General features: G+C 54.6%; 16 protein-coding genes across 33 annotated transcripts in view; 8 read left to right on the forward strand and 8 right to left on the reverse strand.

Annotated features, from left to right (window-relative positions):
- Window positions 1-3,098: 3,098 nt before the first annotated feature.
- IER2 (immediate early response 2) lies at window positions 3,099-5,433 on the reverse strand. Its single transcript, XM_055342657.1, has one exon. The coding sequence runs from the start codon at window positions 4,765-4,767 to the stop codon at window positions 4,096-4,098; it is 672 nt and encodes a 223-aa protein (XP_055198632.1). The 5' UTR covers window positions 4,768-5,433; the 3' UTR covers window positions 3,099-4,095.
- A 1,794-nt stretch (window positions 5,434-7,227) lies between these two features.
- Window positions 7,228-10,535, forward strand: STX10 (syntaxin 10). 2 transcript variants are annotated; one of them, XM_055343726.1, is made up of 8 exons: window positions 7,228-7,817; window positions 8,071-8,240; window positions 8,383-8,477; window positions 8,553-8,615; window positions 9,551-9,658; window positions 9,761-9,863; window positions 9,962-10,056; window positions 10,152-10,535. In XM_055343726.1, the coding sequence occupies exons 1-7, from the start codon at window positions 7,783-7,785 to the stop codon at window positions 10,048-10,050; spliced, it is 663 nt and encodes a 220-aa protein (XP_055199701.1). In that variant the 5' UTR covers window positions 7,228-7,782; the 3' UTR covers window positions 10,051-10,056; window positions 10,152-10,535. The 2 variants fall into 2 exon arrangements, with proteins under 2 accessions (XP_055199701.1, XP_055199700.1); XM_055343725.1 differs by having other exon boundaries at window positions 7,230-7,817; window positions 9,761-9,867.
- Window positions 10,536-12,341: 1,806 nt separating this feature from the next.
- Window positions 12,342-32,325, reverse strand: NACC1 (nucleus accumbens associated 1). Of its 4 annotated transcripts, XM_055344671.1 has the most exons (8): window positions 32,240-32,325; window positions 31,377-31,469; window positions 17,075-18,043; window positions 16,781-16,954; window positions 16,082-16,187; window positions 15,885-15,982; window positions 14,997-15,252; window positions 12,342-12,532 (listed from the first exon to the last, which is right to left on the reverse strand). In XM_055344671.1, exons 3-8 carry the CDS (start codon window positions 18,033-18,035, stop codon window positions 12,436-12,438), a joined length of 1,692 nt encoding a protein of 563 aa, XP_055200646.1. In that variant the 5' UTR covers window positions 18,036-18,043; window positions 31,377-31,469; window positions 32,240-32,325; the 3' UTR covers window positions 12,342-12,435. The 4 variants fall into 4 exon arrangements, with proteins under 4 accessions (XP_055200646.1, XP_055200645.1, XP_055200647.1 ...); XM_055344670.1 differs by lacking the exons at window positions 31,377-31,469; window positions 32,240-32,325 and adding an exon at window positions 31,016-31,212; XM_055344672.1 differs by lacking the exons at window positions 31,377-31,469; window positions 32,240-32,325 and adding an exon at window positions 24,617-24,680.
- Window positions 32,326-32,417: 92 nt separating this feature from the next.
- Window positions 32,418-39,803, forward strand: TRMT1 (tRNA methyltransferase 1). 2 transcript variants are annotated; one of them, XM_055344888.1, is made up of 17 exons: window positions 32,418-32,491; window positions 32,799-33,002; window positions 33,095-33,150; window positions 33,399-33,541; window positions 33,713-33,900; window positions 35,438-35,553; window positions 35,647-35,759; window positions 36,561-36,709; window positions 36,896-36,982; window positions 37,066-37,135; window positions 37,237-37,371; window positions 37,470-37,555; window positions 37,858-37,966; window positions 38,052-38,128; window positions 39,074-39,193; window positions 39,285-39,414; window positions 39,607-39,803. In XM_055344888.1, the coding sequence occupies exons 2-17, from the start codon at window positions 32,818-32,820 to the stop codon at window positions 39,754-39,756; spliced, it is 1,914 nt and encodes a 637-aa protein (XP_055200863.1). In that variant the 5' UTR covers window positions 32,418-32,491; window positions 32,799-32,817; the 3' UTR covers window positions 39,757-39,803. The 2 variants fall into 2 exon arrangements, with proteins under 2 accessions (XP_055200863.1, XP_055200862.1); XM_055344887.1 differs by lacking the exon at window positions 32,418-32,491 and having other exon boundaries at window positions 32,513-33,002.
- Window positions 39,804-41,251: 1,448 nt separating this feature from the next.
- Window positions 41,252-44,962, forward strand: LYL1 (LYL1 basic helix-loop-helix family member). Of its 2 annotated transcripts, XM_055342581.1 has the most exons (5): window positions 41,252-41,460; window positions 41,715-41,923; window positions 42,849-43,201; window positions 43,285-43,376; window positions 44,242-44,962. In XM_055342581.1, exons 3-5 carry the CDS (start codon window positions 42,870-42,872, stop codon window positions 44,667-44,669), a joined length of 852 nt encoding a protein of 283 aa, XP_055198556.1. In that variant the 5' UTR covers window positions 41,252-41,460; window positions 41,715-41,923; window positions 42,849-42,869; the 3' UTR covers window positions 44,670-44,962. The 2 variants fall into 2 exon arrangements, with proteins under 2 accessions (XP_055198556.1, XP_055198555.1); XM_055342580.1 differs by having other exon boundaries at window positions 41,252-41,923.
- Window positions 44,963-47,456: 2,494 nt separating this feature from the next.
- On the reverse strand, window positions 47,457-145,571 carry NFIX (nuclear factor I X). 6 transcript variants are annotated; one of them, XM_055343099.1, is made up of 11 exons: window positions 145,418-145,569; window positions 116,928-117,459; window positions 70,372-70,434; window positions 69,936-70,010; window positions 69,455-69,575; window positions 68,124-68,260; window positions 65,102-65,224; window positions 61,858-62,033; window positions 55,935-56,082; window positions 53,700-53,791; window positions 47,457-49,462 (listed from the first exon to the last, which is right to left on the reverse strand). In XM_055343099.1, exons 1-11 carry the CDS (start codon window positions 145,442-145,444, stop codon window positions 49,448-49,450), a joined length of 1,509 nt encoding a protein of 502 aa, XP_055199074.1. In that variant the 5' UTR covers window positions 145,445-145,569; the 3' UTR covers window positions 47,457-49,447. The 6 variants fall into 6 exon arrangements, with proteins under 6 accessions (XP_055199074.1, XP_055199075.1, XP_055199080.1 ...); XM_055343100.1 differs by lacking the exon at window positions 145,418-145,569 and adding an exon at window positions 118,443-118,539; XM_055343105.1 differs by lacking the exon at window positions 145,418-145,569 and adding an exon at window positions 117,771-117,845.
- A 12,016-nt stretch (window positions 145,572-157,587) lies between these two features.
- On the reverse strand, window positions 157,588-160,549 carry DAND5 (DAN domain BMP antagonist family member 5). The gene is made up of 2 exons (XM_055344337.1): window positions 160,223-160,549; window positions 157,588-157,833 (listed from the first exon to the last, which is right to left on the reverse strand). The coding sequence occupies exons 1-2, from the start codon at window positions 160,547-160,549 to the stop codon at window positions 157,588-157,590; spliced, it is 573 nt and encodes a 190-aa protein (XP_055200312.1).
- Window positions 160,550-173,409: 12,860 nt separating this feature from the next.
- Window positions 173,410-175,373, forward strand: GADD45GIP1 (GADD45G interacting protein 1). Its single transcript, XM_055343942.1, has 2 exons — window positions 173,410-173,876; window positions 175,021-175,373. Exons 1-2 carry the CDS (start codon window positions 173,527-173,529, stop codon window positions 175,328-175,330), a joined length of 660 nt encoding a protein of 219 aa, XP_055199917.1. The 5' UTR covers window positions 173,410-173,526; the 3' UTR covers window positions 175,331-175,373.
- Window positions 175,374-175,877: 504 nt separating this feature from the next.
- RAD23A (RAD23 homolog A, nucleotide excision repair protein) lies at window positions 175,878-181,659 on the reverse strand. 2 transcript variants are annotated; one of them, XM_055344219.1, is made up of 9 exons: window positions 181,480-181,659; window positions 180,000-180,161; window positions 179,651-179,832; window positions 179,460-179,515; window positions 179,200-179,327; window positions 178,847-178,925; window positions 178,561-178,694; window positions 176,711-176,875; window positions 175,878-176,630 (listed from the first exon to the last, which is right to left on the reverse strand). In XM_055344219.1, the coding sequence occupies exons 1-9, from the start codon at window positions 181,549-181,551 to the stop codon at window positions 176,517-176,519; spliced, it is 1,092 nt and encodes a 363-aa protein (XP_055200194.1). In that variant the 5' UTR covers window positions 181,552-181,659; the 3' UTR covers window positions 175,878-176,516. The 2 variants fall into 2 exon arrangements, with proteins under 2 accessions (XP_055200194.1, XP_055200195.1); XM_055344220.1 differs by having other exon boundaries at window positions 178,561-178,691; window positions 181,480-181,658.
- A 1,537-nt stretch (window positions 181,660-183,196) lies between these two features.
- On the reverse strand, window positions 183,197-187,115 carry CALR (calreticulin). Its single transcript, XM_055344218.1, has 9 exons — window positions 186,954-187,115; window positions 186,487-186,588; window positions 186,096-186,299; window positions 185,568-185,662; window positions 185,268-185,477; window positions 185,072-185,185; window positions 184,839-184,982; window positions 184,070-184,162; window positions 183,197-183,983 (listed from the first exon to the last, which is right to left on the reverse strand). The coding sequence occupies exons 1-9, from the start codon at window positions 187,042-187,044 to the stop codon at window positions 183,783-183,785; spliced, it is 1,254 nt and encodes a 417-aa protein (XP_055200193.1). The 5' UTR covers window positions 187,045-187,115; the 3' UTR covers window positions 183,197-183,782.
- A 3,323-nt stretch (window positions 187,116-190,438) lies between these two features.
- FARSA (phenylalanyl-tRNA synthetase subunit alpha) lies at window positions 190,439-198,724 on the forward strand. The gene is made up of 13 exons (XM_055344825.1): window positions 190,439-190,620; window positions 192,481-192,618; window positions 192,701-192,799; window positions 192,880-192,998; window positions 194,386-194,478; window positions 194,563-194,691; window positions 194,769-194,884; window positions 196,676-196,760; window positions 196,855-196,954; window positions 197,043-197,211; window positions 197,319-197,396; window positions 197,549-197,663; window positions 198,339-198,724. The coding sequence occupies exons 1-13, from the start codon at window positions 190,474-190,476 to the stop codon at window positions 198,475-198,477; spliced, it is 1,527 nt and encodes a 508-aa protein (XP_055200800.1). The 5' UTR covers window positions 190,439-190,473; the 3' UTR covers window positions 198,478-198,724.
- Window positions 198,725-201,703: 2,979 nt separating this feature from the next.
- On the forward strand, window positions 201,704-217,441 carry SYCE2 (synaptonemal complex central element protein 2). Of its 4 annotated transcripts, none has more exons than XM_055344495.1 (5): window positions 201,704-201,728; window positions 202,334-202,449; window positions 214,040-214,250; window positions 215,309-215,497; window positions 216,608-217,441. In XM_055344495.1, the coding sequence occupies exons 1-5, from the start codon at window positions 201,714-201,716 to the stop codon at window positions 216,650-216,652; spliced, it is 576 nt and encodes a 191-aa protein (XP_055200470.1). In that variant the 5' UTR covers window positions 201,704-201,713; the 3' UTR covers window positions 216,653-217,441. The 4 variants fall into 4 exon arrangements, with proteins under 4 accessions (XP_055200470.1, XP_055200472.1, XP_055200468.1 ...); XM_055344497.1 differs by having other exon boundaries at window positions 214,076-214,250; XM_055344493.1 differs by lacking the exon at window positions 201,704-201,728 and adding an exon at window positions 201,735-202,250.
- Window positions 215,970-222,038, reverse strand: GCDH (glutaryl-CoA dehydrogenase). 2 transcript variants are annotated; one of them, XM_055344492.1, is made up of 12 exons: window positions 221,934-222,038; window positions 221,734-221,863; window positions 221,609-221,644; window positions 221,196-221,339; window positions 220,991-221,053; window positions 220,536-220,706; window positions 219,704-219,833; window positions 219,407-219,623; window positions 218,808-218,911; window positions 218,396-218,521; window positions 217,932-218,092; window positions 215,970-216,518 (listed from the first exon to the last, which is right to left on the reverse strand). In XM_055344492.1, the coding sequence occupies exons 2-12, from the start codon at window positions 221,822-221,824 to the stop codon at window positions 216,445-216,447; spliced, it is 1,317 nt and encodes a 438-aa protein (XP_055200467.1). In that variant the 5' UTR covers window positions 221,825-221,863; window positions 221,934-222,038; the 3' UTR covers window positions 215,970-216,444. The 2 variants fall into 2 exon arrangements, with proteins under 2 accessions (XP_055200467.1, XP_055200466.1); XM_055344491.1 differs by lacking the exon at window positions 221,934-222,038 and having other exon boundaries at window positions 221,734-221,927.
- Window positions 222,039-222,384: 346 nt separating this feature from the next.
- Window positions 222,385-230,226, forward strand: KLF1 (KLF transcription factor 1). Its single transcript, XM_055344146.1, has 4 exons — window positions 222,385-222,456; window positions 226,470-226,676; window positions 227,426-228,272; window positions 229,449-230,226. Exons 2-4 carry the CDS (start codon window positions 226,590-226,592, stop codon window positions 229,622-229,624), a joined length of 1,110 nt encoding a protein of 369 aa, XP_055200121.1. The 5' UTR covers window positions 222,385-222,456; window positions 226,470-226,589; the 3' UTR covers window positions 229,625-230,226.
- Window positions 230,227-230,718: 492 nt separating this feature from the next.
- DNASE2 (deoxyribonuclease 2, lysosomal) lies at window positions 230,719-233,293 on the forward strand. Its single transcript, XM_055343890.1, is given in 7 exon segments — window positions 230,719-231,087; window positions 231,192-231,369; window positions 231,467-231,548; window positions 231,890-232,054; window positions 232,145-232,342; window positions 232,753-233,090; window positions 233,092-233,293. Coding segments are annotated over 7 exon segments (1,101 nt in total). The 5' UTR covers window positions 230,719-230,992; the 3' UTR covers window positions 233,137-233,293.
- A 173-nt stretch (window positions 233,294-233,466) lies between these two features.
- MAST1 (microtubule associated serine/threonine kinase 1) overlaps window positions 233,467-235,382 on the reverse strand; it is a 29,916-nt gene continuing 28,000 nt past the window's right edge. For both annotated transcript variants that reach the window (XM_055343887.1, XM_055343886.1), the window contains exons 26-27: window positions 235,002-235,189; window positions 233,467-234,898 (exon numbers count right to left, since the gene is read on the reverse strand). In XM_055343887.1, coding sequence (XP_055199862.1) covers window positions 233,640-234,898; window positions 235,002-235,189 — 1,447 coding nt within the window. In that variant the 3' untranslated portion in view covers window positions 233,467-233,639. The remainder of the gene's footprint in view (window positions 234,899-235,001; window positions 235,190-235,382) is intronic.

A 235,382-nucleotide genomic window follows, 5' to 3' on the forward strand; every position in this document is an offset into this window, starting at 1 on the left:
CATCCTTGGCCTGTTCTCCAAGTGGGAAGGAGGCCACTGTGGATGAAGCAGAGGGGGGGCTGGAGAGTGAAATTATCCAATCTGCATTTTACAAAATCTGTGGAGCTGCCGTGTAGATTAGATAGTGGCAGGAGCAAGGGCTGGGAGGAAGCCTCGGCCTTGATCCGGGTGAGGAGTGATGGCAGCTCACACTAAAGATGGGAGTCTTGATGGTGGGGAGAGTGGAGTGGAATGAGAGGTCAAGTTGATGGCACCCGTGACTGCATGCTGTGCGAGGGAAGGAGAAAAAAAGGATTCAAGGAAGATTCCTCAGTTGAGAAGCTGACAGAGAACAGCAAGAACTCTCTGCGGGTCCTGTTCTGTTTGGAATATCTTAGTGCCCCACAAGTTGACATAGGGAGGGGGCTCAGACAGTCTGGGGGTGAGGGGGGGTCAGGATGGAGAACAAAATATGGGAGTCAGTACAGACTGGCATTTAGAGCCCTAAGAGTGAATGAGACTACCTACAAAGGGGTGAGTGTAGACAGAGGCTGGGAGGAAACCGGAAGTGTGGGGGCCTAGAGGAGGGAAGAGTCAACCCTGTCAAATCACTAGGATGAGGCCAAACTCGACCTGAGAGAGGAGCTGGTCCCCCTTCACACCCAGCTACTGGAGGAACTTTTTCCCAGCTCTCTGGGATAAGCACGGCATCTGTATACATGTTACATACATGCTTGTCTCGCTGTATGTGCTGTGGTTTTTTTTTTTAGATTTTTTTTTTAAAGATTTATTTATTTATTCAGAGAGAGCGAAAGAGAGGCAGAGACACAGGCAGAGAGAGAAGCAGTCTCCATGCAGGGAGCCCGACTCGATCCCGAGTCTCCAGGATCACACCCCGGGCTGCAGGCGGCGCCTAAACCGCTGCGCCACCAGGGCTGCCTAGATTTTATTTTTTCATGAGAGACACAGAGACATAGGCAGAGGGAGAAGCAGCCTCCCTGTGGGGAGCCTGATGCAGGGATTCGATCCCAGGACCCTGGAATCAGGCCCTGAGCCGAAGGCAGACGCTCAACCGCTGAGCCACCCAGGTGTCCTGCTCTATGTGCTTCTAAATGGCCGGTGCTGTTATCATCAAGGGTTCTAACAGTAAGAAAATAACACTTCCGGTGTGCCCAGGAGTTCCACTAAGCACTTTATACCTATCGGCTCACTTCCTCTTCACAATGAACCTGAGAGGTAGGGACTGTTACTGTCCACAATGTACAGCCAGGGAAACAGGCCCAGAGAGGTGAAGTAACTTGCTCAAAGCTGCACACCTGGCAAGTAGAGCTGGTAGTCTGGCTCCGGAATCTGTTCTGACCCAACTTCCGCATCTGGCCTTTGTCACTGGGCATCATGGTTCTGAGGTTGCCAGGGTATGTAGACCTGTCCCACTCGGGCCATTTATTCTCTGGGGAGGCATGGGTAGTCCACATTCCACCAGACCAGTCAGGTTGGATGGGCATGTAGGTCATTTCCAAATTGTGCCAGTTTGTGCAGCGCTGTAGCAAACATCCTGGTGCAGGCCTGAGACTCCCGGGAGAATCCACTGGTCAAGGGACATGTGACATTTTTAGTTTTCACAGCTCCTGGCCCACCCATCACTCCCCAGAGGGCCTGTCCCAATACTCCAATGCCATGTAAAGGTGTGAAAACTCCAAACCTCATCAGACTTTGGTTATTGTGACAAATTTTCAATGTTGCCTACTGTGAAGGGTGAAATGGGGGGGGGGGGAAGGGGTGTATCTTAAAGGGGTGCGTGTGTGTGGGGGTGCTTCTCCGGTCTCCCACCACATCACCGCCAGCCCCCAGCCCGGAAACCCCCGGGGAGGCAGGGGCGGGGCTGGCCAGGCCTTTTCCCCCGGAGGAAGGAAGGGCCAGGAGGTTCCTGCGACAGGATGCGCAGTGAGGCCCCCTCCCCAGCCGCCAGGGACTTCCCGGGGCGGGCTCTGTTCTCGGGGGAGTAGCTCCCACGCGAACGCACTGAACTGCTGCTGGGGTGTGGGGCTCTCCCCCGCCCACGTCCCACTGGGGAGTATGGGTCAGGACCCCGGGTGGGTGGCGCTAAAGTCTCCTGTTTCCCAGGAAAGAATCAGGTGGCCGAGGAGGCGAGCGAGGCTAGATTTCCCCGGGGGAACCCTGAGGGAGGCGGGGAGGCGGGGGTGGGGGTGGGTGGATGCAGCCGGAGGAGAGCCGGAGGCGGGCGTTCTGGGCGGGTCCGCCCGCCACCGCACCCTCCTCCTCCTTCCACCCTGGGGCCTCGGGGTCAGGTCCCCCCGGGTCGCGGGAGGCCCGAGCGCCGGAGCCAGACGTCTGGAGGCGGGGCGGCGGCTTTCCCGGGGCCTCCCGCCGCCCTGGCGGCCCGCACCTGCGGCTCCTTTGTCCTTCCCACGGCCACCCCGCCACCCGCCCAGGGGCAACGCCTTGCGGCCCCTCTCCTCCATCAGCGGCGGGTAAATGATGAGCGTTTCTCCTCTGGGGTGACTAACATGGAGCTGGAATGGAGCCAAATCCATTAACGAGGGCTCTCACGGGCATTTCCAAATCTCCAGTCGCCCCGCGGTAAAGCTGTTTAGAGGCCCACTTCACAGATGAGGAAACTGAGGCTGGGAACTCACTTCCCGGCCTGAGTCACACAACTATACCGCTAGAGATGAGAGCAGGGGTGTAAAGGACCCTCCAAAGCTCACCTCAGTTCCCCCGCAAGCCGTGGGGCCCCAGCCAAAGCGGATGCAGTTGGTCAAGTGGGGTGGGGGGGAGATCTGCTATCTTTCCCAAGTCCCCACCCAATTTCCCCCAGACATCTCAACCCACCTCAAGCCCACCTCTCCCCACCCCCGGAGTTTTCGAATTTCTAAGAAACTCCCAAATGGGGGAGCTTAAGGAGTCAGAACACCAGGGCACCCAGCTCTGGCAATGCTCTGGCAAAGAAAAGGGGGCCCAGCCCCATCCCGTCCACTCTGCCCACGTGATAGCCGGTCAGACCGGTTTCTGGGGCCCCAGCAAGCCGCCGCCCGCTCCTGACCCCTTAACCCTGCCCATCCCCCCATCAGGGAAGAAAACCAGACGGGCCGCAAAGACTTTATTCAAATGCTCTTTATTTTCCTATCTGGCGTTTCCAGCAAAAGGCCAGATAGATGAAATTAAACAGAATCCACCACAGTAAAGGTAAACAGACCTCAGAACGCCCTGGCAAGAATCTTCCCCTCCCCGGGCTGGCCCAGTCTCACCAGCAACTGGTCCCAGCTCAGCCTTACACCGCTCCAAACACCCCCACCCAATTTTTGTGATTCAGACCAGGATCGTCTGGGTTATGTCTGTGTGTCTGAGGGATGGTCACGCTTGAGACCGTGAACATATTCCCACCTCTAACGCACCAGATGAGAAAAATTTTAACCTGAAATTAGATCAGCGCCCCCCCCCTCGCTATGCACCCGAAGGCGCAGGGGCGCGGGGCACAAACCCGCAGCAAGCGGTGCGAGGTGACTCAGGACGCCCTCCTCCCATTCCCCAGGGCGGTCCACACCCCGGACCCTCCTCCCAGGCCCCACACCCACGCAAGGCAACAGGAAGCTCCCACGTCTGCCCCATGACGCAACGATGACCGCTTGCACAAGTATGTCACTGGTGGGGGAAGGGGAGCGCCTGCCTGGAATTCTCTGAGGTTGGAAATGCAAACACCAACTATTGAAAAACCTTGAAAGGGCAGCACAGCTCCCAGTAAAAACTAAAGTCCGACCCTGAGGAGTTGAAAGAACCAAGCCTCCCTGCTCCCAGTCCCAGAAGGAGAGGGAAAGGTCCACGTCCCAGTCCGTTAAGACAGCACCTGTGGGCGCAGCAGGTCTCGGCGGAAGGCGCTCGCGCTCCCGGCTCAGGCTCCTCGGCGCTGCCGCTGCGCACAGACGGCGACGGCTCCCCGGGGGCAGAGTCCCTCTTTAGGCCTCAGCAGCCCGGGCGGCAGCTCCTCTCCACGGTTTCGGCGGGCGCTCCCCCGGGGGCGGGCCTCGCCTCGGGTCTGCGCACTCCGGCCGACGCTTCGGCCCGCGCTTGGGCTCCGGTGGCGCCGCTCGGGGACCCTCAGAAAGCCACCACGGCCCGCACGAGCACGTTCAGCATGCTGTCCGCGGGGCGGCAGGCAGGCTTCGCCTCGCACGCCGGCGGCGCCGTCGGGGGGGCGGCGGGGCTGCAGTTCAGGAGGCCAGAGAAGCGCCTCTGTAGGACGCGCGCCAGGTTGGGGAAGGCGCCCTCCGCTTGCGCGGGAGGTGGCTGCAGGCGATCAGGGACCTCCGAGGAGGCTCCTTCCTCCTCCTCCTCCTCCTCCAGACGGGCTTTCTTGCTTGGGACCAGTCCGACGTCCCCGCCGTCACTCAGGCTGCTGTTGCGCCGCTTTCGGCTGACTTTTGTGGGGCGCGGGGCACAGCGGGCTGGGGTCTCCTCTGCTCGCGGCGCCTCCCGCGTGTCCATGGGCTCCGGGGAGGTCGGCTCACCGTCGGGGGGCGCTGCCTCGGCTCCAGCTTCCGCTTCCCGCGACTGGTGCAGGCGAGGATCGGGGGAGCGGACGGGCGGCAAGGGCACCTCGGGCTCGTGGGCTTCCACCTTGGCCGAGAGGTAGAGCTCCCGGGCGCTGCGCATGACCAGCGACAACTGCAGACTCCGGTGCAGCCGCAGGCCACCGCGCTGCATGCGCGAATGGTACATCTTCCACACCGACAGAGTCATGATGCGTTGTGCCTCCTTCTGCACTTCCATGGCGGCTCGACGGCAGGGGCGAGGGCGGCGGGGACTCCCTGGCTGGGCAGGACAGGTAGCAGGTGCACTCCGGGCAAAGCGCTCGCTCACGCTTCTCCACTCACGCCAGCCCACGCCGTGACACTGCTGGGACGCTCTGCCCCGGCGCCCGCCACCCGGGCCCTTTTGTACCGAGAGTGAAGTCACCGAGACGCCCCGCCCAATCAGAGAGCCGCATCCGGGCTTCCCAACGCACGGCTGTGAGACACTCCTTAAAGCGACAGGGTGGAATTTACCGAGTGGGGGAGAAGGGACGGGAGTCGGAGTGAGGGGGAGAGTTCCCGAGTCCACGCGGAGCGCGCGGGGTGGTCTCCTTTCTCGGGGCCCTCCGTGCGCCGGTGCGCAGGCTCAGAACAGGGGAGCCGCGGGTGCGGGTCCGAATCCACCCACGTGCTTGCGTCTGAAACCCCAGCTGATTGTAGGCGGCAAGTTTCCCTTTGCGCGAGGGAAGACCGGGGTTCGAACCGGCACATCCTCCGTGGCCACAGTTCCTAGCATCTACCAGGTGTCTAATTAATGGTTTTTGAATCAGAACCTATTAATGTTTTTTTAGTTGGATAACCGTGCTAACGCTTACTAAGCACTACCCGCCAGGCGCTGTTAAGGGCTTTCCTTCACTAAATACCTCATTGATGCCTCATTTCCACTCCGCGGAGGGTACTGTTACACCTGATTTCTGCAGGTGGGGAAATCGAGACAGAGTGACGCTGTTCGATATTTGCTAAACGAATAAATGGGCCACTGGGGCCTCCAGCTCTTGCGTCTCTAGCGTAAGCCAGCCCTCCTCAGTCCACTTGTCTGGAGGCGGTGAGGCGGCGGGCAGCGCGGCTGGCTCCAGGGCCGTAGCTGCCCGTTCCACGGGGAGTGGATGTGTGCAGACACGAGCGCAGCCCGGGCTGTCATTCGTGCGCTCCACACCGAACACCACCTTCACCCCCAGTTTCCCTCTACACGAGCTCCACGAGTGGGCTGGAGACTCGCAAAACAGAGGACTCGGGAACACGACAGTCCCCGTGAACACGTGGCAGCGCCCCCTAAGACTACATGGCCCTGCTCCGCCTCTGCGCCCGGGGCAGCGAGGCTGGGATAAAAGCTGTAAACTGAGCAACGCAGAGATAGAGCAGATAGAAAACGTCGGCCCCACCCTCCGCTACGCCACATCGCTCCAAGAAAACCTATTTCCAGTTCCTCCAAAACAAGATGCAAAATTATTCCTAAGCTCCATTCATTCGTGGCAAGGGCCCTTTAAGGGAAGGCTCCTCTCTGCCCCTCCGTCCCCTCCCCCAGCCGCCGACAAGAGGGCAGAGTCTTCCGGCCACTGGAAGCGCCAGACTTCCACGACTAAATTTGGGTATGATGACGTAGGGCAGGCGCGCGAGGCGCTTCCGGCTGCCCATATAAGGACAGGGGCTGGAATCTCCGCTCCGAGCCGCGGCAGCCCCCTTCCGGGAGGGCGGGGGCGGCGCCTTGGCCTCGGAACACGCCCCCTCCCTAACCGCGTCCCTCTCCCGGCAGCTGCGACTGGCTGTAGGCCCCAGCTTCCGGACCGGAGTCTAACCCAGTTGGGCTCCGGAGGCCAAAAAGGCGTGACGCCTCCGGGAAAACCCCCGCTGGCAAAAAGGGGCGATCTCAGGACTTTCACTGACGCCAACTCCCCGAGACCCTACACAAAGACCTTGCCAACATGTGGGGCGGTTCGCTGATGACCCCTTCATCCTTGTTCCCCCATAGAGACCCCACAATTGTTTCTCCCTACAAGGTTCTCCCCCAGGTATTCTTGCTTCTCCCCTCCCCCCAAATGATGCAGCCTTGGAGAATCCTCACGCCCCGTCCTCATTTATGGGGGGAGGGGGAACTCGACTCAACAATTATTTGCTCTTCTTAAAACTGTCCCTATTCAGCGACCCTACACACGCTCCGGCGACCTGCTGAGGTCCCCATTTCCCCCTGCACCACCGCGGCGAATCCACAATGACGTCCCCAGCCCAGGCGCGCTCTCTCTCAGACTCTACGCAGCGACCCCGAAGCACAGGGGCGCACAGACTCTCCAAGAACTTCAGACTTCCCGCCCAGATCTCTCCTGAAACAAACCAGGACCCCTATCAGGTGATGGCTCCCCTCCGAAAAAAAAAAAAAAGTGCATTTCCGGAGACCGCACACACAGCATTTCTGTCACACAGGAGTCATCTCTGTGAGCCTCTCTCCAGACCTTCCTGCCATCGCCGCCCCCCCCGACACACAGAGGACTACCTTGTGTATACACCATCCTCAGAGCCACCACCACACCCTCCCCCGCTACTGCCAGCCTCCACACCCCAGAAGCATCTCTGGGGCCCCCCCACCCACGGCCACCCCGCCCCAGGGCCACCGCCTCCGTAGGAAAAAAGGAGGAGAGAGGCCAACAGAAGAGCCCAACAAGACTCCGCACCTCACTCCACCCCCGCGGGAGAATGGGGAGGATCTCTCCTTCCCCCACTTCTTCCCAACCCTGGGCTGGGACGATCGCCCATGATAGGATCAAGGTGCAGGCTCAGGAAGTCTTAAGAGGATCTATGAATCGAATGATCCCCTTTCCCGGCCATAATCTCCTCTGATTTGAAGGAGGTTATTATTATTCACATCGCTCCAAAGGAAAACAGGTTGCGCAGCAACCATCCGAGGGGCTGGGTCTCGAACCGAGAGATTAAGAGCTCGACCCGCAACTCAGCCAGACATCACTGCGACGCTGCTGGAGGCGACGGGCTACGCGGCCGCGAAGCCATCTCTGCCCACAATAAAGATGGCCGTGAGACGGGCGGAAGTTTCTGCGCTTCGGGCCTCCGAGGCCTCTCTTTCTGCCCTGGCGTCCCGGCTCTCGATGGTGGCACGGGTCACGTGACGGGGGCGGGGGTGGCGGCGCGTTCCCCTCTACTGGGAGGAACCCGCTACCGAAGCCGAGAGGGGAGGGGGCTCGGCCTAGGGCGGGGGGGGGGTGACATGTCTCTCGAAGACCCATTTTTTGTTGTCCGAGGGTGAGTGACAGCAATGGGGGAGGGAGGAGGGTGCTCGGTTCCCCTGCCAGCTAGTGCCCGCGTGCCCGCCAGAGCGTGCCAGGCGGTCTGGGCACGGCCTCCGGGTGCTCGGGTCAGGGTAGACCCGTGGCCGAATGGGAGGGGTGCGCAGGGGGCACCGGGGTATCCTGAGGCCCCCACTCGTTTGGGGGCGCAGTGGCGGGCGGGAGGAACGCCGAGTCCAGGCGTGACCGCTCTGTGCCCCTGCCCGCAGCGAGGTGCAGAAGGCGGTGAACACGGCCCGCGGGCTGTACCAGCGCTGGTGCGAGCTCCTGCAGGAGGACGCGGCGGTCGGACGCGAAGAGCTGGACTGGACGACCAATGAGCTGCGGAATGGCCTTCGCAGCATCGAGTGGGACCTCGAGGACCTGGAGGAGACCATCGATATCCTGGGGGGTTGCAAGGCGTCCTGGGAGAGCCCACTGCTGTGGCAGGGAGCGGCTGCACACCTGGGGGGAGTTGAGGGCTTGAGGCAGAGGAGGGGGTTGTGTCTGGCTTTGGCCTTGACAATCGACTCGGGGCTCACGCATAGTGGAAGCCAACCCCGGAAAGTTCAAGCTCCCAGCCGGAGACCTGCAGGAGAGAAAGGTGTTCGTGGAGCGGATGCGGGAGGCAGTCCAGGTGAGGAGTTTTCTGGTGGCGTGAGTGTGGGAAGGTTGGGGTGTTTTTTTTGTCTCATGGTGTCCTTGCCCCCAGGATATGAAGGACCACATGGTCAGCCCAGCAGCCATGGCCTTCATGGAGAGGAATAATAGAGAGGTAAGGCATCGGGACCCAAAATCCTCACCTGAGCCTCCCAGAGAGACCCTCCCCTTTGAGTTCAGTCCTGACCTGGGTGTGTTCACCTGTCTCCCTTGCACAGATGTCTGTCTGCCTCTTCTGAGTCAGTGTCCATCTTCTCTGTGTGCAGTTGTCCCCTGGCCTGCTCTTTCTGGGTGTGTACACCTGAGCCCTCTCTATATGTATAGAGTCCTTTTTTTGCCTCCTGGTGTGGGTCTACATGCCTATTTCTTTTTTTTTTTTTTTTTTTTTTCTGCTTGGTGTGTTACTGTTTCCAGGATGTATGCCTGCTTTATTTCCCGTGTATGTACCTGGGCATCTGAGCGCGTGAACTTGGCCTCTGAGTGGATCCCCATCTGGAGTCGGCTTGCATACCATTTCTCTCCATGGGTGTGCCCACTCGTGGCTTTTGTGTGCACTCTCCCAGCTGCCTTTTGTTGGTACAATTTTCCTTCTGCGTCGTGTATCCATTCTTTGCATGTTGTGAAACCAGCCTGTCTCCATCCTGTCATGGGATCCCCACATGGGACCTAGGGGGTGGGGAGCTGAGGCCTGCACGAGTTTGGAGTCCTGCGTCAATGCCTACAGGCTTCCCAGGTGTGCTGCCTTGAGGATTACAGTCCAAATTCTTAAATACATCTATTTATATGATGTGTTCTCCGTGAATTAATTTGGCAAATCCTCATTCTAGCCCTAGGAATTTCCCCCATTTACAGAGGAAACTGAGGCACAGGGAGGTCAAGTGATAGGGCCTTGGGGTCACCTTGCTACTAAGTGGTGGGTCTGGGAAACCCAAGCTATCCCATTCCCAAGACTACTTCCTGACTAATAGCTACCTAAATTTGCCACAAACCTGTGTCTGGCTCTGCTCTGAGTGGCCGTCTCTCCCTGAACCTGTGGTCTGTGCCCCATAGATGCTCACAGGCAAGCCAGCTCCCCAGAAGTCATCCAGCGACCTGCTGGATGTCAGCATGGCCTCAGCCACCTCTCGTTACATCGAGGAGCAGCAGGCCACACAACAGGTTTGTGTGGGTGGTTGGAGATCCTGGACTGGAGGAGCCTGGAGGTGGTGGGGGGACAGCTCAGGGCCACTTGACGACAGCTGTTCCCACTCCACTCTGCAGCTGATCATGGAGCAACAGGATCAACAGCTGGAAATGGTGTCTGGGAGCATCCGGGTTCTGAAACACATGTCCGGCCGTGTTGGGGAGGAGCTGGATGAGCAGGGCATGTGAGGCCAGGATCCTAGGGGTGGGCTGGGAGCCCTTCACTGGCCGCGCTTGACACACAGCTTTTGGGGGCTGACACCATGTTGGTATCGACAGCATGCTGGATGCCTTCATTCACGAGATGGACCACACCCAGTCCCGGATGGATGGGGTCCTCAGGAAGATGGCCAAAGTATCCCACATGACGAGTGGTAAGTCCTCTTGGGAAGGCAGCTGGGGTGGTTGGGGGAGTGGATGGCAAGGGTGGTGCCCCGTGCCCCTGTAACCTCTGACCTTCTTGCCCCAGACCGCCGACAGTGGTGTGCCATCGTGGTGCTGCTGGGGGTGCTTCTTCTGGTTCTCATCCTGCTCTTCTCTCTCTGACCGTGGGCCCCACCCCCACCCCACCCAGGATGCTGGTCCCTGTAGCCGGGAGAGCTGGCAAGGCCCTGCCCCCCTGGTAGGAGTTCCTTCCTGGGGAACTGCCCCAAGGTTCTTAGCCAGAGCCAGTGGGACCCGCAGGGCCCTGGGCCAGAGCCCGCACCACTGGGCCTGTTTCAAGTGCGCTTAGGAGGTGGTAGAGGTAGGGGAGCCTCACACTCCTCCCTGTTTCTACTCTGGTGCCCCAAAGTCGTTTGCTTCTGTGCCTTCTACAAGTGCCAACTTGGAAATAAAATCCCAGTCTTTTTTATATGCATTTGTATCCTACTGTGTTAACTTGTGCCTGCCCCACTTGCACACACTGGGGCCTAGGTGGGTACATAAGTGTGCACGTGCATGCTTGCACAGGTGCCCACTAGGGATTTCAGTGGTCAGGATTTGGTTTGGGGAAGACTATTCCAGTTTATTTCTGGGTTTCACTACTGATGTTACAATTCCAACCCCGATTAGTCTTCCTTGAGCTTTTGAAGTTTAGCCTCAACATCTGCCGGCTCTGGGCCAACCCCTTAGCCGGGGAGCCGAGCGGAGCGATCACATCTGAGTAGCCAGAGTCCCGCGGGTCTCATGGCACCCCTGGTCACTAGGGTTTGTCGATGTCAGGGCTTTGCCAGAGCTTGCCCGAGTACACAAGAATTCCCGCGAGCCAGGAAAGCTTGCAAGGGCCATGAACCTTGGACCACCATCTCCGGTGTTTGCAGGATCTCAGATGTCTGCATCCTGTGCCTTACTCAGCCAGGCATCAGAACCATGTGTCTCACTCAGTTGCCTGTTTATACACATTGCAAAGTGCTACCTGTTACAAGGATGTCCTTACATTAGGCTGATTTGTCAGAACTTAGAAACAACCAGAGATGTAGAGATTTCCTTTTTTATGCAAACTCCCTAATGCTATAGTTTGGGTTCCCCTGATCTTTCTATACTTAGTTCCAAGTCTTCCTGGAGTTAAAAGACCTACTTCTGGAGTCAGGTGGTGTTTGCACCTACCTGGGGTTGCCTCCCTGTGAAGACAGATTTCCTGTTACCTGAGGTGACTGGATCAGTCACCTCTGTTTTTTTGTTGTTGATGCTGCTGGCTGTCAAAACCCTACTTCTCTGGTAGTGGAGAAGGCTGGGGCTGCTTTTCCTGAAGTATACCCAATCCTCCCTGGGAACTGAAATCCCACGTAATCATATCTCTCCCGGTGCTGTCTGGACACTCCCGCTAATCACCATAGAGCGGACAGGCTTTGCCTGGGCAGGGGATAAAGCCTCCTTTCCCACCTCAAGGCGAGTATCTTCCGACTTGATAGGGATCCCTAACATCAATGAATAACCTTCCCACACTGCCAGAAATGTTTCTGAATAAGGACACTGAGGCACATTTCTTTTCCATCTGACTCCAGCAAACATTCCGTCCTTCCCTCTATCCTGAGGGCCTACAGTTCTTCTAGGTACTTTAAAGGACACCCACTGGATTGGACTTGCCATCTCAATTTCTGTGTCCCTCCTCCTGATGCAGGAGTGTGTGGGTGCATTGGCTCAGGCACGGCAAAGGATGTGGGTGTGTTCAGGATGTGTATCTGGGGCTGGGGGTGTTTCAAACAGCCACAGGAGGGGAGCGAGCCAGTGGGTGTCATGCAGCCAATTCAGTGGAGGCCCTTCCGAGACGTGATTCTGTGGGACCCTGACGCAGGACCTAGGGCCCATGCTTACATGGAACGGCCCTGGGGCGACATGCCTCTACATACTTGGGTAGCCAGGAGGGTGTTGTGAGTGGAAGCCACTTATTTAAAGTAGGCTCCACACTCAACATGGGGTTCAAACTCATGACCCTGAGATGAAGAGTCCTGTGCTCTACTGACTGAGCCGGCAAGGTACCATTCCAAGTGGAAGCTACCCCAGCTTGGATTTGAGCCTCAGTTCCCCCATCTGAAAGGGGCATGCTGCCCCTCCCCCCTCACACCGAGGTTCTGAGATGGGATGTCCAGAACAGCTGTTCCCCAAGCCCATGGAGCCCTAGTGCTCAGTGGCTGTCCCTTCCTGGGCCCCGCGCACCCACAGAGCAGCAGGCGGCAGGGCTGTTACAAAGGCGATTCGTTTATTCTCCTCATCAGTGTCACTGATATTCTCATGGTTCACATTTCCCAGTGCGGCTCCTCTCCTTACAGTAGTTAATGTGCAATCTCACTTACGGGCCCGGGGAGTGGGGGGTCGGCCCAGGGCGGGGAGGGCGTTGGCACTTCACACGGACAGGGCGGGCGGTCTGTCCTGCGTGAAAGAGGCGGGTGAGTGGGCGGCCGGGGGAGGTGAAGGGGGGGCCCCACAGTCTTTCTTTTTTTTTTGCATTGGTCGGTGATTCTCCATTCGTGCTCCTCCCTGGGCTGCCCGGGGTGGGGGGACCATGCAGCTCAGAGCAGGGCAGGGCAGGGCAGGGCAGGGCAGGGCGAAAAGGAAAAGCAGCAGGCCGCCCAGGAGGTGGGGAGGTGGGGAGGGCAGGGCGGAAGGGAGGGGCGCAGGGGTGGCTCCTGGGGTAAGGCACAACCCTGTCTTTGGCTCTCCTGGTGAGGAGTTTCCTCCCCTGTGCCCCTGCCCGGCCCCTCCCCCCAACACACAGTCCCGGGAGCCAGGGGCACCTCCTGGGGTCCCTGAAATGAGGGGGCTCTGCCACCCAACCCAGTGCTGCAGGGGCTTGGAGGAGGGGCAGGGGCAAGCCCCACCCAAGGACAAGGCAGGGAGGGGCTGGGCAGGGGCCTCCAGGACAAAGGTGCGGGGAGGGAGAAGACCCCAGTCCCAGAGAGCTGGCCCCTGCTAAGGCCTGAAGGAGGGGAGCGCCTAGCGACTCCTTCCTTGTAGGGTCTGGCTGGAGCCCCAGCCGGCCCCTCGGCCTCGGCCGGCCCGGCAGCTTGCCAAGTGACCAGGATATTGTGCTTTGGGATCGATGCTGGGGTAGGATGTCAAGGCCAGGACGAGGGCGTGGGGGAGGTGCGACTAAGGTGCTTGTGCTTTCGCTGGGGTGTCGACTCCCCCCCAGACACTGGGCTGGCTGAGGACTAAGGTGCAGGGGCCGGGCCATGCCAGCCGAGAGCCAGGACCCCAGCCAGACCAGGCACCCCCACCCCCACAAGATGTCAGACCAGTGGGGGCTGCTGGGTGGTGGGGGAGGCCTCCAAATCAGATTCCAAGGGTCCCGTCAGGGCTGGCCACCCCCACCCCCACCTCCCGCCATCCCCCTGCCTCTGGAGAGGCTGCTGGGAGCAATGGGAGCAATGGGCCAGTCAGATCGGGGAGGAGATGAGAGGCAGTGGGACCAGGGCTGGAGGGAAAAAAGGTAAAATTGTAAAGAAACGACACCCAGTGTGGGGGGACAGGGAATAAAAAAGAGAACCCTCCAGAGTTCACATGTAAAATTCAAAAAAAAAACAAAAAAACAAAACCCCTCGCGCTGGGCCAGGACAGAAAGAGGAATGGTTAGAGAAAATTCTGCAAACTGCTAACAATGGAAGCGGGCCCTGCCTTGTCCCCAAGAAGCTGGGCTCAGCCAATGGGCCAAGGCCAGGGCCACCCTTCAAATGGAGCCCTGCTGGGAAGCAATGGAGCAAGAGGGGACCTAGTCAGACCCACGGGAGCCCCAGCAGAGGCCTGGCCGAGTTCTCGCCTCAGAAATGCGCACCCACACTACACACGCACACACACACTCAGCCTGCCCCCAGCCCCCACCCCGTCCTGGCTGCCTCGTCCCCGGGGACCGAAGGGGACATCCGACACAGTCCCGTTGGTTTGAAAAATAAAAGGAATCTTATACTTCAATATTTCATTAGCTAAAAAAATGCTTTAAAAAGTATGTACAGGGGGTGGGGACGGGGGGGGTGGGGGAGGGGGGAAGGGCAGCAGCCCCCCAGCCTGCTCCCCTGGCTTCCAGCCCTGGCCCTACTGCCTCTCATATCTTCATTTGTTTAAAAGCAAAACTTTTACACACGCGTGCGCGCGCACACACACACACACACACATGCACGCATACACACACGCACACACTTCTGTGAGCCCAGGAAACCTCTCGTTCTATTCGCAGAGACCTTCAGCAGGCCCCCCAAGAGCCCTCCACTCAGGACCTGCCCCTCTCAGGCCCCAGGGGACAGGTGGGGGCAACAGAGGTGGGCGAAGGGTCAGGGAGAGAGAAGGGCACTGGGCCCGCCACCGCCCACCACCTTAGGTCAGTCATGGAGTTGCTCTGAGCCTCGGGTCCCTTGGCTGTGAAATGGGCGGTCCCCTCGGCCTCGCCTACCCCAGCCCCCAGGTGCAGGGACAGACGAGGGAGACAGGAAGGCGCTTTTGGAAACATGGAAGCACTGGGAGGTGGTGGCAGGAGGGGTCCTGAGAACCCTGGGGAGGGGGCCTTCCTGAGCCCCCCAGGCCGGCCCCTCCCCACCTGGCCTGGTGAGTGGGGAGACCACTGCTGGGGGTTAGGAGAGGAGGAGCAGAAGCTCCCCAACTGCACCCGAGTGCGCTAGAGACGGCAGCGCAGAGCTCGCACCAGCTGCTGCCCTCTCCCGGCCCGCTCGGATGGGGGGCGGAAGGTGGGATGGAGGGAAGGCAGAGGGGCTGGGAGCATGCAGCGCCCCCCGCGGGTCCAGGGAAGGGACAGACAGTAGCTCGTGACCAAGATGGTGGGTGGGTGTGACCGGGGAGGGAGGGGAGTGTGACGGCCCCGCGGGGAGGGTCCGGTGGTAGTTACTGGAGGGCCTCCGCGGAAGGGCCGGCCTCGCCGTCGTGGCTGGCCGTCTCGAAGCTGTGCTCCACGCCCATCATGTCCGGCTCGATCTTGCCTGTGTCGCTGATGAAGGTGGTGTAGGCATCGCCCTCGGCCATGAGCACCTTGAGTTTGGGGATCCAGCTCTTCCGGACGACACGGCGGGCATTGGTGCACATGTCAGCTGCAATGGCGTTCATCTCGCTCTCCTTGAAGTTGGGAGCAAAGTTCTGGCAGTAGTCTGTGAGGACAGAGTGGGTGCCTCAGGCAGAGCTCGGCCCTGGCCTCTCACCTCAACCAGCCACATGGCTCCTTAATCCCCAAACGTGTGCAGACACGCATGCCACCCCAAACTCCCCTCAGAAGTGACAGAAAGGAGGACTCGCAAGCCAGGATGCTAAACCACATCAGCTGGCCCCGTGCCTGACTGAGGTCAGCCATGTGTGAAGTTTGAGGATGACCCCTTGAAAAACCTGGGTCATTTGCCAGAATCTAGGAATGGGGAGATTCCATGTGAAAACCTAGACTTCCCTCCTGACAAATGGCTGGGGCATTCCTGCTTTAACACCCCGGTGACTACTGCAGGACCTTTCCCCCACGCCCATCCCCACGTCTAACATAGGCTTATCTTAAGTGTCACCCCCTCCAACCCACCACTATGAAGAAATCTTTTTTTTTTTTTAAATGAAGAAATCTTATACCAAATGAAGAAACATCTAACCAATCACAGGCCTCTTCTCAACAAGCCCAGACTGAGCTTCAGAATCCTCCTTAACACCACCCCCCACCCACCTATCAGGGCCAACACCAGAAAGGACCATCTGCCTGCCTCAGACCCCACCCCAGCCTGACTCCAGAAGGCCAGACACTCACATTTGACAGCGTGAAGGACGCGACTGTCCAGCGGTTTGCGGCTGGGGTTGTTGGAGGAAGAGCGGATGCCGGTGCCACAGCTGTTAGCCAGTGTATTCCTGAGGTGGGGGGCACGAGGGAGGGGAGTCAGGCCCCCCTGTGGTGGAAGAGGATGGGGCAGCCCCCTCCCCTCCATCCGGGGTCTGTGAGGGCCTCACCGGTCAAAGAAGGAGGCCAGGAGGCGCCGCAGCAGGACCTTGTGCCGCGTGCCCGCGCTGACATGGCAGTTCATGAGCTGCGCCCTCGTGATGTACACATTGGTGCCTGGAGTGGGGAGCAGGAGGGTGGCCGGGGGCCCCAAACTGCCACGTTCCCCACTTGGCCGGGCCCTGACCTGGGCCCCGCCAAGACGCTCCCTGACAACTCGCCCCAGCATGGTCTCGTCAGCGATCAGGAAAGGACAGATGGTGGTGCCACTGTCCACGAGCACCTACAACAGGCCGGGCCTGGCTTGCACATGTGTGGCTTTTGCCCACACAACCACCTGGGCATCAAAAAGAACAGGCAGTGGAAGCTCACACTGAGGCACCCTGCCACCAAGAGCCAAGATTCTTAACCACTGTGTTAGTTACCCCTCCAACCACCCCATGAAGCTGCTAAGGTATGCAGGTGGCCAACAATGCCAGCCAACACTCATACCAGCCTCTGGGCTGGAAACCTGGAGGCCAGTCTCTGGCACGTAGCAATGCCAAGGGCTGTCAGCTGCCTTAGTACATAGCCAGTGGGTGGCAGCGGGGCTGGGGCTGGCCCCTGTGTTTGGCTCCTAACCACTATCCCCAAAGCCACTGGCTCAGAGGGCACAGGGGCCCACAGTGGGAGGAGGCAGGGAATCTGGGGAGGAAGTGATGCTGGCCCACCTGTCACCAGCTCCAGCTTCTCAGAGGGGTCACCCTCATCGTAGAGCTTGGGGTGGCAGCGGTTGCCAATCTGGTTGATGAGCTCAGCCGGGAGAGATGCCAGGTCTTGCCGCACCCGGATGCGATTCCGGGACTCAGGGGCCACCTGCTCGGGGAGGGCCTCCACCTTCTCGGCTTCGGGGGCAGAAAGCAGCATGTGTTGGGGCCAGGAACTGCAGAGCAGCCGGGGGGGGGGGGGGGGCAGGGACCGGGCTGGGGGGTGTGGGGGGGAGCAGGGCAGGGCAGGCACCTCACCTGTCTGGCCAACATTCATCATGCTGTACATGGTGTACATGTTGCAGATCTGCCGGTACTGCTCATCCGTGCCCTCCTCGCCTGCGTCCTCCTCTTCATCCTCCTCATTGTGGTAGGAGCCAGGGCTGTCGCTGGTATAGGCACTCGAGGTGCCCGGGCTGGTCCGCTCTGACGTGCTGGGCCCACTCACCACACCCCCTGCTGCCGCCACCGCTGCTGCCGCTGCCGCCCCCCCAGCAGGCTGCCCAGCGCCAGCCCCTGCAGCCGCTGCCACAGCCACGCCGGCAGGCTGTGCTGCCGCCACCACTGGGGCCTGTTGGGGCGGCCGGTTGGCAGCCAGGTCCGGTGTGGAGAACTTGGCCATCTTGCGGCTGCCATTGCCACCGCCACTGCTGCTGCTGTCCCACAGCCTTTTGGCCACAGGTGTGCACTGCACGGAGTCCGACTCCTGCTGCTCCGTCTTGACACGGGACACCAGGGGCAGCGGGGTGCCACAGGCTGGCCAGCTTGACGTCTGAGCCACGGGGCTCTGGGGCTCGGACGATGGGGCCTCCTCAGCGTGCAGGCCCTGTGAGTCGCAGCTGGGGGAGCTCACCTTGAGGAAGAACTCGGTGCCCTTCTCCATGATCTCCTGAATCTGCAGGAAGCCGGCCGTGTACATGAGCAAGAACTGGTCACCCACGTTCATGCTCAGCCGGCCCGTGTAGCAGAAGCTGAGGATCCGCTGGAAGGACTGGGGCTGCACAGCGGCCGGCAGCTCCACCACTGCACTCCGGCTGCTGTTGAACAGGTCCCGGAAGTAGGAGCTGCTGGCAGCAAGCACAGCCCGGTGGGCTTTAAAGGCATGGCCCTTGACGACCACAGACACATCACAGTACAGGCCTTGCAGCCGCTGCTCATTCAGACACTCCAGGATGCTGTTGCCAAAGTTCGGGATCTCCATTTGCAGGGTCTGGGCCATGGCGACAGCTGCGCGGGGGACAGGGGAAGACGGACAGGGGGACGGTGTCAGGCAGCAGCCTCATTCCCCATCGCCCCCCACCTCTCACAAGCCTCATCTGCCGTAGGGAGACACATGGGAGCAGACATCCACATGGTGGAATTTGCCGTGGTTGTGAGAATTGCCCGGAGCCACCCACGCCCTCAGTTCCAGCCTCTACGACAGACTGTCAAATCAGTTAAGGCAGCTACAGAACTGGGTGGCCGCGGCTGTCCCCTGCAGACAGGGGGGCAAAAGCACGCACACACGTGTGTGCTTCAAGAATAAATGAGTGAGTTAACATGGTGAGCATCCCGTGAACATTAACCATCACCAGCACTACACACGAAGGGTAACTGCAGGACACCGGCCTCAAAACACCAAGGAGGTCAGGGGCATCTGATTTTTCACACCGCGTCCAAGTGGTGACCAGGTGACCCCCCAACCACCATTGGCCGAATGACTGAATGACCACTCAAGAAACTCTTTGAAGCAGCACGAGAATATCACTGGTCATCAGGGAAATGCAAATCTGAAGCACAATGAAACACCATTTCATACCAGCGAGGCTGGATAGAATAAAAAAGACAGACAACAAGTGTTGGCAAGGAGGAGATCGGAATCCTCCTACACTGCTGGTGGGAATGTAAAATGGTGCAGTTGCTATGGAAAACAGTCTGGCAGTTCCTCAAATGATTAAACATGAAATTACCATATGACCCAGCAATTCCTTTCCTTAGATTTATTATACCCAGGAGAAATGAACACCTATATCCACAGAAAAACCTGTACGTGAATGTTGATGGCACCATTCACAATTGCCAAAAAGACAGATGCAACCCCAAGGTCCATCGACTGGTGAAAAGCTAAATAAAATATGGTCCTGTCATACAATGGAATATTATTCAGCCATATAAAGGATGATACATGCTACTATGGGTGAACCTTGAAAACAATATGCTAAATATAAGGCAGACAAAAGGACTGTGTGTTACGTGATCCTGCTTATATAAGATGTCCCAAACAGGCAAATCTGGAGCCAAAAAAAAGTGGACTAGTGGTTGCTAAGGGCTAGGTGGGGTGTGGGGTGGTGAGCAGAAGGATGCGGGGGTTTCTTCTTGCCTTAATAAAAAATGGTCTAAAATTGTGGTCACGTGCACACAATCTGAAGAGTTGATTTTTGAACAACACGGCTTTGAACTGTGTAGGCCCACTTATACACAGAAATTTTTTCAATAGTTCAGTACTGTAAATGTATTTTCTCTTCCTTATGATTTTCTTCCTTTTGTTTCTTAAATAATGTCTATACCCAAGGTGTGGGGTTTGGATTCACAACCCCAAGATCAAGAGTTGCATCTTTTTTTAAGATTTAATTTATTTATTCATGAGAGACACAGAGGGGCAGAGACATAGGCAGAGAGAGAAGCAGGCTCCATGCAGGAAGCCCCATGCCGGACTCAATCCCGGGGCTGCGGGATCACGCCCTGAGCCAAAGCCAGACACTCAGCCACTGAGCCACCCAGGTGTCCCAAGAATTGCATGTTCTACCAACTGAGCCAGCCAGCAAATCTTCCTTATGATTTTCTTAGTAACATTTTTTTCCTTTAGTTTACTTTACTGTATGTAACACATAACATACAAAATACGCGTTAATTGACTATGTTATCAGTAAGGCTTACAGTCAACAATGAGCTGTTAAGTTTTTGGGGAGTCAGAAGTTATATACATGGACTTTTAACTTCACTTGCACATTGGTGGGGGGGTGTTGTTAGCACCCTAACCCACTTGTCGTTCAAGGGTCAACTGTACTAAGGGTCTATACTGTACTAACTGTTCAAGGGTCAATTGTACATTCAATTATACACCTTAAATGGACTCTATGGTACATGTAGCTCAATTAGGCTGAGGAAGGAAGAACCCATACTTGCCATGAACATTCTGGATGTTTTGAATTTTGAAGTTGGTGATCATGCTTATTTACAAAAATAGGTTAATATTTTAAAATAAAGATGTGTAAAATCACACCATACACATCCAATTTATGCAGATTAACCCCCAAGTTTTGGAGGGAGGTTATAAATGAAAATTTAAGGAACAGTCTGTGTGGAGCGCCTGGGTGGTGCAGTCAGTTGAGCACCTTTCTCTTGGTTTTGGCTTGGGTCATGTTCTCCAGGTCCAGGGTCAGGCCCTGCGTGGGGTTCCATCCTTAGCACAAAGTCTGCCTGGGATTGTCTCTCCCTTTCCCTCTGTGCCTCCTCCACTCTCTCTCTAAAATAAGTGAGAAATCTTACCCCCCCAAAAAAGGAACTGTCTGTGACCCTGCTCAGGCACTCCTCAAATGTGAACTTCTGCATCACAGCCAATTCCATCAGTGCACATTCCGATCCAAAACTGGGCATGTCCAATACTTTGAGGGCACTCATAAAAGGGCTTTGAAGGACAGTGTGGCTTTATAATTGCACCCATAGTAAAAGTGAGTTCCCTGCAATTCTATAAAATATACAAGGCAGTGGTCCAGAATGGGCAGGGTGGGTTATGAGAAGAGTCAGGCTGATGAGAAAGGAGGAAAGCAGGTGTGCAAAGGCCCTGGGGCAAGTACCAACTAGAGCCCCCGGCTGTTTCCCATTCCCAGATTAGCTTTCATGCATCTTTCACATTTTTCATTCACTGGTGAGTCTATTCTGAGCTGCTTCCACAGGCTGAGCACTGGGACACAATGGAAGCTGGCATCCTATGTGGTTCAAAGAAGGCTACACAAATAAAAGCAGCCATGCACTCATGAACCAACTCACTCCTGAGAGCAAGAACTCCAAATCTCTACTTCTCCGTTTGGAAACAAATATTGATAAGGCCAACCAGATCCATGCAATTTCAGTCTGTCCTCAGGAAGTTGCTACCTGAGGGAGACACGAGCAGGCCCTGCCCCTCCTGGTCCCCATGCTACCAAAGAGCTGACTGCAGACCTGCAGGAAGCAGTTCTCTGAACCCTTTTAGCAGATAGAGGGGGCCGATTTCATACTCTCAATTCTCAGATGGGAAAACTGAGGCCATGGGGAAGTTAAGAACTGTTCTGAGGTCATTAGTCAGTATATAGTAGGGACAAGATTCAAACCAGGGTCTGTGTGGGCACTGAAACTTGTGACTTCCCTTGGCTATGCCAGCCTCCACATCCTTGTCATCGTCAAAACCACGGTCACCTCCAGGAAAAAAAAAAAAAATAGGGCCATATGTGGGGTGGAGACAGATAGGAGAAACTGAAGCAGAGTGCGGGAGTGGGAGTGGGAGGACAGAGCCCAGAGAGTCCACTCCACAGGCCTGAAAGCCCAACCTGACTCCTAAGCTGCTAAAATGAAGGTACTCCAGGTACTGGGGTCCAAGTGACCAGAGTCAAGGGGGTCAAAGGAGAGGCTAGATTTCAGTCCCAAAGGAGAGCTCTAGACCCTAGCTTGGAATTGGAAGGCTCATACTATAAGGGGGGAGGCAGGACCAAGGCAGGAAAGGCCTGCAGTAGAGTCAGAGCACCCCCTCAACCCCAGACCTGGTTTCAGATGCCAGCCCCTCACCTCTTTGCCTTGGTTTGTTCATCTGTAAACGGGGACTCATTCATCCAACCCACCTCAGTAAACTGCAAGGCACAAGGTATATAGCTCTAAAGACTGGCTGCTTCCGCATGCAGTTGGCTGGTGGAAAGACAGGGAGTGATACAACCGGGGTGAGGGTGTCACTGAGGGGCGGACTCTGGGAGTGAGACAAAGATAGGGGGACAAAGGGCAACCAAAAGTCTGGAGCAGGAAGGAGTGAAGTGCAGTCTGGGGACACCCCCCCCACCCCCCGCCCCCCAGGAGACCAGCGATGGGAAGACCAGCGATGGGAAGACCAGCTGCTGGGAAGGGTGTGGGAGTGTGTGCCTGGCCTGGTGAGAACCAATGTTCCTGACGGAGCAGTGGGAAGCTTGGGGCAAGGGAGATGCAGGCCCAGACCAGCCTGGGGAGAACTCTGAACAGCAGGATGGAGAAGGAAAACAGGTGAGACACAGGGCTGGGCCAGTGGCAGGGACAGAGAGAGGAAGTCAGACCCAGGGATGAGCAGCTGTGAAGAGGTGGCACCAAGGCAAGAATAAGCGACTCCAGTTTGGGAAGCAGCAGCTGCACCCAGGAGTTGCAGAGGGCATTCTGAGGGGTGCTCCCAGCTGTGTGTAGTGTGTGCCAGGTGCTGCGGCAGGCGCTCTCCTCAGGGTCCCCTCCATGGTGGGCGCTAGGACTGCCCCACTTTATAGGTGAACTATACTTCAGGACTGAAGTGCAGCCCTGCTCCTTCCCGGAAAGCTGGACCTCAGGGCCTGACCACTCACTGGGAGTCAGCAGAGGATGGCTGCTCAGGGGAAGCTCAGCAACAGCAGCGCTGAGGTCCCTGGGGTAAGAAGGAGGAACACACACTGGAGAGGGCCTCCGAAGGTGAGAGCCACCCAACAGTCGGGCTGGGGTCCCCCAAGCCTTGTGAACCCCAGCCTCAGAGCCCAGCACCCAGGGCTTTGAAGCCCTTGATTAACCATTTGGGAGGGTGAGGGAGACAGTGTAAATGGCCCAACCAATCAGTGCAGAGGAGGCCCCCTCTGCAGTGCAGGGGAGTGGGGTAGCAGGTCTCGACCCTTTGTGGTCTTGTTGCCCTTGCAAGGATGGGGAAGGCGTGGCCATGGCTGGTTTTAGAAACCTGGCGACAGACCACCCCCAGGCTCCCCTCCCTCCTTTTGTTCCTGGGCAGCTGGTCCCCTGGACCTCAGAAGGGAAGAGCTGCCCTGGGCGAAGCCTCTAGCCCACACCTGCACTGTGAGGGAGGGACCACGGAACCACAATGCACACCCAGAAAAACCAGGTCTGAAGTATCTGGTACCTGGCTTAGGTCACCCGCTACCTTAGGAAGAGATGTGATGGAGCCAGAGTTAGGTGGTCTCTAAATCGGCCAACATTTCTGTCCCCACCAAGCACACTGCACAGCTCTCTTACCTCAGCCAGGTCTTTCCCCAAACTGCATACCCTGCCCCAAGGACCCCTTTCCTCCCACCACCCACATCTTCCTCTTCCACCCTGTCACCCCCTGGCTCTGAGAATTCTCCAGACTAGAGAAGATACCCCTCTTCTGCACACTCTCCCCACCACCCATCTAGTGCCCTTATGCTTACCTCTGAGAACACTAAATCCCACTTGACTAGAGACGCCCTTAGGGCAGAAAACCTCTGGAATCTTCTCTCCTCACAACTTGGCATATTAGCCTGCTCATCTTCTGGGGGTCCTCAGAACCCCCCAAGGGAAGGGGCAGCCCCCAACCCTACACAGGGCCAAGGGGACCCTCCTAGCATCGCTAGTGCCCTGGCCCCAAACGTGAGCAGGTCTCCTAGCAAGATGCAAGGGCCCAGCACACAGTTTCCATGACCTCCCAAGTCACTCAACAAATATTTGCTAAGCGTCTGCCTGAGGCATGAAGTGCTGGGGAGCCCGGGGCAGGCCAGCACTGAGACAAGGCCTGCCTCCAAGGGCTCATGGTCTGATGGGGAATGTGGCCATATATCCAGAGTCACACAGACCAATGTGCTGCATACCTGGGCTTCTGATTTTTTTTTTAAGATTTTAATTATTTATTCATGAGACACAGAGGCAGAGGCACAGTCAGAGAGAGAAGCAGGCTCCATGCAGGGAGTCCGATGTGGGACTTGATCCTGGGTCTCCAGAATCACGCCGGGGGCTGAAGGTGGCCCTAAACCGCTGGGCCACCAGGGCTGCCCCAGGGCTTCTGATCTTGCCCAGAAGAGGTGGCATTATAGCTGATATCTGGTGGGGGACGACAGATCTAATGAGGTACTGGTGGAATGGGAGCCTAGCCATCAATGTACAGGGAAGTCATGCAGAATCCCAAGGGTGAAGCAGGCATAGTCCTTCCAGAAAGTGAAGGTAAATAAAGCTGATTCAAGGCTTAATCCTTGGTCAACTCTCTCTTCCCAGAGATTCAGGGATCTGCTCTGGATCTAACTATGCCCCTTGCCCCAATGCATGTGTTGAAATCCTAACCCCCAACATGTCTATATTTGGAAAGAGTCTTTAGGAGGTAATTAAGATTAAACTAGAACGTAAGAGTGGGGCCCTAATGTGCTAGGACTGGTGTCCTTAGAGAGATCTCTCTCTCTAAGCAGAGTTACTTCATCTCGGACTTCCAGCCTCCAGAACTGTGAGCAACGTCTGTTGCTTAAACCACCCCATCCTTGGCATTTTGTTATGGCAGGCTGACTCAAAGTCAGGCTTGAAGTAACATCCACTCATCTACAACACCCCCATGGAACACCTGGTCTCAATTTCCTGTGGGTCCTGGACCTGCATATATCCCACCTGAGTTGGTGTCACCAACCCCAGTCCACTGGCTGTAGCTCTTACCAGCTCTAGCCCTCTTTGCTTGAGTCAAGACCCTCGGATTCGATTCCAAACACTTTTAAAACCAGTTCTCAGCCCCGGCTCTCAGACTTCCTAGAATGCTGTCCCTGAGATGGCAACAGGGCTTGAAATCCTCCCACTCACCTAGCTCGAACTTCCAAAGACAGAATCTCTCCCAACCCCAATTCCTGTGCTTCTCTGGCTTGATTTTTCCTCCTTGGTGCTTCCTACGGTCTAATTAGATGTGTCTCTGGCTTGTGTCAGCTCTCTCAGGGCAGAATGGCCGTCTGTCTGGTTCATACTGCAGTGTCCGCTGCCCTTAGGACCAGATCAGCACACAACAGGGACTCAGTAGTTGTTTGTGGAATGAAGAATTACTTCCATTACTTCCAACCTAACTCCCTGTTCTGTTGCACATTAGCATGACTAAAACAGTGGTGCTCAGCAGAGGCAGAGGTCTCTGAGCTGGGCAGGAGTGCCACCCACACCACAGGGAGTCACTGGGGTCAGTGTGGAGGGTGCTGTGCAGATGGGTACCCTCCCCTGAGAGCCACACCAGGTGCGTGGCCTGCAGTCAGGGTCCCGCTCTGGGCTCAGTGTCACTGAATTATGGATTCCCACCAACTGCTCATAAACCACCGGACCATGCTGGAGTGCAGGAGGCTTGAACTGGAAGTGCTTGGCAGAGCGATTCCTGGAAGTGGGAGTGGAAACTGCCAGTGGTTCGGAAAGGGTTCCAAATTCTCCAGGCAGCAGGAGCTAGGGGTACAGATGTGCACCACCACCAGGGACTGTCTTTCCAGCTGACTTTCCAGGGAAGTGGTAAGCTGCTCAATGACGTGTCAGCCAATTAAGGGAAACCACCAATCCCAAGGACCAAAGGCCCTTGGGAGAGTCCTACAATCCTTCATGCAGCTCAACATGAGGTCAGAGTAAAGGTGGGGGGAGGGGCAACACACCCCAAGGCTGCTCCAGGAGCCTTGTTAGCCCATAGCCATTCGGACCCTCTGCAGGAGCTGAACTGGAAGGCAGCTTAGGCAAACATTTGTTAGCAAAGAACAAAGTGTTATCTGACTGTACAGATCCCTACTGTTGGCGTTTTTTTTAAACTTTTAATTTTTATTTTTTTAAAGTAATCTCTACAACCAACATGGCGCTTGAACTCACAACCCCAAGGTTAAGAGTCCCCAAGATTAAGAGTAGCATGCTCCTTCAACTGAGCCAGCCAGGCGTCCCCCTACTGTTGGCACTTTTTAAAGCAGGTGCTCATTTGATTCATTTTCTTTTTCCCCAAAATGCTGCCATTAAATCCTCGGTGGGTAACAGGATTGTGACAGGGTGATAGCTGGCAATTAGCATTTACATTGCCCCTACTGTGCACTGGCACCTGGCCCAAGGGCTCATTTATACTTCTTGCTAGTTTCTGAGGCAGAAATGACTCTTCCCGCCATTTTCTGGGTGAGGAGAGCAAGGCCTAGGACTGCACCCAGGCCATCTGGCTCCTGTCCCAGAATCGGGAGGTAACAGCAGCTGAGGCTTCCTGACCACGGCTGGCCCCTGCCAAGCTCGTGCTCTGCATGGTCTCATCACTCCCCAAGGAAGGTAGCCACCATGCTTAGACCCATTTTGTGGATGAGAAAACTGGGGCTCAAAGACGCCAGAGCCCAAGAAAGGCCAAGAGCAGAGCTAGGGCTCTTTATCCTCACAGGATGTGTCCTCTCCAGAAATGGGGTCTTGGGTGCCCTCTGAGGGCCAGAGTGGGTGCTGCTCCTTTGGCTCTCCTGGGGGAAAGCCTTCTCCTTTGCCCAGCCTCCCCCAGGCTGTCCACCCTTCCTCCCCTCCCTGCCACCTCCAGGAATGAGCAGTCTAGCCCAATGCTTCTCCCTCTCTCCTCCCACTTCTCACAGCCCTCAGGAATCTGGCCTCTGCCTGCAGCAGCTCTGCCGAGAAGGAGATGGGCAGCAGCCCTCCCCCTCCCCGCTGGCCCACCTTTATGCCCCTGCCTTCAATCTCAAAGGACCTGGTGGCAGCAGCCACGCCAAGGGTGGGGAAGAGCGCCTCAAGCGCCAAGGCCCTGAAGGACACACGCACCCAAGGAAGGAGGCTGGTAGGGCTGCAGTGCAGGTGGCACCTGGGATGGGGCTTATGGACATGCTTGGAGGCCATGTGGGCCCTTGGCAGGGCTTGAGAATCCGAATCTTATTATTTTATGTGAAGCTCAAAGCTTTCTGCTTAGAACCGTGCTTCCCTTCCTCTATACCACCAGAAAATACTGACCTAGAGCAGTACTCACCCCCTGACATCAGGCTTCCCAACTATAACATGGGCTGAGTAAGCAGCAGCCACCTCACAAGGCTGTTTCAAGATCACACCACCAAGCAACATGGGTACATGGGTGCTTACCCTGTGACTGGCAGTAACACCAACTGTTATTATTAGTTATTTCCCTTCTGTCTGTCCCCCTAAGCCCTTTGCATGGCTGTGAACTCGCTGACAGTAGTGGAGACATCTTCCACTACTCACCAGCTCCTAGAACCTCTTGCCATTTTATGATAAATCGGGCAAGACTTCCTGAGGGCTCCCCACCCAGTGCCTTCCTAGCATCATCAAACACCCCATACGCCAACCTCTGTGTTCCTCATAGTAACAACACAAGGATCCCCTGACCTTGACCCTGCATCCACTGGGGCCAGATCATCCTCTAGGGTGGGGAACTGCCCTATACATTTTTTTTTTATGATATTGAGCAGCATCCCTGGCCTCTACACCCACCAGAGGCCAGTACCAGCCTCAGCTGTGACAGCTAAAAACGTCTCCAGACATTCCCCAAGTATCCCTTAAGAGGGGGCAGAGTCATTCCTGATTTGAGAACCATTGCTACACAGGTATGCCTACCTGTCCTCACTTATCAGAAAAGGAAACAGGAGATGCCAAGGTTACGACCTTTGCCCGGGGTCTCATGGTTGAGCAGCGTGGCGCTAATGGTGGAATCAACCTCTCTACTATAACAAGTTTGCTTGCCTTTACCCAATCCCTGCTTAATTTGGAAAACAAAGTCACTGTCCTCACTGAAGTTTCTTGGGTCTCTAAGGATGCTGAGACATTTACCAAAGGAGGCAGCGCAGGAGAGCTGGGATGGTGACCACAACCACACACTGGGCACAGCCTGCAAGAGCCACCAGACCAATCCCACTCCATAGCCTCTGCAGCTCAAAGGGCCCTCCAGGGGGGAGCCGGAGGGATGACATTCTCAGCCAAAGGGGGCCAGGAGCAGAGGCAAGGAGATGAGCCTGCACGCTCCTGCAGTGTGGACAATGGGCACCCAGGGTGTGGAGGAGGAGGAAAGAGATGGGGGTGATGAGGAGCACAAAGGATCCCAGAGAGGGAGCACAGGCCATCCCAGTACCACCAACTTGTCTTCCAAGACCGGGAGGCTCCTCACCACCTCAAACACAGGCTCCCTTCTCCATCACTTGTGCTGGCGCTGGCACTGACCCTGATGAGCTCTGAGTCAGACTTGGCTGGACCAACCCCCAACCCTCTTCAAACCAGTGTCTCCAGGTTCACCCCCACAATAAATCCTTCAAGACCGATTGAGACTCAGCCGTCCTTGCAGCCTAGCCTGGCTCACTGGGGCTCCTGACTGCCTGGCCAGGGCCCCGGACTTTACAAGGCCTGGATGCAGGCCAAGGGGTCTGCACTTAACTGGGGGGCAGTGGGGAGATCCAGGAGACCCCGAGACCGGGCGCTTTTCTGTAAATGGCACTAAGGGTCTTTACCTTCACACCACTCAGGGCCACCACTCAGTCCTTCCCTCATGAGGACAAGATATTTAGAGTACTTGGCAGGAGGCTGGCACATGCTCAATAAAGGCTTTCAATGTGCTGTCCCCTCTGCCCAGAACATTTGCTCCTCCCTGCCCCAGCTTCCCCTACCAGGCTGATTTCTTCTTATTCAGGGCTCAGCTCTCCCACAAGCCTTCTCCGACCACTCAATTTGAAATTCTCCATCCCCCCTACCCCCCACCCCAGATCTGTAATTCAGGGCTGCTCCCCTGGCCCCTAGCAGACAGTCGACACCCTAGTGAAATAAAACTGTCCCATGAGTCCCTTTACTTGTTGTCCTTGCTATTTTAGCCTTCTCTGGCACCCCGGGTCTGTGTGCCCCTTAGTCTGCACAGAAAAGCAGCTTTTGAGTACCTTCTCTAGCTCCAGGCACAACTCAGAGCCACTACCCTCCTCTGCTATCCACACACCAGGGCCAGTCTCCACCAGCATCTGGCCCTGTTCCAGCCACGTGACCAGAGGTAGCCACCCCCATCCCACCCCCCACCCCCACCCGTCCTCAGTACCCAGCCCTGAGCCCCAGCCTGTGCCACAGAAGCCAGCCTCAGCCCGACCAGGCAAGGAAAAAGTATCTTTAAGTGGGGCTGTGGCCCAGCTCCCCTCACTCCCAGAACCAGGAGGCAAGCCAGAGAGAGGAAGGGGAACAGGGCCCAGGTAGGATCAGTGCTAGGAACTACAGGGACAGTGGGGGAAGGCAGGGAACGAGGGTGACAACCCATCATTAAACCCAGGCCTGGGTGATACCACTCAACCCAGCAGTTTGTGGCTCTTGCTTCAGGTGCTGAAGATCCCAAGGACACAATGGTAACAATTAGCCCTGAGAGAAGGAAGGAAAGTGTGGAGGTCTGACCGGGGACCAAAAAGGGAAAGGAAAAAGACCAAACCAGACAAGCAAAGCAAGATGCAGCTCAGCAGCCAGGCCCCATCCTCAGACTGCCTCCCCTTGCCAGCCTACAGTTCCATGACCCCTGACCTCTTGGCTTCCGGAAGGGATGGGGGGGGGGCGGATAAGGTGTGACCTGGCCTCTGAGAAAGAAGCTTACACTATTCGAGCCCCCCACCCCCACCCCAAACACACCAAGAAAACTCTGTCCACAAAGGTACTGACCTATCCCTTTGGGATGGGCAAGAGAAAAGGCCTGGGCACAGAATTCCCACCAGGGAATCCAGAACAGTGGGAGCTCCTCCAGTCATGCCCCTTCAAAAGCCGGCCCGGGAGACTGTGGGTTTGAGCTGAGGGCCAGTCAATCCCAGTCTGCCACTGACTAGTAGTGTGGCCTGAGACAAGCCACTCAGAGCCTCAGGTTCCTCTTACCATGGAGAAGGCCTAAGCCGACCCAGTGGTGGTGAGCAATCAATTCCCAGCAATCAGGCCTGAGCCAAGAAGAGCACCCCAAAGGCAGAGCCCTGAGGCCAGTACCCCCAAAGGCCTGGGCCAGGATGTAGGTGGTACCAGAATTGATATCCTCAGTGGCCCGCCTTCGCCCCATCAGAAGCCTCCCAGATACAATGAGCTTTACAGGCTCACCTCCAGTTATTCAACTCCGGGGAGCTGGTGCCTGGGAGGTATAAGATGGTGGCTGTGAGGTCCCATCCCTTAGGCTGAAGCCCCAAGGCTCTACTCTCAAAGAGTGGGGAAAGAATCTAGCAACCCAGATACTCAGGTAAGAGCAGTTGGGCTGCCTCCCTGCAGATATATATGCCCGAGCTACATTTTCTCGACTTTCCCAAGTTGCCCACACAAACACCCACTGGGTGGACCAGCACCCTGGAAAAGCCAGCGGGGTCTTGCCCCAAGGGTAGGTCGGGGACCCAGAGCCTAACTGGGATGAGGAAAAGAGGAAAGACCCCAGGTCGGGCCCAGAGCTAACACCTGGTGGGGAAAGAAATGGCAAGTGCCTTTAGAGCGCACTAGTTTCTCGGGACGCCCCGTATCGCTGCCACTAGCCCAGACCAAAGGCGCTGCTTTCCCCCTCTCCCAAAGCTCCCACAGAAGTTCCTCAGCCTACCTGATGGCCTCCGTGACTGGCTGTCCCCCTCACCATCTCTCCAAGCCCTAACCTCATATGACCCCTGCAAACACCTCTGGGATCGCCTATCCGCCCCCACCCGAACTAACTCCGCCCACACCCACCCTGCCCCACTTCCTGGGCTTCTCCTCAGCCGCCCCCAGGCCTGTAACCTGACCCACCCACCTCCTCCGGCGCCCGGACACTACCTGCAAGCCGGCCCCTCCCCGCCCCCCTCCGGGCCGTTTCCCTCCGGCCGCGCCGCTCTCCCCTCCTCCCCCACACGGCCGACCCAAAGCCTGACTCCTCCTCCCCCTCCCCCCCAGCCTCCCCGGGCGCCTCCTCACTTTCCCTCCTCTGGCCCTCCAACTTCCCGGGCCTCCGGCACCTGCCCTGGCCCAGCCTGGCGCCCCCCTGCCGCCGAGCGAGTGGGGGGAGGTCTGAGCCCAATCCCGCCACCCTCAAGCCCCACGGCCCGGCCCGGGACCGGACGCTCAAGGCCGCCAGTGAGGGCCGGGCCTCTCCACACTCGCCGGTCCGAGCATAGTGCAGGCGGAAGACCCGGCTGCTTTTCTGTCCGAGGAGGCCCCCGCGGGCCCTCCCCGCTCAGCTCTCTACCGGCCCTCGGATGCCCTCGGGCCGCCCCGGCGAGAGGAGGCCGGAACCGGGCCTGGGGCTGGCCGCCTCACCTGCGCCGTGGCCGCGCTCCGGGGGCTCCCGGCGGGCTCCGCAGCGGCGGCTGGGGCCGGGCCTGGGCCCGGGGCGCGCCCCCCTGCGCCGGGGCCTCGGCCTCCGCCTCCGCGGCCTCCGCGGCCTCCGCCTCAGCAGCAGCGGCAGCCGCGGCGGCCATTCATTGTGGGCCAGGCCGCCCCAGCCGAGCGCCGAGCGAGCGCAAGCCGCGCCGCCGCCGCAACCCGGCCGGGGAGGAGCGGCCGCGGCCCCGCCCCCGCCCCAGGCCCCGCCCCCGAGGCCAGGCCAGCTGAGCGCCGAGCGCGCCCCTTCCTCCCATCTCCGTCCTCTCCGTTCGCCCCTCTGGGTCCCCGCCAGTACCTGGGCTCTGCTGGAGAGTTCGACTGCCGACCCTGCCACCTTCTAGTCCCGCGACCTTGGACACGTGCCTCTGCCTTTCGGAACATTCGTTTCCTGTAAAATGGAAACAACGAGTTCTATTTATTGTGCCAGGCACTGTGCTGGGCTCTTTATGGGAATTATCTCGCTTAAACGTCACAGTAACATTACACACTTAGACACGCTTTATAGAGAGGGAGGCACACAGAGCTGAGAAAAACTGCGCAAGATGACCAGCAAATACGTGGTGGCGGGTGGCAGGAATCAAACCCAGACACAAGAATCGACAATGAAAGTTAACGCTTTTGTTTATGCCATGCCAGATTCCGTTGTAGGCATTTAACCTGCACTAACTCGCTTAGAACTCCCCACAATCCAATAACGAACGTTAAAAAGTTCTGTCCATTTTGCAAATGGGCAAACTTAAAACCATAGAGAGGGATAAAAACGAGTGACGAGGCGAGCTGGGATTGGAACCCAAGCAGGGCAGACCACTACGCTCTCCCCAAGTCCTACACCAAGTCCTAAAGGTAAACCTACTGAGACCTTACTACGTGAGAGGGACTGTTTTGCACAATTTCCAGGCATTCTGTAGTTTAACCTTTGCTCTATATTTGGAAGCTAGCATTCTTATTTAACAGGTAAGGAAAGTGAGGCCCAGAGAGTTTAAGCAACTTGCCAAGACCATGTGGCAGGGCTGAGATTCAATCTCAGTAAATCTGATTTCAGAGCCTTGATTATTCCCGCAGAGTTCCTCGAAATAATATGCTTGCAGCACTCAATTCACAGAAACCGATCAGTAGGTGTTGAATTTCTCCGCTTCCCGCCCCCTTTCTGCGCCTCACCTTCCTCATCCGTGAAATGGGGCGAGTGACGAGTCCCCTCCCGGGGGAGCCGAAGTGATTAAGGCTAGCCACACTACTTTCCGAGCTTTCCGCCGTGCATTTTGATCCCGGCCACCCACTGTAGGTAGCATCACTGATTGGCTAAAATCTATCATGTGACCTGCCTCCCACTGTGCCAACATGGCGACGCCCAGGTCCTAATCTGGGAAACGTGCACCCAGAATATCTGGGTCCTCGACGCCTCGGGCGAGGGTGAGAAAGGCTTCGCGTCGCGGGGATGGATCCAGGCCAGGGTCGGGCCCTCTCGAGGGCTTCTGGCTTCTCAGGGGCCGGTCCTCCGAAGATGGGGTGTGGTGTCACCCTACCGAGGCCGCCGGTTCTTCTTAATCTTTATTAAGGTGTAGGACACCTGGCTCGGGGACACATCTCTCTGATGCGCTTCCTATGCCCTCCCCTGCCCGCCCCCCCCCGCAACCAGGCTTGGCGGGTAGAGGCCCCCGCGGATGTCCCGTGCGAGAATCCTTCCGTGGCTAAACCTGACTCTCCGCTCCGCCTGCAGTCTCTGTAGAGCCGGGTTTATGGAGGGGCAGCCGCAAGGGCTACCGAATCCGGCCGAAATGGAGAACGGCACTGAGCCCTGCGGAGAAGAGCGCCCCTCTGAGATTCAGGAGACAACTGTCACGGAGGGGGCCGCCAAAATAGCCTTCCCCAGCGCCAACGAAGTCTTCTACAACCCAGTGCAGGAGTTCAACCGGGACCTGACGTGAGCAGGGGTCTGGGGCCAGCGTGGCAGAGGGCAGTGGAACTGCAAGGATGGGGGTGTGGGGGGGTGAGCTAACCCTCCGTCTCCCGCAGATGTGCCGTGATCACCGAGTTTGCTCGCATTCAGCTCGCGGCCAAAGGAATCCAGAGTGAGTCGAGGTCCCCACTCCTGGTGGGCGGAGGTCACACAGAGCTCTCTCCCTGCCCCGCCTCCCTTTCCCTTAAAGTCCTGAAAGGCTCCGGCCACACACACAGCGGGCCTCGGGCTCATTTCCCTTAGGCTTTCCCCAGGGGCTTTGAGGAAGATCTTCCATGAATCTTCCGTTTACTGAGAAATAGGGGGAGGTGTCTCAGGAAGCTTTAATATCCCCTGACTTGTGCTTCTGGGTGGCTGCAGTCAAGGTACCAGGTGAGAAGGACGTGCAAAAGGTGGTCGTGGACTTGTCAGAGCAAGAGGAGGAAAAGGCTGAGATGAAGGAGGGTGCAAACCTGGCCCCAGGAGACCAACCTCGAACAGCTGCTGTGGGGGAGATCTGCGAGGTGGGGCCTGAACATAGCAGGTGGCAGCCCTGGAGTCCTCCAGTCATGGAGGAAGGAAGACTCCTGAGGCGGCAGAGCTATAGGAAGTGGGGAGGGGGGGGGGCGCTCCTTGGTGCCCAGCAGAGGACAGAGGTATCCATGTAAGTGGGGCTCCCTGATTACACCCAACAGGAAGGCCTTCGAGTACTGGAGGGTCTGGCAGCCTCCGGCCTACGTTCCATTCGCTTTGCGCGAGAGGTGCCCGGGCTCCAGTCTGTGGTTGCCAATGATGCCTCTGCCCGAGCCGTGGATCTCATTTGCCGTAACGTGCAGCTCAACGGTGTGGCCCACCTGGTACATCCCAGGCAGGCAGATGCCCGGTAGGTTTGGGGCCGCAGAGCCTGATGGCTGAGAGGTGCATGCTAGAACAAGGCTGCCTGGGCTTAAATCCTAGGCCTGTCATAGTCTTCCTCTGTGACTTTGGGAGAGTGCCTCAGTTTCTCTGAGCCCCAGTTTCCTTGTCTATAACACGAGGATGTGAGTATTACAGGAGTTGTAATACTAATGCTGTGTTGATTAAATGAGAGATGGTGTTTGGCCAGAAGCATGTACCATTGTGGTTTCCCTTTTAGACTTCTCCACCTCTGGTACTTTTATTCATTCTATGAACCACCGTATGTATATCTAGTCTGGTCGTTATTCATTCTATGAACCACCGTACGTATATCTAGTCTGGTCGTTTGCTCTGTGCCAGGCATCTGTAAACAAGACCGACAAAATCCCTGACCTTGTGGCATTCACATTCTAATGCAGGGGCCTTGCAAACAACCCCCCGGTGAGGCCAGGTGCCTGGTTTTTTAGAGGCCACCAGCTAAGAATGCTTTTTGCATTTTTAAAGAGTTAAAAAGGGTACCATTTGTGGCCCACAAAGCCTAAAATACTTACTCTCTGAGCCTTTACAGAAAACTAATAAAAAGTATTTGCTTAAAAAGTACACGGTTTCCTGACTATTAAAAACCTGATAGGAGGGGCACCTGGCTGGCCCTTTTGGGCTAAGCATCTTCCCCTGGGGTATTGGGATTGAGCCCTGAGTCAGGCTCCCTGCTCAGCGGGAGTCTGCTTCTCCTCCCTCTGCCCTGCTCATTCTCTCGCTCACCCTCTCTCTCAAATAAATAAATGAATAAAATATTTTTTAAAAAAGACGACCTCATAGGAAACAAAAACCATAACAAATAACAAGACAAATGAGTAAACTATAATAAGCTAGAGGTGAAAAGTGCTGGGGTGGGGGGTGGTTGAGGGGGAAGTAGGTGATGGAGGAAGGTGGTGGGTGGGTTACAATTTTAAATAACACAGGGTCAGGGCAGGCTACACTGAGAAGGTAGCATTTGCATTTCCTCACCTACAAAGGGAGCAATAATCATTTCAAATCCATTGATTTATCTGGAAGATTATTTGAATCAATGAGTTAAGAGATCTATAGGGGCACCTGGGCCGCTCAGTCGATTAGTGTCTGCCTTGGGCTCAAGTTATGATTTCTGGGATTCGGGATCCCTCTGCTCAGCAAGGAGTCTGCTTCTCCCTCTCCCTCTGTCCTCCCCCCTACTCCTGATCTCTCTCTCTCAAATAAATAAATAAAATCTTAAAAAAAAAGATTTATAAAATGCTTGAAACAGTTGTTAGGTACATACATGTTACATCTCCACTGGCTCTTACTCTTGCCATTGTTAGACATGAGTATGCTGAGGCCCAAGGAGGAAGAGTCACTCAGCAAGTGGCCTTTCCAAGACATGAACCTAGGCAGCTGGCCCCCAAATCCAGCCCAACATGGTCACACTGAATGAGTGAACATGAGTAGGGGACAGAGCAGGACCCTCCCTGTGCAGGGGACTGAGGACCTGGCCTTCTTGCTCCCAGGATGCTGATGTACCAGCACCAGAAGGTATCCGAGCGGTTTGATGTCATCGACCTGGATCCCTATGGCAGCCCTGCTCCCTTCTTGGATGCAGCTGTGCAGGCTGTGAGTGAAGGAGGTGAGGCCATGCTAACTCGAGGGTGAAGAGTGGCTGACACAGGGGTGTAGAGAGGGGACTCTCGGATCCTGACTGCCCAAGCCCTCCTTGCAGGGCTGCTGTGCGTGACCTGCACGGACATGGCAGTGCTGGCGGGGAACAGTGGAGAGACGTGCTACAGCAAGTATGGGGCCATGGCCCTCAAGAGTCGTGCCTGCCACGAGATGGTGAGGGGGGGCCCCAGCCCTTTCCACCCTGCAGACCTGCTGAGCTGCCTCCAGGCAGCCAGGGCCAGATCCATCCCGAGAGTTCCGGACAAGCATGTCTATAACCAACATAGTCCCGAGAGCCTGGCCTGCCAATTCTGGTCATTTGGGGGGCAATGGTTCTGCCCAGGGTAGGAGCCCGTGGTTAGTTACGTCATTTTTCCTAATATATCATCTCTTTTAACAGTTTTTCAAAATTGCTTTTTAAGACCGTTTTTGGGTCTGGGTTTGGGTTCACATCCTAGGTTTGCCAGTGTCATTGGACAATTGATTTCATCTTCTGGGGCCTTGGTTTTTGCATCTGTGAAATGAGCATGATGAGCATGGGTTGCCATGGGGATTCAAGGAGGCAGGGGGTGGCTGCATCCATGGGCCCAAATGGACGATGTCCCATCTTTTTTCCTTAGGGGCCCTGTCGTCAGGTCAGCCTGGGAAACCAGAACGCAGGTCCTTGGAGCCCATCGCACGGGGCACGCTGACATCACTAATTGGAATACATTCAGTTTAGCGCCCCGTGCGTTCCTTAATGGTGTAGTGCCCCCCTGCAGGGCCATAAAGAGACACCAACTTCTGTGATTTTGTAGACAGAGGTAGCTGAGGCATTCAGTTTGCAAGGGTCACGCAGCCAGGATGCTTGAGGCTGGGCCTGGAACCCAGGGAGCTGGCCCTGATCTGTGTTGTGAATGCCTTGTGTGCCACCAGGGTGGCGGGGAGGTGGCAGTGGAGGCATGAGGATGGCTGATGGCCATTTCCCACCCCCAGGCCCTGAGGATCGTCCTGCACAGCCTGGACCTCCGAGCCAACTGCTACCAGCGCTTCGTGGTGCCACTGCTCAGCATCAGCGCTGACTTCTATGTGCGTGTTTTCGTTCGTGTCTTCACCGGCCAGGCCAAGGTCAAAGCCTCAGCCAGGTTAGTCTGGGGCAAGGAAGAGTGATGAATGGAAGGAAGCAATGGGGCCTTTTGGGGCATTGGGAGGGCGGGACATGATGCTACCCCAGGGAAATGGGGGTCCAGATGGGGATGAAGTCAGCCCGAGGGAGGAGTTGGGGTGTAGTAATCACGCTGGGAACATGGGGCCACCCTGTTCCCCCACAGCAAGCAGGCACTGGTATTCCAGTGTGTGGGCTGCGGGACCTTCCACCTTCAGCGTCTTGGCAAAGCGTCGGGAGCCGCTGGTGGCCGGTGAGCAAGGGTGAGCCGGGAAGGAAGGTGTAGGGGGAGTCCCAGGGTCACTGTCCCCTCCCACCACCCTTGTCTATCTGCAGGGTCAAGTTTTCTGCAGCCTGTGGTCCCCCGGTCGCTCCGGAATGTGAGCACTGTGGGCAGCGACACCAGGTGAGGCAAGGGAGAGGAAATGGGGGGAGGGGGGCGGCACCACTAGGATCGTGGTGGTCTTGACCCCTGGCCATCTGGCTGCCATGCGTGTGTGTCTGTAGCTTGGCGGTCCCCTGTGGGCAGAGCCCATCCATGACCTGGACTTCGTGGGTCGTGTCCTAGAGGCTGTGAGCACCAATCCTGGCCGCTTCCACACTTCGGAGCGCATCCGAGGGGTCTTGAGTGTCATCACTGAGGTGGGGGCTGGGCCACGACGGGGAGGGGGTGGGGGGCTCCACCTGTGCCCCAACATCCCTCCTCCATCTGCCCACACCCATCGTGTCCCCCCTCGCAGGAGCTCCCGGACGTGCCTCTCTACTACACGCTGGACCAGCTAAGCAGCACCATCCACTGCAGCACGCCCAGCCTCCTACAGCTGCGGTGAGGGTCTCCCGGGTGCCCTCGGGCAAGTCCAGAGCCTCTCAGGCCAGGGTCTCCCCATAAAACAGAGATCCAGCGTGCCTCTGCACGGGAGCTGGGAACACAGCTCGGAGGCTATGAGCCTTGGCGAGGGGGGACAGCCTTATTCTTACGATCACTGGCATTATGCAGGCCACGCAGCCCCCGTGAGACGTCCAGCTGTACCGGTCCAGTCGAGTGGCTCCCACCCACACAGGTTAGCACTGGCTTTGGGGTCCGGCCCCCCACCCACTGTGCTGACCGCGGCCCCTCCTGCTCCCCAGGTCGGCCCTCCTCCACGCTGGCTTCCAGGTCTCACTGTCCCACGCCTGCAAGAATGCAGTGAAGACAGATGCCCCCTCTTCGGCCCTCTGGGACATCATGCGCTGCTGGGTGAGGGCTGGTCTGACCGGAGGGTCATGGGCAGGCAGGACACGGTCAGGCCTGCATCCCCTGACCTTCGAGCTTTGCCTCCCAGGAAAAGGAGTGTCCAGTGAAACGGGAGCGCCTGTCAGAGACCAGCCCAGCGTTCCGCATTCTCAGCGTGGAGCCCAGGTACGGGCACCACCAGGGCCGCCCCAGGCAGGGGAAGCCCCGTGCGTGCAGACGACACAGATACTTCCCCACACAGACACCTGCCACCTGCTCGTTCGAGTGAGACCTAGAATCTTCCTCCTTGCCCTCCCCTTCTGCCCCCACCCTGGTCTGGGCGCACCACTGCCCACCTGCACCCCCGGCCCCCACCCTCTCCCCACCCAGTCTGTTCTCCCCACAGCAGCGAAGGTACAACCAGTGAGCACCTGAGTCAGATCACGTCTGCCCTGCGCTCAGAACCCTGTGCTTCCCACCTCACTCACTAGAGACCAGAGTTCTACCTGCAGGCTCTGCAGCATCTGCCTGACATCTCCTGTCCTCTGTCCGGCTCTCCCTGCCTCACTCACTCCGTCCTGGGCCAAACTCCCCAGGCGCAACCCCACCCAGCCACCTTTATCAGGGCTTTTCTTCCCTTTATCCTGCTCCATTTTCTTTCAAAACCCTTACTCGTGCCCTAACACCATATCATTTGCATATTTCTGATCCATCCCACTGTCTCATGTGCTAGAACATGGGCTTTACCACTGGCAGCAGATTTGAGGCACCACAGAATAGACACTTGCTAAATGTTTATTTAAATGGATGAGGGTCAGGACGCCTGGGTGGCTCAGCGGTTGAGCACCTTCGGCCCAGGGCATGACCCTGGGGTCCTAGGATCGAGTCCCGCATCAGGCTTCCCTCATGGAGCCTGCTTCTCTCTCTACCTGTGTCTCTGCCTCTCTCTCCATGTCTCTCATGAATAAATAAAATCTTTTTTAAAAAATAAAAAAATAAATGGATGAGGGTCCTGACAGGCAGACGCAGTCTTCTCGAAGCTCATGGAGCTGCACTGCGATTGGCAGGTAGTCTGTGCACACCCGCAGGCTTCTGCCCCTCAGCCCCGACTCCCGCTTCCCACTTCCCCAGGCTGCAGGCCAACTTCACTATCCGGGATGATGCCAACCCCAGCTCCCGCCAGCGAGGACTCAAGCGCTTCCAGGCTAATCCCGAGGCCAACTGGGGCCCCCGGCCCCGTGCCCGGCCAGGGTGAGTGAGAATACGGTGGCGGTGGGGCTTGGCCAGGGCAAGGGGACACAAAGGCCAGACGGGGTCCCAGCTACTCCCTCTCCCTGCACAGGGGCAAGGCTGCAGGTGAAGCTATGGAGGAGAGACGCAGGCTGCACCAGAATAAGAGAAAGGAGCCCGCGGAAGACCCAGTCCAGCGGGCTGCCCGGCTCAAGACGTTTCCCTGTAAAAGATTCAAGGAGGTAAGGCACCCTCAGCTGGCCCTGCAGCACCCGGGGATCCCCCTCCCAGCAACAGGATACGGCCAAGGGCCAATCAGGGCCGGGACACCTGGGGCAGGCAAGGGGTAGGAGTGAGCTCCCCATCCAGGAAAAGGACCCAGCAGAGGCTGCTGAGCTCTGGGCCAGGGTTCACACCCCCCATCCTCCCACCAGGGCACCTGTCAGCGCGGGGACGAGTGCTGCTACTCCCACAGCTCCCCAACACCCGAGGACGCTGCTGAAGCCACCCCCAGTGACGGTCCCAAGACCCCTTACCAGAACCCACCAGGGCCAGGCGTCGCCACTGGTCCCGGAGTAGACTGAGCCAATAAAGAGATGTCATCTCTTCGACAGTCTTGTCTGAATGAGAATGCTGCCTGTCGTCTGTCTGTCCATCTGCCTTAAGGGCTCTGTCTGCCTCTCCAGCGGCCTGTCTGCAGTCTCTTCCTCCCTGGGGGAGCTCTGTGGTTCTGGAAGCCTGTCTGTCCCTTGCTGACTGAAGTGTGGTCAGTGTTTCTGCCTGGTATGTTCTGTCGCCGGGTGGGGGTGGAAGCTGACCCTCTCTGGCTGCGCGGTGGTCTGTCCCCTTGCAGCTCGGGGCGCTGCCCCCCCGCCCCCCCGCTGCGGGTGCCTGCAGTTCCCGGCGCGACCACGGGGCGGCGGCCGTGTGCTCGTGCCCGCGGGGCCTTAACCCCTTCCCCCGCCCCAAAGCGCACACCCACACCCCCTGTCAGCGTGCGCGCCGTCGCAGACGGGCTCCCCAGTCACCCAACCCCTACCCGGCCTCGCGTCGCCGCCTGGGTTCCCTGGCCGAGCTCCCTGCGGGGCCTCGGTGGCGGAAGCCGGGCCGGAACCAGGCGCCTGGTGCATCCGCTCCAGACCAGGTGCTTCCTGCTCCGCGGCCCCTCCGGCGAGCGCACTGAGGCGCTGGCGGGCCTGCGCTTCCCCTCCCCCCCAGGACGGAGGCTGAGCGACGTTAACGGAGAGGGCTAGCGTCCCCACCCCCACCCCCCAACACCTTTCTCCGCTGCATCCCCACCTGTGAAATGAACCTAATCCGAGAACCTAGCTTGTAGGGAACATCAGGTAACTGATGTGCTGCGAGCCAAACCCCTGCTTCCCTGGGGCAGTGGGACGGCTGGTGGTCGGCTGCTCCTGGGCTGTCCTGGGCTTCACCGGAGTCCTGGGAGGCGGTGGCTCCTGCTGTCCCCAGATAGATACACCCGAGGCAAAGCGCGACTGACCCAGGTGGGAGGGCACTAGAGAAAGGTAGAGTCTGGTCCCTGCTACCAAGCTCTTCCTGCGGCCCCTCTCTTGTGAGGCTCTGGCTTGGGGCTGAGCGCCACCAGCACCCCAGACACTTGCCCAACACCTCTTTATCACCATGGTCCCCTCCACCCCCAAAGTGGCCTGTGATGTGGGATGAGGGCCAGAGACCACCAAGTTGGGGCTGTGTGGTCCTGTGGCCTAGAGGATCCACATCCTGGGGACAGGAGGGGAGCACCTATTGTAAGGTGCTGCTAGCCCTGGCACCCTGGGAGCCCCTCCCAGTTGTGGCACTAGCTCTCATCCTCCATCCTGGGCCTGAAAAGGTGGTAGGGACAGCAGGCCCAGGGGGGCCCAGGACGCTGGCCCAGGCTGGACACCTAAGGGCTGCCTGTAAGAATGGCCTTCCCTCCAGGGCCTCAGCCTGGGGTGGGGGTGGTGCAGAGCCCCAGAGGGAGGGGTGGTGTAAAAAGAGGAACCAAACTGGGTGAAGAGAGGAGGAGCAGGAGGGGGCCCCGGGTCACGAGGCCCCAGCACTGCGAGGCCCCAGCACTGCCGGAAAGGACTCTCCACCCCCATCAGCGCCGACACTTGGGAAGGGGGGTGTTCAAAGCCAGAGGTGAAACCCAAGCGATGCGGGAAGCTGCTGCTTCCCTGCCTCAGTTTCCCCTCTGCGTGCATCCGGGTCCGTCACTCCCAGCCGTGCATTGGTCGGGGGTTCTCCGAGGCCCGGGGCCACTCCAGCGCCTGGGGAGACCGAAGGTGAGGCCCTGAGGGGTGAAGGCTCGGTCCGTCGCCGGCCGGGGGCGGGGCCGCGGGGCCCGCGCTCACAGATCCCCGCCCGCCGGTTTCCTCCGGGGTCAGCCCGGCTCCTTATCAGGCGCGGCCAGTCGGCCAGGCCCTTATCTGTGCCGGTCCAGCATCCTCCGGCGCGGCCGGGGGTGAGAGGGAGGAAACTGGGCCGCCGGGGGCGGGGAGAGGGCGGGCCGGCCAGGAGCAGCTCACTTTCCCTCGAGGGATCCACGCCGCCGTCGCCGCGGCCTTTGGGAGCCCGGGAAGAGGCGCGGCCCCGACGCTGCTGCCGGGAGGGGGCGGCAAGCTCCCGGCGGCCCCGACCGCCGCCGAGGCCGCATCCGATTGGGGCCACGGAACCCGGCCTGGAGCCCTGAAGGACAGAGCCAGGGCACTCACCGGACAGCGGACAGACAGCAGGACCAGCGCCGGGGTAAGAGGGGAGTTGCCTGAAGGTGGGGGATCCTGGGAAGACCTACATTCATTCATTTGTTCATTCATTCATTCATTCATCAGGGGGTACCCACTAAGGGAGAGTCCAGGCCAGCTTCTCCAGGGCCTAAGTAGGGATGACAGGGCAGAGAGGCTTGCTGGGACACTGCAAGCCATGGAGCCAAACCGTCTAAGTAGAGATGCAAAGGAGTGGATGTGATGCGGGTAGGAAATGGGGTGTGGGGGACACCAGGGAGGGCCAGAGAAGAATTGGGACATGACTATGTACTGATCAGTGGGGTCAGGGTTTGGGGATCCTGGATTGGCATTTTTTATCATGGTGTCGGCAGTGGGGTTACAGGGTTCATAAGGGGGTGGGAGTCAATGGAGCGATAATGGAGGACTTTCAGGGTGTGACATGGGCAATGAGAAGAGAGCCCCAGGGTCATAGCTGAGGGCCCACATGGTCAGCTGGGGGAGGAATCAGTGAAGGGTCAGAGTCAATTGTAGTCAATTGTAGAGGAACTCTAAGGTCACATGGTATCAATAAGGGGGTGTCTCAGGATCAGATCTGAGAATTACAGGGTCATCCTGGGGGCAATGGGATCCTTCATGGGTTCCTTCCTTCCCCCTCTCTCCAGGCTCCAGGTGAGAAGGGATTCTGTAATAAAGGAAATTTTCTCAGAAGCTGGGCAACTGAGGCCCCTCGTGAATCACAAACAGCTCAGTGCTGCCAAGACTCACTGGGTACCTCCTGCCCTTGTGCAGATTCCCCTCGCGTGTCCTGGTGGTTTCTGAGTCCACCTGCCTTTGCCCACCACCCCACCATCTCCCCACCCTTTCCATCATCTGAGGGTGGTGTTGGGCTAAGGGATGTGCATGGCATCTGATTTCTCCCTCCCCACTGGCTTCCTTCCCTCCCACAGGTGAGCACCCCCTTGGGGTCCATGTGCCCGCCCCAGGCCCAGGCAGAGGTGGGCCCCACCATGACTGAGAAGGCTGAAATGGTGTGTGCCCCCAGCCCAGTGCCTGCTCTGCCCCCCAAGCCCGCCTCGCCTGGGCCCCCGAAAGTGAAGGAGGTTGGCCACCAAAGCTCCTCACCCCCCAGGCTGCCTCCTGGCGTGCCAGTGATCAGCCTGGGCCACACCAGGCCCCCAGGGGCAGCCGTGGCCACCACGGAGCTGAGTGCCCTGCGGCCCCCGCTGCTGCAGCTCTCTACCCTGGGAACCGCCCCACCACCCCTGGCCCTGCATTATCACCCTCACCCTTTCCTCAACAGGTCAGTGGGGAGCTGGGGCCTGGGGGGAATCCAGGGCCGGGGTCCTTGCCCACAAGGCGTTAGTGACCCACGACCCCTTACAGCCTCTACATTGGGCCAGCAGGACCTTTTGGCATCTTCCCTAGCAGCCGGCTGAAGCGGAGACCGAGCCACTGTGAGCTGGAGCTGGCCGAGGGTGAGTATGGGTTGGTGTGTGCATAGCCATCTCTGCTGGGACTCACGTCTGCACAGGAAAAGGTGCTACAGGTGCACACAGACATATACAGGACAGCCCCCACAGGGACTCAGTACTCAGGTTATACCCCTGTGCAAAACCACAGACCCCTGGCCAGGCCCACATGACCACAGCCACCCAACAAGCCACAAAGAGTTCACGGCAAATGTACCATGGCGTGGGGGCCACAAAATGACAGCTCCAATAGAATGCACAGACGTGCAGGAAACAGGACAACAACCACACAAGAGACAGCCACACAACCACAGCTACTTAGGACCACGGCCACACAAGAGTCAGCCACAGAACCACAGCCACACAACCACAACCACCTGGCAACGATTGTACACAACCACAGCCATTTAACTATGCCAGAGTTCACCCAAGACACAGACGGGGGACCGCGGTTGCACCTACGGAACCTCTCAGACCCACGTGCATCTCCAGGCACATTCAGGGGCACACTCAGAATGAGGACCATGGGACAGCTCCCCAGACTGACGGCCACGGGAAACATTTCCCTAGGCATCTCAGCCACTGACAGAAAGGTGTGGGCAGAGATACAGAAGATCCCGGTTGTCTGCAGCCTTGGCCTGTGATGGTCCTTGTCGAAGGGGGAGGGAGCGGGGAAGCCGGTTGCTAACAAGCAGCGAGGGACCTACACATGGATCCTACTTGTGGATCGCTGGGGTGTGGGGGGAGAAAGCCCCAGCCCACCGCCTGTGTGGAAGCGCCCACCAGGGTCCCGGGTGCCCGAAGCAGGGCAGGAGGGGGCGCCCCCTGGGCCCCGGCGCCAACCCGACCCCTCCTGTTCTCCTGTTCGCAGGGCACCAGCCCCAGAAGGTGGCCCGGCGTGTATTCACCAACAGCCGGGAGCGCTGGCGGCAGCAGAACGTGAATGGTGCCTTCGCAGAGCTCAGGAAGCTGCTGCCAACGCACCCGCCCGACCGGAAGCTGAGCAAGAACGAGGTGCTCCGCTTGGCCATGAAATACATTGGCTTCCTGGTGCGGCTGCTGCGCGACCAGGCGGCAGCTCTGGCCGCAGGCCCCGCCCCGCCCGGGCCCCGCAAACGGCCGGCGCACCGGCCGGCGCACCGAGCCGCACACGACGGCGCCCGCCGCGGGCCTTGTCGCAGGGCCGAGGCCGCGGTGCGCTCGCAGCCCGCGCCCCCGGCCGGCCCCGACGGCAGCCCCGACGGGGCGGCCCGGCCCATCAAGACGGAACGAGCGGCCGTGAGCCCTGAGGTGCGGTGACCTCCGCGGCGTTGCCTCTGAGCCGAGGGACACCGGGAACTCCGCCCAGGGCGGTCGGGGAAAGGGCAGCCGATGCCCTGCGCCTGCTCTGGAGCGAACTGCCCCGAAGAGGGACCAGTGAGGACGTCCCCAACGGGGAGAAAGGCCCCGGGGTCCGGAAGGGCGGCTGTCGCCCCCAGGGGTCTTGCAGACCTTTATATCTATATCACCCGGCACCCCCTGGAAATGGCCTTTCCCGCATCTCCCTCCCGGGGCCGGGGGCCGGGGACCAACATGGCAGCCTGGTCATCGGACTAACGTGGTGCCTCTTTTTTGCGGGCTGGGGCCAGCGGGAGACGTGGGGAGGGAGCGGGGAGTCTTGGCCCTTCTCAGCGGCGCCCCCTCCTGGAGACCCAGGGATAGACGCTCCTGGACCGCGTCCGCGGCGCGCCAGGGGCGTCGGGAGAGGCGCGGGGTCCCCGCCGCCACTCACCCCACTGATCTCGAACCGGTCCCGCACGACGGCGTTAGCGAAGGCTCGGGCGCTCTTACTTTTGTTTTTCTTTATTTCTTTATTTCACATACACATTAGCCATTCAATGGAGAAGCCGGAGAGAGTCAGGCAAAGATGGTATAACAGAAGCGCAGTGACGGGGGCGGGGCGGGGCGGGGCGGGGCGGAGAGGGAACATACGGGCTGGCTGCCTACTTGCATTCCGCTAGGACACTGAAAACCCAGAAAACAAAACAGACAGTAAACTACCCTTGTTTCTTATGTATCTCAGTGCAGAGACGGGGGTGGAGGGCAGAGAGAGGGGGAGACCAGGCTGAAGGAGGAGGAGCGGAGGGACAGGGGACGCTAAGGGGGAAGCACACCAAATCCATTAGTACTATATATAGAGATACTCGTATATACTGCGTTTCTTAGCCTAAGAAGAAACTTGTTTGACGGGACGGGCGGCCTTTGCGGTCCGCGATGCTGGTGCTGGTCGGGCGCACGGATCTCCCGGGAGGGGCCGAAGCGGGGCTGGCCCAGGCTGGCTTGGGGGGAGGGGGGCGCCCCGAGGGTGGGTGGGTGGGGGGAGCAGAGGCGGGGCTGGGGTGCCCCTCGGGCTCTCGATTGGGGGACGAAATTTCTCGTGACTTTATTGCTCCTTTATTTTCTCTCGTGTGGGGGGTCCGTTCAGCACGGTCGGGGGGAGGAAATGGTGGGTCGTCTGAGCCACCCGGCCCCTCTGGGACCCAGAGCGCGGCGTCCGCTCCGCCAGCACGGGGGTGAGAACAAGGCACTAGGTCGGCCGGCCAGCGCGGGGGCGGGTGTGTAAGGCAGTCGACGGGGCTGGTTGCGGGGGAGGGGGGGGCTGTGTGCGGGGCCGTGTGCGTGCGTGCGTGCGGGCGCGGGCCTGGGCGAATCGACCTGTCAGCTTGGCTGGTCCTGTCCTGGAGCTTCGAGCCTTCCTCGTGCTCCCCGGTGGGTGACGGGGGTAGGGGTAGGGGTGGGAGGAGTGATGTTGAGTCGGGGGCGCTGGGGAAAAGAGGGGGGGTAACTACCAACTTGCTGAGCGCGCTCCTGATAATGCTGGTGAGGGTCAAGTTGGCGTCTGGCTCAAAGAAGGGCGCTCGGGGCGGAGAGGGAGGGAGGGAGGGGACGTTTGTTCGTTGGCATTGACCTCTGCGGGGGAGGGGCTGGGGACCCCCCGCCGCGCCCCCGTGCCCGGACGGGGATGGGGCGAGGAGGGGGCGCTGGGCCCTGGGGAGGGGGCGCCCGGGGAGACCCGCGGCCAGAGCAGCCCAGCCGCCGGGCGTATGCCGCTGTCCCGTTCCGTTAAACTCAACAAAGAAGGGATATGCGTGTTCCTAACAAGTGCAGGATATTTAATTGATTCATAAACTTATGTATAATAGTTTGTGGGTTTTTTTTTAAAACGTACTTTATAATGTAAGAAGCACCAGGGTTTTTATGTTGAATTATCTTAAAAATAATTTTCTCTCGTCCTTTTCCTTTTTGATCTTGTGTTTTTTTTTTTTAATGTCGAGGTGTTTTTTTTTTTTAACTCTAAAATGTGAACGTTTCCTTCAGCCCTCCCACCGAAACCGAGAACGAACGACGAAACAAATAAAAACCCCAGATCATCCTCGTCAACGCAGGAAAACGACTTAAAAAAAAAAAAAAAACTGAAAACGAACAAAAAAAAAAAAAAAAAGGAAAAAACACTCAGCTTTCGTTATCCCCGCGCAGGGCGGGGCAGGCCCAGTTCTTTTAGCGTCCCCAGAGCCGCGAGGACATTACAACAAAAATAGAATTTTTCTTAACAATCTCTTAACATACAAAGATAGGAAAACTCTCTGATGCATTGCACTTGGTTCAATGAAAAAAAAAAAAGTTCATTTCCCCCATATATATTTTTTGTGGGTTTTTTTTCTCTTCTAACACGTCCCCACATCTCCTGTCGCCCTCGTCGCCCCTCGCCTGCCCCTCACAACGACACTTAGGAAAGGAGCGGCCCCCACCCCCCTGCCCGCCCGGGCAGCCCCGCCGGGCGTGCTCCCGCCCCGGCCCAGCTGGCCTGCAGCTTCCGACCTCGCCCGGGCGGGCGCCCCGCAGACCCCGGCTCCCGCGGGCCCACCGCGCCCGCGGCCCCGATTGTCTTCGAGGGAAGGGGCGCGTGCGGCCGGGCAGGGGGTCCCTTCCGCTCCCCTCTCAGCTCTGACCCTGTTTAGCCAACCAAACTGAAAAATCATTGCACTTTGACCGCGCGTCACGCCCGGCCCACCCGGCCCCCCACCCCCCCGCCCTACTCCCCACGCCCCCCCCCAGGCTCCCGCGGGATCCCCTGTCCCCTGCTTCTCAGTCCCGGTCTTCCCCGAGGGCTGCACGCGGTTGGGGGAGGGCCTTCGCTCAACTTCCAACAAAAGCCACTCCTGGGGCCAGCCACCTAGTGGCTTCCAGTTGAGGAGGAGGCACCGATCGCTGGCCCCTTTGGCCCCAGGTAAGGGCCCTCCTCGCCTCCCCAGCCAGCTCCCTCCCCTCCGTCCCTCCCTCCCTGCTGGGGCCACAGCCTCACAAACTAGATTCACAATAAATAAAGCCCACAACCCACCCCTACGGTGCAATGTTGGGTTGACTGACTTTCAGAGGATCCTGACCTGTGCTTTGTGTTTTCATACAGTTAAGAAAGAGAGAGAGAGAGGCACAAGGACTCGAGAAGGGGGCCTAGGAAGGGAGATGCAGGGAGCAGGGAGTAAGGCACAGAAAGACAAGCCAGAGGGGCCAAGTCACACCCCGGAGGGGGGCTGGGCATGCTCTTGCTTCCCTCCCTCCCAGGGGGCTTCGGAAAACCCTCTGGACAGGCCCCCAACCATCCCTTGGGGGGAGGAAGGGGCTGCAGGGGGAGGGAGGAGAGCTACTTCCTGTGGTGTGTTACCAAATTGTTCCCAAGTTGCTCAAATGGAGGAGGAGTTCCCAATTGCAACGGCAAAAGACCCAAACAATGAATGCCCCACCCCTAAATAAAGAGTAAAGACATTACAGCTGAAATCCAGAGAGAAGTGGCCAGGAGGCCCATGTGGTGGAGAAAGTGGGGTTGGGGGGGGGACAGAGAAAGGTCCAAAACACTTTTGAAAAAGGACAACACCCAACACCCTCCAAAGGAACTGAAAGTCGGCGAGCAGGACGCCTACCTAGCGCAGGTGGCAGCTTAGCCAGTGGCAGCGGCGGCTGCCTCGTCCTCCTCGCTCGGCTCCGGGGTCCCCTTTCTGCTCCACTCTCCGGCCCGGCCACAGCAGGGCTGTCTGTGTGAGGGGCAGGGGCAGGGACCGGTGGGGCGGAGCGAGGGCACCTGCATGCGGGGGCTGGGGTGTGGGGGCGACCTGGGGCCCACCTCCCCTCACTTGTGGCTTGGCGAGAGAGTGATTTTCCCAGCCTGCAGAGAAAGGGAAGAGGGGGCCTGTCCCAGGCTGGGACGGGCTGTCGTAGCATTCCGACTTTTTCCTATGGACTGTACAGAGGGGTCTGAGGCCCTGAAACTACCCCAGAAACTCAGGGTGGGGTGACAACACCCTCCATTCCAGGAGCAAGAAACTAGCTCCAGGGGATGCTCCCTGACCCCCAGGGTGGAGGGGGGGCTTCTAGCCCGAAGGTAGGGCAGGGAGATCTGGAAGCCACGGGCCTCACCTAGTCCAGAGCAGCTGGGGGGAAGAAGCCAGAGGCCAAGGCAGTGGGGACTGGGGGGCAGGGGAGGGGAGGAGGGGGAGACAGGCAGGGAGGGGGCGGAGTCTGGAGGGAGAACCCTCTGGATCTGCACCCCATCATTTGTACAAGCTTGTCCTCCGAGCTCCCTAGTGAAGCTTCGGCCCGAGTCGAGGGTGGGGTTCCCCTAGGAAGGGTGAGGGTGTAGGACAGGCCCCTTTAGAACTGTGCTGGTTGCTTTGTCGGGTTGATTTTGTTCCTTCCCCGGAAGGTCGGGGCGGGGTAGGGAGGGGAGAAAGGCAGTTCTGCTGCATCCTTTCTTTCTTTCTGTCCTCTACTTAACAGAGTCCGTTTTGCATGTTTCTTTCTGCTTGGCTGCTGGTGCACAGCTCCACCGAGACCTCTTCTGAGGGCTCTCCGAGAACTGGGCTGCTTCTGGGGGCCTGCAGGGCTCCCCGGGCTGGAGGAGAGAAGGGCTGAGTGGCTGACGACGTTTAATTTTTGCTTTTCGGTGGGGCTGGGCTGGGGGATTTTTCCACGTCTCAAAATTTCTTCTCCCCCCGTTTGAGGAACCTCTTCTTTACATTTTGTCATTTCTTTTGTCGATCTTATCAGAGGAACCAGGACTGAAATGGGACAAAAAGAGGTGGTATTGAGAACAACAGGGGCAAGTCTCTTCTCCATCCCACCTGGCCTGCTGACTGCAGGCCAGTGGCCAAGGCCCCTGGAGGGCCCACCTCCAGCACAGCCAAGGACACCAACACCCCACCAAGAGGTACATCCCCATTCTGTCTGTACCTCTTATGGGAATCTTGCCGCCCCCAAGAGACCCTGCCCCCCAGTGCTAGAGTCCAGCTGGCCTTCCCGTGGGCACTGTGCCCAGCGGGTGGGACCCCCATGGCTGGAGCTGGCACAGGCACAGACCTGGGATCTGGCCATGTTTCCAATTGTTTAGGTTTTTGTATGGGTCCTGGAGGGTGGGGAGGATGCCAGGCTGGAGCTTTTGTCCCCAGAGGGGTTTTGGGAGTGGGGTGGGGGTGGCCCAGCTTCTTGCTGAGTTTTCTTTCTGTCTCTTTGGATTAAAAGCAGAAATTCCCGTCTGTATTCCCCAGCCAAGGTCCCACAGGCTGAAAAGCTGGGGAGGTGGGGGGGGGAGACACACCACATGGCTTCAGTCCCTAGCAGTATGTGGCCTGGGGGAGGGGCCCATAGCCCACATTGCCTGATCCTCTACCCTCAGGGCACCTGGCGTGGGGGCTCCCGGGGGCAGGAGTCACTTCCCTCAGGGTGCCAGCAGGGGGAGCCACGTTCCCACAAACAAGTCTTGGTGGCTGCTCATCACAAAATACAAATACACCTGACCCAGAGGCTGGGCTGCCTGCAAAGCCCTCCATCAGACTCTTGCCCCACCTTGCGGTCAAAGGGCAGCGGGGGAAGGGAGGGAAGGTTGGGAAGGAAGTGTTCTCTATGGTCTACAGTACCTGAGTAGTAGGCCTGGTAGTGCCCTCTGGGGCAAAAAAGGGGTCTGAAAATGTATTTCAGGGTCTCTCCCAGGCTTTGGGTCACAGAGGCCGATCTGCAGAAGCCACGCAGAGCTAACTACAGAGCATGCACTTAGTAGTCTCCCATTCTACCCTTGTTCCAGCCCCAGAGAGAAGCCAAGTGAAGAGAGGGTGGCTGGCCTGCCTGAGGCCACACAGTCTGACGGCATGGCCCAGCCAGGACTCAAACCCAGGGGACAGTTCAGAGTCTGTTCTCTGAACTGCTACATGTGGCCTCTCACTCCGCATTGGAGTGAGGGCCTGGGGCAGCTGGGGCAGCCAGCTTTTCAAAAGGCGCCAAAAGTCCAGACAGAATGGTATGTGAAAGTTGTCAGTGTTTAAAACCACTTGTTTCAGGAACACAGACTATGCCTGTAGGCCGGACCCGTCCCTCTGGCTCTGGTCTGGGACCACAGGCTGTCATCTATTGGGAGATGAAGACATTGAGTTTTAGTGTCACAAAGGACCTGGAAGATCACCTATAACCTTCAACAACGGAAACATTCTCTGCTCTATCCAATGTGGTAGCCACCAGCTGCACGTGGCTTCTAAGCAATTGAAATGTAGCTAGTGTGACTGAGGGACTCAGGTTTTCTCCAGTTATTTAATTTAAACTTCAACAGCTGCATGTAGCCAGCGCCTGCCCCATTGGATGGTGCAGATGGAGGGCATTTAGAACAATGGGGGTTTGGAGTTGCCACCATGGCTGGGGAGCTGCTGGCGTTTATTGGGTGGGTAGAGACACTAAACCTCCTGGACAACATGCAGAGGAGAGCTGCCCTCCTGTGGCGGGGCTCCTGGAGGAACTGCCCAAAGTCCAACCCCATCAACTGACTAAAGGGCAAAGGGAGGCTCATGGGATACTTGGCACCACATGGGGGGGGACCCAGGCCCAAGGCACCCCCTGAGTGGGGCGAAGGCTGAGTCAGCAGCCAGCCCCTGGGCTTCCAGTCCTAGCCTGAGGAGGAGAAAGCTGCCTGGGTGAGCTGAGCCCCTATTACTGCAGTCTCAGGCCTTGGTGTTCTCTGGAACCCCTTTTCCCAAGGGGAGTCTACACAGGAACCCTTCTACCACGGCCATGTGAGCCCTCACCCTCCCTGTGAGGGAAAGGAGGCAGGGAACAACCAGGACCTGGAGGCCTGCTTGGCCCCCTCTGTCTTTGTCAGACTGAGCCAATGCACCAGGCTGGTCCCCTTGGTGTCCCCCAGAGTGGCATGGCAGGGGAACAACCACCAGTCCTCCCCAGGGGAGGAAGACTCAGTTCAAGGCCTGGAGTTAGGGACAAAGGTGGTTCCAGGATAGCTCCCCAGTGTCTCCCCCACAGGTCCCAGGAAAGGGAGGGGCATCTGCTGCCCAACACAAAGTGGCTTTTTCTGCTCACCCTTTCTGCTTCCTGAGCCAGGTCCAAAATTGATTAAAACTAAGTAAAAAGCGCTGCCCAGGGAATGACAAAATTGCTAAAATTCTCTTTTCTTCCCTCATTCTATTGTTCTCTCTCCATCTGGTGCTCCAGAGATCAGCTAAAGTCACTGGTTACTGTGGAAACCGCCCCCCACTGTACCCCCTGCGCCCGCTGCAGCCGCCTGCCTGCCCCCAGGCCCAAGGGCTCTCGGCTGCACTGGGCTTGTCCGGCTACAGTCTCCCTCACCATCACCCCCAGACACACCTGCCTGCTGGGGCTCGGGGCTCAGGCCCCTTGCAAAAACAAGGGGGAGAAAAACCGTTTCCTGAACTTGCCTCCAACTCTGCCTTGGCCCCAAAGTTTAAGCAAAGTGAGCAGAGAAAGTGGAGAAGGGAAAGCACATGGAGGCGAGGCGGAAACAGGGTGAGCGGGGGGAGGACTCATGGCAGTGGTCCCCAAGAGTGAGCAAGCAAGGCAGAGCTATAGGCGGCTGGGGCGGAGGGAGGGAGGGAGGGCGAGAGCCATGGTGCCAGCCCAGAGCCAGAAGGGGAGGCCGCCTGCTGTCCCTTCCTCTGGCACCCCCTCCCGCCCTCTGCCAGCAGGACTCTCTCGGCCTCCCTGGCACAGAGCAGCGGAGGGGGCTGGCTCCAGCCCCTGCTCGGAGCCATTGTTTTTCTTCTCAACACCCCCAAGTTCAAGTTCATCTGGGTGTTACATCATGTCTGGTTGCTCCTGGAAACCAGACGGGTCAGACGTGACTCTGGGGAAAGGGGGTGGGAAGCTGGAGGGGTTGAAGTTCCCCTCCCCTCCCCTCCTTGCCACTAGGGAGCTCTGAAGTTTGAAGTTTGACAAAGTTTTTTGGCTTTTTTTTTTTTTTTTTTTTTTTCTGAGGGAGGGAAAGGAAAAGGGAAAAAAAACAAAACCTCAAACCACACACACAAAACTTCCATCCACCAACTTTCTCTGGACTCGGGCCTCAGAGCAGTAAAGGAGCCTGAGCTGAAAGAGGTGGCCCTGGGGCTCTGGGCTGAGGTGGATTTCCTGGGGCTTCTAGAGCCTCCAGGCCTTGGGCTGAAGGGGTGGTGTTTTTGTAAAATGTGCAAAAGAGAAAGATATTTGCATGTTCTTTTCCGAGAAGCCTGGAGCTATAAAAGTTGCCTCTGCTCTGCTCCTGAGGTGGGTCCTCTCTGCACCCCACAGCCCGGGGCTCTGTGGGCTACTGCCAGCCTCTGGGGGACAGGCACAGGGAGGAGGGGGCCCCCATGCGTGTGTGTGCACAGATGCCTGTACAAAGCCGGATCCAGGGGATTCCAGCAGGAGGGCTGGAGTTTCCCTTGTGCAAACTAGGGACAGGCGAGAGCTGGACTGGAGGTTCCGGCAGCCCAGCCTCCCCTCTAACAGGATTCATGGGGACTTGAGGGAGGGGCCTCCAGGGTGGCAACAGGCCCTGCCCTACCCTGGGTGCCAGAGTCTCTGGGCACACAGCCCACCAGGACGGCCCTGTCCCTCCACCCCTTGCCCAGCCCACCCAAAGCCAAGGAAGAAGGGAGGGCTGGGGGCCAGGGCTTCCAGCTGGAGCGGGAGGAGAGCAACAGGCAGACGCTGTCCTCTTCCTGATGGGGCCTCGGGCTACCACCAGGCCTGGCCCAGAGCGCCTCTAGCCTCAGGTCTTTGGCCGCCTTCCCCAGGGCCGGGGCTGTCAGAGCTAATTATCCAATTAGCTGATTAGCCAGGGGACCTGGGGGCTGCCTGGGGAGGCAGGCTCAGCTGGGCTTGCAAAAGCCTGGCCTCTCCAGCCCTGCCCTAGCCCCTTCTCCCGGATTGGCCCCAAGGAACCAGCCTCTTCCCTAATGCTCACCATGCCCCCGCCCCTGCCTGTCCCCCCATGCCCACATCCTCATCGTGGGTGGGGCCTCCTACCTGAGACTGCTGTGGGATGTTCAGAAAGTTGCCGTCCCGGGGTCCGATGCTGACAAACCGGTTGGCAGAGGAGGCGCCTGTCGTTGCGAATGCTGTGGGGAGCAGGGAAGAGAGGGAGAGACCCCGTGAGGCCTTGGGGCCTGCCCAGACACTGCCCTTCGGGGCTGCTGAGAGAGGGAGAGACTGGATTAGACCATGCTGCCAGGGCTTAGACCATGCTGGCAGTGGGAAGGACAGGCCAGAGGGGTCCCATCATCCTCTCACTGACCGGGAGCACACACTGTCCCCCACCCCTAGCATTCCACCTCAGCCAGGTGTCCTCTTTCCTGGTCCGGGGTGAGGGAGGGGCCCTGGAGGCTTTAGCGGAGGTCCCACAGACCTTGTCATGTCTCCAAGCCAGGCACTGAGCAGGACTGAGGTTAGCTCTCACTGAAGCAAGGCACCCTTGCTTTCCCCCGGACTCTCTTGGGTCTGGAAAGAGGGAGCCTGGGAGGGTGGCAGGGTGGGAGGGTGGGAGCTCTGACGACTGGCCCCACCCTGCTCTGGGAAGGCCAACTGAGCCAGGCCACCTCTCCAACCAGGGCAGCTAGTTGGGTGCTGCATCATTTAAGCACACCAGGCAGTCCCAAGAATGGGGCTAATGGCACAGGGAACCTGAAGGGGCTCAACAGAGGGCGGAGTCGGGTGGGACAGGGCCAGAGAGAGGAGTTGGCTGCCAGCTCTGGCCCCACGGTGGCAAGGCTCAGGCCCAGCAGGCCTTCTCCTCCTCTGATAGATGAGCCAGATCCTGTGGTCCTGCGGTTCCCAGGGCCTGAAATGGGCCAAAGCACAAGAGGAGGAGGAGGAGGCTGGAGGGCCTGGCAGAGTCCTAAGGCTTGGGTGCAGTTGGGAGCAGTTGTTCTAGAGCCTGAGGGGGCAAACAGGCAGCCAAACACCCCTGAGCTCTTCTCAGGTTTTCTGGCTGGAGCCCAATGCGGGGGGAAGGGGTCCTGCACCCCCAACAGGGAGGATGTCCCCAGAAGGGACAAGAGTGTCACAGGCTGCCGGGAATCCCCACACACACACCCACTACCAGACAAACCCCAGGGACTGCGTGCTTGCCAGATTCTGTCCAGGGTGCCCCACAGCCCCCTGCAGCCTGGCACCTCCTCCCCCACCCTGCCCACCTCCAATGACCATGACCATGACTTCGTGTCTTATGGCGGATGCAGATGGGAAGATGGCATGAAGAGGATGGAGGGGAAAAGAACTCAAACTATGAGAAAGAAGGCAACAGAGAGCGCGAGACGGAGAAAAGTGAGATGGGCCGCCCCTCCCACTGCTGGCCAGGAAGTCCTGGCCTGTAGCCTGCCAGCCCCCAGAGCGCCCAAAGCGCTGCCCACCCCCCTGCCCGCAGACGGCACGCCGCCCACCCTCCACCTCTCCTGTCCTTCACACGTCGGGTCTACCTTGGGCCTCTCAACTCAGATTTTTCTTTTCCCTTTGACAAAATTTGTCATTGGTTAAAAGAGAGAGAGAGAGAGACAGAGAGACAGAGAGAAAGAGATGAAGTAAGCCGAGGCCCAGAGCCCTCCCTTGTCCTTGGAACATTCAACCTGGGGAAGGGAGAGGGATGGGAGGAGGAAGGAGAAAAAAAAAAAAAAAGAGGAACAACGAGAAACCAAATGTGATATTGAAGAAGAGGAGGTCAGGGGCCGGCCTTCTGTACAGTTAGAGGCCCAAGGGCCCCGGAATGGAGGTGAGGGGGCAAGGCCAAAAGGGGATGGTGGTGGCGTCGCCTTGTGGTCACATTTAATTTTTTTGGTGTAGCAGGGCACAACGAAACAACAAAAATCAAAAAACAAAAAAACGAAAAATGAAAAAAACAGCAATCAGGCATGAAGATGGCATGGCTGCGCCTCCCCACCCCCCTCCCACCCTGGCCAGCACCCCTGGCCTGCGTGCCCCACTGTGCTCCCCCTCCCGCCCTCGGGAGGGGCCTGGGCCAGGGGCCCCCCGGCTGGGAGCAGCGGGTGGGCAGGGGGCCTCGTGGGGTGCTGGCTGGTGCAATTGAGGCCCAGGAGGCCTCAATTAGGGGGCTCAGCTCTGCTCTTGTCCGGGTGGGAGGCTCCATGGCGCTCTGGGTTGGGGGGCTTTGGCGGTGGGCGGGGCAAGGGTTTTTCTTTTTGCTGTGGAGACTGTTTGGATGGGCCAGGGATGCTGGGCGTTGTGGTTTCGGTTTCATCGTCCACTTACAAGGTGATGGAGGAGTCAAGGCGGCGCCGTCTGGGGCAGTGCTGGTGGATTTGGAATCAGGCATAGGAAGGGGCACAGGTCTGGCCACTGGAGGCGGCGGCGGTAGCAAAAATGACCCCGGGACTTTGCCCTGGCCGCTACCGTTGGGCTGCGAACAACATAAATAGAGTGACGCATGAAGGCACATCACACACAGACACACGCTCCCCTGCGCGGCCACGCCAGCTCGCTCCTGAGAGCGGGCGCTCCCGGTAGAAGATGCAGGATGGGGTCCTCTCCTCCGGGACACAGGGTGGGTGAGGGTGTGAGGCTTCTATTTGGTCTCTCAGGTGTTTCTCTTTTTTTTTTTTTTTTTTTTGGTGGTCCTCTTTTGAAGTTGTGGGAGGGACGAAAGGGGGTGTCCGACGAGTGGTTTGTTATTTCTTAGGTAACATGTTTTAGGTACCAAAACATGCCACCTAGCCATATAAGCAGCTGCACCTAGAGCTCTCATGCTCTTGAAGACCTTCTCCCTCAGCAGGTAAGATGCACCAGCTCACCCCCTACTGTCCCTGGAAAACACACGCATGCCTCCCTCTGTGGGCCCCTGGGGTAGGGCCAGCTGACCCAACCAAGGGCAACAGACCCTTCAGCGTCTATCCCACATCATGGCCTGGGGAGACACCAGGTGCCGGGGGTCTCGCCCTTGGCTCCGGCAGCCTGAGGATCGTAGGGTGCTGGCCAATTCTCTACAGAACAGCCCAAGAGGAAAATCCATCGCTGCTAGTTCCCACGAGGCTCTTCGAGAGGACTTCCCTGTACAGTGCCCTTGGAAGTCTTGGAAGCCTGGGATCAGCTGCCAGATCCATTCCTCGGCTTTATTCCCTCTTATGCCTCAAACTCAAGTTTCCTCCCCAAGCCCCATGCGTGCCTTGTGTGCATCAGCCTTTGGGATTCAGGGAATGTAGGCACCACAGGGAGGGGCAGAGGTCCCTGGCCTCTGGCAGCCATGGCTCTGCTAGAGAGGCCTCCCTGGGGCTCTGAGCACATATCTCCCACTGCTGTGGGCAGTGCCCTCGATGACCACCTACAGCCTGGGCTCAGGGTGAATGGGCCAGAGCTTAGTCCTAAACGGTCCTGTCTCCCGAGGGGCAGAGCTCTGCCACCCAGCCACTCAGGTGCAAGGCTTTGGGAGGCTCCTGTGCTGCTGCTGCTTCTGTTGGTAGGCAAACTCTGCAGAGTCCACCCCCTGATGTCTTCAGTCAGCCCAACTTCTATCCTCACTGGTTCCACCTGGGCTAGGACAATGAGACTCCCAAGGGGTCTCCCCTGTGCTACAGCACATTCCTTAGCTCAGTGTACCAGGTACTTGACTCACGTTGTGTCCAATCCTCCGACTCTATAAAGCAGCAGTTTTCGCTGGTGGTGGGGCTGGTGGGGTGGATTCTGCTCGGGGGCATTAGCAATGTCTGGAGCCATTTTGGGTAGCACCACTTCAGGCGCTGCTGCTGGCATTTGAGGGGTGGAGGCTGGGATGCTGCTACATACCCTGCAACGCATGAGATGGCCCCCAGGAGGAAGGCTCAACAATCCAAAGTTTAATAGCACCGCTGGGAAACCCTGATACAAGGGAAACTCTATTCTCCCCCTTTCACAGCTGGGGAAACTGAGACTCTGTGCAGCTAAGTGATTTATCCAAACTCTCCCAGCTGTAACTGGTGAGGCCTGAAATTCATAACCATGTCTGTCTCACTCTGGGAATCCTGTGGATTTTTTCCAGCAGGCTCAGCCCAACCCTCTTCTCCAAATTCGAAGGTGCTCAGGCTTCTCCCCTCCCCTTCCACAGCTCTGACTGCATGTAACATAAAATACAAGCTTCCCAGTTGGGCTTTCAAGACTCCTCTGGTGGAGCCCAGATGGGGTCTTCCACCACTCATGCCCCTACATTCACCTCCTCCCAAGTACTTCCCACTGCAAACCAACCAGGGTTTCTAGAACACAGCCTAAGCAGTTGGGGCTGCACATGTGCTCACTGCAGAACCCTCTGTCTACAACACCCTTTCCCACACCCTTTAAGTCCTGCTCAGAAAACACCATCCCCAATGTGGAACCAGCCAGATACCCTAAATCACCATCCATCTCTCTCTGCCTTTTTTTTTTTTTCTAGGATGCTCCTAGACTGCCACTGTAGCCTTTGAAACAGGCTGCCTCCGAGGCTCCCCAACAAGCCCAGGGACTGCCACCTTGCTATGGCCAGGCGTGCAGTATTCAAGTCCCACTGACCGAGCTGAACTGACTAGTCCATCCCGCTGTACTTTAAAACCATTGAGCCCTGGGATGTCTGGGTGGCTCAGTGTTTGAGTGTCTGCCTTCAGCTCGGGGTGTGATCCTGGAGTCCCAGGATCAAGTCTCATATCAGGCTCCCTGCATGGAGCCTGCTTTTCTCTCTGCCTATGTCTCTGCCTCTCTCTGTGTCTCTCATGAATTAATAAATAAAATCTTTAAAAAATAAATAAATAAATAAAAATAAAACCATTGAGCCCCATGCCTGACCAGTGCAGGCCACACCCTTCCAAACTCTGGCTGGTCCACCAGAAGGGCCACCACCCTTTACCTCTAAAGACCAGTAGCACCTAGGTGTGACACTGTCCTTCCAAATGGTTCCCTTGACTTGCTCTTTCCTGCCCACTTAGTGGTCCCCTGACAAAAGCAAGCAAGGCCTGCTTATCCCTGTTTGTGTCCTGGGATGGATACCCTTTGTGCCAGGTGTCCCTTTAGAAACAGTCAAAAAACGTTGGCCAGAGGAAAGAGGATTCCAGCTCTGCTGGGGGTGGGGAGGAGAATGCTCTAATGCAAGTGGCAGCTGCCTGCCCCCATGTCTACAGCCTATCTGGTACCTATCTGCCTATCTTGTTCTTCCATCAGGGCAGGAAACAGGACAGTCTCAATCGATCACAGCCTCATTCCTTTACTCCAGGCGATCCTGAGGTTGGGCCTCCCCCAAGGGGCTGAGACACGTGGCCTTCCAGGTAGCCCTTGCTCCCACACAGTGCCCTGTGCCTCCTTCTAGTCCTCAGATCCCGTTTCCCCTCAGGAGGACCTAAATCATTAATCACACTCGATAAAGCCAATCCCAGCCGGACATGGCCAGAGATTGAAAACCACTGGTTTACAACATTTAGTTTCTGGAAGCTACTTCCAACCAGGCTAGGATATCTCAGCTCTGGTTGGGATACAAGTTGAGGTTTTAAAAATCTCAAAGTCTTGTGATTTTGTGGTGCCTTAAAACCTCATTAGTTAAAAGCTAGAAGGAACCTGGAGACTGGGATAGCTCTTCACTTTCATCTGTTAGATGAAGACGCAGGCCTGGCCGCTCCAGCGTTGGTTCTTGAGGCTGAGCTACAACCAGTCTTCCTGCCTCCCGGAGTCATGCTATCCCATCAGGCCCTGTGACTTCTCCTTCATGTTCACTTGGCGGTCTCTTCTCTCTGCCAGAAATACTGCTAACCAGGCATCCTCCTTCTGCCCTTTGCATCTCCTCTGAATGGTGTGTCCATTTGGCCTTAGCCTTTTACTCATTTGGTTCTTCTCAGTTAGGGCCTCATGCTGTGGTCCGAGGATGAGCATAGGAGTGGTGCCTGGGAACCCTTTTGCAAATTGTAAAACTTTTGTATGCATATTTTTTTCTGCAAAGATGATCTGTAACTTCACATTCTCAAAGAGGTTAGGAATTTACTCCTTTAGGCTTTAGATCAATGGTTCTCAAAGTGGGTCACCTGACCAGCATCACCTGGGAATTTAGGGAGAAATGCAGATTCTCGGCCCCACCCCAGGCCTGCTGAATCAGAATCAGGTGAGGCCCAGGCACCTGTGTGTTAGCGAGCCTTTCAGGTGGCTCATGCATGCTAAGACTGAGAACTATTCCTCTGGAGGTAGCCACGGAACCAGAGCAGGTACTGCCACTCCCTGTCACCAGGTCAGCTGCAGGGCCTGGGGCCTCTGGCCTCCCTCCTCCAGAGCCTGCTGCCGAGGCCTAGGGAGCAGGCTCCCTGAAGACATTCCTCCCTCTCTGGGCAACAGGTCACAAGAGGAAACCCAGAGAGACTGCTCCCCAGCCAGCCTAGGCTCTGTTTAATCAGAGTGATTGTTTGCCCTCCTGTCTGCAGTATTTTATCCATGGTCTACTCGGAGCAAGCATCTGCCTTCTGGACCAGTTGAGCCCTTAATCTTGGATGGTCAAGTCAAGGAAAAGGCTCAGGACCCAGCCATCATCAGGATGCTTAAGGATAGACTGACACGTACTCTTGAGGGGTCTTTGGGCTAAACTGGTCCCTCAGGCCAATCGCATTTTGGTTCCACACCCCAGCTGCCTCTGTGGGTAAGAAGGCAGGCAAGGTGGAGTTCCTGGACTCTCTGATCCATATTCCAGGACCCCATGACCCTTGGCACTGAGACACAGGCTGGCAGCTCTTGTAGACTCTGCTGGTATCTCTGAAGGAGGCGTAGTAGCTGTAGGGGTCATGGCCACTTCTCCTTCCATGCCCCTAAAAGTGGACAGAGCTTGCCCAGAGAGGTGGGCAAGGCTCTGAGTGTGCTAAGGAGCTACAGAGCCAGCAAGAGAAAATTTCACAGGGAGAACGGGAAAAGGAAATGAGGAAAGCAGAAAGAGGGAGAACAGGAGAGAGGGAAGAGGACTGGTTTCCGGTCTGGACAGCAAGATCAAGGAGGCTGAGCCGTAGCCCTGCCCCAAATCAATACACCAGCACTTAGCAAATGCCCACTCTGCACAGGCCGCCCTGAGGCAGCACTGGACTGAGTGGTCGAGGGCCACCACGGCTCTCCTTGGGCTGCCTCTGTCATGGGCTTCCGAACGCCTTTCCCCACCACGACCTTTTGAGCATCCTCCCCATCTAACCTCTCACAACAAGTTTCCAGGCTGGACCAGCTGCAGGGAGAGGGGCTGGGCCTGCTCAAAGCATACTGTGCTGCTGGGACTCTAGAACCTTCCCAGAGGTCTAGAGACCACTATGTCCCAATCCGGAGTGGTCTCCCAGGGACTAAGAGAGGACCACTGTCCCACTGAAGGGTCACCTCTGGCCCACCATTATCTGGGATAAGCCCTTTGCTGAGTGGCCTGTGTTTCTGCTCATCAGTGACTGGGCCCTAGGGCTTGCTGACGGAGCAGGGTCATGGGGTGGCAGAGCTCCATGGGCAACCAGTGTCTCTCTTAGGCTAAGGAGCAGAAGGGCTTTGCTCCAGAATAATAACTGACCTGGGAACCTCTTGCTAAGGGTTCTGCCAACAGGAGACTCCATGATAGCTCCTGTGAAAGGAGGGCCTTCCTCTACCCACAGCTTCTCACCAGGAAATGATGGTGCCCGCAGAGCACATTAAAATCTGGAAACATTCTGGATCATTAGGACTGGGAGGGGGTGATGCAGCTGACATTGAGTGGGTTGGGGCCACGGATGCTGCTCCGTACCCCACAGCGCACAGGTTGGCCCCATAGAACAGAGAATGAACAGCCCAAATGTCAATAGTGCCTAGGTTGGGAAACCTTGGTCTAGAACCTACCAAATCCTTGTAGCCCTGAGGTTTTAAGAGGGGTGTTAAGAGGTAAGGAGCCTGGGCTGGGTTGGATAGATCACAAATACACTCTTACTGGGGTAAGAGAGACCGGGGGGAGGAGGGCAAGGAGCCCTCAGAACAAGGTGGGCCCAGACACTGCCTCCCCCAATTCTGGATGGTGAGAGACAGGCCCTGGCATTACACACGGACCCCTACCCCCAGATCCAGAAGATCGAGGTATTTGGCACTACTAGCTCTCTGCTTTTCCAGCCCTAGGAGGGCTCCTGGCTTTTGGACCCTCTCCCTGTGAGCCCCGAGACAGACGGACAGATGCAGAGATGAGCTGTGGTAGGGCTCCTGGGGCCTCTGGACTCACCTGTCCGGTGGCCTGGCCCGAGCCGTCCGAGCACACGAACTGCACAAACTCCTTCAGCGAGTCCTGCCCGTGGTGGTGGTGGTAGCGGATGGTCGGGTGCGTGAAGTACGGGCTCGACTGCTGGATGATGGATGTGGAGGGAAAGTGCAGCGCTGATGCTGTGGCCCGAGGGCTTCCTGCATGCACGCCGGCAGGAAGAAAAGGGCATCAGGGCTTAGGAGATGGCAGGGGTGCGACAGAAGATGGGGTAGCGGGGGTGGGGTGGGGACGGATTGCTGGTCAGACAAAGCACTGAGGAACTAGAGGAAAAGGGAGAACCTGGTAGGAGCAGGGCCAGGACCAGGGTAAGGAGAGTGAGGTACTGGCCTTTGGTGAGAAAGTTAAGGCAGTGCCAGGTAATTCAGCAATTGAAGTAAATAACATCTTAATGCAATATTTTTAAAACGTCAAACTGGCGGGGTGCCTGGGTGGCTCAGTCGGTTAAGCATCTGATTCTTGATTTCGGCTCAGGTCCTGATTTCAGGATCATGATCTCAGGGTGGTGACATGGAGCCCTGTGCCAGGCTCTGCACTCAGTGGGGAGTCTGCTGGAGATTCTCTCTCCCTCTCCCTCTGCCCCTCCCCGACTATAAAATAAATAAATAAATACTGTTTGTTTTTTTTTTTTTAAATCTTTTTTTAAGATTTATTTATTTATTTTTATTTATGACAGACAGAGAGAGAGAGAGAAAGAGGCAGAGACACAGGAGGAGGGAGAAGCAGGCTCCATGCCGGGAGCCCGACGTGGGATTCGATCCCGGGACTCCAGGATCGCGCCCTGGGCCAAAGGCAGGCGCCAAACCGCTGCGCCACCCAGGGATCCCTGTTTTTTTTTTTTTTTTTTAAACAAAAAGTCAAATTGGCAAACTAGGGCTTGTCAGCCAGCTGCTTGTCTTTGTAATGAAGTCTGATTAGAGGGCAGCCCAGGTGGCTCAGCAGTTTAGCACCGCCTTCACCCCAGGGCCTGGTCCTAGAGACCCAGGATCGAGTCCCACATCAAGCTCCCTGCATGGAGCCTGCTTCTCCCTCTGCCTGCGTCTCTGCCTCTCTCTCTCTCTCTCTCTCTCTCTACTCTCACATAAATAAATAAATAAATAAATAAATAAATGAATAAATAAATAAATAAATAAAATCTTAAAAAAAAAAGTCCAACTAGAACCAGGGCTAGAGCTAGGGTGACAAGAACAGGTCAAGGGTGCCTGGTTGTGCAAATGCAAGGCCAGTCCCATCTTCGTTTAAAATGTTGGTATCGGGACACAGGGGTGGGTCAGCAGTTAAGTGCCTGCCTTTGACTCAAGTCATGATCCCGGGGTCCTAGGATGGAGTCCTAGGGCTCCCTGCATGGAGCCTGCTTCTCCCTTCACCTCTGTCTCTGCCTCTCTCTCTGTGTGTGTGTCTCTCATGAATAAATAAAAATCTTTTAAAAATATAAATAAATAGGGTAGCCCTGGTGGCACAGCGGTTTAGTGCCGCCTGCAGCCCGGGGTGTCATCCTGGAGACCCGGGATCCAGTCCCACATCAGGCTTCCTGCATGGAGCCTGCTTCTCCCTCTGCCTGTGTCTCTGCCTCTCTCTCGCTCTCTCTGAATGAATAAATAAATAAATAAATCTTAAAAAAAAAAATTTAAAAAAATATAAATAAATAAACAAATAAATCGGTATCTGTTCATCGCTGTTTTTTGGAATCGTTTTAATTGTTTAAAAATATTACTTTAAATATTATTTATCTTGATGACTAAAGTTTTGGTGACTCCTGACACTGCATTGTGGCAAGTGCCTCACTGGCTTTGCCCTGGTCTAGGGCCTAGGGGGAGTCTAGGGGAGGGACAGAGGAGGCCAACAACTCCTAGGCTCTGGTTAAGGACAGGGCCCCTTGCCCATGCAGGCCCAGCCCTCAAAATGCATACACCCAACTCCTGTGTGCACATGACTGTGCCTCTGGCTGCTGCTGCCCAGGCCACATCCCTGCGTGCTTGGCCCCACAGTCCTTGCACACGCATCCTCCCCACATACAGCTCCCACCCCAGCACAGGCCCCAGCTCTTCTCTGGGCTGAGTCCTCCCCCTCCGGTCTGTTTCCAATCAGCTCGCTCTTGCTCTCAGTTTCATTAAGGGGCTGAGGAAACTTGGCTTCTCTCTGGAGTTCATAAAAGCTGAGCCGAGCTGGGCCTGCCGCCCTCCCGCTGCCTACACAGAGGGCCTCGGGTCCCCGCCCCCACCTTGTGGCCACCACACCCTGCCCCAGCACAGGCTGCCTCTGGGCTCTCAGCCAGGAGGCCCCGAGGAGGAAGCCGGGAGGGTAAACCTCACTCTTCTCCGTGTCCTACAGAAGGGCCCACAAGACGGCAGGCAGGCAGACACAGGGCAGTGTCCAGAAAAAAGCCCAGGCCCCTTTCTGCCAGAAGGGTACCAACAGAGGGAAAAAGCAAACAAGGGAGCGGGGAGGCTAAGGACTCAGCTCCCACAATTTCCTGCCTGATTCCATCCCTTCAAGAATGCTGAGATGTTCCGACACCGCCCCCACACCACCCCCGCCCCCACCAAGCACCCATCAAGCAAGAGAGCCTCCCAAGGCAAAGGGCTTGCTCCTTTCCCTGGAGAACAACCCAGGAGCTACCAGCCACTGGGCCTACCCCTTCACTTTCGGAAAAGGGCAGGGAAGGCCTGAGAAGGGAGCCTGGGCTCCCCTGAGTCCTCTTGTGGATCTGTGCCCCACACCAACCTGAGTTGGTGCTGGGAAACAAGACCCTGGGCTCAGCCAGGAGCTAGAAGAGAAGAGGTGAAAGGAGGACAGAATAAGCTGTGCTTTCCCGCCCACAACTGGCAGGAGGAAAGCAGAGCGGGTAGGAATGGGTCTGAGGCCTCTGCAGCTAAAGGCAGGTTGGAGAGGGCCTCAGGACAGGCCTGTGCTGCACAGCACACACACGTGCACACACATGCACACACACATGTACAAATGCACACACGTGCACATGGGGAGTGAGGAGCAAGTGGGAGGTTGCTTGGGAACAAGGTGAGGAGGTGCTGCCCTGGAGGGAGAGCCCAGTCCTGTGCCCGCCCTCCACCAGACCAGACTAGACCGGGGACTTTTCAGAGAGCTTGGGGCTGTGACTCAGGGGCTGTGGCCCTAGCTCCTGCACCTGGCCAGCTGCCCCTATGTGCTCCACCGCCCACCCCACTGCCCCCCCAGGCTCCCCATTTCTCACCTGGTCTGACTCCAGCAAGCACAGGCAGCGGGTGGTGAGTGAAAGCCATGCGCGGGGAGCTGCCCTGAGAGGAGAGGGCACTGCAGAAGTCCAGCTTTCCTGACTTCTTTAGAGAAGCCGGGCCTGGGGGGAGGAACCAGCAACACAGGGCAGGTTTAGCTGGGCTGGGGCAAGAGCAAGGGAAGGTGGGAAGCCAGCAGCTAGCTCCTTCTCTCCTCGGCCCCCTCACGGCTACCCCTGCCCCCACACACACCCCTTTCCTGTTTCCTTTGCCCCATTCCGACTCTGTTTCTCCAGCCTGGTATGCTGACTGGCCAGCTACGGGTGCTCTGATCAGAGAGGAACATGAAACCCTTGGGTGTGCTGGGTAGGAGATGAGCAAGGAAGGGGGCCCATCTTGCTCCCTGATGAGCAGATTAGGAGCTCATAGGAGCTCACATGGCACAGGATGAAACGGTGGGATGCAGGGGCAGGAGGGTGGGGAAGGTGTGCAGGAGGAGAACTGGGGAGCCAGCTTCAGAATGAGGGAGGACCCGGAAGAGGGATGGGCTGGGGTCTGCTCTGTGGGGCCCTGGACTAGGGGAAGCTCTGGTAGAGAGAATCCACTGGTCCTCGGGAGGGACTGAAGGGGTAATCCAACACCAGACAAGAGAGTAGAGAAGGGGCTGGAGGACCTGGGTGGGTACTCGGGACAGAGTTGGACAGGAAAGGACTCCCCTGTCAGGGGATCCAGAGGCTGGGCAGCTGTAGGATGGGTCATTTGGGAGCTTTGCCCTGCTCCTGGTGCCAGAAATGGGGTGGCATTCAGTGGGAGACAGGATGCACAGAGAACACCCCACTGGAGCTCTGCCAACTAAGGCCATCTTTGTGCCCCATGGGCATGATATCTAAATGATGCTATGACACAGCAAGAACCTTGGGCGAGGTCCTCCAGGGGCTTGTCTCCTGTCCTGCGGTGAGCCTGGAGGCTGTGCCCAGGCTGGGAGGGGTAAGATGGAGTGGAGCAGATCAGCAGAGCTGCCATCTTTGAGGCACAGAATCCGTTTGACTGGGGGGTAGGGGGGCTGCAGTCTTAACCGCAGAGGGAAGAGGTGGGGGAAGGGCGAACTCTCAGCTGCCAGCAGAGGTGTTATCTGGCAGCAGCTGTGTGCCACCTGATAGCTGGCACGGTGAGGGGGTGGGGAGCACCCCCACCAGCTGTGCACAGCTGTCCCCATGGCCGCACAGCGCCTCCCCAGCTGTTCCCTGTCCTGCAGCTGGGCTGCTTAATTGGCGATTTGTCGCAGCACAGGGAAACAACGCCGTGGGGGGGGGATACAGAGGAAAAGAGGGAAAAGCAAGGGAGCTAGGGGTGCTGCAGGAGGGTACTGGGGGCCGTGCATGGCAGGACAGCTGGAAGTAGCAGAAATGGCAGGCACCAAAGCAGACAGTAGAGAAAAAAGAGTGGGAGCCAAGGAAGGGACAGTTCCTTGGGCACCAGGTCTGGGCAGAGGGACTTGGGGGCTGAGCAGCAGGAGACAGCTAGGGATGTGGCTCTCAAGGCACTTGAGTCCTTCAGGGGCAGTCACTTGACTGAGGCCCTGGTTGGGGAGGCTTCAGGACCTTTTCAACCTCTTCTCTCTCTCCCAGGGAAGAATCTGGGCTGTGTTGACCCCAGGTCCCTGCTTGCCACAAGGAAACACTGGGAAAGGCACCCAAAGACTTTCAGGATAGCTGTCCCACAGACGTGAGCTTCACTCCTGGTCTGGAACCCACTCCCTCAGCCCCAGGTCTGGAGGAGAGCCCTCCTCCTCTCTACCTCCTCTCCTCCCAGGGAGCTGAGAGAGGGGAGCCTGTGCAGCCTATGTCTGGGCAGCAGGAAAGCAGGAGTACTTCCCCACCCTTCTGCCTTGCTTTTCCCCCAGCCCCTGTCTGGGACCATCCACCTGGCCCATCTCTGTAGAAGTGCATCTGGAAAACACCAGGGAAAGCAACATTGGGTCAGGCCTTCCTCTTCTTGCTTCAGGGGCAAAGCCCCTGTCCCCAGGCCTGACCAGAGCAGACATGCCCCGCGTACAACCCCCCCCACACACACAGGTCTGTATCCTGGGTCCAAGAAACTCACACCTCAAGAATACACACAGATTGTACCACCAGTATGTCAGGCAGAAGTATTCTGCAGCCAGCCTCCTCGTACAGGTATATGTGCATGTGCACACACACACACACACACACACACACATGAGTACACACACACACACGTACTCTCCCTCCTTTCCATCTGTGTTCTCTGGGTCTGCTCATGTCTCCAGCCAAGACTGGAAATGAAGGAGGGCGGGTTCACCAAGAAAGGGGTGGTTGGAGAGTATTGAGAGGACTGAGCAGGCTTCCCTTAGACCCTCACCCTTCCTTAGCTTTCCTGCTTGATTTGAAAATGATTCTGGTCATTCTTTACTAGGCTCTGCTCCTCTCTGTGATCCTGGGCCCTTCAGATCAGTGGTTTCTAACTCAGGACAATTCTGTTCTCCTCTTCCCTATGCCAGGGGATATTCAGCAATGTCCAGAGATGTTTGGGTCATTATACTCTGGAGAGGAGAGGGGGCTTGCTACTAGTTGGTGGGTGGAGGCCACGGCTGCTGCTCAATGCCCTACAGTGCATAGGATGACCCCACCACAGAGAATGATATGGCCCCAATGTCCATGGTGCCCAGGATTGAGGAACTGCTTTAAACCATGAGGACCACATTGCTGGGGCAACGTCTCCAGAGAAACAGCAAGAGAAGGAGACCATGCAAGCTTGGTGCCCAGGGCCTCTGCTTTCCTTCCACCACACCCATGGGCTCTGCTGCCCACATAGGGACAGCCCAGCTCCTTGTCTCTGCTCTCTCCTTCAGCCTGGTCTGCCCTCCTCTGGAAGATCAGGAGGCAAGAAGACAGGTAGTCCACCCACAGCAGGGGAACCAGAAGAAGCTTGTTAGGTAAGCTGAGGGGGATGAAGAGGCTCTGGATGCCCTGCTTTGGGTTGGTTCTACAGCACCCATACCTGCATCCACATCGTTGGGCCACCCACTGGACTGGCTGCTGCCAGCTGCTGGGGAGCGGCCTGTACCAGGATAGAAGACATCATCGACAGGGCTCTCCATCTCGCTGTCATCGATGGACTTGGGGCGCTTGGTGGTGCTGGGGAAGAGGAGAGGGATCAGGTAGGCCAAGGGCAGACTGAGGTATAGGTACTCGAACTGAGGGAGCCTACACTGATGACCCATCATGTGGGGAGCAGGGTCCTGATGACAGCAGCACTTCCAGGCACTCACTACATGCCTACCCCTGAGACTAGACTGGTCCCGGGGTCCCTCGGGGCCCAGCCCTTCTGCTCCTACTTCTTGAGCCCCTTCTCAGTCTGTGATACCCTCATCGACTGCCCATGTCAAAGAGGAGGAAAAGCCTCTTTAACTGCTTCCCTGGCCCCACCTTCTATTTCCCATCAGGCTCTAGGGCCAGGGCAAGTCGAAAGGCATTTGCCTGGGACAAAAATCCCAAGGGAGCTACAAAACTCAGACATCAAGGTACTATGTTATTTTATATTAAAATAGTATTGATGTGAAGCTATTAGAGTATTAGAGTGCAATATTTTAACAAATCAAGATGAATGCCAAAAACCTCAAAATGAACCAAATATTCAAGTTCCTTTAAAAAAAAAAAAAAAAAAGCACAGGATTCCTTCCTGCCCTGAACAAATGGCTCTGACAAGGCCTGAATGTGTCCACCTCCCAAACACCTCTCAACTCTATCCCTCCCTCTCAGGCTGCTGCTCCACCCAGCTGAGGTCCTCCTCTACTCTAGCCTGCTAGGAGGGCCTCTACCTGGCTGTCAGTCCTGCCCACACATGCTGCTGCCAGGGGCACTTTCTGGAACACATATCCCTAGCATCTCCTACTTAAAACCCTTCCATGGGTTTTAATTCTAAACATCTTCCGCTGGCCTCCAAAGCCCTCTTTGGGGGTCCCACCAGGATGTCTTTCCTCGGCTGGGATGGAGGCTTCTGTACTTGGAGCATCCACCCCATGCCTGTACCAGCAGCCCCTTCCATCCCACCTTACACCTGGGCTCAAATGTCTCTTCCCCAAGAGAAAGGCCTTCTCAGATCTCCACTGGGAGTGCTTTCCAGGCAGAGCTGTGCCTTGTTCAGGTTTACGTCCCCAGTACCAAAAGCTCAGCGATGTCTGGTAGCATGGTGGGCCCTGGCTGCTCTGGAGCCAACACCTTCAACAAGCGGTGACCTTTGAAGGCACCCAGGCCTTGGAGGTATAGCTGTCTACAGCACTTGAGATGGCCTGGGTGGGGAGAGGGGGGCGGGCGGACTGCTGGGCTCACCTGGTGGAAGGAGGGGAGGTGATGGACCGCCGCCCCAGGGTCACCTGGTTTATGTTGTAGTAGCTGGGACTCTCCAGGTCTGCCAGTGAGAAGTTGGGCCCTGATGCTGTCGCAACAGGAGCTGGGAAAAGGGAGAAGGTGATAAGGTTTGAGGTGTGGAAGGCCCAGTGGAGCCTGTTTTGTTGTCATGAACAGCTTAACCCCAGAAGCCTCCTCCTAGCTGGGGGGAGGGGGCGAGTCTTTGGAAAACAGCCCTTGGTTGTGATTTTTTTTCCTCCAAAGCAGTAGAGATTAGAGATTGGGCTCTCTGGGCACCTCTGCTCCACTAAGCCCAGTACCAATGGACAGAGTGTCCCAGGAAACCCTGCCTGCCCCTTTGCCAAGACCCCACCAGCAGGGGGCCACATGGGGTCTGAGTCCCACCTCCTTATACCCCCAATCTGCTGAGCTCAACCCGGGCTAGAAGAAAGAACTCACTTACTCTGTGATACTCTCACCAGCTCCGTCACGTTCCAGACCCCGGAAGTCACAAAACAGTCCTGGAAACTTAAGTGCCCTGAGGAGTGGAAAGGACAAGTGAGTGAGTCAGGCAAGGTTAGGAGGGGCTGCCTGCCTGTTTCCCCAAAGCTCTCCCCACTCCTGCTTTGACTCACCCCCTCCCAAACCTCTCGTTCCAGACACAGGCTGGCCCTCAGGGGCCCTCATGTCTATACAAAAGAGTGAGTATGCTTCAGGTAAGCCCCCACTCCTTGGGACATCAGCTTAAGTTCAGTTGAGGAATGGCTGAGCAAAGGGGAAGAAACAGAGGGAGAGGGTAGGCCAGGCTGGCCAGGGAGTAGGAGGGTAGAGGAGAGCGATGGGGAGCAGGGCAGGCCATAAGGCAAGGCAGGGGCCAGTGGGAGTTGAGGGGCACTGACCGTTGGGCAGTGGTTTGATGTCCGCATCTCCTTGCTGGTTTGAACTATCTGATTGTCCGGATTCTGCAGGAGACACAAAGGGGAGAATGGGTCAAGATCAAAGTGTTCCCCACCCACACCAGCCAAGCAGTTGCCCCTCAAGCCCTGTTAACACCTTTACAGCATCCTCTCCTCTGAGGGGAGCAGCCTAGGAGGACCCAAAGAGAGAAAGGAAGTACTATGGACACTGAAGCTAGATCATTCTCCGTGGTGGGATATCCTAGGCCCTGCCGGGTGTTTGGTGGCAGCCCTTGTCTCCACATGCTAGATTCCAGTAGCACCCCAGTGTGACAACCAACACTGTCTCCAGACACTGCCCAGTGTGGCCCAGGAGCAAAGTCACCCTGGGGTGAGCAGCAGTGGTTGAGAATCAGGGCAAGGAGGATGCACAGGAGAGAAGCCAGTGACCACCTCTTTGCACAGCTGGGATGAACCCAAGGGTCCCCCATCCTCCACTCTGCTCAAGCTACCAGAGGAGCAGCCCTTTCCTTCTCTCACTTCATTAATTACAGCCATTCCTGTCAGCCCGAACCACCCCCACCTCACCTTTATGCTTATAGGCAGTGCCTGGCAACACAGAGGGGGGAGGTTTGCCCTAACGCTGTCGCCCGCTCTGTGCCAGCCTGTCTGGGCTGTCTCATGCCCCAGTGCCACAGCTGCTCAGAGGGAGCCCCGAGACAAGGGCCCATTGTGCAGTGGGAGCTCACAGAGGGCCGGGGCAGGGTGGAGTGTGTGTGTGAATATTTTGCTGAGCTTGGGAAAGCCCCCCCCACCCCCGCCCCCCAGGTCCTCAAAGCTTTGTGTGCCAGGGGCACAATGGGGACCTCCAGAATGCCTGCCCAGGCACGACAGCTGGCGAGAGGGTGGCAGAGGGGGGCCAGCGCAGGTTGTGGGGCAGGGGGAAGGCTAGGCATTTGATAAAGAATCAGCTGCTCACAAGGGGACAACATGGGGGGTGGCATCAGAAAACCAGGCCCTGGTATTGGCCAAGGCTTTGCCCAACTCTTTGACCCTGCCTCCTGCGTCTCACCCACCATCCCAAGGTCAAGCCTATTGGCTGGAGAGTCCACCCCTCACTGGCTTCACAGCCAAGTTGTTCACACTGAGGAGTGACCAGCAAGGAAGTTCCTAAAGAAGATAGGGCCCATGAGATGTGGGCCCAAGGGATTGCAGCAAGGTGCCCTGTGGCCACTTGAGCCCCTCAGGAGTGATGGAAGGGTAATGCACAAGGGAGGCCGGTAAGAACAGCATCCCTGGGAGCAAAGGCCCAGGCTTGGCTCAGGCCAAGTTCTTGGGCACCTGCCTCAATGTGACCAGCGGGAAAGGACAAGCTGCCTACAGGACAGTTTCAGTCCCCACTTCCCTCATTCTTTACCTTGCCCCAAAAATAATAAATCTTGTCACAAATCAAGAAAACAGAGGTTTACAAGGCAAGTGCTAATGACAGCCCCTCACTCCCGAAGTATGAGGTGCAGCCTGCCACACCTCCCTTTCTGCTCACCCCTGTGGTGTGTTTAGGGATACTGAATCCTACCCCAGGCCACCCCTTCACTGGTGGCACTCTCTGCTCTGGAGAGACCTATAGGACCTCCTCCCATGCTCCCAGGAGGGCAACCTCTGTGCCGGTGTCTTGTGGATAGGAACTTTGTATCCTCTCGCCCTGGCCTATTCCTGGCTATCTGGGTCTGATTCAACCCCAGGCAGCCGGTGGAGGGGCAGAGGTGATGGGTGGCCTCCTCTAGGACCTCTGCAGAACGCAGGTGCGCTGAGCCTGCTTCCTCTCTGCCGGCTGCCCTCTCCTCCATTCAAAATGTAGAAAGGGCAGAGCCGCAGGCCCAGCATGTGGAGCCCAGTGAGGGTGGCACATGCTCCAGGCTCTGCTGCCCCGGGGCTCCTGCAACTGACCCCACCCATCCTGGGACCAACGCAGTCCCCACCAGGCCTGCAGGTCTGGGTCAGTGCAGCTGGGGGAGCCACAAGAGTCCACCCAGGGGTGTGGTCCCAGGGCCCCCTGGAAACAGCCAGGTGGAGACAGAAAGCTGCGCGCATGCGCATATCCAGCCCAAGGACAGAAAGGCTCAAGAGAACCCGACAAAGAGATGGAGGTGGGCCAGCGACTACGGCAGAGACAAATGGGGCTCCAGGAGAGCGCGATAGACAGGAAATCCTTCTAAACCAGGACACTGTCCCGAAACGTTATTGCTGTTATTACTATTAGCTTGATGTAAAGGAGCAAGCGGGAGCGGGGATCCAGCGCGGGCGAGGCCCGCTGCCACGCGCCTCCAGGCGCTGCTGGCAGCCATCTTAGCCCTTGGCAGCCATCTTAGGCTGGCGGCCCAGCCAGCGTCCCCACAATGCCGCCCCCGCCGGCCCCGGCAGGCTCAGCCCAGCTCAGGACAAAAGGCAGAAACGCTGGAAATCTGGACCCAGGCTCGGAGGCTCAGGAGCCAGCCGGGCAGCAGGGCAGCTTCAGCCAGGGCCCACCGTCCTGCCCTAGCGGCACCCCCTTGCCCCTCGCGGCCAACACCCAGCAGAAGGGTAAGGGAGGGCTAAGGCGGGGGGGGGGGGGGGGGGCTGGGGACACCGTGGTCTGCGCACGGGCAGCTGAAGCCCCCACAGGCCAGACCCAGGCCCAAGCGCTCAACTCGGATCCCTGCTGGAAGGGACAGTAAGGGCCATGATGGGGGCAGGCCCTTGTCCACCCAGTGGGCTTACTGGTGCGCCTTGGACAGACAGGGGACAGGGGCTGGCAGGAACCCATAGAGCAGCTGCTGGGCGATCAGGCCCCTGGGCCCTGGTGGACAGGCTTCTAGGGACAGTGAGGGGACCACGCCTCCCTGCTCACCCTCACCTCCAGAGGTGGGGGCCAGCCTGCCAGCTTTCTTGGGCACTTCGGGGAGCCATGCCCTGAGGTCAGGGCCTACTCTATAGACAGCCCTCTGGGATCAGAAGCTGCACCACAGACTGGCACAACAGGGAGCATAACACCCCAGCATCTTGACTCCTTTCCCTGCTGGGCTCCCTGGGGGAGGGGATAACCCCAGGCCTCAGGACAGACAGGGGGAAGGTCCCTTTATGACACCCCTCCCCATGCCCCGCCTCATGGCTGCTCAGCTTTTATCTGGCAGAATGGGGCTTATCAGAGCCACCAGCTGAACAAACATACAAATCCACGGTTAGTGAGAAAAAACCCTCTGCCTGAACTCTTTATCTCCTGTTCACAGGCCCCACGTACTGCCCCCTGCCAACAGCACAGGAGGAGACCTGACTGCTGCACAGCGGGGGCTCCTCTCTCCACTGCCCCCCTTTCTCCCCTCGCCTCCGACCCAGAACAGGGTGGCTCTCCCCTGGCAGTCCCTGCCGGGCGGGTTTGCATGAGTGAGCTGCTGCCACATGGGAGCCCCCCTCCAGTGTCTGCTTTCTCGCCAGGGATAATGGGCCAGCTGGTGGCCTATGGGCCAGTGGAGAGGCAGGGACAGTGTTGGCGAGCACAAGGCAGACAGGTGCCCAACTCCATCTTTTATCCTCCCCCCTCCACACCTCCCCCCCCCCCTCCCGGCCCCATGCCCCCGAGGCTGTCACTCTGATTCCCCAGCCTGCCAGGGCCACATCCCCTAGAAGCCTCCCCAGCCTCAGCTCTCTTCAGTCTGGTTGCCAGAGTGGTGGGGATCCTAAGTGCACACCCTCAGTTCAGGGCTACCCTAAGGTCAGCAAAGCAACCCTAACACCCCTGCCTGTATCTCTAGCAACTACTGCTGCCTCCACACCCTAGAGACTGGGATGAGACAGAGCAGCAGCAGGCACCACTACCTCCCTTTGCTCTGACATAATTCAACCTTTCTCTCTATCCTGGCCCTGAGGACCAGAGAGCATCTCCCCTGGTTTTAGGGTTCTTTGCAGGAAGCCCATCAAATGTAGCCTCCTAAAAATAGCCCAGCCACTGTGTCTGATGACTGGGATTGATGCCCTGAGCAGACAGGCTTCAGGGTCCCTGAGCCTGGGCCAGGTTTGGGGATGCAGAGAATCTCAGAGCCCATAGTTCATTCTCCGTGCTGCCAGGAGTTAGGCGGGCTCCGGTCACCCCCAGGAGCATGCTTTGCCGACTGCCCTCTGTGTGGGACCTGGGCTACTCATGTGATCCACATCTCCAAGGCAGAGGCCACTTGACAGTAAGGCCCTGACCACTATCGAGGCTTCCAGAAGGGAGTACTACAGAGGGGCAGGTGATGGATCTGGACCCTGTCTCAGCACGGCTTCTGGGTCTAGGGCTACTCCCCATTCATCTGCACACACGTGTCGTCAGTCTCCCCCCTGCATCAATGGTTTGTGGCCTTCTGCAGTACCCAGACCTGGGCCAAGCTCAGCCAACAGTTGGCAGTGTGGGCCCTTCTTCCTTAGGTCCCTCCAGATCCCCTGGAACAGTCACAAAGCCCTCCACCCCCGACTGCCGTTCTCAACCCTGCACAGCTTCTACTTTGTCAGCCCTTGAAGCCCCCCCTACTTGCTTTATTGAGCCCTTCACCTTCCCCTTTGGAATCCTGTTTCTGGTCTCATTTTTCTCTCCTGGCTCCACACTCCTCTCTCTGTCCTTCCTTCTTCACTTTCCCTTTCTCTTGCTCTCTTTCCTCTCCCGACCTTGCCTGTTTCTGTGTGTATGTGTGTCCATCCAGAAAAGCTCTGTCTCTTCATTGGAGCTCTGGAGGGGAAGCTCCAGCTGCCAGGAAGAGCCCAGTGTTGCACACAAACCCCAATTGACAGCATGTTATGTATATGTATATACATTTCCAGTCACAGCCGGGCAGATATTTATGGCTCCCGCTAGGTGAAGGAGGAATTCCTCCTTGCTGCAGGGAACGCGCTGCCTCGGCTCCCACCCGAAACAAACTCTCTCTGTGAAGGGGGCCGCATGTAACTTGCTGGCCAGCTGCCTCCACGTACATCGCTGACAGAGTGAGTTCTTAGGTGGCCAAGAGGGGCGGAAAGACCCAGCTCAGCCACACCCACACATGCATACACACGGCCAAGCACAAACACGCACACACGTGGACATACCACCAGCAATTTCCTGCCATCCCATAGGGGTAGAAGGAGATGATGCATTCACAGCTGCAGTCCCACTATATACAGCATGTTCAGCAGTAAGCGCTGGGCCAGAGAGGAACCCACCTCTAGGTTTGCAAGGACCACTGACTTCTGGGGACTGGAAGAGGACAGCCCCCAGGGTTCACAGTTTGCTTGCCCCTCCCCAGGCTCTCTCCAGGTCTGAGGTTTGAGAAGCAGGTGGGGGCATGCTCTGTTCTGGGGGTGCTGTCTTCTGAAAGGCTGATGCAGTTCAGGAGCTTATCCTGGCCCTCCCCAGTGTGGCACTTCCCTCCCCCACCTGTCTCCCCCTTCTTCTGTGATTCTGGAGCATCCAGGGCACTGGAAACCCAATCTCAAGGGGAGCCAGAGGCCTGGCCTGTGGCAATCAGAGCTGGAGAATGTAACTATTGTACCTCTTGAAACCTAAGTCTGAGAATCTGAGACACCCTGAGGAGGGGAGCGGTGGACAGATGGGGGGCTAGGGAGACGGGTCACAGAGGGGTTCTCCTCATCTCTGCAAACAGGAGATTCGGGGACTGAGGAAATCCTTGAGAGTACAGGGCAGCCAGAGGGCAAAGAGGGGAGGGGCTAGGACTTGGCCAAGCCCACAGGGCTTCTAGGATCTTTCCTTTCCTCTTTCTTTTTTTTTTTTTTAAGATTTTATTTATTTATTCATAGAGATGCAGAGAGAGAGAGAGAGAGAGAGAGAGAGAGAGAGAGAGAGAGGCAGAGACACAGGGAGAAGCAGGCTCCATGCAGAGAGCCGGACGTGGGACTCGATCCAGGGTCTCCAGATCACGCCCTGGGCTGCAGGCGGCGCTAAACCGCTGCGCCACCGGGGCTGCCCTCCTTCCCTCTTTCCACTCTGCAGTCCACCCTCACAAGCCAGCCAGCTTGTGTGGTGTATGTGCATACAGGCCCTGGAGCCATCCTGAAGTTTATCCCTCTTCTGTCCTCCCTAGAACCCCACATAGTGGGAGGCAGGAGCATGACCAGGAAGCACAGCCCTGAAGATTTGGGCAGGGGTATGGCCAGGTGCACGATGGGCACACATGTCCCCCCCACTTCATCTCTTCTTTCCTCATTTCCCCTCTACTCATGGATCTGAAAGGGCCTGAGTTGTTGACTTGAGTCACCTGTGCAGGGGAGGAAGGCTGCGTGCCAGGGAAAAGGAAGAGGCCCAGTCACACCTGCATAGCCTAGATCTCCTCTGGCTGTCCCTGAAGCCTGAGCTTAAAAAGGACATGAAGGGAGGGTGAGGCAGGGACAACAGCTCAGGCCACAGGGAACATCTGGATGGGACATTCCACTCAGTCTTTGGCCCCCACAGCACTACCTTTTCCACCTCAACCCCTGCTGTCTCCCATCCTCCAGAAGCGAGGGCCAGATATGGCTGCCGCAGAGCTCACTACCCAGCAGCAAAAATGCAGGAAGGGAGAAGGAAAGAAAGTGGGCTCATCTGGTGCCCAGGAGACCAGCAGAATGGGCTCCAAAGGTCGGACTCGGGCAAACAGCCCTGGTGCCTCTAGGGTGCTCTCCTGGTGTGAGCTGCTCAGCATTCTCCACCCTGCACCTGATGGGAGAGCCTGCCTTAGCACTGCCCCTAGCCCAGGAAGAACTAGAGATGGGGACTGATCACTGAAGCCCAGAGGAACTGGGTGCCAAGTTGGTCATCCCCATGAGATGACAGACAGTGGCCAAAGAAAAAGGAGAGAGAAGGAGGGATGCATCCTGGTGCAGAGCATGGCACCCAGCAGATGGATGGAAAAGCCCAGTCAGCCTGTTAGGGGCCCCTCCAAGCCCAGCCTAGCAGTTAAACAGTTAACTCCCAGCAGTTAAGCCCAGCAGCACTGGTGAGATGTGAGAGAAGTGAGATGCTATGAGATTCAAGAGAGATGCAATAGACATGCAGGCTCCTCCAGGGTCTGCCCTTTGGGTGGGGGGGAGGGGGAATGATCTAGCACCCACCCCCAGCATCTCAGACATCAGTGATCCATGGCTGTCTGTGAACAAGCAGACCTGGGGCCTTGAAGTAACACCATCTGGAATGTTCCAGAGGTGCTCAGCGGGTAGGAAGTCCCATCAGAGCAGAATTCCCATCAGACAGGGACTAGAGGTGAAGCGGCCACTACTGAAGGAGGCAAGGGAGGGACCTCTGGGGGATGGAGGAAGGCAGGAGCTCCCCACCTCAGGTCCTGGCCCACCTCTGCCTGGAGCCTGCCCTTGAGTCTAGCCAGGGAGATGTCCTTCGTCTGGATCCCATGTCCACTCTAAGGGGGATCTCAGCCAGGCACAGAGAGGGTGAAGGGGGCACACCAAGGGCAGTAGGGGATGGAGGTGGACAGCCAGCAAAGGACAGTGGAAAGGGGCTCCCCCTGAGTTTGCATCCGTGCTTCAGAACCTACCAGTCCAGTGACCTTGGTCAAGTTCTGAGCTGTTTCCTCCGCTGTAAAATGCAGATGCTACCTGCCACCTAGGGCTCTTGGTCAAGGAGTGAATGAAAAAACAGGTATAAGGTGCTTAGCTTAGCCCAGGGCCCAACTCAAACATCAGCTGTTCTTCCACTAGGACCACCACTTCCCCTCACTTCTGTTAGCTGAAACTCCACTCCTTCTCCCACTGGGCTCAAAGGCTGCCTCAGTGAGGGAAGTTGGGGTAACCCTCAGCTCCCATCCCACAGGACCGTACATTCATAATGACACATTAAGTATGCCCAAATTATTATTTCTTGGTGTCTAGCCCCTGAGAACACAGCCAGGAAGTCAAGGGGGGCTCTCCTCAGGGCCTGAACCATTACCATCTGCAAAGAGGGGTAGAGGTTTCTCTGGAAATAAAAGAGCAGTATGCCTTCTACAGTGTGTCCCTCTCCAAAGTCAGTGGCCACAGTAAATGGCCTCAGGATGGCCACCACACTGGAAATGGTGGGGGAGAGGCAATGAAAGGGAAGCCCAGAGGATGGGTAAGGCCAATAGGGAAGGGGGGAGAAAATGCTTTTGCCCCAGGATTCTGAGGGCACTGGGCCTTAGGCCCTGCCTGTCCTAGCCCAGCCCTAAAGATATAGAGAGCTGAGGACACCAGAAGCATAGGTGCTCCCCCATGGGTGGCCAGCTGCCTCTCTTGGGAGTGCCAGCTGGTGCCACAACTCAGCCAGCAGCTGGAGCCAACATTTCCAAGGGGGCCTGGGGCCAGGAGTCATGTAATAGTTGGGTCCATAAAAATGGCCCCCAGCCCCTAAAGCTTCTGTCCCCTCCTGAACCTGATAGAAACTGACAGTGGAGAATGCCCTCCATACCCAGTACACCAAGAAAATATGGGCCCTGCGGAGGGGGTGCCCCCATCCAGGCTAGGGGCATGCAGAGCCTCTCCCAACCCCTTCCTGCTTTCTGTTTCTGGCACTGCCCTTTCTGACCCTTTGAGCTGCCCAGGCCAGGCCTGGCCAGACAACTGCCCTCACCTCCAGCTGCTCTCAGGACTATTAATAGTGTCCCCACCTCCCAGGGTCAGGCATCAAGCTCCCCCATCCCCCAAGTGCACTTGCCCTTGGTCTACTTATTTGTAAAGGTACAGAGTCCTCCAGGCACTAATGCCAACCAGGGATTCAGAAGTTCAGAAGTTCTAGAGACCACTTAAGGGGCATGCCTGGCGTACGTGGGAGTTTGGGAAAAGGAGGAAAGAAATCAGTGAACCCCAGAGCAAGAAAAATGACAAAAACACAAAACTAAAACTAAGAGAGGAAGGGGCCAAGATAGAAAATCAGAACCAAAGCAAAGTGGTTCTAAGCAAGAGGACTGCAATAGAAAGAATCAGAGAAGTAGAAGGTTCCAAGAGGGAGGAAAAAGGGAAGAAAGCGAGAGAGAAAGAGAAAGCAAAGGAAAAAGAGACTGCTTAAAAAAAAAACACAACATTGGGCAGCCCAGGTGGCTCTGGTTTAGCGCCGCCTCAGCCCAGGGCATGATCCTGGAGACCCCATCGAGTCCCATGTCGGGCTCCCTGCATGGAGCCTGCTTCTCCCTCTGCCTGTGTCTCTGCCTCTCGCTCTCTCTGAGTCTCTCATGAATAAATAAATAAAATTAAAAAAAAAAACAACAACCAGAAGGAAAGAAAACTTTCCTAAAAATACTCAGGAGTGGCTTCATAAGCACAGCTGGGCTGCATCCAGCTGTTGGCACCTGATGGGGGACACTCATACACCCATACACCTTTGCAATGTTCTGGGGAAGGGATGAGAAGAGAAAGCAGAAAAGGAACAACGGACCAGGAAAAGAAGGTGGGAGGAGTGAGTCCACACAGAGGGCAAAGTCACTCTCAGCCCTGGGCAGGGGAAGCTCCCACAGCTGGAGCCTCCTTACTTTTAGGAAGAGGGTCAGGCTGGCGAGAAGATGGTGGGGATGGGGGAATATTGAGGGGGATGGGGAATATTGGGGCTTCCTGGCCTCCTTACATTCCAGGTTACCTCTCTCTTTCTGGCCATGAGCAGAATCCTACCCCTGCCCTGCCTCCTGCTGACTCCTTTCCTTATGAGAATCCAAAGGGCCTGGGGTAGGAGAGCCCATCTAAGCAAGAGCAGGCCGAGGCCCCCTGCCTCCCATCCTCAGGTGCTCTAACTCCCTTAGCCCCCTAAGAGGTAGCACCTGACACCCAGGCTGGTGACTCTAAAGGAGCCTCCTCTACAGGGGAGGCCTTCTGGGGGAAGACATACGTGGGTTCCTGGAAGAGCGACAAACACAAACGCATGCCACAATCAAATGTCTAAGCGCAGAACTTCCGCCTGGAGGCTGGAAGCCAAGTAATCCTACCTTCAAATTCCATCCACACTGGGAGCCTCTGGCTGGGCCAGGGCTGGGAGACAGGAAGACTGGCTCTAGAGTGTTCAAGAGCCCCAAGGACTTGGTCACCAGGCCTTCCAGACCAGGGGTTTCCAGCTGGGTGCACCCCACCAGACCATCAGCCTCCTGGAGTCAAGGCCTATCTGTTTTGTTCATTAGTGTATCCCTTACACTTGGAAATGCAGCTGGAAAGGATAATGAGACTCTACATAGATCCTTCTAGATCCTTCCTCCTACTGTGGCTACACTGACCACCAGGGGACAGAAGCACCAGGTGGCTAGAACCTTCCCCTTCTCAAGAAGAGAACATTTTTCCTGCGGGTCCATCCTCACTACTCAATTCCAAGGAATTGATGTGGAAATTCCAGTACCAGTAATTCTCCTGGAAAGCCCAACAGGGCCTGGAGTGCAGCATTGGCCATCTGGACCCCCATTCCTGAGGGCTGGACCCATCAGAGGAAGGATGCAGTCTCCCTGTGGAAGGCAGGGCAGGGGAGCAGTCTTACAAGCTTGCTCTGCTCCCATTCCCCACACCCCCAAAGACCTTAAGGCAGCCACTGTCCAGAGCTACCCAGACAATACATGAAGAATTTGAGCCTTTGACTCCAAATCGCCAGCAGTGAAAGCCCAGGCTGGGTTGAATAAATGGGTAGGCAGGTGGCCTTCTGGGGGATGAGATGGCTCTAGGTGTCAGAAGGAGCTGTGATCCTGGGATCCAAATCCTAGACCTGCAGTTATTGGGCACCTAGTGTGTCTCCCAGGCCTCCTCTCCCTCCCTGTGCAACACATGCCAAGCTTGCCTCAGCACAGTGAGCTGTGAGCAGGAATTTTTACATAGAGGATAGGATGATTTTATACACAATAAAGTGCCAAGCACACATAAGGAAGGCATAGATGGGGCAGGGAAGTCAGTTTCCAGGACCCTATGTTTCAGTTTTACTGTGATCCTAAACAGCAGCCGAGGGGCAACTTCCAGAAGCTTGGACGTGCACACAGTACTGAGGAAGGCCACCTGGGTAGGAGGCAGCTACCCAGACTTAAGCTGGGGCAGTCTAAGCTGCTGAAGAGACCAAATGATATCGACCCTCCAGGTCGGCAGGTGCCAGATCCCCCATGGATAATGCCCTGAAGGACCAAAGCAGGTACTCCAGAGCAGCGGGGCAGCGGGGCTCAGCGGCCGCACCCCGATGAACCGGCGCGCTGCATTCCTAGATGCCGTAGCTAGGTGGCGCAGCGAGTTAACACTAGGGGCCCTCGGCCGGCAGCCTCGGGGACCCGGGCCGGGGCGGCGAACCTGCGCGCTGCCCGCCGGGGCTGCAGGGGCCGGGGTTCCCTCTGCACCCCCTAGAGGCTCAAGCAGGAAGGAGGAGGCCGGGCCAGAGCCAGACCACTCGAACCCCAGGCCGTGCTGCCCGAGACGGCGATTCCCGTTGCTGCCGTTGCCGCTGCCAAGCACATCCCGTGATGTGATGTGAGGGCCGAGCTTCCCGTCCTCATTGATTAGGAACAGCTTGCGGTGCGGGGGCCGGATGGAAGGGGGCCGCGGAATGGGCGAGCGAGGAGGAAGGGGGGAGCTGCCAGGTGCATGGCTGTGGGGGTAAACCCGTGAGCCCGGGCCCACCCTGCGCGGCGCCACCGCGGCTCTGGGTCCCTGCCTTCCTCCCCCAGAACGGGGCTGCTCTGGGTATGCGCGAGTCTGCGGCCGCGTGACCCCAGGGCTGTTCCCAACATTCCCACGACGCCCCCACCTTTTGGCATTACAGACATGCCCCTGCACTTGATAATCGCTTGAAGAGGAAGATTTCCTCCCCTCCCCCGCCCCCGCCGCCCCTCTCAAAGTTAAAAATGGATACTAAAAGTCAGGGATCAGGAACCAAGGAGAGGGAGAGAAATGGAGAAAAGTGGAGAAGAAGAAGAAAACAACAGCGCTCTCTGCAGTGGCGGCAGCCGTCGGGCAGGCACACCCTCCCAGGCGGGTGTGGAGAAAGGCCCCTTTGTTCGTCAGGGAGGTTAGCCGAGGTGAGGCCCGCTCCCCCCACCCCCCCTGACCCTGGGCAGTGCAGATCGCTTCTCAGGGCTCCGGACTGGGTCTGGCCTCTTCCCTGGCCCCCCAATCCTTCTCTCACTCCTCCTGCCAGCCAGTGAAACAGCCCAGCAGCAGGGGTGGGGGGGGAAGCACTGCCCCCTACCCCCTGCCTTGTCCAAGCTCCAAGGGTCACACATGTGGGGCGGGGCTGGGTCCTCCAATGGGCCTTCTGGATGGTGGCACTACCAGCCATTAGCTGGTATGCCCAGACTGCTCTTAAGCTGTGGGGCTGGGGGGCCAGATTCTGCACTCAGCCCCCCATAAAGGCAGGGCTGAGAGGGTGGCACAAGCTAGGAGATGGCACCCAGGAGGCACAGGCTTGCTGACCACGCCCCTCCTGCCCACAGTGAGGCCCAGGGCATCTCCTGTACCCATTCTAGAGGAAGGACCTTTCCCATTAGCCTCGGGCTCTGGGCTAGAGGTGGCTCCGGCAGAAATTCCTCAAAGTGAGAGCTGGGCTCTGGTGCTGGGGTCATCCTCAGATGAGAGGCAGCTTCACTCCTGTTCCCGGAGGGGCTAGAATGGGGTTATAAGGGGGGGGACTGAGAACAAGTCCACCTCCAGAGCCTGACAAAAGCAGAGGCTTCAGTGGGACCCTGCAGTAGTGGGAGGGAAGAGACACAGAAAACAGGCATCCCTTTGCCCTGCAGCACACCCCATCCCCTGTCCCACCCTATGGGCTCAGGTTGGGAAAAGGATCTGAGGGATGGCAGTCCCCCAAATAGTTTGTGACCTCTGCTGACATCCCAGCTCTGTCCATTAATATAGGGATGCAGGCTATAGGGAGGATGCTCCCTATAGATAGGGAGCCCTCAGGCCTCTAGGCAGAGCTGGATGGCTTCACACTCAGCCAAGAAGTGTATCCCATTCCCAACCAGCGGTACCCTCTACCTTGCAACCCATGCATGGACAGCAGAAAACCTGGAATGAGGGACTGGCCTGGACCGGTCTGCTCCAGACAGTCCCCTGGCCTCATGCATGGGGGATACCGGTTTTTCTGGAGGCCCCAGCCTCCTACAAGCAGTACCACAAAGCAAAGCAGTGAGAGAAGGGAGGAGCAGAAGCCTGTTGCGCTGACCGCTGACCAGGGGCCCTTCCCAGGTCTCTGGCTTGGAAAGTGGGGAAAAGAGAGAGGAAAGAGGAGCAGCAGCTGGAATCGCAGGAAGCCTGAACCGTCCTGTCCAGGACTGAAACGGCTGCAAGAAGCTGCAGCTCAGATACACAATGTCCTGCCAAACCCCAGTCCTTTAATTCAATTAAGCGCAGGACAGACTTCCCAGATTTTTGTGTGTGTGTGAGTGCATGTGAAAACCCTGATGTGTGTGAATCCCGGGAGCTGTGAGCATGTGTGCACGCATGTGGATGTGTGAATCCTGATGGGGGAAGAGGAAGATGAAAGGATGCAAATGTTGGGGGAGGAGTGAGGTGGGGTAGGATGGCTCACAGAGAGAGTGAATATGTGTCTAAATCTTCCTGAAGGGCCAAACTCCAGACAAGGGTTCTCAACCCCTACTCTCTGGATCATTCTCTGTGGTGGGGCTGTCCTGTGCACTGCAGGATTTGAGCATCTCTGGCCTCCACCCACTAGATGCCAGTAGCATCACGCCCCCTCAGTTGTGAGAACTAAAAATGTCTCTGCCATTGCCAACTGTCCCCTGGGGGAAGAATCAGCCTGGTGGGACCCAGCACTCTGGGACATATGATGCACACTGGGACTCGTGTATTGACTGCCCACTGCCCATGCCTTGCCTCACCTCTCCCCCTTTGGGCTTAAATCCCAGTTGCTTGGCTTCCCAAGTGTCTCAGGTTTGGCTTTTTTTTCCCTGAGATATTCTCCCCACCTTAGCATCTGGCCACAGGAGCCTGAGAGCACTCTAGCTCAGCAGTGGTTCTATAAGCAGCACAGTGCTGAGAAGTGACTTAGCCCCCACCTCTACAGGGGAAGGGAAAGCTGTCACCATTAAAGTCATGAGCCAAAGTCATATATCCTGGGCCAGCCCTTCAGCCTGAGCTGTATCTCACTGGGGGTGGAGCCCATGGGAGAGGTGGGGACTTGCCTGGGGACACACACCCATCCCCCCCCCAAGGCACCCTGGAAGCCCCTGGAAGCCAACAGAAATCAATGCACAACCCTCTCACCATGCTACCCTAGTAGCGCCCTAGGGCAGCCCTAACCTGTCCAACTCCCCTTCCCGGATCCTGGGGACACCTGTGGCTGTCTTGACAAGGGTGGGGGATACTCAGTTCCCGCAGCCCTTCTCCCCACAGGCCCATGCCCCAAGGGCCCCAAGCGCTTGCATCTCTCCCTCAGCCCTCCTGGAGACTTGAACAGCCCCCTTCTGGGAGCAGAGCCAAAAAGATGGGAGAAGGATGTTTATAAGCTGCTAAAAGGGAAAAGGAAAAAAGGGGGGTGGGGCAGAGAGGCCCAGGCCTCCAGGTAGTAGAGACTGGACACTCAGGTGGGGATGGGGGAGGGGGACCACCTCCCCCAATGAGCCAGACATCTGGCTAACCTGACAAGATGGTGCCCTCTGCACTGCTCCACTGGACCTCAACCAGGCATAACAGTATACACTTTCAGGGGTCTCTCACCCCACAGTGACCTGCCAAATGACAGTTCCTTGACACTCTTATCCCAACCTGGAGGATGCTGAGACACTATGGGGTTTAACTTGTTTCCTCTGCTCAGCCTGAGAAGGGCAGAACCAGGGAAGGGTGCAGGGCCCTGGGGGAGCCCAGGCTGGGGGTGTGGTGAAAGGAGCCAGGCTTGGCGGGAGCGAAAGCCGAGTCCCCAGCTCGTAGGGCTCCGCACACAGCTAATGGGAGGCTGGCAGCGGCAAATTGTTGTTTACTTTTAATTAAGTAAACAATGTCGGCTTTCCGCCTCCTCCCCTGCCATCCCAGCCAGTAATTTGGGGGATGACAATGGGGTTGTTTCCTTCCTCCTGCCTTCTTCCCTCCCTCCGAGCACTCCTGCTCACTCCCTGCTCTGCACAGTCTTTACAACTTGCCAGTGCCAGAGGGAGGCCCCACCCAGGAGGTTGGGCGGGGGGGCAGGAAGGTCCAGGGTGACCAGCTGCCTCTCTGGGGAACAATCCCATGGCCAGGTTCACCGCAGGTGGCAAGGGCAGCTAAGTACTTAGATGTGGCCCCATTCTCTCTCTGTGCCCTCCCCCAACCCTCCTCCCTAACCACCATCTCAGAAATCTAGGAAACAGGTGATCCAGAGTCTATAAGCAAAGCAGCAGCAGAGATCAGAGCCCCAGGTGAGGAAAGTATTTTCCCAGGATTGGGATAGGTCTTCCCCATAGGTAACCAGAAGGTGGACCTTCTGGTTCACTGGGGCATGGCAAGGGCACGCCTGAGGCTGGTTAATCCGTGGGGCTGGAGCTCACGGAGCCAATTGGCAGCTGAATGGTAGGTACCAGCCTTCCTCCGAAGCAGGACTGACTTCGTGGCCTTGATTTCTGCTGTTCCTGTAGGTGGTTCTACTGAAAGCCCAGAATGAGTAACAGAAGAAAGCAAGCTTCGCTGACCTTTCACCGACTGGGTCCCTAGCCTGGGGTGCAGGCACTGGGCTCCCCTGAGTGGAGGGGTAGGCAAGAGGGGCCGGACCCTAAGTTTTTAGGAGAGGCTGAATTTCAAGTTACTCCAGGTGGACAAACTTGCCCAAAGGACCTCTGTGGAAACAAAGCGTTCCTCACACCCTTCCTCGGTAAGCCTGTTAATGGGTTCACCTCTCTGAGAACCTCTGCAGGCAGTGGGGGGCTCTACAAGCTTGATGGAACTGAGCAGAAGAGAGAGGAGAATCTCTCCATTTCCCTCTCCAGCCTCTGCCTCCCAAGGATCCAGCAGTAGGGTCTCGAGCCAAGCTGGGCCCTGGAGCTCACTTGAGTCCCCTCCCCAAGAGGCAGAAGACTCTAAGGTGTTGGGGAGGGGGAGTGTTGGTTGAGTAGTGTGCAAGCCCCGCTCCTCCCCCTGCCCAAGGCAGCTCCCCCACCTCCTTCCGAAGGGCGGGACCGCGGCAGCAGAATTGGCTCGGGCTGGATGCAATTTCAGCCGCAGAGCAGGGCTCCCTGGCTGGAAGCAATTTTCTCATTAGGACCCCAGGCCTGCCTGCCCGTTGGTTCTCAGCCCTCACTCCCCTTCTGCGAAACCGCACCCCACAGGCCTCCCCACAGACCACTCACACGCACAGGGAGCCACACGTGTACAAGTCAGAGGGGCGATCATGGGGTCACCACAATGGGGCCGGGTGCAGGGGAGAGGTGCTGGCACAAAGCCATGACTGGGAGGCCCTCAAGAGGAGGTCAGAGCTCCTCACCCGCCTCCTAGCCGCCCACCTCAGGCTCCCAAACCCAGACAGCTCGCCCCTCCTTGCTGCCACAGGAAGAGAGGATACCAGACCCCAGAACCCGGAAGGGAGACTGGGGGACCCTGAGCCCAGAGGAGCCTCAGGGCTGGCCTCCTCGCATACACTCCCGAGAGAGACCCCAGCACTCAGCCGTCTCAGCGGCCCTTCTTGCTCAGCTGGGCCGGCAGCTAGCAGATGGGCTCTCGGGAGGCAGACCCCCTCCCCCAGCCCCGAGGCTGCTCCGAGTGGAGGGTGGTCTCCGGCAAGGGAGGGGAGCCGAGGCCCTGCGAGGGGCGGCTCCTTGCTCCGCAGACACATGTGGTTGGACTTAAAAAGCTATTAGGGAGCGAGGCGCTGGCGGGAGTGCGGCCGGCCCTCGCACCAGAGAGGGGGAGGGCAGATGCCGAGGCGGTGAGCTCAGCACCTCTCGCCTCCTCCCCGGAGGGGCCCCAGGACTGCAGGAGGACTCGGGGGACCCTCACTCAGCAGGAGAGTGGGGCTAGCCCTGGGGGAGGGCAGGCAGGGCTGGGGTCCTGGGGTGGATGCTGGGAAGAGCTGCTATCTGAGGACTCCGCGGTCCCTCGTCGGACACCTCTGGGGGCAGGGGAGGTGGTGCGGGGCCTTGGCTGGGGCCCAGGAGGGCACGGACGGGTCCTCAGCCTCCCTTCAGCTTTCTTGGGGTGACAGCTGGCTGTAGGTCGCCTAAAGTGTGTGTGTGTTTGGTGGGGCTAGGGAAGGGGGATTATTAGGAGAGCACGAGAGGGGAAGGGAAAAGTGGGCCCCACCCATCACGAGGCCAGAAAGAACCCGACGGAAAGTTCCCTAGAGCCGCCAGCTTGTAAAAAGCTTCTTTTCTTTCCAAATTATGAACATTTTTTTAACAAGGGGGGGGGACCCCAGAGCAGCAATCTAGGACTTCATTAGGACCGTGTGTGACCGTGAGTAACTGGTGACTGGAGGTGACAGGGGATGTATCTGCTGACTTTCCAAAGCGTTCCACTCCTAAAAGCCCAGGCATCCCTCTTCGGGGCTCCCTGCCTCACCCACCCCAGATCCCCTTACTCAGATCTAGCCCCTCCCCTTCCCCATGTCTAACCCAAACAGGGGCCCCCAGTGCTGTTACAGATTGAGGTGGGAGCCAGGAGGGGCACAGGGAGCAGCACTGTGCTTGGGATTGGTGGGTCACTTGCTAAGGACCTAGCTCTATCCCACAGGAGGGGAAGGGCTCCTCCAGGAGTAGACCTTAGGTTTTGGGTCTCCCATAGGACAGAAGGAAATGTCCCACTCTAGAGACCCTCTGAGCTCTTGAGCCACCCACCAAAGTCACAACAAGCTCCCCAACTCCCCAGGGTGCTGTGCCGAGGTGGGGAGCTCTAGTTACTTGGTGCAGCCACTGTGTGGCAGGCAGGAGCTGGGTGTTTGGGAGACATTTAATCTGCCTGATAGTCCCATGGGGTATTTTCCCCATTTTCACAGATGAGAACAACAAGGCTCAGGCTCAGTGGAACTGACTGGGATCCCTCAGAGCCAGGATGGATAGAATTTCTACTTGCTTCTGATAGCGCCACAGGCCCAGAGGCCAAACTCCTTGGGCTCTCCCTTCTCAGCCCTGATCCGTTGACAGGAGGGATGGGAGCTGTGGGAGGACCCTGGGCAGGGCAGCGGAGAGGGGACTGCTCTGAGCCGGGAGGAGTTGGGCCAATGGGGGAGGAGCTGACCACTGAGCTGGGATCCGTGCTCAGGAAACACGCAAAGAATGTGGCTGGCAGCGGGCCAGTAGGCCAGGACCACAAAGAGGCCTTTGTTTTAGGAGGTGTCCAGGGAGTAGATGGACAGAACAGCAGAGTTGGGGGCAGCATCCCTTATGGGTGCGATCTGGGGAGGACAGTGGTGTCTGCATGGTCCCCACACACCACTCCCTCCTGTTTGTCCCCCCCCACCCCACCCCTGGCTCCAGCAGTGGTGGCTTCTCAAGTCAGGCCCCAGACTACAGGGGAGGGAGCCCTTGAGGCCAGGTTATCTCCCTTCTCAGCTCCTGACCTCACTAACTGGAGGGGGGATACTCTGTCCCAAATTCAATCCTTCTGAACCCCAGAAGTCACTGCCTTTGCAATGTGATGCTCTGCACTTCCTAGCAGTCCTGAGGATGTTATCCTCTGCTTTTGCCTCCCCACACTGGTTGGAGGTTGAAGTGAGGATGGGGGGCTTTTGGGGATGGCAAAGCGGCCCTCTGACTTTCAGGTGTGCTGTCTGAGGTACCAAAGTCACTCTGCTCCTCTAGTTCCCCTCCTTTCCATCGAGAGGGACTGGGGATAGGCTTTGGAACACCCACCCTGCAGTTGCAGGGTTTCTCTGGCCTCTTCTTGGCATCTGGAAAAGTTTGGGAAACTTAAAAAAAAATTTTTTTTTTTAAGAGTTTGTCTATTTCTCCCCAGCCTCGTCAGGGAGCCATAGCCAAGAGGAAGAAGGGAAGGAGGGGTCTGGGAGAGTGAGGACAGAGTAGAAAGTCACAAGAGAATAAGAGCACCCAGGGGTGCCCCACTAGCCAGCATGACCCCCCAGGGGTGGGTTTCCTAGGGCTAATAGCATCCCAGGCAGCAAAAAAGACCTTGGAAAGTATTGTCAAGCCCACCCAAGCACACGAAGCCTTCGGTGGCCTCTCCCTGCTAGAGTCCCACCAGCACCCTGCTCAGTGTCCTTGGACCATCCCTGTCAGACATGTGTGCACCCAGTGGGAGGGGCAGCCTGTGGCTGTGGCCCCACAGAACAAGAGGTCATGTTAAGATGGGCGGCCAGAGGCAGTAACAGCAGCTCAAAACAGGGACAAAGAAGAAAGCAGGAGGACTCCAGGCTTGTGGGTTTCTTCTTTCTGGGTTTCCATCTTGTTGTGAGCAGCGTGAGGGCTACATGGGAATACAGACTCCCAGGTGCCAGGGCCATACTGGACAATAACAGAGGTCAACGTCCCTAAGCCTAGCACTCTCCCTCCTCTGGTGTGTGTGTGTGTGTGTGAGTGAGTGTGAGGGGGGGGCGACGGGGTACCCTCTGCAGCACAGAGCAGAGGAGGCTGGGCTGAGATGGCCTCTGGTTCCATCAAGCTGTAGGGTTTAGCACGTTATAACTCTAGGCTCATTCCAAGAAAGGAGACACATGTGACACACAACTGTTTCTCTGAGAAGACCCAAACTGTCTTGTCAAAGTCAGGAGAGTGGCCCTTCACTCTGACAGGGCCCCCAGCAGAGTCCGGACCAGAGGATGCTCCTTTGCATGACTCACAAGAATACAGGGTGGGTCCCCCATGGCAGCCTCTGCAGTATCCTTTTTTTTTTTTTTTTAAGTAGTTACATCCAATATGGGTCTCAAATTCATGACCCCAAGATCAAGAGTCGAATGGTCTACTGACTGAGCCAGCCTGGCACCCCAGCTCCTGCATTCTCACCAGGCCACCCTCAGGTAACCCACCCTTGTGCTCTGGGAACACAGCAATTGTTCAACGGGAGTTTGTGCCCCACCCAGGTGGCTACCAGTTTGCCTTCTCAGTCTTCCAAGGATGGCTGCATCCCTGGGGAAAAAGGTGCAGACAGGGTTGGGGGGAGTGGGCTGCCTGCTGAGTCTGGGGGCGGGGTAGCCTGGAGGACCAGCAGAGTGAGGGAACTAGTTGGAAATGCAGATGCCCTCAGGGCAGGGCTCTAGGACCTGTGTCGCAACAAGCCCTTCAGGGGATTCTGATGATGGCTTTAATGTGAGAACCACAGGTTAAAGGGAGGATCCTGACCCGGATGGAAAATGGTAGGCTCAGCGGTTGGGCGCATCTGCTTTCGGCTCAGGGCAGGTCGAGTCCACATCAGGCTCCCTGCATGGAGCCTGCTTCTCCCTCTGCCTATGTCTTTTCCCCTCTCTTTCTGTGTATATAATGAATAAATAAAATCTTTAAAAAGAAAAAAATGGTAGGGGGGTAAGTGCAGTGGGGGCGGGGGGTGGTACAAGGGCAGCACCATTTGGACACGGGGGGGGGGGGGGCATTTTGTCCCAAATCCTACAAGGCAGAGTGGAGAGCAAAGGAAAGACAGAAGGGAACTAGAGAGGAGGGGAGATTGGGCTGGAGGGGGTCCGCTGAGGAAGAAGAGAATCCCAGAGAGCAGGAAAGGGGGAGCTGGAGGGCGGAGTGAACTGGGGAGGGGGCGGTGCTGTGGAAGCTCCTTTCCGCCAGGCGCACTCCCAGGAGCCACCCTGCCCCCTCCAGGCACCTGCTAAGGAGGCAGCTCGGCGGTTGTGTTTCTTTAACCCCTGGGGCCTGTTGACACAGATTAGTATCGCTGGTCAGGGGTCAATAGGGAAGGCTCTTGAGGTCAAGACCTGAACAACTGGAGTTGTAATGAGCCACGTGGGGAAGAGGCCCAGGGAGAGGAGAGGGCTGAGGAGGGAGGCGGAGGAGGAGGGGAGGGCCAGGCTGCGCCTAGGAAGACAGTGAGTTGCCAGGAGTCCAGCTTGCCTGGGGAACCTGCCTGTGTGTGGCTAGCTGACTAGAGCTAGACCCCCCCCCCCTAGCCTGGAAAGGACTGGGTAGGATCCAGTCGGGGGGTGGGGGAAGACAAGATGTGAAACGTGGCCTTACTTGACTGCTGTTGGATACAGACCCCCTCAGGTGCAGACAGCATCCCCCCTTCTCTTTCTATGCCCCCTACCCTGAGTGAGTATACCCCTGCTCCTCCCTGGGCCTGCAGTGGGGTGGCTGGGGTGGTGCTATGCCCTCTTGAGCCACCTACCCACCTGGGCCACCTGGCAGGGCCTGAGTGGGGCTGGTACAGGGGCCTGGCAGTGTCCTTTACACCTTGTGGGGCTACCTCAGTCCCACCTTCTGTGACAGGATCTGGGATTCAAGGCACAGCATCCACCTAAGCCTGGGGCAGCTGGCTCCTCTGCTCAACCCCTGCCCTTGCCTGGGGAAAGTTGGGGCAGGGGCTGGCCCTCAAGGCTAGCCTGTGCTTATAGCCTACAACAGGGTGGCTACTCTGGGACCACCTCCAGATGGGCTGGTTTGGATGAGAGGAGAGAACAACCCCTCTGTGCTTAGAGGAGGAGCGAGGAACAGTAAAAAACTAGGTCACACATGACTTGCTGTTCACCTGTTTGGGCTAAAGGAGACTGAGTTCCCTCAGAATCACCTGTGGAGCTCCTGGACTCCTGTCCTCTATACTTCCTTTAATTGCTCCCGGGAGGCCATGGAGAAGCAGACATGAGGACACTGACACCCTGGGGCCCAGAAGGCGATGGGAGGCACACTGCAGGAGTATATTCGTTTGTGCATCAGCAGGGGCACCCAGGTGGCTCACCCACAGATCTGGACAGGCAGGAAAAGTGCATACACTGCCTTAATGTTCATCTAATCTGTGTGTTATCTGTTTGTTAAGCACCTATTACCTGCCAAACGCCCATGAATATAGAACCAGAGAAGCTGCCCTGGGCAATTTCCCTGCAGCTGGAAACTGGGTGCATAATGGATACAATGCAGGGCTTCCCAAAGAAGGAGGGCTCAGCTCTGGGCGTGAGAAGTGGTAGAAGGCTGCATGTGAGGGGAGTGTGAAAGATAAAGGTGTTTGGACAAAGGGGGAAAGACAACAGTAGATGGAGAGAAACAGGAGCAGAAGCCCAGACGCAGAGAACCCCAGGCACAGCACACTGAAGGCCTGCAGAGAGCTCCGTCTTCTGGAACACAGAGCCAGGGGGTGTGAGGGGAGATGATTAGCAGAATGGAATGGAATGATTAGCAGAGGCTAGACTGCTAATCTAAGAAGGAGGCATCTCTGGCAGACAGCATGACCAGCTGCCCATTGGAAGGTGGTCACAAAACTACAGGAAAGAGTGATTCCCCTCCTCAGTATACATTAAAGGGAATCAAAAACATATGTCCACGTAAACTACTTGTATACACATGTTCACAGCAGCACTGTTCACAATCTCCCCAAAGTGGAAACAACCCAAATGTCCATCAACAGAAGAATGGATTAAAAAGATGTGGTACATCCACGGTGGAATATTATTTCGCCAGAAAAAGGAATGGAGTCCTGATCCAAGCTGCAACATGGATGAGCTGCAACGACAGGACGTTAGTGAAAGCCAGGCACAAAAGGCCACACAATGTATGATCCCCGTGATAGGAAATGTCCAGAACAGGTAAATCCATAGAGACAGCAAGCAGACAGTGGTTGCCAGGGGCTGAGAGGAAGGAGGAGTTGGGACAAATTGCTAATGGGTATGAGGTTTTGGCAGGTGTGATAGAATTGTTACAGAACCAGACAGAAGTGATGGCTGCACAGCACTGTGAAGGCAGTAAATGCCACTGAATCGTACACTTTATTTTTAAGTAACCTCTGCATCCAACATAAGGCTTGAACTCACAACCCCTAAGATCAAGACTGACTGGGACATCAGGTGCCCCTGAATCATATACTTTAAATTAGTTACTTTTATTATGTGAATTATATCCCAATAAAAAACAAATCTGGAAGAGAATGAGAAGAAGCTGCATTTGGAAAGTAACAATGGTGGTTAAAATGCAGAGATGCTTCAGAGCCACCATAGAGCCACATTAATTCGGTTGCACAGACTCACAAGCTCGGGTAGCTGGTGACAACCTGAAGGGAGACAGGCATGGAATGGATAGAAAAAAGAGGAACAGGGAGTGTCGTGAGGTCACTATGGATACTGTATCAACTGGCTGTTGGCCCAGGAGCTGGAAAGAAGAGTTTGGAGAAATCAATCCTGACATGAGCCAGGGGGATCAGCGTGGGGGGCAGATGTGTGTGGAGGGGGCAGGCCCTGGGTTGCCGCTCCCTACTGCATGGCCTCCAGCAGGGTTCTTCTGTCCATGGGGCTTCTGGGCATAACTGGAGGATTACAACAGTGCCTAGTTCATGGGACTGTCCGTGGGCTTCAGTGAGATGGGGCTCAGTGACACTGACAGCATCACCAATTATAGGAAGAAAAGAGGAGAGTGGGCATGCCCTGGGGAAACTAACCCTTACAAGGCAGATGGAGCCAGAGAACCTGGGCAAGGTACCTGAAAAGAAAGGAGCCTGCATGCCGCAGGGCAGAGAGGAGGCTAGTCTACCATGGGTCCAGAGACGGACCAGACCACAGGCAATTGTAGGTGGAAAGCCAGGCCTGGAAGAACAGGCCAAGTGGCAAGTTCTTAGGTCCTTGACCAAGGCACGTAGGATGTGTGGGAAGCAAGGCTCTCATCCCCAGAGCCTCCTGATCCCAGGCTTCCACCCTCCTTGCCTGGAGCAACAGCCCTGCCCATGGTGCTGGGCCCTGGAGCTCAACACATGGCACCACTCAATGGTTTCTGGCACTGAAGAGGAATTTATTTCCTGGACGAAGCAGCCAAAATCGTTCTGCACCTTTGTTGGCGAGCATGGTGCAGTCGGAGCCGACATTTTCTAACGGGGCCAGGGAAGAGCAATTCAAAATGGATTCAGGGAGGGTGTCAGCTGAGGAGCAGCTGAAAGAGAGAAAGTATTCCCTGGTCTGGAAGGCTGGTGGCGGGAAAACGGATGTGGCTGAGTTTGTAAAGTCAAGTCACCAGGGTTTCTAGTGAGTTTGCTGTTCGTCAAGCCACCTGAAGCTTAAAAGGGGCCAATCTAAGACAACAAGAAGTCTTACTTTAAAAAAAAATAACAGACAAGGGGGACTGCTGCCTCAGTCCATAGAGCATGTGACTATCCGTCTCAGGACTATGAGTTTGAGCCTCATGCTAGGGCTGAAGGTTACTTTTCAAAAAAATCAATTGATTAATTTAAAAAACAAACAAATAAAACATAGTGGCTTTGCAGACCTAACACACAGCTTCATGTCCAGAGAAATACGGGCTTCCACTTATGGGTGGAAGACTAACACTGTTCCCAACAATTTAAGGTGACCAACTGATGCTAAGCAGGAGGAATAGTTCCCTCCATGACACATCTCAGAGTCCCAGATCCTTGGATTTACAGGCCCACTGTCCCATCCCAAGCCTCTGAACACCCAGCCCACAACCAGGGCGGCACACAGCAGCTTCTCTCCTGATATTCTCCTTGGCCCTTAAACACTTTGGGTTTGGGACCTCTCCTAATCAGGGCTTGTGATTTAGGCCAAGACAATGTCCCAGAAGGAAGAGAACCAGGACCCCCAGAAGCCATCCCTCTCCTCTCTCATCCTCCTTTCCTTCCCTTTCTCTCTGCTCCTGACATTCACACGCACAGAGACATGCACAGACACAAAAAGACGCTCTAGTGCACAGGGATCCATGTAGAATTAATGCCTCACAGCCTATTTACAGACATTTTACCAAACAAAACATCAACTCCCAATGTTTGACAGGAAGCCCCTCCCCTCTTGTCAGGAGTGATCCTTCCTAAAGGGGGTTCCCAGAGATGAGCAGCAAAAACCCCAGGAAGGGGAGAGGGAAGAAAAGGAGCGATTACAAGACGGGAGAAGGTAAAATTATAAGGTTGGAGCTGTCAAGGCAAAAAAACGGGGGGGGGGGGAGGCAAAGTGACTCCACTATTAGGGACTCCGTGTGAAACAGAATTCACAACAGCTGAAAATCTCAGTGCTTTGTCTGCGGAATAACAGAGACTTGGTGGCCTGAGGGCCAAGAGGGCATCAGAAGCCACTCTGCACACAGCTTGGCCCTGCTCACAAGCAGTGCACATACCCTAAGACAGAGGACTGAGTAGTGCCCACACCTGCCTCGCCTAGTCCGCGCAGGCCACTTCCTACTGCATCTCCTATTCGACCATCTGATCCCCTCTCCCAAGGAGCACCTTGGAGGGGACCAGAGTTGGAAGAGAAAAGTGGAAACAAAAGTGGAACGGGGACAGCAGTGCCCAGGAGTGAATAGTGGAAGAAAGCTCCCTGTGCCCATCCAGAAAGGAGCAAACTTGGCTTTACTGGTAAGGCCTCTGCCCTGCTCTGCTCTGTGCCTCAGAGCAGCACCCCCCGGGCCAGATGTGCATTCTGGAGAAGCCGGGGTGTGGCTGGTGTCCCTGCAAGATGGGAGCAGGAGGGTGCAAGCCCTCCCCGTGCCTGCACACCCTCTTCCCAACCTTTCCCACGCAGAGAGGCCTGTGAGGCTCCAACTGAGGGAGAAGATCTGAGCCCCTCATTCCCAAGTGCTTTCGTGGGCAATGAGGACACAGGGGGACAGTGAGAAAGGGCAAATGCCCCAATCCAGGTCCAGCTCTTTTTGCCAGAAAAGAGAGGGGAATGGACAGGAATATTCACAGCCTGTGGTCCCCCAACTTCTCCCAGGGGTCAACAACACTGCAATTGTTGGCCTGGGATGCTGGCTCTCTCCCACCCCCACCCAGGGACAGACTTGCTGAGGTCTCCAATTGTAGCACCAGGGAGTCCTGTCTGACTTCTTCCGGTCTGACTTGCCCATTGCCATCCCTTTCCTCTGCTATGTTCAGGGTTTCCCACCCTGACACTTCTGACATTGGGGCAGGATCATTTTCTGTTGTAGGAGGCTGTACCGTTCATTGTAGGACAGCTAGCAGCATCCCTGGCCTCAGCCCACTAGATGCCAGTAGTGACACTCCCCCTAGTAGTGACGACCAAAAATGTCTCCAGACATTGCCAGAAGTCCCCTGGGGATAAACACACACACACACACACACACACACACACACACACACACACACACACCCTACTGAGAACCTCTGTGCTATATAATCACCTGTATCCTCTTCTAGGAGCATGTTATACATAGCTCTGGGCTAGCACAGACCAGGTGCTTCTGTGTGTCCATACTAATCAGTGGGGGGCTGGTGGCTGTGGAGCCCCTTCAGAAGAAGAACCACTGCCCCATCCTGACAAGTGCCACCATGTCTCCTCCATTCTATGCCTACAAAAGCCTGTGCCTTCTGCATGGGGCCCCTGAGGTCAGGGTTCCTGGGGGCCCTTCCCAGTCCTCGCCATCCTCAGCCCTGCTGACCTCCTGTGTCATGCCAGAACCTGCAGTGGGAACCTAGCCTGCCTGCGCCCCCGCCCAGCCTGCTCAGCCCCCGGGAAGGGCTGTTGTCCCTGTGCCATATCAAAACATGGGGCTTTTAATAGCAGCTTCCTGTGGGGCTGGACTCCCCCCACCCCTTGCCTCTCACTCAGCCCTGCTCCTGACGGTGGAGCCATAGCGCCCTGTAATTACAGCAATTGTAATCTCTTTTACTAACAGGTAGATTAATAGCGAGGCAGGTTCACAAAGAGCCCTAGAAAGGAGCTGCTCAGTTGCTGAGCAGGCAAGGAAGGGTCTGACACAATGTGGCAAATGCACACACCGCCTATGCAGACACTTGTTCAGGGGTCTAAGGGGCTCGGGGCCTGGAGTTTGCTGGTGGTGCCCCTGGGTGACCTGGGTACTCACTGGGTGATGGTGGGGGGCAGGTAACTGCACTCTCCTTGGGCTTCTGTATCCTCATGGGAGCAACAACAGTTCAAACCTCATGACCCTCAAAGTTTCCCCTTATGTCCCCAGGGTGTGATTTGCACTGACATTTACACACACACTCCAACCCACGCTCATACACAGACACCCACCTCCTGACACTCAGACACACATGCACAGACACTCACAGGGTAACACATGCTGAACACTTGCAGAGGAAGAGAACGGACTAAGTTTCATAAACACACATCCCACCCACGATGGCACGGCCATGGGCCCTGGAGGCATGGGATGCCTGGCACTACCACACCACAGCTGCTGCTGCAAGAAGAAGAGGGAAGAAAGACTTCTGTGGACAGCCTCTACTTGTCCACAACTCTCTCCACTGCTGCACCTCACAGGCCCCTGCTGGGTGTCTCCTACCACAATGGCAGAGGACAGTCAGGTTCTGGGCAAGATGGACCACTGTGGGGGATGAGAGTTGCCAGAGGTCTGAGATACTGTAGCCTCAATGAGTCAAAGAGATGTAGGAAGTGGCACAAGGCCTAGGTTCAAGGTGAATGAACATACGTGTGTGCACATGCAGATGCAGGGGCACGTGGCAGGAATCAGTGGGGACAGAGCCTGAGGAGAGCACGCTCACACATGCATGCCTCTAGAGACTTGTGGGAGGAGACAGTCCCAGCTCTGGGGCATGGCACAAGGGGCTATGTGTCCCAGCCTGTGTGGCCCTGGGGGATGCCATCTGTGGGGCACAGGATGGTGTATGTGTGCAAGTGAAGATAGTCCACAGCCCAGAGTGAGGGACCCACCCTCTCTTAGCCTCCCCTCCAGTCACAGGAGGAATGGATCTCCCCAGGCAGGCCCAGGGTCCTGGCAGCAGACAGCGGGCCTGACCTCAGCAGTGAGCAGGAGCTGCTTCCTCAGGAGCTCTCAAGGCACTTGCTGGTGGCCGCCATGGCTTGCACCTCAGCAGTGGTGCTGGGGGGCTGCTGCCATTCAGATGCTATGTCCAGCACCTGCTCACTGCCAAGCAGCCCTGGCGCTCCCTTGCCAGTTCCTGGCCCAAGGGAATTGACACTGCCATGCCAAGGCCCTGCGGGGACCCCCCCACACACACACCTGCCTGCCAGCAGTGCTAACACAGAGATGTCCAAGATTAGCTCTTACAGAGGATGATAGCATGTGTCCTTTTGGGACAAGTGAGCTGATGCAACAGACATACATCTATGACAAGGATGGAAGGGTGGACTCATTAAAAGCGCGTCCTGAGAGTACCATGCTGGCCCAGTTGGTAGGGCATGCGACTTTTGATCTTGGGGTTGTGAGTTCCAGCCCCGTGCTGCAGGACAGACTGTACTTAAAATTTTTTTTAAAGGGCATCCTGATGTAATGTAATATGTACATGATGTGTGCGTGATGTATAAATGATCGTAGTGTCTGTCTGGGGCTCTGGGTAGCATGAAAGGGGTATAGCTGAGGATGTGGACAAAGAAACCCTAATGCATTATCTGCAGGAGCCAGATTTCCAGATAGTAATTAATTTAACAATCCATATGAAGCATCTTTAGAAGAGTCTGTACCCTTTGCCTGGTGATTCAACTGCTACGAAGTCTTGTCTGAAGTCCATACACATAGCTACAGAGCTGGGTGCATTAGGATGTCTCTCCCAGTAGAGTGCACGATGTAAAGGCTTCTTCACAGATGAGGGATTACATCAACTCTGGCATGCTGACTGAAGTCTCACGCAGCCATTTAAAAGGCATGTTTGTATTTTTTTTAAGTTTTATTTATTTAAGTAATCTCTACATCCCATGTGGGGCTTGAGCTCATGCCCCCGGGATCAAGAGTCTCACGCTCTTCCGACTGGGCCTGCCAGCCACCCCTGTATTTTTTTTTTTAAATAAGCACCTATTACATTGATAATAGAAGGCAATTTTATTCGCCTGTTTATTTATTTAGAGAGCAAGGGCAGAGGGAGAGAGAGGCCCAACACCCAGCCGGGGGGCCTTGAGTCTTGACCTTGAGATCATGACTGAGCCCAAATCAGGAGTCATTTACCTGACAGGGCCACTCAGGAGCCCCACAAAAGGTAATTTCTCATTTCCAAAATGAAAAAGAGATAGCAATCATTAGAAATGTTGACAATTAGGGGAAATGCAGCTAAGAAAAGATGCTAAATCACCAAAAATTTGTTTTTGAAAAATTGTGACTTGGTAGAATATACGGTGCTGTTAAAATTTTAAAAGTGTTTGCATCATAAACCAATTTTCAAAAATTGAATGTGTACATGAATAGGTACAAGAATGCAACAAGGGATCCCTGGGTGGCGCAGCGGTTTGGCGCCTGCCTTTGACCCAGGGCGCGATCCTGGAGACCCGGGATCGAATCCCACGTCGGGCTCCCAGTGCATGGAGCCTGCTTCTCCCTCTGCCTGTGTCTCTGCCTCTCTCTCTCTCTCTCTGTGTGACTATCATAAATAAATAAAAATTAAAAAAAAAAAAAAAAGAATGCAACAAAAGGTGGTTTTTAAGTCACAGAACGGTGATGATTTTTATTGACTGCCCCCTGCCCCCCAGGCTTTGTGCTTATTTGGTGTTTTGTTTTGTTTTTTATTTGTTTTTTGTGTTTTTTGTTTGTTTTTTGGTTTTTTTTGTTTGTTTGTTTTTATTTAGTGTTTTTATGATGAATGTGCACTAGTCTTATCAGAAAAATACCTTTTTTAAAACAGTGGACAGATGGGCGTCCATACCCGTCACCCCACATTGTAGGAGAACATTATGAGGCAATGGGAAACCACAGCCCTGGGGTCTGTCAGTGTTTACATGGAACTTTCACACTCAAGTAGACTCTAGGCCAAACGACACAGGGCAAGAAGGAGGGTGATGCCCCCAAACCCCTGTCACGCTGCAGCACGCCACCCTCCCACATACCACACTTCTGAGACTGGTCACTGGGGTCACTCTTTTACGGACACGGGGTGACTTCGGAAAGGAAAGTGGTCTCCAAGAAATTAACAGGCAGGCACGTGGGGCTGGAAGAAAGAGGTTCAGGGCCAGGGAGGAAGTGGCTGGCTGGAGGACCTTGAGGTGAAGAGGGGAGAGGTGGGAATCGCCTCCAAAAGAAATGGGACCAACTGTAAGGTTTGAGGTAAGCAGAGGGGAGGCAGCGGGCAGAACAGACTTTGGGATCAGCTCAGCAAAGGGACCGTGTGTGTGCCAGTGTGTGAGAAACACACTGTTCACATTCCTTTTTTTTTTTTTAAGATTTATTTATTTATTCATTCAGAGAGAGCGAAGAGAGAGGCAGAGACACAGGCAGAGGGAGAAGCAGGCTCCATGCAGGAAGCCCGACGTGGGACTCGATCCCGGGTCTCCAGGATCACGCCCCGGGCTGCAGGCGGTGCTAAACCGCTGCGCCACCGGGGCTGCCCTACTTTAATAATTTATTGTTAAGAACCAAATCTAGCCTCCAGAGCTGGGTGCAAATGTACCAGCTGGGGGACGGCGGCCATCTTAGACCAGGGAGACCAGGGCCAGAGGGGTCTCTAGGAAAGGGAGGGCTGGACGAGCCAGCCATGAGTCAGCATCCACACAAGGGGCCTGGAGGCCAGGGCTTCTGAGGAAAGAAGAGGAGGGCAATGGAGAGCCTCTGAGGCAAAGGCAAGCAATCCTGATGCCCAGTGCTCCATGCACAATGCTTGATGCTCAGGGCTCTGGGTAGCATGAACGGGGTACAGCTGAGGATGTGGACAGAGAAACCCTAACATCCTCCCAGCCCATGCTGCTGGGCATCTTCTAGGTTAGCAGGGTGGAGAGGATCAGACACAGGAAGAGATCCTGTCACGGGTGAGCTCAGCAGCCCCACAGGCTGCCTCTGTAGAGGACATGGGCTCCGGGGACCATGTGCTTGCTGTAAGGCCAGAAGGGGGGCACCCCTTCCATCTTGCAGGGCTAGCCGAGACAAGAGGGAAGGCCTGAGAGTGGGGACACAAAGGGCCAAGGGAGGGAGGGGGCCAGAAAGAGGGCTGCTCTTTCCCTATCTTCCTGACACCTCAACTGCCAGAAAGCAGAAAAAAAAATATTATGAGTAACCAATTCCCTTTCCACATATTAACCCCCAGATTCTCACTTGCCTGCCACATTCTTTCCAGCCCTCCGGAAGCTTCTACTATTCTTCATCTGTCAGAATTCTCCCCTCATGATGTCTCAGCACACCAGCCACTCTCTCCTGCCTTCACTCCCTTCCTTCATCACCCCCTTTTCTGATTTTTTTATGCCATTCCGTGCCTTTGTATCATCTTAAGGATGGACCACAGGCCACTTCCATCTGAAGATAATTCAATACTCAAAATGGGTTTGGGGGTTGTACAAAGCTATACACTGGGCAAGAGACATATGTAAAGGCAGATAAAACACAGTCCTAGGTCCACAATTCCAGAAGCAGAAAAACCTACAAAATTAAGTGCAAAGTGTCACAGGGAAACAAAATTACCTAGCCACCAGCCAAGCGTGGGTCGAACTTGCATTCAAGTGGGGCCTCGCCCCGCTGACTGTTCACTTCTGCCGCAGACTCTCCAGAGGTGCCTGTCTCCTAATGAGACACATAAAGGCAGGACTTGCCACCGTGGGATCATCTAGCCTCTCCCAGAGAGGGTGTGCCAAAGAGGCCAACACATGCCTCTGCCCACAGTCCACAAACCAGCAAGTGGGGCTCTGGCACACCAGGGGCATCCCTGCAGCCAGAGCGCTTTGTTGGAGAGGAACACAATTCAAGAGACCTTGCCAAGCCAGGCTGGCATCTGAGTAATTATATTAATGAATCTCTGAGTTACAAAATCTAATATTAAATGGTGGTTCAGGACCATCATCCTCAGTTACTGACCCACGTGGCCAAACCCTCCTGGGCAGCAGCATGGCTTAAACAGACCGTGTGTGTGTGCGCGTGTGCATGGTGTTTAATTTAAAAGAAATGCTTGTATTTGAAACTGTGCCCAGAGATCTGTGTGCTGGGCCCACTTTATAAACCACAATACCATAAATAAGTGAGAGAAATCTGGCCCATCCTCGGGGCAGGGGCCTCTCGTTTGGCCATATTCTCGGGCTGGCAATACCCTGAGGATTACTACTCTATGGAGCAGTGGCCTTTGTGTCTGAAGCCAGCACTGCTCCCCACAGAGTTCCCCTTGGCGCAGCAGGCAGGGCCTTGCTTGCAGACTTGTGGGCCCAGCCTCCCCAGTCCGTGCTCATTAGCTATCTCTATCCCAAGTCCAAACTCAAAAGTTGAGCTCAACACACAGAAGGGGCAGCCTGCAGCCCAGCTGATCCTCCTATTCTGGCCAACTACCCAGTGCAGACCAGGCCAACGAACCACCATATTGGCCATCGTCTGTGGGCCCCCTCCAGGAAGAAACAATGACCCAATTGGCCACACTACGCATGTGGTCAGGGCCAGAGGGCACCAAGTAAACTATAGGCAGGTAGTAAACTAAACAGGCACTAAACACAGGTGAGAAAGAAAGTGCTAGACTCTCATGATTACATTTCATGTACACATGCAAAATGTAATCTGCTACAAATGACATCAGGTAAACCAGATTTTTGTGAACTCCACATGCCAGAATAAGATGGAGCTCCTTCATCTGTTCCATTTGTAAAGTCTCTTTGAGTAGCAGAGTCCTGCCCTAGTTGCTGGGTCTGGGAGTGGGCTTTTGGGGAAACAAGTTCTCGCCCTGGAAATGGTACACCCGAGGGACCCCCTTGGGCCAGCAGCTAGTGGCAGCTCAGGTCTACCTGGGAAGTGTTTGCCTGAAAGGTGAGGGAAGCAGGCAGGTTTTGCTTCTTGGAAACTCTTTGGTAGGCAATAAGGGATTGCTGTTTAATGATTTCTCCATTATTATTATTATTATCTAATAACAGGCAAAAGAGGGGCAGCCTAAGTGGCTCAGCAGTTTAGTGCCACCTTCAGCCCAGGGCCTGATCCTGGAGACCCGGGATCGAGTCTGTCGGGCTCCCTGCATGAAACCTGCTTCTCCCTCTGCCTGTGCCTCTTCCTCTCTCTCTCTCTCTCTCTCTCTCTCTGTCTCTCATGAATAAATAAATAAAATCTTAAAAAAAAAAAATAACAGGGATCCCTGGGTGGCGCAGCGGTTTGGCGCCTGCCTTTGGCCCAGGGCGCTATCCTGGAGACCCGGGATCGAATCCCACGTCAGGCTCCCGGTGCATGGAGCCTGCTTCTCCCTCTGCCTATGTCTCTGCCTCTCTCTCTCTCTCTCTCTCTCTCTCTCTGTGACTATCATAAAAAATAATAAATAAATAAATAAATAAATAAATAAATAAATAAATAAATAAATAAATAAATAACAGGCAAAAGATTCACACCAGCACCATGCTTCCTAGCAGGGGTTACACTCAGCACTGTCTTAGCTGCAAAAGCCTCTGAGCTTTGATGGGGAGGTGGCCTCTGAGAAGCCCCATGATTCCCTAGAAAAGGTCTCCCAGCCCCAGAATCCTACACATTACCAAGAAAAGCACAGGAAATAGAGCTGCAAGAAATGCAGAAAGGGATTGGGGGGTGGGCAGACGGTGGTGGCCTCTTTGCTAGCAGAAGCAAGGGCCATCTTGAGGAGAGACACAGAAGCTCTGATTACCCCTGCCCCCTGGCAGAGCCTCTCAGCCTCACCACCTAGTGATGTTTGGAGCCAGATGATTCCTTGTTGAGGGACTATCCTGTGCACTGGCCTTGACTCACTAGAGGCCAACAGCATCTTCCCTTGGTTGTGACAACCGAAAGTGTCTATGGACATTGCCAAGTGTTCCCTGGAGGGCAAAGTCCCCCCTCGTGGAAAACCACTGTTCTAGGGTGACCAACCATCCTGATGTTTGAGGGACAGAGGGATTTCCTAGGACAAAGGACTTCCAGTGCTGAAACCAGAAAACTACTGGTCATATTGTGACAAGTTGGTCACCCACCCTTCCTTCTTCCCAACTAACCTCAATTCCACCTCCTGCCAACAACCCGATTTCTTCCTCTACCCTCAGAAAAGCGAAGAGTAGCTCTTCACCATCCAATATAAAACTATGTCTCATACACTGAAATGGATGACATCCCACCCCATAGCTTCTTCTGGGGCCAAAATATTATCCTGTCTCCTGTGTCTTCCCAGGCGCCATCTCCCAGTGCCATGACTTCCACAAGGCTTTCTGAGACAAGCTCCAAATTGCTCACATATTTCTTATATTACTAAGGCCAAATTGGCCTAAAACCTCTGGTAGGGGAAACAGTCCCGCCCTGGGGAGGACATGACTGGGGTGCAGAGTTCTGGTTTGCCCATGTTCAGCTCCCCTTCAAGTGGCACCAGAGCTATGAGGAGGGTCCACCTGGGGGAGGGAAAAATGGAGAGGCCGTGTGGCTCCCTCATTCTCCCTAATGGGCAGCTGAGTCTCGTACAACCTGCTACACACAAGGAGGGGCTCTGAGACGCTCTAAAGAAGAGATGAAAGAAAATGGAGCTTCCTGCCTTGCCACTGGTTGAACACCTAAGGGTAAAGGGCCTGTCTCACCCCTGCAGCCCTCTGCCCAGGGGACCCCACCCTGCTCAGCCCCAGGCACAGTACCCCCGCCCAGCTTTCTATCCATTTGCCTCCTCCCTTTAAAGGCCTCTCTTTGCTTGGTCCCCCAGGGAGCATTCTTATTACTATGGAAACAATGATGTCATGTGGCCGGGTGGGGCTGCAGGTCCCTCCCACCACCTCCTAACTAGGTACCATGTCTGCCTACGTCACCACTCAGAAATTTATAGCCCAGTGCTGGGTATTTATAAGGTGGCTCTGGTGTGACCACAGATTCAGTGCAGGGCTGGCAGCTATTTATAGCCAGAGAATATACACTTATTACACACACACACACACATACACACATCCCGTATTCTGGGCCACGTGTTATATAACTGCCATTATGCAATAACACCCATTATATAATAATTATGCGCTAATGGGGATATAATCTGCAGGCATAATAAGGACACAGTCCTTAAAGGCTACACTCAGTCAGCCTCCTGCAGGCCGCCTCCAGGGATCTCCTGATCTCTCTGCACACTCCGCCCAGTCCAGAAGAGTCACCAGGTGTCACCCTACTCCCGGTTGTCATCTGCAGCTTCCCCTTCACCAGCTGACCCAACCGCAAAGCTCTCTCTAGATTCCTTCTCCCAGTCTTGTCCCTGCCCCTGGCCTAGAGAGAACACTCTTCTCTCTGCCATATCTTTAAGTCTGACACAAAGAATTATGAGGGAATAAATCCCAGAAGGCTGAGGGACACCTCACCCCCCATTTTTTAAAAAATATTTTATTTATATATTTGAGAGAGAGTGAGAGACCACGTGCAGGGGTGGGGGGAGCAGAGGGAGAGAGAAAGAAGCAGACTCCCCACTGAGCAGAGCAGAGAGCCCTATAGTAGGGGGCTGGATCCCCGGACTCCTGGATCATGACCTGAGAGGAAGGCAGCTGCTTAACCTACTGAACCACCCAGGCACCCCCACCCCCCATTTTAAGAAAGGGAAAAAAGCAGCAGCAGCCGTGGACCCTAGAAGGAGCCTGTAAGGTCTAGAAAAGGCTCTAAGCTAGTTGATGAAGAGTCTACCCCACGCAGAGGATCACTCTGGCCCTCCAGGAAAGAGCTGTGAAGCTGGCTCCAGAAAGGAGAGGCTAGGCCAAGCAGGGCACAGCCAAGCAGGCCACTTCTCAGCGGCCCCTCCTTCCCTCAGGGCCCCTGTCACACCTCCGATGCCATGGTGGCTGAGCCTTTGGTAGGAAGGGGCAATGTCTCAGCATGGGCTGGGGCTTGGGTCCTGACTTCCACCATCCAGGTGACATGGCCAATAGAAATGCCCCTCAGCAGGATGCTGGCTGCTCAGACACTAATGCACATTCTGCTGGTCACCCTGCTCCAGGAAATAGGGTGGGGGGGAGAGGACAGAGACATCAGCTCTACATGTGGGGTGATAGGGACACGGGTGAAATGGGAAAAGTCAAGACCACAGTGGCACTCCCTGGACCTGATTCAATTAGCCCAAGCACACCATCTGCTCTTAAAATAGATATCTCCATATTTAAAAGTTATTTGATCTAAGAATTGAAAAAAATTAGAAGAACCTACACAGATCAGGGAAGTGAGTTTCTGTCTGATGCACGAGGGTTGTTTGGGAAGCTTATCTGTCTCTTCCAATTCTCTATTGTTTGAGTTTTTTAGAAATTGTGTTTTATATTGTGTTTAAATAGTGTGTTTCACTACTGTAATAAAAAAAATCAAATACAGTATTTAAAAAGAGTAGTGCTGAGGCTCAGGTGACACTTCTGGTCTCTGCATCCCATGCTGCAGAAACAAATGCCTGCTGCTCTTCAGGGTCTGGGATGGGCCTGATAGACTCACTAGCTTGCCACACAGGCCTGGGTCAGCTGAATAGCAGATCCCCTATTCTAGTCCCCAGATCAGCAGCCCCAGCACATAGAGACCATGATGCAAGATATCAGGAGGGACATTCAGTAGAAGACTCTTAGATGGGCTTATGATTCCCGTGAAGCAAAGGACACCCCAGATGGCTTCAGCCCAGGGTCCTGCTGCCCAGAGAGGAAAAATGGCATAAGACATGCAGGGGAGCAGCCAGGGCTCAGAGGTTCTGTGGCCATGTGACTGAGAGGAGAGGCAAGAGGGAAATGTGGGCAATGTTCTGTCGGAATCCCCCTATTTCTTTCAGGTCAGAGACTCTCAGCTGGGGCAATTCTCTCCCCCATGGAAATGTCTGGAGGTATTTTGGCTGTCACACCTGGTGTGCAGTGTTGCAACTGACATCTAGCAGGTTGAGGCCAGAGATGTTAACCACCCCACAATGCATAGGACAGTCTCCACAAAACAGAATCGTCTGGCCTGAAAGCCAACAGTGCCGTGGTAGGAAAGTTCTGCTCTACAGGAGTTGTTATCAGTGGTTAAGAGGTTATGTCCCTATCTTACTAGTCTAGTCACAGAAACAGGAAAATCTCCAGCATGGGCTAGCCTATCCCTACAACTCCACCCATCCACATATTGGGAGAGTTTTTAATGTACACAGACCCAAAGTTTTCAAATTTTAAGAAAGAGGTAAGGGTGAGAGTTTATGTGAAGGAGCATAAAAGATAATGTAGATAAGATTGTTGCAAAACTTCCAGTAATCATCTGGTTAATTAGGATAATTACATTCATTTTTATTTCAAACATCCATTCCAAGCAGACTCCCAGGAAAAGGGCGTGACAGAGCAAGGATCAGGGATCCCAAGATCCAGCGGAGCTGCCTGGCCCCAGGCCTGGACTTCCTGCCCACTCTACCTGCCCTTCCCCACACTACAGGGAGGGGTGCCAAGAAGCCAAGCTGGCCACCACAGGGTGGAGACATCCAGCAGACCCAACCCGTATCACGCTGCCTCTCAGGTCAGAGGCAGGGGGCCAGCTGGTAGGGAGGCCCGTGTCAAGGACAGGCCAGGTGCCGGATCACTGTCTCCACCCCACGTGCTCAGCAGCTGGGGGAGCCCTTGAGCTGAGCCACAGGCTAGGCTCCAGACCCATGTCTTAGCTCCTAGAGAGCAACGGAGACCATGGGGACCCACACAGCTTTCTCCTCTGAGACTCTGCCAAGGCCAGCAATCCCCACGAAGTTCAAGGAGCAGCAAGGCCCACAGGTGGAAGCATTCAGTGACCAGGATCCTGGGGTCCTTCTGCCGGAAACTCATCGCGTTGACCTGAGTGCCTTGACATCTCTGTACTCGGGTTCCCGTCTCTGTACGGCCCAGGGATAATAATACCTGCCCTGCCTATATCATTCAACCATTGTGAGGAGGGAATCGGTTTCTGGCAGCTGAAAAGGCTCAGCCAGCTGACAAAAACGAGCTAATTCCTCACTGTCTTTCAAGATGTGGTTCAAACAGGTCATCTTCCAGGAAGACTCCCAGGCCCCCAGGTCTGATTCACTGACCCCCCTACTGCGCACGGAGTCTGCTGTGTGTCACCTGAGCACAAACACATTCAGCCAGGAGCACAGATTTAAAACTAGGATCAGTGTAAGAATTTTGATGGTTAACACACCGACAGGACTCGGCATGGTGCCTTAGCCACAACTGGGCCTTTGACGGAAAAAAATGGAATTAAAGCAGGGGGTGGAGAGCAGAGGTGTGCTGCTTCCTCCATCAGACAGGGAACAAGAAGTTGTTGGGAGCCGGAACAAATGGGTGCCCCTTAAGTTACTGGGTGTCCCCCCCCAAATAACAGCAAACAGTGGCCCTGACCTGGGGCAGTAGCATGCCAGGTCATCATTAAGACGTCAAAAGTGAGGACAAGAGCCTCACTTGCCTCAAGAGCCCCTTCATACACACACCAATAGACAAGCCATGGTGGCTGGTGGGGGGGACAAGTCACTTGGGAGATAAGCCCACAAAGAGCAACCCCAAAATATTTTTTAATCCCCAGAGGGCCAGAGAATCAGCAAATATCCATCCATACGGAAAAAGTAAAAAACACAGGCACCCAGGCGGTGAGGCCCAGTCCAGCCAAACCTCCCTGCCGCAGCCCCTCCGCCTGCTGGGACCCTCTTCTGATGCCAGCAACCCCTCGGCTCAAACATGCTTAAAATGGCGACGGCGGCCTGTGGGGCCGGCGTTTGTCGTGCTGTTTTCCACGGTGCCCTTGGTGCCAAGAAAAACCTATCATCAGAAATGCCATCAGCTATATTTATCTATCTCTCAGCCCCCCAGCCTCCTCCTCCCGTCTGCCAGCCAGGCCCTGCGGAGCCCCCTCACCCAGTGGGCACACTTCCCCGTTGCTGACGCCTGTGACCACCTGCCCAAGCCCCGCTCTCCTGCGTTCCTTTCCTGAGCAGTGGCAGTCAGGCCTCCACACAGGCACAACAACCGATGGGCTGTGCCCCTTCTTACTGTATGCTTGGACGCACCTACATGTGCTTAATGTATGCCCCCCGACCGGCATCAGTCTGGATATCTCCAGTCCCAAACCGCTGGCAAAGGCAGCCCTCTATCTCCTTTCAGCCTCAGCTCCCTGTCCTCAAAGTCCTCCAGGAGCTATGGGCCGTGTCCTCTGGGATGCCTCTGGGAGGGGCACCCCCGCTGTAGTGTCTCACAAACCAGCCATCATGGAGAGACAAGTGGTATGGGGTGGGGTGAGAGAGCAGGCCTGGGAGGACAGGGGCTTGTCCCAGGCCTGGAGGCAACAGGACACCAGGCTACCGCTCTACCTCATCCTCTGACGGAGAGTGGGGTGTCTCAGCCTGTATTTGAAGACACTTAGAATTTCTGAGGAATGTGCACACTAGAAGGATCCCCACTCCCTTCTCATCCAACGAAGAGGGAACATTGGCAGAACCTGGGGCACTGAAGGGAAATGGGCGAAGTCAAGGTTCAGGACTGCTCATATCCTACAGCTGTGCCGACGTCTCTACTAGGGACATACAGGACCAACAGGGCTAACACGGGAATGTCCTTTGGTGCCAGGCATATCGGACCTTTTCCTACCCAAGCAGCGGGCTCTAACCTGACCCTTCCCACCCTGGGGCCTAGCACCGAATGTCTAAAGGTGAACCGATGACCATATCCCAAATCCTCACACTTCCCCCTTTTGCTTGGTGGGGCCGCCCCCACTTCCCGCATCAGTGCTCTCCCCAGAAGACCGCCCATCACCTTCAAACCCCCAACTTAGGAAAGAGTTCCAGGGAACCGACCCGTCTGAGAATGAAGCAACCCAAATAAAAATTTTAAAACCCAGAAGCTCTTTCTCTCCAGCCCCCTCCCCCTCCACTGGCAAATGAAAACAAACAAGAAATCAAAGAGGCCTTTTGTGCGAGCACCGCGCTGACACGGCTGGGGCCTTTGAAAGGACTTCTGAATCGGACACTGAAGGATAAAATAACTGAAGCGTGGCAGCTCCTGAGACAGGGTTTGGGGGGTGGGACCGATGGGGCAAAGAGAGAAAGGGGTGGGAAGGGAGACACCCTCTTCCTTGGGCAGAAAAGGGGATGCTCAGCTGTGCCCTCTCTGCACAGCTGCTGCAGGACACCAGAGCAGAGGGGGACCATGGCACAGCCCTCCACCCCTCTGGCCCACCCCTCCCCAGTGCCCCAGGTCTCTGCAACACTAGGAAGTGGTAGAGAAGGGCCCTGCCTCCCTCTTCATAGCCCCTGGTGAAGCCCTAGCGGGTCTTCCCTCCCCTCCAGCATGGATCACTGCACATTCATGCCTATGGGACAGTGCCTTCTAGAAGTCATCATGAGGCCCTCGACCAAACCCTGCCAGCTGCATGAAGGAGTCTCTCATTCTTAGAAGAGCCTCACTCACAGTAGGTTCATCAAGTGCGTATTTCATGAATAAAGGAAATTCGACCATCCTGTGGCAGTGCCAAAAAGTAAACTGAATCCTCAGGAAGTCCTTCTGCATGTCTGAAGCCCAGACCTCATGCTGCAGGGTGGCCCCCTTTCCTGTGGGTGGGTGGTGGAGCACAGCTGATCACCATGCTCAGGCATCCAGGTCCCCTCCAGCTTATTCACAGCCCTCACTCTACTGGTTCAAGCTTAGATAAGGGTGATTCTTTTTTCCCTTGAGCTACAGCTTCCAGTTCAGAGTGAGTACTCCACCAAGACCCCCTCTGCATCACAGCCAGTGCAGACCACTGACCGGTTGAGCAGACAGGCTATGGACAAAGGGGACAGCAGCAGATGGCCAAGGGAGTCCTAAAATGAGACAAGTCAAAGGACTGGTCTGGACACTTCTGATGTCTTTGGGGTCACATCCCCTCTTGAGGCTAGCCTGAGCTCCCATCACACTTCCATTCCACCAAACAAGGCATCCCATGTCACATTAACAGAGCACAGGTGGCTTGGGTCAGCTTTTCAGGTGTACAACCTGGACAGTCATACACGACCCACGCTTGATTTTAATGCTCTCACTGTTGTCACATGGCAGTCCCTAATCATTCTGAACTAGGAGCCCATGCTTTAATTTTGCATGGGGCCCCGCAAATTACGTAGGTGGAAGGCCCTGCAAATCCCGTAGCTACCATGGGATCTGATCGCGCCTGGAGTTTCTGTGTTCCATACCAAATGCTCCAGTTTAAGAGGGCCTCCAGGGAGTGGTGACCAAAATGGCAAGGGCTCGAGGAGCTGCATCCAGTGCGGGAGGCGGGAGGGACTGGCAACGTTTGGCCTGGAGAAAGGACAGCTTCCTGGGGAGAAGGGTGGAAAGGAACCATGAGAGTAGGCTTCAGCATCTAAGAGGCTGCCATGTTACAGAAAACTTAGCTCTCACCTGCACAATCCCTTACCAGAAATAAAACTGGCAGGTGAAGGTGATAGGGAGGCAGCCTTGGGCTCATGAAGGCCTAACAGCAGTGAGTGCGGCAGCTGTGAGCCACCGCTTGCCCGCTCTGTGCCCATATCTGTACATGTTAGCTGCTTTCATCCCTTTAACCGTTCTCTGGGTTGGACGAACAGAAGAATTGTACGACCGAAGTTGACCTTTGCACAACACCAACGTTTCCTCCAGGATGTTCTAAAGGGGACCTTACATTGGGTAAAAGATGATCCGTAGATACTTGCTAATCTTATGAATCTGGTTCCTGGGCCCTGCAGTCTCCGCCAGCCCTGGAACCAGATGGTGCTGCCTCAAAGACGCAGACCAGTGGCATTTCTGAGCCTTGAAAAAAAAGGCTAGGGATGAGGTGGCCCAGGGGCCACACTGGGGGTTACTTCCCCAAGAGCACAGCTGGTGTTCCTACAGCCCCTCCCATGTACTGGCACCAGAGCCACCAGACAGGCTGAGTGTCCAGCGAAGGCTTAGGGGTATTGCTGGCATTGGCTGCATCTTGGCAGGGCTAATGATGCCCTCTACCACCAGGGAAGGACCCAGATGAGGAATCCTCCCTCAGACCTGAAAACCAGTGCTCACGGCAAAGCCCTGAGCTCTGAAGCACAGAGCATAAACCAGGGGACTCTTATACCTGAGACGGGTGACTGTGGACTTGAAAAACTTCACTTAGACAAATCCTTAGGTGCTAATCCATTTCTGTGACAGGTAAGGTCCAGTTGTCCCAGGACTTGGGAGGTGAGGAAGGAGGCAGAGTCTCCTTTCAGGGCACTGCACTGAACAATGCAGGGGAGCACAGCCTGCAGAGTCCAGACGGAGAAACCCTACAGGACAAATGACCCAGGTCTTTCAATAGCAACAACCCATAAACTGCCAGAAAAGAAACCAAGATGGAGGAGGAGAACCACCTAGAGATTATGAGTCTTGAAAGCCGTAGTGACCCATTGCAATGCATGCGCCTGATTTTTTTTTTTTAAAGCTCTATGCCAAACACGGAACTTGGACTCACGACCCCGAGATCAAGAGTTGCATGCTCTACCGACTGAGCCAGTAAGACGTCCCTGTATGCACCCACTTCTGATTCTGATGACCCAAACAAACAAAATTAGAAGATGATTAGGGAAATGTGAACACTGACTGACTGGACTATACTAAAGAAACTGTGGATTATTTTTAGGTGTGACAGTGATACCACGGTTACGTTCTTCACAACTTTTTTTTTTAAGATTTTATTTATTTATTCATGAGAGACACAGAGAGAGAGAGGCAGAGATGCAGGCAGAGGGAGAAGCAGGCTCCATGCAGGGAGCCCGTTGCAGGACTTGATCCTAGGACTCCGGGATCAAGCCCTGAGCCGAAGGGAGACGCTCAACCGCTGAGCCACCCAGGTGTCCCTCAACTCCTTATCTTTAGAGATGTGCAGAGATAGATCTACAGATGAAAAGCCTGGATTTTCTTCTAAACAACAGTGTGGGTGGGCAGTGGGGGGTATGGATGAGTCAAGACTGGCCACAAGTTGGCAACTATTGGCACTGGTAATGGGGGCTGTTCCTTCTACGCATGAATTTCTCCACAATGCAAAAGTGAAGATAGAGGAAAGAACCACCATCCACATATCTGGACTTCATGCGCCTCCACTACGGGCCTGTCAGACGAAGCTGACAGGGAGAAGCTGCCATTTCCATTCAGTAAAGCATTTTATTACTCAGATTTTTTTTTAAAGTAATCTCTCCACCCAGTGTGAGGCTCGAACTCACAACCGGAGATCAAGAGTCACATGCTCCACCAACAGAGCCAGCCAGGTGCCCAAGATTTTTCTATTTCCAGGGGTTGAAGCCTAGGTTAGGGCAGATTTGAAGATACCAGTTCACCTTCAGGGCCCCATGGAAGCTTTGGAAATAGTCTAGCAGCACTTCCAGACCAGCTCAGCCATCCTTCCCCACACAAACAGAGGCCTCCTGGACCCAAACTCCCGTCTGTCTCCGACCACTCAACTCTGGGCAACCTTTTTGGATGAAAGGACACCACCCAGATGCACCTCTCCTCCCCATGGCAGTGCTCTCTGACCCTGCCCTGCCTCAACCTCCCCTCCTAAATGGGACAGACACATGATAAGAGTCCTTTCCCAGCAGGAAGGTTAACCCTCATGGGGGCCATAACATACTTTGGGCGGTCTTTTGTACCCCACACACTGGGAGTGGAGCTCCCGACATCACACACATATCCTTTATTCTCTCTCCAACCATGACTCCTCCTGAAGCTTCATGCAGGGCAAAACAAGAGCACACAAGGGCCCCAGGTGCTTTGGAGGTAAAGTAGTGCCCTCATGCTTACCAACACGTTAAATTCACTTGTCATCGAACCTAGCACTACCGCTCAGCCCAGACTGGGTCCTCTGGCGCAGTTTTAAGGGAAGAAAAGTACTTCTTTTGGAATCCACAGCAACTCTTGTCTGAGCCCTTGCCACCCTAGCCCCCACTCCCAGGTTACAGTAGGAAGGAGGAGGAAGTGGCACCCTGCTGGGGATGTCCGAGGGCAGGTACTGTCAGATCCATGCTGTTTGGGGAATTAGCCAGGAAAAGACATTTTCTAGCAAACTGGGGTGGCTTGGGGAGAAAGCTGTGCCTGCCTCTCAAATTCTTGAGACCACCTATCCCAGGCCCACTGGTAGCCCATGCTGCATCAACTCACCCCCACTCCTGCAGTAAGGCAGGTTTGAGTTAGAGCAATTCCAGCAAGAAATCCTACCTTTGTTGAAACTATCTGGAGTCCAGGGAGCCAGAGTATAGATGAATTATTTTAAAATGTCCTCAGTTCTCCACTCAGCTTTTGTCAAGGAACTGGACCTCAGCCGGGACAGAAATGTCTGCGGCCACATTCAATGGGCCATGAATTTGCTCATATTCCTGGGCAAATGATCTCATTATAGCTGGGGGGCGGGCAGGGATGCCTCCCTTCTCCAGACACCTGCCTGGTTAGTCCAGGAGCCAGGAGGTTGGCCAGAAACGGTCTCCTTCATCACACACACTTCATCCTACCTCAGCCCCATGCTGGCACCAGTCAAGAATTTGGCCCAAAATAAAAGAGGCCCGGAAAACAGCCTGGCTATAGGAATCTAGCTAGAGAACAGGGTAGGAGGAAGCCAGAGAAAGGTGAGTATCGATTTCCATCTTAGAAGCCCTAGTTCTGAAATGAGAAGGTATAGAATCCTTGCAGAAGATCTATCTGACAGACACAAACTCAAGCCTCCAAGCTACCCCCAAGCTACCTCCAGCACCACCAGGCACACACCCTCCCCAGTCTGACTTGCTGTGTAGACAGGGAATGATAGAATAACTCTTAAATTTTTTCTTTAGTCTCATTTCCAGAAAGAAAAAGGATGAACAGAGGAAGAAGACTGGTAGCTGATCATTCTTCATGAGGGGTCATGATAGTCACACAGAGCCAGGTACAGCCCTAGAAAGATCCCTGGAAGGAGCAGTGGCTGTAGGGGTGGGGATGGGGGGTTGTCTGCTGCCTCCATTCGACCACCAAAGCCACCTCTCAGAATAAGAGAGAATGTAAGTAAGGAGAAAGTCCTCAAACACCACCTTTTTCTCCCTAGAGTTGTCCAACATCTAAACCCTCAGCTATTGGGATCCCTGGGTGGCGCAGCGGTTTGGCGCCTGCCTTTGGCCCAGGGCGCGATCCTGGAGACCCAGGATCGAATCCCACGTCAGGCTCCCGGTGCATGGAGCCTGCTTCTCCCTCTGCCTATGTCTCTGCCTCTCTCTCTCTCTCTGTGTGTGTAACTATCATGAATAAATAAATAAAATCTTAAAAAAAAAAAAAAAAAAAAAAAAAAAAAATAAACCCTCAGCTAACCTGAGTTGAGGTTACCTTCCTGACGCAGTGCTAAAAGCACCCCAAAATTTCATCTCTGGGTTAAGTCATACTGTTCCTCCCAACTTCCCAAACAGGCAAGCGAGTGACCACAGCAGAAAAGTGAGTTGCTTTTCTTTTTTATGAATGAACAGGAAGGAAGACACACACACACACTTGTGGGAAAGAACATTCACTAGAGTTGAAGTTAAGCCACATTGTTACATTTGCATAAAGAGGGAAAGAAGGGAAACAAGGGGGGAAAAAATACCGGAATACACACACACACACACACACACACACACACACACACACACACACACAGAAAAAGGTTTGGTAGCCCTCTCATTACAAGTTGGTTGGGCATAATGTAAACACACTTCTGCCTTGCTTAATCACAGAGTGCCGCCCGTTTAGGTTTCAAAGGCGGCAGTAAATTGGGCGTAGCTGAGTGGAGGCTAAAAATTAACCAGCCATCTCTGTTTCAATTTGTAAGAAAACAAAAGCGGAAAGAAATTATAAAAAGGGAAAGGGGGAGTCGGTGAAAGGAACAGAGGAAGAGAACTGCACCACTCCGACCCAAAATGCTGGGTGAAACTGGAAAAGCAAAGAGAAGTGGAACTACTTTGGAACACAAAAGGAAAAGGGAAATTTGCAGAGTTTTTGGATTGTTTGCTTCTTTCAGACCACTGCCGCAACAACGCCCCTCCCTGCCTTGCCTGTGCTGGGGAGAGCATCTCTGCTGCCCAGCAGAGGGGTGGGAGCTGCGGGCAGCCACCCCGGGATCTCCCCACTTGAGCCGCACACTGTGGATGGGAGAGCGCAAGGAATCTCCTGCTCCTTTTCACTCTCTGTGAAGTCAAATGACTTTTCTCCTCTCCCAACAGCCAAATCCCAGCCAAAACAGCTCCCGCCTGGGCATCTGGGCCCCAGAATCTGCCCGCCTCTGCCTTCTTTCCTCTTTTTTATTCATCCTGGCTCCTAACCGGGGGTTTTGCACGCCCCTCTCTCCGCCGAACTGCTGCCCACCCCGCTTGTGCCAAATCCCGCTTTTCCCCGGGACTTGTGGGGGAAGCCGCAGGAAAGCCAGCACCCGGCTTCCAATACTTCTGACTCATTTTAAATCTGAGCTACGAGTGATTTTTGTACATGTGTGGTGGTGTTCATCACCAATTCTCACCACGGTGGATAATTCTGGGGCAGCCTGGTCCTAGTCCTAAGCCCTGCAGCGTCTTTGGGGTAAGATGAGTCCTCCAAAGATGGAGATGCGTGACAATCCAGTAGGTACCGTGGCAAGAGAGCAAAGGAGGAAGAATGGACAGGATGGAAGGAAACGGAAGAAGGGAAAGGGGAACATCACACATGCTGCAGCCCTGGGCAGAACTCGAGCACGAGTTAGGCCCATTGCGTGTATCCTTTGGAAAGAAGAGGAACAATAAAACAAATGCCAGCAAGTAAAATAAAATGGGGAGGGGGGTTGAGAGTGACCTACCTGGAGTGTGGACAAAGTAAGCCAGATAAAGATCCAGTTCTTTGATTGTGACTCCAATGTGATGTGGCTGGACGCAGAGGCCGGGGTTCGAGCACTGGGGCGACTTGTAGAGCCGCTCCCCATCAGTACTTTCCAGGGGGATCCCCTTAAACAAAATCACCATGACCAGGTCCAGCCGCCACACCTTGTCGGCCTGGCGCAGGCAGTCAATCCGCCGGATCTTGCCCTTCTGGTCGGGGTTGGAGAGCACGCAGCAGGGGGGCTTCTTGCCCGTGATGGTCAGCACAAAGTCCTCTCGGAACTCAGGCCGGATGTCTTTGCGCAGCTTGGCCAGCAGCCGGGATGCCCACTTCTGCTTGATCTCGGGCTTCTCGCCCAGCAGCTCGTCCTTCACCGCCCGCTCCTCGTCCTTTGACATCCGCTTCTCGTGCTTCTTGAAGTACTTGCGCTTCCGCGCCTGCAGGTTGAACCAGGTGTAGGAGAAGGCGCGGACGTGAGGCAGCAGCGCCTCGATGAACGGGTGGAACTCATCCTGCAGGCGGCAAGCCGGGAGCATGCGGGGCGAGGGAGGACGGGAGGAGGGGAAGACGGGGTGAGGGGGAAAGAGAAAAGGAGAAAAGAAGCGTTAGAAGGGGGGCACAAGAAAAATCGCCTCCTCCTCCTCCTCTTCCCCCCTCCCACAACAATTTTCTCTTGTGATTGTTCTACAAAAGTGTGGTCTGGAGCCACCACCAGCCTAGCCAGCCGCTTGCTCCCATCTCAGCCTCAGCAGCCAGACAGAGGCACCCAGAGCCTGAGCACACACCTATTCTCTCTCTCTCTCTCTCCCTCACTCACTCACACACACGCGCGCACAGACAACGTTGCCGTCCACACACACACGCTGCTGGTATCCCCGCCAGGCTCTGTCGCGCCCATGACATCTCCATGTTCTATCGCTGCCGCAAACTCCTGTCAGCTCGCCCCGCTGCAGTGTCCGGTCTGCACCGATTCTCGAGGACGCACAGGCGAGGCGTGCGGGGGCCGCCTCGTGTCCCGACACCGGTCGGGTTTTGGCCACCCCCAAAAAGAGCGAACATGACATCCAGGAGCCAGCGAGGAACCGGATTTGGCTTTCCCCTCCCCAAGCTGTTTTCATTCTCTTTTCTCCTGCTCCAATTGGAACATCCACCCCAGCATTTTTTTTAATCAGATCTAAATCCTAAATATGTGATTTCAGCTTTGTTACCGACACCGATACTAATGTTAATCACAGTAATAAGGAACAAAACACTTCTTGTTAGCACAAATAAGGTGGTTGCCTCGGCCACATTAGGGTTAAAAGCTACGTGGGGCGTCCTGCAGCCCCTTCCCCACTGACCCCTTCACCCTCTTTCCCACTCAGTCAGGTGACAGAGGGCTGGGCTCTCGCTTTTTGTTTTTTGTTTTTTTTTTTTGCTTGTTTGCTTGTTTGAAGTTTAAATAATAATTGATTTCTGTTTACAAAAATAAAACTGGAAAAAATTAAATAATTACCATTGATCTGAAGCACCCGGCAAAGCCCAACGCCCGATTCTGAGCTTCTGGACTCAACAGAGTTGTGAGTTGGGGGCGGGTGGGGGGAGGGGGGAGGGGGAGGAGCAGGGGAGGAAGGTAAATGTTTTAAAGGGGGTTATTATTGGTGTGCTGGGGAATAGGGGCCGGGCTTGGGTGGATTCTCAAACCCTTCCCCCTCCTCCCCCCTCCACGCTCCATTGCACAGAAGGGGGAAATTAATATTTTTTTTGAAAAGGAGCAAAAAGAAAGAAAGGTCAGGGATAGCAAGCAGAGAGAGGGAGCGAGCCGGTTGCCACACACGCCAGGTAAACAAAAGCCAACAAAAAATTTTTCAATTTCGCCTCCTGTGCATCCTCTTTCAGTTTTAAGAGAGAGAGAGAGAGAGAGAGAGAGAGAGAGAAGGAAAATATGCAAAATTTAAAAATCAAAACCTACCTCCCAGTCATCACCCCCAACATACAGTACACCCTACCCCACCCCCCACCCCACCCCACCCCACCCCCGTACAAAACAAAACAAAAACAAAAACCAGGAGGGGGAAAGCAGCAGCTGAAGAAAAAGGCTTTCGGCTTTGGCAGCGGCACAGGGGTGTAAACTTCGCGCTGCCTCCCTCCGCCTCTGAGCCTGATCGCAGGCAAAGGGGGAGCTCGCAGATTCCCGGGGAAAAGGACGAGTTCGGACCGGCTGCAGACCGTCGCTGGCAGACGCGTGCAAGAGAGAGAGAGGGAGTAAGGGAGGGAGGGAGGAAAGAAGAGAGCGAGGGAGAGAGCGAGGGAGGACGTGGATGGGATGGTGCTGTGTGTGTGTGTGTGTGTGTGTGTGTGAGAGAGAGAGAGAGAGAGAGAGAGAGAGAGAGAGAGAGAGAGAGAGAGCTGGTTGGGTTTTGGATTTTTTAAATTTATTTATTTATTTATTTATTTATTTATTTATTTTTTTTGCTTTTCTCTCTCAAACTCCCTCTCTCTCCCCTTTCATGCTCAATCCCCATCCATTTGCCTGTGCCAAAGCCAGTAAAAAGGGGGGGAAGGAAGAGAGAGAGAGAGAGAGAAGGATCCACCTATTTGGCAATGAGACATCCTCGAGCAGCCAATGGCTGTGTCCAAGGGGAGGAGGGAACCAGGCGAGCCGGGAGGGTGGGGAGAGCCCCCGGCAGTTGGAGACCAAAAACAATTTGCCCAATCGACAAGTTCACGTCTAATGAACAAGCAAAGTCCAGCAGTTATGAATTTTTCATTCCAGGCTCCCACTCGGGTCCATTTGGCAGCAGCCAGCCAGCAAATTTGGAAGGGGGGTAGAGCTTGGGGGGGGGGGGCCTAGGATTGAGGAAGACACGGATTTTTTTTCTCTTTTTTTTTAAGCCAGAAAAAGAAATAAATAAAGGCCTGGCTCGGGCGGGCGCCCCAGAAGGCCTTGGGGAGAGCAGCTGCGCCTTCTCTGTGTTTTGGTTTCAGTCTCTTTCTCTCAGGCCCTCACACTCTCTTTCTGGTTCTATTTCTTTTTTTATTTATGGAGCGCACAGGGGCGAGTGGAAGTTTTCCTCCCTGGCCATACACGCGAGCCTGCGGTGCTATGAATAGAAAGAGAAGAAAGAGAGCTCGGAAAGTGTCGATGCCAGCAGCACTTCCAGGGCAGGGACCTGGCGCCCAGGGTGCGGCCACCCCTTCCTCCCCGGGCCTGGCTGCCGCTGGCAGGAACACTCCCAGACGAGGTGTACCCCCACCCCCAGGCCCCCAGCGAGCTCGACTGCCTCCCTCAGCCTACACCCAGCCACGCACGCTCCATTAGCGGTGACGAGGGATGCCAACGCAATGCAGCTCGGCTAGAGAAACTGCAACAGTTTATTAAAATAGCCTCCTGTCACAGCACTCCGCTGACAAGCACTACATGCAGCCACAAACACAACAGCCAATCCCAGGGAGAAGTGACAAAGGCAGGAAGATGGACACTACTTCTGAACAGTCACTGAGTCTTGCGATGCCTCCCCCCAGTCCCTAGACACTTCATTCTTTGCTTTCTCCAGCTTCGCTTTCTCTACTTGATCCATGTTTAGTGTTTCTAGGTTCTAGGTTGGAGGAGGGGCAACACTCACCTATCCCCCAATTCAATTCAGACTAAAGGGCCCAAACCCATAGAACCCCTACGGAGCAAGGTGCAAGAGCATACAAAAAGAAACCAGCATGAAAGGAGAAAGCTAAGCCAGGAAATGACAAACAAGAAAAGAAAGGGCTCTAGCAGGAAAAGCGGGACAACTTTGGGGAAACCGAGTCTTGGGGAAGCAGCCTTCCTCCCAGCCAAGTGAGAGGATGATTGCAGGAGAGGGAGCCCTGGGGTGAGTGCCACCTCCACAGGGTTCTCTCTGCTAGGGGCTACTGGGCAGCCTGCCTTAGGCCTTGGAAAAGCTGTAAGGAGGAGACAGTTATTAAAAGAAGAGCACAGAACACGAACAGACAGGGAGAGACTGATCCCGCTCAGAACTGTCCCTACTGCTGCCCTCTCCCCAGGCGAGGCTCAGCCCTCAGCTGGCATCGAGAAAAAGGTCACTGCTCACTCGTGCCCCTTTCTTTCCCCATCTGAAACCCTGTGCTCGGTGGCCTTTATGCTGGCAGAAAGGTTCCCGGAAGAGCGCCTGGGGTGTGCCAAAACAAAACATGCAGCCCTGGGCTGGCGCTGAACCTTGACAATGGGAAAGGTGCGGGCCAGCACCTGGGACCCTGGTCCAGGTCCTGAATTGTCTGAAGAGAGCTCACAGCTGACCTCAAGAGAAACAGAGGTGAGCAAGCAGGAGGCAGGTGTCATTGCGGACAGGCCTCAGAGTAGCATTCAATAATTAACATCATGTTAATAACCAGCTTCAGTCCAATTAGCCAAAGATGTTAACTGAGTGACATAAGATACCAAACCCTGCCTCTCCACCTTGAGAGAAGCAATCTTACTTTCTAGAGTCAAGATGAGATGGTAAAAACCAGAAGTGAGTTTATATTTGGCACACGGGTGTTTTTCTGGCATTTTGATTTATACTAAATATTAGACACCAAACAGAAAATGGCCAACATGGGCCTCCTGGAGAATTCTGGCATATTTTGTCTCACAGACCACAGTGCCAGGTAGAAAAGATGCACAAAACATGGGTTGATTCAGAAACCAGTGGTACAACTGGGTGGGTGGTGGGGAGATGGAAAGATCCACATGGAAGTTAAGGAAACAGGACAAGATGCACGATTCATTCTGGAGGGAGGGGTCAAAGGTCGAGGGAATGGCAGAGAGATTGGACGTAGAAGTGGCCCAGGAGGGCCAGCGGAGTTTCTCAATAGAGCCTCAGGGATCCATACAGAGCCCACTGCACCCCCTCAATGCTCTCTTAACAGGAGGAGCAACAGGCCCTTCCCAGGGGAGTAACACGGAAGGAGAACAATCGGCAATTGTCCTTCTCCTGCCAGTTGTTGTAACCTTGAAGGTGGGCAGAGTGGATTCCCAGGGAGCACTCTCCCCTAACCCTGTTCCCACAGGGGCCACTGTCTGGGGTGTGCAGGAGAGTTTTTTTTGGAAGAGAGACCAGAGGCCAGGGTATTCCTAACGGTTGGAGGGAGGGGAGAAGCTCTCTCTTCCATGGGCACACACGGAGAGGAATCAATCGGGTTCCATCAGAAACCCTGGGTATGCCCCCACCGCAGCAACCTCCTCCTCCTCTATGCCCCAGTGGTGGCTCTAGGCCCTAGACACGCCTCTCAGGAGCCCCAGACAAAAGGGGACTGTCCCCCTTTTGTTAAGAGAGTGGAGGCTCTGTTGGAAGATTACCTGTCCCAGACCCAGCCTCCTTCACTTCTCCCCTCCCGCCTGGGCTGCGGGCTCAGAGGCTCTGCACCCTGCACACGGACAAGAGCCAAGACAAAAAACCCTCAGACAATTCAAGGCTTCTCCAAGGGCTGAGTCACCCACAAGTGCAAGGGTTCAGGGTATGGAGGGAGCAAGGGGACGGGCAGGCCTCTGAGAGAGGGGAGGGGGGAGAGAGGATGAGAGAAAAATAACAGGGAGGGGGGAGAGGAAGCCAGTGATGCTGGTGAGAGCAGGGAGCAAAAAACAAAACTAAAGACAAGGGAGAAAATAAAGGAAAAACAGGCAATTTGGGGGGAAAGGTGTTTTCTTCACTTAAAAGAAAAACTGAGAAGCCAGAGATAAGACTTTAAAAATTAACATGGGCTTTTGGTTTGTGGAAAGGGATTTTTCTGCCTTTGTGAGAGAAGGACCTCTCTTATTGTCAAGCATATAGAATTTGATTTTTTTAAAGCAACAGTTTTCACTGAAACATTTCTGAAATACCCAAGCCAGTTTCAGCCATCACTAGGAATAATGTGCCTGCAAGAGACTGATCAGACCACAGTAAAAGAGGATAAGAGAGAGAAAGAGAGAAGAAAGCCAAACCTGGAGCGAGAAAGCCAAGCTGGCCCCAAAACTGCAAAGAGAGAAAGACAAAGATGGAGGGAGAGAAGACATGGGTGAAAAGAGAAAAAGAAAAAAGAAAAAAAAAACACAAGCAGGGACAAAAAACAAGGGCTCTGGGTCAGGGGTAAAAAAGAAAAACTAGCTGAGGAAAATGCCTGCTTCTATCGCAAGAAAGTGAAGAAAGTAAAATGCGTGGTTTTCCAAAACTCCACAAAACAAATGAAGCCTTGTGGATTACTTAAGGGAAAATAGGAAAATTCATACAGAACCTCACTCAGTATTCAAAAGTCTTCAAGGAAACAAAATAGTCTTCCCAGCTTGAGACAGTTTTCAAAAGTGACCCATACCTGCCAATAGTGAAACATCTAGAAGCACAAGAAGTTGTATCTTTAAAACAGGGCTGCTGCTTGAACGTTTATCTTTACAAAATTCCTATTTGTCCACATCCTACTTGCTTTAAGACCCAAATTTATTCTCTCAGACCCTGAACACATGCTGATTTTATATATATATATATATTTCCATGCTAATTTGGAAAACTATACACAGTGAGTGCAAATAACTAACAAAACCTACATAGGACTAACCAGATATTTCAGTATCCATTTTACTACTGCCTATCTGCAGCCTGGGTGAAAAAGGAAGCAGGAAAATTTGAAAAGCCACAAATAGAGCCCTGATTAGTCTGCCCAGTTCCTGGGATTTTTATAATTCATCATTGGCCTGAACGGAAGGAGGTCAACTTTGTATCCCCAATATCTCCCATCTTGTCCCACAGAAGGAGGGACACAAGAAGGCACAGAAGAAGGCAGTGTCCGGACCCTGGGGCAAATATGGAAAAAGAACTGTAGTGCAGGCAAAAGGAAGGGGCCAGGCCAGCTTATCCTAGAGGTAGGTGGGGCCTCCCCTCTCCAGGGGGTGGGGGAAGGCGGGAAGGGGTTCTGTAGCCAGAGTAAAATCATCCAAGAATCTGGAAATGCCAGGCATGGAAACCAGAAAATGCACATTGCGAGGAGGCTCAGAGAATTTGGACAAAGCGGGTTTTTGGCTGACTTGGGCCTGTTTTCCTCTGCTCAGGAAAGGCAGCCCCACACGATTTTTCTAGCGTCCTCGCGATCACTGAATGGAATTGCCCTACACCCCCATGCTGGGTCTAGGATACGGCCTGCATCAGAACCAGGCCGCACATTCCTCTCCTATAAAACCACCTCCCTTTCTCTTCTTTTTCTCCTCCTGTCTACATACAAACTGGGAGCGGTGGCCTGGGATCGGGCCAACAGGCAGCCTCGTTCTGGCTCCAAACACTACCCTGCTCCAGGCGCATCTCCCCTCACCCTCCTGGCACCAAATAAAATAGGGTAGGAACAGAGGTATTGGGAAGACCGTCTATTCTCTCTAGTGCATCTGGAAATTTACTTTCATCCTCTACAGAGACTAGAAAACAAAAACCCTAGTCTTTAATTCACTATTTAGCTTGAGACTTCCTTATGCCACCAAATAGAAATAAAAGCCAGGAAGGCCAGAGCCCTGTCCTCCAGCTGGAGGGCTACGTGGGATCCTCCGCTGGGCGCACAAGGCAGAGGATAGCCATGGACTTGGACTTGAAGGCGCAAGAACAGTGCAGAGCCTGAGTCTCACCCACCTGGTGCCACTAGAAAGTGCCACTCAGCCATGGCCTCGGCCCGGAAGAAGGAAGAACCCCACAAGCCAGCTTCACAACTTTCTCTGAGAACTGAAAAACTGACAAAAGGCACGGGAAGGAGAAACCAGCACGTGAAGTTGAGGTCTCTGCGGCCACGTAAAAATGCCCAGAGAGCAGGAGAGAAGGCCAGAGCAAATGGCAAAAAGTTGAAAATTTGCCTGAGGCCAGCTGTAACTCCCGACCCCATAAATGGCTTAGGGATCCTCTAGGGGAGATGTTCCTCTCCCTCCCCACGCCACTGATCCTGCACCTCTGAGACTCCTCTAGTGGCCCTCCCAGGTCTTCAAGAGTTCCATCAGGTTCCACTGTGACACGGCCTTGCTTTACCTGGTCTATTCCCACCACCACCTACCCTGTGCCACAGGACAGAAGGACCAGGGCAACAGGAGAGTTTCTCTGAACACCCCCACCCCTGCCCTCTGCCGGTCTGCACTCCTCGCACCCTTGGCCCACAGAGAGCCTATTTCTTGCAGTTGCCGCGGCAACAGGCAGTGCCCAGAGCCAGGGGCAGAGAGCAGGGTGGCCAGGATAGGAACAGCCTGGGATTTTCACTGCTTGAGGGCTCAGGGGAGCTGGGCCGGCCCTGCCTAGGCAAGCAGCTTCCCCAAAATGTACAATTTTAGGAGTTGGAAGGAAGACATTTTTCAATCCTTCAAAATGTATTGCTCTCCCCAACTATTTTATTAGCAGGATTGTGGCCAAGAAAACCTGAGAATCCTCATTCCCCTGATGTCTAACCCCTGCGGAAGCTGGCACCAGGGTGCCAAAAGCTCAGGACCTGACCACCCCCTCGGCCACAAATCCATCCCTCTCCGGCTCTCTTTCTTTCTCACCCTCTCTCCCCCTCTGTGTCCTCCAGCTCCAACACAAACTGTTTGCACGGGAAGTCTCCCTCTATGACCCGATTCAGCACACACAAGAGAAAACTGTGGGCGACAGACCCAACGTCCTAACGAACTTGAGTTAATTAATGCTAAGGAAGAAAAGAGGCGCCCTCGCTCTGTTGAATCACGGTTCACTAGCCCTTTCAGTTTGCTGTGGGTGGAGGAAAAAAAAAAGAAGCTTTTTGGTTCAAATATTTTTGGGGGGCGAAGGGAAAACAAAAACACCGCAGAAGGGCCGTGGAGGGTGAAGCTGTAGTACCTGCCCTGAGAAGCAGAGGCTAGGGTGGCCGAGAGCGTCCTCCCTGAAAGCTTCTGGCCTAAACAGTCCTGAGAAGGCCGAGAAGGGGAAAGAAAAGGGAAAAAGGAAGGGATTATCACTCGATTGCCAGCCTGTTCAAGTAAATTGCTCAAAAAATTACACCCTCAGACTATAAAATATATATATGTGTGTGTGTGTGTGTGTGTGTGTGTGTGTGTGTGTATATATATATCCCAAACCCAACAACTCGATTTGAACAGAGCCGTGAAGATGTTTTAACAGAGCAGAAAACCGAAATATGGATGGCACGCATACAAAATTTTAAGTGTGCAGAAAAAAAAAGAAGAGGTGGTAATCGGGGGGCAGAGAGAACAGCTGCAATTTTGCTTTCCAGATGTTGACAGCAAAATGTAATTGGCAAGTAACTTCTTCCTTACCACTTTTCATCCTTTGGTCCTGAGATGTTAAAAATCCCACAACTAGACCTGAGTCTGCAGGCAGTTTCCTGGCACTCCGAACACACGTGGATGGGTCTGGAAGCCTCATGGGCCACACGCCTGTGAGTTTTTTTATCAGCCCACTAATTTTTACAAGCCCTGCCACCATTCTTTAGCGGGAGACCTAAGCAAAGCAGGCTGGAGGACATTCTTATTTAAATCATCATTTATTATCATCATTATTATTATTTTGTAAGGGAAGGCCTTTTCTTTTGAGGCTGGGTCTTCCTTTTTTAAAATAAAAAAACTTTTTAACTGAAATGTGTAAAAAGAAGAGCAGAAGATAGCACACTTCTAAGTCTGGCGCTCGATACATTTTCACAAAGTGAACATACCTGTGTAACCCCACCCAGATCAAGAAATATAACATTTTCAGCACTGCTGAACAGGCCTTTAGTTTTTAAGCTATAGAGTTCTCATAGTTTATATGCCTTAGAAACAGCTCCTGCCTCCACCAGTAACGTCAAATGCAAGTACCTATGTATACACATGTGTTAACAGAGCAGCATGCACTACTCATGTGATCACAAAAAAATGTGTGGTGAAAAGAAGCCCCTTGAAACCTCATTGCTGCAAAGGGGTTTCTCGCCTCTCTGTCTCTCTGTCTCTCTTTCTCTGTGCCTGCCCAGCTCTGATCCCATCAACAGGGCAACCAACTGTGCAGCAGGGTTAGCAGACCAGCAGGGTATGTGTGTGTGTGTGTGTGTGCGTGTGTGTGTGTGTGTGTGTGTGTGTATGTTGGACAAACAGGGCCCACCAAGCTGAAAGCCAAATAGCCGTAGTGACCAACGGGAGTAAGAGACTCTCTGTTCACCCTGCCGGCTGGCAGAGACTGGGGGGCCCCAGGGATGTGGGGGGTAATGGGGAAGAAGTGGCTCTGCAGAGCCAGGGATTCCTGAAGGGTAAGTGAGCACCCATCCAGGCAGGCTGCCCTCATTCCAGTCCCCAAAAGTCTATCAGGGAGAGGAGTGAGAGGGTCCTGGGGCAGAGCTGCCACAGGAAGGGAGGCCCAATCCTGCTGCATCTGCCTCCCCCTTCCCTGGCTCCAGCCCCAGCTGGCTCCCCCCTCACTTTCACTCGCACTAAATTTACTTTATAATTTTAAAATTAAATTTTAAAAAAAGCAGGAAAGAGAAAGCACTGAAGGCAAAGAACCTCCCACAATATCTCTCCAAGGGGGGGGGGGATTCTGCTTATGTAAAAAGACAAAATGCAAGGGATCACGAAAAAGTCTAAGCACCAAATAACAAGGAAAATAAAAGAGAAACACATTTAATTAAAAACACCTGAAGCAAATAAATAACTAACTCCTTTGCAACTTGAAGCAGTGCCTGTGGGCACAAGTCTCTACCTCCATTTTTTGCCCACTTTTCCCTTTTCTTTCTCACAGGGAGCTGACTTCCCAAGCACTACAGAAACTCCTTTTCCTTTTGAGCCCATCCACCCCACAACTGGGGGAAGGGTGGGGCACCACTTAACATCCCACTAGCCTGAAGCAAACCTCTACAGCCCTGATGAAGCACCCTTTCCTCGATTCCCACATCTCCCCAGGCCATGCCCACCACTGGCTCTGTACTCCGTTCTCCTGCCTCAAATCTGGTCCCTGTGGGTGGTGGTAGTACTGTCCTGGGGCTGGACGCCAGACCCAGCCCAAGTGGGCAGTTCTCTCCCCTACCACGGGTACTGGGCTGCCAAGTCAGGCTCAAGGACCGAATTTTCACTTCCTATTGCATATGGGGCTGAGAAGAAAGAACTGTTCAGCTTAATTTAAAATATGACAAGGGATCTGAGCCCTCTAATCCTGCGATCTTTAGAAATACTTGCTTCTTTTTGGAGGGGGGGGAGTGCAGGGTAGGCATCAAAACTCTGCCTCTGAGACCCCACCCCCACCCCCCCCACCCAGTTTGACTTTCCCACCAGCCCGCCGCCTGGGAAACGCGCCCTCGGCTGGCACAGGGGTACCAGAGCCCGGCTCCTTTCTTCCTTTCTTTCTTTTTTAAATCGCTCTAGCGCAAACCAGGCAGTGGGTCAGGGCCCAGAGGCGGGGGAGGGAAGAGGAGAGGGTTGTCTCTGAAAGAGGGGAAAAAAGGAAAGCGAGGCTCCAACTCCGAGAGAGGAACGGCTGCCGCAAGTTTCCCGGCTTGTGCCAGTTTGGGGATTTGCGAATCAGACCGGAGCGGAGGGAAAGGCGGGCGAGAAAAAAAAGCCCGCATTAAAACTAACCAGCTCTGCCTAAAAGCACGCTTTTCACCCTTAAATAAGACAATGACGAGGGGAGAGAAGAGACGAGTTATTTCTCACTCTTTAATTATTCCAATGCTTAGCATTATTTAAAAAAAAAAACCACACACATTAGCCAATGATACATTCTAACCCTCAACAAAGCTGGTATTTTTCTCTGATTACAGACTTTGCCGCGGCAAACCCGGGCTCCGACGACAGAGGCAGCGCAGAAGCGCGCTCCTAAATGAGACACAATTTTATTAAAATCATAATAATTCCTTGCATTTCTATAGCGCCTTTTCAGCGTCGGAGATCCCAGGTGCCCCGCGCCCGGTTCTACAAGGGAACTGGCGACCAAAAAGCTCTGTCGTGAGGCAGGCAAGCCTCGCCAGCTCCACAGAGTGCCACCGGCATGTATTTTTCTTTCTTTTTTTAACAGCCCGGTTCCATCAGCCTCTGTCTCACGCTTTAAAAAAAAAAAAAGTAATAAAACTCCTTTAAATTAAAAAAATATTTTTTTTTAGAAAGAGGGAAAAGATGACCTGAAATATAAGGTGTTGGGGGTGTAGCCAGTGTAGTCTGGGAGTCTGGGGCCTGGGGGTGCTGCTGGAATGGGCTGCCTCTGGGTTCAGGGGGCAGGGTCAGCCGCTGCCCGGGTCACCTCCCCAGGCACAGCTGGAGTAGGCTGAGTCATCTGCACTTGGAAAAGGAAAAGGACCTAACACCACCAAAGCGCATTTAAGTAATTTGGCCGATAAGAAGTTGTGTTAATGACTGGTTTCCGAGGGGCCTCCCATTGGGAGGCCCCGGGGGCACTTTCACTGAATGCTGGGGTGCTGCTCCAGCTCGGGAGGGGTGGCTGGGTGGCTTCATCCGGACACCAGCCTCCTCTAACAGGTTAAGTCGGGCCCACTCCGTGCACACGTTCCTTTTCCACGATTTTCCATCCTTTTCCCCCCCTTGGCCGGCCCAGGTAGTGCTGCAGAATGGTTGGCAGCAGTGGGGCAGGGGAGCTTAGCACCCCCAAATTCAAGAAGTCATCCGTTGAAAGGAAACGCAGTGTTGATCAGAGGGGATCTGGGCGAAATTTTTTTTAAAGGTTCTTGGAGACTGCGCAACTCCCGGGGCCTGAAGGCAGAGGAGAGGGGAAGGGAAAGCACATTTTCTGCCACTTAGTCACATTTCTTCCCCGTGCTTGCTGGAGGCCAAACGCCCCCAAACCCAGCCAACCCTCGAAACAAACAAAAATCTCCCCTGCTAAATTTCCCCTCCCTCATTCCCCAAAAAGAGGCGGCGCGGGGAGAAATGCGGAGGCTCTTCGGAGGCCTGGGGTCCGGAGGCAGCGACGCGCCGGCGAAGGGGCGCAGAGAAGGGACCCTCTCCAGACCGGTGTCCCGAGGCTGCCCTCAGATTCTGGGGCATTTAACCCCAAAAGTCCTCCGCGCGACCAAAGAATAACAGGAATTACCAACACCGCACTCATTCCAAAGCCTTCGCGCGCATTATTCCCGGTCGGGGATCCCGACCCGCACGCAAGAGGGAAACAGGCAAAGGCGGTCGCTGCCCCACCCGGGGCGCCTAGGGACCCAAGCGGCTTACAGGCCAAAACGCCGCCATTTGAGCCCCTTCTGGCGGTGGCCTTGCTGCCGCAAAGGTTGAGGGCCCCAGAACGCGACCCGGGCTGGCCCTCGACGCCACGCGGGGTCACTTTTGGGTGGTCGCCGGGGCGGTCAGGCCGCGCTGGGGCGGAAGGGAGCCCCGCCGGCTCGGCGCGGGGCGGAGGGAGGGCAAGGACCCCCGCAGGGACCGGGCCTGGGGGGCGGCAGCGGCCTCGTTCTTAGCCTCGCTCCTTCACGCCTGTTCCGGTTTCCTCTCACCTGCCCGTGGGGGCGGTGGTCCTTCCTCAGTCCTCGCTCAACTGCCTTGTGCGGTTCCGCCAAGCGACCCAACCGTCGTGTGCACAGGCGCTGGGCGCACTGCGGCTTCCCGCCTTTTTGCCTCCACGCACGCGCACGTCTGACTTTGCGCACGGCCCGGCTCAGGGCCTACGGCCCGCGGTGCCCCGGGGCCAGGGTCACCCGCACCGTCGAGGGGGTATGTTGTCGCTTCCGCCTGGGGATGTGCGGTGCAGGGGAGCGAGACCGTCAGCACCTGTGTCCTGCCGCGTGGAGAGAACACAGCCCTCCCCCTGCCCGAGCCGCGGGGGGGTCCTCCCCACGACCTCCACCCCCACCCCCGCGCCCGCCCACCCGGCGTGAGCTGACTGCGGCGGGTCCGGGAATGCCACGCATGAAAAGAACACCTTGGAGGCAACAATGAAAGGCGCTTGTAGGCGGTGGGCACCTGGCAAGGGGCATATGCTGGGGCTAGTACATGATACCGGTGGCACATTTCTGCCGAGGTTCGCCAAGGCACACGACGTGATGCACCCGCATACCTGGGGGGTGGGAGGCGGCCTGGTTGGGGCATCAAAGCGTTATAGTTGGGCAGTGGGACCATCTAGGGAGTCCTGAGACAACCCCCGCCCCACCTCTGCTCTGCAAAGCGCTTCTATTTTAAGATACCTCCCACCCCTCCAAAATCCACCCACTCGCTCCTGAGGTCCCTGGTGCGCAAGGGGAATCAGCCTCCGCCCCCGGCGCACCTGAGGGGAAGGCCTGGAGGGCAGCGCAGGGTCTGAGCTGCCAAGCTGGGCTCATGGGGGCAAATGGAAGTTTCGCCCGAGGAGGGGGCATTAAATGGCCTCTTTGTGGAGAGGAATTGTGGGCCGTCACTCAGGATTAATTTAAGCAGCAACAGCAAACACACACCAAAAAGCAACGTCTGGCCGCCAGCACCCACCCCCGCGATTGTGTTTCGGGGAGTGCTGCAGGATTCGTTGGTGTGGCCCGGCCTTTAAGAACGTGGGGCGTCCACAGCGGGAAGGGGGAAGGCTGCTGCCGCCGCCTGGTCCCATGTCCCTGCTTGGCGAAATGGGTTTGCAGGTTTGGGACCAAGCCGAGCGGGGGATGGTAAAATCCAAGTCCAAACGTGGATTAGGAATTGGGGGGAGGGTCTATATAAAATACATATAAAGGCACAAATTTCCAATATAAATATGTCACATGCAGGAAAGCCACTGAGTAGCAGTTCTGGGGCTCTCACCTTCACCCCAGGGACATTTGGGGAGGCGGGTGTTATAAGAGAAATCCGGCTGGCGGTGGGAATTAGGCCTCCGCTTCCCGGTCTCCTCCCCCAACAACCTGAATGCTTCTTTGGAGCCAGGTGCCCTGGGCGGCCTGGCAGGTGTGCAGCTCACGTGAAACACACGCGTGTGCAGGCTGGGGAGGTGCTTACCTACGTGGGCCTGGAGCCACGTGTGTGGGCATCAGCACCTCCTGTAGGCTTGTGGACCCACCTGAGCCCAGCACACCCATGGGGGCACAGGGCAGTGCCTGTGCTCAGAGCCAGGTCTGGGCACAAGCAGGAGAGTGCATGTGGTGTGGTGTGGTGTGTGGTGTGTGTATGTGTGTTAGGGGGACCCCATCTGATGTCGGGCAAGGGCGTATTTATGGGCATGTGTGCTCCTGGCAGTCTCACTAGGGTGTCAGGCCTGTGTGTGCATATAAACTGGCGGTGCCTGGGATCCCCATGGGGGTGCTAGGCAAGAGTGTGCTTGAGACCCCTGTCTAAGCCTCTGCGAGGGGGTGTGCTTATGTGTGCACATGAAAGCCCGCCTGAGTGTCCTGCTGGGCTGTTGGACATGGGCAGGCGGGTCCAGACGGGTGCACCGGGATGCTGCACCGGGGCGTACGTATGTGCTTGCAAGCCCCTTAGGAATGGCCATGTGTGCCGGGGCCACCATCAAGACCAGCAGAGCCTGGATCTAACCCCTGAGCAGGCCAGGGGGCAGGGCCAGCTGCCCAGCCAGCCTCGGCGGGAAGTCATTGGAGGCGTGTTGGTTTTGGCCAGGGCAGCTCTAATGGGGGAAGCCCCGGGGAGCGGCAGGGGTGGAACAAAGAAGGGGAAAGTGAGAGAAGGCGGGCAGCAGAAGAGGAGGAGGAATTGCCCTGGAATGCGGAGAGCCTTGGGGAGTAGGGGTGCTGGGCAGCCCTAGTCTCTGGGCCCTGGCTTGAGGGGAGGGACTTCACTGGGGCCTACAGCTGCCAATTCCTCAGTCCCCTACTCCTTCACCCCCATCCCCACCCCCAGGGACTGAGACCCTGGCCCCAGCCAAAGGCTCTTACCCACGAAATCCTGCCACCACAGGCCCACAAGGAGCCAAATAGCATTTGGGGTGGAGAGCCTGGCTCAAATTTCCTCAGAGGGCAGAGAGTTTGAGGCCCCTTCCCCTGTTTCTTGGCTGGACTGCTTAGAACCTCAGTTCTGCCCATCTGGGGAATGGGAAGGGAACTCCCACAGGGAGGGTCAGGAGGGGGAATCTCAGCTACATAGGAGTGGGTTGAAAGACAGGGTGACCTGTTTAAGCCTTGCTTGCCCCTGGGGCCTGGACTGAGTAATTCCTCCACCCCCCACCCCCGCACCTCCAGCCCCATGACCTTGGCACTTGACCTTGTGGCCTCTGTTTCCTCATCTGTAAAACAGGTTACTCATACCTGCCTCATGTGGGGAGGGTTACAGGAGGTCATGTGCACGCGTGCGCGCGCGCACACACACACACACACACTCCGCCTGCTGCCCAGGCATAATTGCTCTGGAGTTGGTAGCTGTTATTTTTATTGTGAGGAGTCTATGGCTGTGACAAGCTGTGACGCTTGGTGTGATCGCGTGAGGCTGGCTGTGCGTGCGACTGTGCCGCTGTGTGTGTGTGCGTGTGTGTGACAGGTTGTGTGTGAGACTGTGCGTGGACGACAGATTGTGCCGGTGTGCGGCAGTGCCTGTGACAGGCTGTCACTGCGCGACAGACTGCGGGTGGCGGGGTGTTGCGGGTACTGACTGTGAGTGAAGATGAGGCAGTGTGTGTGGGGCTGGGACTGGGGGACTCCCGAAAACCTACCTCGGTGAGGCTCTGGCTAACAGAGGAGGAGGATCTCGGGGACAATAGGGAATCGGTCCAGGGCCGCCCCCCCCAGGCCTTGACCTTTCTATTGTGTCCAGTGGGACTCTACTTGCTGGCAAATCTGGGTAGGTGATGGGTCAGAGGGACTCTATGATAGAGCGTCTCCTTCACTCACTGTTGCCAACTAAGGTGCTCACGTCCCCCCCACACCCCACCGCCCAGCTTCTTGCTCGGATTCAGAGGACCCCAGGAGGGTCACCGGAGATCTCAGGATATGGAGGACTCCAGGTCTGGCTGGCTTCAGTAAGGAATACACACCCCAAGCCTGTTTCCCACACTCTCCCTGAGCTCCAGGCCTGGGCAGGGCTGGTAGAGACAGAAGTAAGGATTTGGGGAAGATCAAGAAAAGCCAGGAGAATAAATGGAAAAGGTGAGAAGACCAGAGACTTGCCTGGGACCTGGAGAACCTGCAGCTCCTTGAGGTTGGGGCCTCCAGTCAGGGTGGATGCATATCAGGTTTGTGGGGGTCAGGACTGGCTGCCACTTAAGAGCACTGCTTGTACTCCAGGCTCTGTGCTCAGTCCCCGATTTTAGGGACTCGCTCCTCATATCAACCCTGCCAGAGGGAGGAGAAAACCCAGGCACCCTCCTAATCAGTGTGGATTCCCCTTCTATCATCCCAGCCCATCTCTTCCCTCTTCAGTTGGGGAAACTGAGGCTGAGAGGAAGGGACTGAGGGGAAGGGCTGAGGGAAAGGGACTTGTTTGCACACCACCTCATGCCCAGGAGACCTGAGGATACAGGACTTCAGGTTTCCAGAAACCTCACTAGCTGGAAAAATCCCAGACCCAGTGGGCTGGGGGCAGCACCCCGTGAACCCCGCCCCCCATTTCGTGTGTCAGGAAGTGTATGTTTTGCATGTATGGTATGGGCACGAGGGTAAGGTCCACGGCTGTCGAGTGTCTGGTGTGCAAGCCGCAGCAGGATGTATGTGTCCCTCTGTTGGTGCGGGCCTCTGTGCATCTGTGTGTCCATTCAGGGCCAGCCCCTGCCACAGAGGGGGGAGAGGCATCGAAGCACCCCCCCCCCGAAAGTGTGTCTTTGATACTTGCAGCCTCGGCAGCGAAAAACAAGTTTCCACAGGGCCGCCTTGGGCTGAGGCCAGGCCGTCCTCAAATAACATTTGAAGTTACTTAGCAAACTTTGTTTAGTGCCGAGAGAGGCAGAGAGGCCCGGGCAGCAGGCTTTGAGGGGGGGGGGAGGAAACCGGTTCCTCCAAAGTCCCTTGCCCCTCTGGGGGCACGAGTGCCCAACATGGGGCTGAGTTCTCCTCCCCAAAGCTCCAAAGAGGAGGAGCAGGAATCCTGAAGCCCTGAGGGGGATCTGGGAGGAGGAAGGATCTGGGCACCCCACAGATAAAACCTTGCTTTTGCCAGTCCAGTCCCTAGACTTTGGCAGGAATGCCCACCTTGGTCTCCTGGTAGCCCAGGGGCTGACTCTGGGTCCCTGGGTCTGGTTAGACATGGAAAGGTCTACATTTTCTGTGCTGCCCCCTTTCTGCAGCCCAGCTCTGCCAGCCTTGAGGCCGGTTGTACAAGCTGGCTCTGAACATGTGTCCCCCTCCAGACACACACACACATACACACACTCACGCACACTCACACACAAAACCCCTGGTGCCCACATTCCCAGCCCTCCCAAACTCTCATTTCTAGGGTCCCAGCCCCAGGCAGCAGAGAAGGCCCGAGAGCCAGCAATGGCGGGTTTGGAAGTGAGATTGGTGCCTATGGGAGGGGGAGGAGGAGGAGATGCCAAAAATGGTGAGCCATTACAGGCAAGCAGGCAAGGGAGGAAGCGAGCAGGGAAGATGGAAGCCAGGCGGGCATCCTCGCTGAGCTCTGGGCTGCGAAGGGGCATCGAGAAAAGCAGTCCAGGGCCTTCCAGGGAGCAGGCATGGGGGGACAAGCCCCAGGTGGCACGGGACAGGCAGGGGGCCGGGAGGCGCCCAGCGCTCCCCCACCCCCACCCCAAGCTTTGAAATGGAGACTGGCAGCAGCAGCCGCTGGGCTCTGCCCGGGCATGGGGTGGGGGTGGCGGGCAGGCAGGGCGCCAAACCAAATGCCACCAGGCTGGGCACAGTGGTTGCCAGCCGGCGGCGCTGACCCCACCAGCCCAGGCCCAGAGCCCTCACATCTAGAACTTTGCAGGGGGTGAGGAAGATGGGGGCCCAGCGGATTTCAGAGGTAGAGCAGACAAAGCCAGGTCCCCTCAAGCTGTGGGCAGGTCCCCAAGACCCTACAAAGATGGCGCAGCCTGGCACTGCCAAGGTGACGGGCTGGGGTAAAAATAAACTGGGCCCGCCCCGGGGGAGCTAAATCGAGGGGCCCAGGTGGAAGTGCCACTCCGGGCCACCAGCTGCCCCTGCCCCACCCCCAGCTCAGAGCAGCAGGGTTGAGAACACTGGGTGCCCATCGAGGCCCAGTTTCTCTACAGGAGAAACCCCAGCCACCTTTCTCCTGGTCTTGGACGGGCAGCATTCAGTGTACCCCAAACATATGGATAATGGATGATCTCAGGCTGCAGCAGCAACAAGCCATGCATTTGGGGCCGACGGTGGGGGCAACCATGCTAAGGCACATACCCTTGACCTCCCCCCTCCATGCTAAGGCACATACCCTTGACCTCCCCCAACCATGCTAAGGCACATACCCTTGCCCCCTCTTAGAGGCTAAAGGGCCTGTGAGGCTGTACGTAAGCTGTGGCAGAGCTACATCGAGTGGCAAGTCAGCACCACGCCACGAGGCCTCTCAGACCACCTCTGCTAAAACGGCAGCTGCCCAGCACTTTGTGGGCCCTACTCGTTCTTTTCCTCACAGCACCTATCACTGTCTCAAGTACTGGACACTCCCTTGTTTATCAGGTTCACTGTCTGCCCTCCCACCGGGCCTGGCACCTCTGCCGATTTTGCTCTCTGCTGAGCCCCCAGGGCCTAGAATGGGGCCTGGCACCTGAGAGGTGCTTAGTAAATATTTGTTGAAGGAATGCACAGGCCCCCGGCGGCATCCCCAGCACTCGGGCTCCAGCTGGGTGCCTAGCAAGGTGTGGGAGAAGGCATCACCCCCTGTGGAGATAGTGAAGCAAGCCTGGCCAGCGGTGGTGCAGAGTGGGTGAGCCGACCACCACTCTCACGCTGAGCCCTGAAGGGAAGATCTGAAGGTCAGGGTGGTAAGGAGGGTTCAAGGGCTGACAGCTGGGGCAAGCTCCACATGGGGGTGTGGGGATGTACAGGCCCACTCTGAAATTTGGTAATGGCCAGAGAATAAGCTGCAACTCTGTCCCATCAGCAGGATGTAGAGGGGTGGCAATCAGAGAAGAGGCTCAGGCTCTATCACCTCTTAGCCCTTGGCCCTGACACTGCATATCTCTTCTCTCAGTTTCTCATCTATAAAATCAAGCACTTACTTCACGTCAAGCACTATTTTAAAGCACTTTCTACAAGCCAACTCCTTCGGTCCTTTACCATGACCCTGTGAGAGGAAACTACAGCCCCAGAGAGGTTGAGTGACTTGTCCAAGGTCACACAGCCAGTGACTAGCAGAGCCAGGATTCAAACCCGGGAAACTGGCTTGGAGCCCCACTCTCCTACTAATGTCCAAACGTCCCAAATGCCAATAGTGCAGAACTAAAGAGACTCCGTCCAATTATAATGTCAGACACGTGCAGTAGTGCATACATGGGTACAGCTAACGCCTGCCACACCTGCCTCACATGGTAGGATTCCGAGGACAAACTGGGAAGGCAGCACAGGGTGCAACACAGCAAGCACATACCATACTTTAGCCATCACTATGGTTTTTAGGAGACTTCATTATAATCCTATGAGATGCTCTCTCCCCGTGTAGTTTTGCCAGCCGTCTCTCTTCGCTCTTTCTCCAGTGTCCGAAATGAAGAGTCCATAGCCAGAGGATTAATGAGACAGCCCCACGAAGGACAAGAGTTTCAGAAATTAGCCTCGCCTCAGTCCCCAACTGTCTTGATGGCTTCCAGAAGTGGGACAGTTAGAGTAGGGCAGCTGGGCCAGAGGGCTGGAGCGTCCCAGGCCAGGGTAGGCCTGTGGCTTCCCAGCCTTCTCCCCCAGGCTGTGACAAACCAGCACAGGGGTTCAGAGTCCCAAATTCCTTCAGAAGAGGTCAGGGTGGTTGAATCGGCTGTTCAAAGGCAGCCAGAGGGCAGGCAGGCAGAGGGGAGGCTCGAGGAGGCCAGGTCTCATCTCTCAGACACCATTTCCAAACAGGGCCAGGTGTAACCCAGGTGTGAATGCCTGTGTGGGTGTGACATTCATCCACATGTACTGGGACAACTTGGGAGTTTAATGCCACACCGTCTGTGCCTGGGCTTATGTATGGGGGTGGGGGTTGCATTGGTGACAACACCTGGGTCCTGATGAGCAAGACCGAGTGTGCTGCACTGGCAGCAGCGTCTTGTCCATGTGTGCATGTGTGTGTGTGTGTGCACGTGCGTGTGCACGTGCATGTGATGGGTGTCAGTTGTGCTCGTGTGTGTGTGTGTGTTACTGTGTGTGTCTGACAAGACCAGGGCTGAGTTTCTCCATTTCGGCACTGTTGACATTGAGGGCTGGATCACTGTTTGCGGTGGGGGCATCTTGGGCTCTGTAGGGTGTTGGGCAGCATCCCTGGCTTCCCCTTACTAGGTGCCAGTAGCAAACTCCCCTCCAAGTGTGATGACCAAATATGTTCCCAGACACTGCCAAGTGTGCGTGTATCACTGTGTGTCTGAGAGCGGGTGACTGTGTGCATGTGTTCCTATGTGTCTGATGGTGGGTGGGTGCGGATCAGTGCTCATGTGTATGTTTCTGGGTGTCTGACAGTGTTAATTCGTGCATGTGCCATGTGCTTCTCACTGAGTGTCTGTGGGTCCGTGCGACATCCATACTCCTGTGTGTTTGGCAACAGCAATGCATGTGCCTGTGCTGTGTGTCTCGTGGCATGTTATTGTGTGACCATGTGCGCCTGCGGGGCTGCTCCCGTGTGCACGTCCCTGCATGCGTAGCCCACACCGATGTGTTCGGGTGCGGTGGGCGTCTCTAGGTGTCTGTGTGCCAAGGCAAGTCTCTTTGTGTGGGGATGCCTGTGTCTGTGTGCTCCTGATTTAGGAAGGTGTGCTGTGCCCGGGTGTGCCGTGTCTGTGTGTGACAGCATGATTCTTTGTGCCCGCGTGTGCCGATGACAGTGTACGACTTTGTGTGAGATGGACCCAGAATAAACCCCCCAAGATGATTCTACTGAAGCCAATATTTAGGATGGAATCTCCTGGATGATTTGCCCCCACCCCTGACTGCCCCGGATTGAAAGCCTCCTCCTCAGGCCACGGGGATGGGGTGCACCTCTGAGCTGCCCCTTCCTCCGGCTCGGCTCCCACAGATTGAGGTGGGGACAGACCCCCGCCCTTGCCCAATCTGTGCCAGGAAGGCTGGCGCTGAGCTTTCAGCCAAAGGGGCAGGGTCCTCAGCAGTGGTGGTGGCACTGCCCCCTGCCCACTGCTGGCCACCACCCCCAGCTCCCCTCAGGGTGCGGCCCCAGTAGGGGGAAAGCTCCCCAGTGCAACCCTGGCTTCCGATTGGCTACGGATCGCCGCAGTGCCCGCCACCCGCCTCCCCCTCCCCGGCTGGCGCAGCCACATCGGTAGTGGTGGCAAACGCAGCTCAGAGTTCTGGGCACAGCTGCGCCTCACAGAGGCCTGCCAGCCCCACCAGAAGCCAGACACCCCAGCTCCATGCCCCCGACCCCTCCCCACCTGCCCGCCCGGCCAGCCAGGCAGCACGGTCACCCTGGCTGCCGCCCCCCTCAGGCTGCCAGGCCCTGTCCACCCAGCCCCCTCACCCATCAGGCCTGTGCCCCCTTGGCCAGCCCACTTGGGGGGCCCAGGCCCCTACGCACGGCCACTCCCGCTCTCAGAGGGGCTCCTCAGGAGGGGGGGCGGCAGCGAGGAGGGGGGGCAGGGAGGGGGGAGCTAGCCCTTCTTTTAGTGAACGCGCCCAGAGCTGGAGCCAAAAATCGAGGAGGAGAGATATTCAGACGGAGCCAAGACGCGTTTGGCAGGAGGAGAGAGAGAGGGAGAGAGGGAGCGGGAGGAGGGGAGGAGAGAGGGAGGAAAGAGAGAGAGAGAGAGAAAGAAGGGGGGGCCCTCAGTTTCCAAATCTGAGCTCTCAGAGCCTCAGAGGGGCAGCGGGTAGCATAGGAGGTGTGGGACCCAGGGCAGGCCTGACAGTGGGGGCAGCGGGGGCGGAGGGCTCAGGCCCACAGAGACAGCCGGACACCCCAGCTGGCCAGGCCAGGACGGACACAGGCAGAAGCCAAGATCAATGCGCACCCGGCAGACAGAGGGAGGCCTGTGGGCGGCCCAAACACACACCCGCACCTCGCCACACAACGGGCTTCTGTCCATGCCGGTCCAGGGGCACGGGCGGGGCCCGGAGCAGGGCCACCACGGCTGCCCGACCTCATGGGAAGCCATGGAGAGGCCGGCCTGCTCCCAGCCGCTAGCCTGGCCGCCATAGCGGGCATTGCACACGCTGCCAGAAAGCCAAAGGGGGCCAAGGAGAGGGGCCCTTGCGGTGAGATACACCCTGGTGGTCACAGGGACAAGCCCAGCATGAAAAATGCTACGGGGGAGGTGATCCCTGGAGACACAGGCATTGACACGTTTGCTGACATAGGTCGACACGCGTGGTAAACCACACCGATAACAACCTTTGCCGCAACAGTCAGATATCCAGAGGATACATTTGGTTGCACGCTGACATGCCACGGGGGCACCACGACACAGAGACCACACCAGGCACCCAATAAACACAGTGACGCACCCCCCCAACCCCACTGCTCCCGGATATGCAGAGACAGAGCTCGTAATGACCCTTGGAGACACAGGCAGGCAGCACCCAATGACGGACCCTTGGAGACACAGGGACACTTGCAAAGGGACCCAGACACGTTTGTGGCTACACAGTCATCTGCAGCAAAATGGTGGCTCTAAGGCCCAACACACCAGTGAACACATGCGGATTGGGAAGAACCCCGTTAGTCACTCACAGCCATCCTCCTGGCTCCTTTGCCTCCACATCTGGGGCTTTGGGGACAGGAAGATGAATACACAGCCCTCTTTCCCTCCCCCCCCCCGCCCCCGCCCAGCTGGAGGGCGGCAAGGTGGGGGGGGCAGGAGCCCCATCCTCAGCACTTTGTTGGAGGAAAACACAGGTGTCTGTTCCTCCTTTGACTCTCTTGGTGCAGCCAGGGGGCGGGGGGGGGGGAAGCGAGAGACCCCAAATTTGCGCTTCAAGAGCACAGAGAACAAGGACCAGGCAGACACAAAAGGCCAGGCTCCCAGCAGGTTGAACATGGAAGCCAGCAATCAGACACTCACTACCAGGGGAGTTTCACTGGCAGCCACAGCTGTGTGCCCACCCCCTGCACACACCCACAGTGACTGCCTGACCCTGCCAGGTGCCCACATACGATCCCCCATGTGCATCCCAGCCCCATGGTGGACCCAGGTGACACCACCTGCATGCAAATGCAGAAACAGCTCTGGAGCCACGCAGACGTCCCCGAAGCCCTCATCACGACCCACCCCCCAACTCCAGGCTCTTTCCCCCACTCACGTTTGGACATTCATGTACACACATACTTCTGTACACTCTAGAATAGGGCCTCAGAGCCCAGCCCCAAGGTGGGCCTGGTTGAAGTCAGGGTCATGACTAGGGAAAGGGTCAGGGCAGCCAGTGGCCCCCTAAAACGGTATTGGTCCCCACCGGGCAGTGCAGGGTTTGTCTCTCCTCTCTGGCCCCTCCGCCATCCCCCACCATCATCTCTTCCTGCCTTGAACCCCTGCTGTCCCCTGCTTGGCTGACAGGACTCCACCCCAGGGAAAGATAGCTGGGCCATGAGCTGGCTTCCCTCCTCCCAAATTCTTTTCTTGCTTCCTCCTCCAGGCAGTCCACTCGGACTTCTATGGTTGGGAGGGGTCCACCCTGCCTTCCCTCCCTGAAAGTACTCTTCCCTCAGTTGGGAAGGCCTAGGGGTGACTTTATGATGATGACCAAAATGACAACAACTCATTCCGTTTCCTGAACACATGCTATATGCCAAGCACTGCGCTAAAGCCTAATCACAGCCAGAGAGATAGGTGCTATTATTACCCATTTTACGAACAAGGAAAATCTGTGGTTCAAGTCACAGGATTAAAAGATGCAGAGCCAGAGTTCAGACCCTGCGCTCTTATGACGAAGCCCAATTCTTGACCTCTGCACCCACAGCCTCCATCTGGGACCCCTGAGGCCACACAAGACATTCCTGGCTCAGCAAGGACCCCTGGCTCTAGCACCCAGCAAGAAGGGAGCATCCTGCCCTCCAAATCAGCCCAGCAGAGCCCTTGGCCCCAAGCGTGGCCTGGTCCAGCCTCAAAACATCTAATGGAGCCCAACCTAGTCCCAAGCATGGCCTGCCCCACCCCAACTCATGCCTGCACACATCTTCTATCCCAGAAGTGGGCATGAAGCAGCCAGGGCCAGAGCCAGGGAGAAAATGCACTGTAAAAAGAGGACCCTACACTGCGCCAGGACAGGGAGCAATAGCATCATGGGGATAGAAGGGGGGCCACGGAGACCCAAGGAGATAGCTGAGGTGGGGACATCAGGGAGGCCCCAGCCCGTATCCCCTTTCCTGGAAGGATTGTGTGTGTGGCTGCACAGAAACAAGGGCGCGTGAACATTCTGCTGCTCATGTGGCTGTGTGGCAGGAAATGTCGGCAAGCATGCATGTCTACATACACACCCAGGTGAGCCAACAGCATTACGTCTTCCATAAAGCCGTGTGTCTGTCCATCCATCTGTCCTTGAGTCTGTGTGAGTACGCACAGGGGTGAACACACACTTGAGTCAGCCTGTCTCGGAGTGTATCTGGGAGGCACTGTCGCTGTGTCTTCAGGAGCCTACATCGATATACGTGTCCCATCTCATGGTGTGTGTGTGTGTGTGCGCGCGCGTGCGTATGTGTGTGTTTATGTGTGTGCATTGTGGGTGGGAGCGAACACAGGTCCACCATTTCCTGGGTCTGTAGGTTCCTCAATGGCCATGTGTCTGGATGATCAGCATGAGCAGGTCACTTATGTTCCTGTCTTGGGAGCGGCAGTGATGTATATGTCTGTCCACATTCTGGTGTGTGTCTGTCTGTTGGGGAAGGGGTCTCATCCATCCACCCCCTCCTGTCTGCCGAGGACTCAGGACTCAGGCCTATGGCTGCAGTGGGCTCAAGCAGCGCCAGCAAGCGCCCCGCCCAGCCGCCCTGGATTTCGATGCTTTTTCCAGAAGGAGATTTCCCCCCCCCACCCCCCGCCCTTCCCCCTCGCCCACAGTGCCTTTCCCCGCCAGGGCCCCGCTGCTCCAAGCTCGTTCCTGCTCAATCATTTATTGACTTTAAAATCGAAGCCAATTCTGGTTTGAAAAAAAAAGAAAAGGGGGAGAAAGAGAGAGAGAGAGAGGCCAGAGAGACAGAGAGAGTCCGAGACTCGTGGAGAGGGGTGGAAGCAGAGATGGGGACAGAACCAAAGTCAGAGACAGAGACAGGGAGACACAGAGACAGTCAAAGATATAGAAGGGCAGAGGCGGGGGGGGGGGGGCAGAGCAAGCCAGATATAGAGACAGAGACAGAGAAAAAGACAGAGACTGGCAGGGCAAATTATGGAAGCAGAAAGATTTGTAAAAACAGAGACTCCAGATCCAAGAGATGTGATTGTCGGGAGGGGCAGACCAGACCCTGCTGACCAGCTGACAGCAGCCGCCTGCACCGAGCTGAGGGGTGCAACCCAGAGAAACCATGCCCGCTCTCCCCCCCACCCACCCTGGGTACACTCAGGCCCGTGACACAGAGCCGAGCCCTAGCTCCCTTCTGGGGTGTCACAGAGTCAAGCCCTGGCCATGGCCCTAGGTGCTACCCCAGCCCCTTCCTAGTCTTATCACCAATGGATCCATCAACTGGCATTTTCTTTTCCAGGGGCCCAAGTCTTATCCAGGTCTCAGGGGGCAGGCCCGAGTACTGGGCCGGTGGTTGGTGGGCAAGGCGCTACACAAGCATGGGGTCTTGATCCCACTAGGGCCCCGAATACCAGCACACAGTCCAGCCAAGCATAACCCCAAAGGCAAGCACAGCTCAGACCCCGCTAGGTGGGCAAGGTTGTCATGCGGCCCAAGATAGAGTGATTGGTCAGCCAGAGGCACAGATTGGGGGTGGGGGGTCCCTCATGCTGCCATAGTGGCTAGAGTGCCTGCTTACACCTGCAGGCACACTGTGATACGTACATGTGCCTGTGTGCCCTCACAAACACTTATACCCGGTGTCGTACAGGAAAACCCGCTCCCCGGGCCACACACGAGTCCATACCATGCAGGCCTGCCCACCGCCAACCCAAAGGAGCCACATGCAGACCCTGAGATCGACACATACATACACACTCGAGTCTGTGGATACAGGCGTGTGTCGTGGCCACGGCTGACACACAACCCGGGCAAACTGTCTTGCCCCTCGCCACACACCGCCACCTGGTAGCCGCCATATTCACTCGGACTCCCACTCCCATCTGTGGGCACACTTGGCAGAAGGCTGGCAGGGCTCAGACTGGGTAGAGGAGACAATTAGGACCCCAGGCCTGGCCCAAAGACTCTCCTTACACACGCAGGCCCCGCTGGCAGGCAGGACTCGGCAGCCCCCAGGTGTCCCCTCTTCGGAGTCTGTGTTGCCAGCAGTGGCCTGGCCCTGCAGGCAGCGCTGCCAGGGCCACTGTGGGACTCTGGACAGTTCTTGTGCCCTCTCGGAGCCTGGGGCCACAGCCCAGGAAGGTGGACTGGCAGGGCAGGCATCCCCCGCGCTTTTGCCGCCGCCGAGCGCCGCGCAGGGAACTTCGCTGGAGGCGGGACGCGCTCTGCTCTCGCAGCGCGCCAGCGCCAAGGTCGGCTCTGTTGTGCCCGCGGCTGACCCGACGGCGTGGCCGCAGCGCTGTCGGCGGCATCCACGGCTGCCTCCCGCCCCTCCCGCCTCCGGGCGGCAGGACGGGATTCCCCCCCGCCCGCCTGGGCTACCGCGCCGCAGCCGGGGTAGCCGGGGCCGGAAAGTTTGCGCCGAGGAAAGTTTGGGGCGGTGGGGGGGCCGCGGCTGCGACGTCCAGGGTCGGCCGAGAGGCGCGGCCCCGGCTGGCAGCGCGCCCACCCTCCCCTCCCCTCCCCTAACCCTCCGAAATTTGGGAGCCCCGCCATTTTCTTAGCCCCGCTCCCATGTGAGGCCTGAACAAAGACTTTGGGGCGACGCCCGGGCCGCTCGGCCGGCCCCCGGCACCCCCGCTGCACGCAGGGGCCGCCGCCACGCACGCCGGCCGCTGCCACCCTCGGGAAAAGCTGCGCCCGCCCCGAGAGCGCCGCGGGACCCAGTCCCCGCTCTGCGCCCTCGGGACCACCCCCTGCCACTCTGTCACCCCCGCAACCGCTGCCAGTGGCCACGCTGCCCGGGTGCACGGCACAGTCGCCCACCGGTCGGCGGGAGTCCACCGCACCCCAGTCGAGCGCGCGCGCACACACACAGACACACACACACGCACGCACACACACACGCACTCCCGCTCCGCGCTCCGGGGGCAGCGCCACGCACGCAGCCGGCCACCCCCAGAGCCCCAACCGGAGTCCGCCCGGTGGCCAGGGTCGCACGCGCACCGTGACGCCCGCATGCGGGCGGGGACTGCCCACAGCACGGCTTGCACCCCGCGGCCGCCCGCGGGCTCACTCCCCCCGGGCCGCCGCGCGCCCCCTCCGGCCGCCCGCCCGCCCGCCCGCCCGCCGGCCTCCTGCGCCCGCTCCCCTCCCCGGTCGCCCAGGGGCGGCGGCCGGTACCTGGGTGAGGCAGTACGGGGAGTACATAGCTGGGCGCCCGGGCGGGAGCGCGGCGGCCGGCCGCGGCGAGGGGAGGCCCGGCAGGCGGCGGCCGCGCTCGGGCTCCGGCTCCGGCTCGGCTGCTCCGGCCTCCGCCGCGCTGCGCCCGCCCGGCCCGCGGCCCCGCGCTCGCCGCTCGCAGGCTCGGCCCCGCCGGCTCCGGGGCCGCCGCCGCCGCCGCCGCCGCCGCCGCCGCGCTCGCCGCTGCCTCTCGCGTCCGCTGCTGCCGCCGCCGCTGCGCGTCTACTCCATGCCGCCGCCGCTCGGCCGGTCACCCTCGCCCGCCGCCGCCGCCGCCAACGCCGCCGCCGCCGCCGCGCTGTGAAAGTGAAAGTTTAGACAAAGTTTGGAAGCGGCGCACTCCGGGGAGAGGGAGCGGGCGGGCGGCGCGGGCGGGAGGAGGGGCGCGGGGAGGGGCGGGCAGGGCGGGGGAGCGGCGGCCGGCGCGCACACACACACTCACACTCACACGCACACACGCACACACGCGCGCGCGCGGGGGCGCACACCGACACAGCCACCCCGACACGTGCTGGCCCGCGTTCCATCGCAGACACACGCTGACACACAGCGGGGTTCGGACCCCGCCACACATGTCACGTACAGAACGCATTGCCACACGTTCCACGTTCCAACAACGAAGCACACACAGACACCTACACACACGCGGCATGGACACACGCCCTGGCACACCAGCCCACGACCCACGCGTTGACAGGCACACGGGCCCACCGTCACATGATGATAACCTGTACACACGCATTCCAACAACGAACCATGTTTAGACTCGCGATGCGGGCCTCGGGGGCACACACACTGATACACACCAAGACACACACACCAGTGCACGCTGACACTTAACGCTGACACACTGACAGGCATGACCACACAACCACACTCTGATGCACTCCAGACATACAACTCCTATATATAGACACCCAAAGGCACACACAAAGCCACACCAAAACATCTTGGCAAGAGCGGCAGCACAGAGGACACAGCCCGGCACACAGAGAATGACACTAATAAAGGGGAAATGTGCTAACACACTATCGTACAAGCATACACCATTAGATACCTGGATACACATGCTAAATGACACAGGGAAGGAGCACACTGACCCTGATAGAAAGAAATATAGTGTCACTGATACAAAGTGACATTGGCAGTCACAACAACATAGGGACATACATAGGACACACCTGGTGCCCAGATGTGCCCCTGGGCCTTGGGTACATGGACCAACAGTCCAGAGGATCCTTCAGCCGTGCACACAGGTATGACATGTATACACCCAGGCCCCTCCCATACCCTAGCTTTATGTCACTCATGCAGATACATACATACACACACACACACACACACACACACACTTCTACTTGACCCTGATCACGGACATACACAGATCTAGTAGCACCACAGAGCCCAAACCGCAGGAACAAAAATGGGCATGGAGGCCTTAGGTACATGTATACTCTTGCCCCCACCCTCCGCTGCCCATAAGACTCTAGTCTCTCATGCAGGCCCCTGACTCCTCATTTCCAGAGCAGAAAGGAATGGGGGCAGAGGTTGGTACTGAGGACCCTGGTATGGGGGCAGGGGGAGCCCTTAGGTGACCCCCAAGTGGGCGGGGAGGCAGTGCCTGCAGCCCCTGGGCAGCTCCTGCCGAGACAAAGCTCTCTCCTGCTGCCAGGTACAGTCAACACCTTCTCACCCTCCAGGGCCAAGAAGCTGTGGCAATTCTAAGCCGTGCATTGTCTGTTGGAGGGGTGTTGGTGCCCAGGTGTGTGTGTGTGTGTGTGTGTGTGTGCATGTGTGCGCACATGCACTCACACACGTGCAGAACTGGCTGTGTGGGGCTGCCATGGCTGTGCCCATTGGGTCCCTGCAAGTAGACACAAGGGGGGGTGAGTGTGTGTGTGTGTGTGTGTGAGAGAGAGAGAGAGAGGGAGAGAGAAAGAGAGCACACCCACCAAGGTGGGGACTCAATTACATCATTGAGGCAGGGTGACTGGGACTGTGTCCTCAGATGTCTGTGTGGGACTAGGTGTTCTCTGGGGGAAAAGAAACACAGATCAGTGTACCTCCAGGAGTCTTGTTGTGTGGACCAGTGTTGTGTAGTGGTGGGTGTCGCTGTGGGCTTGGGGGGTTGTCTATGAGTCAGAGAAGGTTAGCATCTGTCAGGCCCTGGGTCAAGCACTGGGGACACAGTGAGAAACAAGACAGAAGCCCCTGTCCTCAGAGGGCTGACATTCTAGTGGGAGTCAGGTGTAGATGGTCTGGGTTTGACAGAAAGTACTGGTGATGTGGCTGCATGGATGAACTAGCATGCGTGTTTCAAACTGACCACAGTGTGTGCAACAGCCCTGAGGGTCTTTCTGTCAGAGTGCCAGTGTGTGTGATGAGCTTGTATATTTGTGGCAGAGATATGGGTCTGTGTGTCCCAGAGTGCAAGTGACCAAGGGGGTACATGGGTAAGGGTCCCAGTGAGTCTGTGATCAGGGTCTGTGCAGCAGAAGTGTTCACGGGTGTGACTGTTACCAGGAGTGTGCTCCTGCGGGGTGGTCTCTGTGGGTCTGGGGCAGTGATGAGGATCTGTGTGTGTGTGTGTGTGTGTGTGTGTGTGTGCATGTGTCAGGGAGGGAGTCTCTGTGTGCCTGAGCAAGTGTCTGGGTACATGTGTCCATCATTCAGTGCTTCAGGGGCTCTGTCCCTAGAACCCTGCGGGTCCCACAAGGCCTCCCCTGCTATGCCACAGCCGCAGCGATGCAAGGCCGTGGCAGAGGGAATCGATACGTCCTTAAAAATTCAAGGGCTTCTCGTAAACAGAAACTTTTAACACCGTTTAAAGTTTCAGGGCCGTTGCTGCTGCTCCTCGCAGCAGCACCGCTGCAGGAGGAAGGCAGGGGGGGTCGTGAGCAAGGGTTTGGAGGGAAGGGAAGGGGCCAGGCTGCAAGCTGCACAGAGAAGGGGGGGGCGGGGGGTGAGAGGCTGAAAGAAGGGACAGGAAAGGGATTTAGAGATGAAGGGGGACTGGGGCCTGGATGGCTCAGGGAAGAAATGGAGCGGGTTGAGATGTCTGGCACCTTTAATATAGCTGGAGGGCCTGCGGGGGATCTTGAGGGCCAAGCAGACCCTCCTGGCCCCTCTGCAAATGGCCATGAAGGGCCACGGCCCTCCGAAGTCCCCTCCCCCAACTTGGGTCCAGTCCTCCCCCACCCAATGGCCTGTCCTCCCAGCCCCATCCACCAGTCATGCCAGACCCGGGGGCTCGGTCTGCCCACTCCCTTATCACCCTCCTGGTCCTGCATCTGGCCCCAAACCTCGGCTCTGCTTGAACCAGCTTCCCATACCCACTTACACCCACACTCACACCACAATTCCATTTGCACACACATAAACCGTCCATCCTTCTTTCACATACACACTCTGCTCATACTCACACACACTCACACACAAAAAACACCTATCCTTTCATTTAGGTGTGAGCGTGTGCACACACACATGGAAGCAACACCCATCCTTCCATTCAGGCGCACACACACACACACACACATCCATATACACAGGACATCTTTCTGTTGAGACACACACACACAGAGGACTCATCCTTTCATTCAGACAGATAGACACACACACAGGCAACACCCATCCTTCCATTCAGACACATTCACCCAAAAAAGAACGCACATCCTTCCATTTACACATACACACATGCACAGCATCCATATACACATACACAGAACATCCAGCCTTCCATTTACACACATACACAGACATACACAGATAACACCCAGATACACACACAACACCCCTCCTTCCATTCATAAACACACAATACCCATTCTTCCATTTACACACATTCTCAAACCACTGTGCGCATATACACACTTGTTTCCTTATATAATCACAAACTACATCCATTTATGTTCACACAAACAAAATACTTGACCCCATGTTCATGCATATATCTGCACTCAGAATTCTCCACATGCTGAGTCCACCCCCCCCCGCCCTGTGTATACACACACACACACACACACACACACACACACACACTCTGCTCCCCTCTCCACAGCTGCCAGCTGGGAGGATTTTTATGAGGCAAAAGGGCTGCTCTAAAAAAAGTGGGGGGGGGCTCCCCTAGAGTACACCCGAGCCCCCCCCACCCCCTCTCCCACAGAGCCCAGGTCTTAGGGCACACCTGGCCTTCGAGAAATCGCGGGGGAGGAGGGCGCTGCCAGGAGGCTGGGCACAGCTGGGATGCCACAGCTGGAATCCCCCGCATTCCTCCCTGCCGGGACTGCCCACCTGGCTGCAGCTGGCGGCAGGTGTGTTCTTACAATGCAGGTGTGTGGGGGGATGAGGAGGAGGGAGGATCGGGAACCAGGCCCATGGCATTACCTGGCCAGGATGCTGGGGGTTGGTAAGGGAGGGCACTGAAACATCTGGGCCCCGGCAGCCCTGTCCTGGGCCACTGAAGGTGGGGCCAGGCATTGCTGGGCTCTGGGGCAGCTGAGCATGCCTCTCGGGGGATGTGGGTAAACATCTGGCACTCAGGATAACTGAAGAGCCAGCCTGTGGATCCTGCCAGGATCAGGGAGACGGGTGCTCTAGGCCTTCCTGTCAGGACTAGGGATCCTCACTCTTCAAGAGAGCCTGATGCCTCCTCCCTTGCCCAGCCTGGCAGGCAGTCTGTGCCCCAGGCCTGGGGTCCTAGCTTTGTGTTTGATGCCCTCACCCCAAGCTGGGAGCCCCCTAATGGGGTCTAATCCTGAGGTGTTATGGGACCTGCTCCCAAGGCACATCTGGCCAGGCACCTGGGACCACATCTCACACACAAGAGAATCACAAAGACACACAGGGTCTTCATACACACAAAGATACAGACCCTCCTCCTCTGGAGGACCATAATCCCACAGTCACAGGATCACCCAGAGATACTGTTGTGCTCCCTTCCAAAATAGCACACAGACACACAAACACACACATAGCCACATAGACACTCCCACACAGACCTTCCCAGATCCATCCACAGAGTAACACCAGTAACACCCCAGTGACACACAAAGACCGGCACCGTCACATAGACCCCCATGGAGACTCCAATATACACCAACTTACAAAGACACACTCAGACATACGGAGACAGATACAGACTCCCAGATTCACACTGAGCCTAGTTACCCAGATACACACAAGGCCACCCAAAGTCGCAGGTACACAAAAATCTCATACAGGACAAATCCATTTGGTCACACATACGGATGCTCTCAAAATCATCCATAGGTGGGGCACACACAAAGTCACACAAAGATATACAGATCACACACACACACACACACACGCAGACACATAGATCCACAAGATCACCTGTGATCGGAAATGGTCATACACAAGCTAGTTGGTCACACCAACACCCCAAGATACACACAAACGTTCCCAAATCCCAAATGGGAATATGCAGGCCAGCCCACAGCTGCACACAAGGCCAATAGGCACACATTCACATGTGCCACTGGTGGCGCGGCCTGGCCAGGGCCGAGGGGAGGCAGGCAGCAAGGCCTCCCGTGGCCAGCACTCATCTGGCAGCAAAGGGAAGGCATTGGGGAAATGTTTCATTTGCAGCCGGCAGGAGACCCACCCCACCCGCCCTGGAAACCCAGCTCGGGCTCCTGAATGGGGCCTCTGTATGCTGCCACCGCCCAGCTGACCCAGGGAGTAGGTATCAGGGGGGGTGAGGCTGGCTGTGCCATGTCCCTAGCCAAGCCTCAGGGGCCACCCAACCACACACCAGGGCCCAGGCGGGAGCCCCACAGACCGGAGGAGCCCTCCCCACACCCATCCCCGCTGCATCTGGAGGCCACTCCCCAAACCCAGCCTGCGGAAGATGGATCCGCTAGAGGTTGGATCTCCAGGTGTCCCTGCCTCAGGCCCACGTGTGTCCCCGGACTGGGCAGCCACCAGTCTCATGCCATGAGGCCCCTTGCTCCAGCATGAAGGTATGACGGCAAGGCTGTATGTGACAGCATGGCTGAGGATGTGACAGTGTAGCAGTGTAGTTGTGTGTGACAGTGTAGTTAGGCTCCCTGTGCAGCCTGGGGATGGGGGTGGGGCAGTCGTAGCCCCTTGGCTCATGTCATCACACACACTGTCACACACATAGTGTCACTGTCACACCTTCGATCACACAGCCACGCACATAGCCACACTATCTCATCCTCAGTCACACTGTCACACACAACCACACTGTCACACATGCTGTCACACATAGTTATGCTGTCACACCTTCAACCACACACAGAGCCACACTGTCACACCTTCAACCAGCGACACTGTCTGTCACACCCTCAGCCACGCTGTTACACACAGAAATACCATCACACCCTCAACAATTCTGGTCACACACGCCTTCAGCCACATGGTCTCATGTGTCCTCACAGTTAGCCTGACACGCTGACCCTCACACTGCCTCAGCGTGACGCTGACCAGCAGAGGCACCCTGACATATTCGGTCCGGGGGCCCTGGCAGCTGCAGGAGCCACGTGGCCACACGGAGTCACCGCCCCCCTTGGTCACAAGGAGGGGAAGCAGATCTGATCACTTCATCCCCAGGCTGTGGCACACAGCTGTCCCTCAGTCAATGTTTGAGCCGAACCAGTCACTCCAACAACACAACAACATCCCCTCACTGTCATGGTGTCACAGAGCAGGCAGCCAGCAGGTATGGGCCACGGCAAAAGTTTTCAAAGACACTCTGAAGACATACACTCAAGGCTGCACCATTGCAGGTGACAGGCACACATCTCACACCGCCACACAACACCCAGAATCCCTGGACAGAGCTACAAAGAAACCGTGGATGACAGCCGCCACCACTGTTACAAGAACATCCTGTCACACAACAGTCGCTCTCCCCAGTGCCTGTCATAACATTGAGACAGCCCCTTAGCTGTCCCAACAAGCAGCCAAGCATTCTGCATGGCCCCCACAATAGTCACTAGGATACCCCCCAGCCTCCCAAGTCGTGGAGACAGGGACAGGCCCACTCTGACACCACCCCCCCGCCGCCCGCTGCAGTCAGTGTGCAGAGAGCCAGGGGGCTAATGGACTCGCAGCTGTAGGCAGTGGGTGCCAGCCCCCCCAACTCATGAATATTCATCAGCTGGGGCGCTCTTGAACCTGTGGGGAGCCGGAGGTCCCAGGCAGCTGGGCACCCCCTTCTGTGCCAGGAGGCCTTCAGGTGAGGAGGGGCTCAGCCCAGCCCCAGCAGTCCTCAGAGCCCACCCCCGGTTCTGCACACAAACACACGCGAATCTGTGAACATGGACCCCCCAGACACACAAACGACAGTCCTACAAACTTAAAACCACACCCAACAACACAGCCATCCACCACCATCACATGCAAAGACAGGCACACAATCACATGAACTCACAACCACAACACATAATCACACCCAAACCACAGACGCAACACACACACACACACACACACACACACAACATGGAAACAGAGGTACACAAACACTGTCACACAACCACAAACACAGATCTACCATCACACACAAACTACATAGTATCACACACAGGCATGGAAACACACACACGCGTGTACGAACACCTCCAAACTACAAGCTACTTCCCATCAAATACCCATAAGGGTGCAAACATGGACCCACACGTTTGCACATAGAGCTCCACCGACTCTCAAATGCAAACTCACGGACACACAACCACCCCCAAAGAGCGACTTCATGAACGTCTCTGTCTTTCTCTTGGGCTCTCTCCTTTCTCTCTGTCTCTCTCTCTCTCTCACACACACACACACACACACACACACACACACACACGCTCGCACGCTCCCACCACAATCTCACTCTGCCCATCCCTGCCGGTTTACAGAACGGGAAACTGAGGCACCGAGTCCCTGAAGGCCCGGGGGAAGGACGGTCCCACCGGACTCCAGGCAGAGGCTGCGGCCGGGCGCCCCCTGCTGGCCCGGCCCCCCCAGGAGCGCGCGGGGCGGCGGCGCGCGGGGCGGGCACGCGCCTGACGTAACCATGGCATCCTCTTGGCACGCGCGGCCCGCGCGCGGGGAGGGCGGGGCGGGCGCGTTGCCATGGCGCCGACGGGCCGCGTGAATGGGGCATTGTTCGTCGCGGCGCCCGGGCCAGGCTGTTCAGGACCCACCCGGACCCACCCGGGCCGACAGAGACCGGGAGACGGGGCGCAGAGAGACAGAGATGGGGAGAGGTGGGAGGCAGGGAGAGACAAGAGGTGGGGAGAGACGGCCAGGGCTGTAGATGGGAGAGAGGAGGCTTCGAAGACAAGGGGAGAGACAGCTCTGGAGACAGAGATGGCAGAGACCTGCGCGATGGAGAGAGATGCACAAGCGAGGAAAGACGGACAGAGGAGGAGGCCCAAGGGGAGGCAGAGCCGGGGGTCGAGATGGAAGACGGAGGCTGGGAACAGAGCCCCGCGGTGCCCGCCCGCGCCTGGCAACGGGAGGAGGCAGAGGAGCAGGACCCCCAGACAAAGTTGGAGACGCTGAGAGGTGGGAGCAGACCCAGCCAGACGGAGGGCCAGGAGACCCAGGATGGAAATGAAGGGAGTGCTCCCAGGGTCTCTGGGCCCACCCACCTCAGTCCCTTCTCCACTCCCCTTTGCTTCTTTTTCTTTCCATGCCTTGCCTCCCCCTGCTAGACACTCTCAGCAGCAAACCTCTGCCCTACACATTTTCACACCCGGGTTACAAGACACCATCGATACAGAGATCCAGTCCTTGGGGACACTGTCCAGACACTCTGAGACAACTTCAGGGACTCTGTGATATCTACGGATACACATCCACAGACACCCAGAGACACAGTCGTGGTTACAGTCAGGCACACCCATGACAGGGACTCCTACCCCACAGATGCACCATCACGACAGTTACAGATAGAGCCCCACAGATGCACCATCACCACAGTTACAGATAGAGCCCCACAGATGCACCATCTCCGAAGGACTCTGCCAGACATGTGGTCCTGGTCACACATGGACACACATCACCACACAGGCTCACGCTCCAGGGAACAGTGTCATATGTACCCACCCCAAACACAGAATTCTCTGTCTCATCCGCACATGTCTCCCTACATTCAATGACATCTTCTCAGACCCACATGTGCCTTTCCCCTGGTCTGTCCCATTGACCGCTTCCTGCCCCCCTGGTCCAGATTGGGGGTCCCTGGGGCTGCAGGGTCCACTTCTCCATGTATGACATACAGACATCTGTCATCAGTAGACATTGGGAAGGGAAGGGAAGGGAACCAAGTGAAGCCCCACCTCGCTCTGCCTCAAAGGGCTGGGTCAAGCCAGGCCAGGGTGTTCTCCTACCTCCTGGATGTCTGGGTCAATTTGGCCCAAACCTGGACCAAGGGTGTCCCCTGGTGGCCATGTGTGGTCTCTGCACACATCACGTGGCGAGATGGTGGGAGGCCCCTTGGCCCAACCTGAATAGAAGGGCAGAGAGGACAGGCCCAGTTTAGCAGGAGCCTGGAGAGACCCAAAGCCAAGTTCCAGAAGAGAGAACCTGGACCCAGAATTCAGACCTTGAAATCCAGATCCCAGAATTCAGAATCAGCCCTCGGAAGCCAGAATCTGAATCTAGAATCCCAGATACCAAGATCTAGAATCCAGATCCCAGAACTCCGGTTTCAGAATTTAAAATCCAGATCCAAATGCCAGGACCTAGCCATCCTATCTTCCAGAATCTAAAAACAACGATGTAGAATTCAGATCAAGAACCTAGAGCCCAGCGCCTTCCTCAGAGCCAGCCCCCTACCTTCCGGAAGCCTCCCACATTCGACCCTGGGGCAGCAGGGGTTGGTGAGGGCAGGAACAAGCTGAAGGACAGAAGATGAGCCCTTCAGTGACCACACAGAGCTTCGCCCAGCCACTGCCCCTGTGTGTTTACACATACACACTTCAAAAGGATCTTACAGACCCACACCCCAAAACATATAGCCTGTGACCATCACATGAACAGCGCCACACACTGCAAATGCACATGTACAATCACACACACGCACACATGCACACACTTACAACCCAGCAACACAACATCACCTAAAGAAACCTGGAACTGCCATACGCTCCTCTCCCAGCACACCGACCCATGTTCCTTTCTGCACCCACGCAGTCTCAGAGCCACCCCCTCTCCCACCAAGCTCAGACACACAGCCACCATACCCAGAGACACACAAAAACCCAGGACACCCTGGGTTCTGTGCCCTGCATCCAGACACACTCACAGAATTGTGGAGGCTGGCACAGGCGTACACACATGCGCACACACGCACACATACACACACAAACTCCCCCAAGCATGAAGAAGCCCCTTGCCTTGGCAGCTATGCAGCCCCTGGGAACAGGACCCCCGGGACAGGGCTTGCCGTGCACCCCCGTGCCCACCCCAGCCCTCCCCTGCCTGGCCGGCTGGCGGGCTTTAATACAGATGCCAAACTCATAATTGTAACTGAGGGTGACAGGGTCACCTTGAGCCCCAGATGCTCGCGCGGTGACAGATGGCGTTGGCAAACCTGATTAGCGGCCCCCGTGCCAGAGCCTGTGGCACCTGCATCCCTTGCCCCTCCCCCGCTCCCCCAGCACTCATTACCCACCCATTACTGGGCCTGGGGGGCGGGGGTGGGGGCCGGCTGGCACTGCCCAGGAGGGGGCAGGGACTCCGGGGGCCCCCTGGCACCAAGGTTCCCAGCTGGCTCCCCGGCTGGCAGGAGGTGGGCACAGCTGAACGGGGCGGGGGGCACGGGGAGAAACAGGCTCCTCGTGCCTGCCAGAGAGAGGGGTGCCCATGGTGCCAGGTCTGAGCTGCCCACTCGGACTCTGCCTGGGGTTTGGCACAGAACCCTGGAGGGAGGAGGGAGAGTGCGCCCCCTGTGGGCCTCTCATGACCCTCCCCCACCCAGGGCCCTTGGAGCCGGGGCCTTGGGAGCTGGCTGCCTGGCCTGTTCCCACCCCTCTGTGCAGGCCTGTAGGGTCAGAGGTCATAGGCTCCCACGCCCTGCTGGCCCATCTGTTTCCTCGGGTCCCCTCCTTCTGCTCCCCTCACCTGGGGCCTTCCTTCCTGAGGCAGGAAGAAGGCTGAGAGGGGCCTGGCCACCCCCCCACCCCGCCCCGCGCTCCGGGGGGCATTTGGAGGCAACCCTGACAGCGCCACATGTCCCTGCGTCTGTGCCAGACGGGCCCATCTGCTAGGGCCCTGGTTCCAGCCGCCCAAAGCCAGGCTGCCCTCATGTGCTGCAGACCCTGTGCCCAGCTAAGGAAGGAACACCCCTGATGCCCACACCCCAAAACAGGCACCCGCTCCCAGGGAACCCCAGTTGGAGGAACACACACACACACACACACATACACCACTGGGTTTGGCCAACCTTTATGGTTCCTGTTTAATGCCACACTGTGCATAGGGCTGTGTGGAGACTTAAGGGTGTGAGGCAGGAGGGGCAGCTGGGATCACACGGGTCCTGCCCCTGATCTGGGGAGCCCACGTTTTCCCCAGCAGCTACGTGGGCCTCCCTGCCTTGGCTCCTTGGGGTCCCTAGGATGGAGATCATCACTGTGTCTCCTGGTCTGTGTGTGACGATCTGTCCTCCCTGCATCTAGGAGTGTGTCTTTCATTCTATGAGAGGGGGTCCAGCCTGGTGGTTAAAATCAGTTGCCACATTGCCTAAGATTCAAGTGCCAGATCGCTGTGTGACCTGAGCGAGTGACTTTGCCTCTTAGAGCCTCAGTTTCCTTCTCTGGGAAATGGGATGATACTAACACCTATCTCATTGAGCCACTCTGAGGGTGACATGAGATAGTGCGTGTCAGATGCTTAGTACAGGGCCTGGCAAACTGAGCGCTCCATAAGTGTGTGCTATGATTATGAGTGGTCCACCCTCACAGCTAGGCATGCGTGTGGTGTCCCCGGGAGCAGGGCAAGGACTCTGGAGCCCTGTCTGGCTGTCCCTGTGTCCCTGGTCTCTTGACCCAGTGCTCATGATCCAGGCTGGTGTCTTTCTGGGCACATGTCCCCCCGCCCCACATCTCTCCAAGATGTGTCCATCCATCAAGCTCAGATCATGCCTTCGGGCTGCACTGACACCCTTCAACCAGCACAGTAGACATCTTCATCCTTCGACGGGAGGCGGGGCTGCTCGCCCGACACCACAGGACCACAGGTGTCCAGCGCTGGCGAGTGGGCACACAGCTGTTGCAGAGGACGAGTCGGGCAGGGTCCAAGCTGGGGATGTAGAGGGAGGAGCAGTGGCCAAAGCAGAGGTGATTGCGGAGGTGAACTGCCGTGCAGCCGGGCTGGGAGAGCACCTGGGGCAGGAAGATGGGTCAAGGGCAATGGATTATGGGACCAGAATGGTGAGAATCATCTCCCATCTACTTCCACCCTGGGGTTCAAATCCCAACTGCCATCTGCTGGCCGTGTGACTCGCAGCAAGCTACTCAACCTCTCTGGTCCTGTTTCCTCAGCTGTAAAATCATGCAAGTTCAACCAGGAAGAAGAGAAACCAATCTAGCCCTTTCAACAGAGAGGATTAATATAGGCTGCTTCTCCCAAGCAGGAGACAATAATGAGGTCGCCCGGGGACTGGCATCGGTAGGAATCTGCTACCACCTCTAGGGATGAGGGATTGCAGGAAGGGGCGGTATTACAGGGGCCTGGGGGCATTAAACAGAAAACCCTTAGCCCCTTGCCTAGCACACAGTTAGTGTTCAATAAAAGTTCCTCCTATGATCCCTTCCAACTAGGTGGCTCTATCAACTCACCCCCAGATCATGGCCCTTCTCTGTTTAAACCCTGCATTCCTGCCGCCCTGTCCTGCCCCCATTGTCAACCCTCCTCCCCTTGGTCACCCTGCCCTAACCACCCCACCCTCTTCTTTGCTCCTCCAAGACACCAAACTTGCAAGCCCACCTCTGACCTGTTGCCCCTGCTGAGCCCTGGACCTGGACCACTCCTCCCTCTACCTTTCCCTGAGCTCATCCCAACTCATCCTTTCTCAGAAGCACCCCCAAGGGATATGTCACCCCCTGGTGGTCTCTATCTCAGCCAGCCAATCCCTTTCTTCACGGACTCCTAGTAATTTCTAGTTCTGTCTCTTTTCTGTTGTTCTCTCCTAGAATACAAGCTACTTGGAGACGGGGACTCTCTCTGCCTTGTTTATGGCCATAACCTCTGAGGCACATCAGAACAAAAGCCAACACTTGCTGAGCTCTAACACCATGCTGGGCCCGTGCTGCTCACCTTAGATGAACTCACTCCTCCCACAATGCTACAAGCTGAAACATGATCCTTATTTACAGATGAGGAAACGGAGGCTCAGAGCCACCCCTCACCTAAAGCCACGAAGCTGCTGAAGGGGCTGCTAATCCTTAGAATGTCTTTCTGTCACCCCAGGGCACACAGCTGGACCCCAGGCCAGGGTTTCCCTCTGCTGTGTGCAGTGTGCATGGCTGTACAGGGCAACGGGGGCAGGATTCAGGGCCAGGGAACTGGTCCAAGGCCATGCAATCACCACCGCATCACCTGGACTCAGCAAAAATTTGCTGAATGAATAATAAGCCAGGAGGCCTGGGGAGCTGACGCCTTGAAGGGCATGGTTCCAAACACTGTGCATGAAATCACATGTATCGTTAAGTCTGTTTTGCAAAGATAGGAAATGAGGCTCAGAGAAGGGAATCCATTTCCCCTGGATCACACAGAAATCATCAGGTAAGGCCGATTTTGAAGCTAGGTACACCTGGCACCAAAGCCGGGGCTCTAAACACACGCTATGAGTTCACACGGCTCTTATGGGGCACTGACCGAATGCCCATAAACATACCTGTCTCATTTGACTGCCCAATAACCCTTAGGAGGCAGATACTATTATTTATACATTCATTTATTCATTCAAGAAACCCTGAGTATAGGCCTAGCTCTGCTCACAGGCCTGGGGATGGATGGGGCTATAGAAGTGAATAAGGCATAAAAATCCCTGCCCTGGTGGAGAAGAGATCCTAGTGAGGGAGACATGATAAATGCAATCACAAAATCAGTTTTATATGTTAGGTGATGATGTGTTCTACAGCGAGAAATAAAGCAGAAAAGGGGAACAGGGTGAAAGGTGCTGCATTTCTAAGTGCTATTTGAGTAAAAACCTGAAGGAGAAAAAAAAAAACCTGAAGGAGGTGAGAGAAGGAGCCACAGAATGCTGGGGAGTCAGAGGGAATGGTAGAGGCAAAAGGGAACAGCCAGTGCAGAGGCCCTGAGGTAAATGTGACATTGGTGTATCTGGATAAAAAGCCAGGTGTCTGGTGTGGCAGAGTGTAATGGGTGAGGGGGAAAGGGGGAGGCGGCGAGGTCAGGGAGGTGACAAGTAGAGAGTGCAGGGCCTTGTGGGTCTCGGGAAAGACATGGCTTTTGCTGAGTGCAGTGGGAACCATGGAGGGTTCTGAGGGGAAGAGGAAGGGAATGTGACTCAGGTATTCACAGGTGCCTTCTGGCCATTAAATGGGAAAATAGACTTGGGTGAGAGACCAGGATGGAAGTAACTGTATGGTCAGGTAGGAGAAGCTTATGCCCCATTTTATAAGACAGGAAACTGAGAATAGGAGTTATTTAGATGGAAGATAGGAGACTGACCCCAGATCTGTGCAGGACCACAGTCTGGGCTCTCTGCCCATGCTGGAACTCCACCCCCCTTCCCCCACCCCTCACCTGAGTGAAGGGCACAGCCCTGCACATCTCCTGGACCACTTCCTGCAGGTCCAGTGGCAGAGACACGGTGGGTGCCACCTCCTGCCCTCGGTGCAGGCGACCTCTCCCCAGCCACCTGGTTTTCTGCAGTCCCAAGAAGGCCTTCCAGCTGCTGAGGGCAGAGGATTGTACCTGGGAGCCTGGGAGCACTCGACCCAGAGCCTGGGTCTGATTGGTGGCAGCCCAGAGCTGAGATGGGGGACCCAGGAGTCCCAGTGTCCCAGAGCCTGCGTGCAGCTGGGCCCCACAGAGCAGGCTCAGGAGAGCGGTCAGCTGGCTGAGGAACATCCGTCCGCCTGTCATTCAGTCTGGGGCTGGGCTCAGGGTCCTGGGCAGTCAACCCTGCTGTCTGGTGAGTGGAGTCTCAGCCCTTCGGACCCGCTTTTAATGACTTGCCCCCAACCTGGGCAACTGGGGAGGCACTTCTGCAAACCCACCACAGTGGGGAGGAAAATAAACTGAGGCCTGCTGGGTTCCCACCCCTCCCCCCAGCCTGGCAGGGATCAGGGACTGGGTCTGTGGGTGTGTGGGCTGCGGGGACCGGGAAAGGCACATCTGGAAACAGGGGCTCAGGGGCACAATGCCTGGAGGCTCCGAGGGGCTTCTTTCCAGGTCTGGGGCACCATCCATCCAGTTGGCAAGACCAGATGTTGCAGCCAGGCTGGTAGGGTTTCAGCTGCAAGGGTGGGACTCTCTAGCTGTGCAACCTCTGGCAACTCCTGTAACCACTCTGGGCCTCAGCTTCCTCTTCTGTTATGGGGATATATGTGATGCGTTAACACCCCCTACCTGGTCAGGTGGCTCTGAGGGCCCCAGAGATGATTCATGTAAGCAGCTTGGAATAGAGGCTGATACCCAGTGGAACCACGAGTAAACTACCATAAACATCATTGTAGCTGTTTTTTCCTTTAGTGCATATTGGAGGCCGAGCGTTCTGATCCCTGGAGACACGGGAGAGGGGGGGCGGCAAGACAGACACGGGCCTCGCCGCGGATTTGACATCGTGGTGCCGAAAACAGGCAAGATGATTTCAGAGCCTTCAGTGTTAAGAAGTTATTTAAATAGTTTGTGCCCTACAGGTGTCAGGGCGGGGGCTTCTGCCCCCGGGGTGGTCAGAGAAGGCCTCCCTGAGGAGGTGACATTTTTGCAGACCCCTGAGGGTGGCGGTGGAGGTGGTGGGAACAGCCTAGCGGGGGGTGGAGGCTGGAGTGCCAGAAACACACAAAGCAGGTGGGAGCCGCATCCCAGGCTTTGGAGCCCCGGGACGCATGGGGGGTCCGGGCCGGGCCCTGGCACCTCCGTGGGCCCCATTTCGCACCCAGGCGAGGAGCTGCGGGCCGCGGGGCCGTGAGAAGCGGCAGGCCGGGTCCTTCCCGCGCCCCGCGGAGCTGCGGACGGCGACGGGACGCCCTCGCCCTCTGGCGGCGGCTTTCGGGACTGCGCGGCGGCGGCGCCCAGGACACCCGCCTTCTGGATGCCCCACCTGGAGGTACTAGGGTGCTTCCCTCCCACCCGGCTACCTCCGAGACCCTGAGCGTCCCCCAACCCGCCCCCTCGCTGTCCTCTAGACCCACCTGATGGCAGGTCCTGCCAGGTGCTAAGGCTCCAAACTTTGGAGCACCGCTGACACATCTCTTTCTCTGACTGGCCCCCCTCCCAGATCTGATATGACAGCAAATCCGGCTGCTTCAGAATCTATCTAGCGGGGCACCTGAGTGGTTCAGTGATTGAGCGTCTTTGGCTCAGGTCGTGATCCTGGGATCCTGGGATCCTGGGATCGAGTCCGGCAGGGAGCCTGCTTTTCCCTCTGCCTGTGTCTCTGCCTGTCTGTGTGTGTCTCATGAATAAATAAAATCAGAAAAGAAAAAAAGAAAAAAGAAAAGAAAAGAAGAAAAGAAAAGAAAAGAAAAGAAGAAAAGAAAAGAAAAGAAAAGAAAAGAAAGAAAAGAAAAGAAAAGAAAGAAAAGAAAGAAAAGAAAAGAAAAGAAAAGAAAAGAAAAGAAAAGAAAAGAAAAGAAAAGAAAAGAAAAGAATCTACCTAGAATCCTTCCACTTCTCACTCCTCTCTCGATCCCTTACCCGGACACAGCCATTATGTCCCACTTGAACCAACACGGTCCCTCCACCCTGGTGTTCCAGTTCCCGCTGCCTCCTCCCAAGTCTGTTCCCTGTTCTACAGCAGCCAGAAGGCGCCCATGGACACTGGTGTCCAGGCACTTCTTTCCTCTGCTCAGAACCTTCCAGGGCTCCCACCTCATTCGCGGTAACAGCCAAAGTCCTCGCTGCAGCCCACAGGTGTCCACTCCTATCACCACTACCCCACTGTCTGCTTCCCCACCCTCTCCCCCTTTCTCCAGCCACCCGGAGCTGCCTCCTTGTTCTTCAGACTCACCAGGCATAATCCCATAATACTACACAGTGGTACAGGGCTAAGGAAGTCGTTTTTACGTGGAAAGATATCCAAGAAAAACTAAGTTTTGCTTTCTTTTTTTTTTTTTTTAAGATTTATTGATTTATTCAGGAGACACACAGGCAGGGAGCCCAGTGCACAACTCCATCTCAGGACCCCAGGAATCATGACTTGAGCCAAAGGCAGATGCTCAACCACTGAGCCACCCAGGTGCCCCTTTAGACTTTCACTCCTGATCTCAGCTCAGGTCTTGATCTCAGGGTCTTCAGTTCAAGACCCGTGTGTGGCTCCATGCTGGGTGTGGAGTCTACTTAAAAAAAAATTGTTTTAAGCATCAAAACAAAAGAAAACAAGTACCAGTGAAAGCAATCTATACCATTGGTCTTGCCCCTGCTTTTTAAGCAAACTATTTCAGGCATTTAAATAAGTACAGATATGGGGCGCCTGGGTGGCTCAGTGGTTGAGCATGGGGTGTGATCCCGGAGTACCAGGATCGAGTCCCACGTTGGGCTTCCAGAATGGAGCCTGCTTCTCCCTCTGTATATGTCTCTCCCTCTCTGTGTCTCTTATGAATAAATAGTATTCCACTGCACATGTATACCTCAAATTTATTTTCTCCATCATCCATTTTTGAAAAAGATTTTATCCATTTATTCATGAGAGACACACAGAGAGGCAGAGACACAGGCAGAGGGAGAAGCAGGCTCCATGCAGGGAGCCCAACGTGGGACTCGATCCCGGGTCTCCAGGATTATACCCTGGGCTGAAGGCGGCACTAAACCACTGAGCCACCGGGGCTGCCCCATCACCCAATTTTTAATCATCACAATCAATACTGCAAGGAACAATCTGGATCGTGACTCTTCTCCATCTGAATGTTTGCACTTCCTCTTTCTGAGAGTTTGCTCCGAATCAGCCGTTCACATTCCTGGCTGCCGATCAGAGTTATTTCTGATCGGGTAATCCATTCCCAGACCCTGCTCTAGATCAATTACAGTGGAATCTCTGGAAATGGGATCTAGACCTTCGTGTTTTTAAAAGCCACCTTGGGGCTGCTGTAAACCCCTAGGATGGTCTATACAACAGTGGCTCTCACACTTCAGCAATGCATCAGTGTCTCCTGGAAAGCTCACTGTAGATAGAGTATCTGATTCTCGGGATGGAGCCTCAGAACCTACATTTTTTTTAAAGATTTTATTTATTTATTCATGAGAGCCACACAGAGAGGCAGAGACACAGGAGAGGGAGAAGCAGGCTCCATGCAGGAAGCCCGACGTGGGACTCGATCCCAGGTCTCCAGGATCACGCCCTGGAATGAAGGCGGCATTAAACCGCTGTGCCACCGGGCTGCCCAGAACCTGCATTTCTAACAAGTTCCCAGGTGGTGATGATGCTGAGAACCATAATCTGAGAACCACAATCTTGAGAACCAAACTTTGAGAACCATAATCTATAGAGTACCTTTATTCTTTTTTTCTTTTTCTTTTCTTTTCTTTTTTTTTAGAGAGAGAGAGAGAGAAAGAGAGAAAGCACACGCGGAAGAGGAAAGAGCAGAGGGAGAGGGAGACGCCTCGATGAGCAGGGAGCCCAATGTGGGGCTCAATCGGAGGACCCTAAAATCATGAGCTAAGTCGAAGGCAGACACTTAACCAACTGAGCCACCCAGATGCCCCAAGAACATTTTTATTCTTTGTTAACACCCACATAGTATTCCATCATGTAGGTATTCAGTACTTTAATTAACCAGCCCTCTATTTGGGAGCATTTGGTTTTTTTCCATCTTGTCACTACAAAAAAAAAAAAATCCCTACAATGGAAAATCATTCAGCTGTAAAAAAAAAGAATGAATTACATATTAATTTGCTTGGGCTGCCATAACAGAGACCCCAGACTAGGAGGCTTAACAGAAATTAATTTTCTCACAGTTCTGGAAGCTAGGAATCTGCAATCAAGGGGTCACTCTTGTTAGTTTTGTTTTTTTTCTGTCTTTTTTTTTTTTTCTGAGGCCTCTCTCCTTGGCTTGTGGAAGACCATCTTCTCCCTGTATCTTCACATGATCCTCCTCCCATGTGAGTCTGTATCCGAATTTCTTCCTTTTATAAGGACACCGGCATACTAGATTAGGGCCCACCCTACTGACCTCATTTCAATTACTTTTTTAGAGACCTTATTTCTAAATATGGCCCCATTCTGAGATACTGGGAGTTTGCACTCTAACTTATGAATTTTGAGGAGCCACAACTCAGTCCAACAAGGACTGAGATATCTTACAATATGGATGAACTTCGAAAATATGCTAAGTAAAAGAATTCAAACACAAATGGTCACAAATGACTCCATTTATATGAAATGTCCATATTTAGGCAAATCCATGTAGAGACAGAAAGTAGATTACTGGTTGCCAGGAACTGATGGGAGGGGGAGAAAGAGGGTGACTGTTCACGGGTATGGAATTTCCTTTTAGGGTGATGGAAATGCTCTGAAGCTAGATAGAGGTGCTGGTTACACAACACTGTAAATGTTCTAAATGCCACTGGATTGTTCACTTTATTTTTTAAAGATTTATTTATTTGAGAGACAGAGAGAAAGAGGAAGCATGGGGTGGGGTGCAGAAGGGGTGGGAGAGGGAGAAAGAATCCCAAGCAGACTCCCCACTGAACATAGAGCCCAACTCGTGTCTCTCTCTCTTTTTTTTAAAGATTTTATTTATGGGATCCCTGGGTGGCTCAGCGGTTTAGCGCCTGCCTTTGGCCCAGGGCACGATCCTGGAGTCCCAGGATTGAGTCCCACGTCGGGTTCCCTGCATGGAGCCTGTTTCTCCCTCCTCCTGTGTCTCTGCCTCTCTCTCTCTCTATGTCTATCATGAATAAATAAAAAAAATTAAAAAAAAGATTTTATTTATTTATTCATGAGAGACACACAGAGAGGCAGAGACACAGGCAGAGGGAGAAGCAGGCTCCATGCAGGGAGCCCAACCTGGGACTTGATCCCGGACTCCAGGATCACACCCTGGGCTGAAGGCAAGTGCTAAACCGCTGAGCCACCCAGGGATTCCCCCACCCACCTTTTTTTTTTAAGATTTTATTTATTTATTCATGAGACACACACACAGAGAGACAGAGAGAGGCAGAGACACAGGCAGAGGGAGAAACCAACTCGTGTGTCTCTCTCACAACCCTAAGATCACGTAACCAAGAATCACATGCTTAACAGACTCTGCCACTCAGGCATCCGCGGATTGTTCACTTTATTTATTTGGGGGGGGGGGAGAATGAGTGGGAGAGGCAGAGGGAGAGAGAAAGAATCTCAAGCCAACTCCACCCTGAACACAGAGAGTGGGAGAGGGGGGCTCCATCTCACGACCCTGAGATCAGACCTCAGCCAAAACCAAGAGTCAGATGCTCACCTGACTGAACCACTCAGGTGCCCCTCGATTGTTCCCTTTAAAATGATTAATGTGGGGATCCCTGGGTGGCGCAGCGGTTTGTCGCTTGCCTTTGGCCCAGGGCGCGATCCTGGAGACCCGGGATCAAATCCCACGTCAGGCTCCCGGTGCATGGAACCTGCTTCTCCCTCTGCCTATGTCTCTGCCTCTCTCTCTCTATCTATCTGTGACTATCATAAATAAATAAAAATTAAAAAAAATTAAAAAAATTAAAAAAAAATAAAATGATTAATGTGGGCATCTGCCTTTGCTTCTGATCATGATCCTAGGATCCTGACCCGATCCCACATCAGGGTCCCCCCAGGGAGCCTGCTTCTCCCTCTGCCTATGTCTCTGCTTCTCTCTGCATCTCTCATGAATAAATAAAATCTTTGAAAAAAAATTAAAAGATTAATTTTATGCTGTGGAAATTTTACTTAAAATTTACCTACCCGGGGGATCCCTGGGTGGCTCAGCGGTTTAGCACCTGCCTTTGGCCCAGGATGCGATCCTGGAGTCCCGGGATCGAGTCCCGCGTTGGGCTCCTGGCATGGAGCCTGCTTCTCCCTCCTCCTGTGTCTCTGCCTCTCTCTCTCTCTATGTCTATCATAAATAAATAAATCTTAATAAAAAAATTTACCTACCCTCAGAAGTCTCCCCCTCTGCACGCCCCCCACCCCAGTTCCATTTGGCCCCGCTATGTGCAGAGCCCTAGCCAGTGGCTAAAACTTTGACATCAAAGTGCTAACTTCTAAACTGGTGTTTCTTAGAGTGTATCCCAAATTTCCTGGCCTGGTAGGAAACGGTGGCTCAGATATCCCACATCTGGCTGTGCATCAGCCCCAGTGTGGGAACTTACTTCTTTCACCTCCATTAAAATTATTTGTGTGTCTCACCCAAAAGACTGTGAGCTATTTGAGGTCAAGGACCAGCTCTACTTCATTACCAATCTCTTCAAAGTTTCAAAAAGTAGAGGAGGTGACTGCAGAGTTAAACATGAATGACAAGAAAGAGCCTGCCATATAAAGATCCTGGAAGATAGTTTTAGGCATCATAACAGCAAAGGTAACGCAAAAGCCCTGAGGCCAGGGCAGGTCAGGGATCATGTGCCTCCTTCTACCTCCTAATGGTTCTTCCTGTTTCCACATGTTGCCCCACTCAATGTCTTGTCGTCTCAGCAGCCAGAGGAAAACCATAAATCATATCCATCTCTTCTCTGCTCAAAGACGTCCCATGGCTCCCCATTGCCCTTGGAATAAAACCCAACTCCTCACCATAGCCTATAAAGCATACATGGTTGGCCTCTCTGCCTATCACTCTTCAATGCACCTCCTCCCTCATCCCTTCATTCACTTAGACTTCAACCACACTGGCCATGTGTCTCTCAGCAAACTTTGGGGAAAGATTGGTATTTGGGGGGCACACCAGAGAAACATTCCCATGGGTACATGGGGACACCAATAGGAAGGCTCACTACAGCATTATTTCTGCAATCAAAAATTGGAACCAAATGTTCATCAAAACAACCTGCTGGGGGCGCCTGGGTGGCCAGGTGGTTGAGCATCTGTCTTCAGCTCAGGGTGTGATACTGGAGTCTTAATATCAAGTCCCGCATCAGGCTCCCTGCATGGAGAAGGCCTGCTTTTCCCTCTGCTTATGTCTCTGTCTCTCTCTGTGTGTCTCTGATGAATAAATAAATCTTTTTTAAAAAGCAGCCTGCTGGAATAATTATAGCCTATTCATACCACGAACAATACTGAGCAGAGATTTTCTTAAAACTGTTTTTAACTATTTTTTTTACAACAAAATGCAGTGAGAAATACACTTTTTATTGTGAACTAGAGGTACTTTCCAAAGACACCTCCACAATAGGCCCAAGCCCACATGTTCTACATACAATTCTTTGTACATGACCGGGAAAATCCTTCGCTTGCCTGACAATCTTTGACCCCTCCCCCTTGAACCTAGACAACGTTATGATTGGCTCCACCAATAGAATAGAGCAGAAATGATGTCATGTGACTCCTGAGATTCTGTCATAAAAACATCATGCACTTTAGCCCCCTGCACGTGGGACCCAGCTACCATGTTGTGAGGAAGCTCAAATTGGTTCACACCGAGAAAGCACTTGGTAGAGGATACTCGGCCAATAGCCCAGCTGAGACTTCAGCCAGCATCAATGATGAGACATGAATGAAGGGAGAGGCCTTCTGATGATTCTGGTAGCCAGGCATCAATTCATTCAACTTCAAATTCTTCCCAGCTGAGGCTGCAGAAAGCGTGAAGCAGAGACAAGCCATCTCCACCATGCCCTGCTCAAAATCTTTTTTTTTTTCTTTTTGCAAAATTTTGTGTAAATTCTAGTTAACATACAGTGCAATATTGGCTCAGGAGTAGAATTCAGTGGTTCATCACTTACATACAACACCCAGCGCTCATCACAAGTGCCCTCCTTAATACCCACCACCCATCTGGCTCATCGACCCTCCATTGACCTTCAATTTGTTCTCTATAGTCAAGAGTCTCTTATGGTTTGTTTCCCTCTCTCTCTTTTCCCCCTTCCCATATGTTCATCTGTTTTGTTTCTTCAATTCCACATATGAGTGAAATCATATATTTGTCTTTCTTGAACTTATTTTGCTTAGCATAATAGCCTCTAGCTCTATCCACATCATTGCAAATGTCAAGATTTCATTCTTTTTGGTGACTAAGTAATATTCTATTGTATATACATACACCACATCTTCTTTATCCGTTCATCTGTCCATGGACATTTGGGCTCTTTCCAGAGTTTGGCTATTGTTGATAACCAAAATCTTTTTTTTTTTAAGATTTTATTTATTTATTCATGAGACACACACACACACACACACAGAGGCAGAGACATAGGCAGAGGGAGAAGCAGGCTCTCTGTGGGGAGGGCCCGATGTGGGACTCAATCCCAGAATCCCAGGGTCACGACCTGAGCCAAAGGCAGATGCTCAACCACTGAGCCACCCAGGTGCCTGATAACCAAATTCTTGATTTACACGCTCTATGAGCATAATCAAAGTGGTTGTTTGGGCAAGGTTTGTTGCATTATTTGCAACTGGAACACCAGTATATACGTCCATGTATATGTGATAGAAATAAAAGTTTTACCAAAAGATACTTATCCTTACTACATGTGATGCAACCTGATATATTTTTAAAGATTTTATTTTATTTATTTATTCATGAGATAAACACAGACAGAGGCAGAGACATAGGCAGAGAGAGAAGCAGGATCCATGCTGGGAGCCCGATGCAGGACTCGATCCCGGTACCCCAAAGGCAGACACTCAACCACTGAGTCACCCAGGTGCCCCTGTCACAAGTTTTTAAATAAACAATTTTTCAACAATTTTTTTTAATTTTTATTTATTTATGATAGACATACAGAGAGAGAGACAGGCAGAGACACAGGCAGAGGGAGAAGCAGGCTCCATGCACCGGGAGCCCGATGTGGGATTCGATCCCGGGTCTCCAGGATCGCGCCCTGGGCCAAAGGCAGGCGCCAAACCGCTGCGCCACCCAGGGATCCCCTAAATAAACAATTTTTGAAATAAAAAGTTTTCTATGAACGATTCTTCCCTTCTTGTAAACCTGAAAATAAATAAATGCTAGTTGTAACCCACCTCATTGACTTCCTGATTCAATAATGGGTCCCATGACCCATAGTGTGAAAAACAGCTACCCAGCATGTACAGTAAATCTCCAGGGATGCACGTGGAAACACCTGGAAAGTGTGAAGTTGAGGGAGAAAAGTTGCAAACCAATACTTTCCAAATACCATTAAACCGTTTAAAAATATATGTTGCAGGACGCCTGGGTGGCTCAGCGGTTGAGCGTCTGCCTTTGGCTCAGGGCATGATCCCAGATCCTGGGATCGGGTCCCACATCGGGCTCCCAGCATGGAGCCTACTTCTCTCTCTGCCTGTGTCTCTGTCTCTCTCTCTGTGTCTCTCATGAATAAATAAATAAAATCTTTTTTTTTTAATTTTTAAATTTATTTATTTATGATAGTCACAGAGAGAGAGAGAGGAAGAGACATAGGCAGAGGGAGAAGCAGGCTCCATGCACCGGGAGCCCGATATGGGATTCGATCCCGGGTCTCCAGGATCGCGCCCTGGGCCAAAGGCAGGCGCCAAACCGTTGCGCCACCCAGGGATCCCAATAAATAAAATCTTTTTAAAAAATAAAAATATATCTTGCATATTGTTTTCAAGACTCCAGGTAAGTAGCAAATACATCAAGTTTGGTCCTGGAAGAATAAGTTAATTTCCAAATAATTGTTACTCCTGAGAAGGGTGGGGAGGGAAGGGGTGGCATTTGTACGTGGAGGCCTTACTCGTTATTGGAGGCTTTCATAGTAGGGGGCAAGTCTTATTAAAAGGAGTTAAAAAAGGGGGATCCCTGGGTGGCTCAGCAGTTCAGGACCTGCCTTTGGCCCAGGGCCTGATCCTGGAGTCCCGGGGATCGAGTCCCACATCAGGCCCCTGCATGGGGCGTGCCTCTCCCTCTGCCTGTGTCTCTGCCTCTCTCTGTGTGTGTCTCTCATGAATAAATAAATAAAGTCTTTAACAAATAAATAAATAAAAGGAGTTAAAAAAATAAATAAAATAAAAGATCTGAAGGTGGGTACCTGAGGGGAGGGGAATGGAAGGATGGGTAAAATAGGTGAAGGGGGTTAAGATGTACAAACTTTAAAATAAAGTTAGAGGGAAGACTAGTAACAGCATAGGGAACATAGTCAATAATATTGTAACAACATTGTATGGTGACAGATGGTGACTACACTTACAGTGGTGAGCATTTTGCAATGTATGTAATTGTTAAATCACTACGTTGAACACCTGAAACTAATAGAATATTGTTATGTCAACTATACTTCCATTTAAAGAAACAATCTGAAGCAATCTAGTCAACGTGTTAATATCTGTTAACTCTGGGTGATGACATATGTGACTGTACTCATCTGCCCTTGCAAAATAATTCATTAACACTGTAAATGACAATGTCTAAAGCAATGCTCTAGGATACATAAGAACCTAACACAAGTGGGGGGAGGAGCTCTGGCGGGGGTGGAGGGCATGGGAGACAGGTGGTTGTATGACTGCTCACTGTAGTCTTTTTTGTTGCTTGTATTTTTATTTTTTTCACTTACAAAATATAATAAATCTACAGGGAAGTATGCAGCCCACACATACACAGCTTACAGAATAATTTTAACTCCGGCACCACCGTAGCCCAGATCAAGAAATAACATTAAATACAGTCCACTTGGAGAAGAGCAAACAACGGGAATGTCCAGCTCGGTGACCTGTTACCAAGTGACCCTCTTCCCCCCGCCACATCTGGACGCGCCCTCATCCCCACCAGAAGTGTCCCATCTTGGTTTCCAGAATGATGGCTGCCTTGCTTTTACCGTTTACCCCTAAAGGTGTGCATCCATAATGACACCAGGATTTTTCTACTTTACATAAAAAGAACAATTTGTGTAAACTTTACACAATGAAAAACATTCCCTTATGCACAGGAACCACTTGGGTCCTGCTTCCTTTCTTGCAAATGATGTCCCTGAGAATCACCCATGTTGAGGTCACACCCAGCTGTAATTTCTGCCCTTGCATTCCTGTGTAGCATTCTGTTTGTTGAAACATCAAAACAGGTCTCCATTCTGCTGTGAATGGACTTGGGATGCCAGCTGTTTCCAGTTTGGGATGGACATAAATGATATATATATGGTGCGACTATAAATTATAAATAAATAAATAAATTCTCCAGGCTTCCTAGTTCACAATTCGTCTGTGGGTGTGAGATAAAATATACAGAACATAAAACATATCATTTTGGTAATTTTCAAGTGGATTGCTCAGTGCTATTAAGCACATTCACATTGTTGTCCGACCATTATCACCATCCATCTCCAGAACTTTTTCATCTTCTCACACAGATTCTCTGTCCCCATTAAACGCTAACTCTCATTCTTTGTCTCCTCTGTCCCTGCCAACCACCATTCTACTCTCTGTCTCTATGAATTTGGCTATTCCAAAGACCTCATATAAGCAGAATCACATAAAATATGTCCTCTTGTGACTGGCTTATTTCACTCATCGTAATGTCTTCCAGGTTCATCCGTGTTGTATCATGAGACAGAACTTCCCTCCTTTTTTTTTTTTAAGATTTTATTTATTTATTCATGAGAGACACAGAGACATAGGCAGAGGGAGAAGCAGGCTCCACGCAGGGAGCCCGATATGGGACTTGATTCCAGGACCCTGGGATCACATCCTGAGCCAAAGGCAGGTGCTCAACCGCTGAACCACCCAGGTGTCCCCGAATTTCCTTTCTTTTTAAGGCAGAAATCCTGTTTTCAAAAACCCTGTTTAATTGCTACCCCATGGTTAAATATTTTAAATATTTTTAAATATGAATAATTAAATTAGGGGTGCCTGGGTGGCTCAGTGGGTGAGCATCTGCCTTTGGCTCAGGTTATGATCTGGAGGTCCTGGGACTGAGCCCTGCTTTCAGGGAACCTACTTCTCCCTTGCCCTCTGCCACTCCCCCTGCTTGTGTTCTTTCACTCTCTCAAATAAATGTTTAAAAATTAAAAGGCACAAAGTAACAAAATGTTTACAATAAAATTTAAAATAAAATTTCTACAGAAATAGCTTAATCATACAACTTTAAATATTTTAAAGTAGAAATTTAAATATTTAAAATAATTGTCTTGGTGAGGCTTTAAATAATTCTTTAAAATAAAAATCTTGAGATCTTAAAAAAAATTTTTTTTATTATTTATTTATTCATGAGACAGAGAGAGAGGCAGAGACACAGGCAGAGGGAGAAGCAGGTTCCAGGTAGGGAGAGTGATGTGACTCCATCCCTGAGCCACCCAGGCGTCCCTTCAAAATCAAATTTAAAAGCACAAAGTAAAGCATAAAAATAAATATCTAATGTTATGTATGAACAATATTTGAGTATTTAAAATGGAATTTAAATATTTTAACGAACATCTTAAAAAGACTCTATATAGTTAAAATATAAAGTAATATGTAGATTGAACTTCAAACTGAAGCAATATTCAAATTTTTAAGTAATTTGAAATTTAGACATTTAAATTTTGAAAGAAATCAAATGCTACTTTAAATTTATAAAAGTAAAATTTGGTATGATTTTAAGAAATAGCTGCTAAAATAAAATTTTAAATTTTATTTAAAATAAATAAGAGATGAGATGTATAAAAAAATGTATGTTTGAGATGTATAAAAATACATTACCCCCTCCTCTCCCCTGCCTGGGGCTGGGGCACAGGGACGCCCCTCGCTCCGCCCCGGCGGCCATCGGACATCGCGCGCAGGCAGTGCGGTGGCCAGCCCGGCCGGCCCGCGAGGACCCCGCACAGCCAAGATGGCGGCGCCCGTGCGGCGGGCGCGCAGCCTGCTAGGGCTGCCGGCGACCCTGGGCCGCTGCTCCCGTGATTACCGGGCGCCGCCGCCCCCACGCCGCTTGCCAGGGCCCTGGTGGCCAGACCCGGACGACCCGCTGACCCCGCGCTGGCAGCTGGGTCCGCGCTATGCGGCCAAGCAGTTCGCGCGGCACGGCGCCGCCTCCGGGGTGGCCCCCGGTTCTCTGTGGCCGTCGCGGGAGCAGCTGCGCGAGCTGGAAGCTGAGGAGCGCGAATGGTGCCCGAGCCTCGCGGCCATGCAGGAGTCGCTGCGGGTGCAGCAGCTGGCGGCGGAGCAGAAGCGTCAGGCCAGGTGTGTGCGGTCGGGCAGGCGCGGGGCTGTGGGCGGAGGCCCTCCTGTGTGCAAGGCTTTCCCAGGTGCTGAGCACATAGCAGAGAACAAGATAATTTCAGATGGCAACAGTGAACCATTAGGAAGATAAAATTGGGTGGAAAATGTGTGTGCTGCAGAGCGACTCTGGTTTGTGAGACCTGGAAACTCTCTAAGAACTTGATCCTTAGGGACTTGACCAGACATAGCGATGGGGAGATCTTAGGGAGAGTGTTCTTGGTAGCAGGAACAGCTGGTGCAAAGGCCCTGAGGTAGGAATATGCTAAGGTCAGTGTGGCGGGGGACGAATGGGAAGTGTTGGGGCCTGGAATCAATGCAGAGGTTGGACTTGGAGGCAGGTCTTAAGCATTGGGCTTGAAAGAAGAACTCAAGACCAGGAAAGAAAGTCGGGATGCTGCCACTTCCGGGAGGGAGCAGGCCAAGTGTGCTCCTGGTTTTCATTGTTCTTGTCCTCGTAATAGCTGTAGGAGTACGAGAGCATCACCCTCATTTTAGAGATGAGAAACTGAGGCCTGGAAGTTTGGAGTCATTTGTCTAGTCACCCCATCAATGAACAGTGGAGCTAGAATGTGAACCTCAGTCTCTGCCCCATCCCAGCTGGATAACCCTGCTGTGGGGCTTTAGATCTTTCAGCTTCATGTTTCTAATCCTCAAAATGGGGACTGTGACTGGCACCCACAAACTCACAGAATTGGAAGGAAAGATCCAATCCATTTCTTGCCTTTACAACTGGGCCTGGCATACAGGAGGTGCTCAGCGATGTCTGCAGGATGAGAGTGTGCTGTGGGAAAGGCCATATGGTGTGCAGCTCTGGGATGGCTCAGTAGACAGCTCAGTGAAACACTGAGTTGACGTGAGGTCTCCCCTGAGGGGTTTAGTGCTCTTGTGCTCAGGGTCATACACAAGTTAATCCACCTCTCCTGCCTGTTACTTCGCTTGTCAAGGACTTTTCCTGACAGTTTTAACAACCCCCGGAAGCCTTCCCAGTTTTTCATCTGAGTTAGGGGAATCAGAATGTGGGCAGACTAGGGGTGGGCTGTGGTTGGATGGGTGCTCCTCTTCTGGCTGGCTCTTGCTATCTTCACCACTCTACCCTCCCCTGCAGGGAGCAGCTCATTGCAGAGCGCATGGCCAAGATGCCACAGATGATTGAGAACTGGCGGCGGCAGCAGCAGGAGCGCAGGGAGAAGGAACAGGCAGACAAGGAGCGGCGGGCCCGACTGCAGGCCGAGGCCCAGGAGCGCCTGGGCTACCACGTGGACCCGAGGAGTGCCCGCTTCCAGGAGCTGCTGCAGGACCTGGAGAAGCAGCAGCGCAAACGCCTCAAGGAGGAGAAACAAAGACAGAAGAAGGAGGCACGAGCTGCGGCACTGGCCACTACTATGGCCCAAGACTCTACAGCACCCAGCTCCTGAGCTAGCCTTTCCCAATAAAACCTGCCACCTGATGGCCCCAGCCCTGGAGAATTCTGTGTCCTCTCTCATCATGCCCCTTCCTCAGCGCCCCAACACCTGTGGCCAGGAGCCCCCCACCCTTCTGGGCTTGGCTTCCTTGGGGACTCTAGGCCATGCTAACTGGGGCTTCAGGGGAAGAAAAGGGGTTGCGGTGGGGGAAAATAATGCAGGAGCAGATGGCAGAAGAGAAGAAGGCTTCTGTTTACCAACATTAATCTCCAGTAATTAGCCAATTACTAGGGGGGGAAGTGTAGCCAAAACAGACTGTGGTGGTGATGGCGGGGGAGGGGGGGGCAGGGAGAAGCAGCCCTTCCAAGGCTAGGCTGGGGCCCACTGCCTGGGAATGAGACAGCCTCAGAGAGGGGTGTGAGACACTGGGAGCCCCAATCTGCAGAGGCCGACGGACCACTCTGCCCCCTCTCAGCACTGCCGTATCACCTGTGCCCAACTAGCCCCCAGACCCAGACGAGCTGGAACAGGAAGCCCCAGTAGGCACACACCACTGGACTGGCTTTTAAAACTTTATTCACTTCAAAACCTTTATCAGAGACACAGTTCTGTCCTAGGGTGGGGGGTGGCCTCGACCTCCAGAGCAGCTCTGTTGTTACCCCTCCCCAGGCAGAACTAAATCAGGCCGCCTCCTCCCCAGCAAAGGGATGCAGGCCAGAGCCCAAGGCCAGACTGGAGAGAGGGTCCTTGGGCCTCTGAGTGCTCACCCCAAATGGAAAGGTCAGGCCACTTCAATGGAGGATCAAAGTTTGGGGCTCCAGCTTCCCCTCACCCTGGAAGAAGGCGGGGAGGTCTCCGGAGCTCTTCAGGGGGAGGGGGAAGCAAGCAGCCGCCTCTCCATCTGGCTGCAGGGAGCTGGGACAGAGGCCAAGAGGGGCCCATCTGTCGCCTCCAGTCCTGCCAGTTTCTTAGAGCAGGCAGGGCTGGGGCGGGGGATGGGGGACAGCTGTCTGGCCTGGGTCTTCTCAGGCCAAGATGGGAATGGGGGCCACTTTAGGAAGGTGGGAAATTTTTTTTTTAAGGTTTTTGATTTTTTTTCCACTTCTTAAATAAACATGAATATATATATATTTTTTTCTTTTATAAAACTTTTGTGGAGTTGAGGGGTGGGGAGATGGGGGGGGCTGGCCTCCCTGCATCACTCGTCATCAAAGTTCTGACTCAGGAGGAAGTTGGCAGCCAAGTTCTCGTTTTTTTCACAAGCGAAGTAGGCCTGGATCACCAGGCTCTCTGGGAAGCCCAGGGCCTTCAACTGTGGGAAGATGGGTAGGTATAAGCAGGGGCTGGGGGCCCTGCCCACTAGGAAGGACACCCCACAGCCAGGCCTCTTACCCTCTCTATAGCTTCTTTCTCCTGTGGTGTCACCTGGATGTAGTTCATCTGTGGAGCCTCCTCCCCTATGGCGCCCACCTCCCCCTCCACATCTGAGATGTCTGCCAGCTCCCCGGGGGGCTCATTCAGCATCTGGATGAACTGCTCCTGGTGCCGACTAATTTGCTGTGGGAGACAAAGGGGAGGGGACTGTGACCCACAGCCCTTGGTGCCCATCCACCCCTGCCAGGTCCGTATCCTAGCCGCTTTTTCTTTCACTCGGCAAATATTCAGAGGGTGCCTAGTCTAACCAAACAGCAACATTGTGGATACAGGCCTTATCCTGGTGGAACTGAGATTCTGGCATAGGGAACGCAGGCTATTATAAAGAAGCAAATAGGTAATTATTTAAAATATAAATAGTGGGCCTGGCATATAGTAGGCAAAAAACTGGACTAGAAAAAACACTGCAGGCCAGGAAAAGAGGGACCTGTGATCTGTAGGATAGGAAGTTTCCTCCAGATAGAACAGTAAGGGCAAAGGCCTAGAGACAGAAATGCACCTGACAAATCCCAGAAACAGAAGATCTGTGTGTCAGGAACAAAGTAAACAAGCAACAGAAGGGGAACAAAAAAGAAAGGAAGGCCAAGACCACACCTTTCTCTAGTGCCTTCTAGTATGATGGGACACCACGGTGATGGTTAAATAGAGAAAGACAAGATCCATGTACATTTTAAAAAGACTAACTTGTGGGTGTTGCATACCTGGGGCTTCTAAAACTCTCTACAACTCTATTTTTATGTACATCTGACTTTAACTTCACAGCAAAACATGTTTTTTCAGGAATCTGGCTCCTGGTGGAAAATGGACCATGGCAGGTGTGCAGAAGCCAAGGCCTGGGTACTGGCTGCCAGGGAACCAGGTGGGAGAAGAGGTGGCAGCCACGGAGGTTGAATGCAGGGCTGGGCTGAGTGAGATGTTCTGGCAAGATAGGTGATGGATGACCCCAGCAGGGGCATAGGGCCTGTGGCTGAAGCAACCCCAGGCTGGTCTTTGTAGGCATGGGGAGGCCTGGGAAGAGGATCAGCTCTGAAATCTTAGACCTCTAGAAAGCATTTTCACGGGTCCGTCAAGTCAGCCATGGATTTGGAGGTTTGGGTCAGTTACGTCAATCTGGGGGGAACACCATCACTCAAGATGATATGCAGGGAACACTAAAAAGAAATGAAAAATAAAGGTGTTCAGCCTGTGTGCTGTCACACCTGAGAACGTAAGGAGGAGGAGCCAACAAAAGAGACTGAGAAGTGAAGAACAGCGGCAGACGACAGGCCCTAAAGCAGGAGAGTCATGCCTTTACAGAGGATCTAATAAACCCTGTCACATGGAAGGGCCACTGCCCCTCTGCACAGGAAACTTCAAGGGCAGGATGAAGCCTTGCTGAGCACAGGAGTCCCAGAGCCAACTGGGACACAATGATCTTGGGTAGTGCTTATGGGTAATCCCATGGACACCTATGATGCACTAACCGTACACGAGGCTAAGACAGGGCAAAAAGACCCAGAAGGTAGAGCAAGGGACCCAGAGGCAGACACAAACTATGCCAACTGCCAGAATGCTCCAGACCTCTGGCAACTTCCTCTGTGAGAGATGATGACAACAGCACCCATTCCTCACAAGGTGTTTGAGAAAATTACATAAAACCAGGCAGATCATTAGATTGTACGGAGCATCAGGGAGTTGTTAGTCTGTTTTCCAAATACAGTGGGGCTCCTACATACCACACTAGGCCAGACTAGCTCTCTGAGGCTGTGGTACCCAGAGGGGAGTAGAGGTGGTGCCCGCCCTGGCTCCCTCTACCCCCAGGGCCGCACCTGCAAAAGCTGAGGATTCTCTTGGCCCAGCTGCTGGAGCAGGGCAGGCAGTAGTGCCGGGTTCTGCTGAATCACCTGCCGCATATTCTGGAACTGGGGCTGGTCCCGCAGGAACTCCAGGGGGTTCTCTCCTGCTGGCAGGAGAAAGGTGTGTAGTCAGACACCACACTGGACTCCCAGAAGTTTGGGGGCAGGGAGTCAGATGCCTTGACAGCAGACACCCCACATGTACATCTCCCAATTCACTCAGCAGACACCCCACATGTACATCTCCCAATTCACTCACCTCCTTCTGTGGCTGGCTGCTCCGACACCTGGCTCTCCTGGACAGAACCATGTTCTGGCTCGGGACTCCCAGGAATTCCCTGTCAGGGGTCCTATTTAGTTCTAACGCATAGACTGCCCACTGCCTCCCTTCTGCATGTTCAGCCCTGGCAGAAGACAGGTGAAGCCTTGGCCCTGCCCTCCACAGGCCCACCCCACCATTCATGCCCAGGCTCTTACAGGAAGACTTTCCCGGTGGGAATCACAACCCAAAGTCTTCTGAGGACAAAGTTTTGCCTCTCTGACCACCCATCACAGCATGTAAGCCCATGTACTCCCTTGAGGCCTCCCTAGGAGGCAGCAGCCCCACCTCACCGTGAGTAGATACTCCACGGCTCGGTGGGGGTTGTTGTAGCTGGCTCTCAGGGCGGCCACGACCCGCTCCCTCTCATAGCCCATGGACATGATCTCTGTCAGCATCGTCTCATACTCAGAACCAGTCACTGTGGAGGGAGCAGCAAGGTCTGGGTCACCAAGGAGGGAGAAGGGCAGTTCCCAGGCCCCCCACACCCACACAAGGCCCCACAGCTGGCTGGGGCACCCAACTGCTTCTGCCCCAGGGACCACCCACCCACCTAGTGTGGATGCCGCATCTTCCTCTCGCCCGCTGCTACCTGAAGAAGGAACAGAGCTGCAAATTCAAGAGAGAGAAATCGGACCCTGGCTTCTGGCGGCTTGCCCTCCCCCAGGTATGTGGAAACTTGTATGTGTCAAAATGTGCTGGGAAGACAGGGCCCAAGCTGGGGCTTCTGCTCCCTGGCCTTACCCTGACACGGACTCCGGGGATGTCGTGGGGACTGATTCCTCCGATGGGCTCTTGTCCTCTCTGGCAGTAGGTGGGGGATGGGACATGCCTGAGGCAGGGGCCGGAGGGAAGGATGTGGAGGACTCCGGGGCACCAGTGGGTGAGGCCTCTGGGGGTACTGAGGTGCCTGGGCTAGTTTTGGCCTGTGACACCCAGAAAAAGGAGCAGGCATCAATATCCCTATCTAGCCCCAACATCCCATTCCGTCTCAGCCCCGCCCTATTCATAGCTAATCTCTCCTGGGCACACAGGCTCTTTGTCAGCTCCCCAGCTAATTCACTCACCCTCCCAGCCAGCACACTTCACCCACCTTGGTCACCATAACGACCACGAAATTCTTCTCATCAATGCGATAGTCCCTGATGGGAACGTCATCACTCAGGATCTTGCCAGCATAGATGAGTTTCTGTCCAGCCACAGGGAAGGCATCACGACCCTTCTCAGCTTCTATTTTCTCCTTTAGCACCTTCACCTGGAAGGAGAGGAACACTCATTGCAAACCTCAAGACTCTTTCTTGATGGGGGGACGGGCAGAGGAAGGGACTGCAGACCTCAATGGCAGAGAAGCTAAGCTTCATAGTCAAGCATGCCAGATCCCACTATTCAACGAAGTATTTACCTAACCCTTATTACACGCCAGGTGCTGTTCTAGGAATTGAGCACATAACATAGAAAGGAACAAAACTCAACATAATTCCCTGCATCTGTGAAGGTAACACTAATGCAAGGAAAAGTGAAAACAAATACAACCTCAGACAACGTAAAATGTGATGAAAAGTAAAACAAAAAGGAAACGAGATTCCTCATTCCACACTGCTGACAGTGCTGTTTGCCAAAAACATCTTATACAGACAGGACTAACATAAGTGTGTACGTACCGCTTTTAAAGCTTCACTACTGCATGAAGTAGATATCATTACCCCAGTTTTATATTTGAGGAAACAGGCACAGAGAGATTAAGTAGCTTGCCCAAAGTCAAACAGTTGGCATGATCAAAAAATATGAGTGTTTCCTTTTCTACAAAACGTAGAGTTCAATGTCTCCATGAGGTAGTTGTGCAAAGCGCCAAACACACATTCAATGTCTGTTGGGTCCTAAACCTCTTTTCAGCTAAAAACGCAGTGCAATGTTTAGACCACGGGCTCTCACATGAGACAAAAATCAAATTTGAAACCCCGTCTGCCATTACTTGCTGTATGTGACCGTAGCAAAGTTCTCTTATTTCTAAATTCCCACATCTGTAAAACGGAGTGAGTCAAGAGTGCTCAAATGATGTCTGTTTTGCAACTTTAGTAAGATAACACAAAATTGCTCCGCTGCTGGTAAAGAACAAACCGCCAGCACAGACCACTGAAAAATCAGGCCGTTTATTATCATTATCATCGTCACTGGCGTCACCACTCCCAAATGTGGCCACCAACGTCCCGAGAAGACGCCTGCAAAGCTGGGAACTCGGAGGCCCGGTCCCGGAGAGCGTGGCCGGGCCGGGAATCTGAGCCTTCGGCTCCCGCGACCCGCGAGGGCGCTGACATTGGAGCCGGGCCTGATGGGTGCCCCGGGGGTGGGGCCTAGTCTGGAGACCGGCCCTTGAGCGCCATCAGCACAAGTCGCCGGGGGCTGGGCCCAGAACCACAGGGAGGTTCGGGAAAGACAGGCAGGCTGGGACGGGTGGGCAGAGCCCTGCCCGCGCTGTCCTCCCCGCCCCTCCAGTCGGGATCCCGTCCTCCCCGCCCCCACCCCATCCCCCGGCACCCGTCGTTCCCGCCCCCGGGCTCCGGTCCAGCTCCCACCGTCTCGTCAGGCTCCATGCGGATTTTGAAGGTCTGCTGCTGCAGCGTTTTGAGCGTGATGGTGACGGCCATGGCGGGGCCCGAGCGACGCGGCGGCCCCGGGATCCTCACACAACATGCAACTCACGCCGCCGCCATCTTAGCGCCCAGCCGCGCCGCGAGCCGACCGCTTCCGGGGCAGGAGGTGCGCACGCCGACCACCAGAGCACGTGACCTCCTCCCCCCCTTAGCTTTGGTGGGCATGCGCGAGAGGCTTTTGGCCAGGCATGCGCAGAGTAAACTCGGCTCCCGGAGGCAGCTTCTCATTCAGCACGCATATACGTCACGTGGCTCCCTGAGAGTGACGCCATGCCCGCTAGCGGTGACGTCATACGGCCACAAAATGGCTCCAACGTCCCCCACTTTCATGATCTTGAGTTTGTTGATTACATCGAACAAAAATTTTCATATACTTGTTGTAGACATTTGTATTTCTTGTACAAAGGCTTTTTTTGTCTCCCAAATGACTTTTGTTCTAGTGTGGCTACCCTCAAAGGAACCCTTCCTCGAGAACTGGGAAAAAACACTCAAAAGGTCACCAACAATTAGTTTAAAAAATGAAGGATTAGTTGGCTGAAGGTGAAGATGGTGCTTTGGGGGACTGGATGGTGGCAAGGCAGAGTTCTCTCCCAGTTACTGGGTGGAGGCCCTTCCATCCAGAACTGACCATTACCTGCCTCCAAAACTTTTTTTTTAAATTTCTTTTTTTATTTATTTATGATAGTCATACAGAGAGAGAGAGAGAGAGAGAGGCAAAGACACAGGCAGGGGGAGAAGCAGGCTCCATACACCGGGAGCCCGACGTGGGATTCGATCCCAGGTCTCCAGGATTGCACCCTGGGCCAAAGGCAGGCGCCAAACCACTGCACCACCCAGGGATCCCTCCAAAACTCTTTATAGTTTCTCACTCAACATAAGCCCTGCACCAGGGAGTTACCGGACACCTCACCCATTGCCCAACTGTAACCAGGTCCTGCTGTTTTTCCCTTCACAGCAGGCAGAGTCTATAAGTTCCCACCACAGTAGGCCAGGCTGTTGAGGGCTTTTTGTCTCTCTCCTGTAACAAAGGACATAAGTTCCAGGCCACCTGCTGGACTTCAGTGGCAGCCATAGTAGACCCCAAAAGAGATGGGCTCTAAAAAACCTAGACCTTGTTGGCCTGTCATCTCTGCACCTTCCTTGAGGCCATCTCTTTCCAAGAATTCAAGGATTACCAACATGCTAGATCTACCATATCTGAACCTATATTCTTGATTATAAAAGGAGTAACTTAATTAACCCTGACTGGTATTAAGAATACTTGTTTAAAATAGTCCAATCATCCTAGTCTTGCTCTTTTAACAGTCAAGAAGTATATACGGTTGAGTGTAAAACAGATCTCATGAAATGGTGCTATGGTGTGAGTTCATAGCCCTGCCCTACTCCTTACATTTTGGAGCTTAGCCTCATCAAACTGAATGGGGCAAACTCAAAACAAAGCTCAGTTTGGCACAAAGACTCAATGAGTAATATCTGGAGTCTTTGTAAAGGCGCTTAGAACACACTCTTCTCCCACTGGTTTGAGGTTGTGGGGGTAAGCAACAGACCCTGTAGCCTTAGGGGACATTCAACCAACACTTTAGCCAATGGAAAATGAGCCTTACTCGAGAGTCACCTCCCCCAGAAGGAGACACAGGAGGAAGACACAAAACTTAATTTAATAGAAATCTTGTTTGTAGTTCTTACATTCTCAGTGTGAGCCGAGCTGGAACCCGCTGCCCCACCCAGAAGTGGCCCAGTCCTGGGAGCAGGGAAGAAAGGGAGGTGGTAGGTGGGGATCAGAGCTCAGGCCCTAGGAGCCCTGTTCTTCCTCAGTGCTGGGGATGCCACCCTCTTCTGCACCCCCCCCCCCCGGGATCCAGGAAGGTGAGTGGATGGAATCTTAGGGCTGGGGCTTCTCTTCCACACTCCCCCTGCCCCCTCAGGTTGGAGGAGAACTAAGGGATCAGAGGAAAGAAGGGGACAGAGGAAGGCAAAGATGTCAATCAAGAAAGATGAGGATCAGGAACAAGGACTAAAGGAGAATCAAAGACAAAACACGTTTTTTTAAAAAAAAAAAAAAAAAAAAAAGAGGGGAGGAAACAAAACCAAAATCCACCCCAAATCAGAACCCGCCTGGAAAAAATGAAAGTTCTCCAGTCTCATAGAGACATTATTTGGCGCAGCCTGCTCTGCGGCGGGAGCGCTCAGGCCTCAGTCCAGCCCTAGAGGCAGCAGTGTAGCCCCTACAGCTCGTCCTTGGCCTGGCCAGCGGCAGCATCATCCTCTTCTTCTTCCTCCTTGTCATCCTCGTCCTCCTCATCCTCGTCCTTGTCTTCCTCATCTTCCTTGTCTGCCTCCTCTTCTTCCTTGCGCTTCTTGTCCTCCTCCTCCTCCTTTAGCCTCTGCTCCTCATCCTGCTTGTCCTTCATCTGCTTCTCTGCCGCCTGCACAGAAACCACACAGCTCAGGGCCCAGCCCCCCACCACCAGACCTGCCCACTCCCAAGCCCAGGACCAGACCCTGGTCCCACCTTCGTGACACCCCAGGTCTCATTTCCAAACTCCTCTGCATACGCCTCGTCGTTGGTGATGAGGAAGTTGTCAAAGATAGTGCCAGACTTGACCTGGAGGACAGGAGAGTGGATAGAGGGTGGTCAGGGTGGACACTTATGTCCCTGGCCTTGGACAAGCCCCCCCGCCATGTTCCCATGACAACTACACAATGCCCTTTGATTTCTACATCTGTAAAACAGGATCTCTCAATATCTTGTTCAAATGTTTTTCTGGCACCTACTACATGCCAGACACCATTCCAGACACAGATTGTTTACTAGTGAATAAAACTGACAAAATTTTAAAACATTTCATTTCAGAGGAACCATTTTTTTTCTAGTAGTCACATTTATTATTTACTTGACTTTTTTTTTTTTCCACTAGTAAGCTCTACTCCCAATGTGGGGCTTGAACTCATGCCTGTAAGATCAAGTGTTGCATGCTCTACCAACTAAGTCAGACAGATAATCTCATTAGAAAAATAGTGCCAGGGGTATCTAACCAACTTCTAACTGTTGAAGGCAGTTAAAAAGTTTGTTTGCATAAAGGAACTTAGAAAGGTATCTGGCACATAAGCTGAACCTCAAATTGGGTGCCGTGAGAACTCCATAAAAACAGACCAGATTATTATTCAAGAAAAGCACCAGTTTTGGCTCAGAGCTACCTGGGGTTGAACATTTATCATCCCTTTCCTCCTTAGTGACTCTCAACATTTGAAGTGCTCCATGAATCCCTTCTGTTTCTCACCTGCCAGAGATCTAAGCCCAGAACAGCAAAGTTTTCATAGGCATAGATGTTGCTATCAGGAGAGTACTCAGGGTTGTCGATCTCTGGGTGGATCCAAGTGCCCTTGTAATCTGGGTTGTCAATCTGCCGGGGCTTCCACTCGCCCTGCAGAAGGGAAAGGGAACCAGCGGTTGAGTGGAGGTCAGTGTGCTCCCCACTGTGCGCTCCCACCCTGCTCAGAGATCCAAGCTCACCTTGTACTCAGGGTTCTGAATTACAGGTGGTTCCCACTCTCCATCCATTTCTTCATCCCAGTCCTCTGGCTTTTTAGCATCAGGGTCAGGGATGTGCTCAGGCTTGTCCCAGTCCTGAGGGAACACAAAAAGGCCAGTCAACCCAGCTGTCCTCTACACCCTCCTCCACATGGGGAGCTTCTGCCCAAGCACCAACCTCAGGCTTGGAGTCTGTGGGGTCATCAATCTTGGCCCGCTCGTCCCAGTCTTCAGGCTTCGAAGCATCGGGATCCTTAATCTTCTTGGGAGGCAGGAAGTCCCAATCATCCTCCAAGGAGCCTGACTCCACCTGGCTGTTGTCAATCTTCACCTCATAGGTGTTATCGGGCCGCACAATCAGCGTATACAGGTGTGTGAATTCATCATCCTGAAGAGGGTGGGAGATGAGTGGCCCCGCCCATCAGGCTTGGCCTCTGAGGCTTCCCTATCAGCCACTTGTCACCACCCCCAGTCACACCTTGCAACGAATGTCCTTGTTGATCAGGACGTTCTTGCCCTTGTAGTTGAAGATGACATGAACCTTCTTGGTGCCGGGGCCACAGATATCCGGGCCTAGGTAAAAAGTGGGTTTAGTTAGAGCAAGAAACTGCCCACCACTGTAAAGCTCCCAACCTTTACAAAAGAAGGCCTGGTTCTTAAATGCAGATCTGTAAAGGGTTACAGGACAGGAATCATACCCTGACTGGTTCTAAGGAGCTGAAAGTGGAGCCTTTTAAAAAGGAAAAACAGAAAGAACAAAAAATAACCTCTGGAATTTAATGCCCTCACTGGAAATATCAGGAAAGAGCTACAGAAAATCCCGTGAACTACAAGTTTCAGACCAATAGTAACAATGCAATGTCCTCAGCCTTCCTTGCAAAAACAAGCCTTAACTACACAAGTATCTTCCCATGTTCTCAACACTACCTGTGGTGGCCCTTAAGGAACCCAGATTTAGGTCTCCTTCCAACTAATCAAAGGTCAGCGCCAGGGCGGGGTCCCTCACCAAACATGATGTTGTACTCAGAGTCTCCGTGCATGTCCGTCTGGTCCAAACCATCTGGAAATAGCTTCACGTAGCCGCCCCCACAGTCGATGTTTTGCTCATGTTTTACGGTGAACTGCACCACCAGTGTCTGGCCTTTGTTGCTGAAGGGCTCAAATCTGGCCGACAAAGCGTAAAAGCGGGCATCCTGGCTTGTCTGCAGCCCTAGCAGGAGACCATAGTGAGGTCATGGCTCAGCCCCAAGCTCCAGGGACCCTAAGCATTGGAGTCAAAGAAGACTGCCCCTTCCTCCCCATGCCCTGCTCATGGGGATACCCACGCTGTGTGGCATGCACGGCTTCCTCCAGGAAGTCCTCCTGAATCCCAACATCCACCCGTCCCAGGCTCTTACCTTTATCCTTCTCCTGGTCACCGTAGAACTTGCCGGAACTGAGAACAAATTTACCAAAATCTGACTTGTGTTTGGATTCGATCCAGCGGTCGGTCCACCCGTCTAGGGGATCAAAGGGGCAGGTCAGTGCGGCCGTACTGACCTCTCCACACAGAATAGCTATCTGCCAATGGCCTCAAGTTGCTGAAGACTGGAAAGGAGCTATCCCCTCACTGACCCCACCCCAACCTCTAGTTTGACATCTTCGATGGCTTAAGGGCTCCTCCGGCGAACCCTAACTCCCGCCGCGGGAGTCCGCTGTACCCTCGACGCTCCCCAGGGACATGGAAGGAAGGATCGCCTGCGGCTCTGGTCCCTGGAGGCCACCGTATTGGTCCTCTAAGCAGTAATTACAGGGGACAACGCAGATCTAGGCTGAGGGGCCGCCCTCGTCGTCGGGGCGGCCTCGAGACCGGGCCAGGCCTTACCTCCGTCCAGAAACTGCTCCTTGAAGTAGATGGCGGGTTCGGCAGCGGCCAGGCCGACGAGGCCGAGCAGCAGCGGTACGGGTAGCAGCATGGCGGGGCGAGGGGGCGGCGGCGCACGGGCCCTTTAAACCTCTCCTCCGGCGGCGGCTCTGCAGTAGGGACGGACGCTACCGCCGGCCGCGCGTTTTTATACCCTACCGCCCCTCAAACCAACCTGGCCCGGCCTCTTGTCCCGCCCTCCGCACCTTATCATTGGTCTGCGGCCACGACCCTGACTTTCCATTGGACCGCTGTCGTCTGAGCATGTTAGGCTGTGCCTCGGAACGCAGGGTTCCCAGATGGCCGATTTCTATTGGCTACACAACTGGCCAATGAAGGTCGACCACGCGTTGTGGGGGCCGCCCACCGGTGTGGTGGGGGCCTCGAGCCCCCTCTGCCCAGGTCATGTGACCAGACCTCGACCCACCCCCGCCCTTGCCCGCGCGCTTAGCTCCTGGACTGGGCGTTTAAAGAACGCGCGCCAGTGCCGGTGTCACCTCGCAGGACCTGGACCCCGCTCCAGCTCGCCCTCTTTCATCCCCTCTGCGGGGAGGTGTGGGCAAGGTTTTCCTAACCACTTTCTACTCTGCAGCTGGGGAGCCCCTATTCCCACACGCTCGCTCTCGATCTCGCCCTCCCCCGCCCCAGGCCAGGATGGGACAGAGGGCACCAGAATTCAGGGGCTGGGGCTCTGGATCTTCATTTCACTCCAGAGCCACAGCCTTGCAGGCTAGAGAGTTCAGTGCCAGCTCTCTCCTCTCTGGCCCCTAGTGGTCCCTAGTGCCGTGACAGCCTGTCAGACTGCTGTTGAGTGACTGAGACGAGTCATTTAGCCTCTGAAATCACAGGAGCCCCGAAGAGGCTAGGAGGAGCACCCTTGGCTAGGTGCCGTTCTACAGAGCCGCTTTCAAAACTGTTAGGGTTGTCCTGGGACAAAAGAAAGGAAACCTAGAAGACAAAGATGTGACTATAGGCTGTGGCTCCTAGAGTTTGGTAGCGTTGTTTGTCTGATTGCAGCCTCTCCTTTAAACCTTCCCTCAGCCGGTAAAGGGGTCGCTGCCTGTGGTTCTCCCACAAACGGCCTGACTTTTGCAATTAAACGGCTAAAGAGGAGAGGAGGGGGGTTCCGTTGAAGAAGAAAAAAATGAGACAGATGGTGGAGAAGATAAGGTCCGAGGGAGATGGGCAGGACCCCTGAGTCTAGAGGCTCAGAAGCCAGAGGCACGTGACTGACACCGTGTCCCTCCCCGCAAGCTGCAGGAAGCAGGAAGGCACTCTGGGGGTTTCCCAAACTAAGCAAACAGGCCCTGGACCTGGGAACTTGGAAGTGGACTGGGGAAGGGGGTGGAATCCTGGCAAAAAAGCAGGGAAGGCATGCTTCCCTGATAGTGGTGGGAACTCAGAAAAAAGAAGAATGAGGAGTCTTGGAGAAGTTGGGGTTCTGCCCCAGGCAGTATCCAGTATCACTCAACCTGCATGAGGAGCCAATCTGGGGTGACCACTCCAAGCCTGCCACTGACCCTCCCACCTTCCCTCCCTTCCACCATATGTCACGCATGCATGAGCTTGGTGCTTCCTGCTTGAGGGTAGACGCTGTAACTACCTTATTCACTTCATCCCCCAGTGTCTCTTGAAGCACTTGGCACAGAACAAGGCTTAAAACCTGCTGTGTGAGAGAAAGAAGGAAATTGGAGCAATTAAACAAAAAATGAGGTAAGTGCTTCAAAGCTAAGAAGGGACTTTGAGGGACACATCCTGAATTTTTGTTAGGACCTCACTATGGGGTCAGGATTGGGTGATGTTAGTAACCCCATTTTCCAGCCTCACATAATAATTATGTTGGTTAAATGAGTAAAGATGTTCTGCTTACAATAGTGCTTGTCACATGGTCCATACTCAATTTAGTATTAGCAAGTACACATACATGTGTGGGCAGTATTTCGCTTAAATCTCACAATAACCTGAATTTATATCATCTCTATCCAGGCAAGGAAACAGGCACAGAAAGATTAAGCGACTTGGCTGAGTAGCATAAATGGGATTAGAATCTACTTGCACTGTTTCCTCTAATCTCCACTGGCCACCTGTGACTATTGACCAAAGGTAGCTGGTCTCAATTGAGATGTGCCATAAGTGTAAAACACAACAGATTTTGAGACTTACTATGAAAAAAGAACAAAGTATTCCATTAGCAATTTTATAATAAGTATTGAAATAGGGATGCCAGCAGTTGAGCATCCGCCTTCAGCTCAGGGTGTGATCCTAGAGTTCCAGGATGGGGGTCCCACGTTGGGCTTCCTGCATGGAGCCTCTGCATATGTCTCTCCCCCTGCATATGTCTCTGCCTCTCTCTGTGTCTCTCATGAATAAATAAAATCTTGAAAAAAAAAGTACTGAAATGATAATTTGGACATACTAGGTTAGGCAATTTTTTTAAAAGATTTTATTTATTCATGATAGACATAGAGAGAGAGAGACAGAGGCAGAGACACAGGCAGAGGGAGACATAGGCTCCATGTGGGGATCCCAGTGCGGGACTCGATCTTGGGACTCCAGGACCATGCCTTGGGCCAAAGGCAGGCGCTAAACCGCTGAGCCACCCAGGGATCCCCAAATTCTTTGAATTAATTTCATCCATTTTGTTTTTCACATTGCCACTAGAACACTTGAAATTAGATTTGTGTCTTCCATTATATTTCTATAGGGCAGAACTGATTAGGGCATCCATTACTACCCTGACATTGACCTTCTCAGAAAAACATGCAGGGATTAGGGTGGGATTTAGGGTGTTTGTAGTTTCTAACACCGTCTCTACCCACTGTGAGGAAGTCATATCACCCTCAAAGTCTCCATTTTCACATCTGTGAAAGAGGGATTATATTAATATCTACATCAAAGTTTGGGAAAATGAAATAACACACCTGAAGTACCTGGGTGGAGAACGCGAGATGTCCATACAGGTTAGCTGCTATCTTGCCTATAACTATTATTAAATGAGTCCCTCTCCCCTTTATAAATAGGGATGGTCCCTACCTAGCCTCCCTTTAAAAACTTAAAAGTCGTTTTTTTAATTAAAAGTCGTCTTGATCTCAGCGGAATGACTGTCTCTGGAGCCCACCACCTACATCCCTCCCGCAAATCCCAGGGCAGAGGGCTCTGAGGCTCAAAGAGAGAGAAGTCCAAGGTCACACCACCTGCTGGAAGTGGGGTTGTATGAAACCTAAAACAACGCTGTGATTCTGTCCTTGAGGTCTTCAATTAGGGTTCTCTGGTCAACCAGACACCACTAGTTTAGCTGGGGCGGAGGCGGGCGCTGAGTTTCTCCTACCCTTTAAGTTTCAATCGCCACACTGAATATGGCGGCGTCCTGAGCGTGGCCACAGGTCGGCCACGCTCAAGATGGCGACGCACTCCCGGCGCCGGTTCCGGTTCCGGTTGTTCAGGCCCCAGGCGGGATAAGCTGCACACGCTCGGAGGAGCCATGGCGGATGGGCCGGTGGCGGAGGTGCTGCTTCGGCAACTGGAGGCGGCGGATGGCGGCTTGGACAGCGCAGAGCTGGCGGCTGAGCTGGGCGTGGACCACCAGGCGGTGGTGGGCGCCGTGAAGAGCCTGCAAGCGCTGGGCGAGGTGAGTCGGGCCCCGTGATGCTGGGCCTCCTCGCTCTTGCCGTCCCCTTGCCCAGAAGACCCTGCCTGCTGAAGAATCCTTCGGTAGCCCAGCCTAGGGTGGGCAGGCAGGGAGTCTAGAACAAGTAAGAGCCCAGGAGCACTGACGTTCTGCACTCAGTAGATGTCCATTGAGATATAGTAGGCATGGGGGAAGGCTCGATGGTGGACAAGGAAGACGGTGGTCACCGCCCTCACAGAGGTTACGGTCTAATGAGGGAGATACTCAGGTGACCCTTAGAGTGATGAAGGAAATACAGGGAATCCAGAGGTGACAGCTGGCCCAGGCATGGGAATCAAGGAGAACGTCCAGGAGGAGGTGACAGCTGAGTCGGGCCTCTGCATTGAGGAAGAAAGCTTCAGGGATCAATGGCAGAAAGGGGAAACAGGTGTTGAAAGGCATTAGTAGAGGCAAAATTTGCAAGGCCTCGTAGGTCTCGATCTCATGGAAAATCATGGCAGGAGCTGGAGCCAGTCAGATATGTGTCCTGTCTGTGTCCCTTTGGCGCAGGATTGAGAGGGACAGGACTGGTGGTGAGGCAGGCACATGCCCAAGGTAGAGGGCATGGTGTCTGGTTGTAGGGAGGCAGGTGGAATGGAGAAGATTCAAGAGAGGGAATGAAAGGAGATTCATGGCAAGTCAGGGGGAGCAAGAATGAAGCCCAGCCTTTTTGACTTAGACGAGTGAAAGGTGATGGAGCCATAGAAGAATGATTATCAGAGGCCTGTGGGCGACCCAGGAGGCTGGATTCTCGAGGCTACGAATCAGAAAACCTAACTGGGCAGCATATTCATCAGCTCATGTTCTGTGCCCCACTTTGGTCTCAGCTTTATGTAGCATCTAGTCTTTGTCATTATCCCACGATGGTAGCACTGATATCTCCATTTTGCAGACAGGACATCTTCTGAGCACTGGTCAGTAACTGGATCAGTGTCACTGGAAGGAGCAGGCAAACCTGGATTTTAAATTAAGCTTTCAGGCTGCAGAGCCTGAGGTCATCAATGCAGAGAGGGGATCCTATGTGGTGTGATAGCACCTGGATTCCTGTGAAATTGACTTGGGTTGGTCACAGTAGGTTTAATAGTGGCTGTTTATTGTGGTTCAGTCTAATGACAGTGATAGTAATAACGACAATGATGGTAATAGTTGGCAGAATGCACACAGTATTTGGTAGGTACTGCTAAACATCCTATGTCTTTTCCATATGTTAATTTAATAATTACTCATGAAAGCTTCCTGGGGGTAGAGCCCGTTGCATCTTTCTCTCTGGGATAAGAAAACTTGCTCAAGGAAGTTAAGCAACTTTCTCGAGGTCATACAGGGAGTGAAGAGCAGAGCTGAGAATTAGAATGAATAGGGAGCTAAGCCCTGTGGGCCCCACCCAGCCTTGCTCCTCTGTGCATGGCCTAAACCCATCCTCATCATGGAGCTTTGTGTTCCTGTGTGTAATGTGGACCCAGGGGCCCTTTTCTGACACTCTGGGCACTAAGATGTGAACACATTAAAGGTGGAGACGAATCAGTTCACCTGGGACCTCAAAAATCTTTCTCAGATTCAAAAGCAATAGGAAGAACTTATTTTCTGTTAGGAACCATTCTTAGTACCTTACCTCACCCTGGGAGATTTGAGCCATCTGTGTTGTTATTCTGGTGTCACAGAAGGGAAACTGAGATTCAGCAAGGGGTGCTCACTCAGCTGGGAAGTGGTGCAGCTCAGATGTGAAGCTGGCTTCAGGTACTGTGCAACCGGAGTGCTGTAGAGAGGGCGTTCCTGCCTCTGAACCCTGTCTCTGTGGGTCTTCCCTTCCCCATTTCCCTGCAGATCATTGAGGCTGAGCTGCGTTCCACCAAGCGCTGGGAGCTTACCGCTGAGGGCGAGGAGATAGCCCGGGAGGGCAGCCATGAGGCACGGGTGTTTCACAGCATCCCCCGGGAGGGCCTGGCCCAGAGCGAGCTCATGGTAAGATCCTAAGGGCAAGGCATGGGAAGTGATGGGTTGAGGTGGCCCTCATGCTCTGCTCACTGTGGTCTTGCTCCCCCAGCGACTTCCCAGCGGCAAGGTGGGCTTCAGCAAGGCCATGTCCAACAAGTGGATCCGCGTGGACAAGAGTGCAGCTGATGGGCCCCGGGTGTTCCGAGTGGTGAGTCCCTGCCTGCAGGGGGGCAGGCAAGCAGGTGGGCCCCTGGCCCTCACAGCCTATTACACCCTTCATCACGGCAGGTGGACAGTGTGGAGGACGAGGTGCAACGGCGGCTCCAGCTGGTCCAAGGTGGGCAGGCTGAGAAGCTGGGTGAGAAGGAAAGGAGTGAGCTCAGGAAGAGGAAGCTGCTAACTGAAGTGTGAGTGGATGCCCTCCCCCCATTCCATTCCGCATCACCCAAATGGTCCTAGGGCATGGTGGACAGAGTCATCCTGCCCATACTGGGCCACAATGCTATCAGTGTTCCCCCAGCACTGCTTTACGATCTACTCATGCCAGGCTCGTGCCACCTCAGGGCCTTTGCTCATGCCATGACTTCTGCCGAGAACTGTCTTCCCTTAAGCCAGGCTTGGGCATCAAACCTCTGTCTGTGTGTGTGTGTGTGTGTTTGTTTGTTTGTTTGTTTATTTATTTATTTATTTTTACAATTTTATTTATTTGAGAGGGAGAGCAAGTACGCATGAGAGAGAGCATAAGCTGAGGGAGAGGCAGACAGAGAGGGAAAGGCTGACTCCCTGTTGAGCAGGGAGCCCAAAGTGGGGCTTGATCTCACGACCCTGGGATCATGACCTGAGTGGAAGGCGGATGCTTCACTGACTTAGCCACGCAGACATCCCTGTGTGTCACCTTAAAGAGGCCATCCTTTAAAAAAAAAAAAAGGCCATCCTTGCACCCCTTTCTCCCTTTGAGTTCCATAAAAGCTGCTCACTTATTTTTTTAAGATTTATTTATTTCAGAGAGAGCAAGCGAGCAAACTTGAGTAGGGGAAGGGCAGAGGGAGAAGCACACTCCCCGCTGAGCAGAGAGCCTGACATAGGGCTCGATACCAGAGCACTGGGATCATGACCCAAGGCGAAGGCAGACATTCAACCAACTGAGCCACCCAGGCGCCCCAAAATCTCCTTACTTATACTCTGCATATCGGATGCCATGTTTGTTTCCTTTATGGCTCTGATGTCAGTGTCTGAAATTGATTGAATGTTGGGACTTGGACAGGCCAGGGGCTTTGCTCTCACAGGGCTGATATACCCTTTGATAACTTAGTGGCATAGCAGTTTTGAGGTTACAGACTGGAGGAAGGCTGCCCAGTCCAGGTCATGGCTTTGGTCCTTATTAGTTTTGTGACCTTGACCAAGTCACCTGATCTTTCTGGGCCTCAGTTTCCTTATCTGTAAAACGACCTCTTTTTCATAAGACAGTGGGATGATTTCGGTGGAATAGAGCCCATCACGGAATAAACCCTCAAGAGTTTACCTGTTATTCTTAGTATGTATGTATGTATGTACGTTTAGTACTTTGAACAGACCCTGGCACATAGTAGATTCTCATTAGTTACTTGTTGAATGAGTAGGTGAGCGACAGAAGGATGTAGGTGTGAGCTAAATAAGAGGATTTCAGGTGATGATGAATGTCAGGAAGAAAATAAAGCAGAGGGACTTGGTGGCTGGTATTGGGGTCGGCATCCAGATATATTGCAGGAAACTTTTTGAAGGAAGTGACAGTGCCCTTCTCCTCTCTGACCACAGGACCCTGAAGACCTACTGGGTGAGCAAAGGCAGTACTTTTAGCACCAACATCTCCAAGCAGGAGACAGAGCTGAGCCCAGAGATGATCTCCAGGTAGGGGGTGGCCCCAGGAACTGGGTCAGGTCAGGGAGGGAGGGGAGCCTTCACCGGGCCCATGCACCCTGCATCCCCCAACAGCGGCTCCTGGCGGGACCGGCCCTTCAAGCCATACAACTTCTTGGCCCGTGGCGTCCTCCCAGACAGCGGCCACCTGCATCCTCTGCTCAAGGTCCGCACGCAGTTCCGGCAGATCTTTCTGGAGATGGGGTGAGCACAGGGCCAGGGGGTGGGGCCGACCCAGCCACTGGGCACAGGCAGGACAGTCAGGCTGCATCTCCCTCCAGGTTCACAGAGATGCCGACTGACAACTTCATTGAGAGCTCCTTCTGGAACTTTGATGCACTTTTCCAGCCCCAGCAGCACCCGGCCCGTGATCAACACGACACCTTCTTCCTCCGAGGTTGGTGGAACTGGCCGTGCCACCAGAGGTGCCAGGACTGGGCAGAACTTTTTGGAGAGGCATATTCATTTTACAGAATAAATTCTATCCTCGGTGTGGCTGACTGGGCTGGTGTGAGCAGGTCCTCTTGACTTCTGTCACCTCCTCCCACATCCTGCCTGCCCACTTCATGGCCCTTGCCCGAGCTTCCAGGCAGTTCTCTGCTGAGAATTGCCTTCTCCCAGATCTTCAAGGCTGGCTCCAGCATCAAACCTTGGCTGACGGGGGTCACCTCACAGAGGCCACTTTGACATGCCCTTGTCAGGGCAGCCCGGGTGGCTCAGCGGTTTAGCTCCGCCTTCAGCCCAGGGTGTGATCCTGGAGACCCCGGATCGAGTCCCACATCAGGCTCCCTGCATGGAGCCTGCTTCTCCCTCTGCCTGTGTCTCTGCCTCTCTCTCTCTCTCTCTCTCTCTGTGTGTGTGTGTTTCTCATGAATAAATAAATTTAAAAATCTTTTAAAAAAAGATGACATGCCCTTGTCACCTTGAGTTCTAAAAGTCCCTCATCCCTAGTCTTGAAGCTTGTTTCCCAATTTTTTTCTTTCTTAATTTCACAGTGTTTAGTTCTGTCTGAAACTGAATGATTTTCCACAGTCGTTTTCTCCCCACCCCCAACTGCATCCAGTCCCCCAATTCTCCACTGCAGGAAGGCAGGGGAGGCCAGTGGGTGCCTGTTACCTGGCTAGGAGCAACAATGGCATTGCTGTCGTCATTGTCACAGCGCCCAAAACTTAATAAGTACTCACTGTATACTCTGTTCTTTTTTTTGTTTCTTTTAAGATTTTATTTATTCATGAGAGACAGAGAGAGAGAGGGGCAGAGACATAGGCAGAGGGAGAAGCAGGCTCCCCAAAGGGAACCCAATGCAGGACTCGATCCCAGGACTCCAGGATCATGCTCTGGGCCATAGGCAGACACTCAACCACTGAGCCACCCAGGTGCCTCCCATACACTCTAATCTCTGTTCTAATTCTGCAAATTGTAGGAAGTAGTGCTGTTAGCTCTCTTTTACAGTGGATGAAACTGGGGCTCAGAGTCACACAGCTTATACATAGTAGAGCTGGGATTTGATGTCAAGCTTTTCAGGTGCACCAAAATTATGTTTCTGGAAGGGGATCCTAAGAACTTGCCCATTCTCAGGGATGCCTGGGTGGCTCAGCAGTTGAGCGTCTGCCTTCAGGCCAAGGTCTTTGTTAAACATCTAGGTTACAGCCATGAATGAAACATGAAGTCTTTGCCCTGGTGAGACCTGTGTCCTGGTGGATAGATGTATATTAAATCCTGAGTGCTAGACAAATGCAGTAATGCAAGGTGGCAGTAGACACAGTAGAAACTGGTGTGAAGGCGGAAGGGCCTGTGGATTTAAAACCAAGCCTTTGTTTAAAGGCCAAAGGAGGTGAGGGAGAAAACCTTATCTGAGAATGAAAGTTCCAGGAGAGAATGGCCAGTGCAAAGGCCCTGAGGCTGGAATGTGCCTGGTATTGCTCACAGATCAGGTGGGAGGCCCTGTGACTGGAGGGAGTGATCAGTTAGGAATGAGAGGCGACAGGACAGTGTAGCCAAAGGGAGGGCTTTGTTCCCACCCCTGGGAGATGGATGGAGGGTTGTGATGGACTTGGGTGTTCCTAGGCACCCTCTGGCTGCTGTGGGTGTTAAGAGTGGGAGCGACACATGTAGCTGTTTGTCCTCTGTACAGAGGCTGTTTGAGAAATGCTCCTTGACTGACACGATTATACTCTGTCCTGCCCAGATCCAGCGGAGGCCCTGCAGCTCCCAATGGACTACGTCCATCGGGTCAAGCGGACTCACTCTCAGGGTGGCTACGGCTCACAGGGGTGAGGCAGGACCAGGACTTTTTTGGGGTATCAGGGGAAAGAAGTTTGGTGGTCTGAAGGCGACAACGCGGACTTCCCATGTGTCCTTCTAAAGGTACAAATACAACTGGAAGCTAGAAGAGGCCCGGAAAAACATACTGCGCACGCACACCACGTCTGCCAGCGCCCGTGCTCTCTACCGCTTGGCCCAGAAGGTGCAGCTCAGCCTGGGCGGTGGGGGAGGCAGGGGGCTGTCCCAACGACCTTCTGACCTCCCAGGCCTGGCCTACCTGTCACCCCCAGAAGCCCTTCACACCAGCCAAGTACTTCTCCATTGATCGTGTGTTCCGAAATGAGACCCTAGACGCCACACACCTGGCTGAGTTCCACCAGATTGAGGGCGTTGTGGCCGACCATGGCCTCACCCTGGGCCACCTCATGGGCATCCTGCGGGAGTTCTTCACCAAGCTGGGTAGGCAGGCAGGCTGCGGTGGACGGTCTGGTGGAGCCTCGGCAGGAGGCCCTGCTGGCAGGCTTATCTTCCACTCCTCTGCTTGCCCCCCTGCCTCCCCTGCCCAGGTATCACCCAGCTGCGCTTCAAGCCAGCCTACAACCCCTACACGGAGCCCAGCATGGAAGTGTTCAGCTACCACCAAGGTCAGGGCGGAACCTGGTAATGGGGTGGGGAGGGATGTGTCAGCCTGCCCACAGCTAAGCCTGGGTCCCTGTCACTGCCAGGCCCACCCCCCAGATCACTGCCAGACCCAGCATCATCCACACATCTGCCCTACCTTCTACCACCCCTATAGGTCTGAAGAAGTGGGTAGAAGTCGGGAATTCTGGGCTCTTCCGCCCCGAGATGCTGTTGCCCATGGGGCTCCCTGAAAATGTGTCAGTCATTGCTTGGGGCCTCTCCCTGGAGCGGTGAGTGCCCAAACCACTTAGAGTGTCTGGCTGCCACTCAGGTGACTTGCTGGGCACGGGGGCCTACAGACCTTCACACCATTCCATCTGTTCTTCATTTGAAAAGCCTTTAGTGAGCGTCTGCTATGTGTCATGCTAGGAGTATGACAGCACACATCTGTGCCTCTGCAAAGCTAGGGTTATAGCACAGTGAGAAAGATGGTAATTAGCAAGATAAATAAGTAAATTGGACAAGTAAAATTTAGAGTGTGTCTGAAGCCAGTAGGTGCTACAGAAACAGCAGGGAGGGCTGAGACAGGATTGTCAGGGAAAGCTTCCAGGAGGATGTAGCATCTGAGCAAAGACTGGAGGTAGATGAAGGGGTAAGCTGGGGGCCTATCTGGGGAAGGGTGTTCCAGGCAGCAGGAATAGCCAGTGCAAAGGCCCTGAGGCAGGAATGTGTGTGCTGTATTTGGAGAACATTGAGGGGGCCAGCGTGGCTGGAGAGAGTGAATAAGTAGAATGGAAGGAGATGAGGGTGGGGAAGTGACAGGATAGATCATTCGGGGCCTTCTGAGCCCTGAGAATAACTTGGGCTTTTAAGGAGGTGGGGACCATCGGAGATGGCTTGGTTGATCAGAGGAGAGCGTGACCTGACATAGCATCAAAACTGTTTTCTTCCCTCCCCACTGCAAGCCCGACAATGATCAAATATGGCATCAACAATATCCGGGAGCTTGTGGGCCACAAGGTGAACCTCCAGATGGTGTACGACAGTCCCCTGTGCCGCCTGGATGCTGAACCGGGGCCCCCACGGACACAGGGCGCCGCATGACATGGGCCACTCTGGATACCTGCCTTCCCTGGGCCCCAGCTGTCCAGCCCCCTTGCATCCCTGCCAGTGACCCCCTTGTATTTATAAGGCCTCCGTGAGGCCATCCCCCCCACCCCCGTTCCTGGTATCTCCTCTTCCTCACCTGCCCCAAGGTCCCAGGGGCAAGGGAGCAGGTAGCAGGTTTGATCTATGAAGGTGGGAGCCCTGCAATCCAGCTGCTGGCTAATAAAGTGGGCATTTGTCCTCATATGGTGCCTTTCCTTAGGGGTGGAGGAGTGCTAGAGCCCTGGGTGTGAGGAATGGTGGGTTGGGGGACTTGGATCCTCGGCAGCACCTGGCTTGCCTGAGCCAGATCCACCTGGGGAAGGCTAGCTCCATTAAGCATTTTCCCATCACCTGGTGGTGCCAGGCTCTCCTCTAGGTGAATAGAACAGAAGTCCTGTGGAAGGGGCATATAGGAGGGGAAGGCCAAGACAAGTGCCATGATTCACTCTGGGAGCCAGGCATGGTGGGGTGACTGGGGGGCAGCTTTAGATAGGTGTTTGTACTTTTTTAAAGCGTTTCTTTAAAGCTGCCCCCCCCTTTCTTAAGCAGTTTCTGGTTCACAGCAAAATTGAGTGGAAAGTAGAGGACTTTTTCATCTACCTTCTGCCCCCCCCCCTCCACAGCCTCCTCACAACCAACAGCCTCACCAAAGGGGTGCATTTCTTACAGTGAATGACGTACACAGACACATCCTGATCACCCACGATTCATGGTTTGTGTTGTGGTTCATGCTCCATGTTCATCCCCTGGGTTCGGACAGCATTTTCACTCCCAGAAAAGTCCTTGGTACTCCACCAATTCATCTCTCCATCCTCCCCCTAAAAAGCTGTTTTTTGGTTTTGTTTTTTTTTAATGATCTAAGGATTTCACAGGAGGGAGATGAGTAGGATAGAGCTTCATGAACCCACATTGAACAGTGTGAGCAGGATCCCTGTGTCTGTGGAAATATTTTGAAGTAAATCTCAGTCTCCGTGTTGCTCCCCTCACGTCTTCAATGTCAGCGCACTCGGAAACGTGAAGTTTTCTGGAACCATGAGGCCACCGTTAACAGCCAGCACAGTTGGCAGCTGAGGCTGTAGGCTTTTCTGGTCCCAGGGTGTATGGTCACCAATCTCCCAAGGGCTACCCAGTCAGGTTTTTTTTTTTTTCTTTGTTTCAAATTAAATAATTCAGACATACAGAAAAATAACTCATGCAACAACAGTGCACCTCCTGAGTGCCAGCAGTATCATGAGCTAAAGACTCAGCAATAGGCAAAGCTGACTCAGGTCCCTGCCCTTGGGAGCTCCCAGGGGGAAGGGAGTGCATGGGGGCCATAAACAGGTAAGTTGCAGAAATGAAAGGAGGGATAAAACCCCAGAAAAGTGAAGGTGGGTGGGTAAGAAGAGTGTATAGCATAAAATATAAAGCCTAATACATCAAGCACCTAGGAGTCTGCCCCCAGTTTGATCAAATCTGAACATTGACCATATTTGTTTTGGATCTTCCGCATTTTAGATCTGTGACTAATGTTCTGAAGACCCTATGGGCTTGTCCTAGTTCCTTTTGCCAGCACCTTGCTAAGATTGCTCCCTCTTGAATTTGGTGTTTATCTTCTGTGTTTTTAAATTTTTGCTGCTATATATGTTCCTTTAACAAGACAGGCTTGATTTTGCTTATTTTCAGAAGTTCTACAAACCCTGTACTATAAAAAAAAATCGTCCTGCATATTGTGTTGCTTTTGTTTCTTTTCAGTGTGTGTGTGCATGTGTATGTCCTTAACAGTAAATCTTTTGAAATTTTTGATTTGAGTAGATAACTCAAATCTCCAAACCTGGTACTGCACGAAGGTACATTTTGCTTACGTTGTGGCTTTGCCACAAGATACTAATGTTAGCTGCTGTTTACTAAACTCATTGTGTTCCAGTTTAGATTTTATTGCCTCAGTTATAGGCAAAAATGGATTTTGAGACTGAGTGGCAGTTTTATGCCCTGCTCCCAGATCTCTAGTTGGTAAGAGACCAGATTCCTTTTTTTTTTTTTAAGATTTTATTTATTTATTCATGAGAGGCAGAGGCACAGAGGGAGGAGCAGGCTTCCTGCAAGGAGCCCAATGTGGGACTGATCCCAGATCCTGGCATCACACCCTGAGCCAAATGCAGACGCTCAACCGCTGAGCCACCCAGGCATCCCAAGCGACCAGATTTCAAACCACATTCTCCAGAATGTAGGTGTCAAGATGTGTGTGCCCTAGTCATTGTGACAGGTGACAAGAGTCCTGCACAGGCTTCCTGCTGCCTCTCCCACATGGACATTGACACGTGTCCCAGAGAGCAGCCCTACCTCCTTACCAGTGAATCGGAGCAAAAGCCAAACCCCCTTGCTTTGGCTCCCAGCCCAGTCCCTGCCTAACATTGATCTTTCACCCATAGCCTCCCCCAATCCTTGTTCTTCCTCCCTCCCAGGCCTGGCTGCTCCTCAAGTACACGGAGTTTGCACCCACCTCAGGACCTTTGCACATGCCTATTCAAATCTTTTGCCAATTTTTAAATTGGGTTGCCTTATTGAGTTGTAAGAGTTCTTTGCAGATGCTGGCTAGAAGTGCTCAGAAATATGTTTAGCAGTATTTTCTCCCACTCTGGCTCCTCGGGTGCCAATTGTTATAGTTGTCACCATTAAGGTAATATTGCTAGTAGTAGTAGTAGTAGTAGTAAGGGACATGGGCCCAACTCCGTAAAGCCAAACTCATCAGGTTTTTAAGGAGCTTCCAGTGCTGGAGTGCACAGGTAACTGATTCAAGATGATACTGCAAAAACTTTTTCACTGAGGACAATAGGTCATAATCAAGAACAGGAACGGTCAGGATTTTTCTTTGCAAAGATTTCTTGGGGCAGCGAAGATAATCGACACCTAAGAATAAACGCAGCGGCCAATCGCTTCCCTCCACCTGAGTAGGGCCCGGGATCCTCCCACAAGGGGGACGCACGCACACAGACCACCCCCTCCTCCGGGCGCCGCTGGCTGCGCGCGCAGCCCCTGGGACAGCCCAACCGCCGGTTAACGGTCGACTCCGCCCCGCTGCGCGCGCAAGTTCTCAAAAAGAGGCGGAACCAGGAGCGCGTGATGCCGCACGTGCGCGGGGGCGGGGCGAGCCAGGGGGCGGGGTCGGCGCGTGCGCAGAGGGCTCGAAGGAGAAGGCGGGAAAAGACAGAATGGAGCGACAGGGAGTACGCGGCGCTGGTTTCCCTTCGCGCGGGCGGCGGGCGGACGGACGGGATACTGCCGCGATCTCGGACTTCCCTGGCGGACCCGAACCGGGCCGCTTGTCTCCTGCCATCAGGGCCACTCCTCGCTAGGCCGGGCCCCGATTTCCTGACTGACTGACCAGGCCCTGACTGACGGGACTGTGTGACTGACACGCTGACAGCCCAGGCCAGAAGGACAGACCCTGACGCATGGCGCGTGGCAGGCGCAGGGTAGAGAAAGACTCAGATACCCACGCGCCGCACTCTTTCCTTTTCTTATTTTTCTCCTACCTCTTCCCCTTCCTGGAAGGACTCGAGCCGAGGCACATACCAGTTAGCCCAGCGCCACTCCCCTCACTCCAGCCCCTCCAGGTCTCCCGGCCAATGTCCTCGGGCGCTCCAGGCGCAGGGCCGCCCCACCGCACGCCCCCGACCTCGTGGTGCCCATCCCAGCCCCGCGCACCTCTCCTGGGGGTCCCCAGCCATCCGCAGGGGCAAACGGAGGTGCCCGGGGTCGAAGGGGCAGGAGGAGGGACCCCTTCTCGCCCTCCCTCCTCTGGCCTCTCAAGCGCTGGTTGTGCTCACAGGTGGACATGCCTCACGTAGAGTGCAAGGACCAGGACCCACAGCTGCTGGGGGAGAGCAAGGAGCAGCCGCAGGGCGAGGAGAGCCGCGAAGAAGAAGCTGGTCGAGGGCCAGCTAGGTGAGGAAGCACTCGGGCCCACGGTGCACACAGACCCCTAGTCCTTCTTGTTCACCCGATTCTTCCACGAGACCCTGCCAGCGTCCACTCTGCGTGCATTTGCTCCGCCTACTGGTCGGGCGTCTACCACGTGCCTGGCATGGTTCCATGTGTTGGGACGGAGTAGTGAGAGGACAAGGCAGCTGGTAAACTTGGGAGTATCTAGTAGTCCGGAGATAATAATACTGTGGGGGTGGGGGGCCGAATAAGGAGAGAGTGCCAGTTTCTTTATTTTTAAAGATTTGAGGTTTATTTTTAAGGTTTTGTTTTTTTATTCACGAGAGACAGAGGCAGAGGGAGAATCAGGCTCCCTGTGGAGAGCCTGATGTGAGAGTCCCAGGACCACAGGATTGTGATCTGAGTCCAAGGCAGCCGCCAATCGCTGAGCCACCCAGGTGCCCCAAGGGAGTGCCAGTTTAGAGCAGAGGGTCAGGAAAGCCTTCATGGAGGAGGTGACAAGGGAACCATGAGGGTAGGCAGAACTATGCTCTAGACAGAGGAACAGTACCTGCAGAGGCTGTGAGGAGGACTGTGTTGGAGGAGCCTAAGAGGGAGATAGGAAGAGATGCAGTCAGACAGGTTAATGGGACTTTGGGTGTTAATTACCCATGGACAGGTTTGGAATAGAGTGACATAGCAAGGACTATTGTTAATAAAGTTTTATTGGAACACAGCCAAGCTTGGCTATGGCTGCTTCTGCAGAGTCAAGTTTTTTGCAGCAGAGACAACAGAACCTTACAAAGCTGAAAATTTACTCTCTGGCCCTTTATAGAAGTTTGAAGTCCTCTGGGCTAAGGTATTAAAAGCCTCTTTCTGGCTTCCATGTAGAGTATAGATTATTGAGGGGAAGAGTAGACGCTGGGAGACCAGTGAGGAGGCAATTGGAATCATCTAGGTGCAAGATGACTCCAGTTTGGCCAATGATGGATCTGTTGAGATCATGAGAAGTCAGATTCTGGATATATTTAAGAAGATAGAACTGACATAAATTGCTTATGGATTAGTTTTTGGAGTTGAAAGAGCAGCATCAAGGGTGACAAAAAATGTTTTTGTCTTGAACGTGTATTTATTCAGCAAATATTTTTGAGGATCTGCTTTGGCCAGACACTGATGCTGAGCATGCAGAAGTGAACAAATCAGAAGTTCTACTCTCTTGAAGCTTTCTTTCACTTAGCAGCAGTATGCACTTAAGTTTCCTCTGTATCTTTTCGTGGCTTGATTGCTCTTTTCTTTTTAGTGCTGAATTATACATCATTGACTGGATGTCCCACAGTTTATTCACCTACTTAAGGATATCTTGATTGCTTCCACGTTTTGGGAATTCTGAATAAAGCCGCTATAAACATTCATGTGCAGGTCTTTGTGTGGAGTTAAGTTTTCAGTTCCCTTTGGCTAAATTCCAAGGAGTGCTATGGCTTGACGATATGATAAAAATATATTTCGTTTTGTAAGAGACTGCCATACTGTCTTCCAAGGTGGCTGTGCCATTTTACATTCCCATCATCAAGGAAACGGTGTTTCTGTTGCTCCACATCCTTGCCAGCACTTGGTGTTGTCAGTGTTTTGGATTTTCACCATTTAAATAAGTGTGTGGTCGTATCTCATTGTTGTGTTCATTTGCATTTTCCTGAAGAGATATGAAGTTAAACATCTTTTCATATGCTTGTCATTCATAAGTCTTTTGCGGGGAGGTGCAGATCTTTTGCCTCTTCTTTAATCAGGTCGATTGTTCCCTTATTGTTTTTAAGAGTTCTTTGTATATTTTAGATACTTGTCCTTTATCAGGCATGTGTTTCACAAAGATTTCCTCCAAGATTGTAGCTTATCTTTTCATTCTATTAACAGTTCCTTTTTGCAGAGCAGAAGTTTTTAATTTTAATGAAGTCCAACTTACCGATTTTTTTCTGCTGATATTATATCTAAAACGGTCCTCTAGATTTTTTTTCCTGTGATATCTTCCAGGAGTTTGATAGCTTTGTGTTTGACATTTAGGTCTGTGCTGTATTTTGTGTGAAAATATGAGGTCCGTGTCTCGTTTTTTGCCCATGGCTGTCCAGTCATTTAAGTGTCACTTGTTGAAAAGACTTCTTTCTCCATTGAATTTTCTTTGGTCTTTTGTCAAAGATCTGTTGACTACATATGTGTGGCTCTATTTCTAGGCTCTCTATCCTGTTCCACTGATCTATTATCTATTTTTTTTACCAGGGCCACTATTTAGATCACTGCAACTTAATAGTAAGTCTTGAGGCCAAGGCTCATCAGTCCTCCAACTTTGTTCTTCTACTTCAATATTGTATTGGTTATTCTGGGTCTGTTGCCCAGCTGATTTTCTAAAAAAAAAGAGAGAGAGAGATAATAATTATAACAGTAAAATAATGTTATTTCAACTGGTGGCAATTGCTGTTAAAAAAAAACAGAGTAGGGATCCCTGGGTGGCGCAGCGGTTTGGCGCCTGCCTTTGGCCCAGGGTGCGATCCTGGAGACCCGGGATCGAGTCCCACATCGGGCTCCCGGTGCATGGAGCCTGCTTCTCCCTCTGCCTGTGTCTGCCTCTCTCTCTCTCTCTCTCTCTCTGTGACTATCATAAATAAATAAATAAATAAATAAATAAATAAATAAATAAATAAATAAATAAAATAAAAAATAAAAAAAATTTAAAAACAGAGTAAGAAGCAGCTAGAGTGATAGGGAGTTTAGAGAAAATTTCTTTTTTTTTTTTAAGATTTTATTTATTTATTCGTGAGAGACACAGAGAGGGAGAGAGAGAGGCAGAGGGAGAAGCAGACTCCATGCGTGGAGCCCAATGAGGGACTCGATCCCAGGTCTCCAGGATCAGGCCCTGGGCCGAAGGTGGCACTAAACCTCTGAGCCACCAGGGCTGCCCTAGAGAAAATTTCTAAGGAGATCACATGAAAAGTACCAACCAGGAGGCCTCAGGGGAGGGGGACCCAGATTTTCCAGGAAGAGTGGAAGTCTCTGAGGTATGAATAAGCTTGGTATGCCCACAAAACAGTAGTAAGGTCAGCATATCAAGCACTGTGATTGGCAGCAGGGGGAGGTCCTGAGTCCACCAGACACATGCTCTCATACATACCCTCCCGGTGGTTCCATCGGACCGAGAGGCAAGTACTGAACAAGTACTGACACAGAAGAATTTGGGGTGTTGGGAAAACACCCCAGGGAAGCCAGCCCTGAATGGGGTGCCAGAGACAGCAGCCTTGAAGAAGCAATGCTGAATCAAAAGGTAAGGGAGAATGGAATGGATGTTGAGTGGCCATAGGGGTGGGAGAAGTTGCTGAGAAGAAGTTATGCGAAGCCCCTGTAGTGTTCAGGGAGCTGAAGGCAGACCAGTGTGGCTGGGTATGGGTGTGAGCACAAGAGGAGCACTGGATGGCTGGGCAGAGGCCAGATCATGGGCATTTTGTCAGCCACAGACTTTATTCGGAGGATTTTTTGAAAATAGCTTGAAATATAATTCACATACTATATAGTTCACTGACCGAAGTGTACAATTATTTTTTTTAAGATTTTATTTCTTTATTCATGAGAGACACACAGAGAAAGAGGCAGAGACACAGGCAGAGAGAGAAGCAGGCTCCATGCAGGGAGCCCGATGTGGGACCCGATCCAGGGACTCTAGGATCATGCCCTGGGCCCAGGGCAGGCACTCAACCACTGAGCCACCCAGGCATCCCTAAAATGTACAATTCAATTGTTTTTAGTACATGCACACAGCCATGCAGCCATCAACACTATCGACCTTGTAACACTTTGATCTCTCTGAAAAGAAACCTTATATCTCTAACCATTATCCACCGGGTTCTGCAACTTCCTCAGCCCCTAGTAACCACAACTTTCTGTCTCTATGGATTTGCTTCTGCTGGACATTTCATATAAGCAGAATCATACACTTCCATGGTCCTTTGTTTATTCATGAGAGAGGCAGAGACACAGGCAGAGGGAGAAGCAGGCTCCATGCAGGGAGCCCGACACGGGACTCGATCCCGGGTCTCCGGGATCACACCCCGGGCAGAAGGCGGCGCTAAACCACTGAGCCACCTGGGCTGCCCCACTTACATGGTACTTTGTGACTGGCTTCGTCCACGGAATAATGTCTTCACAATTTATCCATGCTGTAATGTATCAGAACTCCATTTCTCTATGTGGCTGAGTAATATTCTATATTATGGACCCATCGTGTTTTACTTATCCATTCATTGGTTGATGGACATTTGAGTTGTTTCTGCTTTTTGGTTCTTGTGAATAATGCTGCTGTGAATATCCATGCATGCATTTTGGTGTGGATATATATTTTCATTTCTCTTGTGTAGATACATAGGAGGGGAATCACTGTGTCAGTGAAGTGCCATGTTCTGGTTTCTGTTTTTAAAAGACACTGACTGCTTTGTGGAGAATGGAAGGGAGGGGGCATGAGTGGATTTGGGGGATCGGGTGGGAGGTTTCTGTGGGGGTCGCATCTAGCAGGGCAGATGGAGGGAAACTCTTATGGGGGCTAGGGGGGAGTGTTTAGTGAGGCAAGAGAAAGGGGATGAACTGAGGATCTCTCCCTGCTAGTGTGCTACCAAACAGTGAAAAGGCCAGTGTATCAGGCATTGTGATTGGCAGCAGGGATACCCATGCTGTGTTGTACTGGGGCCAGCTCCTCCCAGCTCCCACATCTCTTCCCAACATAGCATTTAGCGATTTTATGTTAGTAGCTTGAAATTGCCCATAGTGAGAGTCGGCACTATGGAAATTGGCAAACACTACAAATCAGGCCTTTTTTTTCCTCCCCCACGGAGAGCCACTTGCTAAATGTTTACTAGCACACCTCTTTCTCCCCACTTTGGACTGGTTTCCAGCAGATAGTGGTTTCCGTGGCAGAGGCAAGAACACAAGTTCCATTTTGCCCTTCTTGAGCTTGAGATAACTGGGGACATGCACATGAACACATACAGAATACAGTTGGACTTGCTGATCTGGAACTCTGGGTGGGACAAGGGGCTGGAGATGGTTCCGTAGGAGTCACTGATTCAGTGGCAACTGTGAGGTGGATGAGCTCACCTGTGGAAGGAGTGAGACAAGGCCACGCTCAGGACAGGGCCCTAAGGACTCTACATATAAAGCCAGCTTCTCCTTACCTCCGGATTCCTCAGTTGTAAAGCAGGCTACAAGGTAGAGTGGTTTCTAGGTGTGTGCTATCAATTGGAGACCAGAAAAAAGAAGGAAATGACTGGAGCCATTTGTTTGATAACATCTTCCTACAAATAGCATGTTTAGACCTGGATCTAAGTGGCAAAGAGACATAGACAATTGCATATCAAAGACTTCAAGGAGTTCCACAAGAGCTTTGGGCTAAAAAAAAAACCAGATGGATTAGAACCAGTGCAAGGGCCAATTAATAGATCCAGCAGCAGACACTCTCAGTGACATGATTAAAATGTGAACACATTTCAGGAAAGAAAAGCAGAGGGTGAAGAACAGGCTCCGTAGCTTTGATTCAGACCTTCCCCCTTCCTGGCTGTACTTCAGCAAAACCTCATTTTGCCCAAGCACCAGCGATTCTGTTGTGTTCCTTCTTGAATGTTTGATTAGCTTGTCTCCCCTCCTGGGACTGCCGCCTGCGGTGGTCATAAGTGGCTGGCGGATTGTTTACTTGTATATCTGTTAGAGGCCATGGAGGGAGGGCCCCACCAGCGGGGGGCTCTGGCTCATACGCCTGCCAATCACAGCTTTACCTGGAGCGAACAGATGGTCTCTTCACTTAGACCCATTTCCTCACCGTTCCCGGGCCCCCTGCCAGCGTGGGCCCTGCTCAGAAACTATGTCCTAATCCTTGCAGCCGAATTAGGGACTTCTTAGAAGGACAGACTATAATAGATGAGCCTGGTGAAGTGTTCACAGCCCCCACCCCAGATCCCCCCTGCCCGACCCCTCTGTGAGGCCATGCACACCCAGCCTGCTTTGTTGGGCCCACTTCCATTCGCTGGCCTCCATCCAGGGTTGGGCAATAGAAGCAGGCCTGGGAATGGGGGAAACCAGTGAAGAGGACACCATGCATTTTGTTTATTAAAGTTAATTGGTGAATGCAGGCCCAGGGAAGCCTATGATTCATTAGCATCCTGATGAATATGCAGCTGCTGAGTATTAAGAAAAATGAAATGGAAAGAAGTAAATCCCCAAAGGAGAGGTTGGAAAAAATCAAGAAGCTCTCTGCAGACATCTGATGCAGGCCTTTGTCCCACAACAAAATTTGAATGAGATGAATTCAAGTGATTTTTCACTATTTGCATAGCTGCCATGAAGACCATTCCAGCCTCATCCCTGGAGCCTGAGAAAGGAGCAACTTAGAATTGTTAGCAGCTCAAGCAGGTTGTGAGCAATTACATAAAAAGAAGCACCTGTTTTTATCATTGATTTTAATCTCAGACCCTTACACTGTTGGGACAAGGCAGCTGTGGGGACAAGAAGGTTTGTGAGCGGGGATGTTACACGCAGCTCTGGAAGAAGTTCGTTCCTTTAGGTATTCATTTATTTTTTTAATTGTTTTAAAGATTTTATTTATTCATGAGAGACAGAGAAAGAAGCAGGCTCCATGCCGAAGCCTGTTGTGGGACTCGATCCCGGGACTCCAGGATCACGCCCTGAGCCAGAGGCAGACGCTGAACTGCTGAGCCACCCCAGTGTCTCCCTTTAGGTATTCAGTGAATATTTATGCTGCCTTTGGGATGTGCAGACTGCCATCCATAACTACCCCCCTCTCCCCCAAGCGAGCGCCATGTCTTGGAAGGAACCAATGTGTGTAAACCTGGGCAGTGTTGTGATTAGTAAGCGCAGGTGCTGTGGGCCTGCACCAGCATACACTCCGAATGGTGAAGTTGCAGGAAGGGAAAGCCATTTCAGGCAAAGGCTGATGGGTTTGGTGAAGTTGTGGAAGGTTCCAAATTGCTCGGAGTAGGGGATGGAAAGGGAAGGTAGCAGCCAGGACCCTGGAAGGCCTTGTGCTCAGTGCAAGGGAATTTTCTCGATCCTGTGGCAGGTGGGGGCTCTCAAGCTGTCAAGCAGGAGTAGGACATCAGATTGCAATTTAGAAAGGTCCCTAGAGACCAGGTGAGAAATGATAGGTGGAGAGTTAGAAATGATTAGATGGGGAGAAGATGATAGGTTGGGGAGAGATCAAGGAGGTGGAAGGGAGGATTTTTTTTGACAGGATGTGGAGTTGCAGAGAAAACCTAGATTCTAGGCTGACTGTTAAGTTTCTGGCACGGGAACCAGGTGGCTTTTGGTATCATTCACAGAAGAAGAAGGAGGATGGCAATGTCGGTATGCAAATTTGTAGTTTGAGATGGCCTCTGGGACAGCCAAGTGGAGAGGCCCTGGAAAATAGATACATTGTTGGGAGCTCAGGAGACAGGTATGGGTAGAGGATAAACCTGGGGGGTTGTAGAAGGTGGATGGTAATGAATGCCCTCGCTAGTCATCCATCCATTTATCCCACACCCCTTTATTACTCCTGTCATGAGGCATAGGTATTACGGACATGAAGATGAGTGACACATGGTCCAGTCCTCCCAGAGACTACAGGGGGAGGCTGAGGTGCAGACACTGACGCTATAGGTACCGCGTGCAAATAATGCAGCCAGGGAAGACTTTCTAGAAGAGGCAGTATATAGGAAGGGAAAAGGATTGCTAGGGCATTCTGGCTACAAGGATGCCTTTAGGGAATAACAGGTTGTCCATTGTGAGGTGGTGGGTGGGGGGTTAGCAGGAAAGGGCAGCAGGGAGGAGGCTTGGGGGTCCTGGCTTCAGAGCAAGGGTCTGAATGAATGGTGTGAAGAGAAGAGAATGAGGCCGACAACAGGGCCTGAGGACACCAAGTGTTGAGAATGGCAGGGAAGGATGGTCAGTAACACCACAGCCAGCTCAAGGGAATTACAGTGTGAGGTATCTGCTGGGTGCCATTTGGGACCCTGGCAGGAGACACTTCATTTGAGAACTGGGATAGGAACTGGGGGGCTGAGAAGAGTGAGAGGTGGGAAAATATCTCAGAAAGTGTCAGCAACTCTTTCTAGAAGAGCTACATGGCTGTGAAGGGGAGGAAAGAAGGAGGCTGACTGAAGGGTGTATGAGGGGAAGGATGTATATGTGTGTTGTTTTAAAATGTAAAACTGGGGGGCAGCCTGGGTGGCTCAGTGGTTTGGCACCACCTTCAGCCCAGGGCGTGATCCTGGAGACCCCAGATCAAGTCCCACATCAGACTCTCTGCATGGAGCCTGCTTCTCCCTCTGTCTGTGTCTCTGCCCCTCTCTCTCTGTCTTTCATGAATAAATAAATAAAATCTTAAAAAAAAATGTAAAACTGGGGATGACATGCCCCAGAAAGGGCTAGCCCAAGGGAAAGGTCAAAAGTATAAGAAGAGGGCAAGGTACGGGGGGAAGGATTGGGAGCCCTGTAGAGGCATGGGACCTTTTTCCTGCCTGCCAAGCTGGGAATTTGGAAAGAGGAATGATGGTTGTGGATCCATTTATGAGGAACAGTAGTGGGGGGAATTGGTCTCATTCTGTATATGCTCAGGGTGAGGGGAGGCAAGTGTGGGGTCAGGGACAGGAGAATTATGAAGGTTTGGAATGGCTGATAGGCATGTGAGAGGGAGGTGACCAGAGCACAGATAGGATGCCCAGTGACCCTGAGGACTCCCCAGAGGCTAGAGAGCAAGACTCTGCAGTGACCCTGTTCACAGGTTATTTCCTCCAGTATCATTCAAACTCCTGAGTTTGAGAAAAGATACACCACTTGGTTATGGAGAGCCAGGGTAGGGTTTTGGTGTGAGTATGATACAGTGGTGAAGGGAAGAGCGGCTGACGCTCTTAGATGGAGACTGAAGTAATAGAACCCCAGTTTAGGCTGAACATGAGGGCTGTCAGTGCTTGAAATCTCAGGGAAGTGAAACACCAGGTTTTCTTGAACCTCTGCAAGTTTCATTATCATCATGAAGCATGGCTATCTTTTTAAGAGCTATCCACTTTGTGTTTTTCGCTTGCATCCAAACATTACAAAAGTCTGAGTGTTAAACTGTCTGTGGGGGTCTGGCTGGCTCAGTCAGTACAGCATGTAACTCTTGATCTTGGGGTTGTGAGTTCAAGCTTCACATTGCATTTAGAGATTATTTAAAAATAAAATCTTAAGAAAAAAAAAAGGAAAAAATAAAACATCAGTGTGCCCCAGGTCTGAATTAATCTCCTTCTGCCTCACTTCCCTGTAGGAAAGCAGTAATTGCAAGCTTAAGAGGCCATAAACTCCTTAGTAAACCATTGTCCTGCAGTAAAATGTCTTTTTACAAGAATACTCAGGGAGACTTTAGTTGGTCTATTCTTTTCTAGCTGACATAAGTCTTTGCTATAGATTATCTGCCTCAGAGAATACTTTCCCAACTTGATAAATGCATTGACCTCGCGTATCTTGCCTTGGAGACTGATGGACTTGCATACTTTGTATGAAGCCAGAGGAGGGAGGGATAGATCAGATAGAAGGTGTCCTTCATTCATTCAACCAACAATAGAAAATTTACTATGTGATGAGTGCTGGGAATTCGGAGATAAATAAATAGGACACAGCCCTCTGGGGAGATAGGGATGTGAGCTGTGACAAGCACATGCAGTGATAGGCACAGGATCATGGACAGCTTCTCAAAGGAGGCATTCGTCTGGGCTAGGTCTCACAGGTCAAGTCAGAGAGCAGGCACAGATCCACAGAGCCAAAAAGCAATCTGGCAAGGAATACTTAAGGACCAGGACACAGTTGAAGTCTTGGGCCTGAGAGCTTTTGTGCTGGTGAGAGCTCTGGCCACCCAGGCTCTTGTGCTCAGGGGTTTTACTGTGCTTGTATCCTGAGCCAAAGGGAAGAGCTTGGGCAGTCAGGAAACCACCAAGAAAAATAGTTTTATGGAAAAAGCATCCAAAAATCAAGATGTAATTTTCTAAGTAATCAGTGCCTGGCTTGTGTGGTCTTGGCCAACTTTATGGTTGCTTGTGAACTGGTGAGTTCAGGAACCACGCTGTTGGCACCTCTGAGTCTCAGCCATTAAGAGCTAAAAGGACCTCAGAGGGGAAGAAACAGGACCCAGGAGCAGCAGGACATGGGTTGGGGAGTCAGGCCAGCTGGGTGCCACACCCAGCTCTGCCTGACCCCAGCCAGTGACCCTCAGAGCGACACACTGACCCTGCATCCTCAGCTACAAGGTAGGTAAAGATGATGAGTGGACCAACCCCAAAACATGGTCAAGAGGTTGCAGCAAGACAACCTGTGCAGGTTAGCATGGAGCCTGACAGATGGAAAGTGTTTACAGATCAGATAAAGCAAGGTACAGAAAAGAAAGAGAAAGAAGGAAGGAAGGAAGGAAGGAAGGAAGGAAGGAAGGAAGGAAGGAAGGAAGGAAGGAAAAAAATACCTTAAACATTTTATCTTTTTTTTAATTTTTATTTATTTATGATAGTCACAGAGAGAGAGAGAGAGGAGAGAGAGGGGGCAGAGACACAGGCAGAGGGAGAAGCAGGCTCCATGCACCGGGAGCCCGATGTGGGATTCGATCCCGGGTCTCCAGGATCGCGCCTTGGGCCAAAGGCAGGCGCTAAACAGCTGCGCCACCCTGGGATCCCCATTTTATCTTAATTTTAAACACCAAAGGGTCTGCTAATCAGATTGCAACTTTTTCTTTGCATAAACTTCATTCATAACACATTATGCATAATTTCCACTTCTTTGTTTTCAAATATTTTATTTATTTATTTTATTTATTTATTTATTTATTTATTTATTTATTTATTTATTTAAAGTAGGCTCTACGCCTAATGTGTGTTTTGAACTCAAGACCCCAAGATCAAGAGTCACATGCTCTACCAACTGAGGCAGCCAGGCACCCCTCCACTTGTTTTTTTTTTTTTTTTTTGAAAAATTTTTTAAGTTTTTATTTATTCAGGAGAGACACACACAGAGAGAGAGAGAGAGAGGCAGAGACACAGGCAGAGGGAGAAGCAGGCTCCACGCAGGGAACCCAATGCAGAACTCGATCTCAGGACTCTTGGATCATGCCCAGGGCCAAAGGCAGGCGCTAAACAGCTGAGCCACCCAGCGATCCCCTTCCACTTGTTTTTAAACCAGAGTGAAAACTTACAGGTCTCGACAAAGGAATCTCTATGCAGAATCCCTCTAGTTGTTTACAATCTTTGCTCCAACCTATAGTTGTTGATAAACTAAATAGTATAACTGACTTTCATTTCAAGGCAGCAACTTGGTGTAATAAAAATGACAGTGGGCTTTGGAGTCCAGCAGATCCCCCTGTTCTGGAACCTTAGGTGGATTTTGTTTGCACTCCTGGATCTGTTTCCCCAGTTGCAAAATGGGGTTGCTGTCCCTGCCTCTCAGTGTGTGAATGAAATAAGCAAGCATCACCCACAGGAGACACACAACACTGGCTCCCCTCCCACCATAGAGCTAATTCAGGTCAGCACTCTCAGGAGAGTTTGGTGTTGACCTCAGTTTCCTGTACTTTCAGAAGTCAGGTTTCTAGCCCCTCTATCGCCACCTCCAGTGCCAACCGCCAGCTGATGATGCTAGAAGGGAAGTCAGGATCCTGCTTTTCCTCTCTGGACTCAAGCATCGACATCCTGAAGAAGAGGGCCCAGGAACTGATTGAAAACATCAATGAGAGCAGGCAGAAAGACCACGCACTCATGACCAACTTCAGGGACAGCCTCAAGATCAAGGTGACAGATTCCCCCATACACTGCAAAGCCCCAGTGGGCAGGGGAAGGAGTCCTGTGTAAAGGGTGAGAGGGGAGGGAATGAAGCTGCTGCTGAGTGTCTTTCAGATTCTCGGCAACCTGCAAGTAGCACCTCATTTCCCCCTTACAGCAATCCTGCCCAGAGATCAGGCCCATTTTATAGATGGTAGAGTAAGGTTTGGAAACGATTTGCCCAAATGAAGGAGCCAGGAGGAGGAACGAAGGTCCATCTGCACTTGCAGCCTAGCCCTCTTATTTCATGCCAAGGCTAATGGCCAATGGAGTAGGGGCCAAGGCACAGCCTGCATTGTCACACCCATTTGTCCTTCAGAGGTTGAATTGTTTTGGGGGTGCCTGGCTGGCTCACCTAGTAGAGCATGCAACTCCTGATCTCAGGGTTGTAAGTTTGAGCCTTGTGTGGGGTGTAGAGATTACTTAAAAATCTTTAAAAAAAAAAAAGTGGAATGGTTTGTGATGGGAGATTAGGGTTCCCTTGACATGGCTGGGCCTTAAGAGTCTAACAAAGCCTGATGTGATGTTCAGGTCCAACATTAATGATCATCCTTGATGCTTCTTCAGAATGCACTGAGTCCTGTGAGTGGGACAGCTTGTTGGTCACATGGGAGACACATGTCATGCATCTCTCAATGACAGGCTGACTTTTTTTTTCCCTTTTCCCTCCTCCCATCCCTACCAGCACATACCCTGGTACATAACAGAAAATTTAGAAAGTAGAGAAGAATATAACATAGCAGAAAAAAATAGAAAACATTCCTATGATCTCACTATCCAGCAACTACTTTGTCACATGTTTTCTTAGTTTCCATTGCATATTTTCTTCCTGTTTGAGCCTGTACCACATACATAATTTTGCATCTTCCTTTAAAAAAAAACTGAATATATAGGCAGTTTCACTTCCAGTCACTGGCATTGTTCTTACCATTTTTATAAAATAAATTGCAGAAATACTAGCCACTTAAAACAAATATGTTATTTGATATTTGTTTGATTTTCTAAGAACTTGCTTTATTCTTTAAAAGGTTTCAGACCTGACAGAGAAGCTAGAGGAGAGGATGTATCAGATTTATAATCACCATAACAAGATCATTCAAGACAAGCTCCAAGAGTTCACCCAGAAAATGGCAAAGATCAGCCATTTGGAAACAGAGCTCAAACAAGTGTGCCACACCGTGGAGACAGTGTACAAAGATCTGTGCATCCAACCCGAGGTATGACTAAACTCATGCATGCGGGTGCCACCTGAGGAAGGTGAGGCATGGTGGCTAAGATGAAAGTAAATGTCCACACAAACCAAGGATGTTAGCATCGTGCCCAGCCTAAACCCCATAGGGGCCACTATCACTGCAAAACCCTTGATGCTCTTGACATCTCACCTGTGGCCCTGGGCTCCCTCTGAGGTGGTGTGTCTGAGCTGAGGAGCTAGATAATTGTTATTTCCTACCACTGTGTGGTCAGCCCTGTGGTGACAGAAAGGACAAGGGCCCCTCTGTCTACAGGCCTGAGCCCTGGTCAGTGTCTGACCAGGGTTATTGGAGCAGAGCCCAAGACTCCAACCCAGGCCAGACCACTTGTGGGGAAATCCCTGCCATACGCCCAATTACCTCACAGTCCCCACATTTTTCCTGTGACGGAAATGATCTTTTGGGTGGTTACAATTAAATGTGCCCCAACACCTTGAGGTCAGACATACAGACTTTATTCTCTCTTTCACTCTCATTTTGCTCTAACATCCAGCATAAGGCACTTACCCTCAGGATGGAAGGGTCAGAGGGCACACAGTGAACTCTTGGTATCGGGGGGATTTGCTCAGACACCAGAGGTTCCTTCCACGTCACTCTCCTTCCTTCTTCCTGCCCCCCCCCCCCCCCCCCCCCCCCCCCCCCGTCAAGAGAAGCTTCTGTTCCAAGATAAGTGGAATCCATTCCCGTCCATGGTTAAAAGTGGGTTGAGGAACTTGGTACAGAGAGTCCCATCTTCTTTTTTAAGGAACACATTTGAATGACTTCAAAGGGAAATTTTTGATAATTAAGAATCAGTGTCTCTCACTTCCCACTATAAAAATTGGCTCCATCTGCCACCTCCCTGAGTAAGCTCAGAGCACAGCATTTCCCTGGGAATGAGCTTGAGACCATCTGGGCTCCTGGGTGAAGTATGCTCACTTGCTGGCCGTGAACGCCTGGATCCCTGTGATTGCCCTTCCAAGGATCAGAGCATGAATGTCATGAGTGCCTGGACAAGATAAATACAGAGATGGCCTGAAGTCAGAACAGCTCACAACTTCCCTTTAAAGTCAATTTTCATGTCCCTCTTCCCCCTAGGCTACTACTTTGGAAGATCAGACCCACAAAGATGGCGACTGCTGACAGCTACTGGGAGAGGCCCCTCTTAGTGACAGCAACCAAGAGAAGGATCAGAGGCCACCGTTCAGGCCACACTGAGAAAATTGTTTTTCACAGTTCTATAATGCATCTCGGGGGGGAAAAAAGTCCTTGTGCTACACCCAAAACTTCAGCAAGTCCAGCCCTGGCCATGGCCCCAGCTTTGGTGTTCCCCATACTTGGCAAATTCACTCCACCCCACCCTGCACAGTTGGTTAAATGTTTAATTTTCAACCCCGTTCATGCTTCTTTCACACAGAGGCTGAGAAAGCTGATGAGCTCTGTGGAGATATGTCAGGCCCTTTCTTACCTACAAGAGGGATGGGAACACAGACATCAGATAAATTGCTTGTCCCAGCTGATCTCCCCATCCTAAAGCCACCACCCCACATACCACATCCCATGCTGTCAAGTCTGGGTAACATTTTAGAGCCATCGGTGTTCTCATTTGCTCTTTCTCAGCTTAACAGGGTGGAAGGCAAAGGTTACTGCTTCCCTTTTATGGAGCAAAACAATTACGTTTACTTACTAAAGTGCAAATCTGACCCCATCCCTCCCCTGCATAAAACTCCCTGAAGGCTCTGCTTGTCCTCAGGGTCATCCCCACACCTGTAGGATCACCCCAACCCCAACCTTCCCTCTTGCTGTTTCTGGAATGTCCATCTAGAATAGCACACAGAAGCTACTTCACTGTCTTTGCCCAGGGAGCTACACTTCCCTTCAGGCCTAACCTGGTCCCACTTTCTTCTCAAGATGAGCACTTGTACCTTTTTACATCTCTGCCTGGCTCATACTAGATTGTACTTTTTTTCAAATAATCTTTTTCCATGTATCTTCCCACAAGGAAAGGTGTTCTAGGTCCAATGCGATTATATCCAGTTGCCAGATGTAGGCACTACAGCCTGACAATGATTTGTCTTTTTTCTCTTAACATAAAATGGAGTGGTGATTCCTGTGTGTAGCTGCGCTCTTGCTTCCTAGCATCCACCAGCTCACTAGGCATCGTGCCCCATTCTGGGGATGCCCGAGGAGATCATAAAACAGTTTAGGGAGCACCCCTCCACCTGAGCACCATGGGGGAAAGGGCTGAGAGCATTTCACTTCCACAGTCCCTGTGTGAGCCACTCCAGATGAACACAGGGTAGGACTTGCCCCAGGTCACCAGTGATGACAGCTGGGAGGATTCAGGCCTGCTGTCCCCACCCTTCTTCTTTAGACAGTGAGGCCACTGTGACACTCCTCCCCCCAGAGACCCAGCCCCTACCTTCATAGGTGTTCACAGCCTCCAGGTTCATGGCATGCCGGATCACATGATACTCATCAGAAATCCCATTCCCCCCCAGTATGTCTCGGGCCTGGCGGGCGATATCCAGGGCCTTCCCACAGTTATTCCTCTTCAGCAGGGAGACCATTTCTGGAGTGGCCCTGGGAATGGCACAGGCATGTAACAAGTATGGGCTCACACAAAGAACTGACCCCAGGCATCCCTAAGCCCCAGGTAAACCCAGCCAGGGGAGACGATTCCCCAAGTTCTAGTCCTAGCAGCAGACACTGAGCTCCCAGTAAGGGATAAGCAAGCAGTCCTGTCCCATCGAGGCCAAGAGGGAAAGAAGGCATAGGTCCCCAGGGGCCACCAGGCACAAAAGACCTTCCTCTCCTGGTCCCCAGGAACAGCCACCACCATGTCCTTGCTGCCTATGCCCTGCTCCCCCAACACACAACCCTTACTTGTCTTGATCCTTTAAGCGGCCAAGCTGTAGGCAGGCATGAAGGCCCAGCGTGATCTCAGTGAGCATGTCTGCCAGCTTCTTCTGAATCAGCTGGTTCCTGGCCAGTGGGGCACCAAACTGGATCCTAGGTGGGCAAGTTCAGGGTAAGTGTAGTGATGTTCACTCCCCAGTCCTGGAGGCCTTCCTAGGCTGCCTGGGCCCTCACCGAGTTCACCCTGGCCCTGTTACTGCTCAGTGTTACCAATGTCACTGAGCACTCAGGCCCTCACTGTTCAGAAGAACTTCCCAGGCCATTTCACCCAGTGTGGAATTTAAGTCTGGTAGGCAGGGGATGAGGAGTCACTGGTAGGGGTTAGGGATGGAGCCCATGTTGCCCCCATACCTCCAACTCTCATGGCAGCCCCACATACCTATCCAGAGTGTACTGCCGGGCCGTGTGCAAGCAGAATTCAGCAGCTCCAAGCACACCCCAAGCGATGCCAAACCGGGCATTGTTCAGGCAGCCAAAGGGCCCCTGTAAAGTTAGAGAGGCCTCAGCCCCAGCCGGAAGCTGAGAGGTCCCATGCAGAACTAATCTACATAAAGGAAACCCCCTTCCCCAGACACGAAGTCAATTTAAACAGAGGGATTCGGGGCAGCCGTTTCAACCACACATGGTCCTGGCACCAAAGCTCATGCATATACAGTTTTACCCAGCCCAGGATCTGAGCTAGATGCTCAGATCTAGGGGATGATGTAAGGAGACAAAGATGTACATGCATCAAAGAATTAAATTGGCTCAGGCCCGTATGTGTCCTTGGCAGAGCCAGTATGAGCAAAATGGTCACCAAAAAGGGGCAATTTCCAAACATCAGTGAGCCAAACAGGACCTCTCAGAATCGTTCGTGTGTGGGCTCTGCAAGCACAGGGACTGTGTCTGTTTCCCAGCTGGGCCCCCAGCATGGTCCCTGCCCTAGAAAGTTGAACCAGCTGGTGAGTGATACCACTTCCCAAGGTGGCTGCTGCTCACCGCCAGACCAGATACGTCAGGCAGCACATTCTCCTCCGGCACCTCCACACCGTCCATGACAATCATCCCCGTGGATGAGGCGCGCAAGGAGAACTTGCCCTCAATCTTGGGGGCTGAGAGGCCCCGCATCCCCTTCTCCAGCAAGAAGCCCCGAATGGAGCGATCTTCACACCGGGCCCATACTACAAACAGGTCGGCCACAGGTGCATTGGTGATCCTGGGGGAGGGACAGACAGTGAGGGTCTGGCCACCTCCCCCTTGCCCCTGCCCACCTGCCTGAGACACCAGGCCCCTCACCAAGTCTTGGTCCCGTTGAGGGTGTAGCTCCTGTTGGATGGGTTGTGGCGGGCTCTGGTCTCCATGCTGCCAGGGTCACTCCCATGGTTGGGCTCTGTGAGCCCGAAGCAGCCCAGGAGCTCCCCTTTGGCTGCAGGAACAATACAGGGTCACAAGACTCCCTGTCCCTCACCCATCCCCTCAAAATTGTCAGCCTCTCCACTGAGCGAGGCCAAAGGCAGTCCCAACTCTGCTCTCATGGCACTCTCAGGTGATGGTGGTATGTGGGGACAGCCACCCCCCCCCACCAGGCCACAGTAACAATGCCACGATGGGGAGAGGCCCCGTAGGAGTCAGGAAAGAGATAATCTGTCTTGAAGGCAGTGAAAAGGAGCTAAGCAGGAGGAGGAAGAGTGGAGAAGAGTGCTCCCAGAGAGGCAGAGATGTGCAAAGGCACAGTGGTACTTTCGGAGAATTCTTGACTGCTAAGGAGGAGCAGTCAGGAGAATGGCCATAGATGAGGTGGAATGGTCAGCAGAGGCCAGGCTACTCATGTGGGGTCTTGTGGACCATCAGGAAATTAAGACTTTAAACTTTGGGCTGGGAAGGGGCAGCACAGAAAGCAAGTGAGATGATGGTGGTAAGAAGTGGGCAGAGTCTAGACAGACCTAGGAGGGGACAGTCAGGATCAGATGCAGGGGTGAGGCCCATGGTCTGGCAGGGGATCTGGGTAGCCATTGGGTATCTTTCAGGTAGGGACAGAAGTTCTGCAGGCACTGGGGACAGTCCCATTCCTAAGTTCCAGACCCCTGACACAATCTTCCTTCCACCAGACTCCGTGGCAACTGCTCACCCAGCCGGGGCAGATACTTCTGCTGTTGCTCCTTGCTGCCGTAGGCGTAGATGGGGTGCATGACGAGGGAAGACTGGACGCTCATTGCTGACCTATAGCCGCTATCCACTCGCTCCAGCTCTCGGGCTAGGAGCCCATAGGCCACAGATGAGACTCCAGCACAGCCATACCCTGGTGACGGGGAGGGAGAAGGAAGATGGGGCAATGGGAGACAAAGCCCTGCCCAGCTTGGACCAGTGTGATTCCTGGGGCCCAAGAGACAAAGCTACGTAGGGGTGCCCGGGGAGGGTTTATTAACCCTAGTTTGTGGGTTTATTAATTTGTCCTCACAGCCACTCTCAGATGGAGGAATAACAGCCTCGCTTTGCAGACTGGGAAACTCAAGCTCAGGGATGAGAGGGGGCTTTCCAGGCCACAGTGGGGACTGCAGAGTGTGGAGACAAACCTGTCCCTACCTTTGATGGTGGGGCCCAGCACACCAAGCTCCCCCATCTCTGAGATGATCTCCCGGTGAAAAACTGCAAAAGATGGATGCCCAAACTCAGGCCCAGCCCTGGCCCCCCTGGAACCCCATCCCAGGGACAGAGGGGGCCAGGGGCTCAGCTAAAGCAGGCAGAGCTGGTGCGCAGGGTGGGAGCACCCGCCCACTGGCATGAGCACCTTCGTTGCGATTAGCCAGCAGGATTCGGGGCATGAGGCGCTCCTGGCAGTAGGTGCGGAAGGTGTCCCTGATGAGGATCTCATCCGCTGTCAGCTGCTCCTCCAGTACCAGCGGGTCCCTCCAGTCAAATTCAGGACGCGAGGCTGGGACGCAGAGCAGAGAGCGGGAGGAGGCTTAACTGGGCCCGGCCACCCTACCACCGCACCCTCCTCTTCTGGAATCCTCAGCCCCGCTCCCGGCTCCACCTGGCTCCCGGTGGATGTGAGCTTATCTCCGGGAAACTCACTGCCTCGGCCCTAGCCACGCCCTGCCTCCCTCCAGGGCAGCCCTCGGATTCCGGGACAGAGCCCACCCCGGGGAGACAGACAGTTGGACAAGGGCCGCAGACACCCGACGCAAGGAGGGTCCTTACCCTTAGTCGCTCGGTTCAGTGTCTTCCCGCCCTTTTCTGCAAACACAGGATGGGAAAGTCATCCCGGAAAAGCCCCCGAACCTCCAATTCCACCCTCCCCACCCTGCCCCCGACCGGGCACTGACCAGTCTGCGCCGCCGCCGAGCCCCACCCGCGCAGGAAGCTCAGGCCTGGTCCACGGCTCAGCAGCCGCTCGGGGACCCTTCTCAGGGCCATGTGGGCAGCGGGCGGGCAAGCGGAGCAACCACGGCCAACCTGGAGGAGCAGGGGCGTCAGCGGAGTGGCTGCCACCGCCCGGCCCCCGACCCCACTCACCCGTGCTAACCTGGCGCCTCCAGGCTCACGGTACAGTCCACGGTACAACTGGCAAAATCTTTTGACCTCTGGGGGTGGGAGGGGCGGATGCCGAATGGGGCTTCTCATTGGCGTGTGCTAGGACCGACTCCTCCACGGCTCTGCCTTTTAAAAGGGCCACGGCAGCCTCGCCGGTGGAGACGGCAGCGCCCGGGCCAAGGCCTGTTAGCTGCTTTAAGAAGCAGACCAGGGAAGGGGCGGAAGGCGAGTGCGCCAAGCCAATTGGCCGGCTGTGTTCCCATTCGGATTGGCCCTAGCAGGGGGCTCGGCCCACTCTTGATTGGTCCGTTGCAGGGGGCGTGTGCAGGGAATTCTGCAGTAAAATGAGGAAACTGAGGCACAAGAAACATGAGTCCTGGAAGCCATGAGTCCAGACCTTGATGTCTCCCCTAATGGGTGCTGTGAGCGGCCGGGAGGTAGGGGGCAGGCGGGCTCCTGGGGGCGATCTCAGCCCCACCTCTGCCAGCCTGTCCCAGGAAGCACGTGTAGCCACGGTGTGTGTGACTTGGAGTGATTTGCTTGGGCTGTGCTTCTTGCATCTATGTGTGTGATTGTATCTGACTATGTATCTGTATGTGGGTGCGCCTATGACTTTGTGGGGCGGTTGACTGTGGGTGGTCGTGTGCCACTGCAACTGTGACAGTGGCTGTGTGCCTGAATGTTTTTGTGGTTTCTTGTCTGTGTGGTTGTAAGCCTGTGTAATGGTATTCCGTGTGATCGTGTGTCTGTATGTATGATTCTGTGTTCTTTTTTGTTTCTTTGTTTTTTTTTTAAGATTTATTAATTTATTCACAAGAGACACACAGAGAGAAACAGAGAAATAGGCAGAGGGAGAAGCAGGCTCCCTGCGGGGAGCCTGATGTGGGACTCCATCCCAGGATCCTGGGATCTCGACCTGAGCCAGAGGCAGAGGCTCAACCACTGAGCCACCAAGGTGCCCCTAATTCTGTGTTCTGATAGTTCTCTCCCTAGGCGTGCCTATTATTTTTGTGACAACTTGACCAATATTTGTGTGTATGTCTGTGAGGTTGTGTACGTACACGTGTCAGTGTGATTTGATCTATGTGCACCTGTGGTGACTGTGAGTGTGACATGAACATATGCCTGAGTGAGTGGCTAGACTCACCTAGGTCACTTTGATGAGCGTTTGTGTGATGTGCATTTGAATTTGGGTGCACTGTTCCTGACCATCTCTGTATCTAAAAGGCCTATTTCTGCCATGACATGGCCTTTTTCCAGGTGGGGTAAGTAAGGCCCAGAAAGCAGAATGATCTTGCTCAAGGTTACAGTAGGCCAAGTGCAGAGCAGGGATCTGTATTAGGATCCAGGCCTCCTGGTCTCCAAGCCAGACCCTCCCTGCCCACCAGGAACACGTCTTCCCACATCAACATTCTGGCTAATTGTATGTGTATCATGCTCTACCTCACACCATCTCTGAATGAGTATGACGGGAGTAACAGTGGGATTGTGTCTAAAGGTGATCACTGGCCTGCATACCCCCAAGTGCCTGAGGACTGGGTGTCTCTAGACCTTCCTACTTTCTGGGCCGTCCTTGCCCGTAATGTCCAAATAAAACAGTTCGAACCCTCCTCACACATCAGGGAGCCCATCACCTAACTGAAATGTCCCTGATTCTGCGTGGCTCTCATTCTTCTGGTCACCTCCCTCCTCCTGCAGCCAGTGGGCTCTTCCCTCCCCTCTCCTCTTCCTTTCCCCAAAGCTCCCTACCCTGAAGCTGCTGTGGGTGTCAGAGGATGATGTCCATCGGGAAACCCAAACTGAGGTTCAGGCCTTGCCTCCCTGGGAAGTCTGTCATCCCTCCTGGCCACATCCTCTTAGGGGGCACATGTCCCAGCCACATGCCCTGCCTCTGTCTGGACCTTTATCTTCGTGCCGCACATTTTAGAGCCACAAATGCCTGTTTAGTGCCTCATCCTAAACCAAGGAGATCTCTTCCCAAGAGAGACTCTGCTTTCCTCTCCAGGAACCCACTAATTCCAGCCGATTGTTTTATCGAGGCAAAATTCACATAACATAAATAAACCATTTTAAAGTGAACAATTCAGTGGCATTTAGCACATACACAATGTTGTGCCACCACTTCTTCTATCTAGTTCCAGAACATTTCCATCACCCTAAAAGGAGACCTTGTGCCAATCAGCAGTCATTCCTCATTCTTCCTCCCACTGCTCCTGGAAACCACTAATCCTTTCGTCTGTGTGGATTTGCCTGGATATTAACTAAAATCATATGTATGATCTCTTATGATTGGCTTATTTCACATAGCATGTTTTTGAGGTTCACCCACGTGATTATGTATTTAAAGCTTCATTCCTTTTCCTGGCTGAATAATATTTCACTGTATGGATGGACCACATTTTGTTTATCCATTCATTTGTTCATGGACATTTGGATTGTTTCTACCTCTTGACTATTGTAACTAATACTGCTGTGAACTCAGCATACAAGTATTTGTTTGAATACCTGTTTTCTTTTCTTTTTTTAAGAGAGTTTATTTGTCTATTCATGAGAGAGAGAGGCAGAGGCTCCCTGCATGGAGCCTGCTGTGGGATTCGATCCTGGGTCTCCAGGATCACGCCCGGGCTGAAGGTGGCACTAAACCACTAAGCCACCAGAGCTGCCCTGAATACCTGTTTTCAATTCTTTAGGGTATATACCTAGGAGTGGAGTTGCTGGTAACTCTTGTCCAAATTTTTTATTGTTTAACTTTTTGAAGAATCATCAAACTTTTCCACAGTAGCTGCATTTTACATTCCCACCAGGAGCTTACAGGGTTCCAATTTCTCTACATATGGCCATCTTAGTGGGTGCATTGAGCTGGCTTTTATATTACTTGCTACCCCCTCCCTTTGTGGCACATGATAATATTTTGCCTTTTTTTGTGTGATGCGTTTGTGAGGCACCAATTCTGATTGTGCATCTGTGGTGATGTGTCTATGTCTGGGCAGCATTGTGTGCTTTTCACTATTGGAGTGTTTGATTCCATGTTGGCAATGGTTGTCTGTCTTTAACTGGATGTGGGCCCGATGATTGGGCATTGGTAGCTGTGCAGTCATGACTAATTACAAACTGTGACAGTAACAGGTGGTGTGAATATGTAGGGTTGTAGGTTTTATGAGGTGCCGTGTATGGTTGAGTCTGATGTATATGTATAGCTGTGTGCATTACTACATCATTCTGTGTTTGTGAGCGGCTGTGTGCTGCTGTGTTTCATGCTTTTGTGTGTGGAGGCAACATCTGTGTTTCATGGGAATTGTGTAACTACATCTTCTATAGTTTAGTGACAACATATCCAAGTGTCTCTGTGTGTCTGTTCGGTTGTGGCTAAATCACGTCAATGTGATTGTGTGCGTTTATGTGACAGTGTGTGATGCTGTCAGTACCTGTCTGTGTGATTATGAATTCTATGTCTGAGAGATTGTGTGACTATGTCATTGTGTAACCAATGTAGTGGATAGCTGTGTCTTTGTGCCTGGAAGTTGTGTGTCTGTGCGTGGTCTATATTATATAGATACACAATTCCATGTGCAGGGACTATATGGTCTGTGTGACTCAGGGGCCAGGAATCCGTGTTACTGTGTAACTGCCTATTGTGTGTGGATATGACTGTGAACTATGTATGTATGATATGTGTCCGTATCATCCACCCAGGCTCCCACGGTAAAACAGTGGTCCCTGGTGTAGAACCTTGGATTCCTCCCCCATGGGGAACAGAAGTCAAACAGCAGCCAGGCCCAGAGCAGGGGTTGGGGAGGGTCTCCTGCACATCATCATGTACTTCCTGTGGCCTGATCCAACCATGCCATTTCACCCAGGAGAGGGGGTCACTTCCCCTGCCCCAGCCCCATCACACCGGAGCAACTGTGGTCACGGCAGCCTCCAGCTCCACACAAGCCTCACCCAGAGGGGCCGTGGCAGACAGCAGTGCCTGATTGGGAGGGGCTCCCCCCGGCACTAAGCTCAGACCCTGAGAACTCACAACCCAGGCAATTTCAAACCAACCTAACATGAAGCCCCAGCCCCCAACCCTCCCACTCGTCGGGAACAGAGCTTTGGCTGTTCTGGGCCTCCACCTGATAGCAGCTTACAACATCTGGGGTGTCTGATAATGCTTGGCTTGGCAGGGACTTCATGCCAAGCCCCGCCATCAGCATGGTTGCTGCTGTTTATTGGGGAGGGGGAGAGCTACAGGGCCCCGGTCACAGGAAAGGGGGTATCAAAGCCCCTTCCCAGGACCCCCATTCTGTCTGTCGCCCCTTCTACAGAAAGGTAACTAAGAGTAGGCCCCAAGTTTCTCCTTCTGTGGCGACTCAGTACCTCACTTTACCCAACACCTGAACCCTCAACCTCTGAACCCCCAGCCCCTGAACATCTGACTTGGCTTTAGATACAGGGTCAGTCCTTAAAGCCCAGCCCCTAAACAGGCTGAGATGAGGTCTCTTCTCCCAAAATGGTGACCCCCCCCGCCTTGCCTGCCTCTTATCAGGGGCTGCAGCCAATCAGCTGAGGGCAGAGAGGAGCCCTCTGAGGGGCCATTGGTGTCTCAGAGCCCACGAGGCCACGGAGGGAGAGGAGGTCTGAGGCCCAGGGTGGGCACCAGCCAGCCATGGCCACAGCTGAGACCGCCTTGCCCTCCATCAGCACGCTGACCACCCTGGGCCCCTTCCCGGACACACAGGAAGACTTTCTCAAGGTGGGGCCAGGCGGGGTGTAGGTGGGCTGGCTGGGGTCCTGGGCTGTGGGTAGAGCTTAGGGGGGGTCTAGTCCTCATCTTACTCTGCATCTTATCTAAGGCTGGGGGTCCTCAGGCCAGGCCAGGGGTCTGAACCTGGTCTAAGGACCTACTTCTGTCATATAAAACTGAGGCTTGGAGGGGCACCTGGCTGGCTCAGTGGGTAGGACATGCAACTCTTGATCTCAGGATCGTGAGTTCAAGCCCCATTTGGGCCATAGAGCCTAGTTTAAAAAAGAAAAGAAAAATTAAAAACCTGAGGTTTGAAGCTGAACCCTGCAGCAGTCCACAGTGAGACAACCCCGGTTACCAGGGGGAAACAGCAAATCCAGGAATCAATCTTGGGAATTAATTTTTGGGGGTGACAGGGAAGAAGAGGGAGAGTCTGGAGGGAAACTGAGGCAAGGCTGCACCCCCCCCTCCCCCAGCCTTCCATGCCTAGCTCTGCCACCCCTTCCCCCATGCCTGAGTGTGGCTCCAGATAATGTTAGTCTTATCTTGGGTCTCCAGCCAGACCCATCCACCTCTGGCCCTGGACTTGGGGGTGCTGGGGGGAGTGTGCATTGTAAGGCAAGGGGACAGACAAGCAAGCAGGACCCCTTTCCAGAGCCTCTGGCCAGCCTGCCCCCATCAGGGCATCCAGCACCCCCCAACTCTGGGCGGGGTACCTCGGTGTCCACCAAAGCCTCACGCTACCACTCCTTCCCCAGTGGTGGCGCTCTGAGGAGGTGCAGGACTTGGGTCCGGGTCCCCCTGATCCCACCGGGCTGCCCCTCCACGTGAGGCCAGAGTCGCAGGACGCGCCCAGGGAGGACGAAGACGACGACAGGGACTCGGCCACCGCCTGGGATCTGGATCTCCTGCTCACCAACTTCCCGTGTCCCGAGCCGGGCGGTGCGCCCCAAACCTGCGCTTTGGCGCCAGGCGAGTGCTCCGGGGTGCAGTTCCCGCCGCCGCCGCTGCCGCCGCCGCCAGCGCCCGAGACTCCCTGCCCGTACGTGGGCGGCCCGGGGCTGGTGGCTGGGCTCTTAGGTCCCGAGGAGCACCCGGGCTGGGCGCGGCCGGCCCCTAGAGCCCCGGTCCCGGACGCCTTCGTGGGCTCAGCCCTGGGCCCAGCCCCCGAGCCCAAGCCATTGCCGCTGCAGCCCGTGTACCCGGGGCCAGGTGCGGGCTCCTCCGGCAGCTACTTCTCGCGGACAGGGCTTTCGGTGCCCACGGCGCCGGGCGCCCCCTACGGGCTGCTGCCCGGGTACCCACCGCTGTACCCGGTGCCACAGTACCAAGGGCACTTCCAGCTCTTCCGCGGGCTCCCAGCGCCTGCGCCCGGCCCCACATCACCCCCCTCTTTCCTGAGTTGTCTGGGACCCGGGACGGCGGGTTCGGGACTCCGGGGGACCGCAGGAGACCCAGGAGGGGTCGCGGACGCCGCACCGTCTAAACGCAGCCGGCGATCGTGGGCGCGCAAGAGGCAGGCGGCACACACTTGCACGCACCCGGGCTGTGGGAAGAGCTACACCAAGAGCTCACACCTGAAGGCTCATCTGCGCACGCACACAGGTGAGGGCGCGAGGACCGGGCCGGGGAATGGGCCTCAGGAGCAGAGAATGGCTGGGAAGCTGGAAAACCCGAGCAAGTGGGGGGCTAAGGCGGAGTTTTGGAGCCACGGGCGGGGCAGAGGATGCTCGGAGCCGGCCTGGGACCTCGGCAGCAGGCAGCATTGAGGGAGGCGGGGCGGGGGTAGCACGGAGACAACCTGGGGAATCTGAGGAGCGTCTCCGGGAGCCGACGGGTGAGATCTGGGCAGGGGAAGGGCCAAAGAGCAGAAAGCCTGGCAAGTGACAAAGGGGGCGGGCCGCGGAGAGGGGACAGGCTTGGAATGCCAGAGATGGAGCCAAAGACAGAGGGTTCGGGTCCTGGGCTTGCAGAGACAGAGTTAGGAGCCTGGAGTGTAAAGCGTTGAGTTGCTTGCCGGGGAGGCGGAGCCAGGCCGTAGGGGGCGTGGCAGCACTCAAGAAGGGAGGCGGGGCCAGAGCCCGTTTCTGGAGCCCAGATAGGGCGGCGGGTCCAAGAGGATAGAGGGAATAGCTGGGAAAGGAGGGTGGGCCTAGGAGAAGCCGGGTCCCAAGGATCCTGTGGAATAGAGGCAAGGAGGAGGAAGGGTCAGGCCTAAGTTTAGGAGTCCCCACGGAGGGTAGGGCCAGCACAGAGGGCAAGGGCCATGTGTACCCTCCTGTGCAGAAGTGCAGGGGGAGAGGCCAGGAGTAGCCGGGAGAGAGAACAATCACCGGGGACAGGGCCAAGGGGGGGTGGGAGGCAGAATTGGGCAGCAGCTGGAGGGTCCGCTGGTACAAGGCAGGCGCTGGAACACAGGGAGCCAGAGTCAAAGGATAAGGTGGGGATGGCTTTAGGACTCAGGGGCAGGGTAATAGGGCACAGAAAATGAGGCCAGTGGGGTAGGGGACAGGACTTGGGTCCAGGAACTGAGAACGGGTTTGGCGCCAAATGCAGGTACAGAAGAAGGGTCGGGATCGCAGAGGCCGGAGTGGGTGCAGAATCAGAGCCCTCCAGTGAGAGTGAGCGCCTCCCTACATTTTGAGCGCTAGGCGCCTTACTTGCCTCATCCTAGTACCGACCAAGGCTGAGTAAAGGAGTGTGGCCAGATGCAGAAGCAGCCCAGGGGAGGGGTGGGGCGGACAGTGGCTCACAGCTTGCTTGTCACCCCCCAACCCCCAGGGGAGAAGCCCTATGCCTGCACATGGGACGGCTGTGGCTGGAGGTTCGCACGCTCAGACGAACTGACCCGCCACTACAGGAAGCACACAGGACAGCGCCCCTTCCGCTGCCAGCTCTGCCCGCGCGCTTTTTCACGCTCCGATCACCTGGCCTTGCACATGAAGCGTCATCTTTGAGCACTGCCCCAACACTTGGACTCTTCCTGGGGATTGGGGATGGAACAAAAGCAGATCACACAGGGTGGTGTTCCCTTGGATGGACCCTCTCCCGGATTCATGGTCCCATAGATCCACCCAAAGATCAAGGACTGGCCCATAGAGATACTTGAAGCTCCCACACGTCTTCAGCCACGGGGAGCTACACAGAGACATCCAGTGGCCACACAGACACAGCGAGACAGACCTCCAAATAAACGGAGTCATTTGGACACTCAGACATTTTGGACAGAGGGACAGACTCTCAGAGAGCTGGACCCTCAGACCAGCTTACAAGAGGCCCTGGGCAGTGGGAGTGGTTGTGGGGTGAGGTTTCCCAGAGACCCTTGGCCTAGAAAGGGGTTTTCACACCGTGATTAATGAAGTTCTGCATAGTGGCTGGATCTGTTGTGAATGGTTATGGGTCCTGTACCAATGCCTCTCCCAGATAAAGGTTCAGCGTTGGCCTGATTTTGTGGGTTTTGGGTGCTGGAAGACGGGAGGAAGCTTTACCCTCGGGGGTAAGGTTGGGAGCCGTACACACCTTCACACCCTCATCTAAACTTCAGCTACTCCTCTTAGCACACTGCAGGCTTTGATGCCCCTCTCCATCACACCTATAATGTAGATATCAGTATCCCCATTTCTCAGACGGGTTAAACTGAGGCTCTGGTCTCCTGTCTTGAACCCCAGGTGCATTCACCGGAACCATCTCCCCCGGTGTAAGAGTCCTCACCCCGGGCCCTCAGAGTCCCAGCACCCTCCACCCTGACGTGATCCAAAATGCTCCTTGATTAGCTCAGGAGGCCTCAGGAAAACATGCGGCGTGAAAAGCAAAGGGCACAAGAGTTGAGCCTCAGGCTGTAAGGCAGGAAAGGAAAAAATCCAAATTCACATTTGACCCACGAGCCCGAGGAGAGGAGCTCTGGCGGAAGAGTGGTTTGACTATAGCCGAGCGAGCGGAGCGAGACGGAGCCTGGCGGAGGGATGTGAAATGTGATTGGCTGAGAAAGGAGTCGGAGGCGGGACAGGGGAAAGCACGTGACCACAGTGGGCGTGGCCAGGGCCTGCCCGGCCGGCGGGGTATATCCGGTTGAGTCCGGCGCAAGCGGGAGGCGTTCCCTGAGGGGAGAGACGGTCAGAAAGGAAGCCCCGCCCCTTGGGGGGCGCCCCAAATTAACTTTCAAATCTCAACTTTCTAGTTTCGCGGGCGGACTCTGCATCCTCGTGAGGTCCCGGCTCGGTTTCCCATGCCCGTTTAGGGAAGTGAAAGTCGCCTAGGGACCGGCCCGCCCCAGCTCGTGACCTGGCGCCCCGGGGTCCCAACACGGATTCCTCGACCCAAGCGCCATGGCCACGCTGAGCCCGCTGCTCCTGGCCGCGCTGCTGTGGGTCCCTGTAGGGACCCTGACCTGCTACGGGGACTCGGGGCAGCCTGTGGACTGGTGAGTGCGCATGCGGCCACCATCCCCCGGGGTCGGCCTGGGGAGACTGCGCGACTGGGTGAAGCCTGGGGTTCCCTCTGTTCCCCTCCCTCCATTTCTTCCAGGTTCGTCGTCTACAAACTGCCAGCCCAGAGCGGGCCCGGGGATGCGGCGCAGAGAGGACTGCGATACAAGTACATGGATAAGGACTCAGGGGGCTGGCGGGACGGCGCGGGGTCCATCAACAGCTCGGCGGGGGCGGTCGGCCGCAGCCTGCTGCCGCTGTACCAGAACGCCAGCCAGGTGAAGGGGCGTCAGGGCTGAACCCGGGATGAGACTCTAGGGCCCAGCCCGGGGGCGGGGGGGGGGATTTCAAGTTGCCCCGTCCATCTCCCCCCAGCTCGCCTTCCTGCTATACAATGACCAGCCACCTAAATCCAGTGGGTCCCAGGACTTCGTCGCCAGCCGGGGGCACACAAAGGGTGAGTTCTGGATTGGGGCTCCGGGGTTCCTATGCATCTTTCCCAGCTAACCCCTGACCTGCCCGGGGATGGAGTGCTGGGTGGTCTGTCGGACTCTGGACGTCTGCTTCCTCATTTTATATTAACATTGCTTTTCAAAACAAACAAAGACATTTTCTTCTTGACTGTGAGAATTGACAGCTGCAGAAACTGAGCTCAACAGTGGTTTTAACACTGCTCACGCCTCCTCCAGCCCCCCACCCCCACCCCCAGGCCCAGGGCAAAGGAAGGGTGTTCTTGGTGGCGTGTGTGCCTGTCGGAATGCTTTGATCAGCCCTCCTGATCCCTGTCTTCTGGTTCAGGCGTGCTGCTCCTGGACCAAGAAGGGGGCTTCTGGCTGGTCCACAGCGTTCCACAGTTCCCTGCACCCGCCTCCTCTGCTGCATACAGCTGGCCTTCTAATGCCCACACCTATGGGCAAACCCTGCTCTGTGTATCTTTTCCTCTTGCTCAGTTCTGGAAGATTGGTGAGTGGGACAGGGAGGCAAAGTGAATCCCTGATTCCCTGGGGCCAGAATTTGGAATAGTCGCTGATTTTCTCCACCCTTGCCCTCTAGGCCGGCAGCTAACCTACACCTACCCCCTAGTGTATGACCACAAGCTAGATGCAGACTTCGCCCAGAAAGTCCCCTACCTGAAGGACGTGGTCAAGGGTCATCATGTTCTCCACAGCCCTTGGAATAGCAGTGTAACACTCACATCCAAGGCAGGGGACACCTTCCAGAGCTTTGCCAAATATGGAAAATTTGGAGATGGTGAGTCTGGAAATTGACGGTTGCAAAGTTCTTTTTCTGCAGAGGGGATGTCTGGTGTGTCCATGGCTAAGGGCAGGTCAGGAATAGGGACTAGGACTTTTTTGAGAGCTACAGTCAAATGACAGGTAGACAATCAACAGACCTGGGTTCACATATTAGTTTCTGGCTCTATGATGTGTGATTTAACCAGAGCCTCAGTTTAACCCATCTGAGAAATGGGGATACTGATATCTACATTAAAGAATTGTTATGAATGAAGTGAGGCATATAAAGCATTTGGTAAGGGTTATTCATGTTGTCATTCGCTGTGTTTTTAGGAATTGACAGCTGAGGAAACTGAACTCAGAAAGGGGGAAATGGCCCTAGCAATGACCCTGACCCTGCTCATGCCCTTTTTCCATCCTCCACAGACCTGTACTCTGGATGGTTGGCAGAAGCCCTTGGCAGTAACCTGCAGGTCCAATTCTGGCAAAACTCTCATGGCATCCTACCCTCCAACTGCTCCAGGGTCCAGCATGTGCTGGACGTGACCCAGATAGCCTTCCCTGGGCCAGCTGGGCCAGCCTTCAGTGCCACAGAAGACCACTCCAAGTGGTGTGTAGCCCCAGAAGGGCCCTGGGCCTGTGTGGGTGACATGAATCGGAACCTTGGAGAGGAGCACCGGGGTGGGGGCACATTATGTGCCCAGCTGCCAGCTCTCTGGAAGGCCTTCCAGCCTCTGGTGAAGGCCTGGAAGCCCTGTGGGGAGAACAGAACTTCTCTCCAGGAAATCCAGCAGAGCATATAAGAGCTAAGGCTCAGACACCAATTGGGACTTCAGCTTGAACCCCAGTTTAATGTCTGTGTGACCCTAATTATGTGCCTTAACCTGTGACTCAGTCTACTCACCTGCAAAATGAGAATCATGACACCTGACTCAGGACTGTTGAGAAATAAAAGGAAATTGGTGGATGGGGCTGTTAACCTTTTTTCTTCAAGTGGACACTGGGACTCCAGACAACACTGCAGCCCTTCTTCTCTCTCTGAAGCTCTGAGGACAGCTGGTGCGTAAGCAAGACCCAAAGCAGGACCACAAGGAATGGTCCACCCAAGACCCACCTCCTCTCTCTATGGTAATCAGACCTGGAGCTTCACCCTTCAAGACGCACACAGGCAAAGGGGCAGAAACAGGATGTCTTGCCCCGCCAGGGGAGGTGGGGTGAGCCCCAGAAAGCTCACACAGCACAGACACACTTTATTTATATGTGTACATATGTATACAGGTGGCTGTACAGAGCAGGGCCAGCGGCCCCCTTGGCTATGGGCCTGGAGGTGTGGGGCAGGGTGCACCTTTTTTGGTCAGGCCTGCTGGGGGTATAGCTTCAGCAGGGCACCGGGAGGTCAGCCCCACCTCAGCCTTGGTAGCTGGGACCAAGAGGGAAGTAGGTGGGGTTGGGGGCCCTGTAGTGCTGGGCGCATTCCTTGTGGGGGCTAGGGAGGGGGTCTGGGGTTCTGGAGAGAGTTTGGGGGAGGTGGGCTTGGAGCGAGGCCCGCTCAGCGTGGTCCGCTCCTCTACCACCTCCAGCACCCAGCACTCCCGACCCCGGGGGACCTCAGGTACAGGAGGCACCAGAGATGTGGATTCCTGCAACCCTTTGGAGTCTGCACCAAGAGGCTGGGGGGTCCCGGCCTTGGCCCCGGGACGCACAGGCTCTACGACAATTGGCACCGTAGGTGTGCCTGCCTCACCCGAGCTGCTGCGCCTGCCGGTCTCGTGTTCCTGCACTGGGCTCAGCGCAGCCTTTGCCACGGCCCTGGCCACCCCACCCGCTCCATCCTCTGTCTGCACGCTCTGGTGCCTTGTGCCGCTGGCATCCCGCTCCAGGGTCCGGCCCCCGGGGGTCGTCACACGGGGTGGGGTGCAGGCATCGGCCCCACCCGGAGACTCCTTCTCTTTACTGGACACCGACGGCCTGGGGGAGCTCTCGGGCAGCAGCGGGTCAGCACCCAAGCTCAGGGGTGACTCTTGGCGGCCCAGGCGACGGACGGCAACCTGCCTAGGTGTGCCAGGACCCTCGACGGGAGGCGTCTCGCCGTCAGACTCGGCGAGGCTATGCAGCGCCAGCTCGCCGTGGAAGTCCTTGCGGAAATCCGGGTGGCCCACCTCGAGGCTGTGTTTGCGCAGTGCGCCCTTCTTGTCGGCGCCCAGCGAGGCTCCCAGCTTCTCTGCCGACTGCACGCGTTTGAGGAGCGGCGAGCGCGGGGGCTCGGCACTCTTGGGGCGCGGGCGCACCACGGGCGGTGACGAGTGCAGCTTCGCAGGGAAGCTCTGCGTCGTATGCGAGCTGCCCACCGTGTGGCCTGGCAGCGGCGGTGGCGACGCCTGTGTCGGGGACGGCGTGTGTGCCAGTGGCGACAGGGGGATGTTGCCGGCCGACTTGCAGCGCGCAGAGCGGTACTGGCGGTGCAACTTCGGCGACAGGCCGTGCAGCGTGCTGGGCCGGATGTGGTGCGACGCCGACGACGCTGGCGAGTTGGGCGTGCTCGAGGCCGGCGAGCTGCTCTGGGAGGAGGCGCCTGCGGGTGAGCGAGAGGGGCTGTCGCGCGCTGCGGGCACAGCCAGGGCACAGCCCCGCCACCCTGCGCCGCGCGGCCCGCCGCGCGCAGGCGCAGAGCGTACCTAGGTAGGCGGAGTCGGGCGTGGAGCGGTAGCTGTGGGTAGGCGAGCGTGCAGGCAGCCCGTGCGTGGGCGAGCCCGGGAGGCTGTCGCTGGACGACAGCGACCGGTTCAGCGACGACAGCGAGCGGCTAGTGTGCAGCAGGTTTGACTGCTTTGTGATCTTGCGGAAGAGGGAGCTGCGCTTCTTGCTGGGGGACAAAGAGGGGGCCACCTACCCTTCACCAAGTTCCAGAACTCCTGGCTTCTCCCACTTTAGGGCCGCAGGTCGCCCCTGGGGGCCGCCCACCCCACCTGGCCCCTCCCTCTCCAGCTGCAACCCTCAGATCAAAACTGAAAGAATTCTCTTAAACTCTGGTCCCATCTGGCTCCTCCCACATCAGG

This window comes from Nyctereutes procyonoides, unplaced genomic scaffold, assembly GCF_905146905.1.
Source record: "Nyctereutes procyonoides isolate TBG_1078 unplaced genomic scaffold, NYPRO_anot_genome, whole genome shotgun sequence".
Taxonomy (NCBI): domain Eukaryota; kingdom Metazoa; phylum Chordata; class Mammalia; order Carnivora; family Canidae; genus Nyctereutes; species Nyctereutes procyonoides.

Bases quoted from the DNA above. Each gene is read 5' to 3' on its own strand.
- RAD23A (XM_055344219.1), bottom strand. From the start codon at position 181,551: ATGGCCGTCACCATCACGCTCAAAACGCTGCAGCAGCAGACCTTCAAA. The intron at 179,516-179,650 runs GTAAGGCCAGGG...TTGAATTTGCAG, and splicing joins TCCCCGGAGTCCGTGTCAGG to CTCTGTTCCTTCTTCAGGTA. The intron at 179,328-179,459 runs GTGGGTGGGTGG...CTCCCTCCACAG, and splicing joins AGATGCGGCATCCACACTAG to TGACTGGTTCTGAGTATGAG.
- DAND5 (XM_055344337.1), bottom strand. From the start codon at position 160,549: ATGTTCCTCAGCCAGCTGACCGCTCTCCTGAGCCTGCTCTGTGGGGCC. The intron at 157,834-160,222 runs GTGAGGGGTGGG...TTCCTGCCCCAG, and splicing joins GGGCTGTGCCCTTCACTCAG to GTGCTCTCCCAGCCCGGCTG.
- TRMT1 (XM_055344887.1), top strand. From the start codon at position 32,743: ATGTCCCGTGCGAGAATCCTTCCGTGGCTAAACCTGACTCTCCGCTCC. The intron at 33,151-33,398 runs GTGAGTCGAGGT...GGGTGGCTGCAG, and splicing joins CGCGGCCAAAGGAATCCAGA to TCAAGGTACCAGGTGAGAAG. The intron at 37,372-37,469 runs GTGGGGGCTGGG...CCCCCCTCGCAG, and splicing joins TCTTGAGTGTCATCACTGAG to GAGCTCCCGGACGTGCCTCT.
- KLF1 (XM_055344146.1), top strand. From the start codon at position 226,590: ATGGCCACAGCTGAGACCGCCTTGCCCTCCATCAGCACGCTGACCACC. The intron at 226,677-227,425 runs GTGGGGCCAGGC...CTCCTTCCCCAG, and splicing joins CACAGGAAGACTTTCTCAAG to TGGTGGCGCTCTGAGGAGGT. The intron at 228,273-229,448 runs GTGAGGGCGCGA...CCCAACCCCCAG, and splicing joins TCATCTGCGCACGCACACAG to GGGAGAAGCCCTATGCCTGC.
- IER2 (XM_055342657.1), bottom strand. From the start codon at position 4,767: ATGGAAGTGCAGAAGGAGGCACAACGCATCATGACTCTGTCGGTGTGG.
- NFIX (XM_055343105.1), bottom strand. From the start codon at position 117,845: ATGGGCGCGACAGAGCCTGGCGGGGATACCAGCAGCGTGTGTGTGTGG. The intron at 70,011-70,371 runs GTCAGTGCCCCT...TCCACTCCTCAG, and splicing joins CATCAAACCACTGCCCAACG to GGCACTTAAGTTTCCAGGAC. The intron at 68,261-69,454 runs GTGAGCCCAGCA...CCTCTTCCCCAG, and splicing joins ACCTCCCCTCCTTCCACCAG to CACCACCAAGCGCCCCAAGT.
- NACC1 (XM_055344671.1), bottom strand. From the start codon at position 18,035: ATGGCCCAGACCCTGCAAATGGAGATCCCGAACTTTGGCAACAGCATC. The intron at 16,955-17,074 runs GTGAGGTGCCTG...CTGCCCCCGAAG, and splicing joins GATGAATGTTGGCCAGACAG to CCGAGAAGGTGGAGGCCCTC. The intron at 15,983-16,081 runs GTGAGGCCCTCA...CCCCCACCTCAG, and splicing joins CTGGCCTCCTTCTTTGACCG to GAATACACTGGCTAACAGCT.
- GCDH (XM_055344492.1), bottom strand. From the start codon at position 221,824: ATGGCCCTGAGAAGGGTCCCCGAGCGGCTGCTGAGCCGTGGACCAGGC. The intron at 221,340-221,608 runs GTAAGGACCCTC...TCTGCGTCCCAG, and splicing joins ACTGAACCGAGCGACTAAGG to CCTCGCGTCCTGAATTTGAC. The intron at 219,624-219,703 runs GTGAGGGGCCTG...TCCCTCCCCCAG, and splicing joins CTCAACGGGACCAAGACTTG to GATCACCAATGCACCTGTGG.
- CALR (XM_055344218.1), bottom strand. From the start codon at position 187,044: ATGCTGCTACCCGTACCGCTGCTGCTCGGCCTCGTCGGCCTGGCCGCT. The intron at 185,478-185,567 runs GTGTGACTGGGG...CACCCTCTTCAG, and splicing joins ACAAGGACATTCGTTGCAAG to GATGATGAATTCACACACCT. The intron at 184,163-184,838 runs GTGAGAAACAGA...CCTGTCCTCCAG, and splicing joins TGGGCTTAGATCTCTGGCAG to GTCAAGTCTGGCACTATCTT.
- FARSA (XM_055344825.1), top strand. From the start codon at position 190,474: ATGGCGGATGGGCCGGTGGCGGAGGTGCTGCTTCGGCAACTGGAGGCG. The intron at 192,619-192,700 runs GTAAGATCCTAA...TTGCTCCCCCAG, and splicing joins TGGCCCAGAGCGAGCTCATG to CGACTTCCCAGCGGCAAGGT. The intron at 196,955-197,042 runs GTGCAGCTCAGC...TGTCACCCCCAG, and splicing joins TCTACCGCTTGGCCCAGAAG to AAGCCCTTCACACCAGCCAA.
- STX10 (XM_055343725.1), top strand. From the start codon at position 7,783: ATGTCTCTCGAAGACCCATTTTTTGTTGTCCGAGG. The intron at 7,818-8,070 runs GTGAGTGACAGC...CCCTGCCCGCAG, and splicing joins CCATTTTTTGTTGTCCGAGG to CGAGGTGCAGAAGGCGGTGA. The intron at 10,057-10,151 runs GTAAGTCCTCTT...TTCTTGCCCCAG, and splicing joins AGTATCCCACATGACGAGTG to ACCGCCGACAGTGGTGTGCC.
- GADD45GIP1 (XM_055343942.1), top strand. From the start codon at position 173,527: ATGGCGGCGCCCGTGCGGCGGGCGCGCAGCCTGCTAGGGCTGCCGGCG. The intron at 173,877-175,020 runs GTGTGTGCGGTC...CCTCCCCTGCAG, and splicing joins GAGCAGAAGCGTCAGGCCAG to GGAGCAGCTCATTGCAGAGC.
- LYL1 (XM_055342580.1), top strand. From the start codon at position 42,870: ATGTGCCCGCCCCAGGCCCAGGCAGAGGTGGGCCCCACCATGACTGAG. The intron at 43,202-43,284 runs GTCAGTGGGGAG...GACCCCTTACAG, and splicing joins CCTCACCCTTTCCTCAACAG to CCTCTACATTGGGCCAGCAG. The intron at 43,377-44,241 runs GTGAGTATGGGT...TCCTGTTCGCAG, and splicing joins TGAGCTGGAGCTGGCCGAGG to GGCACCAGCCCCAGAAGGTG.
- SYCE2 (XM_055344493.1), top strand. From the start codon at position 201,957: ATGGCGCGTGGCAGGCGCAGGGTAGAGAAAGACTCAGATACCCACGCG. The intron at 202,251-202,333 runs GTGCCCGGGGTC...TTGTGCTCACAG, and splicing joins ATCCGCAGGGGCAAACGGAG to GTGGACATGCCTCACGTAGA. The intron at 202,450-214,039 runs GTGAGGAAGCAC...CTGTACTTTCAG, and splicing joins GCTGGTCGAGGGCCAGCTAG to AAGTCAGGTTTCTAGCCCCT.